We start from the raw sequence: 284,333 nt of genomic DNA on the forward strand, positions 1-284,333 counted from the left end.
GGAAACGGTAAAGCCCCTGAAGTATATCAGAGTAGTTATATTTTGCATTGTGAAGGGCCTGATGAAAAACATGGGACTATTCAACAAATTATAACTTCTGTACCTATAAATTTATGGGGAAAAGATTTATTACATCAATGAGGAGCACAAGTTCTAATTCCAGAACAGTTATATAGACTTCAAAGTCAACATATGATGCATGAAATGGCGTATGTCCCTGGTATGGGACTAGAAAAAAATTTGCAAGGTTTGAAAAGTTTCCACCAAAGATTAGGATATCATTTTTGCTGGTGGCCATTGTTAAGCCTCCAGAACCTATACCTTTAAAATGGTTAACAGATAAGCCAATTTGGATAGAACAATGGCTGCTAAGTAAAGAGAAACTGGAGGCTTTAGAGAAATTAGTTACTGAACAATTAGAAAATGGGCACAGAGCTCCAACATTTTCCCATGGGAATTCACCAGGGTTTTTTGTTTGTTTGTTTGTTTGTTTGTTTCATAATTAAGAAAAAATCAGGTAAATGGAGAATGTTAACTGACTTAAGAGCCATCAATTCAGTTATACAACCTGTGGGAGCATTACAGACAGGATTGCCGCCTTCTGCTATAATTCCAAAAAATTGCCCTTTAATAGTCATAGATTTAAAAGACTGTTTCTTTACTATCCCTTTAGCTGAGCAAGACTGTGAACGGTTTGCATTTACAATTCCTGCAGTAAACAACCTGCAGCCTGCTAAGTGTTATCATTGCAAAGTGTTGCCACAGGGCATGCTAAACAGTCCCACAATTTGCCTGTGGGGCAAGCAATTGAACCTACTCGTAAAAAATTTTCACAGTGTTACGTTATTCACTATATGGATGGTATACTTTGTGCTGCCCCCACTGGAGAAATATTACTTCAATGTTATGATCACTTGCAAAAATCGATTTCTTGCACTGGTTTAATTATAGCTCCTGACAAAATTCAGACTACTACTTCTTAATCCTACTTGGAGACCTTAGTAAATGACACTACCACTGTGTCACAGAAAGTAACCATTCATAGGGATCAACTAAAAACATTAAATGACTTTCAAAAATTACTAGGGGACATTAATTGGATACGACCTGCTCTAGGCATTCCTACCCATGCCATGAGTAACCTGTTTTCTATCCTTAGAGGAAATCCTAGTCTCACTAGCCCTCGGCAATTAATGATGGAGGCTGAGGCAGAGTTACAACTGATTGAGAAGCAAGTCCATAAAGCTCAAATAAATTGAATAGATCCAGAGAAGACTCTAGATTTGCTAATTTTTTCAACTCTGCATTCACCTACTGGTGTTATTGTCTGAGAACAGGACTTAGTAGAGTGGCTTTTTCTTCCACATACTAATTCATGGACTCTAACTCCTTATTTAGATCAAATCACTACTATGATAGGGATTGGGAGAACTCAGATTGTTAAATTACATGAATATGATCCTGGAAAAATTATTGTCCCTCTCATGAAGGCACAAATAAAGCAAGCTTTTATAAATAGTCTTACTTGGCAAACCCATTTAGCTGACTTTGTGGGTGTTCTCAATAATCATTTTCCTAAAATGAAGCTGTTTCAGTTTTTGAAATTAACTAATTGGATTCTCCCCAAAATAACTAAATTTAAACCAATTAAAAGTGCTGAGAATGTTTTTACAGAAGGGTCTAGTAATGGTAAAGCTTCTTATTTTGGATCAAAATGTAAAGTTTTTCAGACGCTCTATACTTCAGCTCAAAAAGCAGAGCTTGTAGCTGTAATTGAGGTATTGACTGCTTTTGATATGCCTATTAATGTGATTTCTGATTCTTCATACGTGGTTCATTCCACACAGTTAATTGAAAATGCTCAGTTACGATTTCATACAGAAGAAAAACTGATGACTTTATTTACCCAATTGCAAACAGCAGTTAGAAGTAGAATGCACCGATTTTACATCACTCACATAAGGGCTCATACACATCTTCCAGGATCTTTGACTGAAGGGAATCAAATGGCTGATCGCCTAGTTGCTACTGCAGTATCTAATGCTAGACACTTTCACAGTTTAACCCATGTTAATGCCTCTGGTCTCAAACACAGATACAGCATTACCTGGAAAGAAGCTAAAGCTATTATCCAGCGATGCCCAACTTGCCAAGTGGTACATTCCTCATCTTTTACAGGAGGAGTTAATCCTAGAGGACTGGAACCTAACTCTTTTGGCAAATGGATGTCACACATGTTCCCTCGTTTGGGAGACTAGCTTATGTACATGTATGTGTGGACACCTTTTCTCACTTTGTCTGGGCTACATGCCAAACAGGAGAGTCTTCTGCCTGTGTTAAATGTCACCTTTGCAGTGTTTTGCAGTGATGGGCATTCCAGCTTCCATTAAAACAGATAATGCCGCAGGCTATACTAGCCAAACTCTAGCTACATTTTTCTCTATGTGGGATATTAAACACATTACTGGCATCCCATACAATTCTCAAGGACAAGCCATAGTGGAAAGAATGAATCTCTCCCTAAAACAGCAGTCGCAAAAGCAGAAAGGGGGAAACAGAAAATATGGAACCCTACAGATGCAACTGAACCTAGGATTATTAACTTTAAATTTTTTGAAGCTGTCCAAAGGCCAGATGTTATCAGCAGCTGAATAGCATCTACAGAAACCAGCTGCAAACACAGAAACAGAACAACTGATTTGGTGGAGAGATCCAATAACAAAAAGTTGGGAAATAGGTAAAATAATAACTTGAGGTAGAGGTTATGCTTGTATTTCTCCAGGCCAAAATCAACAGCTGATTTGGATACCATCAAGACACTTGAAACCTTATCATGAGCCAGATCCCAAGGAAGAGATTCCAGGAGGATCCCGAGGACCCCCCCCCCCCCCGCCATTGCGGCCATGTCGAGGCTGATGCTAAGGAGGATCCCAACTGTCATGAGCAACACCTGTCGAGCACAGCCACCCACCTGGGGGCAGATCAAGAAGCTGTCACAGATGGTGGAAGAAAACCTGAGGAAAGCAGGACAACCAGTAACAATGAGTAATTTAGTGGTAGCTGTGATAGTGATGATCACCACTGCCATGAGTATTCTTTCAATAAGGGCTGACAAAGAGAACAGTTATACTTACTGGGCATATTTATCAATCTTGGCTGGCAATATTGCCTGGATGCAATCACTCTGACACAGTTACACACGCTTTCTGATCTCAATATTTACCATAATAAATCTGCTCCTATAAATGAGGCATACCACCTTCAAAAACCTATTTGTAAACAAAATGGAACCTCACCAGAAATAATGAACATACTTGTTAAGGAAGATAGCATTGCAGAACAGGCAGAGGTGCTGCACAATGATTCCTATGGAATCATTATTGATTGGTCTCCTAAGAGGATGTTTAGCTTGAATTGCATCTCTGAGTCTGTGTGCCACTGCCACAGTATGCTCAGATGATAGAAATGATAAGAAGTATGGCAAAAGTTCCTATTATCTGGAACCATGGTGGGATAGTGGCATCTCAACCTCAAATGATATGGCCCGCTCTAGAAGCTAAACATAGGGATGTGTGGAAACTATTAATAGCTCTTAATAAGATCAAAACTTGGGAAAAAATAAAAAAGCATCCAGAAAGACACTCTACAAACTTGTCTTTGGATATTGCAAAATTAAAGACAAATATTTAAAGCATCCCAGGCACACCTGACCTTAATGACAGGAACTGGAGTGCTTGAAGGAGTTACAGACAAATTAGCAGCTAGTAACCCATTAAAATGGATAAAAACACTTGGAAGTGCTGTGATTTCAATGATGATTGTGCTTTTAATCTGTGTTGTTTGTCTTTGTATAGTCAGCAGATGTAGATCCTGACTCCTGCTAGAAGTAGCTCACCGTGACAAAGCTGCCCTTGCTTTTATCAATTTGCAACTCAGAGAAGGGGGACATGTTGGGAGCAGGCCCCCCAAAATCTGGCCATAAACTGGCCCCAAAACTGGCCACAAACAAAATCTCTGCAGCATTGTAACATGTTCATAATGGCCTTTAGGCCCACACTGGAAGGTGGTGGGTTTACAGGAATGAGGGCAAGGAATACCTGGCCCGCTGAGGGCAGAAAACCGCTTAAAGGCATTCTTAAGCCACTGACAGTAGCATGAGTGATCTGTGCCTTAAGGACATGCTCCTGCTGCAGTTAACTAGCCTAACATATTCCTTTAATTTGGCCCATCCCTTCATTTCCCATAAGGGATACTTTTAGTTAATTTAATATCTATAGAAACAATGCTAATGACTGGTTTACTGTTAATAAATACATGGGTAATTCTCTGTTCAGGGCTCTCAGCTCTGAAGGCTGTGAGACCCCTGATTTCCCACTTGGCACCTCTATATTTCTGTGTGCCTGTCTTTAATTCCTCTAGTGCTGCTGGGTTAGGGTCTCCCTGACCGAGCTGGTCTTGGCAAGGGCTTAATTTATCCCTAAGTCCAATCTAGCTGTTTATTTATATCCTCATAAACTACTAAAACACCTGTTGTGGGTTGTGCATGGTGGTCGTGCCTGTAATCCCAGCACTTTGGGGGGCTGAGGTGGTGAGTTGAGATTGTGCCACTGCACTCCAGCCTGGGCAACAAGAGTGAACTCTGTTTCAAATAAATAAATAAATAAATAAATAAATAAATAAATAAACACCTGTTGTGAAGTCTTAGGGAAATGTGCCTGGCTCTGGCTTCTCCCTGCTTGGGTTGTTCCAATTATGCCAAGATAAGAGGCAGTGATTTCAATGAAAGAAAACTATCTCACAGTCTATTTTGTTTCTTTCTTTCTTTTTCTTTTTTTTTTTTTTTTTTGAGACGGAATCTCACTCTGTCACCCAGGCTGGAGTGCAATGGTATGATCTTGGCTCACTGCAACCTCTGCTTCCGAGGTTCAAGCGATTCTCCTGCCTCAGCCTCCCGAGTAGCTGGGATTACAGGTGCCCGCTACCACGCCTGGCTAATTTTTGTACTTTTAGTAGAGACGAGTTTTCACCATAGTTGGCCAGGCTGGTCTTGAGCTCCTGACTTCAGGTGATCTCCCCACCGCAGCCTCCCAAATTGCTGTGGTTACAGGCGTGAGCCACCGCTCGCCCAGCTCAGTTTTAGTCTCCCCTTGAGAAAAACAGTTTTATAGATATATTCTCACTCAGCTGATCCTTTCTCATTTCTTGAGGAACATTTCTGGTATTAGTTTTTACCACAGTAAATCTGCTACAGTGACTGAGCCCCCAGCCAATATGAACTGTATAGGCACATCCACTGTTTTCCACTGTGCAGTGTCCCATGAACCAAAGGGTGAAAATTGTGCCTGAGTGACGAATTTGAAAGCCTAATCTAGTACTCCAAAAGTTTTATACTCCATTCATGTGATAGAAAAGATCCCTAGTGAGAATGTAGAGATAATATGAAAAATGTAGAGATAATGTGAAAAAAATAATAACAGGTCCATTGTTAAAAATTTCCCACACAAATTTTAAAGTATAAAATGCCTGGCAAGAAAATGTTTAAAGGGAAATGACACTTGTGGAATTCAAATCACTCTCGGAGCACTTACAGCCTCTCTTAGTCGGTACGGTGAGCTAGATACCCTAACAAACAATTTGTTTCCTTCCTAAATTTCAAATGATATTAGTGACTGATTTTATTATAATAGTCACAGGCAGTGTGAGCCAGAATTATTTCCATACCTTCTGTTAAAATTTGTGGCATTCCGATCCTTTTTTCCCCTGGATCTGCTTTTATTGTTGTTCTTTTTGTTTTGGAAATGGGGAGTGTGTGAAAGTCAATAAAGCTGTTGAATTTGTCTCCTGTACGTTTAGCATCCAAGCCGCTCAAAACTGCCCCAGGTGTGAAGGAGTGAGAAGGGATTTGCATTTCTGCCTTTCTTTTTAACTTTCCATGTATCTGCTGTCAAATCTTCATATGCTATTTCCCACACCTCCCATTTGGAAAATTCCTGTATAAATCCATCATTTTACTAAATGCATTGTTTTAGAACTGAACTGACCCAGCACTACATATGTTGTAGAATCTGGACAACTTCCAGCCACCTTCTTACCTCTGATTCTTGAGTCTGGTATTCAGCTGGTTGGTGCTGCATACAAGACTTGGTTTAAACCATGGGGGGTGCTTTAAACCACACCCATGGCATTGGGTTCACTGCTGGAAACATTAAAGAATTTAAGATTCTACTATGCGATTTTTGAATTTTTTCAACTTCATCCAAGCAGACATAGGTAATTGATGTGCAGAAACATTTCAGAAATTAGGTCAGCAGACATTCAGTTGTCCAGGGTTGCCACCCATGTGGGCTGTGCTGGATACTCAAGCCATGTGTATTCATTAGGTCCTTTGGGGCTTGACCCCTTGTTGAGAAGCTGGCACAGCATTAGACAACTATAATGAAAAAGAATTAATGCATACTATATTGTGTCATGAATCTGTGGGTCACATTATTCCAAAATATGTATTTTATAATTGTATTTGACTGTGAGAGAAATTAATGTACCCATGGATGAGTATATACTGATTAAAACAATAAGAAACAGACTATAAGTTTATTTTTTGATTACGTGATTTTTTAAAATGGGAAAGTCACTGGTTACATCATATAATTTTAAACTTTATATCACAGAAGGTAGTAAGAAGTTCTAGTATCATTTGTTTCTCACAGACGCTGAGTTCTTGCTAAATACATTATGATACAACTTTTAACAAAAACATTACTGCAAATACATAGTAATGCAAATCTCAGTTAAAAAATAAATCTCTGAATACTGTGATCAAAACACTGACAATTTCAGAGCTGATTCTATAGCTCAAAGAGGTTTGATGACTAGAAAACTTAATTGCAATAAAAGACACTTCCATATCCCTGTTGACCTCTGTGTCTCCTCTTTCCCCTATCTCTGCTCACAGGCGCCATATGGACCATGGTTCTCACGGCAGCCCTAAGGCAGTCACAGGTAGAGGCTCCCTCTAGGGCACTACAATTCCCATCCTTGGAGCGTGCGGCCAGTCTTGGGCAGCTCCAGACCCCAGCTGACCTCACTTACTGTTGCCAGGGAAAGGCCCTGTTTGTGGACTTCTTGCTGCAAGGGGTGGCTCGCAGTGCATGTGATTCCTCCCATCAGGCAAACTGGCCATACTCTGCAGATGGTAAACTGCATGTCCAGGGAGCATAGGCCAAGGGTATTCACATGGAGCTTAAGTTGAAGCCCTGGCCAAGCTCTTAGTGTCTCCCATTCTTGACTGGACAACAGAGCAATGAAGGGCTCCTTCCTGACAGTTCATAAATGTTCCTTCATACCACAGTGAGATTTTGCTACTAACACCATGTCTTCGTTTTCTGAAAATGACCTGTGTGTTTCGTTTCATAGACTTCACAATCAGGAGAGAACAGATAATTAGGGTGGGTTGGGTCAGGTGCAGTTCTTTCCAGAGATGACACTGGGGACCAGATATGCCTCCTTACTCTTCAAAATCAACCTCATATAAAACATCAATTTCCTGTCTTTAGATGATCTCAATATGTAGTGTGGAGCTGTTTCTCCCTGGTCCTACTAGTCTCAACTTGGTTTAGCCCTTAAATATTTATTGAAATGATTACCATATCTTTCCAGTGAGTCCCCCAGGCCTTCCAGATTATCCAAAAGATTAATCCTCATAAATACAGACCATCACCTTGAAATAATGGCTTCCATCCAATTCTGTCTGGTTTCAGAAGTGCTGGTGCCTTATCTTTTAGGTCAAGTGCAGACCCCCTGCCACAATTTCAAGACCTCCTACAGCCCATGCCCACCCTGTGTATCCTAGATCCACAGTGCCGGCTGCCAGGGGGACCTGGGACTCAAGGAAGGACACAGCAACCTTTTTAAAGATGTGGCTAAAGGAAATTCCTGATTCAGAAACAAAATGATAAAAGAAGGAAACAACATCAGGGATGAAGAAAAATAGAAATAATAAAAGCATGGATAAATATGATAGGCTAGCCTTCTTGAGTTTTTCTAAACTGTGTCTGATGATTGAAGCAAAAATTTCTCCACGGTCTGATATAGTTCTTCATGCATGTAAATTATGTTGTAAATTGAGAAGGAGAAATGGGCCTATATGGAGGTGAAGATCCTGCACATCACATGGCAGAATGTGGACACCAGTGGGCTGCAACAAGTGACGTGCATAAAATGTCACACCTGAAGTAATGAAGGGTCTAGAGAAACCCATACATTCTAAAACAGTATAGATAAACCAAACTGGAATTAAAAAAAACATTACCTTGCTGAGAGCAGCAGCCGGTGAGACCCTAACCCAGCAGCACTAGAGGAATTAGAGACACACACACAGAAATATAGAGGTGCCAAGTGGGAAATCAGGGGTCTCACAGCCTTCAGAGCTGAGAGTCCTGAACAAATATTTACTCAGGTATTTATTAACAGCAAGCCAGTTATTAGCATTGTTTCTATAGATATTAAATTAACTAAAAGTATCCCTTATGGGAAACGAAGGGATGGGCCACATTAAAGGAATATGTTGGGCTAGTTAACTGAAACAGGAGCATGTCCTTAAGGTACAGATCGCTCATGCTATTGTTTGTGACTTAAGAATGCCTTTAAGTGGTTTTCTGCCCTGGGTGGGCCAGATGTTCCTTGCCCTCATTCCAGCAAACCCACCACCTTCCAGCGTGGGCGTTATGGCCATTATGAACATGTTACAGTGCTGCACAGATTTTGTTTATGGTCAGTTTTGGGGCCAGTTTATGGCCAGATTTTGGGGGGGTGGCCTGTTCCCAACATGTCTCCCTTCTTTGATTTGCAAATCAATAAAAGCAAAGGCAGCTGCGTCATGGTGAGCTACTTCTCACAGGAGTCAGGATCTACATCTGCAGACTATACAAAGACAAATGACACAGATTAAAAGCACAATCATCATAAAAATTACAGAGCTTCCCAGTGTTTTTATCCATTTTAATGGGTTAATAGCTGCTAATCTGTCTGCAGCTCCTTTCAGCCCTCCAGTTCTTGGCATTAAGGCCAGGCGTGCCTGGGATGCTTTAAATATTTGTTCTTTTAATTTTGCAATATCCAAAAACAAGTTTGTAGAGTGTCCTTTTAGATGCTTTTTTATTCTTCCCCCAATTTTGATCTTATTAAGAGCTATTAATAGTTTCCACAAATCCTTAATGTTTAGCTCCTACAGCAGGCCATATCATTTGAGGTTGAGGTGCCACTATACTGCCATGGTTCCATATAATAATAACTCTTGCTGTACTTCTTATTATGTCTACCATCTGACCATTTTGTTCAGATCAGCTGAACATAGTGTGGCCTTGGCACACAGACTGAGAGGTGCAATTTATGCTAAATATCCCCTTAGGGGATCAATCAATAATGATTCCATAGGAATCATTGTGCAGCACCTCTGTCTGTTCTGCAATGCAATCTTCCTAAACAAGTACATTCATTTTTTCTGGCCAGGTTCAATTTTGTTTACAAATAGGTTTTTTAGGGCGGTATACCTCAATTATAGGAGCAGATTTATTATGGTAAATCCAGAGATCAGAAAGCATGTGTAACTGTGTCATAGAGTGATTATATCCAGGCATTATTGCCAGCCAAGATTGATAAATATGCCCAATAAGTATGATTGTTCCCTGTGTCAGCCCTTACTGAAGGAATACTCATGGCAGTGGTGATCATCACTATCATAGCTACCATTAAATTACTCATTGTGACTGGTTGTTCCACTTTCCTCAGGTTTTCTTTTATCATCAGTGACAGCTTCTTGATCTGTCCCCAGGTGGGTGGCAGAGTTTGACTGGTATTGCTCATGACAGTTGAAGTCCTCCTCAGCATCAGTATCAACCTGGCTGCAATGGGGGGGGTGGTCCTCGGGATCCTCCTGGAATCTCTTCCTTGGCATCTGGCTTATGATAAGGTTTCAGGTATTTTGATGGTACCTAAATCAGCTGTTGAATTTGGCCTGGAGAAACAGAAGGATAACCTCTACCCCAAGTTATTATTTTACCTGTTTCCCAACTTTTTGTTATTGAATCTCTCCACCAAATCAGTTGTTCTGCTCCTGTCTTTGCAGCTGGTTTCTGTAGATGCTGTTCAGCTCCTGATAACATCTGGCCTTTGGGCAGGCTCAAAAAATTTAAAGTTAATAATGCTAGATTCAATTGTGTATGGACTGTCCTGTAATCCCTATTTCTCCCTCTTTTTTGTTTTTGTCATCAGTTGTTTATCTGTATGATATCATAACTGAGCATTTTCAATTAACTCTGTGGAATGAACCATGTATGATGAATCAGAAATCACATTAATAGGCATAACAAAAGCAGCCAATATCTCGATTACAGCTACAAGCTTTGCTTTTTATAGGGCATCTGAATAACTTTACTTTTTTGAGCCAGAATAAGAAGCTTTACTATTACTAGACCCATCTGTGAAACAATGAAAACACTTAGCAGGCTGCAGGTTGTTTACTGCAGGAATTATACATGCAAACCGCTTACAGGCTTGCTCAGCTAAAGGGATAGTAAAGAACTGAACTGATGGCTCTTAAGTCAGTTAACATTCTCCATTTACCTGATTTTTTCTTAATTACAAAAACTGGAGAATTCCAAGGGGAAAATTTTGGAGCTGTGTGCCCATTTTCTAATTGTTCAGTAACTCATTTCTCCAAAACCTCCAGTTTCTCTTAACTTAGTGGCTACTGTTCTATCCAAATTGGCTTATCTGTTAACCATTTTAAGGGTATAGGTTCTGGAGGCTTAACAATGGCCACCAGCAAGAATGATATCCTAATCTTTGATGGGATCTTTGTCTTTCCACTTGAAGCAGTTCTTTCAAATCTTGCAAATTTTTTTCTAGTCCTATGCCAGGGACATACCCCATTTCATGCATTGTATGTTGACTTTGAGGGCTATATAATTGTTCTGGAATTAGAACTTGTGCTCCCCATTGTTCTAATAAATCTCTCCCACATACATTTATAGGTACAGAAGTTATAATTGGTTGAATAGTCCCACGTTGTCCATTGGGCCCTTCACAGTGCAAAATATAACTACTTTGATATACTTCAGGGGCTTTACCAACTCCAACTATGTTAAATTTAGTGGGTTGAATTGGTCACGCGGACAGCCAGTGCTGTAGAGAAATGATTGAAATGTCCACTGCTGTATCTACCAAACCTTTAAATTTCTTTCCCTGAATGGTTATTTCACAGGTAGGACGTTTATCAGTGATTTTATTTACACAATAAACTGCTTTGCGTTGTTTATTTGTGCTTCCAAATCCTCCTGTTCATTTAATTTCACTTTTTCTCATTCCCACATATAGCACAATCAGGAGCTGTGCTATGTGCTCTCCTGGCTCTGCTTTCCAGGGAACAAAAGTAGATATAACAATGTGAATTTCCCCATTGTAATCTGAATCAATGACTCCCGTATGTATTTGTATCCCTTTTAAACTTAGACCTTTCTAAAAGTAATCCTATTGTCCCTGCTGGCAAGGGTACACAGAATCCTGTTGGGACCTTTTGCGGGGGTTCCCCAGGCAGAAGGCTCACAGCTTTTGTGCAGCATAAATCTACTGCGGCACTACCAGCTGTGGTGGGTGACAGACATTGCACAGGGGTGAGGGAATGGCCTGAGCTGGAAATGCCCCAGTTTAGAATGAGGCCCAGGATGGGCCCCTCATGGCATTTCCTCAAATCAGGTTCCCATCTTTATCAAACTTAGAGTGACACTGATTAGCCCAATGTTTTCCTTTTTTACATTTTGGACATATTTCAGACTAGCAGTTTTCTTTTTTCCCCTATCTGGTGGCCTGATTTGCTGATTATTTCTCCATTCTTTTTTAGTATGAATAGCTTGTTTAAATTCTTTGAGTAATTTAAAAAGAAAAAGCTCAAATGTAGCTATAATATTTCCCTGTTGAACTAGGGAGTGTATTCTAACAGGGAACTGCCAAGCCTCTAAATCACCCTCTCGTCTAGCTTGCTGAATTTCTCCCTGAATAGAACTAAAAGCGGTCACTTGAGGCGCTGCTCAGTCACTGGGGCAACTACTTTTTACCCAGTGTCCTCCAGAAAAGAAAGATCTGGAGGGTCATTTTCTTCAAAATAATAATGAGGGGGTGCAGAATGGTAGGGATGAACCTCTCCCTCCTTTGCCGCTTTAGCTTTAGCTGGTAAATAAACATGCTTTGTAACCTCTTCTGTTACTTCGTTATACTCTCCTTCCTCCTCCACATCAGTGTGAAAAAGTTCCAAGGTGGAATGAACCAGACCCCACACTTTTCCCATTGGTACCCTGATGCTTCTGAGCTCCCCTTCTTACTCACCACAGGGATTGCTTAATTCCACGTTCTCCAACCATCGCTCCAGCAATCCTTCAACCTGGATTCGAGCCCCCACGATGGACACCACTTGCCAAGACCAGCTCAATTGGGGAGACCCTAACCCAGCAGCACTAGAGCAATTAAAGACACACACACAGAAATATAGAGGTGTCAAGTGGGAAATCAGGGGTTTCTCAGCCTTCAGAGCTGAGAGCCCCGAACAGAGATTTACTCACATATTTATTAACAGCAAACCAGTCATTAGCATTGTTTCTATAGATGTTAAATTAACTAAAAGTATCCCTTATGGGAAACAAAGGGATGGGCCAAATTAAAGGAATAGGTTGGGCTAGTTAACTACAGCAGGAGCATGTCCTTAAGGTACAGATCACTCATGCTATTGTTTGTGGCTTAAGACTGCCTTTAAGCAGTTTTCCACCCTGGGCGGGCCAGGTGTTCCTTGCCCTCATTCCGGTAAACCCACAAACTTCCAGCGTGGGCATTATGGCCATCATGAACATGTCACAGTGCTGCAGAGATTTTGTTTATGGCCAGTTTTGTGGCCAGTTTATGGCCAGATTTTGGGGGGCCTGTTCCCAACACCCATCATATACCAGCAGTGCACTTAGAGAAATGCACCACCTGAATGAGCTGTGTAACACTAGGAAAGCACATCTTTAGTTGGAACATTACTGGTTTCACTTAAAACCAAGTATCAGACACATTATATACACACTTTGTTTTCTGTTTTTCATTTCTAATATTCGTATATTAGCATTAAAGAGAGAAATACAATTTGAGTGCTTGTCATCAGTGAAGAAAGTGATTGGCGTAATTGAAAAGATGAAAAGAGCAGACATTCTGAGTGTCCTCAATCGATCTTATTGATTTTTAAAGGATTCTAGGGCTTGAATGTCTCAAACTAGTCCAAAAAAAGCCAACAGCAGGACCCATACAACTATAAATCTCACTAGATACATCCCCTATTCCATGAACATGAGAGGAGATGAACATTATCAGCCTTGCCCAATTTCTCAGCTTACATTTATTTGGGGGTCAATCCAATACCGTTATATGAATTCTTTGGAAATTGGAATATTTGAGCAAAAATGTTTACTTTTTGCACTTGAAAATACAAAAAGATATAGACATAGAGTGCATCTTTATTAGAGAATACCGAAAATCCCTTCAAGTCCAAGTTTTGAAATCCCCAGTTGACTGTTTGGCAGAATGGCTCATTGTCAGGTAGAACTCTTTTCTAGGGCCCAAACTACATTGCTTAGATACAATGCAAAGAGACATGGGCCAACCCCACCTTTCCAGCTCATTCGTTATCAGCAAAAAGCTTCGGCCTGGGCTCCAGTTATGGTTATAGTTGGCTTCACAGGTGTGCGAACTGTCATCTGGGTGATCACAGGGTGATGACAGGGCTGCTGCATGTTGCTCTGGAGGTTTTTCACTGCACAGTGAACTGCCTGATCACAGCAGCCTTAGACAAAACTGGATAACATAGTTCTTAATGTTTTCTTCCTCATTGAGCATCCCCTGATCTGAGAGGCTGTGAGGCAAGTTTTTACAAGACAAAGATATTAGCTGAGAGGATCAAGTAGAACAAATGCATTGTTGCTGAACACCAGGGGTTTGGCCTAGGTGTGGTTGCTCACTGCACAGAAAGCCAGTCACTAAGACGAGTATTGCCAGGGAAGAAGAGATTTATTGTGGATGCTGTCAGTCTAACCGTCAAATCCGTCTCTCTCCCAACTAAAGTTAGGAGTTTATATAGACAGGAATTAAGGGGAGTAAGGAATATGATCAACAGGCAGCAGGTGGTTAGATGAGAGGTCTAGCATCTCATTGTAACCACCTGTGGGAAAACAGGAACGGGAGAGAAGGAAGAGGAGTCAACTGGCAACAGCTCTCCTTGTCCAGTTGTGGTGATCTGTAAAGTTTCAGTTCCATGAAACTATGTGGGAGTCCTAATGATCAGTTTATTGAGAAAGAAACTCAGATGACAAATGTTAAATTTCTCAACCTTTAAGACTTGGAGGTCAATCCTATACTTTGGATATTTTTGCCTGCTTAAATCTGATGTTGCATTGTAATTCCCAGGGCTGGAGGTAGGTCCTGGTGGGAGGTGATCATGGGGATGGAACCCTCATATGGCTTAGTGCTGTCTTCCTGATACTGAATTCTCCCAAGATCTGGTCATCTAAAAGAATCTGGCACATTCCCCAACTCCCTCTCTCTTGCTCCTGCTTTGCCTTCTGCTATGACTGAAAGTTGAGGCTTCACCAGAAGCCGAGTAGATGCCAGCACCATGCTTCCTGCAAAGCCTGTAGAACCTGAGCCAATTAAACTTCTTTCCTTTATAACCTCTTTACTTTATATTACCCAGTCTCAGGTATTTCTTTACAGCAATGCAAGAATGGTTTGACAGTCAATTTCTATGTTTATTCCCCTCACAAAAGGCCTCCATAAACATCAACTGCATAGGAAAATTGAGCTGGTTTCAAGATCAAAAATTTGGCCCATATTAATAGTGGTTGAAACTTTATGTTTACAATTATTACTTCTGTTCATTTTACCATCTCCTCTTCCTCCATGCAGCAGGGGCATGTTGCAAATCACACACTCCAAAAAATTAAACACAGGACATTCCAAAAATTAGCATTGGTATTGAAAACACTCCCCCAAATCAGGCTTATTTGCCATTCGTATTTTTTCTGTAGTGAAATTTTCATACCAATCTTTCACCAATTTTCTTTTTGGGATTTTTCTTCTATTCTTATCCAAAGCTGTTTTACAAGTACTTTTTTCAGTCCATAACTCACCTTTCCATTTCCTTAATTGTGTGCTTTAAGAACACAAGTTTTGAATTTAACAAAATCTAATTTATCAAAGTTTAAAGTGAGTACATCGTTTTTATTACTTTAAGTGCATTAAATTTGTGTATATTCCATATTTGTATTGTCCATAGAGAAATCATCACCTAACTGAAACCTACAAAAATTTTCTCAGTTTTTCTTCTATAAGTTTTAACTTTGAGCTCTTGTATTTAGATCTATGATGAGTTGAGGCCTTATATATGCTTTGGGGAGTCAAAGTTAACACCACATTTTGAAGATGTGTCTTTCCCCTTGGATTTCATTGGCACATTTGCTGAAAATGTCCCAAGCACCTCATGGGGTATGGCTGTGGTTCTGGACTCATGTATTCACAATTGTTTTGAATATTCACATAAATTTATAATCCACTGTCAAATTTTAATTCAGGTGGTGTTTAATTAATAGAACAATTTGAGGAAAACTGACATCTCAAAAATAGTTTTCTTGCCTATTTTGGCCCTATTTCTGCCATACACATTTTGGAAAACTTTTTCCAGTACTAAGAATAAATATTGGAAGCTTTATTGAAATTGTATCAAATTTACAGAAACATTTAAAGAAAACATATTAATAATGGTCTTCCTAATCATTGAAATTTTTACTTTATTTTTAATTTTTTTGGGTACATACTAGGTGTATACATCTATGGGGTACATGATATATTGATACAGGTTTGCAATGTCTAATAATCACATCAGGGTAAATGGGATATCCATAACCTCAAGCATTTATCCTTTGTGTTACAAACAATTCAATTATACCTTAAAAATGTACAATTATTATTGACTGTAGTAACCTTGTTGTGCTATCAAATACTAGGTCTTAGTCATTCTACCTTTTTGTGCCCATTAACATTCCCCAATTCCCCCTCATCATGCCCCCACTACCTTTCCCAGCCTCTGGTAAACATTCTTCTACTCTATCTCTAGAAGTTCAGTTGTTTTCATCTTTAGCTCCAATAAATAAGTCAGAACATGTGATGTCTGTCTTGCTGTGCCTGGCTTATTTCACTTAATGATCTGTAGTTCCATCTATAATGTTGCAAATGACAGGATCTCATTCTTTTTTATGGCTGAATAGTACTCCGTTGTGTATACGTACCATATTTTATTTATCCATTCATCTGCTGATGGACACTTGGATTGCTTCCAAATCTTGGCTATTGCGAGTAGTGCTACAGTAAACATGGTGCAGATTTATCTTCAATATACTGATTTCCTTTCTTTGGGGTATATACCTACCAGTGGAATTGCTGGATTGTATGGTAACTCTATTTTTAGTTTTTGAGGTACCTACAAACTGTTCTCCATAGTGGTTGTACTAATATACACTTCCACAGTGCACGAGGGTTCCCTTTTCTCCACATCCTCTTCAGCATTTGTTGTTACCTGTCTTTTGGACAGAAGATATTTTAACTGGGGTGAGATGATATCTCATTGTAGTTTTGATTTGCATTTCTCTAATGGATCAATGATGTTGAGTACATTTTCATATGCCTGTTTGCCATTTGTATGTCTTCTTTCGAGAAATGCCTATTCAGATTTTTGTCCAGTTTTCAGATTAATTTTTTTTCTATAGAATTGTTATAGTTCCTGATATAGTTATAGTTACAGCTCCTGATATAGCTAGTGATATAGTTTGGATATTTGTCCCTGCCCAAATCTCATTTTGAGATGTAATCCTCAGCATTAAAGGTGGGTCTTGGTGGAAGGTATTTTCGTCAAGGGGGAGGATCCCTCATTAATTGATGCTGTCCTTTCATCAACGCCCATATTTCTGCCATATGCATTTTGGAAAAGTTTTTCCAGTGTTAAGAATAAATATTGGGAGTTTTATTGAAATATTAAATTTATAGAAACTGCTATTATTTTAATAATGAGTCTTCAAACATTGAAATTATTTTTAAATTTTTGTGGGTACAAATAGGTGTATATGTTTATGGGGGTACATGAGATATTTTGATACAGTCATGAAATGTATATGAACACATCAGGGTAAATGGGGTATCCCTGACCTCAAGCAACCCTCACAAGACCTGAGTACTCACAAGATCTGGTTAAGTGTGTGGCACCTCCCTCCCCCTCTCTTTGCCCTTGCTCCTGCCATGTGAGATACTTATTCCCCTTTTGCCTTCCACAATGGTTGGAAGCTTCCTGACGCCTCCCTACAAGCTGATCAGATGTTAGCACCATGCTTCCTGTACAGCCTGCAAAACTGTGAGCCAATTAAACCTCTTCTTTATAAATTACCCAGTCTCACGTATTTCTTTATAGTACTTCAAGAATGGCCTAATACAGATGGATAGTTTGCAAATATTCTTTCCCATTCTATGGGTTGTCTCTTCACTTTGTTGTTTCCTTTGCAATACAGATTTTTAACTTGATGTGATCCCACTTGTCCATTTTTGCTTTGGTTGCCTGTTTGTCAGGTATTACACAAAAAATCTTTGCCCACTCCAATGTCCTGGAGAGATTCCCCAATGTTTTATTTTAGCTGTTTCATAGTTTGAGGTCTTAGATTTAACTTTTTAATTAATTTTGATTTTTGTATATGTTAAGAGATAGGGGTCTAGTTTCATTCTTCTGCATACGGATATCCAGCTTTCCCAGCACCAGTTATTAAAGACACTATCTTTACCCCAATGTATGTTCTTCATAACTTTGTCAAAAGTGAGTTCACTGTAGATGTATGAATTTGTTTCTGGGTTGTCTATTCTGTTCCTATGTGTCTGTTTTTATGCCAGTATCATGCTGTTTTGGTTACTGTAGCTCTGTAGAATAATTTGAAGTCAGGTAATATGATCCCTCCAGTTTGATTCCTTTTGCTCAGGATAACTCTGACTATTCTAGGTCTTTTGTGGTTTCCATATAAATTTTAGGATTGTGTTTTCTATTTCTTTGAAGAATGTTAAAGTTTTCTGGATATTGCACAGTTTGTCCATTAACTTGCTGAGCAACATCTTTTTTTTTTCTTTTTTCCTGAGACAGGGTCTCACTCTGTCTTCCAGGCTGGAGTGCAGTGGCATGATCACAGCTCGATGCAGTCTCAATCTCCCAGGCTCAAGTGATCCTCCCACCTCTCTGCCTCCTGAGTATCTCGGATGACAGGTGCATGCCACCACGCCTGGCTAATTTTTATATTTTTTGTAGAGACAGTTTTGCCATGTTGCCTGGGCTGGTCTCAAACTCCTGGGCTCAAGCAACACACCCACCTCGACCTCCTAACATGCTAGAATTACAAACATGAGCCACTGAGCCCAGCCAGAGTATTTTCTTTCTGTTAGGTACATGAAATGATTCAGGCTCATCTTCTTTTTCTCCCAATCTCCGACTAGGAATCATCCCTGGTCCCCTTTTTTGTGGATAGTATTTAGGAAATAATAACTTGGCAGTTGGTGTGTTTACTGTTACTGAGCTGTGACTGCATTTATGTCCTCTCGGTAGAATGAATCACAAAATATATGTATATGGGCACACCCAACAATTTCTCTATTGTTCCTATGTATTTAAAAGATATGAGTTCTATTCTAATCCCACACTCCAGGTTTTCTAGCTCTCCTCATTCCTATTTCTACAAATACCTTCTCTAACAGGGAGAAACCTTGCCATCATCATTCTCAACATATTTGCTCAGTGGTACCAATCTCTTAACAATGCTGCCCATCTCCTCCCCCTGTCCCTTCCACACCTCACCCTCAGCCCTCTTGGTGCCAGCAGACACATAGCCACAACTCCTCTCATCCCACAATGCAGGTCTAACTCCTCCACTCTGGGAAGGGAAGGCAAAAGAGACACATAAAAACTCAAAGAGGGGAATCAAAAGAAAGAGGAAGGGAAGGCCACATTGATTTTTTAAAAAATAATAAATCATCTTTTGATTGCCCTAATAAACATCTCTTGGTGATGATACAGTTTATGGATATGACTAGACTTTTTTTTTCAATTTTAGGATTTTGCATCTAAATCTATGAGACTTTGGTCTATAGCTTTATGTTTTTTGTTTGTTTGTTTGTTTTATTGGTTTTGGTATCAAGGTTGCACTGGCCTGAAAAACTGAATTGGAAAAGTTCCAACTTTTTTCTTCTAGAAGAGTTTATAAAAGCCTGGTATGCTTTATTTATTAAATATTTGGAATAACTTCAGTGGAGCCATCTGTCCTAGAGTTTTCTTTCTAAGCAAGTTTTTGAATATTCCACTCAGATATTGTTTGCAGTTGTGACAAGGTACAATGAATCTCTGGTATGACCTTGTTTCCAGGGCTTTTACTGATGGCATGTTCATGAAAGGACCAACCCACTGGCACTTCCTAAGGTCTAATCATTTCTCCTCCATATTGCAAAATGCAAAACAAAACAAAAATCCTACTTGTTTTCTTCTCAAATTAGCTTTTCAGCCTCCTGCCCTATGCAGCATGAGATATCTGGAAATTTCTTGAGAAATTATGTGTTTGAAGCCCCTAATGTATCCATTTTTTTTTAATTGCAGTCTTGATTGTTCTCCTGGTTTCTGGTCCCCCCCATGCCTTCCCCTGACCCCCAGGGTATGGCCCTCTGCCTGAACCAAGTTCAGTATTCAGGTTCTTCCCTATAGCCAGAAGTGGAAAGGGTCCCCAGAGCAAAGAGCTGCATTCTGTGCATGTGCTTTCTGGGATTTACCACTCTCTAGAATTTTGCTCCTTTAGTTCTCTTTGCTTCTATAGCAATAAGTTGCATTTAAATATTTTTTGTAATTTTATAGTTGTCCTCAATCAGTCCATTCTGCTGCCGACTACTATACCTTACCCAATAGCAAAATCTATTTTTTTTTTAAAGTGTCTGTCACTCAGGCTGGAGTGCAGTGGCATGATCTCAGCTCAATGAAACCTCCAACTCCCAGGTTCAAGTGATCCTCCCACCTCAGCCTCTCTAGTAGCCGGGACTACAGATGTGCGCAATCATGCCTGGCTAATTTTTGTATTTTTAGTAGAGACAGGGTTTCATCATGTTGGCCAGGCTGGTCTGGAACTCCTGACCTCAGGTCTTGCCCACCTCAACCTCCCAAAGTACTGGGATTACAGGTGCAAGCCACCATGCTCAGCCTATTTGTGCTTTTTCAAAGCCCCATATTTAAGTTATATCTCTATATACATTTTAAAAAGTTATATCACCTATGAAAAATGTATTTCACTTTGGAGAGAAATAGAGTTGGGTACAATAAGTCACTCACAGCAGAATGTCCTGGCTTATGTGTTGGACATCTGCTAGGGCAGAAACCACCAGAAATCTGGACCCACTCTCTTCTACTAATCCTCTTAAGCTGCATACAAGGCAAGTTGACTTGCCCCCTTGATCCACCATTCTGAGACGGGTCACCCAAAATTAGTCTGCCCCAGGATTATTCAAAAATCCTGCTGGTGGGCTCCTGTCCTATGGCCCCAGATTAAGGGTCTCTTTCTTCCTGGACATACAAAAGCACTCTTGCTTATGGTTCCCTTTGCTAAAAACTCTTCCCTTATTTTACATATGGCTAAGCAATACATCTTTGACCTAGTTATAGTCATTGGCTCCAGCGTGGCATCTTTTCAAGTGTCAGAAAACAGCAGTCTTGACAATGAACTGAACTGGATATAAGCAAAGTAAAATGCTATTTCTCAATAAAAACCTTTTTTTGCGTGGTGGCTCACACCTGTAATCCCAGCACTTTAGGAGGCCGAGGCGGGCAGATCACGACGTCAGGAGATCGAGACCATGGTGAAACCCTGTCTCCACTAAAAATACAAAAAATTAGTCAGGTGTGGTGGCAGGCGCCTGTAGTCCCAGCTACTTGGGAGGCTGAGGAAGGAGAATGGTATGAACCCAGGAGGCAGAGCTTGCAGTGAGCCGAGATCATGCCACTGCATTCCAGCCTGGGTGGCAGAGCGAGACTCTGTCTCAAAAAAAAAAAAAAAAAAAAAAAAGAAAACCTTTTCTCTACATGTTCTTAAATTGCTAGATATCCTGCAATTCAACACCTCTGGTCTATATTAAATTTAGATTTTAACCTAAAGTGTCCACACATTGGATACAGTTAAAAATACTTTCTCACTATCTGATGTTCACTAAGAAGGTACTTCTTATTACATATACTCTATAAAATATAACCTCATAGTAAATGCTTTCCTATAGTTTGTGCATTTTCTGTGGCCTCTTGACTTCACACAGAATGATTTTCCACATTCATTACATCCATAGGGTTTCTGTCTTATATGAGTTCTGTGGTGAACAATTAGGGCCCACTTCTGGTGAAAGGTTTTCCCACATTCATTACACCCAAAAAGTTTCTCCCGTGTGTCTTCTCAGATATTCTGTGAAACTGTAGTAGTAGCAAAAAAATGCATCCCTTCTCAACTTACGGATGTTGAGCCAGGTTTCACCCTGTGTGAACTCTCTGATGTTTACTGAGGTGTGGCATTGAGCAAAATGTTTCCTATATTCATTCACCAATAAGTGTTTTTCACTTTTAGTTCTTAAACATAATCTATGGCCCAAATCCCAGAATAATGTTTTCCTGCATTCCATATCTTCATATTGTTTTTTCCCTCTTTAAGTTCTCTTCTCTACTGTGAGAACTGACTTCAGGGCAAAGGTGTTCTCATTATCATTATATTAACAGATTTCTCTCACCCTTTATGTTCTCTGCTCTACAAAGTTCTGACTTCACCCAGAGTAATTTCCCTCACTTACTACATTTATAGGGTTTCACCTCAAGTGTGTTCTGTGATGTACAGTTAGTTTTGACTTAATAATAATTTTCCACAAACATTACATTCATAGGGTTTCTCCCCTGTGTATGTTCTATGATGTGCAATGAGTTTTGACTTCACACAGAATGATTTTCCACATTCATTACATCCATAGGGTTTCTGTCTTATATGAGTTCTCTGGTGAACAATTAGGGCCAACTTCTGATGGAAGGTTTTCCCACATTCATTACATCCAAAAGGTTTCTCCCCTGTGTGTCTTCTCAGATGTTCTGTGAAACTGTAGTAGCAGCAGAAAAATTTTCCACATTGAATACATGCATAAGATTTCCCATCTGTGTGTTCTTAGATGTTTAGTAAGGGTTGACTTCTCGGAGAATGACTTCCCACATTCATTACATTCATAAGGTTTTTCTCCTGTGTGAATTCTCTGATGTTTAATGAGGTCGGATTTTCTGAGAAAGGTGTTGCCACATGCATAGCATTCATAGGGCTTCTCCCCTGTGTGTTTTCTGATGCACAGTTAGAACTGACTTAAACGAGGTTTTCCCACATTCATGACATTCATGATTTCTCCCCACGTGTGTTCTCTGATTTTGAGTAAGGGATGACTTTTCACTGAAGGATTTCTCCATTCATGACATCTGTAAGGTCTCTCCCCTGTGTGAATTCTTTGATTTCTAATGAGGTCTGAATTCTTATAGAAGGTCTTCCCACATCCGTGACATTCATAGGGTTTTCCCTGTGTGTGTTCTCTGATGTCTTGTGTGGGCTGACTTCTGGGTGAAGGTTTTTCCACATTCATGACATTCATAAGGTTTTTCCCCTGGATGTGTTCTCTGTTGTAAATGAAGGGCTAATTTTTCACTGAAAAAGGTTCCACATTCATTATATTCAATAATATTGCTAATTGAGTGGGTTCTCTGAATTAGAGTGGGATTTAAATTCTGGCTGAATGGGTAAACATTCTGATGTTCAAAGAGAATGGATTCCTCAAAGATACTTTCTCCACATTCATTACATTCATAGTGGTTCTCTCTTGGATGTGTTTGCTGATGAGTAATAAAAAATGACATATAACAGGTTTTCCCATGTTCAGTATATTTGCATGTTTTCTGTCCTGTGTAAGCTCTCTTATGTACAAGGAAGAGTGAATTCTCAGGGAAAGCTTTCCCACATTCATTGTATTCAAAAGGTTGCTCCCAATTTTTAATCTTCTGATGCCAAATGAGGTCTTCATTCAGCCAGAAGCTGTTCCCATTGTTATTATATTCAGAAGGTTCCTCTTCAAAATGAATTATTTCATGCTTTCATCACAGAAACATTTTCCACCTTTGTTAAACTCATTGAACTTCATTCTTGAATAGTTTCTACTGGTATTAATTAATTCTGAAATACAGAGTGACAAGAAAGATTAGTTGACAAGGATATGTAAGAGAACTGAAGTTAGCATTATGTTTGAAGGCTCAGTTTAAGCCATTATCTCCTCACACCTACATTATGACAACAATGTGCACACTTCCAGTCTTATACCTCTTTTCAACTCAACACAGCAGCAACAAATCAAATTTCTAAAAGTTCTAATTCATAGATAGTCCTATAATCCAGGCTCCAATTGTGTGTGTTGTTGTTGTTTTTGAGACAGAGTCTTCCTCTGTCACCCAGGCTGGAGTGTAGTGGCATGATCTCAGCTCTCTGCAATCTCCGCTTCCTGGGTTCAAGCGATTCTCATGCCTCAACCTCCCAAGTAGCTGGGACTACAGGCATGCACCACCATGCTCAGCTAGTTTTTATGTTTTTAGTAGAGACAGGATTTTGCAATGTTAACCAGGCTGGTCTCAAACTCCTGGCCTCAAGCAATTCACCCACATTGGCCTTCAAAAGGGCTAGGATTACAGACATGAGCCACTGCATCTGGCTTAATTGTTTTTCTAGCTCTGATTCACTAGGAATAAAAGTATGCAACAATAAGAGTGAAATCAATGAGTGAACAAGTCATCGTTGCCACAGGATCAGGCTTATGGTTCTATTCCGGCTATGGGATTTGCCCTTTATTCCATCAACTGTACTATATTATACTGAGTCCAATGTTCCAAGAACAAACACTTTTTTTTTAACAAGGTATCACTGAAGTAGACATATCTTTACGTTTAGATTCAGATTAGAACCAAGCCATTCTTTTACAAGTCTATAATGAATGTAATTCACTCTAGGTAAGTTCATCTGTTTGTCCCTCATAAATTGCTCATTCCCATCATAATTTTATACTGATTTTTTTTTCATTGTCAGCTTACAGTCTAACAATGTTTTTAAAAAGTTGCCTTCCCAAATTTTCCCACCACTTCCAGATTCATTTACTAAAAAACATGAAAGGACCATTTGTATAATTCATTTAAGCACAAACATCAGCTGGATTGCTATAACAATATTCTTTGTTAAACACTGAATTTTAAAATATTTCATGCAGTTCTGTTTTCGTTCACCAACTATGTTCCTGGCAGCCATTACTTTACCTATGATTTTCTCTCAGTGCCCTACATAGATATTTATATCATGGTACCTAATAAATAATGTTTATCAGAATTACCCAGAGAGCATTTTCAAACACAAATTTTTTCAGGCTTCACGCTGAAATCATTACTGTTTGAATGTTTAATTTTAATTTTAAATGCTTTTTATATTTTAGAGACAGAATCTTGCTCTGTCACCCAGGCTGCAGTGCAATGGCACAAACACAGCTCACTGCAGCCTCTTCCTGGGTTAAAGCAAGACTCTCAGCTCAGCTCCCCAGTAGCTGAGATCACAAAAATCAGCCAGGCATGGGACCGCATGTGTGTGCCACCATGCCTGGCTAATTTTTTAAGTTTTGATAGAGATAGGGTCTCCCCGTGTTGACCAAGCTGGTCTCAAATTCCTGGGCTCAAGAGATTCTCCCACCTCAGCCTCCCAAATTGCTGGGATTACAGGCATGAACCACTGGGCCCAGGCTATTTTAAAATAATTCTGTAAAAAAATGTGAATATGGTAGAATGCTAACGAATGAGCAACTCAAAAAAGCATGTATAGAAAAATATATTTAATATTTTATAGAAGGAGGGATGCTCTTGAATGGGAAGACCACACGAGGGAGCTTTCCAGGGGTGCTGAAAAACACTCTATATATTCATCTCAATGATGGATACATGAGTGTCTCATATATATATATACACACATATATATTTAATTTTATTAAGCTGTGACTTAACTATATAATTTATATCACAATTAAAAAAAAAGATGTGTGTATGGAAGTGATACTGGGAGATGCTGGGTGATTAAGAGCCACTGGATATTTGGGTCATGTCAACATGTTACTTCCAAAGGTCTAGAGCCTCTAAAATATGATTCCTGAAGAACATTTCAATGGTCTTATTATCTGAACTTACCCTTTGTGATCTGCCTACCTTTAAATTCCATCTGGCACTAACTCACCCAGATGACTCTGGCTTCGAAATTTTTCCTCTAATATCCATGGCTCCTTGCCTGTCTCCAATTTGAGGATCACTTCTGGTTTAGGAATGCAATACCCTGTGAATGATGCAATACCCTGTGAATGAGAATTATATTACTTCTGACAAACTGGGTGGGTTTCCCTGAAGGAGGAAGACAGTATACCCCAAACAGTACACACACACACACACACACACACACACCTCATTTAATCCTGTCGTGGGGCAGAGGAAAATATTCTTTCTGGTATCCAAAAGGGATACATTGTCTCTGACCTCTAAATTTCAAAGCTAAATGTTATATTTTACAAAATTTCCACAAGTTTCTATCGATAAGAAAGGACATGCATTCTGGCCTTCTACATGGGAAACAATTCCTACCTACCTACTGAGACAAGGTGGCTGTAGTTCTCCAGCATCACATTCCTCTACAGGGTCCTCTGAGCAGGGTCCAGATGATGCCACTCCTCTTGAGTGAAGCCCATAGTCACATCCCTAAATGACACTGATCCCTGGAAAATCACAGTTCTGCTCAGTCTGATGCAATAAGAATCAGCTGATGTGAGACAAGATGTTTAGGGACTAATTCTTACAATTTTTGTTGTTGAAAATTAAATAGAAAATGTTATAAAGGGCCTCCATGATATATGTTGTTTTATGTTACACATTGTGGGTAAAAGATCATAGCAGAAATATCCTGTTGGTGAATTAATTACTTAATGCAAAAGTATTTAGTACCTACATGTGCCTAGAGCTTTCTTAGTTTCTGAGTATTCCAATTTGAATACAAGAGTCTTCCTTACAAGAGAGGAACATACCTTCTCATAAGGAAACATACATACAGAGACATATCTACCACAGGACTTAAAGGACTCACACCACAGATATGTGCAACACAGATGGATCATAAAAGTGTTCTGGGCAAATTCATGTGAGAGTGTGTCAACATATTAGACTTCACTGAAGTGATAAAACTTTAGTTCCTTTGCAAACATATAACAAAAACTTAAGAAAACGTTAAAAACCTGAAAAAATATGTGGCAAGTCAATGGAATTGCTTAACAGGATAACAGCATGTCTTACCTGTGATGAGATAAAGGTTGCAGAGGCATGGGAGATGAGGGAGACTAGGAAATACTTTTGGCTTTAATCCTGTTAGTGTTCTCCAAATATTTATCACTCTTCTAATCCATAAAAATGTTTAGCAACTACTAGTTTAGTTTATATTTATAAAGTAAATAAAATACAATCTACATATAAGGAAAGCTTAATTTTGTTTTCATTTTTTAGATAAAAATATAAATAGGCATGCTGATAGTTTCCTCCCATGCCCTAAAGGACTGGCAGTATATGACATAAACACAATAATCTTGCACACTTCCTTTAGGCCATAGGCTCCCTGCTCTCCCAACTCCAAGTCATTGATGCAAATAGCAGAAGTTGATGGTGAACTGAAAATACACACCTGAATCCCTGTAACATAATTCAGTTTTCACTCAGGAAGCAATGCCACCAAAGTACAGTGGAGACTGTGCTGGAGAGCAGCGTTAGAGGTAGATTGTCTATATTACGGGGCAGCAGTGGAGATGTGGAAGAGGGAATTCACTAAGCAAAGGAAGAGAAGAAGGGCTACTTCCAGAGGGCCTGTATAGGGGCCTTAGAAGGTCTGGAAATTAGAACCAGGAGGTTGGGTGTTGGGGGAGGTGAGAGTACAGAGTGACAATAAGACACATGCAGGCCATGCAGCTCTTGGAATGTCTTCATGTCATGGAAGTGAGCATGTCCAGTGGAAGGTTACAGAGATGATTCTGAAGCTTGGGAGAGACCTAAGGTCTGGAGTTCAAGACCAGCCTGGCCAACATGGTGAAACCCCGTCTCTACTAAAAATACAAAAAATAGCCATGCATGGCAGTGGATGCCTGTAATCCCAGCTACTCAGGAGGCTGAGGCAGGAGAACCTCTTGAATCCGGGAGGTGGAGGTTGCAGTGAGCCAAGATCGTACCACTGAACTCCAGCCTGGGTAACAGGGTGAGACTCCATCTCAAAAATATATATATGTCAGAGAAGAAAAAAACAGCGTTCCAAAATCAATGTTAATATTTGCCTAACTGTGAAAACAAAAAAAATACTCTGTGAACACTACTAGAAAATAAAATAGGCCAGGTGTGGTGGCTCACACCTGTAATCCCAGCCCTTTGGTAGGCCAAGGCGGGAGGCTCACGAGGTTAGGAGTTCAAGACCAGCCTGGTCAACATGGTGAAACCCCTTCTTTACTAAAAATACAAAAATTAGCCAGGCGTGCTGGCAGGTACCTGTAATCCCAGCTACTCAGGAGGCTAAGACAGGAGAATCACTTGAAAATCCAGGAGGCAGATGTTGCAGTGAGCCAAGATCGCACCACTGTACTCCAGCCTGGGCAAAAAGAGTGAAACTCTGTCAAAAAAAAAAGAAAAAAGAAAAAGAAAAAGAAAGAAAGAAAGAATACAAAATGGATGTAAAATGCAGAATTGTACAAATCTAAATGTATAAAATTGCACAAATTATCATAAAATAAAAACTTGAAGAAGAGTTAATAATAGTTTGTAAAATATAAATAAATCTAGGAGATAAATTCCATTCTACAATGAATTCTAGAAGAAAAAAAAGCTAAAGAGAGACTTTTGGGGGGGGGAATGAGGGCAATCAAGAGCACTGTGTACGTTATAGCCCATTTATGCCTGAGGTTACAATTTTATTAATTTTTGCAATCAGACCTTGAAATGACCTTAAGCAGTAAGATATAAATAACCCCCACAGGCTTAGCGTTCCAATAATGGAACACTAGGTATAAATGGGTTAGGGAATTCAGAATGGCAAGCACAAACCCAGGACAGGAGAAGCTTGGCAAAGACCTGAAAAGACCCTAAGGTTTTACTTCTGGCTAATCTCTATGCTCGGTTCAAGCAAGTAGTGAAGACTAAGATGAAGTTCTTTTTATTATTATTATTATTATTATTATTATACTTTAAGTTTAGGGAACATGTGCACAATGTGCAGATTAGTTACATATGTATACATGTGCCATGCTGGTGCACTGCACCCACTAACTCATCATCTAGCATTAGGTATATCTCCCAATGCTATCCCTCAACCCTCCCCCCAACCCACAACAGGCCCCAGAGTGTGATGTTCCCCTTCCTGTGTCCATGTGTTCTCATTGTTCAATTCCCACCTATGAGTGAGAATATGCGGTGTTTGGTTTTTTGTTCTTGCGATAGTTTACTGAGAATGATGATTTCCAATTTCATCCATGTCCCTACAAAGGACATGAACTCATTATTTTTTATGGCTGCATAGTATTCCATGGTGTATATGGGCCACATTTTCTTAATGCAGTCTATCATTGTTGGACATTTGGGTTGGTTCCAAGTCTTTGCTATTGTGAATAATGCCGCAATAAACATACGTGTGCATGTGTCTTTATAGCAGCATGATTTATAATCCTTTTGGTATATACCCAGTAATGGGATGGCTGGGTCAAATGGTATTTCTAGTTGTAGATCCCTGAGGAATTGCCACACTGACTTCCACAATGGTTGAACTAGTTTACAGTCCCACCAACAATATAAAAGTGTTCCTATTTCTCCACATCCTCTCCAGCACCTGTCGTTTCCTGACTTTTTAATGATTGCCATTCTAACTGGTGTGAGATGGTAACTCACTGTGGTTTTGATTTGCATTTCTCTGATGGCCACTGATGGTGAGCATTTTTTCATGTGTTTTTTGGCTGCATAAATGTCTTCTTTTGAGAAGTGTCTGTTCATGTCCTTCACCCACATTTTGATAGGGTTGTTTGTTTTTTTTCTTGTAAATTTGTTTGAGTTCATTGTAGAATCTGGATATTAACCCTTTGTCAGATAACTAGGTTGCGAAAATTTTCTCCCATTTTGCAGGTTGCCTGTTCACTCTGATGGTAGTTTCTTTTGCTGTGCAGAAACTCTTTAGTTTAATTAGATCCCATTTGTCAATTTTGGCTTTTGTTGCCATTGCTTTTGGTGTTTTAGACATGAAGTCCTTGCCCATGCCTATGTCCTGAATGGTAATGCCTAGGTTTTCTTCTAGGGTTTTTATGGTTTTAGGTCTAACGTTTAAGTCTTTAATCCATCTTGAATTGATTTTTGTATAAGGTGTAAGGAAGGGATCCAGTTTCAGCTTACTACATACGGCTAGCCAGTTTTCCCAGCACCATTTATTAAATAGGGAATCCTTTCCCCATTGCTTATTTTTCTCAGGTTTTTCAAAGATCAGATAGTTGTAGATATGCAGCGATATTCCTGAGAGCTCTGTTCTGTTCCGTTGATCTATATCTCTGTTTTGGTACCAGTACCATGCTGTTTTGGTTACTGTAGCCTTGTAGTATAGTTTGAAGTCAGGTAGTGTGATGCCTCCAGCTTTGTTCTTTTGGCTTAGGATTGACTTGGCGATGCGGGCTCTTTTTTGGTTCCATATGAACTTTAAAGTAGTTTTTCCAATTCTGTGAAGAAAGTCATTGGTAGCTTGATGGGGATGGCATTGAATCTGTAAATTACCTTGGGCAGTATGGCCATTTTCATGATATTGATTCTTCCTACCCATGAGCATGGAATGTTCTTCCATTTGTTTGTATCCTGTTTTATTTCACTGAGCAGTGGTTTGTAGTTCTCCTTGAAGAGGTCCTTCACATCCCTTGTAAGTTGGATTCCTAGGTATTTTGTTCTCTTTGAAGCAATTGTGAATGGGAGTTCACTCATGATTTGGCTCTCTGTTTGTCTGTTGTTGATGTATAAGAATGCTTGTGATTTTTGTACATTGATTTTGTATCCTGAGACTTTGCTGAAGTTGCTTATCAGCTTAAGATTTTGGGCTGCGACGATCGGGTTTTCTGGATATACAATCATGTCATCTGCAAACAGGGACAATTTGACTTCCTCTTTTCCTAATTGAATACACTTTATTTCCTTCTCCTGCCTAATTGCCCTGGCCAGAACTTCCAACACTATGTTGAATAGGAGTGGTGAGAGAGGGCATCCTTGTCTTGTGCTGATTTTCAAAGGGAATGCTTCCAGTTTTTGCCCATTCAGTATGATATTGGCTGTGGGTTTGTCATAGATAGCTCTTATTATTTTGAGATATGTTCCATCAATACCTAATTTATTGAGAGTTTTTAGCATGAAGCATTGTTGAATTTCGTCAAAGGCCTTTTCTGCATCTATTGAGATAATCATGTGGTTTTTGTCTTTGGTTCTGTTTATATGCTGGATTACATTTATTGATTTGCATATATTGAACCAGCCTTGCATCCCAGGGATGAAGCCCACTTGATCATGGTGGATAAGCTTTTTGATGTGCTGCTGGATTCGTTTTGCCAGTATTTTATTGAGGATTTTTGCATCAATGTTCATCAAGGATATTGGTCTAAAATTCTCTTTTTTGGTTGTGTCTCTGCCCGGCTTTGGTATCAGGATGATGCTGGCCTCATAAAGTGAGTTAGGGAGGATTCCCTCTTTTTCTATTGATTGGAATAGTTTCAGAAGGAATGGTAACAGTTCTTCCTTGTACCCCTGGTAGAATTCAGCTGTGAGTCCACCTGGTCCTGGACTCTTTTTGGTTGGTAAGGTATTAATTATTGCCGCAATTTCAGCTCGTTATTGGCCTATTCAGAGATTCAACTTCTTCCTGGTTTAGTCTTGGGAGGGTGTATGTGTAGAGGAATTTATCCATTTCTTCTAGATTTTCTAGTTTATTTGCGTAGAGGTGTTTGTAGTATTCTCTGATGGTAGTTTGTATTTCTGTGGGATTGGTGGTGATATCCCCTTTATCATTTTTTATTGCATCTATTTGATTCTTCTCTCTTTTTTTCTTTATTAGTCTTGCTAGCGGTCTATCAATTTTGTTGATCCTTTCAAAAAACCAGTTCCTGGATTCATTAATTTTTTGAAGGGTTTTTTGTGTCTCTATTTCCTTCAGTTCTGCTCTGATTTTAGTTATTTCTTGCCTTCTGCTAGCTTTTGAATGTGTTTGCTCTTGCTTTCCTAGTTCTTTTAATTGTGATGTTAGGGTGTCAATTTTGGATCTTTCCTGCTTTCTCTTGTGGGCATGTAGTGCTATAAATTTCCCTCTACACACTGCTTTGAATGCATCCCAGAGATTCTGGTATGTTGTGTCTTTGTTCTCATTGGTTTCAAAGAACATCTTTCTTTCTGCCTTCATTTTGTTATGTACCCAGTAATCATTCAGGGGCAGGTTGTTCAGTTTCCATGTAGTTGAGCGGTTTTGAGTGGGATTCTTAACCCTGAGTTCTAGTTTGATTGCACTGTGGTCTGAGAGATAGTCTGTTATAATTTCTGTTCTTTTACGCTTGCTGAGGAGAGCTTTACTTCCAAGTATGTGGTCAATTTTGGAATAGGTGTGGTGTGGTGCTGAAAAAAATGTATATTCTGTTGATTTGGGGTGGAGAGTTCTGTAGATGTGTATTAGGTCCACTTGGTGCAGAGCTGAGTTCAATTCCTGGGTATCCTTGTTGACTTTCTGTCTCGTTGATCTGTCTAATGTTGACAGTGGGGTGTTAAAGTCTCCCATTATTAATGTTTGGGAGTCTAAGTCTCTTTGTAGGTCAATCAGGACTTGCTTTATGAATCTGGGTGCTCCTGTATTGGGTGCATATATATTTAGGATAGTTAGCTCTTCTTGTTGAATTGATCCCTTTACCATTATGTAATGGCCTTCTTTGTCTCTTTTGATCTTTGTTGGTTTAAAGTCTGTTTGATCCGAGACTAGGATTGCAACCCGTCTTTTTTTGCTTTTCATTTGCTTGGTAGATCTTCCTCCATCCTTTTATTTTGAGCCTATGTGTGTCTCTGCATGTGAGATGGGTTTCCTGAATACAGCACACTGATGGGTCTTGACTCTTTATCCAATTTGCCAGTCTGTGTCTTTTAATTGGAGCATTTAGTCCATTTACATTTAAAGTTAATATTGTTATGTGTGAATTTGATCCTGTCATTATGATGTTAGCTGGTTATTTTGCTCGTTAGTTGATGCAGTTTCTTCTTAGTCTCAATGGTCTTTACATTTTGGCATGATTTTGCAGTGGCTGGTACCGGTTGTTCCTTTCCATGTTTAGCACTTCCTTCAGGAGCTCTTTTAGGGCAGGCCTGGTGGTGACAAAATCTCTGAGCATTTGCTTGTCTGTAAAGTATTTTATTTCTCCTTCACTTATGAAGTTTAGTTTGGCTGGATATGAAATTCTGGGTTGAAAATTATTTTCTTTAAGAATGTTGAATATTGGCCCCCACTCTCTTCTAGCTTGTAGGGTTTCTGCCGAGAGATCCGCTGTTAGTCTGATGGGCTTCCCTTTGAGGGTAACCTGACCTTTCTCTCTGGCTGCCCTTAACATTTTTTCCTTCATTTCAACTTTGGTGAATCTGACAATTATGTGTCTTGGAGTTGCTCTTCTCGAGGAGTATCTTTGTGGCGTTCTCTGTATTTCCTGAATCTGAATGTTGGCCTGCCTTGCTAGATTGGGGAAGTTCTCCTGGATAATATCCTGCAGAGTGTTTTCCAACTTGGTTCCATTCTCCCCATCACTTTCAGGTACACCAGTCAGACGTAGATTTGGTCTTTTCACATAGTCCCATATTTCTTGGAGGCTTTGCTCATTTCTTTTTATTCTTTTTTCTCTAAACTTCCCTTCTCGCTTCATTTCATTCATTTCATCTTCCATTGCTGATACGCTTTCTTCCAGTTGATCGCATCGGCTCCTGAGGCTTCTGCATTCTTCACGTAGTTCTCCAGGCTTGGTTTCCAGCTCCATCAGCTCCTTTAAGCACTTCTCTGTATTGGTTATTCTAGTTATACATTCTTCTTAATTTTTTAAAAGTTTTCAACTTCTTTGCCTTTGGTTTGAATGTCCTCCCATAGCTTGGAGTAATTTGATCGTGTGAAGCCTTCTTCTCTCAGCTCGTCAAAGTCATTCTCCGTCCAGCTTTGTTCCATTGCTGGTGAGGAACTGCATTCCTTTGGAGGAGGAGAGGCGCTCTGCTTTTTAGAGTTTCCAGTTTTTCTGCTCTGTTTTTTCCCCATCTTTGTGGTTTTATCTACTTTTGGTCTTTGATGATGGTGATGTACAGATGGGTTTTTGGTGTGGATGTCCTTTCTGTTTGTTAGTTTTTCTTCTAACAGACAGGACCCTCATCTGCAGGTCTGTTGGAGTACCTGGCCGTGTGAGGTGTCAGTCTGCCCCTGCTGGGGGGTGCCTCCCAGTTAGGCTGCTCAGGGGTCAGGGACCCACTTGAGGAGGCAGTCTGCCCGTTCTCAGATCTCCAGCTGCATGCTGGGAGAACCACTGCTCTCTTCAAAGCTGTCAGACAGGGACATTTAAGTCTGCAGATGTTACTGCTGTCTTTTTGTCTGTGCCCTGCCCCAGAGGTGAAGCCTACAGAGGCAGGCAGGCCTCCTTGAGCTGTGGTGGGCTCCACCCAGTTAGAGCTTCCCAGCTGCTTTGTTTACCTAAGCAAGCCTGGGAAATGGTGGGCACCCCTCCCCCAGCCTCGCTGCCACCTTGCAGTTTGATCTCAGACCGCTGTGCTAGCAATCAGTGAGACTCCGTGGGCATAGGACCCTCCGAGCCAGGCGTGGGATACAGTCTCCTGGTGCTCAGTGTTTTAAGCCCGTCGGAAAAGCGCAGTATTCGGTTGGGAGTGACCCGATTTTCCAGGTGCCATCTGCCACCCCTTTCTTTGACTAGGAAAGGGAACTCCCTGACCCCTTGTGCTTCCCAAGTGAGGCAATGCCTCGCCCTGCTTCGGCTCACGCACGGTGTATGCACCCACTGACCTGAGCCCACTGTCTGGCACTCCCTAGTGAGATGAACCCGGTACCTCAGATGGAAATGCAGAAATCACCCATCTTCTGCCTTGCTCACACTGGGAGCTGTAGACCGGAGCTGTTCCTATTCAGCCATCTTGGCTCCTCCCCTCAGTCCAGTTGACTAAGATGAAGTTCTAAATGGACCAGGCTAAGTGCTTAAAAAGTGCCCCAGGACAGAGCCAATTTGCAAATAATAAGAAAGGGGTTTTGTTGTATTTTTGTTTTAGTTTTTTGTTTTTTCTTTTTCTTTTCCTTTTTCTTTTTTGTTTGGTGGTGGTTGTTTGAAACCTGGCCTTCCAGGAAAAATGCCTGTTAAAACACTACCTAAACACAAGCTAAAGAGAGAGAATTCAGTGACCACACATAAGACTGCAAAAAAAAGTTTGAAAAATTCATAAAAACAAATGGATACTGAAGACTTCAGTAATTAAGAACAGCAAAGTCTAGAGAAGAATGAGAAAGTGATTTCTAAAGTTACTAAATTATAATATTAAAATACCCAGTTTCAACAGGAACAAGAAAATCACAAAGCATACAAAGAAACTGGAAGTGTTGTCCAATCAAAGGAAAAATAGAAATTGACAGATATATCCCAGAGGCAAACCAAACATAACACTTCTTAAACAAAGACTTTAAATCAACTGTCTTAAATATGCTCAAAAGCTAAAAGAAAACATACGAGCACCAGAGAGAACCATGAAACAACTTATAAACCAAATATCAATAAAGAGATTGAAATTATAAAAAAGCACCAAATAGACATTCTAAAACTAAAAAGTACCATAATTGAAATAATGAATTCACCAGAGGAGTTCAACAGCAGATTTGGGAATGCCAAAAATAATCTGTGAATTTAAGTATAAGACTATTGAAATTATCAAGTTTGAGAATCAGAGCAAAAAAGAATTAAGAAAAATAAATGGAACCCAAAGGACCTATGGGACACCATCAAGCTGACCAGCAAAAACATTATGGGAAATGTAGAAGAATACAAGAGAGACAAGGAAATAGAGTATTTGCCGAAAAGCCAAAATTAAACTCCCTAAATTTGGTGAAAGACACAAATCTACACATCCAGGAAGCACAATAAACTCAAAATAAACTCAAATACATCCACCAAGTCATGTTATAAGCAAACAGTCAGAAAAAAAAAATGACAGAGAATCAAATGCAAAGGAGAAGCAATTTGTCATATACAAAAGAACCTCAAAAAGATCATCAGCAGAAACCTTGGAGGTTAGAAGGCACTGGATTGATATATTCAAAGTGCTGAAAGAAAAAGCTGTCAGCTGAGAATTCTATGCATGGGAAACATGCCTGTCAATAATGAGGACATTCCCAGATGAACACAAGCTAAGGGAGTATGTTTTTACTAGATCTACTCTGCAAGGAATGCTAAAGGGAATCCTTTGGGTTGAAATGTGATTCACAACAAACAAGGGAACTGTTAAAAGATTATAAGCCAAGTTTTCATCTGGATTTGGTCTTAAAAGAGAAATTAGGATTAAATAAATAAGAAAAATGGCAGAGATTGGCAGAGTGGACAAATTTCTTCAAATAATGCATACAAAAATGTAATTAGAATGAATAAGATCGAGTATTTGATAGTACAACAGGGTGACTATAGTCAACAATTTTTTTTATTATACTTTAAGTTCTGGGGTACACTTGCAGAACATGCAGGTTTGTTACATAGGTATACATGTGCCATGGTGGTTTGCTGCACCCATCAACCCATCATCTACATAAGGTATTTCTGCTAATGTTATCTCTCCCCTACCCCACCACCCTCCAACAGGCCCTGGTGTGAGATGTTCCCTTCCCTGTGTCCATGTGTTCTCACTGTCCCACTTATGAGTGAGAACATGCAATGTTTGGTTTTCTGTTCTTGTGTTAGTTTGCTGAGAATGATGGTTTCCACCATCATCCATGTCCCAGCAAAGGACATGAACTCATCCTTTTTTATGGCTGCATAGTATTCCATGGTGTATATGTACCACATTTTCCTTATCCAGTCTATCATTGATGGGCATTTAGGTTCATTCCAAGTCTTTGCTATTGTGAATAGTGCCACAAAAAACATACATATGCAAGTGTCCTTATAGTAGAATGATTTATAATCCTTTGGGTATATTCCTAGTAATGGGATTGCTGGGTCAAATGGTATTTCTGGTTCTAGATTCTTGAGGAATCACCACACTGTCTTCCACAATGGTTGAACCAATTTACACTCCCGCCAACAGTATAAAATCGTTCTTATTTCTCCACATCCTCTCCAGCATCTGTTGTTTCCTGACTTTTTAATGCTCGCCATTCTAAATGGTGGGAGGTGGTATCTCATTGTGGTTTTGATTTGCATTTCTCTAATGACCAGCGATGATGAGCTTTTTTTCGTATGTTTGTTGGCCACATAAATGTCTTCTTTTGAGAAGCGTCTGTTCATATCCTTCACCCACTTTTTGATGGGGTTGTTTTTTTCTTGTAAATTTGTTTAAGTTCTTTGTAGATTCTGGATATTAAACCTATGTCAGATGGATAGATTGCAAAAATTTTATCTCATTCTGTAGGTTACCTGTTCACTCTGATGATAGTTTCTTTTGCTGTGCAGAAGCTCTTTAGTTTAATTAGATCCCATTTGTCAATTTTGGCTCTTGTTGCCATTGCTTTTGGTGTTTTAGTCATGAAGTCTTTGCCCACGCCTATGTCCTCAATGGTATTGTCTAGGTTTTCTTCTAGGGTTTTTATGGTTTTAGGTCTTACATTTAAGTCTTTAATCCATCTTGAATTAATTTTTGTATACGGTGTAAGGAGAGGGTCCAGTTTCAGTTTTCTGCATATGGCTAGCCAGTTTTCCCAACACCATTTATTAAATAGGGAATCAATTTCCCATTGCTTGTTTTTGTCAGGTCTGCCAAAGATCAGATGGTTGTAGACGTGTGGTGTTATTTCTGAGGCCTCTGTTCTATTCCATTGATCTATATATCTGTTTTGGTACCAGTACTATGCTGTTTTGGTTACTGTAGCATTGTAGTATAGTTTGAAGTCAGGTAGTGTGATGCCTCCAGCTTTGTTCTTTTTGCTTAGAATTGTCTTGGCTATCTGGGCTCTTTTTTGGTTCCATATGAAATTTAAAGTAGTTTTTTCTAATTCTGTGAAGGATGTTAATGGTAACTTGATGGGGATAGCATTGAATCTATAAATTACTTTGCAGTATGCCCATTTTCATGATACTGATTCTTCCTATCCATAAGCATGGAATGTTTTTCCATTTGTGTGTGTCCTCTCTTATTTCCTTGAGCAGTGTTTTGTAGTTCTCCTTGAAGAGGTCCTTCACATCCTGTGTAAGCTGTATTTCAAGGTATTTAATTTTGTTTGTAGAAATTGTGAATGGGAGTTCACTCATGATTTGGCTCTCTGTTTGTCTATTATTGGTGTATAGGAATGGTTGTGATTTTTGCACAATGATTTTGTATCCTGAGACTTTTCTGAAGTTGCTTATCAGCTTTAGGAGATTTTGGGCTGATACGATGGAGTTTTCTATATATACAATCATGTCATCTGCAAACAGAGACAATTTGACTTCCTCTTTTCCTATCTGAACACCCTTTATTTCTTTCTGTTGCCTGAATGCCCTGGCCAGAACTTCCAATATCATGTTGAATAGGAGTGGTAAGAGAGGGCATCCTTGTCTTGTGCTGATTTTCAAAGGGAATGCTTCCAGTTTTTGCCCATTCAGTATATTGGCTGTGAGTTTGTCATAAATAGCTCTTATTATTTTGAGATACATTCCATCAATACCTAGTTTTTTTGAGAGTTTTTAGCATGAAGCGGTGTTTAATTTTGTCAAAGGCCTTTTCTGCACCTATTGAGATATTCATGTGGTTTTTTTCATTGGTTCTGTGTATGTGATGGATTATGTTTATTGATTTGCCTATATTGAACCAGCCTTGCATCCCAGGGATGAAGCCAACTTGATTGTGGTGGATAAGCTTTTTGATGTGCTGCTGGATTTGGTTTGACAGTATTTTATTGAGGATTTTTGCATAGATGTTCTTCAGGGATATTGGCCTGAAATTTTCTTTTTTTGTTGTGTCCCTGCAAGGTTTTGGTATCAGGACGATGCTGGCCTCATAAAATGTGTTAGAGAGGATTCCCTCTTTTTCTATTACTTGGAATAGTTTCAGAGGGAATGGTATCAGCTCCTCTTTGTACCTCTGGTAGTATCTGGCTGTGAATCCGTCTGGTCCTAGACCTTTTTTGGTTGGTAGGCTATTACTGCCTCAATTTCAGAATTTGTTATTGGTCTATTCAGGGATTTGACTTCTTCCTGCTTTAGACTTGGGAGGGTGTATGTGTCCAAGAATCTATCCATTTCTTCTAGATTTTCTAGTTTATTTGCATAGAGGTGTTTATAGTATTATCTGATGGTAGTTTGTATTTCTGTGGGATCAGTAGTGATAGCCCCTTTATCATTTTTTATTGCATCTATTTGATTCTTCTCTCTTTTCTTCTTTATTCTTCTGGCTATTCTATTTTGTTGATCTTTTCAAAAAACCAGCTCCTGGATTCATTGATTTTTTGAAGGGTTTTTCGTATCTCTATCTCCATCAGTTCTGCTCTGATCTTAGTTATTTCCTGTCTTCTGCTAGCTTTCGAATTTGTTTGCTCTTGCTTCTCTAGTTCTTTTAATTATGATGTTAGGGTGTCTATTTTACGTCTTTCCTGCTTTCTGTTGTGGGCATTTAGTGCTAAAAATTTCCCTCTAGACGCTACTTTAAATGTGTCCCAGAGATTCTGGTACGTTGTGTCTTTGTTCTCATTGGTTTCAAATAACTTCTTTATTTCTGCCTTAATTTCATTATTTACCCAGCAGTCATTCAGGAGCAGGTAGTTCAGTTTTCATGTAATTGTGCAGTTTTGAGTGAGATTCTTAATCCTGATTTCTAATTTGATTGCACTGTGTTCTGAGAGACTGTTAAGATTTCCATTCTTTTGCATTTGCTGAGGAGTGTTTTACTTCCAATTATGTGGTCAATTTTAGAATAAATATGTTGTGGTGCTGAGAATAATATATATTCTGTTGATTTGGGTGGGAGAGTTCTGTAGATGTGTCTTAGGTCTGCTTGGTCCAGAGCTGAGTTAACATTCTGAATATCCTTGTTAATTTTCTGTCTTGTTGAACTGTCTAATATTGAGACTGGGCTGTTAAAGTCTCCCACTATTATTGTGTGGGAGTCTAAGTGTCTTTGTAGGTCTCTAAGAACTTGCTTTATGAATCTGGGTGCTCCTGTATTGAGTGCATATATATTTAGGATAGTTAGCTCTTCTTGTTGCATTGATCCCTTTACCATTATGTAATGCCCTTCTTTGTCTCTTTTGATCTTCATTGTTTTAAAGCCTGTTTTATCAGAGACTAAGATTGTAACCTCTGTTTTTTTTGCTTTCCATTTGCTTGGTAAATATTCCTCCATCCCTTTATTTTGATGTGTGTCTTTGCACATGAGATGGGTCTCCTGAATACAGCACACTGATGGGTGTTGACTCTTTATCCAATTTGCCAGTCTGTGTCTTTTAATTGGGGCATTTAGCCCATTTACATTTAAGGTTAATATTGTTATATGTGAATTTGATCCTGTCATTATGATGCTAGCTGGTTATTTTGCCCATTAGTAGATGCAGGTTTTTCATAGTGTCAATGGTCTTTACAATTTGGTATGTTGTTGCAGTGGCTGGTACTGGTTGTTCCTTTTCACGGTTAGTGCTTCCTTCAGGAACTCTTGTAAGGCAGGCCTGGTGGTGACAAAATCTCTCAGAATTTGCTTGTCTGTAAAGGATTTTATTTCTCCTTCGCTTATGAAGCTTAGTTTGGCTGGATATGAAATTCTGGGTTGAAAATTCTTTTAAGAATGTTGAATATTGGCACCCACTCTTTTCTGGCTTGTAGGGTTTCTGCAGGGAGATCTGCTGTTAGTCTGATGGGCTTCCCTTTGTGGGTGACCTGACCTTTCTCTCTTGCTGCCCTTAAAATTTTTTCCTTCATTTCAACCTTGCTGAATCTGATGATTATGTGTCTTGGGGTTGCTCTCTTCAAGGAGTATCTTTGTGGTATTCTCTGTATTTCCTGAATTTGAATGTTGACCTCTCTTGCTAGGTTGGGAAAGTTCTCCTGGATAATATCCTGAAGGGTGTTTTCCAACTTGGTTCAATTCTCCCCGTCACTTTCAGGTACACCAATCAAACATAGATTTGGTCTTTTCACATAGTTCCATATTTCTTGGAAGCTTTGTTCATTCCTTTTTGTTCTTTTTTCTGTAATCTTGTCTTCTCACTTTATTTCATTAATCTGATCTTCAATCTCTTATATCCTTTCTTCTGCTTGATTGAGTCAGCTATTGATACTTGTGTATGCTTCATGAAGTTCTCGTGCTGTGTTTTTCAGCTCCATCAGGTGATTTATGTTCTTCTCTAAACTGGTTATTCTAGTTAGCAATACGTCTAATCTTTTTTCAATGTTCTTAGCTTCCTTGCATTGGGATAGAACATGCTCCTTTAGCGTGGAGTAGTTAGTTATTACCTACCTTCTGAAGCCTACTTCTGTCAATTTGTCAAACTCATTCTCCATCCAGTTTTCTTCCCTTGCTGGCAAGGAGTTGTGATCCTTTGGAGGAGAATAGGCATTCTGGTTTTTGGAATTTTCTGCCTTTTGCACTGGTTTCTCCCCATCTTCATGGATTTCCTTACCTTTGGTGTTTGATGTTGGTGACCTTCAGATGGGGTCTCTGAGTGGATGTCCTTTTTGTTGATGTTGATGTTATTCCTTTCTGTTTGTTAGTTTTCCTTCTAACAGTCAGGCCCCTCTGCTGCAAGTCTGCTGGAGTTTGCTGGAGTTCCACTCCAGACCCTCTTTGCCTGGGTATCACCAGCAGAGGCTGCCAAACAGCAAAGATTGCTGCCTGTTCCTTCCTCTGGAAGCTTTGTCCCAGAGGGTCACCTGCCAGAGGCCAGCTGGAGCTCTCCTGTATGAGGTGTCTGTTGGCCCCTACTGGAAGGTGTCTCCCAGTCAGGAGACATGGGGGTCAGTGACCCATTTGAGGAGGCAGTCTGACCTTTAGCAGAGCTTGAACGCTGTGCTGGGAGATCTGCTGCTCTCTTCAGAGCCATCAGGAAGCAACCTTTAAGTCTGCTGAAACTGTGCCCACAGCCGCCCCTTCCCCCAGGTGCTCTATCCCAGGGAGATGGGGCTTTTATCTATAAGCCCCTGACTGGGGATGCTGCCTTTTTTGTCAGAGATGCCCTGCCCAGAGAGGAGGAATCTAGAGAGGCAGTCTCAGCCTTGCTGAGCTGTGGTGTGTTCCACCCAGTTCAATCTTCCAGGCAGCTTTGTTTACACTGTGAGGGTAAAACTGCCTACTCAAGCCTCAGCCATGGCAGATGGCCCTCCTCCCACCAGGTTCGAGTATCCCAGGTTGAGCTCAGACTGCTGGGCTGGCAGTGAGAATTTCAAGCCAGTGGATCTTAGCTTGCTGGGCTCCGTGGGGGTAGGACCTGCCGAGCCAGGCCACTGGCTCCTGGCTTCAGCCCCCTTTCCAGGGGAGTGAATGGTTCTGTCTCACTGGTGTTCCAGGCACCACTGGGGTATGAAAAAAAAGCTCCTGCAGCTAGCTTGGTGTCTGCCCAAACGGCTGCCCAGTTTTGTGCTTGAAACCCAGGCCCTGGTGGCATAGGCACCAGAGAGAATCTCCTGGTCTGCAGGTTGTGAAGAGTGTGTGAAAAGTGCAGTATCTGGGCCAGAGTGCACCATTCCTCATGGCTCAGTCCCTAATGGCTTCCCTTGGCTAGGAGAGGGAGTTCCCAGACCCATTGCACTTCCTGGGTGAGACGACGCCCCATCCTGCTTCGGCTCACCCTCCATGGGCTGCACTGACTGTCCCACTGGTCCCAGTGAGATGACCCAAGTACCTCAGTTGAAAATGCAGAAATCACCCGCATTCTGCGTCAATCTCTCTGGGAGCTGCAGACCAGAGCTGTTCCTATTTGGCCATCTTGACACAAATCCCCAAAATAATTTATTGTACATTTTAAAATAAGAGTATAATTTGATTGTAACACAAAGAAAGGATAAGTGCTGTAGTTGATGGATACCCCACTCACTCTGATGTGATTTTACACATTGTAGGCCTATATCAAAATATCTCATGTATATAAATCACATAAATATATATACTCACTATGTATCCATAAAAATTATAAACAGAAAATAAGGGGAACAAAAGAAAAAGATCTAACCATAAGCTGTCTCCAAGAAACTCATAGTAGATCCAAAGCCAGTAAGCTGAATGCGAAAGGGTGAAGAAAGATATTTATGCAAATAATAACCAAAAGAGTGCTGGGTAGCTACACTAATACTAGAAAAACAAAAAACAACAACAAAAAAAAACAGACTTTAAGTAAAAAACTGTTATAAGAGACAAAGAAGGACATTATACAACTGGAAAAGTGTTAATAAAAAAAATCAATTGCAAACATACGTAGATCAAAGAAAATAGAACCAAACATATAAAGCAAACACTGACAGATTTAAATGAAGAAATGCAGAGTTCGGTAATAATAGTTGGACACTTCATTGCTCTGCTTTCATTAATGGATAGAATATCCAGACAGAAGATCAGTAAGAAAACAGAGTATTTGAATAATGGTATAAACCAAGTAGGCCTAAGAGAAGTATGTGGAATACTCTACCTACCAATAGCAAAATATGCATTATTCTCAAGTGCACAAGAAACATTGTACAGGGAAGCCCACAGATTAGGGCACAAAATAAATCTCAGTAAATTTAAAAAGACTGAAATAATAAAAATATATATATATTTTCTGACCATAATAGGATAAAGCTAGAAATCAGTAATAGAAAAAAATTTTTAACGTGGATATTAAAGTTTAATGATCAAATAAGAAAGCACAAAGGAAATTTAAAAATACTTAGAAACAGGTGAAAAAGTAAAGAGACTGTATCACAACTTATGGGATGCAGCCAAGAATATGCCTATAAGGAGATTTATAGCAATAAATGCCTATTTTCAAAAAGAAAGAAATCAATAACTTTACACTTTCAGCAACTAGCAAAGAAGGATCAAACTAAACCCAAAGCTAGCAGAAGGAAGGATATAATACATATTACAGCAAAGATAAGTGAACAGAAAATAGAAAACTACAGAGAACCAAAAAATCCAAAAGCTGATTCCTTAAATAGAACAAAATTCATAAGCTTTTAGCTAGATTGACTAAAGAAAAAAAATTCAAAGGACTAAAATCAGCAATGAAAGTGACATTACAAAAAAAAATGGGTTATAAGAGAATACTATGAACAACTGTACACTAATAAATTAAGTAACTCAATGAAATAGACACATTTCCTAGAAGCACACACATTACTAAAACTGACTCAAGAAGAAACAGAAAATCTCAACATACTTATAACAAGTAAAGAGATGTATCAGTAATTTTTTAAAAAACTGCCCAAGGGAAAAAAATCCAGCGTAAGATGGCTTCACTGGTCAATTCTATCAAATTAAAGAAGTAATACTAATCTTCCTCAAACATTTCCAAAAATTAGAAGGGAATACTTCCTAACTAATTCCCATGAGTTTTATAATGCTGGCCAGCATTATCTTGATACCAAAGCCAAAAAAAGACTTCACAGGAAAATAAAATTACAGGCTAATATCCCTTATGAATACAGATGTAAAAAATTATAAAATACTAGCAAACAAAATTTGGCAGCATATTAAAAACATTACATACTATGACCAAGTTGGATCTATCCCAGGAATGCAAGAGTGGTTCAATATAAGAAAATTAATCAGTGTAAGACACCACATTAATAAAACAAATGAATAAACACGTGATCATATCAATGAGGCAGAAAAAAATACAAAACCCAATACCATTCAAGGATAATAAAAGTCAGAAAACAGAGGAAAGGAAGCAAAGTTCTTCAACATAATAAAGTGCATATATAAAAAACTCACAGGTAACATACTCCATAGTGAAAGACTGAAACATCCCCTCTAAGATCATGAACAGGCAAAGCATAGTGCTTTCACCACTGCAATTCAACACTGTATTAAAAGTTCTAGCCAGAGCAAATAGGCAAGAAAAAGAAATAAAAGACATTCAAATTGAAAGGCAGAAGTAAAACTACTCTATTTGCAGATAACATTATTTAGCAAATAATCCACAAAAAAACTATGAGCTAACAAATGGTTTCGGCGAAGTTGCAGAGTACAAAATCAACACATAACAATTAGGTTTTCTGTAAAAAAAAAAACTCCAACAATGAACTATCCAAAAGGAAATTCAGAAAATAATCCCATTTATGATAGTATCCAGTAGAATAAAATACTTAAGTGTTATGGTCTGAATGTTTGTGCCCTTCACAACTTCATATGTTGAAATCTAATACCATTGCAATAGTATGAAGAGGCATGGCCTTTAGGAGGTGATTAGGAAGCTCTGCCTTCCTTCATGAATGAGATAAGTGTCCTTATAACTTAATGGACAAAGTAGTGGCTTCACAACCTGGAGAGACAGGTTTAGATACTGTGCTGCCAATAAGCAGAAATTTTATTTTTGATAAGCTTACATAAAGTAATAATGTTTTTCCAAAAATAAGACTTTGTCAAATGGCCCCTTTTAACTTCTAAAATTTTTTAATACATCAAATCTGATTTGAATATTTAATATAGCAAGTATGGATAATTCCAGGAAGATGGTGATCTAAGGGATCAAACCAGAGCTGAGGAGACAGGTAGCACTGGCAGGTTTAAGAGATTAGATACAGGCTGGGCGCAGTGGCTCATGCCTGTAATCCCAACACTTTGGGAGGCCAAGGCGGGCAGATCACCTAAGGTTGGGAGTTCGAGAACAGCCTGACCAACATGGAGAAACCCCGTCTCTACTAAAAATACGAAAGTATCCAGTCATGGTGGCACATGCCTCTAATCCCAGCTACTTCAGAGGCTGAGGTAGGAGAATCGCTTGAACCCAGAAGGTGGAGGTTGCAGTGAGCTGAGATCATGCCATTGCACTCTGGCCTGGGCACCAAGAGTGAAACTCCATCTCAAAAAAAAAAAAAAAAGATTGGATACAAACAGGGAGAAGGAGCAAATAAATATTGTGGATAATGATATAGCCTGGTTTCTCACTATTGGAGAAAGAAGTTACAAAGATGGAAAACAGAAAGGCTATGGGGTTAAGATTGAAACTGGGAAATGTCTATGTAAACTCATTGTTTAAAAAATATGTATAGACAGACCAATACAAAAATAAGTGTACACATGTGTATTTCTGTGTATGTGTATGTACACATACATACATGTATTTCCTATCTCTGTCAATTGAGAGGGTCTGAGGCAGTGACAGCCTCTAGCAATGAGCACCCAGATCTTGGTTTTTAAATTCCATCCTCCACTAGAAAGAACAATGTCCTTTGGAGAAATGGCTGATGGCAAAGGTAGTGCAGGAAAAGGACAAGATGGGCCAGGCATATCTGTTGTGCCACAGAGTAATTACTCAAAAATTGATGTGGGAAGCAGGCTGAAAATGGAATAGGTAATTCCAAAATTCCATCCCAAACTAAAGCAACAATTAAGCTGGAAAAACAAAAAAAACCCTCTCAGCATCAAGCTTTTCAGAATTCTCCAATCTAATTAAAAACCTAGTAAGCCCAGAACATTTCTGGCGTGGCTTGCTGATGCCTGTGCCAAAGTGGACAGTATGCACTTTGTTTTCAGAGAACTGTAGTTGTGTGTTTTGATCTGTCTATGCGGGCTCTCTGAAGAAGTGGCTCACAGGCTTGTCTTTGTTTTGCCTGCCTTGGAACTTTCTCAGGGCTAGTCTTCCAGGAAGTGCTAGTTGAAAGCATTTAAAGGCAATTATCTGGCCTCAGCAGCCAGATGAGAAAAGCAGCAGATGGACTGATAAAACTGGGAGTGGAAAAACTGGGAAGGAAATACATGGGGGCCGGGGTGGGGATAAGGGGTTTGAAAAGCTCCTGCATAAACCAGGGAATTGAGGTCATGTGCAAGGCCAGGGCAATATGCACGCTCACAAAAAACCTGAGAGGAACCTAAGCTTTCAGTCTGGTTGACCTTCAGGCTCAGTGTAAGCAGGAAGTAAAGCTTTACACAGAGATGTAAATGGCCTGGCAAACCATTACAAGAGCGCCCTAAAACAGGGCAAATATGCAAAGACCAGAATAGTTTTTTGTTTTGTTTTGGCTTTGGGCATTTAAAGAAATCTCTGTCAGATCACAAACTGACCACTAAACTAAGGGAACAGAGGTTTCTGTGACCATGTACAACAAAGAACTTTACAAAAATAGTTTTGAAAAGTCACAAAATAAACAAACAATGCAAAATAAACAGCAACAACAAATTCTGGGGAAAAGAATCTGATTTCTAGAATTAACACATTTTAATATTCAAAATGTTCAGTTTTCAATAAAAAATTATGAGGAATGCAAAGAAGATAATATGACCCACAGACACACAGAAAAAAGAAATGAATAAAACCTGTCCTCAAAGACACCTTTGTTATTGGTCTTACTAGATAAAGAATTTAAATCAACTGTTCTAAATGTGCACAAAAAGCTAAATGAAACCAGACAACTAACAGAAAGCAGGTGAGCGATGCCCTGCCAAATATAAAATATTAATATACAGAACAAAATTACAAAAATGTAATTAGGAATGTCTGGAGCTGACAAGTACAAAAACTAAATTTTTTTAAAATCAGTCAAAGGATTTAATAAAAGATTGGAGCTCAAAGAGAACAAAGAATCAGCAAAATTGAAGACACTGATGGAGATTACTCATTCTGTGGAGCAGAGAAAAAGAATGGTGAAAAATGGACAGTGCCTAAGAGATCTATGAGACAACATCAAGCATACCAACAAGTTAATAACAAGAGTTGCTAATGAAGAGGAGAAAAGGGAACCAAAAATATCTGAAGAAATAATGTCTGAAGACCTTCTAAACTGATGAAAGACATGAATCTCTATGCCCAAGACTCTCAAGAAACTATAATTAGGATAAGCTCAAAGAACTTCAAACTGAGAGAAATAATAAATTGTCACAAGACAAAGAATCTCAAAAGTAGCAAGAGATAAGGGACTAACCATGTACAAAGGATCTGAAATAAGATTAACAGCCAGACTTTTATTAGGAACCATGAAGGCCAGAGGCAGTAGGATAATGGCACCTTTCAAGTGCCAAAAGAAAAAAAATATATATCAAAAATTCTACATTTGGCAAAACTGCCTTTCAAAAATGAAAGAGAAATTAAAACATTCCTAGATCAACAGAATCTGAGAGAATTTATTAGTACTAGATCTGTCCTACAAGAAATGCAAAAGGAAGTCCTTAAGGTTGAAACAAAAGGACATTAGACAGTAACTCCAATCGAAACACACAAAAAATTCAAATGGTAAAAGTAACTACTGTAAGTAAATGCAAAAGCCAGTCTTATTGTATTCTTGGCTTTTATGTTCTCTCTTTTTTCTATATGATTTAAAAGACAAATACATAAAACAATAATTATAAATCTATGGTAATGTGCACGCTATTTATGAAGGCATAAAATGAGACAATAAGAAGACAAAGGACAGGGACAAAGCCGTATAGGAGGAGAGTTTTTATATAATATTAAGGCTTAGTTAGTATTAATGCAAGCTAGATTGTTATAAATTCAAGATGCTAATTGCAATTCCAAGTATTAACACTAGGTAAATAATGACTACAAACAAATACAAAAGGAATTAAAATGGCACATTAGAAAAAAACAAACACAAAAGAAGGCATACACAGAAAAACTGAAAACAAAAAAGATGTAATACGTATGGAAAACAAATAGCAAAATGGTATAAGTCCTTTATCAGTTTATAATTTACTCTAAATGTAAATAAACTAAACTCCCAACTAAAAGACAGAAATTGGCAAAATAGGCTGGGCATGGTGGCTTACACCTGTAATCCCAGCACTTTGGGAGGCTGAGGTGGGCGGATCACGAGGTCAGGAGTTTGAGACCAGCCTGACCAATACAGTGAAACCCCATCTCTACTAAAAAAAAAAAAAAAATACAAAAATTAGCCAGGTGTAGTGGTGTACACCTGTAATCCCAGCTACTCGGGAGGCTGAGGCAGAAGAACTGCTTGAACGCTGGAGGCAGAGGTTGCAGAGAGTCAAGATCGCACCACTGCACTCCAGCCTGGGTGATGCAGTAAGACTCTGTCTCAAAAAAAAAATAAAATAAAATAAATAATAAAAATAAAAATAAATTGGCAAAATAAATAAAAATATATGATCCAGGTATATATTGTCTACAAGACACTCTCTTTAGATACAAACACACAACACAATAGGTTGAAATTGAAATGACAGAAGAGGATAGTAACCTAAAGAATGCCAGGGTGGCTATACTGAGACAAAAGAGACTTTAAATCAAAAATTGTTACAAGAGAAAAACACTACATATTGATTAAAAAAAAAAAAAAACTAAGTCTACAAAGAAGACATAGTAACAGAAATAGAAATAAATCATCCTGAAGTTTACATAGAATTTCAAGGGATCTCAACTAGCCAAAATAATCTTGAAAACCCATGCATGTATGGTAAAATGATTTTCAACAAAGTTGTCAAGAACAGTCAATAGGGAAAGGACAATTTTTCTAACAAATAGTGTTGGTAAAACTGGATAGCCACATGCAAAACAAAACAAAAACAAAAAAATTAACTCAAAATGAATCAAAGACCTAAATCTAAGAACTAAAGGTACAAAACTCATGGCAGAACACATAGGAGAATGGATTCGTGTGGCAATGTTTTCTTGGATATAATACCAAAAACCACAGGCAACAGAAATAAAAATAAATTGGACCACATCAAACTTAAAAATTGTGCATCAAAGGACACAGTTAACTGAATGAAAAGACAACCAACACAACAGGAGGAAATATTTGCAATTCATGTATCTGATGAGGAATTAATATAAAAAATATATAAAGAACCCCTACAACTCAAAACAAACAAAATAACCTGATTCAAAGATGGACAAAGGATTTGAACAGACATTTCTCCATTAAAGATATATAAATGGTCAGCAAGCTTATGAAAATATGCTCAACATCACTGATCATTAGGGAAATACAAATCAAAACCACAGTGAAAAATTACCATACACCCATTACAATGGCTGCTATCAAAACAACAAAAGAAAATAACGAGTGTTGGCAAGGATATGGAGAAATCAGAATCCTGTACACTGAGGATGGGACTGTAAAATGGTGCACCTTCTGTAGAAAACAGGTCGGTGTTTCCTCAAGGAATTAAAAATAGAATTACCATAGGTTCCAGCCATACCACTTCTGAGTATATAACCAAAAGAACTGAAAGAAGGATCTCAAAGAATAGTTGTACCCCATGTTCACAGTAGCATTATTCACAACAGTTAAAAGGAGGAAGGAACCCAAATGTCCACTGACAGATGAATGAATAAACAAAACATGGGTACAATGAAATATCATTCAACATCAGAAAGGAGATAAATTCTGACACATGCTACAACACTGAGGAAGCTTGAGGACATTACGCTAGGTGAAATAAGCCAGTCACAATAAGACAAATACTGTATGATTTCACTTATATGAGATATAGCAAAAATAGTGAAACTCATAGAAACAGAAAGTAGGATGGTGGTTGCCAGGGGCAAGGAGGAGGGGAAAATGGGGAGTTATTGTTTAATGGGTAGAGAATTTCAATTTCCCAAGATGAAAAAATTCTGGTGATTAGATGTACAATATGAATATACTTAACACTGCTTCTGAACTGTACATCCAAAAATAGTTAAGATTGCTAAAGCAAAAAACTAACAATAAATAAAGATGCCTGCTTTGGCCACATATATTCAACATTGTACTAAAAATTTCAGCCAGAGGAATTAGGCTAAGTAAATAAATAAATAAACCCAAATTAGAAAGAAAGAAATGAAATAGTTTTGTTTGCAGATGACATGATCTTATATGCAGAAAATACTAAAGAATCCACAAAGAAACTACTAGAAGTAGGAAACAAATTCAGCAAAATTACAAGATACAAGATCAACACTCAAAAATTATTTGTGTACTCATTACAATGAGCAGTCAAAAAGCAAATTAACAATTCCACTTACAATAGCATTTAAACAAAAGAAATTTTAGGCTTGTGGGCCATCACAGTCTCTACTGCAACCAGTCAACTCTGCCCTCGTAGTGTGAAAGTACTCACAGGCTATACATAAATACATGAGTATGGCTGAGTCCCGATAAAACTTTATAGACACTGAAGTCTGAATTTCATATAATTTACGATAGCATTTAAATGAAAAACTATTTAATAAATTTAAGCAAGGATATGCAACACTTGTACACTGAAAACTACAAAATATTAATGAAGGAAAGAAGACCTAGGGAAAAAAAATCTTATGTTCATTGATTATAAGATTTAATATTAAGATAACACTCCCCAAAGTGTTATCACCCACTCTAATACTTACCCAATCCAATACTTATCAAAAACTCAACATACTTTTTTGCAGAAATAGAAAAGCTAACTAAAAATTCCTATGGATTGCAAAGCACCCTGCTGTGGAAAACTGTCGGTTTCACAATAAATTAAATGTAAAATTACCATATCACCCAGCAATTTCACTTGTACGTATATACCCAAAACAATTGAAAGCATGTATTCAAACAAATATTTGTACATGAATGCTCATAGGAGCACTCTCCACAATAGCGAAACACAGGATGACCCCCAATGTCCATCAACAGATGAATGGATAAACAAAAGGTGATATATCCATATAATAGAATATTGTTCAGTCATAAAAAGGGACAAAGTACTGATATACAACTACAACATAAATGGGTCTTGAAAACATTATTCTAAGTGAGAGATCAGACACAAATTGTATGATTCCATTCATATGCCATATCCAAAATAGGCAAATCTATAAAGACAGAAAGGAGATTATTGGTTGTTAGGGGCTGGGAGCACAGCGGGGAAAAGGGAGCAACTGCTTATTAAGTTACAATACTGCTTATTAAGGGTGATGTGTTTCCTTTTGGTGTGATGAAAATATTCCAGAAATAAATGGTGGTTATGGTTGTACAACATTGTGAATGTACTAAAGTCACTGAATTCTATACTTTAAAATGGCTTGTGAATTTCATGTGATGTGTGTTTTACCACAATTTTTTTTTTAGGTAGAATCCCTCGAAAGTTATTGCAAATATTCCAGTTCTGCCCAGTCTCTAAGGCTGTCACAAAGCCTGCCACATCCTAACAACCCATGATCACCCTAGCCTACCAGGACTGTTTCTTTAAACAACCATGAGTCCTAATGCTACACAATTCATTGGATTTTTTTTTTTTTTTTTTTTTTTCCTGAGACGGAGTCTCACTCTGTTGCCCAGGCTGGAGCGCAGTGGCACAATCTCGGCTCACTGCAACCTCCACCTCCTGGGTTCAAGTGATACTCCTGCCTCAGCCTCCTGACTAGCTGGGATTACAGGCACGCACCACCATGCCCAGCTAATTTTTGTAATTTTAGTAGAGACAGGGTTTCACCATGTTGGTCAGGCTGGTCTCGAACTCCTGACCTCATGATCCACCCGCCTTAGCCTTCCAAAGTGCTGGGATTACAGGCGTGAGCCAATGTGCCCGGCCTATTTGAATTTTTTAATCATATACTTTCTTTTGCTATCTGTTAAGTTTTCCCCTGGACTGCACATGAATTACTCACTTTGTTGTACTACTTTTTTAAGTACCTGCAAGACTGTCATCAGAAGTTTCACAATGTCACCTAATAAAGCCCACCGACAAACTGTTTTATGTTCCAGTTTCACAACTGTAAGATCACAAGATCTGCATTCACCTATATGACATTTTTGTCTTACTCTTCATCAACTCTCTATCAGAAATCAGCAAACATTTTCTGTAAAGAGTCACACAGTAAATATTTTAGGCTTGTAGGCCATTACAGTCTCTGCTGCAACCAGTCAACTCTGCCTTTGTAGTGTGAAAGTACCAACAGGCAATACATAAATACATGAGTATAGCTGAGTCCCAATAAAAATTCATAGACAATGAAGTCTGAATTTCATACAATTTCCAAGCAAAATAATACTCTTGGTTTTTTTCCCTCAGCCACCTAAAAGTATAAAAACCATCCTTCATTTGTGGACCATAAAAAAACAGACAGTAGGCTGCATTTGACCCATGAACTGTAATGTGACCTCTCCTCTATATTTTCCAGGATGTTATTTCTACTTTCATATGAATGTATAGACATTTTTTAAACCTCAATAATTAGTTTTAAGCAAAACTGTGAAAAAATAAACAACTTACCTGGGATGTGATCATATTCCACTAGTGTTGGCAGAGCAGAGAAAACCGAGAGGGTGTAGCTTACAAACAAGAAAAGAACATGAGAAATGTCACTTGCCTAAAAATGTCCACCTCCCAGCTGGCAAAACATCTCTAAAAGGGAGATACTCACACGTCCATGCATGACTCTGGCATGGTTATGTACTGCTTGGACACATTAGTTTTCAAATGTGAAAACGTTTGGTTTTCTACTGACTTATAAACAACTTATGCTGTACTCTAACAGAGTATGCAAACCAATATATTAAACTAATTAAGCAAGTTAGGAAAAGCCAAAGAATGGAACATAATACTTTCATTAAAACTGATGCTAAACAAAAATATTCAGGTTTTAATCTTTATTATAAACCAGAGAATCCCAACAAGGTTTTGAAAAAAGTGATGTGGTATTTTTCAGCCCAGTTTTTTTTTGTTTGCTTTTTTGAGACAGAGTCCTGCCCTGTCACCCAGGCTGGAGTGCAATGGCACAGTCTTGGCTCACTGTAACCTCTGCCTCCTGGGTTCAGGTGATTCTCCTGCCTCAGCCTCCCAAGTAGCTGGGACTACAGGTGCGCACCACCACGTCGGGCTAATTTTTTGTATTTTTAGTAAAGACGGGGTTTCACCATGTTGGTCAGGCTGGTCTCGAACTCCTGACCTCGTGATCTGCCGGCCTCAGCCTCCCAAAGTGCTGTGATTACAGGCGTGAGCCACTGCGCCCGGCAGAGCCCAGTTTTTTTGGAAGGAAAACGAACTTGCTCTAACTTGGTTTCAGGTTCTCAAAACCATCTTTGGATTTTAAAAAGCAAACGGATTTTTTCTTACTCTGTTGTCAATGCAGCAAACACCTGCCTGAGTCCTCAAGCGACTCAGTGTCTGTTCTTGACTCTGCCACAACAAAATGTGTCAATGTCAACAGTCACTTAACATGTTAAGCTTGTTTCCTGTCCACCCCACCCCATCCCATCTTTTAAATAAAGCCGAAATAGATAACTTACAGACCTTTCTTGCGGCTGCACCTCTGATTCTGTAAGATCAAGATGGGGGCATCCGTACATCTCTAGTTGTGCTGCAATATGCCAGCAGCTCAACATCGAGAACGAGCGAGTAACGAATCCAGGCATGGAGGGTGCTGTCCTCCACTTGGCTGCTAAGCTCGGCCCTCCGCATGATGCCTTCACAACTCCCCAAGAAGCGGTGCTGTCTGCTCCTTCGGCCTTGCCCTCCTCTGCCGCCACATCTGAATGGGCACAAATCTCCCACCATCACCCAGCCTGTGGGAGTCTGAACAGGACACAAATCGAGCCTCTGCTCCTCCCATCCGTGCTCTAGATCTCTAATGAGGTCTCGGCCCAACAGGTCCGATGTCCTCCTAGGAGGGCCCCTGCACCCTCACCCCTCCTTTCCCTTCTCACCCCACAACAGATGTTTTGCTCCAAGACAGCTGGGCCTAAGCCCTTCAGTTCGAATCCTCATCCAAGACTGAAAGCTCCTACATCTTCCTGTCACTTTAGCCACAAGCTGCACCGTCTGGAAATGCCCACTGCTACTAGGGACACAGGCGAGGCCGGACAGTGCCGGAGGACCCGGGGTGCCTCCCTCCACGTGCGCGGCCTCACAGGTCAGTGGAAACAAGAAATCCCCCAATCCACAGCCACGATGACTTCAAAATACTTCCTGAAGGCATCAGGCCATGAAGCTGCGACCTGCGAGGACACAGCAAGCGGGGTGACGCTGAGCAGAGGCTTGGTGTGGAGTCCGCGCCCGCAGGGTCCCTCCCCGCCCCGCGGGTGCTTCCCGCCACCTCGCTCGCCTCTGCGTCGCAGTGACAACGCGGGGATGCCGACCACAGGTGGTTGGAAGGAGACAGCGAGATTCTGAGGGGAAAGAATAAGGAGAGAAGCAGCATCTTTTGGGCAGAAGGCCCGTTTCCGCACGGTCCTGCCGAGGCCTCCGGGCATCCTTCACCTCAGGGAAGAGAAAATCCAACCTTACTTATCACAGGCGCGGGACCTACGTTCCCTTCGGGAGCAGAAGAACCAGGACAGGATTAGGACGCAGGCCAGGCGGCAAAGCCGCTCCCTCTCTCCCACCTCCAGGACAAGCGGCACCTCCAGTCCACCCTCGCTCCAGCCCTCCCGTACTCTACCCCCGGCATCCTCTGCCCCGAAGCAGGGAGATGCCGGGAGCCCTCCCTACCAGGCTGTACCGGAGAAAAACAAACCTGGAGCCACACCGCGCACATGCGCAGAAAGCCCAAAGCGGCTCCCGCGACCGGGGCCAAAAAGTGCACACTACATTTCCCACAAGTCCTCGCGCCGCTCCCTTAGAAAGTACACGCTACATTTCCCACAAGCCCTCGCGCCGCTCCCTGAGAAAGTGAAGACTACATTTCCCAGAAGTCCTCGCGCCGCTCCTTTAGAAACGGCCTGAGGTTTCAGCGCCGTTCGGTAGTTAGTTCCCAGATGCACCGAGTGCAATACTGCAATTTTATTCGTTAGCTGAAATAAATTATGAGTATTTAAATTACACAGGTTTCTTATGAATTACATCTCCCTGATGATTTGGCTGTCCTCAACACTTCCTCGTTTGGCAGAATTCAGGAGTGGAATTTCTCCAGACACGGTCGGTTCCTGTGGCCCCGCTGCGCCGCGGCGGCACCACCTCCACTTGCGCCTGTGGCTCCACTTGCTTGGTTCTGGTCCACTGGACGCTCACCCTGAGAAAACACGCTGGACATGAGCATTACCAGCCTGTACACTGTTGTAAAGATAACTCGGAATTGCTCTTCAAATTTTATTTGTTAAACCACGTAATACCATCTTTTATGACAAACCTGCATTTTCCATTCTTCAGGAGTATGTTGGATCTCTTGATCAAAATAACTTTTTAAAATGTTCACTGACAGAGGTAACACAGGAGTGGATAACTAAAAAACGTACGTTCTCACTTATAAGTGGGAGCTAAGCTATGAGTACGCAGAGGCATACAGAGTGATACAATGGACTTTAGAGACTCAGAAGGGGGCTGGTGGGAAGGAGGCCGGAGATTTAAAAAACTACACATGGCCAGGCGCAGTGGCTCATGCCTGTAATCTCAGCACTTTGGGAGGCGGAGGCGGGAGTCAGGAGTTCAAGACAAGCCTAGCCAACATGGTGAAACCACGTCTCTACTAAAAATACAAAATTAGCTGGGCGTGGTGGCACACATTTGCAGTCTCAGCTATTTGGGAGGCTGAGGCAGGGGAATTGCTTGAACCCGAGAGGTGGAGGTTGCAGTGAGCCGAAATCGCGTCATTGCACTCCGGCCTGGGCAACAAGAGTGAAACTCAGTTTCAAAAAACAAAACAAAACAAAAAACTACACATTAGGTACAGTGTACACTACTCGGGTGACAGGTGCACTAAGATCTCAAAATTCACCATTTTATAATTCATCCATAACCAAAAACCAATTGTACTCCAACAGCTATTGAAGTTTAAGTTAAAAATAAAAAATAAATGTCCACTGACCAAAACAGAAGCATTTTTCTCCATTTCTATTCCTTTTTTTTTTTTTTTGAGACGGAGTCTCACTCTGTTACCCAGGCTGGAGTGCAGTGGCGCAATCTCAACTCCCTGCAACCTCTGCCTCCTGGGTTCAAGCGAATCTCCTGCCTCAGTCTCCCGAGTACCTGGGACTACAGACGTGCACCACCAAGCCTGGCTAATTTTTTTGTATTTTTAGTAGAAACGGGGTTTCACCATGTTGGCCAGGATGGTCTCGATCTCTTGACCTCGTGATCCGCCCGCCTCAGCCTCCCAAAGTGCTGGGATTACAGGAGTGAGCCACCGCGCCCGGCTTCTATTCCCTTCTTTACCACCACTGATGATAATCCCACTTGTTCCCATGCTGGAAAAGCATTTAGTACCATCCACGTAAAAGAGTCAGTTTATTCAAGGGATGAGATGTATTTCAGAAGACATCATGGCAAGTACAGTAATGATTATCATTTCAAGTCACAATTTATTTTCCTGCTCATGATTTTTTTTCTTTTTCTTTTTTTTTTTTTTTTTTTGAGGGAGTCTCACTGTCACCCAGGCTGGAGTGCAGTAGCATGATCTTGGCTCACTGCAACCTCCGCCTCCTGGGTTCAAGCGATTCTCCTGCCTCAGCGTCCCAAGTAGCTGGTACTACAGGCTTGTACCACCACACCTGGCTAATTTTTGTAATTTTAGTAGAGACAGGGCTTCACTATGTTGGCCAGGCTGGTTTTGAACTCCTGACCTTGTGATCTGCCCGCCTTGGCCTCCCAAAGTGCTGGGATTACAGGCATGAGCCACGGCACCCGGCCTAATGTTTTTCCATTTTAAGAACAGTCTTGACACTTGTGAATATTCCATTTTTTTTTTTTTCAGACTGGGTCTCATTCTGTCTCCCAGGCTGGAGTGCAGTGGCATGATCTCGGGTCACTGCAACTGCCGCCTCCAAGATTCAAGTGATTCTCCTGCCTCAGCCTCCCCAGTAGCTGGGATTACAGGCACATGCCACCATGTCTGGCTAATTTTTCATATTTTCAGTAGAGACAAGTTTTCACCATATTGACCAGGCTGGTCTCGAATTCCTGACCTCAAGTGATCCACCCGCCTCAGCCTCCCAAAGTGCTGGGATTACAGGTGTGAGCCACCTCACCCAGCCTCCATTATTTCTTTAATGGTTCAGGTTCCATTATGCCATGGATTATTTCAGTAACATTGTTTGCTCTTTCAATTTGTATAATCCTATCCCTAAAGAGATTGAAAACTATGAACATGCCACTCCCAGCCTCCTTGGGACTTGACACATCCTCCTGGGATCATCTCAGATGGGACTGACTGTGCCGGCACCATGGAGGTGGTGCTGATCTTTCTATGCAGCCTGTTGGCCCACATTGTCCTGGCCGATGCAGTTGAGAGGGAGAAGCAAATTGACCCTTTTCATTATGACTACCAGACCCTGAGGATTAGGGGGTTGGTATGTGCTGTGGTCCTCTTCTCCATTGGGATCCTCCTTATCCTAGGTTGCAGATGCAAGTGCAGTTTCAATCAGAAGCCCAGGACCCCAGGAGAGGAGGAAGCCCAGGTGGAGAACCTCATCACTGCAAATGCAACAAAGCTCCAGAAAGCAGAGAGCTGAATGAAGTGCAGCCTTCCAGTGGGAAGCCTCTGGAACCTGAAGGCAGCTGCTTGAACTTTTAGATGCAAATGTTGATGCTTAAGAAAACAGCCACTTCAGCAACAAATCTTTCCCCAAGAGAAGCCAATAACTTGTGTGTCCCCCCATGCCCTTCCCTGTCCCTTCTAACACCATTCCTCCACCTGATGATCCAACTAATCTCTTGCCTCACCACTGCAGCCTGCAGGCTCCTCCAACTCCTGTGATGTGTCTGTGTGTGTGTTTGCTGACTGTAATGTTCATGGCTACTTGTTCATGGTTATTATAGTTAGTGAACTGTGGACTCACTTTCCTGGGCAGAGGCTGAGCCATGCGGCCATCTGCTCCTATCTGCCCCCCATCACCTCTCACTCCTGGGGGTCTGCTTTTTTCCCTGGAGAGTCTAGCTCCTTCCCTTTAGAGCATGGGCAGGAGTCTCCAGTTGTCTTGGGACCTGGGAAGGTTTGCATCACTTTCATCATCTTTCTTTATGGAGTCTCTTCACTCCTTTTACAAGAACCTCGCTTCCTTATCCCACTCCAACCTCAGTCTGTTCTGAAGATCAGCAATTAGAGATACAAAGCAAAGCAAGGAGTTTGTAAGCCCAGCATTGCCTTCAGGAGGCTACTATACCCTTCCACGGTTATTTTTCTCCCTGGGGAAGCCCCAGGGGGCTCCATCTGCCCTGCCCTTCACATAGCACCCAGGGATTCCAGGTCCGGGGCTGCTGCTTTTTTTCTTTTTTTTTCCAGAGTCCCACTCTGTCACCCAAACCAGAATGCAGTGGCACGATCTCAGCTCACTGCAACCTGGGTTCAAGGGATTCTCATGCCTGGGTCTCCCGAGTAGCTGGGATTATAGGCAGGCAGCACCACACTCAGCTAATTTTTGTATTTTTAGTAGAGATGTGGTTTTTCCTGGCCTCAAGCAATCCACCTACCTTGGCCTCCCAAAATTCTGGGATTACAGGTGTCAGCCACCATGCCCAGCCCAGGCCCAGGGCTTCTAATCTGCCCTTGGGGAATGTAGCCCTTACATATCTTATCAGCAATAACCACAGGGGCTCTGGTATCCCACCCATCTCCAACCTTCCTGCTTCTAAGACTTCAACCTACAGCCGAGTTTTTGTGGACACAGGCTTCCGTCCTTGAAGTTGAGTCTCCAGCAGGTGATGACTGAAGGATTCCCATTCTGTTGCTGCCAGCACACTGGAATGGACAGAGGGAGAGTAAGGGGCCTTTGCTTCTCCGCCCATGTCCCCTTGGTCAGCAGAGAACTCCTGCATCCTTTGCTCTGCCTGTCAGTGGTCAGAGAGGTGAGTGAGGTAGGTTAGAGACCCAGTAGGCTCCATGCAGCACTGCTGCAGAGGGTACAGGAAGAGGCCAAAGGTCATAATGACAGCGGGAGCTCAAACAAGATCCCGCCCTTCCTGTCCTCCATGTGCCTGTGGAAATCAACCAACCGAGCCTCTGTGCCAGACTGCTGTTTTCTGTATCACGATCTGTCTGAACAACAGAAAAAAGGAATAAAATATTTGTTTCCTAGTGAAAAAAAAAAAAAAAACATGAACAAAAAACAAGTAAACTTCAATCAATGGATTATTTTTAAAGTAAACAAAAATTTTGGAATCTTTTCTTGAGAATTAAAATATTTCAAGACTTTACATAAACAACTTTCTCAACTGTGTTAGTTACAGGAGCCAATGAGTTTCTAACTACAAAGGAAATGAAGAATATTGAATGCCAAAAAAAATCAAACAATCCTTTAATCACTCAATTCTAATCGTGTAAATGCTGAAGTAAGAGAACAATTTTATGACAGTTACTTCAATGAAAATGCAAAGAACATCAGATGCTATTTGGACCTCATGATGCAGAATGTGGGTCGGACGGCCCACAAGTTGGAATCATTCATGCTGTACTTCAGCTTGGACCAAGCATGTCTGTGCCTTTATGCAAACATCAACCACAATTTGTATTTGTGTTATCGCCACCAAAAGCAGTTCAGAAGCAAAGGGAAAATATCTTCTGCCTTGTGCTTACTTGTATCCATGGCTCTGCTGTAAATAGGTGAGGCATTTAGATCATTGATCATCTCTGTGATCATAGTGAAGCTATTACTTTTGTTGTTGTTGCAGTAGATTTCATCCTGGCTCTTCAAAATTTGATTGCATCTTTGAAATCAGAAAATACTTCTAGCAGTAGTACTTTCAAATTGTCATTTGAGCTGAAAGACTGCTCCTGTTATATAGTGTGGCAGATAGTTACAACTTCCACTGCAATTACTATATCTCAATCTGAATTCTTTTTATTTTTTATTTTTTTTGAGGCAGTCTCGCTCTGTTGCCCAGTTGACACCATCATACAGTGGTGCAATCTCAGCTCACTGCAACCTCCACCTCCCAAGTTCAAGCAATTCTCTTTCCTCAGCCTCCCGAGTAGCTGGAATTACAGGTGCTCACCACCATGCCACGCTAATTTTTTGTAATTTTAGTAGAGACAAGGTTTCACCATGTTGCCTAGGCTGGTCTTGAACTACTGAGCTCAGGCAATCCACCCACCTAGGCCTCCCAAAGTGCAAGGATTACAAGTGTGTGTCACCGCACTCGGTCTTGAATTCTTTTTAATAAAAAAATTTGTTTACCACTTTATATAGTATTAGTTGAGGAAATCATACATCTTCCATGTTTAGCTGTTACTATGTGCTGGTGCCTTTCTCTATTTTTGCATACTGCACAAAAAGCTTCAAAAGGAATCTTTCCTCATTTAATAAATCTCCACTTTTCAAACAATTCATCGCAAAGTATATGCTTGAATTTTGGTATTTGGCATTCAAATATACACAAATAAAAATAGGTAATAGCAACCATGACAAAAATTGAGCTGAGTGAATTTGATAATCTCACAGCTGCCTTAGCGTGTCTGTCACTCATAAGTCTGAACTCAGGACTAACATCAAACAGGGGTTGAACCATTGAAAGCATTACAAACTTGCAAACTAATAATCAATTGAAGTGGCCAGGCATGGTGGCTCACACCTGTAATCCCAGCACTTTGGAAGGCTGAGGCTGGTGGATCACAAGGTCAGGAGATTGAGACCATCCTGGCCAACACGGTGACACTCTGTCTGTACTAAAAAAAATATAAAAATTAGCTGGATGTGGTGGCACATGCTTGTAACCCTAGCTACTCCGGAGGCTGAGGCATGAGAATCGCTTGAACCCGAGAGTTAGAGGTTGCAGTGAGCCAAAATTGCGCCACTACACTCCAGCCTGGTGATAGAGTGAGATTCCTTCTCAAAAAAAAAAAAAAAGAAAAGAAAAAAAATCAATTGAAGTAGAGTTGCCTTTGAAGTGGCCTGAGACGGCTATCCTATCCTTGTCTGGTATCTGGGAATGTGAATTTTGGGAAGGTTTGGGAACCTGGATTTCAGAAGGGTTCCCTCCTCCCTCACTGATCAAATGGCTCACTGTACCTAAACAATATGGTTTCTGCGGAACACCTGCTTTTTTTCTGGGAATCTGGAATCTTGATTTCTGCACAATAGACAGTGTCTACACGAGCAGCCCCCCAATAAAAAGCCCAGGCACTGAGTCTCTAAGGAGCTTCTGTGACAACATTTTGCATTTGTTGTCACAGCATGTTGCTGGAGGAATTCAGCACATCCTATGTGGCTCCACTAGGAGAGGATGCTTGGAAGCTGGTACCAGGTTTCCTCTGGACATGGCCCTGTGACCTCTCCCCTTTGCTGACCTTGCTGTAATAAGTTGTAGCCATACTGTGACTATATGCCAAGTCCTGTCAGTCCTCCTAGCAATTTGTTTAGCCCAGAAGTGTTCTTGGGAATCCCCAATACAGTTGGCATCAGAAGCAAATTTTTTTTTACTTCTGACTCTGTCACCCAGGCTGGAGTGCAGTGGCACAATCATAGCTCACTGCAGCCTTGAGCTCCTGGGCACAAGTGATCCTCCTGCCTCAGCTGGGACTACAGGTATGTATCCTCCTGAATAGCTGGGACTACAAGCACGTGCCACCATCCCGGGCTCTTTTTTTTTTTTTCTGTAAAGATGGGGTCCTGCTATGTTGCCCAGGTTTATCTTGAGCTCCTGGCCTTAAGTGATCCTCCTGCCTCAGCCTCTCTAAGTGCTGAGATTACAGGTGTGAGTCATTGCACCTGGCCCAGAAGTGGAATTTGCTAGAACAGTCCTGATTCACTAAGATTTGGCTCCATCACTGTTTGGGAAAAGGAAGAATGAAGGGGAATGGTGATAAGCCTTGGTGTCTATCGAGCCCTCCATGGTTTGAGAGCAGCAGCTGAACTGCCATCTGCTGTTAGAAGCCACAGTGACCTTTGGGGTTAGAAATGGATCCAACCCTGGCTTCTTTGAGCTGTGCTGGATGAAGTGAGGGGGAAAGTATACATCTGGGGATTGGCTTTGTTTTTTATTCTCTTCTCCAGGTGGGAGGGTAAAAAAACAACAGTGACAAATTATAAAGGTGAGTGTTAGGTGGCCCCAAAAATGTTAGAAGTTCTCAGGGCTGGAGCAAAGCTGGGGTGGGAGGGTGGGAGGGTGGGAGGGTGGGGAGGGCACCAAGACTCCATCCAGCCTCTTCTTCAGCCCAGCTGCTGCCCTGTTGCAAGAGCTGCCTCCTTCTTTACCACCCCCTGTACCCTCCCCCATCTGCTTTCCAACCTGAATCTTTCCCACAGCAGTAATGCTAACCTAACTGCAAATGCTGGATTTACTGCTATGGATTTAGTTTGCAACAGAAAAAAAAATTTAATGGCTTTGTGTTTTGTGGCTATTACATCTAGATGTATTAATATGATAAAATTGATATAAAATGTTAAATGCTTTCAATTTCATAAATTCTAGAGGGAACACACTTATCAGGAAAAGCTGCAGCGGAAAGTGAAGGTGATACAACTTCCTTGCTTTTTGCAGCTAGTGGGCAGCTTGGAATTTAAATTCTCAATACTGGAAACAGAACAAGTCCCCAAAATTAACAATTTTTGCTACAGTTTTTGTCTATTGGAGCCACTGGAAAAAAGGAGACAATATGAAGAGAGGCAATCTTGAGCTAGAGATACGCTTTGGAATTTACAAGGCAGTTTTTCATCTCTAATGAGCTCTTGTAAGATCATATAGCTGACCCTCAGAGGCTGATGATTTTCTGGCCCCATGTGTATAGTTTTGAGTTGCTCAGCTTGGACTCTAAGGTGAATAATGTAAAAAGAGCCCAACAAAGCCTTGCTTGTCACTTGGCTAAGAACACAGCTGTCTGGCCCTGCAGCATCTCAGTCTCCAGTTACTGGAAGAACATATATTAGATGTTGGGGAAACTATAAGGCTACAGGATGATGCTGCATGTTGGCAGGGAGAATTGTTCAAGGTAGAAACTGTGGGGAACAAAGAAAGAGATTCTCATCTGTGTACCTGCTGCTACATGCTAATTTGGGAGTAAGAAAACTGTTAAGGAATAAAAAAGCCAAGAACTCTGTCTTCACAGGGCTTTCAGGCTAGAAGGGAAACTGGCCACCATACAAATTGTATACAACTCCATTAGTACTTAAGAGGTCTGATTTATTGCTTTGAAACACAAGTGCAGGAAGTTTAAGGTTTATCAGCAGCCTTTCCCTTTGCAGAAATTGTAAACTAAAAATGAAATCCTAAGCCCCCACCAACTGAAGGACACTCCCCTTAGCCAAGGGGACCCCAGAAAAATCTTACAATTGAGTTCCTGGCCATGATGGGATGGGAGGTCAGACATGTCTCATTATACCCCCTCATGTTTGTGGTTTAGACACAGCGACTGACCAGCATTAATGTTAAAATAGAGATCATAAGACTGGCAGAACAGACTTTTTGTGGCAATGAGATATCAATTATAAACAAGACCTAAGGCCATGCCAGGCAAGGGTTAGGTCAAGCACTCTAAACTTAAAGATTAACTATGGTCTAACTGCCACAAGGTTTTTCTTTTTTCTCTAGCAGCTAAATAAACACTGGCCTTGACATAAGCAAAATAAAAACAATTGTAGCTCATCACCAGACACTAATTGGCTCCCAACTCCTGTCCCAAGCACCATAACTACAGCTTTGATTAGACAAGAGACTGATTTCAGTAACTTTCTCCTGATAAGAAGACCACCCACCATGAACTGGTTCTGGCTGGTTTTACAGAGATTGCACACTTGAGTGCCTTCGTGTCCTGTAAAGACCTTTTGACTGATAGGGCCTAATTATAATACATTCAAGTGTTAGGACTCCACCCCAAAGTGAACATGGGTCATGTATTACATGCATGTTGGTTCAATACATGTGCCTCAGGACCACCTTCATGCATATTCATAGCTCCTCCTATAACCTGTTGAAGATGTATGTTTAGCTAACTTGTCCAGCATAATGCTCCTACCCCAACCTATATTCCTTCAAAGTGCCTGTCCCTAGTCCCTGGTCTTAGCCAGAGGCATTCTTCTCAGCCTGTTGCAGGCTGTAACCCCTTATAAGAAATAAAGCCTCCTCTCCATTCCAAATAGTTAAATCTTGTGAATTGTTTTTGTTTTGTTTTGTTTTGTTTTGTTTTGTTTTGTTTTGTTTTGAGATGGAGTTTCACTCTTGTCACCCAGGCTGGAATGCAATGGCACGATCTTGTGTCACTGCAACTTCTGCCTCCCAGGTTCAAGCGATTCTCTTGCCTCAGTCTCCTGAGTAGCTGGGAATACAAGCACCTGCCACCATGCCTGGCTAATTTTTGTATTTTTAGTAGAGGTGGGGTTTCATCATGTTGGCCAGGCTGGTCTCAAAATCCTGACTTCAGGTGATCCACCTGTCTCTGCCTCCCAAAGTGCTGGGATTACAGCTGTGAGCCACCGCACCTGGCCTAAATCTTGTGATTTTTAAATTCAACAGAGTCAATTAAATGGTTCCTTGATAGAGAAACATTTAAGGCAGACATTAGCTTTTATTGCCCCATAACGCTTCAGTAAGTTTCCCTGAATATTTGCATTTACTTGTCAATCAACTCACAGGGACTGAGGCAGAAGTAAAACCCACAATTACCTTACCCCTGGCCTGTGTGACAAAGTAACAAATCTTTTATCACATATTTGAGAGGCATCTCAGCTACCAAGAACTTTTTTTTTAACCTTTTATTTTAGGTTCAGGGGGATATGTGCAGGTTTGTTATGTAGGTAAACTCGTATCACAGGGGTTTGTTGTACAGATTATTTCATCACCCAGGTACTAGGCCTAGTACCCAATAATTATTTTTTCTGGTCCTCTCCCTCCTCCTACTCCACCCTCATGTAGGCCCAGTGTCTGCTGTTCCCCTTTGTGTCCATGGGTTCTCATTATTTAGCTCCCACTTATAAGTGAGACTGGGCGATTGCTGACCTGCATCACTCTTGGGTGGATCTAACAGGACATAAGTAAAAGACCCTTGGCCACAACCACTACCAAAGTCCCTTTTTCTGCTGCCTCCAAGTTGGGGAGGAAACATAAGCCCTAAGATCACCCCAGAGCTGTGGTGAGAAGCCCAGGAGAGAAAAAAACCTGAGTAGTTTTAAACTAGAATATCCATGTGGCTTTTTAAAGATGTTTGCAATTTTTTTGCTATTCTCCCTTTGAGATATGGGGGTCTATGCCCACCCTTACCAGACTGGACACTAGTGCTCACTTGTCACTGACACATGACATGAAAGTGATGCTGTGTAACTTCCAAAGTTATGTTTAAAAAGGCCATGAGCATCTGCCTGGTTCACTCAGGTCACTCACCTATGGTGCCCTTGATCACCAAGTCAAAGCTCTGAATGTCCTGAGAGTGCTCTGCTACCTGGAATCCCAGGGTAACTGGGAGGTCTCCTATAGGTCCTGAAGCCAAGCCCCATGTCCTCTGCAGACATGTGAGTGAAGTCACCTCCAGATGATGCCAACCCTTTGCTGTGGATTCAACTCCGGCCAATGAGTCTTCTCTGCAGTCCCCAAACACCAATAAACAGCAATAAGCCATCTTTTCTGTTTCTTCCTAGCCCTGTGAACCATGAACAAAATAAAATGGTTGTTTCATGCATTATTTTACGGTGGTGGTTCTTTCTTTTAAAAAAATTCACGGTAAAAGCGCCAAGAATAACACACTTGTAGGACATTCACAAGGCACAAAATAACATACATTGAAATCTAGGTTTCCTTCTTTCCTTCTTCCACAGCCTATCAGGTTCTGCCTCTGGAAGTAATAATGGTTAAGTTTCTGCACATCTTTCCAGATTTATTAATTAAACAATCATATAGCACTGACACTGTGAGGAAGCTTTTTAAGGGCTTTGCTTATATTTATTCACTTACTCTTCACTCACTGCGGACACTCAGGTGGCAGCAGGAAGGAAAGTGTTTTGCTCAACCAAATGAAAGTTTGATCTGCTCTTTGAATGCTGTTCCTTCAATCAGATAATTCTATTTTCTTCATATATTACCAAGTCTTTTTATTTTCTCCCCTAATTGAGCATTCAGAGATGTGACTCTGTTTTCTAGTTTTTCTTACGTTTCACCACTAAATCTTAAATTTCATATGAGACAGACAGTGATGAAATTCCTGTCACTGGACATATATATGTATGTTTATGATGGTGCCTTACACATACACATTTTTCTATCTAGCGATTAACCATTAAAACTCTATACTCAGAGTGAGGAAACATTACACGTTCCTTCCCAAACCCTGTCAACTACCCTGTCAATTAAATAATCCCTGAAAAAATGGCAACATCTATATTAATGCGGTTTTTATATCTCATCAATGACCCATTTGATAAAATAGTTCTAGAAACTTGTAATGAACCAGCAGTGATGGAAATTTGTACTGAACTATTTCATATCTAAAAGGGTATCTACTTTGTTTTAGACATGACAACTCTCTCATGTTTTAGAATTTTCCATTGTTGCATGTTTAAAGGGCTTGTCAATTCCCTTCCCTTTCCTAATTCTCATGACCAGATCATAAGAATGTGTGTGATCAGGCTGGTTGATGTGCCACAACACATCTTTAATCCTGGAATTTAGGGTTATCAGAAGTCTCCATTTAAAAAAGTATCATATGCTTTCAAACAACCCACTGTTGAACATATAGTGCTTCATTTCTCTTAATGTCTCAGTGAATAGCCAGCCTTTTATGCATACATGAATAGAGGATCTCTCAACAAATTCAGAGATTCAGAAATAAGTACATAAACTTAGTTGCATAGAGAGAAAAAATAGGTAATATACATAAGTGATAAAAGAAGGTTTTATATAATTACTTTTTCAAACTAAATTTATAATAGTGCTTTTTAAACTAAATCTGGAACAAATTTTAAATTATTTAATCTAGAAATGTCCAGTGATTCAGGAACAGTAGAAATGGGTGAGGAGAGCATTTCAACTCAAGCAAGGAACTCCTTTTATTCTCAACACATTAGCTTTTTCCCTCTTCACTCTAAAATGTTCACTATCAAATATAATTGAGAGGTCTTTTTTCCTCATTTAACATTTATTTCATACACAGAGAATAATACTGTGGGTCTGAGATTCAGTTTTTGAAATGCAACATATACTCTAAGTGACCCTTTTACCCATGTCAAAATAGCAGCAGTTGGACCCCATAATGTGGCATGTATTCATTTGAAAATTCTACAGTGACCTATCACTGTGATCATGTGATGAAGCATATCTTGCCTTCCATTCTAACTGTCACTCTGTGAGCTTCGAGGTTCAAGTTTGACAGCATTTGTCAATTTCGGAATGTCATACAAAGAACGCTCAAATATGGGGAATTTTATGTACTGTTGCTGAGATATGTTCACTTTCATCTTCCGATCATGGTTTCTTCAAATAGGCCAGTTCACTTGTACTCAAAATCTCTTCCTCATTTTTTTGTTTCCCCCACTCCAATTCGTCTATGGATTTATGAACATATTTTATAGTATTATTACTGATTTGTACTTTTGATTCTTCCACCAAGCGTTTTGTCTTAAATATTTTCCTATTTTTAGAAAAATGTACTGTTTCTAAACACTTTTGTACACAATGTTTCATAGGATACAGAAAAAACACAACCACACTGTCTTCATCAGATGAGGAGAATCTTGATACCAAATACAGTATGAGACATTCCATGAAAGGGAAATTATAGACCAAAGTCTTCTGAGTATAAAAGTCAAAATCTGAAACCAAATATTAGAGTGGTCTAAATCTGGAGATTTTTAGGAAAAGAAACTGAAATTTCATGGTGGGAAACATAATTTTGCTTAGCTTAGAGGTTTTGAGGGATTGTTTTAAAGAAAAATTTAAAAGATAAATAACATTAAATGGATATAAAAGTTATAAAATAAAAATATAAAGTTATAAAAATTAAAATAAAAATATATTCATATATTAATATAAAATTGTAAAAATATTATAAAAGGTTATAAAAATATTATAAAAGGTTACAAAATTCTTTTGCTGTCAAGATTGACTGGGATTAGATTTGTTTATAAGGTCTTATTAAAATTAGCCATAATATTAAAAATACGGCTGGGTGCGGTGGCTCACGCCTGTAATCCCAGCACTTTGGGAGGCTGAGGCAGGCAGATCACCAGGTCAGGAGAAAGAGACCATCCTGGCTAACAAAGTGAAACCCCGTCTCTACTAAAAATATAAACATTAGCCGGGCATGGTGGCGGGCGCCTGTAGTCCCAGCTACTTGGGAGGCTGAGGCAGGAGAATGGCGTGAACCCGGGAGGCGGAGCTTGCAGTGAGCCGAGATTGCGTTACTGCATTCCAGCCTGAGCAACAGAGCAAGACTCTGTCTCAAAAAAATAAAAATAAATAAATAAATAAATAAATAAAAATATTAAAAATACATTAATATCCAACTAAATTTTTTTTAAAAAAATAAGCGTAAGATTTTTTCCCCATCGAACTTAACAAAAAGAGTATGTATTCCCGTGTGCCAGAGTGCCAGATCACCACATACTATTATGTTGGGTTTGCATATTTGATGATGTGTCGCTACCAGGATGCCATCCGGGTCTTTGCCAACAGCCTCCTCTACATCCAGAGGACCAAGAGCATGTTCCAGAGGACCACATACAAGTATGAGATGATTAACAAGCAGAATGAGCAGATGCATGCACTGCTGGCCATTGCCCTCACGGTGTACCCCATGAGTATCGATGAGAGCATTCACCTCCAGCTGCAGAAGAAACACAGGGACAAGATGCTGCGCATGCAGAAAGGTGACCCACAAGTCTATGAAGAACTTTTCAGTTACTTCTGCCCCAAGTTCCTGTCGCCTGTAGTGCCCAACTATGATAATGTGCACCCCAACTACCACAAAGAGCCCTTCCTGCAGCAGCTGAAGGTGTTTTCTGATGAAGTACAGCAGCAGGCCCAGCTTTCAACCATCCACAGCTTCCTCAAGCTCTACACCACCATGCCTGTGGCCAAGCTGGCTGGCTTCCTGGACCTCACAGAGCAGGAGTTCAGGATCCAGCTTCTTGTCTTCAAACACAAGATGAAGAACCTGGTGTGGACCAGCGGCATCTCAATCCTGGATGGTGAATTTCAGTCAGCCTCAGAGGTTGACTTCTACATTGATAAGGACATGATCCACATCGCGGACACCAAGGTCTCCAGGCGCTATGGGGATTTCTTCATCCGTCGGATCCAAAAATTGGAGGAGCTTAATCGAACCCTGAAGAAGATGGGACAGAGACCCTGATGACATTCACACACATTATTTAGGAACCTGTTTTGATATATTACAGGCAGGAAGTGTTTTTGCTACCGTGAAACCTTTACCTAGATCAGCCATCAGCCTGTCTACTCAGTTAACAAGTTAAGGACCGACGTGTTTCAAGTGGATATCAGTAAAGGATCTTTGGAGCCAGAAAAAAAAAAAAAAGATTTGTTCTCAATGAGATTACACACAGTAATAATTTTTAATTCTCAAATCTGTTTCTTTTTAAAACTTCTGAGATTTGTATCTCAGAAGTTCAACCTTTACTATATTTTTTTACACATTATTTACAGATCACACATCATTACCCTTTGTTTCTTTTCTCCTTCAAAAGGTAAATCTTTTTACTTGGCTAGAATGGTAACTTTGTACTTCAACTTTTCCATCAGCTCTTTTAACTTTTCCCTCATATTCTATTTCTGCTGTTATAATACCAAAATATTGATCCCAAAGGTAAAAATAAATTCTTTCTCAGGGGTAACATGATTTTTTACTCTTAACTTTTTGATATGTCTGAATTGTTGCATGTAATCAGGAAACTTCCCATGCTATTAGGTTGGTGCACAAGTAATTGTGGTTTTTGCCATTACTTTCAATGGCAAAAACTGCAATTACCGCACCAACCTAATACTAGGAGCCATATATCCACCTGCTCAAGGTGCTAGCTTTCATGTTTACATTCTTCTATAATACAATGTTCACTCATGACCTTGAATACATTGTGCCTGTGTCTAATTAAATTCAAGTATCTTTTTCATCAGGTTTGACTTCCAAGTTATTTAAACCGACTTTACTTAGGCACTTCCCATTCTCAAGTATGCCTTAGTCCAGGTTGTTCAGATAGTTGCTCAGATTAAGCCAGTGAGATGATTGGGGTCACAGATTTAATTCATTAAGCCACTAAAGCATCAGCCCAGATAGCCATATTTTCAGTTAATTTCAATTAGCTGCTCATGAAGGGTTGGCCAGTTGAATGGAAGTTGATTCTTGGCACAGCCTTCAAGTGGCAATTGGTTTAAAATGTCCTGAGTTCTGAGCCAGCCTGGGGGCTGATACAGTTTGGATATGCGTCCCTGCCCAAATCTTATGGTGGATTGTAATCCTCAATATTGGAGACAACTGGTTGAGAGGTGACTGGGTCATGAGAGTGTATGTCTCATAAATGGTTTAGCATCATCCCCTTGTTGCTGCTCTTGCAACAGTGAGATTTGGTTGTTTAAAAGTGTGTGACACCTCCTCCTACCTTGCTCCTACTCTGGCCTTGTGATGTGCATGCTCCCACTTAGCCTTCTGTTATGATTCTAAGTTTCCTGAGGCCTCCCCAGAAGCCACGCAGATGTCCGTATCATGCTTCCTGTAAAGCTTTCAGAACGCTGAGCCAATTAAATCTCTTTTCTATATAAATTACCCAGTCTCAGGAATTTGTTGTTGTTGTTTTATTTGGGGGGTTTTTTGTTTGTTTTGAGACAGAGTCTCACTCTCACCCAGGCTGGAGTGCAGTGGCATGATCTCGGCTCACTGCAACCTCCATCTTCTGAGTTCAAGCGATTCTCCTGCCTTGGCCTCCTGAGTAGCTGGGATTACAGACGCATGCCACCATGCCCAGCTAATTTTTGTATTTTTAGTAGAGACAGGGTTTCACTATGTTGGTCAGGCTGGTCTCAAACTTTTGACCTCGTGATCTGCCCACCTTGGCTTCCCAAAGTGCTGGGATTACAGGCGTGAGCCACCGTGCCCAGCCAGGAATTTCTTTACAGCAATGTGAGAATGGCCGAATACAGAAAATTAGTACTAAGGAGTGGGGCATTAGTATAAAGGTACCTGAAAATGAGGAAGCACCTTTGGAACTGGGTAATGGGCAGAGGTTGAAAGAGTCTGGAGAACTTGGAAGAAGACAGGAAGATGAGGGAAAGTTTAGAACTTCTTAGAAATTGGTTAAATGGTTGTGACCAAAATGCTGATAGTGATATAGAAAGTGAAGTCCAGGCTGATGAGGTCTCAGATGGAAATGAGGAACTTATTGGAAACTAGAGCAAAGGTCACGCATGTTATGCCTTAGCAAAGAGCTTGGCTGGATTCCATCCAAGTCCTAGGGATCTATGGAAGTTTAAACTTGAGAGTGATGTCCTAGAGTATCTGGCAAAAAAAAATTTCTAAGCAACAAAGTGTTCAAGAAGTGGCATGGGCCAAGCATGGTGGCTCATGCCAGTAATCCTAGCACTTTGAGAGGCCAAGGCAGGCAGATAGCTTGAGCCCAAGAGTTCAAGACCAGCCTGGGAAACATGGCAAAATCCCATCTCTGACTAAAAATATAAAAAAAAATACCTGGCCTAGTGGCATGAGCCCATAGTCCCAGCTACTCAGGAGGCTGAGATGGGACAATTACCTAAGCCTGGGAAGTCCAGGGTGCAGTGATCCATGTTTATGCCATGGCACTTCAGCCTGGGTGACAGAGTGAGACCTTGTCTCAAAAACAAAACAAAACAAACAAAACAAAACAAACAAACAAAAACTGGTGTGACTGCTTCTAACAGCCTATGCTGGGATGTGGAAGCAAAGAAATAAGTTGGAACTTCTATTTAAAAGGTAACCAGCAAATAAAAGTTTGGAAAATTTGCATCCTGGAGCCTGGCCATGCAGTAGGAAAAAAAAAAAAAAAAACCAAAAACCCAAAGCCCATCGTCAGAAGAATTCAAGTGGGCTGCTGAGTAACCACCTGCTAGAGAAATTTGATAACTAAAAAGAAGGCAAGTGCTGATAGCCCAGACAATAAAAAGCCTTGAAGGCATTTTAGAGATCTCAGAGGCAGCCTATCCAAACACAGGATCAGAGGCCCAGGGAAGAATGGTTTTGGAGGCCAGGCCCAGGCCTACACTGTCCTGCACATCCTCAGGACACTGCTCCCTGCCTCTTGGCAACTCCAGATCCAGCTGTGGCTTAAAGGGGCCAGGGGTAGCTTGGGCTGCTGCTCTGACAAGTGTAAGTCATAAGCCTTGGTGGCTTCCACATGGTGTTAAGTCTGCTGGTGCACAGAATGCAAGAGTGAATGAGGCTTGGCACCTCTACCTAGATTTCAGAGGATGTGTGGAAAAGCTTGGGTGTCCAGTCAGAAGCTTGCTGCAGGGGTGGAGCCCTCACAGAGAACCTCTACTAGGGTGGTGTAGAGGAAAACTGTGGGGTTGGAGCCCCCACATAGAGTCTGTACTGGGGCATTTGCTAGTGGAGCCACCATCCTCCAGACCCCAAAATGGAAGATCTACTGGCAGCTTGCACCCTGCACATGGAAAAACTGCAAGCACTAAACTCCAGCCCATGAGAACAGCTTTGGGGGCTGAAGCTTGCAAAGCCACAGAGGCAGAGCTGCCCAAGACCTCAGGAGCCCATTGCTTGCACCAATGGCCTGGATGTGGGACATGGAGTCAAAGAAAATTATTATTGAGCTTTAAGATTTAATGATTGCACTGCTGAGTTTTGAATATGTGTGGAGCCCGTAGCCCCCTTTTTTTGGCCTATTTATCCCTTTTGGAATGGGGTTTGTAACCCAATGCTTGTACTTCCATTGTATTTTGGAAGTAACTCTAACTTGTTTTTTATTTTACAGGTGGAAGAGATTTACCTTGTCTCAGATGAGACTTTGGACTTCAGACTTTTAAGACAATGCTGGAATGGGCTAAGACTTTGGGAGACTGTTGGGAAGGCATAACTGTATTCTGAAATGTGAGAAGGACATGAGATTTGGGAGTGGCAAGGGGTGGAATAATATAGTTTGGATATGTGTCCCTTCCCAAATCTCATGTTAAATTGTCATCCCCAGCATTGGAGGTGGGGCCTGATGGGAGGTGATTGGCTCATGGGGGTAGTTTTCTCATGAATGGTTTAGCACCATCCCCTTGGTGCTGTCCTTGCAAAAGTGAGTTCTCATGAGATCTGGTTGCATAAAAGTGTGGGGCATCTTGCTCTCACTCTCTCTTGCTTCTGCTGCTGCTATATGGGATGCCTATTTCCCCTTCACATTCCACCATGATTGGAAGATTCTGGAAGTCTCCCAAGAAGCAGATGCCACTATGCTTCCTCTACATCCTGCAGAATGATGAACCAATTAAACCTCTTTTCTTTATGAATTACCCAGTTTCAAGTATTTCTTTATATCAATGCAAGGATGGACTAATACGGGGCCAAGCAGACCATGGTCCCTTAGGATGGTCAACTGATTATAAGGTGGCTTATACTGCAAGGTGAGGTCAGGGATTAAAACCTAGAGGTTGAAAGATTCTTTTTTTATTACTGTTTCAGCTCTTCTTTTGACTTAGCCACCTCTTCCAGGGCATCAGATTCCTGAAGCAACTTTGGGGTAGGAGCAGTTGAGAAAGCAAGTGAAAATAGCCCTTTGTTCAGGGTTCAGGGAATTATTTCAAGGTCTTGGGTCTTCAGAGACCTCAGTCCCCAGAAAACCAATTACCTTCTTGTGCCAGATCCATCACTCATCAGTGCTGTGACTCTGGGCAGACCACTTCAAATCTCTCCATTTCACTTCCCTGAGCTGTCAAATATGGGTTGTAGCCCCTGCTCTGCGCATTCCTCCAGGCTGATGTAAGCATCACAAGAAATAACAGATATTCTCCATGAGCTGTAAAGCATCATACCTATGGAAAAAAAGAAGAAAATCCCATCCTCCACTCCCCTGGAGCCACCCACGTTTCTTCTCTGTATTCAACAACTACCAAGGTTCTGGCATATTCTTCTAGACATATAATGATTGAACACTTTAGGTCACTTATGAATTGCCAGTCTTCTAAAGGCTTTACCTCCATTTCACCATTTTTAGCCTTATAACATACGCCATATTAACATTTCAATACCTCAGAACAGGGAACTGAGGCACAGAGAGGTCTCTATAACTTTGTCAGGTTTGTGCATCTTCTAAGTAGGACTTGAACCCCCATCTTTATGCACCAGGCCCAGTGTTCTTGGTCACTCCAATATTTCTATATTGTCTCATCTCAATACAGGTATTTGCCTACATAGTCAGTCTGTTGGTTATGAGTGCAACTCACACTGCAGGTTCTTGTTAAAATCCAACTGAGATTCAGGGGGTTTCGCTATGCAGATGGTGAACAATGGGTCAAACATTTAAACTGTCAATAAATGATTACTCATTTCTCTATGGTCTTTGGCAGGAAGATGTCAAAAACTGTCTTTTTCATAGTACATTTCCCAGCATCTTGCCTCCAGGGTATGACAGTAGATCTTCAGGGATCAAGGGAATCTACTGTCCACACCAAGCTGAGGAAGAGAATACTCTGCCACTGGCCTCATAACTAGGCGCACCCCGGAAAGCAGTCAACTGAAAGTACTGTGGAAATTAAATTGTTAAGTTCATTCAAGGATAACAATTCTAGATTATTCAGCGTCCCATATTTCAGACAACTCTAAAATTGCTATGCCATATTATTTCATGTGTGCAAATTTAAGTTTATTAAGTCAATCACTAGTGCTACAACTACAGAAGATACATTTACAACTTCAAAATTGTTTCAGTTTTAATAGCATAGAATATCTCAATGTAGTATTTAGATATTTAGCTGCTTGTTAAACATTAACTAAAATGAAACACTTCCTGAACAATGCTGCCATATTTTTTAAATTAATGGACATTATATGAAACTGTTTTGAATTAACATAAAAACTGATGAAGTAGTACAGAAAGTTCTCATACACCCTTCCCCCACCTCAGCATCCTTTTTGTAATCACATCTTACATGAGTGTGGTAAATGTTACAATGACTGAAATAATATTGATACATTCTTATTAATGAAAGTCTAGAGTTTGGCACAGAGGTAGAGATGGACAATCTTGATGTCCAGTTTTTTCATAGCTGTATGTATCCAGTAATTAATTTCCCATTTGGTAGGAGGGCAACAGTTTTATCAATATTTGTATCGTATGTTAGTGTAGGCGACATTACTTCTCCATTAGATGCTGGCTTCATTTCTTGTTGTACTTGAAATTAGACTTCTCACAGACCAGCAAGGGGCCTGCAACCATTCACATACTACTGAGGGTTGCCATGGTTATGTTGGCCCTACAGGAGCTTGACAAACCGTAGGTGGTCTTCTTATCGGGAGAAAGTTACTGAAATCAGTCTCTTGTCCAATCAAAGCTGCAGTTATGGTTTGTGGAACAGGGGTTGGAGGTTAGTCAGTATCTGGTGTTGAGCTACAATTATTTTAATATTGCTTGAGGGTCAGTGCTTATTTAGCTGCTAGAGAAAAATTAACTTGTGGCAGTTAGAACACAGTTTATTCTTTAAGTTTAGGGTGCGTGACTTAACCCTTACCTGTTGTGGCCTTCAGTCCTGTTTATAATTCGGTATCTCATTGCCACAAATAGTCCATTATGTCAGTCTTATGATCGCTAATTTCACAGTAATGCTGGGCAGTTGTGTCTAAACCATAAACATGAGGGAGTATAATGAGATGTGTCTGAACCTCCTCCCATCTCATCATGGCCAGAAACTCAGTTTTAAGGTATTTCTGGGGTCTCTTTGACCAAGGGAGGGCCTGTTCAGTCAGTGGCGGGTTAGAATTTTATTTTTAGTTTACAACTCCCACAAAGGCAAAGGCTGCTGCTAAGCATCTGCACTTGTGTTTCAAAGCAACGCACTTTTTTTTTTTTTTTTTTTGAGACAGAGTCAAAAGACGGGGCACACAGAAAAGTCATGCAACATGGTGGTCCTACCACCACCTACAGCCTCTCCTCCTCATTAAAGTGGCCTATGGAGGGCTTAGCCCAGCAGGCTTAGAGCTTCTACAGAATGGGTATCTGCTCCCTGGGAGGATGTTCTCGGGACATCCTTCAATTGCCTGCAGGGATTTTGGGGGTTGTTTTCAAAGCACAAGTGTGGTCCCGGCTAAGAGCAGCCTATCAGCACTCTCCTCGGATGTGTTGGTTTCCTTGATGGGCCAAAAGAAAGTGAGAAGCCGCTGAAAACACATACACTTATTTGCCTTCCCTTTTTTATGTTACCCACTCCACCATCACATTTCCTCTTCCTCTTTTTCTCCATCCTTCATATCTTCCATATCTTCTCTGAGATGGAGGACAAGAAGTCAGCAAGTTTGTGTCTCGGTGAGTTATTTCAAGGTACATACCACTCTCTCCTGAGGCTGATGACATCTGCAATCATATTTTAAAAGCACTGTGAGGATTATATTATGCTGTGCACTTCACACAGGTCTGTTTTTTCTCTTGACTTTAGGAACCTAGAAGGGGTACAGTGGTTACGTCAAAAATCAAAGTTCCCCAAAACTAGCACAGAGGATACCTGTGGAAAAGATAACACCTTTTCCTGCCACATTTATCTTTCAAATTGATTTAGATTAGCAGTGGCACAGTCCTTAATTCAAAAGGGAAAAGTGGTGCTGAGGGAGATGCCTCTACATTACAGTTTATCATGGAAACTGTCAGTTGGTAAGAGATGCCCACCTAATACCACCTCAACCAAGGGTATTACATGTCTCCCATAATGTACATTTTCAGATTTTTATCTCTAAATTTCACTGGTAAAGAAATAAACCAGGAAAGCAAAATTTCTGTATAAGAAAGAAGCGTGGTCTTACATTGACAAGGTCTTCTTTATTTGGAGATGACTTGTCCAAAAGTTTCTCCAAAAGCTAGGACGACACAGAGTGACTATCAGTGCCCTGGAGGTTGGTGATTATGGATCACTCAGGGAGCTGTGCTTAATGTGGCGCGTGGAGGTGGTTGGTTCACATGCATGGACTGAGTTGACACAGGGCCATCCTCCAGGGTGGAGGAAGGATGGCAAAGAGGAGCAGCAGGAAAGAAATGAGAAACCACCAGGAGCCTGGAAGAAGGACAGGTTTCCCCTAGAAGCATCAGAGGGAACCTGGCCCTGCCTATGGATTTTGCACTACTAGCTCCGAGAACTGAGACATTTCTGTTTTTTTAACCCCCCAGTTTATGGTCCATGTGATTTCAGGCCTAGGAAGCTAATACACTAAGACAAATCAATATACCTCTATTTTGAATTTGCATTCATTTCTTTCATGTATGCCCCTAATATTTCCACAATTATGATGATTTTTGTGTTTATCTTTCTATATTTTATATACCACTAGTGTCATTTTATGTTAATTTAATTTCCCTGGTCGTGAAGACATTATAAGTTTATAATGACTGCATAATAATATATATATATATATACATATATATTTTTTTTTTTTGAGACAGAGTCTCACTGTGTAGCCCAAGCTGGAGTGCACTAGAGCAATCTCAGCTCACCACGACATCTGCTTCAGGGCTCAAGCGATTCTCGTGCCTCAGCCTCCCCAGTAGCTGGGACTACAGACAAGCGCCACCACGCCTGGCTAATTTTTTTTTTTTTGAGATGAAGTCTCGCTCTTGTCCCCCAGACTGGAGTGCAATGACAGGATCTCAGCTCATGCAACTTCCGCCTCCGGGTTCAAGCAATTCTCCTGCCTCAGCCTTCTGAGTAGCTGGGATTACAGGTGCCTGCCACCATGCCCAGCTAATTTTTGTATTTTTAGTAGAGACAGGGTTTCACCATGTTGGCCAGGCTGGTCTCGAACTCCTGACCTCACGTGATCCGCCCGCCTTGGCCTCCCAATAATTTTTTGTATTTTAGTAGAGACAGGGTTTCACCATGTTTCCCAGGGTGGTCTCGAACTCCTGAGCTCAGGCGATCTGCCCGCCTCAGCCTCCCAAAATGCTGAGATTACAGGTGTGAGCCACTGCGCCCGGCCACAATATTATTTTTATCATAGGTACTAATACATATTGATTTTTAGCTAATTCGAATTGCTTATTAATATCAATAAAAATATGCAGATCTTGTTATTGAAGCTCTATGGATCTGTGAGCTCAGGGGAGATGCCTCCGTGTGCAGTGGGAAGCCTCAGGTGCAACATGCCTGGCATCTCCTGCTCAAGATAGAGTGCAGGCAGGGAGCTTGCTGGGCATGTTTGCAGGAGGGAGACTAGACTGAGGCATGAGAAACAATCTGTCACCCACACCCACCAGTGCTTTCATGCCTGAGTCAGACCAGAGCTTTTCAGATGTTACTGTGCGCACCCATCATCTGAGATCCTGTAAAGTGTGAATTCTGATTCCGTGGGTCTGGAATAGGACCTGACTTTGCATTTCTAAGGGGTCCTTTCCCCCAATTTTTCCCATACATATTTTAATATCCTCAAATTCATAAGAATGGTGGAAAACAAGAAGGAAAGCTATGAGCAGACAGAAACCAAAGAGTAATCTCTTGCAGAGAGAACTAAAGACTTTTGACTTAAAAATTTCCCAGTCCAGGGCCGGGCGCCGTGGCTCATGCCTATAATCCCAGCACTTTGGGAGGCCAAGGCGGCTGGATCACCTGAGGTTAGGAGTTTGAGACCAGCCTGACCAACAAGATGAAACCCTGTCTCTACTAAGAATACAAAAACTAGCCAGCTGTGGTGGCAGGCGCCTGTAGTCCTAGCTACTCAGGAGGCTGAGACAGGAGAATTGCTTGAACCCGGGAGGTGGTGGTTGCAGTGAGCTGAGATCGTGCCATTGCACTCCAGTCTGGGTGACGGAGCAAGACTCCATCTCAAAAAAAAAAAAAAAAAAAAAAAATTCCCAGTCCAGGCTGGAAGATGGCTAGAGAGGACAGCTGAGATGCTGACAGAGGTGCCACTTTAAGAAACAAACCAGAAATGAAAGTAAACACACCCCAAACCTCGACCTCCCCTCTGACTCCTGTTCAATCTCCCCACTGGTGCCTCCTCCAGTCTTTGACAGAGTGTGGAACATCCTCACCCTCTCCCATTCCTTATCTCTGATTCACAATTTCCCATCTTGATTCTCCAGTCTCTCTTTCCTACCGTCTCCTTCTCCCCTGTGACCTCCTCACTTAGTCAGCAAGTTCTCTATGTCCAAACAGCCATGGGAAGTTTTTCAGATCTTGTAAGTTGTCACTTGCATCCCCTTCCTTTAGTGAATCTCTCTAACCCTTCACTTCAGAAAAAGCCCCAAGGCTTCTGATTCTCCAGTACTTTCTCCTTCTACTCCCGGGGTTCTCCTCACTTGACAGAGAATTCAGTGGATCTATCAATCAGGTGAATTTGTCCTCCCCAGCACTCACCAGACTGCTTACTATGTGCTGATCTCCTGAGCAACCAAGTGGGGAGAGAGAAACCTGGCTTCATGAGTATCCTGGCAAGTGGATTCAGGGCTGAATCGCCCCTGCTTGTAGATAATGTATGCTTATTTCAGCTGCAATTTGTATATGAGATAACCCTTCCCTTAAGAACTCCCTATAAAGTGAGAATTGTGCACCCTGTTCCCACTGAGGAGGCCTACATAGAAAACTAAAGACTGAGACATCAGGCGGCTGCCCTGAGGGAGAACCTCACTGTGTCATTAGGCAGTGAGTGGGCAGGGGTCCTGGCCTAGGTGGAAGCAGGAGCCTCTGTGAAAACCACCCCTCCTCTAGTCACAGAGAGGATAGCCGGTGGGCCTGCCCTGAGGGGACCTCTGGGGCTCTCAGCTGGGGAAATGAGGAAACAGACACTGATCCTGGCCTCCGCTCAGGACTCATTGGGCTAGCAGCTGAGTCCTCCCTGGGACCCTGCAGAGCCTCAAGCCAGGCTGAGCACAGGCCCACGCCTCCCAGAAATGACACCCAGCCACAGGGCTGCAGGAAAGACCCAGCGAGGCTTTGGTTGGCCAAAAATTTGCATGAAGGGCTCCTGTTTCTCCACGGTCTGGAGGGTGGATAAGAGGCCTGCAGCATGGCTGCCTCGGCACAGCACTGGGGTATCTGGACAGTGGCATACACCCTACTCCTCCTCTTCATCCTCCTCCTTCATGGGACAGGCCAACATGGTCCTCGGCATCCTGATCCCTGGCTCACTCATGATGCAACTGTCCCCTCTTCTCCTTCCTCCAGGATGTAATGAGTTTGTTTTCAGGTTCCCTCTCCCAGCCAGGGAGTCTCAGCCAAGCTCACCTGCACACTGAGCAGTAAGCATAGGACCTACACCACTGCATGGTAGCATGGACAGGGAAGCCCCTTGGTGTGTGATGTGGCTTAAGAGTGATGGAAACCATGGCAAGAGGGACGGGATCCCTGATCACTACTCAGGCTCCAGGTCTGAGGCTGACCACTCCTTAACCACCTCTAACATCCAGTCCCAGGACAAAGCTGACTGTATCTGTGGTGTATCTCACAGCACTGCAATGCCATGTGAATGAAGCACAGTGACCCAGATGAATGGAGATGTGGGACAAAAACTGTTTTCTCCACTACGAAGGCTGCCACACAGCTCTCAGAAAATGTCTGGTGTCATAAATTCTAGGAAATGTTGGCGGATTTTTTGTTGTTCCTGTTGTTTCCTTTTCAATTTTACAAGGAGTGACATAGATGCATTCTGATTCCTGCCAAGAGTTCCCTGGGAACCAGTTTGCTACACAGATCTTCAGTAATGCTGCAAATATTACAACAGATCTTGACACCCCTGCTGGTCATTGTCTCTGCACGGGGGATGCAAGGCCATTCACTCTCCTCTTCAGATATAAACACTGGGACTCAGCTACATGCCACCCTCCTACCACATCATGGTTCATCCTAATGACCACCCTTTGAAGATAACACCTTTATCTTTTTTTGACAATTTTAAAAACAATTTCTATTTTTATCTTAAGATTCAGGGGGTACATGTGCAGTTTTGTTATGTGGGTATACTGTGTGATGCTGAGGCTTGGGGAACGATTGATTCTGTTATTCATGTAGTGAGCATAGAGCGCAACAGGTAGTTTTTCAACCCTTGCCCTATGTATGTTTAACCCAGAAAGTCCAAATTTGGTTTTCACATTTTGAAACTAATGTTTCATTCAATGTCCCCTTTTGCAACTGGTTTCTGAGTTGTTTGTGTGTAATGTTATGAATGGCATGAGATTCGGTTTTTGGTGTGGATCTCTGGATGAAGGCTATCACCCTTTCTAATCTGTGCAATGCCCTGTGCCCAGTTAATCATGGAGTGTGCATCCAAAAAGTACAAACACAGAGTGACCACTGGGACTCAACACCTTCAACCTGGTATCAATAGAAGGTCTGTATCTGCATCACAGATGTGAATCCACAACAAATCCTTCCCATGGCTTTGACCCATTTCTCTATACCAGGCTCTCTCCCAAGAGAATTTCAACAAAGAATTGTTTTGAACTCAAGTCAAAAAGATGCCCTTCAAGCATTGTTTAAGCAGAACTCCTACCCTGGCATACCAACCAGAGAGCAACTGGCCAAAGAAATCGGCAGTCTGGAGTCTAGGATACAGGTGGGCTTGTATTTCCATTTCATTTCCTTGGAGTCAAAGAAAAAAGACAAGCTGGACTAAGCAGTCTCCAATCATACCATGTTAAGAATGAACTGAAAACTAAGACCCCTATCTCTGCCTTTTACCAATCGTGGAAAATGTGGTCTGGTGTATTCACTGATGGAGGAAGGAAGTTAAATTGGGCCTTTCTCCTGGTAGGAGGAAATTAAATCATATTTGCATGCTCTAGAGAATATAGGTAATATGGTCACCATGATCATGATAAGTTGTCATTGATACCTGGCACCAATATTATAGAATGCTCAGATAATAGGTAATATTGAGGACGGTGAGGTCAGGGCTGCCATAAAGTCCCGTTTCTCATCCCATGGTTTTTGTTTCTTTTCTACTGTTTTGTTTTGAGACAGAGTCTCACTCTGTCACCCAGGCTGGAGTGCAGTGATGCAATCTCAGCTCACTGCAACCTCCACCTCCCAGGTTCAAGCCATTCTCATCCCCTACCCTCCCAAGTAGCTGGGATTACAGGTATGTGCCACATCTGGCTAATTTTTGTATTTTTAGTAGAGATGGGGTTTTGCCATGTTGGCCAGGCTGGTCTTGAACTCCTGGCCTCAAGTGATCCCCCCACCTTGGCCTCCCAAAGTGCTGGGGTTACAGGAGTGAGCCACTGTGCCTCGCCTCTACTAAGTGTTTTTATGTGGGCTTTACACACTGGAGAGTTTAGTGCCTGATCCCATTTTGGAATATTTTGAGTGGAAAAATGGATATAAAAATAAAAGTGTCTGGGAGCGGTGGCTCATGCCTGTAATCCCAGCACTTTGGGAGGCTGAGGTGGGTGGATCATGAGGCCAGGAGTTCAAGACCAGCCTGGCCAAGATGGTGAGACCCCGTCTCTACTAAAAACACAAAAATTACCCAGGTATGGTAGTGGGACCCTGTGGCAGAGAATTGCTTGAACCCAGGAGGCAGAGGTTGCAGTGAGCTAAGATCGCGCCACTGCACTCCAGCCTGGGTAACAGAGCGAGACTGTCTCAATAAATAAATAAATAAATAAATAATAAAATAAAATAAAACCATTCTGTTTCTCCAGTTAAGAAATAGCTGGAAAGATCACAATCACACCAGGAGAAGTGTATCCAGACTGTCAACAACTAAGTAAAAGGGACTCTGTTGAAGAAAAGCCTACGGTCAGGGTTTTATATCAAATGCTATAATCCTGAGTAAGCCCTGGGATACAGGGATCTGAGTTTCAGGCAGGCCAAGTGAAGACGTATTTCCTTTTCTTTATGCACCCAGTCCAGGTGTCAGAGTGCTACATCAAATCCAAGAATGAAAGTGTGGCCCGGGCTGGGGGCAGTGGTTCATGTTGGTAATCCCAGCGCTTTTGGAGGTTGAGGCAGGAGTTCGAGACCAGCCTGGCCAACATGGTGAAACCTCGTTACTAAAAATACAAAAATTAGCCAGGCGTGGTGGTATCTGCCTGTAATCCCAACTACTCGGGAGGCTGAGACAGGAGAATCACTTGAACCCAGGAGGTGGAGGTTGCAGTGAGCCCAGATCGCACCATTGCACTCCAGCCTGGGCAATAAGAGTGAAAATCTGTCTCAAAAAAAAAAAAAAAAAAAAAAAAAGTGTGTCCACGGGAAGACATGGAGATTGGCTGGAGCACTGGCAACCAGCCCACTGGAATTGATGGTGCCGAAGGAAAGCACAAGAAACCATGTAGAATGAGGTTGGATCCGCCAGGGTGTTCACTAATGTATTTGTTGCCCCCACATTTCCAGCCATGTTTAAGACTTCTTTCCTGATCATATTTGAAGTGACATATTGAGAGAATAGATGAAACAGTTTTACAAACTGCCTGGGACATAAGAGCAGGTCAACAGGTATTGCTTGTCTTTTAGGATAGAATCCTTATTGTGAGTTATCAAGTCCCCACATGAAACACTAAGAAATGATTAAAAGCACATTCCTGGCTGAGCATGGTGGCTCACGCCTGTAATCTCAGCACTTTAGGAGGCCGAGGCAGGTGGATCACCCAAGGTCAGGAGTTCAAGACCAGCCTGGCCAACATGGTGAAACCCCGTCTCTACACAAAATACAAAAATTAGCCAGGGCATGATGGTGCATGCCTGTAATCCCAGCTACTCAGGAGGCTAAGGCAGGAGAATTGCTTGAACCCGGGAGGCAGAGGTTGCAGTGAGCCGAGACCGCACCATTGTACTTCAGCCTGGGCATTGCAGCGACACTCTGTCTCAAAACAAACAAACAAAAATCTGCATTCCTCTATGCCCTCCAGTAAGAAGGAGGCAGCCACAGGGTTTGATTATGACAGTCACAGTCTATTCAGAGTTAGGTTTTTGGCTCATAGGAGTCTCCTTATCTAGTACTGTGTCTGGAATGAATGAACTCTGGGGTATATACGAATGATTCCAGGCTCAGCAGTAAGTACTGGTAATTAGTGAGCTCCTCTTTAAGTGAATTTTGATCAGAGGTCCCTTCACATGGATTGTGTGTTATGAAATGCCTTTGATTATGGGGAGATGACAGAGAGCCAAGGAAAGTCAGTCAGTCCTTGACCAAAGCCTTTGTGAGACCTAAAGAGTGAGAGGGAGGCAGAAAGAGCAAGTGAGCATGAGACAAAAACAACTGTAGGGTGGGGAAGAGGTGAAGGAAGAGTGGACACACACCCATCGGCCAGCTCTGGCTTTAGGATGCTAGCCAGTGTCTCCTAACCCAGGGACCTTTCCTTTGGAGACCACAGATGGGACAGAGAAGGAAGTGATTCTTGGTGTTGAGCTCAAATAGATACTTAAAATTATGTAGACTAAATCGGATAAAACTTGAATCTTCTTTTCCCACTTAGATTTGGTTTCAAAACCAGATAGGACACCTGAGGCTGAGCTGGCTGCAGTGTGGACGCTCCTCGGGAGGACAGCAGCTCCAAGGACACGAGAAGCCTCAGCCCTGGGCCCCAGGTGAGTCCCCAGCAGTGCCAGTGCACTTCCTCAGTGCATCTCTTTGAAGTAGAAACGTCTCTTTAGGCTGTTTCCAAATTTGTTGCAGAGAATGCTGATGTCTCTTCCACAGCACGCCAGTGTTGGAGATGTGACCACCATCCCCACCTCATGGGAAGGTAGTTTGGAAGAAGGGAAGGCCATTGATCTTCCAGTCCTGGTGTGGCAGGCAGTGCAGAGTCCTCTTCTTCCAGCACTGCAAGGGTTTAATCCAAGGTCCAGGATCAGTGCATGAACACCTCAGGGGCCTGGGAGGGAGTAAGCATGGTGAGAACAATATTTGAAAATGTCTGTCTTAGGGTTGATGTGAAGATGGCCTGAAAGCCCTCTTTTCTTGTGTTTTCCTACAGAATGCTTAACCAAAGGAGGGAGACAAAAGTGATGCCATCACTAAACCACAGACAGGTGTCCTCCTTCAAGCTTTTCAGAGGAACCGATTCCCTGGAACTGCCATCAAGGAAGAGCTGGCAAAACAAACAGGCATTCCAGAATCCAGAATCTAGGTAAGTTTTCTGTCTGTGGTGCACAATTTGTCCCATAAATTTGGAAGTGGTATTGCCCGCTGAGATGGTACTAGATAAATGGGAGCTGGTATCTTCAAAGAAGTTGAGAGTTCTTTGTTATGAGGGTGCTGTCATGTGTCTTATTCGTCTTATGTCATATGTGCCTTATGTCTTATGTGACCTTTATCTCCATCCCAGGCTTCTAGGCACTAGACACCAGTATAGACCTTGCCCCTCAACTAACCCCCAGGTGTGATAATCTAATAGTCTATGGTCTCCACTTTTGTGGGAAAATCTTGCCATTCTAGCAAATCAATGTGGCATCCATTCACGGGCCAGTGCAATACTTCCCTTAACTCGTCCATATTTTGCAGACTAAATGTACAGACAGAATCACCGAGATAAAGCCCAACAGATGTCACTTCTGCCTCACAGATGAGGGAATGAAGCTGGAACCTCTTACGTCTTCTGACATCCTTGTTTCCCTTTCTCTTAGATGTGGGCTCAGAACTGAAGAGCTCAGCCCCCAGGCCAGAGCAGAGGCAGCCCCGTGAATTCCCTGGCAGCCCCAGCCACAGAACTCACCCTACTGCTCAGCTGCAGCACAGCAACCTGTGCATTGCGCAAGCAGCTCTGCGCACAGGCCTCCCTCCAACTCCCCCAGCAGCCATTGGTCATCTGTACCAGCCCTTCCTCCACTAAGCAGGTCTGTGGAGGCTGTGTGAGCCAGGCACCAAGGGCCATCCTGCACCAGTCCACCTGAGTTGTGCCAGGAGATCTCTCCTCTCAGGACCCATGTGTCAACAGGACCAACTCTTGGAGGGGTACTCTCACCCACTTAGTCTCGTTTCTGGAATGTGTACCAAGGAAATTGCCAGAATGACAAGGACAGTGACAGCACTAGCCTGGGAGTTCTGCCCTTCAAGGACACTACTCAGCCTCCTTCTGGTCATCCTGAGCAAGGATCGCAACAACAAGGTCTGCAAGACACAGCCCACCTTAGGCAATGGTGGCCATGAGCAGCCCCAGGGTGTGGTGGTCAAATTGCCACCTGGGGACAGGGTGCTGCTCCACAACGTGCTCACATGGACACACCTGCAGCAGCCTAGGGCATGGCCAAGCAAGGGGCCACCCCTTTCCTTTGAGCTTTTTTTTTTTTTGAGACAGAGTTTCGCTCTTTCTCCCAGGCTGGAGTGCAATGGCACCATCTCGGCTCACTGCAACCTCCACCTCCTGGGTTCAACTGATTCTCCTGCCTCAGCCTCCCGAGTAGCTGGGATTACAGGCACCCACCACCATGTCCTGCTAAATTTTGTATTTTTAGTAGAGACAGGGTTTTACCATGTTGGCCAAGCTGGTCTCAAACTCCTGACCTCAGGCGATCCACCCACCTTGGCCTCCCAAAGTGCTGGGACTACAGGCGTGAGCCATTGTGCCTGGCCTCACCTCATCCCTTTTAGATGAACTCCTGACAACCTCAGAGTTTCAGAAATCACCATCATCAGTTAGGATTAGGACAGGAGAACCCTCCATGGCCTGCAGCCAGGAAGAGTTTCAGGCTCTGCTCGATGCCCTGCAGAGCTCACTAGGGCTTCGGGTTTAGGAGGGAGAAGGAGTCTTTCTCACCATCCCATCTGGCTCCTCCTCACGATGAAGTAGTAGTGTGACCCACAGGAGGATAAACAAGGGGAGACACCATGTCCTGGGACAAGACTAATGCAAGAGGAAACTGACCACTTGGAAACCCAAAAGGAGCATCTTTTCTCTGCCTTGTGGACACCACTTTAGTCTCTGGCCTCACTTCATGGCCTACGTGATTGTTTCTAAGCTCCACACTGTCCTGCAGGCACCACGGACACCAGGCAGTGGATACCTTTGCTGAATCCTAAGGAGCCAAAGTGTTTTTATAATGAACACGACCTCCTTCCTGTGATCGTCACATCCTGGGCAGTCTGGACAATGCACAAACTAGAACTGAACCAAGGTGAAAATAGGTAAAAGAGACACATCCACACTTCACTACCTTTGATGAGTTCACAGGGTGAGCCTGAAGACAGGCTAATGCAGAGAAAATGGGGGTGCTATATTTCATCTTGATGTCGGTTCACCACAAAGGGTTTGCATCTTAGTTCTTACTGGAGGAGATGGGAACTAGAAGTTATCTCACTATCTATCTACCAATGATTGATAACACCAGCTTAGATGCATAATACTGATAATGAATAGTGTTCACATGTAATCCTCCCTTTAAACATGTAGACAGAGAACATGACAAGGAAATGCAAAACAGCAACTCCATGAAATCACTGAACAAAGCAGGATATTCATCTTCTGACACTGTTAGCATTATGTATATATTTACATGTACCTTGCTGCCCTTTTTGTTATAAATAAATTTTTTGGCAAGTTTAAGCCTCTTGGTTGTCTTTGTCTGTGTCTCCTCTCTTCCATTCAAGTGGTACCCATGGATTACCAAGCTATGTCTGCTTCCATTGGTGCCTTAAAACTATCCTTAAAAAGGAAATGTGATTTATCAAGATGGCTGTCTTTCCCACAATTATTTCATTCATTTGTGCTGTCTCTTTCCATGTGAACCTGTGGGACCAGAGTCAGGATGCCTTGCTCTAGTTCATAGCTTGAATCTGCAGATGCCAGTCTGTTATTACTACACACAGACACAGATGCATTTTGCTTTACGGTTTCTCTAGGGTGTGCATACTCCAAACCCACTGTTTACTTCCAGATGATCGGCACAGGATAATTTTCCTCAGATTTTTTTTTTTTTTTTTTTTTGAGACGGAGTCTCGCTCTGTCATCCAGGCTGGAGTGCAGTGGCACCATCTCAGCTCACTGCAAGCTCCGCCTCCCAGGTTCACGCCATTCTCCTGCCTCAGCCTCCCGAGTAGCTCGGGCTACAGGTGCCTGCCACCACGCCTGGCTTTTTGTATTTTTAGTAGAGACGGGGTTTCACCGTGTTAGCCAGGATGGTCTCGATCTCCTGACCTCATGATCTGCCTGCCTCATCCTCCCAGAGTGCTGGGATTACAGGCATGAGCCACAGCACCCAGCCTTTTGTTTTTCAAAGAGACGAAGTCTCACTCTGTCACCCAGGCTGGAGTGCAGTGGCACCACCGTAGCTCACTGCAGCCTTGAATTCCCGGGCTCAATCCAACCTTCAGATTAACTATTAACTGGGGTATTATAAATCTCTCTCCCAGCCCCACCTCACATACACATAGGCTGCATGCAAACACACACACACAGTCATAATAGTCTCACAGTTTCCCCTGAAAATAATCTGACAAATGTCTTAAGCAGCATTGGGACCATGCCATTAGGTGTTGAGTTTGATTTTTTCAGTAGCCTCCCAACATATTCCTCATGTGCAGAGATGAGAGTGTAGCATGGCCAAATGCCAAATTTCCAAGAGACATTTTGTCTTCATCCATTTGTGTGAACCATGTACTATAACAAACCACCTGAGACTAGGTCGTTTATAAGCAATAGAAATTTACCTCTCACATCTCTGGAGGCAGGGAAGTCCAAGATGAAAGTGCCAAGATGAAAGGTGAGTATCCAGTAGGGACAAGGTCTCGGCTTCCAAGGCAGCCCCTCCTTGCTGTTTCCTCTTGAGGGGAGTGACACTGGGCCCTCACATGTCAGAAAGGAGAGGGGCAAAAAGGGCCTAGTGTGTTCTCTCCAGCTGGCTCCTAAGATCACTAATCATTCATGAGGTGGAGTTCTCATGACCTTACCACCTCCCAAAGGCCAAACCTTTGCAAGCTGTTGCACTGAGGATTCAGTTTCAACATGACTTGCTTTTTGTTTTGTTTTGTTTTGAGATGGAGTCTTGCTCTCTTGCCCAAGCTGGAGTGCAGTGGCGCCAACTTGGCTCACTGCAACATCCGCCTCCTGGATTCAAGTGATTCTCCTGCCTTAGCCTCCTGAGTAGCTGGGATTACAGGTGCCCACAACACCCAGCTAATTTTTGTATTTTTAGTAGAGACGGGGTTTCACCATATTGGCCAGGCTGATCTTGAACTCCTGACCTCAAGTGATCCTCCCGCCCCAGCCTCCCAAAATGCTGGGACTTGTGCTTGGCCTCCCAAAGTGCTGGGATTTGTTCTTGGCTTCTCAAAGTGCTGCGATTTGTTGAGCCACTGCACCTGGCCTCAACATGACTTTTGGAGGGGACACAAACACTCAAAGCACAGTGGATGTCACAGTCACTCTCCCTATGATAATGGTAATGTCATATATTCTGTGGCTCAGGTGCAGGCCATCAGGCCCCGTGATTCCAAAATTCACCCTGTGGCATGTTGGCAAGTATCAGTGCCAGGCCATGCTCAGGCACACTGGCGAGGGTTTTGTATTGGGAGAGCAGAAGAGTTACTTCCTCTGGTAATCTGGGGAGAACTGGTACCTTTTTCTCTTCTCATCAGCACCTGGACCATGGGCCACCATGCATGTGCATCTTGACATTCTTAGGGGTCAGGAAATCATGTGTAGTGGCAGCAAGTGAAGGCGCAGCACAGGGTGCAGGTACTACCCCTCCTGAATGCCTCCTTAGGCAACTGGAGTGCCACACTCACCTCTCTCAGTTGTCTCCTGCCTTTCCACAAACCTCACAATAGGCCATCTGCATGCACAACCCAGGGGTGTGCAATAACAAACAATAGTCTATAGGGATGTTCCATGCAGCCAGTGATAATCAGAGAGCTCCAGCCAGTCCTTTGGAAAGTGGGGCTCAAGTGCTGATCAGTTTGTGTGCAGTGTGGTCACTACCTTTACAGGTGGGAGCCTCAGAGACCACCTGCCAAACAGGCTGAGCCCAAGTCAAGTCATGCAGGGATACAGCCAATGGGAGAGCACTCTTGTCCTGCACACAAGAGCATTTTAGGATGGGAAGAGATGTGACACTCACCTCCCCTAAGAAAAGTGCATTACAGCACAGGCCAAGTGCAAACCTGCCAGCAACTGGTGGTTCTGTCCAAGAAGCCTTTGCCATAATATGGAACCTGTCAGTTAGCCAAGAGCAGTTAGTTAAAATTGGACTAGACGACCCTGGCTTTGGATGGGCCATCCTGTTTATGCCAGTGGTTGTAACTGCTTCCTTTTCACCCTGATGGTGAAGATGGGATTCCCCACTCTGATGCTATAGAAAGGTTGAACACTGAATACCCGACACTGGACAGATAAGATCTAGGTGAGTTTGTCAGTCACACCAACTCTCAGAAAGGTGAGGAGGACACCACATGCCGGGCAGAGCCACAAAGGGTTCCACTTGGGAGCAAAGTGGAAAAGAAGGGGTTGTAGTGAGCAGCTGTACTATCCAGAGAGTACAGTGACCACTGTTTGCTGTGGGAGGATGTGAGGGGTTTGGTGAATAATTCCAAGAGCTGGTAGGGAAGCAGATCTTACTGCTTAGGAATAAGCAGGAACTGTGCCTGGCCCCCCTGACAGGGAGGACTGTCTGCTAAGGTACCTCACCTGTGGAAGCAGAGTGGGGATGGAAACGAGTTTAGGTCATTTGAGGTCCTTTTGGCTTCAGATGTCAAGAGAACCAAGAATACTAGTCCTTAATTTCAGGTCACAGTTACCATAATTTAAAATATATCAAGGATGTATAAAAGCAATTCAAATGTTCATTAACGGTGATTTACAGGTTCAGTCAGAAACACACGACTAACAAAAGAACACCTTAGTACAGAAACAAGATGTTCCTCAGGGTTGGTTGGTTATTTACTTATTTATTTACTTAATACACTTCATTTTTTAGAGCAGCTTTAGGGTTACAGAAAAATTGAGCAAAAAGTACAGAGAATTCTCATATAAACCTTTAACCCTCCCATCCTCCACAGGCTCCCCAATTATTAACATCTTGCATCATTATGGTTCATTTGTTACAATTGATGAGCCAATAGTGGTACACTGTTATTAACTGAAGTCCAGAGTTGACACTAGGGTTTACTCTGTGTTTTCCGTTCACTGTTTTCCATTCTCTGCATTTTGACAAATTACAGTACCCTACAGAGTACTTTCACTGTCCTAAAAATCACCTACCTGCCATCCCTCCTTTCCCCTCAACTCTCAGCAACCACTGGTCCTTTGACTCGCTCGATAGTTTTGCCTCTCCCAGAATGTCATATAATTGCAATCATACAACATAGAAAGCCTTTTCAGATTGGTTTTCACTTAACAATAAGCATTTAGGGTTCCTATATGTCTTTTAATGACTTGATGTCTAATTCTTTTTTATCATATACCTGAGGACTACATTCTACAACCCTGCTATAATTGCTTATTAATGTCAGCAGGTTTTTGTTATTTAGAATTTTCTACAAAGACAATCATGTTATTTGAGAACAAAGACAGTTGTATTTCCTCCTTCCAAATTTATGTGCATTTTATTTCCTTTTTTTTTGGTATCACTGCATTAGATAGCACTTCCAGTACAATGCTGAAAAGCAGTGGTGTTCCTTGCCATGTTCCTGATCTTAGTAGGAAAGCATTTAGTTGGAAACATCAAGGATGATGCTAGATGTAGGGTTTTTTGTAGTAGTTCTTTATCAAATTGAGTAAGTTCTCCTGTATTCCTTCTGTGTTGAGAGGTTTTATCATGAATGGATATTGGATTTTGTCAAATGCTTTTTCTGTACCTATTGATATGATCATATTTAATCTTTGAACTGCTAATGCATGCAATGGATTGCACTGAATATCAAATGTTGAACAAGGCTTGCATTCCTGATTTGCTAACATTTTAAGGATTTCTGCATCTGTGTTCACTGGAAATATTGATCTGTAGTTTTCCTTTCTTGTAATGTTTTTGCCTGGCTTTGGTATTAGGGTAATCCTGGCCTCACAAAATGATTTGGGAAGTGTTATCCCTGCTTTTATTTTCTGAAAGAGACAGTACAGACTTGGTATCATTTCTACCTTAAGTATCTCGAAAAATGCACATCAGTGAATCCATTTGGTCCCGGCACTTTTTTTGGAAGGTTTTATTATTATTAATTTTATTGAGATGGAGTCTCACTCTGTCACCCAGGCTGGAGTACAGTGGCACAATCTTGGCTCACTGCAACCTCCACCTCCCAGGTTCAAGTGATTCTTCTGCCTCAGCCTCCTGAGTAGCTTGGACTATACACGCATGCCACCACGCCCGGCTAACTTTTTGTATTTTTAGCCACCGCGCCTGGTCTTGGAAGGTTATTAATTACTGCTTCAATTTATTTAATAGATATATATGCCTACTGAGATCTACCTTTTATGAGCTTTGAGAGAATGCATCTTGCAAGGAATTGATCCATTTTAGCTAAGTTATCAAATTTATGGACAGAGTTGTCCATATTTCTTTCTAATCCTTTTGGTGACCATAGGATCAGCTATGATGGCCTCTTTCACTTTTGGTATTAGCAGTATTTGTCTTCTGTTTTTTCTTAATCTAGCTAGAGGTTTATCAATTTTACCCACCTTTTCAAAGAACAGTTTTGGGTTTTATTGATTTTCTCTTTTCAATTTCACTGATTTTTACTCTAATTTTTTTCCAGGTTACTTTGGATTTAATTTGCTCTTCTTTTTCTAGTTTTCCAAAGTGGAAGCTTAGATTACTTGTGTAATCTAGGGTCACCAGACTGTAAAATCTTAGATTATTTGTATGATCTGATCATGTAATGTAGTGTACAATCTTCACACTGTCAATAAAAGCCCCATGCCAGCTTGATTCTGGCTCTTCTCCAGCCTCAACCCTCCTCTTCATATTCTCAAAAGTCTCTGAAGGCCCAGATCCCTGTCTGGGTACAATGAGCAATGAAATGACAGTCCAACAGCCCTGGGCAGCAACTGGGCTGTATGTGTGGGCCTCTTTCCAGGGCCCTGTCTTGGAGAGCAGCTGCTTAAAGAAAATTTGGACTATCACTTACGCTGAAGGCTGGAGTGTTCACATATGTACCCCAGGCAGTTCATGGCATGGGATGAGCCACAGGTAGTAAGAGAAAGGGAGTAACATGGAGGCAGGCCTAGATCTTCACACGTACAGGATAGATTTTTTTTCAGATAATCTGTTATTTTGATTTATAACTTTTAAATGGATAAACATTAGCTCTGTGGGTCTCTATTTAAATTGTTTCAGGACACGACAAACACCTGGGATGGGCCTGATGAAGTAACCACTACTAAATTAGGATACCTACTTCCTATTCACAATTACGTTAAATACCATTATGCATATGAAACACACGATTTATATCACATACCACTTGTACATATGTAAGTCCTATGAACTTCAGGGATAATTCACAGATGTGCTTAATGCTGTTGCCCTGATTATTCAATTTATCTATGCTTTACAAAAAGCTTCATAGTCAAGTGGATGCCAGGGACAGGGATGCAGAAAGGGTGTGGTTATTAATACAACAAGGGAACTACTTGAGGCTAAATCCTGATTCCTTTGTAATCCTGAAACAGTACAGATCTCAGACTCCTTTTCCATTCTGTAAACTAATTGTGTTGATGGTTACTCAAATGTAAAAGTACCAGTTTGTTATAACCACACACACACACATACACGTACACACACAGAGTGCACGCAAACCATAGCAAAATCTGAGTAAGTCTGCATCTACTAGCAAGGTAACATCGATTTCTTGGACTTGACCATATACTATGATTATATATTATCCTTAGAGGAAGCTTGGTGAAGGGTACACGGGAATTCTCTGTACTCATTACAACTTCTTGTGAGGTTATTTTAATTATTACTTCTTAAAAAATTCTTAAAGCTTTACATTCCACAATGTACATCTATAAATTATTGTTAGATACCTTAAAAACTATTATGGCATCAAACTCAAAACAGAACTTGTCATATTTTATTTCTAAGCAAAATTTTCACTTTAGATTTCTTAAATTGACAATTTTCTCCTCAGTGTAAATGCTAACATAATCCTATTTGTAGTTTTGCCAAAAACTTTCACAAATTCAAAAAAATCTGTGAGGTTTTATGCCAGTATTAACCATCTGATATTCAACAGAATATCACTTCCTAACAAAAGCCATCCTATAGTTGTTGTAGTCTATGGGTTTATCCCCTACTGTTACTTTGGAGTAACATAAGGCGAGTTTGTGGATAGTTATTGAACATTCAGGATGTCAACAGGCCCTTCTCCACAGTGTGAAGACTCTGAGGCATTATGGAGGCTGACTTGTGGCTGGAAATTTCTAATATCCAATTCATTCATAAGGTTTTTCTCCTATGTGTGTTCTCTGATGTACAATGAGATTTGACTTTTGAGAGAAGGTTTTCCTGCATGTGTTACATTCATAGGGCTTTTCCCCTGTATGTGATCTCTGATGTTTAGCAAGGTCTGATTTACGGTAAAAGATTTTTCCACATTCATTACACTGACAAGATTTCTCTCCTGTGTGAGCCCTGTGATGTACTGTGAGTGATGATTTGTGACTGAAGGATTTCCCACATTCATTGCATTCATAGGGTTTCTCCCCCGTGTGCTTTCTCTCATGTAAAATAAGTCCTGACTTCACACAGAAAGATTTTCCACATTCGTTACATTTATAAGGCTTTTCTTGTGTATGGGTTCTCTGATGTACAATTAGAGCTGACTTATGGCAGAAAGCTTTTCCACACTCATTACATTCATAGGGTTTCTCCCCTATGTGAATTCTCTGATGCTGAGTGAGTTGTGACTTCTGGCAGAAGGTTTTTCCACATTCATTACATTCATAGGGTTTCTCCCCTGTATGTGTTCTATTATGTTTTGTTAGGTATGATTTATTGTAAAAGATTTTTCCACATTCATGACATTCATAGGGTTTCTCCCCCGTGTGTGTTCTATAATGTTGAGAGAGGGTTGACTTATGGCTAAAGAATTTCCCACATTCAGGACATGCAAAGGGTTTCTCCCCTGTGTGCGTTCTCTGATGTATTGTGAGGTCTGACTTCAAGCAGAAGGTTTTCCCACATTCATAACATTCATAAGGTTTCAACCCTGTATGAATTATCTGATGCCTGGTGAGTACTGACTTGTGGTAGAAAGTTTTCCCACATGCATTACATTCATAAGGTTTATCTCCTATGTGAGTTCTCTGATGCTGTGTAAGATGTGACTTTTGACAAAAGGATTTCCCACACTCAAGACATTCAAAAGGTTTCTCACCTGTGTGAGTTCTCTGGTGTACTGTAAGGTGTGAATTCATACAGAAGGATTTTCCACATTCATAACATTCATAGGGTTTCTGCCCTGTGTGTGTTCTCTGATGTTTAGTGAGGTCAGATTTCTGGTAAAAAGTTTTCCCACATGCATTACACTGATAGGGTTTCTCCCCTGTATGTGTTCTCTGGTGTAATGTGAGGGCTGACTTATGGCTAAAGGCTTTCCCACATTCATTGCATTCAAAAGGTTTCTCCCCTGTGTGTGATCTCTGATGTTTAGTGAGGTTTGACTTCTCCCAGAAAGTTTTTCCACATTGATTACATTGAAAGTGTTTCTCTCCTGTGTGCACCCTCTGATGTCGAGTGAGATGTGACTTCTCCCAGAAAGCTTTCCCACATTCATTACATTCAAAGTGTTTCTCTCCTTTATCACCTTTCTGAAGCTGTGACAGACACAATTTCCTCCTGAAATTATTCCCACTTTCACCACAATCATAGTGTTTCACAGGTACCCCATCATGTTTAGAAAGGGTGGACTTCACACATAAGAACTTCTCACAATCACTAAATTCATAGTGACTGTCCTTTGATGGAGGTATCTGATGGAACAAGAGGGATGAACTATCACAGAAAGTTCTCCCAAATTCATTATAGTCACAGTTATTCTCTTCTGCATTCTCTCTCTTCCGTGTATTGAATACTGCCTTTTCAAGGAGGGTTTCCTGACATATACTGTATTCAAAATTGTGGTCTAAAGTTTGAATCTTCTCATGCTGCAAAGTGTTCTCACGATGACTCAGAGTGTTCCTATTTTTCAAAACTTCATTTTTCTCTCGAGTATGAGTTTCATCATGCTTAATATTGAGTAACAATTTCCCACATGCATTAAATTCGTCAGACTTTTTTCCTAAATAGTTTATCTTACTGATAACCAATTCTGAAACAGTGTTGAAACTCATTCCACGTGAGTCATACTGACAGAACATTTTTCTGGAAGGAAAAGAACTTACGTCCATGTTAAATGGTATTCCTATTACATTACCTTGTTCCTTAGTCAGCATTTCATTATTGATGAATACAACTTCCCACAAATGTTTAGATTGATTTTCTTGGCTCCTCTCTTTCAGGTGATCAGCTGTCCAGACTTCTACAAACAAACAAAATTAATCTTACCATATAAATACCAAAACATCTCTTAGGGAATGAAATCTCTACACAAATGCCCTATGTTGTAGCTGACTCTGGTTTTTTGGCCAATTTCCAGAGATGAACATAATTGCAAGTGCATATTTTTTTGTATTTCATGAGTTTGGAGTGAAAAAACAAAAACAAAAACCAGAAACAAAAGGCCTAGGCTAGTGGAAAAACAGAGAGGAAATTAACTATCTGAATGCACACACTTGGTTTCTAATGTAAGAAGAATAATAGCAACTGCTTACATCTGCATTTCCCCATGCATCTCCCCAAGAACTATAAAGGTCAGCATAAGTGGAGCAAATAATATTATCTATAACAACCCATGACTTTAGCATAACTAGGAGATGGAGAATATTACTCATTTCAAATCACCACTATGCAATAGATATTCAAATACAGCAAAAAGTGACAGCCCATGCCTACAAAGAGAGTCAGCCAGAGACTGTGGTGATCACATGGAATAGAGGAGACAGACAGCCCAGAGAGGATGAAACACAAAACTACTCCCAGAAAGGGAAAGTTTTACTATGAGTGAGAAAATGCTCAGAAGATGTCTGAATTCACATAGATTAAAGCTCAGGCTACTGGGAAATCCAAGAGAAGAGACTTGGATTGTATGTAAACTAAAGAGGCAAAGGGTAATCAAACTCAGGAATGAAGTTGTAAAGAGGACAGAGTAATCACAGAAAATAAGACTTGTAATTCAAGTCTTATTAAAGACTTATTAAAGACATTCCTTATTAAGGAATCTGTCATGGACTAAACTGTGCCCCCCAAAAATGTGTATGTTAAAACCCCAACCTCCAGTGTGACTGTATTTGAAGATGGGGACTTTAAGGAGATTAACTAAGGTTTAATGGGGTCATAAGGGTAAGACTAATACAATGGCATTCATGTCCTTATAAGAAGAGGAGGAGACTGGAAAGCACATGCATGAACTCTCTTTCTCCCCCTGCCCACCACACCCGACCACTGGTCATATGCACAGAGAAAAGGCTGTGTAAGGACACCAGAAGAAAATGCCATCTGCAAACCAAGGAGTGAGAACTCACCAGAAACCAACGCTGTTGTCACCTTGACTTTAGAATTACAGCTTCCACAATTGTGAGAAAATTTATTTAAGCTACCCAGTCTGTTGAATTTTGTTACAGCAGCCTGAGTAAAGTAAAAAAGAGCCAAAGGGGAAACTACACTTGACTGAAACTTGAATAAACAGCATTGTAAAGGAGAATGAAACAGAAAAAAGAGAAGAAACAATAATTTTAAAAGAGTAAGAAAAAAGAAAATTGGATCAGAAAGAAAGTTCTGGATAAAGCTGGTCTACAATTAAATAAATAAAATTATAATATAGTATATATGTTATTGCAGTCCTTAAAGAAGAAAAAAGAAAACAATGGAATAAATCTAATATTAGAAAGTATAATCTAAGAAAACTGTCCAAAACTAAAAGACCTGATCCATGATGGTTCCTATTCAAAAGAACCATCATGAACCTGGGAAAACTGTTCAGCAACAGTTTTCTCTAAAACATATCTTAATAAAACTACTAGATGTTAAAATTGAAGAAAAAGTACTCTGGACAAAAAGACCAAGTCTCAGCAAACTTTTACTTTGATAATGAGTCTTGAAATCAGGTAATGTTATACATATGACTCAGCTTTTATTTTTCAAAGTTTTAGTTATTGTAGTTCCTGTGTATTTCCACATAAGGTTTAGAATTACATACTCAATTACTACAAGAAATCCTGCTAATTACTACATGGAATTATATTATTTTAAATCTATAAGTCATTTTAATGACAAAACATGTCAGCAATATTGAGCTTTCTGACATAAGCAGGGAGTTCCACTTGTTTAGGTCTTCAATTTCTCTCTGCAGTGGATTATTGTTTCTAGTGTGGTCTTTCACATCTTTTGCCAGACATAGCTGTAAAAAAAAATTTTTGATACTATTGCAAATAGAACTTTTAAAAATTGCAATTTCCAATTGATCATTTCTTATAGAAGATTCATTTTTACATATTTTTCTCCTGTCACCTAGCTACACTTAATAATTCTAGTCATTCTTTTTCCCATATCTTGGGAGACTCCATTAGATTTCCTACGTAGATAATCATATCTTTTGTGAATAAAGACATTTCTACTTCTTTTCCACTCTAGTCTCCTTTCTTTTTCTTCCTTGGTTATACTAGATAGCATATATTATACTATCAGGTATGAGTGTACATCCTTGTCATGTTTCTGATATTGGAAAGAAATCATTCCATTTTTCACAATTATATACAATGTCAATTGTACATTTTCTATAGATGACTTTTATTAAAGAAAGTTATCTTCTATTCTTCATTTGAGAGTTTTAATCAGAAATGGATGCTAAATTTTGTCAAATGCTTTCTCGCATATGTTGAAATGGTCATACGGGTTTGACTTTTTTTCTCTTTTTTTCATTTTAATACAGGGCAGAGATGACTACATAATTGATGGGGCCAGTGCAAAATAAAAATGTGAGGTCAGTTACTCAGAATGTATAAAAAGAAGTATAGTAAAAAGTAAAATAAATTATGCTTTTTTCCTTTAACATATTTTACTACTTGTAAAATGTAATAGGTATAATAGTAACATAAAACAACATAAATTTACAAATCACAAAAAACAGTTTTGTTGTAATAAACTTTAAATAATACAATAATTACTAATAGTTTGTTAATATGATACCTTGATTGATCATAAGATTTTCTGGCACTCTTTTTGCAAATTCATTTATTAAGTCATCGAAATTTATATTTTTAGCAACTTCATTTTCAATATATAATTGAAAGTAACATGTATTCTTGGCAAATGCAAGATAAGTAATTTTTGCTAATTTTTAATTTTGAGAAGGTTGATTTTTCAGCTGATGCAATCATTAGGGACCTGTTGGTTCTTTATACATTGTGACAATATGGGCTAAATTTCTGATTTCTGATATATTACTGCACAATAAAAGTTAAAAAAATACAAGTTTTGGTATATATAGACAAAGACTGGAGTAGCACTTCTCTGCAATTAATTCTTCATGAATGTTAGTTTTGTACAAAACTGAATTCAATTTTACATATAAATTTATACAATGGCATTTTAATGTTTCCTCTGACATTTCCTACATCTTGTACAAGAAACCAAAAATGGCTTCATGATTTGCATATAATTGGAAACACCTGTTTATGCAGTATATTGCTGTATTTTCAAATGCAAAAAAAACCCTATTTTTAAAGTTGACTTCTTTGTTAATACTTGATTCATCCAAAATTTTAAATGAAAATAATGTTCTCTCCCATCAAATGAAATTCCTATTTCTAAGCCTGTGGATATTTGCTTTGCAATGTTGCAGCAGTTCTTAACACCAGAGAATCTACACTCCAAAGAATTCTAGTAACTGCCTAGTGTGCCTTAACACAATGTCCACAAGTATGCTTTTATTTTCTAATACTTTACTGACCATGATGACTGCCTGAAAGCTGGAGGTTACTGTCCCAGTACTCAGCCCAGAAAATTAGTATTTCCTAAGAATGGCAGAGGGACAGACTTAGGGGAGAGACAAACCAGCCTCACGCTGTGGGTCCTCTCTGGGTTGCAAATGTTCATGAGTTTGCTGCTGCTGCAACCAATGCAGACAAAGGTCATGGCCTTGGCCACCCACACACAATTCCAGAACACTCCCAGGCCATACTACACAGACCAACAGCTTAGTAGGGCACTGCCTCTCAAGTATCCTGTCTACTTGCACACATAGTCCAGTGTCCATCAGACTTCACATACAAATCACGAGTTCAAAGATAAAACTGTGAAGAACTTCAAGATGGCAACAGCAGGGCATTAAGTGAAGTACAGGATCCCTTCTTACAAGAGTGTAGCAACGTGTGACTGCACAGGTCACCTAGCCATGAAGTTGGCCGAGATACAGGGAATTACACTGACTGCTTTTCAAATGTTGAAAAAGCCTGCCAGGGATTAACCACACTTGGTCATGAGGTATTAATAACCTTGTTATATACCACTGGTTTCTAATCACTAGTGTTTTTGAATTTATGTTCATGAAGGACACTGGTCTACAGCTTTCTTTCCTTGCAATGTCTCTGTCTGGTTTTGTTATTAGGGCAATGCTGGACTCAAAGAATGATTTAGGAAGTATTCCCTCTTCTTGAATTTTCTGGAAAAGTCTTTATAAATTGGTACTATTAATTGTTTGCTGGAATTCACTACTGAAGCATCTAGGGACCTGGGGTTTTCTTTGTGGAAAGGTTATCTATTTGTTTTGGAGCAAGCCGTAATAGCTGTTTATTTGAATGAAACTGTTCATTTCATCAAAATCGTCAAACTGATAATTTACAGGTATAGTATTCCCTCACTTCCTTCATAATATCTATAGAATCTTCAGTGATACATCATTCTTATTTTTGATATTGATAATCTGTTCCACCTAGAAGTTTATCCATTTTATCGATCTTCTCAATGAAACAGCTTTTGGTTTCACCGATTTTCTCAACTGTTTTTCTGGTTCTACAGATTATATTGTTCTCCATTTTGTTTTTTATTATTTCCTTTCTTCTACTATTATATGGATTTGTCTTCTTTTCTACATTCTCAAAGTGGAATTAGCTAAGACCATTGATTTAGACCTTTCTTCTTATCCAACACAAGTTAAACTTCATACATGTGTATATTACATATATACATATGTATATTACATATATACATATGTATAAATGCATACACATGAAATTCCCTCTATGTGAAATTTACACATTATATATTTAATATATATTACACATAATACATTATATCCCATATATGACAAACGTCATATATGCATTTACATATTGTGGAAACTTCATATATGCATTTACATATGGTGGATATATATGCACACAATACAAACACACACAATGCTTATTTGTGTCGCATAAGAAAGATCTCAAATCAATGACCTCAGGTGCTTCTACCTTAAAAAGCTACAAAAAAGCAAATTAAACCCAAAAGTAAGTAGCAAAAAGGACTAAGGATCAAAATGGAAAACAATGAAATCAATGAGTATTGTATGTATTTTATATTTCCTATGAATTTCCTATATGTAAATTTCCCATAAATTCCATTTTCATTAACCCAAAGTTCAAAACACTTTCTAATTTCCTCTTCGAATTCTTCTTTGAAGCATCCATTACATAGACTTATATTCAGTTTCCAACTATTAGGGATTTAATAGATACTTCTGTTATTGATGTTTAATTTAACTAAATTTAAACCCCTTATGGTGGGAGAAAATACTCTATATGACTTCAATCCTTTTATATTTATTAAGATTTGCTTTACAATCAGGATGTGATTTACCTTTGTTAATATATTCGTTCATCTGCCCTTGAAAAGAATGTATATTCCACTGTTTTATTTGGGGAGGAGTGTGCAGAAGAATATTTTATAAATGTCAATTAAGTTATTTAGGGTTAAGTCTATTATATCTTTGCTCCTTTTCCATTTCCTGTTTTATTAATTATTAAAAGGATGCTAAAGCCTCTGATTATAACTGTGGATCTATTTCTCCTTCCAGATCTATCAGATTTTGCTTCAAATATTTTGCAAATCTGTTACTAAGTTTAGGATTGTTAAATCCTCTTGATGAAATGATCTCTATCAATATGAAAAAAAATCTTTATCACTGGTATTCCTGGCTCTGAAAGCTACTTCATCTGGCTGTCACAGCACTGCAGCCTTGTGAATAATTTTACCATTCTACATCTTTTCCCATTCTTTTTGTTTATCTATTTGTCTTTGAATCTAACATGTTTCCTTTATAGGCAGCATGATTGGATCTTATTTTTATTTATCTTATCCAGAAATCTCTGCCTTTAAATGGGGTGTTATATACCATTTATATTTTCTGTGATCATCAATGTTTATAAAAGCTTTAATCAGTGTACTTTTCAGTAACAGTATATATATGAATCTTCCAATAGTATATACTTTACTTCTTTTTCATAGCCTTTTCAGGCTGTGATTGTCATGTATTTTCAATATATGTTATAAACCCCACAATACATTTGATGTTATTTTTGTATAAAGTCAATATCCTTTTTAGAGACTTACATAAAGAAAAATATCTTGTATACATATCCAAGTAGTCAACATTTCCTGTTCTTCATCCCCCTGAGTAGATCCAGATTTCCATCAGACATCAGAACATGTCTTGTGATGCAGGTCTGCTGGAGAGGAAATCTTTCAGCTTTGTTTAACTGGAATGTCCTTATTTCTTCACTGTTTCTTATAGCTATTTTTACCAAGTATATAACTCTACATTGAGATTTTTGCTTTTAAAACCAAAAATAATGTTCTACTATTTTCTCTGTTGCCTCATTTAAGGAGAAATCTGTTATCATCCTTGCCTTTGTTCCTCCATAAAACATGTCCTTTATCTCTGGCTGCTTTGAGGACTTCATTTTAACACTGATTTAGAGCATTCTGGTTATGATTCATGTGGCTTGGTGTAGTTTTCTTCATGCCTCTTGTGCTCAGGGTTTGACGAGCTTCTTAGATCGGTAGGTTCCCAACACATTTGGAAATTTTTTCATTATTCTCAAAATACTGTTTTCTGTTCTTTTCCCACTTTCCTTTTAGAGACTCCAATTCCATGTGTGTTAAGAGACTACCTGAAGTCCTGAAGTTCTCCTAAAGCTCACATGGGCTTGTTTTTTTTTTTTTTTTTTTTTTTTTGAGACACAGTCTCACTGTCACCAGGCTGGAGTGCAGTGGTGCAATCTCAGCCTCACTGCAACTTCTGCCTCCCATGTTCAGGTGATTCTCCTGCCTCAGCCTCCTGAGTAGCTGGGACTACAGGTGCCTGCCACCACACCCGGCTAATTTTTGTATTTTTAGTAGAGACAGGGTTTTGCCACGTTCGCCAAGATAGTCTGGATCCCTTGATCTCGTGATCCACCCACCTTGGCTTCTCAAAGTGCTGGGATTACAGGCATGAGCCACTGCAACTGGCCCAAGGGCTTGCTTATTTTTCAAATATGCTTTTTCTCTGTTTCATTTGTATGGCTTCTATTACTGTGTTTTTAAGTTCAATAATCTTATTCTTCTGCAATCTTTGAACTGCCATTAATTCTTGCTCTATGTGATATTCTTTTTTTTTTTTTTTTTTTTTTGGGGGGAGACAGGGTCTCACTCCATCACCCAGGCTGCAGTGCAGAGGTGCAATCTTGGCTCACTGAAACACCCACCTCCCAAGGCTCAAGTGATCCTCCCACCTCAGCCTCCCAAGTAGCTAGGACAACAGGCATGCACCACCACACCCAGCTAATTTTTTTGTTGTTTCATTTTTGGTACAGATGAGGTTTCATCATGTTGCCCAGGCTGGTCTCGAACTCCTGAGCTCAGGAGATCCACCTGCCTTGGCCTCCCAAAGTGCTGGCATTACAGGTGTGAGACACCAATGACTGGCCATGTATTTTTCATCTCAAGCATTATAGTTTTCATTTCTGGAAATCTGATTTCTATCTTTTCTGTTACACTGAATTTTGATTTGTTTTTTTTTTTTTAATCTTCTGTGTCTCTACTTAAGTTTTAGAACATATGGAACCAAATTATAGCACTGTTTTCAATGAACCTGTCAGTTAATTCTAATATCTATGGCAATTCTGAGTCCATTTCAATTTCCTGGTTAGTCTCTTTGAGAAAGCTCATGTTTTCCCATATGTCTGTAAGTCTGGAAATATTTCAATGGATGGAAGACTGAGAGTTTTACTTGGTTGGATGCTGGGTACTTTTGGCTTCCTATAAGTATTTTTGTGCTTTGTTCTAGGATGCACTTAAGTCACTTGGAAACAATGTGACACTTTCAGGTCTTGCTTTTATGATTTCTTAGGCAAATCTGGAGCAGTGCTCAGTTTGGGGCACATTACTCCTCACCACGGAGAAAAGACCTTTCTGAACACTCTACCCAATACTCTGAATTATGAGTTTTTCCACGCTGGCTGGCAGGATCAGTCCTTCTCCAGGCCCTATGTGAGTACTGTGTACTGTTCCCTCTGATTCTTTTCAAAAGTTATTTCACTCATTTCCTCATATACATGAGCTGATTAGTACTTTGCTGAACATTCATGGAGGCCCCTTTACAGATCTCCAGGCCTCTCTCTGTGTGCATCTATCTCCTGCAAGCCACCAGTGCTCCTCAACCCCCACAGCTTCAAATTCTAGGAAAGAACTGCCAAAAGGCCTTGAGCCAGCTTCCTCCACCACCCCAATTAAAATATCCAGCCCAGTCATGGCAGTCTGAGAATAGTGGAGTACAATGCCTACCTAGGTCATTGAGAAGAGATTCCAAAAGAAACCAAGAAGACCAGAGACTACTGCCCCAATCCAGATCCCTGATCATAAAGCACAGTATCACCCACCCAGAGAAAAGCAAAACACTGCTGTAGCCTCCAGATCCCGAATAATGGAGCAGGACTCTCACCTAGGGCCAGCTGTAAGGACAGAGAGTTCCAAAACTCTCCTCCAGAAAACTCACTTTGTTCAGAACAGAGTTTGGGTGAGTGCAAGCCTAAGATCACCCTCAAAAAGAATGGAAATTCAATGATAACCAATTAAGAAGAGGGTAGCAGTTCTATGACAGCAACAAGCTAAACCACAGACCAACTGAAAGTTTACTGGAGAGAGCAAGGGAAAGAGATGCCTAAGAAGAGACATCCAGGGCAATTAGATGTCTTCCTATCTACCAGAAACACTCATACAAATACATACACAGATTTTCCACAGTCATGATTTTTAAATTTATGTTTTCTAGGAGGTGACTTTCAGAATGGCAACATAAAAAGCAAACTCAAAGCCTCAAAGACAGCCCTCTAGAAGGAACCCAAATTTAACAAGAGCAAACTAAGAGCAACATATGGTCCAGGACAGTGTTGAAAACAATAGAGCAATATGTCAGCAATCAGTAGCGGCTATCAGCAAAGTGTAACAGCAACAGAGGCAGACAGGCTAACACAGCAATCACAGAAAGATTCACTCAAAGAGAGCACTGTTAACACCACTGCCATGCTAAAGATAGTGTGCATTTCTAAGGCAGGGCCCTCTGACAAGCATCATCAGTGAGAACCCAATGGGAGTGAAAAAGCTTCTCTCAAATAGTAGTCAAGTTGCCTAAATAAATAAGAAACAACAACAAGCCCTAGAGAGAATAGAGGAATCAGTATCTAGAGAAAGTACAAAGTATTCTCTACAATGTCTATTCTTCAACAAAAAAATTACAACACATACAAAGAAACAGGAGACTGTCATCTATATACAGGAAAAATGGCAGGCAACAGCAACTGCCCTTGAGAAGATCCAGATATCAGACTTAGCTGACCTCAAAGCACTTATTTTAAATATGTTCAGGCCAGGTGCAGTGGCTCACGCCTGTAATCCCAATACTTTGGGAGGTTGAGGCAGGTGGATCACCTGAGGTCAGGAGTTCAAGACCAACCTGGCCAACATGGTAAAACCCTGTCTCTACTAAAAATACAAAAATTAGCTGGGTGTGGTGGCCAGCACTTGTAATCCCAGCTACTCTGGAGGCTGAGGCAAGAGAATGGCTTGAACCTGGGAGGCAGAGGTTGCAGTGAGCTGACATCATGCCTCTGAACTCCAGCCTGGGTGACACAGCAAGACTGTATCAAAATTAAAAATAAAAATAAAAATAAATATGTTCATAAGGAAACACTATTTAGAAAAGGGAGGTATGATGATGTCTCATCAAACAGAAAAATATTAGTAAGAAGACAGAAAAGAATACAATGAAAATTCTGGATTCAAAAATTATAACTGCAATGGAAAACTCACTAGAATGACTCAACAAAAGACTTGGCCAGGTGGGGTGGCTCACGCCTGTAATCCCAGCACTCTGGGAGGCCAAGGCAAGCAAATCACCTGACGTCTAGGAGTTCGAGACCAGCCTGACCAACATGGTGAAACCCCGGGGTCTCTACTAAAAATACAAAAAAGTTAGCTGAGTGTGGTAGTGCACATACCTATAATCCCAGCTACTCTGGAGGCTGAGGCAGGAGAATCGCTTGACCCCATGAGGCAGAGGTTGCAGCGAGATGAGATAGTGCCACTGCACTCCAGCTTGGGCAACAAGAGTGAAATTTCATCTCAAAAAAAAAAAAAGAAAGAAAAGAGAGGTTGTAGCTGGCAAAATAATCAGTAAACTTGAAGATGGATCAATAGAGATTAAGTAATCTGAAGAACAGAGAGAAATAAGAGTGAGGAAAAATGAAGAAACCCTCAAAAAATGAGGAATACCATTAACTACACCAATATATTCATAATAGAAGTACCAGAAGGAGGGGAAAAATATCAAGTAGCAGAAAAAATATTCAAACGAATGGCTATGCTCACCTTGCAACACATACACTAAAACTGGAACAATACCAAGAAGATTAGCACAGTAGCTACACAAGAAAGACAGAGAAGTTCATGAAGTGCTGCATTAAATTTAAAAAAAAAAAAAAAAAAAGAGGCCAAAAACTTGCAAATCTGTTGACGAAGAGAAAATCCTGAAAGCATCAAGAGAAATACAACTCCTCACATGAAGGGAATGTCCTAAGATTAACATATGACTTCTCTTCAGAGACAGTAGAGGCCAGAAGGAGGCAGGATGACATATTCAGTGTACTGAAAAAAAATTTTTGTTAATAACTTGTCACCTAAAATAGCAGAACTATTTGCAAAACAGAGGGTGAAAATTTAAAATCCTCAAATTAAAAAACAAATAGAAACCAAAAAAACTTGAGAATCCATTGCTAGTAGACTAACAATAAAAGAAAGAAAAGAAGTTCTTTAGGGTGAAAACAAGTGACTCCAAACACTAGATCAAATCCACAATTATTGTGGGTAAAGGCAATGATACGAGAGAGTAAAAAAGGCACACTTTTTCTCCTTTCTTTTCCTACCCAATTTAATAAGCAAATATGTATAAGTCAATGTTTATAATTGTATTGTTGGACCTATAACATATAGAAATGCAATATATTTAACAATAAGGCAGGCTAGGCATGGTGGCTCACGCCAGTAATCCCAACACTTTGGGAGGCTGAAGCAGGAGAATCACTTAAACCCAGGAGTTCAAGATCAGCTTAGGCAACATACTGAGACCCTATCTCTAAAAAAAAATGTGTTTAATTACCCGGGCATAGTGGCACACACCTATAGTCTCAGCTACTCAGGAGGCTGAGGTGGGAGTATTGTTTGAGTCCAGGAGGTTGAGGCTGCAATGAGCTGCGATTCTACCACTGCACTCCAGCCTCAAGGACTCAGAGAGACCCTGTTTCAAAAAAAAGAAATACATTGATAAACAAGGAAACAAATAATAAAGCAAAAAAAAAAAAAGAATAAAGCAAAAAAAATAAGCAGAGCAGCTGGGTGTGGTGGCTCATGCCTGTAATCCCAGCACTTCGGGAGGCCAAGGCGGGCAGATCATCTGTGGTCAGGGGTTCGTGACCAGCCTAGCTAACATGATGAAACCCCATCTCTACTAAAAACACAAAAATTAGCTGGGTGTGGTGGCGCATGCCTGTAATCCTAGCAACTCGGGAGGCTGAGACAGAAGAATCACTTGAACCCAGGAGACAGGGGTTACAGTGAGCCCAGATCGTGCCACTGCACTCCAGCCTGGGCAACAAAGCGAGACTCCATCTCAGGGGGAAAAAAAATAGGTACAGATCTGTACTGGAGTAAGGAAATTACACTAGATGTTAAGTCTGAATCCACACAAACAAATGAATTAAAGCAGAAATGAAGAATAAGGTTAGTATACCAAACTCTACAAATAGATACTTCCTATCTTTCTTTCAGCTTCTTTAAAAGACATCAACACATGAACACAGGGAGGGGAACAACACACACTGGGGCCTATTGAGGGGTTGGGGGCAAGGGGAAGAAACTTAAGAGGATGGGTCAACCACCATGGCACACATATACCTATGTAACAAACCTCCATGTTCTGCACATGTATCACAGAACTTAAAGTAAAAAAAAAAAAAAAAGACATCAAATGACATAAAGTTACAATTACAGGTTGAGTATCTCTTATCTGAAATGCTTGGCATCAAAAGTGTTTCTGACTTTAGAGTTTTTTCCAAATTTTGGAATATTTACATTATACTTACTGGTTGAGCTTCCCAAATCCAGAAATCTAAAATCTGAAATGCTCCAACAAGCATTTCCTTTGAGCATGTTGAGCATGTTGGCACTCAGTTTCAGATTTTGGAGCATTTGAGATTTTCAGATTTGGGATGCTCAGCCTGTATAACAATGTATTGTTGGGTTTTAAATATATATGCAATATATATAAAAATAACAAATGGAGAAGAGGAAATAGAGCTATATATAGGTAATGTTTCTGTATTTTACTAGAGTTAAGGTAGTAGAAATCTGAAGTAGATTTTGATAAGGTAAGATTTATTAGGTAAGTTCTAGAGCAACCACTAGGTAAATAAATTTTCAAAGAGACATAGTAATTTTAAAAATTAAAACGTTATACTAAAATATATTCATTTCACGTTGTGTACACATAAACAAACATAGAGAGTGGAATGAGAGACACTGGAGACTTGGAGGGGTGGGGAGGTGGGTGAAGGATAAGAAATTACCTGATGGGTGCAATGTATACTATTATGCTGATGGCCACACTAAAAGCCCAGACTTCATCTCTATGTGATATGTCTGGGTAACAAAACTGCACTTGTACCCTCAAAACCTATAAAAATAATAAAATATATTCATGTCATGTAAAAGAAAGCAGAAATAAAAGGAATAGAGTATCAAAAAAGCACGAGACCGAAAACAAAAATGGCAGAGGTAAATCCAACTACAGATGCTCCTTGACTTATGATCAAGTTACATCCTGATAATAGTCAAATTAGTTGAAAATATTGTTTTTCCACTTAAAATGGGAACACATTCTAGTAAAGTCAGAAAAAATAGTTAAGTTGAACCTTTGTAAATCCTGAAAATACAAAGGGGTTTCAAACCCAATAAACCCATTGAAAAGTTAAAAAATCATAAGTCAAACCATTGTAAGTCAGGAACCATCTGTATAGCAATAACGACAGGAAAAAGGGAATGATTTGAAAATCCAATCAAAAAGCAACAATTCTCAGGTTGTTGAAAGTGTGAAAGTCCAAACATGTGCTATCTATAAGAGATAGATACAAACAGGTTGAAAATTTGAAAACAGAAAAAGATATATCAGGCACATGGCACCAATAAGGCTGGAGTAGCTATCCTAATATCACACAAAATACACTTTAACACAAAAATTTTACTAAGGATAAAGAGGGGAATTTTATTAATATAACAATAAAAGGGTCAATCGATAAAGGAGACATAACAATTCTAAGCATATATACTACTAACAGAGCCTCAAAGTACGCGTAGCAAAAACTGACAGAATTAAAAGAAAAAATACACAAGTCTATGATACTAATTGCAAACTGTAATAACCCATTTTCAATAATGGTTAGGACAACTGGGCACAATATAAACATGGAAACAGAAGATATAGATGACACTCTAAAGCAACCAGATCTAAGAGATATAGACAGAACATTCCACTTGAAAACAGTGGAACAGGTATTCTTTAAAAGTACACATGAAACATTCCCCAGAATAAATTTAAAACGATTCTCTGACCACAGTGGAAATTACAAATCAGTAAGACAAAGGAATTTTGAGAATGCACAAACATGCACAAATTATATAATACATTCCAAAGTTAAAAAAAAAGTCAAAGAAGCAATAAGAAGGCAAATTAGAAAAAATGCTATGAGGTAAAAATGAAGACATACTCAAACTTATGGAACACAGATAAAGCAATGCTTAGAGAGAGATTTGTAGCTGTAATAACCATATTAAAAAAGATCTCAAATCAATAAACTAATTTTCCACCTTAAAACACTGGACAGGAGCAGCAATACAAACTCAAAGCAAGAAGAAGGCAGGAAGGAAAGCAGAAAGATTATAGAGTAAAAATTAGTGAACTAGAGAACAGAAAAATAGCAGATTCCTGGAAAAGATCAACAAAATATACAAACCTCTAATTAGACTGACAATGGAAAAAAAAAAAAAGAAGATTCAAATTACTAAATGTAGGGATTAACGATGTATTACTAGTACTCTTACAGAAATAAAAATAATTACAAAGAATGGTATGAACAATGTATGTCAACAAATTATTTAACTTCAACAAAATGGAAAAATCCATAAAACAAAAACGACTAAAACCAACTCAAGAAGAAAAAGAAAAATCTGAAATGACCTACACAAGTAAAAAGATTGAAGTTGTAAATTTAAAACTCGCCATTACAGGTGGGATGCAGTGGCTCATGCCTGTAATCCTACAACTTTGGGAGGCCAAGGCAGGCAGATCACTTGAACTCAGGAGTTTGAGACCAGCCCAGGCAACATGGTGAAACCCCCTCTCTATAAAAAAATTACAAAAAATTAGCTGCATGTGGTGGCATATGCCTGTAGTCCCAGCTACTTGGGAGGCTGAGGTGGGAAAATTGCCTGAGCCTGGGAAGTCAGGCTGCAGTGAGCCATGACTGCACCACTGCACTCCAGCCTGGGCAATATAGTGAGGCTCTGTCTCAAAAAAGACAAAAAACAAACAAGAAAACTTCCCATTACAAAAACAAAAACAAAACCCAGGTCCATATGGTTCACTGGAGAATTTTATCAAACATTTAAAAAGAAGTATCAATTACTCAAAAACTCCAAGAAAATAAGAAGAAACACTTGCCAGCTCATTCTATGATCCCATTACTACCCTGGTACCAAAATCAGACATGAAAAAACTACAAATGCATGTGTCATGATTACAGACCTATAAATCCTCAACAAAATACTAGCAAATTTCATCTAGTAGTATATAAAAAGGATTACATACAATGATCAAAGGGGATTTATACTAGTAAGGCAAGTTTGGTTTATCATTTGAAAATCAACTAATACATCACATAAGCAGAAAAGAAACAATAACCACATGATCATCTCAGTATACAGAGAAAAAGCATTTAACACAATCCAATGCCCATCTTCTCTATAAAAACAATCAACAAACCAGGAATACAGTTAAACTTCCTGAGCCTGATTAAAGGCATCTACAAAAAGTCCACCACTAACATCATACTAAATAATGAAAGGTACAATGATTTTACTCTAAGAACAAAAACAAGATAAGAATGCCTTCTTGCCAGTTACACATCACACAGCAGATTGTAGTCAACACAAGCAAGGGGAAGGGGAATTCAGATTGAAAAAAAAAAGTGGAACTATATGTATTTGCAGTTGACTGCTCATGCATATAGAGAATCTTAAAGAATCTACTAAAACACTATTAAAACTAATAAAAGAGTTCAACAATGTTGTAGGGTGCAAGTTCACTAACAACAAACAAATCATAAATGAAATTTTAAAAAGAATTCCGGCCAGGCATAATGGCTCAAGCCTGTAATCCCAGCACTTTGGAATGCCGAGGTGGCTGGATCACCTGATGTCAGGAGGTTGAGACCAGCCCGGCCAACATGGTGAAACCCTGTCTCTACTAAAAATACAAAAAAGTTAGCCAGGCATGATGGCATGTGCCTGTAGTCCTAGCTACTTGGGAGGCTGAGACAGCAGAATCGCTTGAATCCCAGAAGCAGAGGTTGCAGTGAGCCAAGATCGCGCCATTGCACTCCACCCTGGGCAATAAGAGCAAAACTCTGTTTCAATAAATAAATAAATAAGTAAATTCCATTTACAATAGCATCAAAAAGAATAAAATACTTGTAACTTTAATCAAGGAAATACAGAGCTTGTAGTCTGAAAACCACAAAACAATGATGGAAGTAATTAAAGACAGCCTAAATAAATGGAAAGGCACTGAATTGCATTCATATGGTTAAGATGGCAATAACTGCCAAATTAATATCTAAATTCAACACAATCCTTACCAAAATCCCATCTGCCTTTTTGAGGAAACTAACAAGCTGGTCTAAAATTTCATGTGGAAATTTAGGGAGCTGAATATAATCAAAACAATCTTTAAAAAGAAGTAGAAAGTTAGAAGACATACACTTCTCAATTTGAAAATTTGCTACAAAATTACAATAATCAAGATGGCATGATAGTGGCATAGAGGTAAACATGTGAAATAAAATTGAGAATTCATAAATAAACACTACAATATATTATGTTCAGTTAATTTTCAACAATGATGCCAAGAAAACTTAATGCTGAAAAATCCCCTTTTTGGCTGGTCGTGGTAGCTCACGCCTGTAATCCTAGCAATTTGGGAGGCTGAGGCAGGCAGATCACAAGGTCAGGAGTTCGAGCCTGGCCAATATGGTGAAATCCCATCTCTACTAAAAATACAAAAAAAATTAGCCAAGTGTGGTGGCACATGCCTGTAATCCTAGCTACTTGGGAGGCTGAGGCAGGAGAAATGCTTGAACCTGGGGGGCAGAAGTTGCAGTGAGCCAAGATCATGCCACTGCACTCCAGCCTGGGTGACGGAGTGAGACTCCGTCTCAAAAAAAAAAGAGAAAAAAGAAAAATCACCTTTTCAAGAAATGATGCTGAGACAACTGAATATTTGTATGAAAAACAACCAAAATTATTCCTTTCCTCACACCATATACAAAAACTAACTGAAAATGGATCACAGGTCTACATTTAAAAGCCATTACTTAAAGAAAATATAGGAGTGGATCTTCATGCCCTAGGGATAGACAAAGCCCTTTTAGATAAAGTACCAAAAATACAAGCAACAAAAGAAAAAACAAATTAGACTTCATGGAATGAAAAACTCTTTTGCTACCAAGTACAAAGTAAAGACAACAAAATGCCAACCCACAAATGGGAGAAAAATACTGGCTAATAATATATGTAATTAGCAACTTGTACACAGAATATGTAAAACACTCTTACAACTCAACAATAAAAGGACACATAACACAACTACATAATGAAAAAAGGAATTGATTTTTCTCTATTAAGCTTCTATCCTCCAACTTGGCTATAAAGACTTAACAGTTTTGGGAGTTCTTTAGAATTTTCTCCTTAGGCAATCATGCCTGTACAAACACAGAAAGTTTTATTTCTTCCTTTCCCATCTGTATGCCTCTTATTTTGTTGTCTTATGGCATTACCTACAATTTCCAATGAGATGTTGAGTAAGAGTGAAGAGACAGGACATCTTGTTTCCTTATCTTAGGGAGAAAGTATCCAGTGTCTCACCACTAAGTATGATCTTAGCAGTAGGTTTCCTGCAGATTTTTTTTTTTTATCAAGTTGAGGAAGTTCTTCTCTATTCCTAGTTTGCTGAGTTTTATCATGAATGGGTGTTGAATGCTTCTTGTCCATCAATTGACATGATACAGTTTTCTTCTGTAGCCTGTTGACGTGGCAGGTTACAGAAGTTGATTTTTTTTTTTTTTTTTTTTGAGACAGAGTCTTGCTCTGTCACCAAGTCTGAAGTGCAGTGATGCAATCTCAGCTCACTGCAACCTCTGCGTTCCAGGTTCTAAGCGATTCTCCTGCCTCAGCCTTCAGAGGAGCTGGGAATACAGGCGTGCTTCACCACGCCCAGCTTATTTGGTATTTTTAATAGAGACAGGGTTTTACCACGTTGGCCAGGCTGGTCTCGAACTCCTCACATCAGGTGATCCATTCACCTCAGCATCCCAAAGTGCTGGGATTACAGGCGTAATCCACTGCACCCAGCCAGATTAATTGATTTTCAAACTCTGACCAGCCTTGAGTGGTCATGGCATCTAATTATTTTTATAAGATGTTGTATTCTACTTGGATTTTTGCATCTACATTCATAAGGGATATTAGTGTGCGGTTTTTCTTCTTCACAAGGTCTTCATATGCTTTTAGGATTAGAGAAAAAATAGCCTTTTAAAAAAGTGTTAGGAAGGTTCCCTTTGCATCTCTTTTCTGAAAGACACTGTAGAGAACTGGTATATTTCTTCCTTAAATATTGCACAGAAATCACCAATGAAACCAAAAGAGTCTGATAATTTATTTTCTTTCTTTCTTTTCTGAAAGCTTTATGGATTCAATTTATTTAACTGATATTGGTCCATTTGAATGGTTTATTTCTTCTGTGTAAGTCTTGGCAGTTTGTGTATTTCAAGGAATTACCCATTTCACCTAAGTCATGGGTTAAGAAGAAGCCAGGAATAAAGGCATCCTGTACCAAAACCATCTAATTGCATTACAAATGCAAAAAATAGTATCAATGAAGGACCCCCTTCAATGCAGGAGGAAGTCTTGACCTTAATTGCTTTGGAAAGAGATAGAAGTCTGTGAGACTAAAGGCAGGTCTGCACATAAGTACTATATTTTAGTTGATAAAATTATAAAATTATTTTCCACATGGGTATGATTAACAATTCTGGCAGTGCTATACATGTATACAGGGAAAGAATAATGAAGGTAAATGGAAGGCCAGGCATGGTGGCTCTCACCTTTAATCCCAGCACTTTGGGAGGCCGAGGTGGGTGGACTACCTAAAAGATCAGGAGTTCGTGACCAGCCTGTACAACATGGCAAAATCCCATCTCTACTAAAAACACAAAAATTGGCTGGGCATGGTGGTAAGCACCTGTAGCCCCAGCTACTTGGGAAGCTGAAGCAGGAGAAATACCTGAACCCAGGAGGCAGAAGTTGCCATGAGCCAAGATCACACCACTGCACTCCAACCTGGGTGACAGAGCGAGACTCTCTCTCAAAAAAAAAAAAAAGGAAAGAAACTAAATAGATGATGGATAGTTAGAGCCAGATTTCTTACTGTTGGGTATGGCAATTTACACTGAAGCAAGGGAAGAAAGCTAAAATGATCCATGTGGTAATAAAGAGTTGAAGGTTTAAGTATAAACACATGTTTAGCTTAAGAGAGATACAGATGGTTACATGTAGAACTATATAAGTAAGTATATTACATGGTTTATGCACATGTGTGTTTCCCTGTTCTGTCAGCTGAGACAGCCACACCCTACTGCTGTAAGCACACCATTAGCCCCTATCTTGGTTTCTAATACCATTCTCAAATAAAAGGAAACAGGGTTACCTGAAGAAATGGTGACTGATTTCAGAAAGGAAATATATAAGATAAGCCTGGACCATCTTGCAGTGACAGAAAGAAAGTGCTCTAAAAAACAACAGCAACAAAATTCATAAATCTCCACTTCTTACGTGTGAGTTGTGCAGAGTAACATTGTTCCGATGTGTACAATATGGAAAATAGGAAGAAGATGTAACTTTATAGTGGACAAACTGTATGTTTGCCAAGACATTTAAGGCCAACATCAAAAGTCATAAAACATGGTGACAGTATGCATGCTTGATATAATGTGACAAAAAAGGTACTTTACTACTGTGGCCTTTTTCCCCAAAATCTATAATTCCAGTCTTATCTTGAGAAAAACATTAGATACATTCCAATAAGTGGAATTTATATATACCTCACCAGGATTCCTCCAAACTGTCAAGGTCATCCAAAACAAGGAAAGTCTGGGAAACCACCATAGCCAAGAGGAGCCTAAAGAGACATAACAACTAAATGTAATATGGTGCCCTGGAAGGGATCCTGGAACAAAGAAGGACATTAGGTAAAAATCAGCAGACACTAAATAAAAATATGGACTTTAGTCAATAATCATGTACCAATGTTGGTTCAACAGCTGTTGCAAACATACCACCCTAATATGTTAATAACAGCAGAAACTGGGTTAATGGCAATTCTCTCTACTACCTCCCCAATTTTTCTGTAAGTCATGAAATAAAGTGAATGTTTTAAATAGACAAAGGAGATACATAAATAGCCAACAGGTGCATAAAAAGATGTTCAACATCAGTCCGGGAGCAGTGGCTCACACCTGTAATCCCAGCACTTTAGGAGGCCAAGGCGGGTGGATCATGAGGTCAGGAGTTCAAGACCAGCCTGGCCAACATGGTGAAACCCCATCTCCACAAAAAATACAAAAATTAGCCAGGCGTGGTGGTGGGCACCTGTAATCCCAGCTACTCAGGAGGCTGAGGCAGAGAATTGCTTGAACCCAGGAGACAGAGGCTGCAGTGAGCTGAGATCGTGCCACTGTACCCCAGCCTGGGCAACAGAGCGAGATTCCATCTCAAAAAGAAAAAAAAAAAGACATTCAACATCATTAGCCATTAGGAAATGCAAAAAACCACAATGAGATACCTCTTTACAACTACTGGATTGGTATAATAAATAATAACAATAATATTAATAAAAAGTGTTGGCAAACTGGAGAAACTGGAAAATTCATGCATTGCTGGCAGGACTGTAAAGTACTGTGGCTACTATGAGAAACAATCAGGCAGTTCCCAAGAAAGTTAAACACAGAGACACCATATAACCAGCATTCTACTTCTAAGTATATATCTGAAATGACTGAAAATACATGTCCATGTGAAAACTTATACATGAACAATTACAGCAGAATTATTCATAATAGTCAAGAAGTAGAACTAAAACCAAATGTCCATCCACTGACAAATGGATACATAAAATGTAGTATACCTATATACCATGTTATATGGTAATAAAAAACAAGTGAAATATTGATACATGCTACAACATGGATGAACCTTGAATATGTTATGCTAAGAAAAAGCAGCCAGGCAGAAAAGGTCACATGCAGTCCCATTTTTATGAAACATCCAGATTAGGCAAATCCACACAGACAGAAAATTCAATTTTGGTTGCCAAGGGCTACAGGAAAGGGGAAAGAGAAAGTAATTGCTAATGGATATTGGCTTTGTTTCAGGGATGATGACAATGTTCTAAGAAACATTGTCGGCTGGGTGCAGTGCCTCACGCCTATAATCCTGGCACTTTGAGAGGCCTATGCAGGCAGATCACTTGAGGTCAGGAGTTCCAGACCAGCCTGGCCAACACAGTGAAACCCTGTCTCTACTAAAAATACAAAAAATTATCTGGGCATAGTGGTGCATGCCTGCAATCCCAGCTACTCGGGAGGCTGTGGCAGGAGAATCGCTTGAACCCAGGAGGTGGAAGCTGCAGTGAGCCGAGATCACGCCACTGCACTCCAGCCTGAGAGACAAGAGTAAGATTCTGCCTCAAAAAAACAATTGTCGGCTGGGTGCGGTGGCTTACGCCTGTAATCTCAGCACTTTGGGAGGCTGAGGTGCGTGGATAATCTGAGGTCAGGAGTTTTGAGACCAGCCTGGCCAACATGGTGAAAATATAAAATCAGCTGGGTGTGGGGGCATGCAACTGTAATCCCAGCTACTCAGGAGGCTGTGTAATCCCAGCTACTCAGGAGACTAAGGCAGGAGAATTGGCTTGAATCCGGGAGGCAGAGGTTGCAGTGAGCTGAGACCATGCCACTGCACTCCAGCCTGGGTGACAGAGTGAAACTCCATATTAAAAAAAAATAAAAAAATTTGTCAGGAAGGTTGCACAATCCTGCAAATACACTAACAGTGATTGATTTATACACATAAAATTGGTGAAGAGTACAGTATGTGAATTATATCTCATATAATTCTCCAGAAAATTGTTTCTTATATACCTGTTTTGTGGTGTATAAATAACACAACTGATATGCATTGTTCTTACAGCCAACCACCTCACTAATTTTTTTAGTAATTTAAATCACTTCTATGTAACATTTACTTTTGCTTGTACAGATAATCAAATCGTCTGCACACAAAATGAAAATTTGACTTCCCAACCTTTATGTTTTATTATTTTTTTCTTGTCTGTGTAATGGACAGTAGATCCTCTATGTGATTCTGTAAAACTGGTGATACAAGAGATCCAGCATCTCTCATATAGAAAGTGTGCTATGATTTTTCAACAAATAGTGTACAATATGTTTTTGTCCATTACATTTATTTTATTTTTTGAGATGGAGTCTCGCTCTGTCGCCAGGCTGGAGTGTCGTGGCACCATTTCGGCTCACTGCAACCTCCGCCTCCCGGATTCAAGCAATTCTCCTGCCTCAGCCTCCTGAGTAGCTGGGACTACAGGTGCGCACCATCATGCCCGGCTAATTTTTTGTATTTTAGTAGAGACGGGGTTTCACCATGTTGGCCAGGATGGTCTCCATCTCCTGACCTCGTGATCTGCACACCTCAGCCTCCCAAAGTGCTGGGATTACAGGCATGAACCAACGCACCCAGCCTGTCTATTATCTTTATTAAAGATTAAGAAGCTGAATTATTTATAGTTGGTAAGCAATTTACAAAACTTTTTATTTGAAGAAAATTGTTCATTTTTTCTCTTTTTTTTTTTTTTTTTTTTTTTTTTTTTGAGGCAAGGTCTCACTCTGTCACCCAGGCTGGAGTCAAATGGTGCCATCACAGCTTACTGCAGCCTTGACCTCCTGGGCTTAAGCGATCCTCCCACCTCAGCTTCCCAAGTAGCTGGGACCACAGGCACGCACCACCACACCTGGCTAATGTCTTTACTTTTTGTAGAGATGGGGTTTCACCATGTTGCCCAGGTTGGTCTCAAACTCCTGAGCTCAAGTGATCCACCCACCTTGGCCTCCCAAAGTGTTGAAATTACAGGCATTTGCCACCGCACCCAGCCTGGAGGCAATTCTTGAATTGACATGCAGCTGGAAGAAATAATGAGAAGATTCTGTATACCCCTCACCCAGTTTTCTCCATGGTAACAATTTGCAGAACTACAGTCCAATATCAACCAAAAACTGACATTGATTCATTCAATCAATCTTATTCAGATTTCACAAGTTTCACATGCATTAGTTGTGTATATTTAGTTCTATAAATTTTGCCACAGGTATAGATTTTTGTGAAAATCACAACACTGGGGATACAGAACAGTCCCATCACCAGGATCCCACACATGGTAACTACAGCCATCTCCCACCCTCTCTGCCTTCCTAACGCTGGCAACCACGAATCTGTTCTCCATCTCTATGCTGTCATTTCAAAACTGTTACACAAATAACAGATCATGAGGTATTATGATAAACAGCCTAACTGCATTTGTGATAATTGGCTAATAGATTTCAAATCCCACCCATCTCCCCTCTTACCCTACATTTGGGCAAGCCAATAATAAAGCCTAGGTGGTCCCTCCCTCAATGCCAGTAGGAAACTGAAACCACACAAACTCCATCCTTTTTGTGTGTGCTCACCCTACCCCAAATTCCTAATGACAAGCAGCCATTCTTCTCCCTTCTTTCTCAATCCACATTTAGACCTGCTTAGGAGCCTTCTCTGGTCTCCCTAGAAACCTGTGTGTATAAGTAATAAACTCTTTTTTACACTCTTGATATCATTACCAGTTTTGATACCTAAACCAAGCGTAGGGGGCAGGAGGGTTCATCCCAACTCTATGGGGTGGACCAGAACAAACATGTAAATTTTTGAGATTGGGTTTTTTAAAACTCAGCTTAATCTCTTGAGATTCATCCATAATGTTACATGTATTAGTCATTCATTCCATTTTAATACTGGGTAACACTTCATGGTATGGACACACTACACATTATTTATCCATTCAAGAACATCTGGATTATTCGGGTTTGGGCTATGACCCATAAAACTGCTATAAAATTTTTTTGATGGAACATTAAGTTTTTATTTCTCAAGGATAAATGTCTAACAGTGTAACTAGTGGTTCACATGCTAAGTTTGTTTTTAGTTTTAAATGGAACTGACAAACTATTTTCTAGAATGACTGTAGCATTTTACTTACCATCAAAAATGTATGAATAATTCAGTTTCTCTAAATCTTCACCAGCACTTGTATTATCACTTTTATAAGGCAGGTCAAATAAGAGCATGATAAAAACATCTTTCATTATGACGTGTCTGGGTATAAGTCTCTTTGCATTTATCCTCCTATGAGTTTGCTGAGCTTCTTGGATGAATATATTAGTTTTCTTCAACAAATTATGGGCGTTTCTGCGAATTCTTCAAAAAATTTTTCTTTCCCTTTCTATTCTCTCATATTGATACTCCCGTTTGTGTATGCTGGTGCACCTAATGATATCCGTTTCCCAAGGTTTTGTTCATTTTTCATTATTTTACTGGCTCTTCCTCAAATTACACAATATACATTGATCTGCACCAGACAACCCAGTTTCTGCCAACTAAAATGGCAGTTATTATTGTGTTGCCTATTGATAGTCCTGTGCATGGGTCACATTTTTCCTGTTTCTTTGCATATCTCATTTTGTTGTTGTTCTCGAATGGACAACTGGTCCATTCACTTAACAGTGTTGAGTGACATAATCAAATGGTGGAGTACACAGCTCCCAACTGTCCCCACACAGAAACACCAAAAAAAAAAAAAGAACTATAAAAACCAACCTTGTTAGAACTCTGGAAAATAATTAAAGGTTTACAGTAACCAAGTGAATGCTAAATCAGGAAAAAGGCGACTTCAAATGGTGGGAAAGTTTTGTGGCATTTTTACTTTACAAGAGACCCTCATTAATATCAGGAGCTCATATCTCCGCAGAAATCAATTGAAGGCCTGAAGACAGATGGATGACATATATAAATTCCTGAAAGAAAAACACTATCATCTGAGAATTCTCTAGCTGGTAAAACTGTCCTTCAAAATGAAAGAGAAATGAAGATAATCCCAGATAAACAAATGCTGAGTTTGTTACTACTAGGCCTGCTATACAGGGAACACTAAAAGGTGTCTTTCAAGATGAAATAAAAAGAAACTAGACTCAAATCTGGAGGAAAAAATAAAGACTTCCAATAAAGTTAACTATATAGACAAATATAAAAGCCAGGGTCATTATGTTTGCTTTGTAACTCCATTTTTTTACTTCCTGCAGGACTTAAAAGACAAATGGATAAGAACTAAATATAAATTTACATTATGGGCACACAATGTATAAAGACATAATCTGTGACAACATAAAGGGGATGAGTAAGGTGCTAGGTAGAAGCAAGGTTTTCATATGATATTGAAGTTATGAGGGAATCAATTTAAACTAGATTGTCATGAATTTAGAAAGTGAAAGTAATCCTCATGTTTAATTACAAAGACAATATCTTAAAAATGTACACAGAAGGAAATGAGAAGGGAATAATATATAATATAAAATAATAAAAATATAAAAATCAGGCCAGGTGTGGTCGGCTCATGCCTGTAATCTCAAGCACTTTGGGAGGCCGAAATGGGTGGATCACTTGAAGCCAGGAGTTCAAGACGAGCCTGGCCAACATGGCAAAACACCATCTCTACTAAAGACACAAAAATTAGCTGGGTGTGGTGGCACGTGCCTGTAGTCCCAGCTACTTGGGAGGCTGCGGCATGAGAATTGCTTGAACCCAGGAGGAGGAGGTTGCAGTGAACCAAGATCATACCACTACACTCTGGCCTGGGCAACAGAGCAAGACTTTGGTCTTGAAAAAAAAAAAAAAAAATGAAACACAAAGAAGGCAGTAATAAAGGGAATATGGGACCAAAGAAGGTATACAATATACAGAAAACAAAATGCAATATGGCAGAAGTGTTTCCTTGTTGGTGATTACTTTAAATGATAATTGCTTGAACTCACCAATCAGAAGACAGAGGCTGGCAGAATGGATTTGATTGATTTATTTATTTTTTAGACAGGGTCTTGCTCTGTCACCCAGGCTGGAGTGCAGTGACACAAACAGGACTCAATGCACCCTTGACTTCCTGGGCTCAAGGGATCCTCCTGCCTCAGCCTCCCAAGTAGCTGGAACCACAGCGCACACCACCACACCCAACTATTTTTTTTTTTTTAATTTTTTTTGTAGAAACGGAGTCTCACTTTGTAGACCAGGCTGGTCTCCAAGGCCTGGGCTCAAGAGATCCTCCCAAAGTGCTGGGATTACAGGTGTCAACCACCCAGCTTCAGAATAGATTTTTTTAAAATATGATCAAACTACACATTGTCTAAAACAAACTGACTTAAAATCCAAAGACACAAATAAATTAAAACTGAAAGGCTGATAAAAGATATTCCATGAAAATAGCCACCAAAAGAGAACTGGGGTGGCTATACTAATTTCACTCAAAATAGATTAAGTCATAAGCTGTTACAAGAGACAAAGAAGGATACTATATATGAATAAAGGGTCGTTCCATCAATAAGATATAAAAATTATAACTATATATGTACCAAGCAGCATCCTGAAACATGTAAAGCAAACACAGAATGCAAGGGAGAAACTGACAGTTCTTACAGTTAATAGTTTTAGACTGAGGCTGGGCATGGTAGATAGCACCTGTAATCCCAGAGGTTTGGGAAGCCAAGGTGGATCACTTGATGCCAGGAGTCCAAGACCAGCATGAGCAACATAGTGAGACCCTGTTTCCACCAAAAAAAAAAAAAAAAAAGATAGCTGGGCATAGTGGGCATGGTGGTATACAGCTATAGCCCCCTCAGGAGGATGAGTGGGGAGGATCACTTGAGCCTGGGAGTTCGAGGCTACAGTGAGCCATAATTGTGCCACTGCACTCCAGTCTGGGCAACAGAGTGAGACTCTTTTAAAAAAAAAATACAAATGCAAATGAATAAATGAATGAATGAATGATGCGTATGAATACAGATACAAAGCTACACAAACACATACACACACACACAAATACCAGTAAAATATATTTAATGGTATATTAAGAGGAGTATACACCATGACCAAGTGACCAAGGGGGACTTATCCTGGAAATGCCTGTGTGGTTCAACATAAGAAAATCAATGTTTTTAAAAAAAAAAAGAAAAGAAAATGAATGTAATACACTTCATTAATAAAACAAGTAAAAAAAGGACACGATCATCTCAGTTGATGCAGTAAAGGCAGTTGACAAAATCCAACCCCTTTCAGGACAAATACATTCAGAAAACACAAAACAGAATAGAACTTCTTCAACATGATAAAGGGCACATATAGAAAATTCACAGCTTTACATCATATTCACTGATGAAAGAAAGCTTTCCTCTTAACATCAGGAAGAAGACAAAAATACCCACTTTTGCCAGTGCTATTTAACACTGCAGTAGAAGTTCCAGCCAAACAAGAAAAAGAAAGAGAGGCATCCATTGCAAAGGAAGACATAAAACTATGCCTACTCACAGGTGACATAATCCTAAAGATAGATCATAAAGAAACTACAAGAAAGATACTATAGCTAATGAATGAATTCTGCAAAGTTGCAGGATACATCAACACACAAAAATCCGTTGTGTTGCTACACACCTGCAAAGAACAATCTGAAAAGAAAATTAAGAAAACAATTCTACCTATAGCACCATCTAAAAGAATAAAATACTATCTAGAAATAAAGTTAACCAAGAAGGTGCAAGACTTGTATACTAAAAACTACAAAATACTGATGAAAAATATTAAAGAAGGCATAAATAAAGGAAACAGTATCTCATGTTCACAGTTTGAGAGATGTCATATTTTTAAAAGGCTAATACCATCCAAAATGATCTACAGATTTAACACAATCCCTATCAAAATTCCATCAGCATTTTTACCAAAATAAAAAGCTGATCCTTAAAGTCACGTGGAATTATAAGGGCCCTGAATAGCGAAAACAATTTTTAAAAAGAAGAACAAAGTCAGAGGACTCAAAACGTCCAATTTCACAACTTATTAGAAAGCTACAATAATCCAAACAGTGGGTCATGTCATAGGTGTAGACATACAGACAAACGGAATACAAGTGAGAGCCCAAAAATACACTGCCTATGGTCAACTGATTTTTGACAAGGGCGTCAATTCTATTCACTGGGAGAAAGAAAAGCCTTTTCTTTCAGTTAATGCAGGCCAAATATTGTCACGCTACTGACATGAGATACAACAGTCATACTCACAGACAAAATAGATTAGAGGTTACCACAGGCTGGTGGGAATGGGAATGAGTAGTTACTGCTTAATGGTGATAGAGTTTCTGTTTGAAATGATGACAAATGACCAAAAAAATGATGCTGGGTTAACTGGATTTCCACATGAAAATAAAGTTAGAAAATAAAGTTAGATCCCTACTTTGACTATACACAAAAATGAACTGAAAATAAGAGCTAAAACAATAAAATGTTTAGAAGAAATGTTCAGAAGAAAACATAAGGAAAACTTTGGGTTTGGTGATGGATTCTTAACTATGACATAAAATGGATAAGCAACAAAAGAAAGAGTAGGTACGGCCGGGTGCGGTGGCTCACGCCTGTAATCCCAGCACTTTGGGAGGTCAAGGTGGGTGATCACCTGAGGTCAGGAGTTCAAGACAAGCCTGGCCAACATGGTGAAACCCCGTCTCTACTAAAGCCACAAAAATTAGCTGGGCACTGTGGCATGCGCCTGTAGTCCCAGCTACTCGGGAAGCTGAGGCAGGAGAATCACTTGAACACAGGAGGCAGAGGCTGTGGTGAGCCGAGATCGTGCCACTGCACTCTGGCCTGGGTGACGGTGAGACTCTGTCTCAAAAACAAATATCTGTGTATATATACACATTAAAAATAATTCAGTGGTACCCCAAAAAGCTAAAAGAAATACACTTTGATAAAACAATTCTACTCCTAGGTTTATATCCAAAAGAAATGAAAACAGGAACTTTGAGCAGATAATGATATACCAGTGTTCACTGAAGCATTATTCACAACAGCCAAAAGGTGTACGACCCAAGTGTACATCAACAGATGAATGGATTAAACAGCCAGAAAAGAAAGTCTTGATACTTGTTACAATACAGATGAAAGCTGAAAGCATCATGCTAAGTGAAATAAGGCAGACACAAAAGGCCAAATGTTGTCACACTACTGACATGAAATATTCACAACATTCAAAACTCACAGAGACAAACTAGATAAGAGGTTACCATAGGCTGTTGGGAGGGGGGAATGAGTAGTTACTGCTTAATGGCAATACAGTTTCTGTTTGAAATAATGCAAATGTTTTAGAAATTGTGGTTATGGCTATACAACATTGTGAGTGTAATGCCACTAGACTGTACACTTAAAAACTGTTAAAATGGCAAATTTCATGTTATATATATTTTACTACACACAAAACAATATATTGTCAAAATGCTCCAGCATCATTTGCTGAATACCTGACTGAATTTCTTTTGCATTTTTGTCAACAGTTTGTCAAATGTCTTAGCTTCAGCTGCCATAACAAAATACCAGACAGTATGGCTTAAACAACAGAAGTTTATTTCCTCACGGTTCCAAATGCTGGAAGTCTGAGATCAGGATGCCAGCATGGCCAGGGCCTGGTGAGGGCCTCTTCCCAGCTTGCAGTTGGCCACTGCATGTTCACATCGCCTTTCCTCTACGCACATGGAGAGTGAGGAAGCTCTCACTTCCTCTTCCTGTAAGGCACTAACCTCATCGTGAGGGCCCCACCCTCATGACCTAATCTAACCCTAATTACCTCCCAAGGGCTCCACATCTCCAAACACCACCACACTAGGGTTGAGGGCTCCAACATATGAATTTTGGGGAGACATGAACATACAGTCTATAACAGCATAATCAATGTTGAAGTTTTCTATTCTTTTCCATTGTTCTATGTGTATGTTCTATCAATGTGTATATTCAACCAACATCCTGTCCTCTTGATTATTATAGCTATTAATATATACATACAGTAGTCACTCCTTATCCAAGGGCGATACATTCCAAGACGCCCAGTGGAAGCCTGAAGCCTCAGATAGTATTGAGCCCTATAAATACTGTTTTTTCCTAAATATACAAACCTAAGATAAAGTTTAATTTATAACTTAGGGACAGGGAGAGATTAACAACATCATAAAATAGAAAAGTTATAACAATATGCTGGCATCGCTACTCTTGCACTTTAGGGCCATTATTAAGTAAAATAAGGGTTACTTGGACACATATAGTGACAGTAAATAATCAAGACAATTACTAAGTAATTAACTCATGGGTAGCATATACAGCCTGGGTATGCTGGACACAGGGTTGATTCATGTCCTGGAACAGGACAGTGCAAAATTTCATCATGCTACTCACAACAGTGTGCAATTTAAAACTTAGGCATTACTTATTTCTGAAGTTTCCTATTTAATATTTTTGAACCACAGTTGACCTCAGGTAACAGAAACTGCAGAAAGCAAAACCACAGAAAAGGGGAGACTAATGTAATAAGCCTTAACACTGGATACAATAATTCCTCCTACTATTCTTTTTCTCAAAACTTCTGAGAAAAAATTTCTCAAAATTGTTTCATATTTTATATATATATATATATATATATGGTTCCTTTGACCATTTATGGAAATTTTGGAATAAGCTTATTTAAAGCTGAGAAAAACCTTACTGGAATCTTGACAGGAATGCCATTAAACTGTAGGTCAATTTGGAGAGAACTGGCCTACTTACAAAGTTGAGTTTCCCAATCTATCAAGAGACCACGTATCTTCATTTATTTCAGTGTTCTTTTATTTCTTTCATCAGAATTTTGTAATTTTCAGCACAAAGGTCCTATACATATTTTGTTCAATTTATAACAAAGTATTTAATTTTCTATGGAATAAGTGGTATTATGTTTTTAATTTAGATTTGTATATGTTCATTGTTAGTGGAAAGAAATTGATTATATGTGTTCATCTTGGATCCTGAAACTTTTTGGAAATCATTCATTCATTCTGGGAGGTTTTCATTTTGTTTTCTTTTCTTTTTTTTTGTTTTTGAGACGGAGTTTCACTCTTGTTGCCCAGGCTGGCGTGCAATGGTGTGAGCTCGGCTCATCACAATCTCCGCCTCCTGGGTTCAAGCAATTCTCCTGCCTCCCAAGTAGCTGGGATTACTGGCATGCGCCACCACACCCAGCTAATTTTGTATTTTTAGTAGAGATGGGGTTTCTCCATATTGGTCAGGCTGCTCTTAAACTCCTGACCTCAGGTGATCCACTCGCCACGGCCTCCCAAAGTACTGGGATTATAGGCATGAGCCACCAGGCCTGGCCTGAGGTTTTTATTTTCTAAGATTCCTTGTAATATTCTACATATACAGTCATGTCATGTGTAAATGTAAACAGTTTTATTTCTTCTCTATGTGTATGCCTTCTCTTTCATTTTCTTGCCTCATTGTGCTTGAAAGAAGTTACAGTACTACAATGAATAAGAGTGGTGAGAGCAAACATCCTTGCCTTGTTCCCAGTTTTACAGAGAAAACATTTCATCTTACCAGCAAATATATCTGCTATAGATATTTTGTGCATGTTCATTTATCAAACTGAGGAAGATCCTCTTAATGTCTTGTATAGAGATTTTTTATCATGGATGCATACTGCATTTTGTCAAATGCTTTCTCTATATTAACTGATGTTATATCATTTTTCTTCTTTAGCCTATGGTGGGTTAATTACATTGATTGATTTCTGAATGTTGAACCAGGCTTGCTTGTATAACTCAAGTAAATCCCACTTGTTTATAGTGTATACTTTTTACATGACTATTTTCTATTTGCTAGTGTTTTGGTAAAGATTTTTGCTACTAAATGTATGGGGAGTATAGGTCTGTAGTTTTATTATTTTTGTACTGTCTGTATGGTTTTGACATCAAAATAATTTTTTAAATGTGTTAAGAAATGTTCCCTCTTGGCCAGGCGCAGTGGCTCATGCCTGTAATCCCAGCACTTCGGGAGGCTGAGGTGGGCGGACCACAAGGTCAGGAGTTTGAAACCAGCCTGGCCAATAAGGTGAAACACCGTCTTTACTAAAAATACAAAAATTAGCCGAGCATGGTCGCATGCGCCTGTAGTCACAGCTACTCAGGAAGCTGAAGCAGGATAATCACTTGAACCTGGGAGGCAGAGGTTGCAGTGAGCCGAGATTGCACCACTGCACTCCAGCCTGGGTGACAAAACAAGACTCCATCTAAATAAATAAATAAATAAATAAATAAATAAATAAATAAAATAAAGAAATGTTCCTGCTTCTATTTTTTGAGGACATTGTGTAAAATCATCATTAATTCTTGTGTAAATGTTTGGTAGAATTCTCTAGTGAGAACAACTCTCTAGTACACAGAAATTGGTTTTTTGGAGGTTTTTTATTTAAAATTTAAAGTATTTGATTCAAATTAAGTCAACTTTTATGAAAACCTATGGGTCATTCAAATTATCTATATCACCCTAATTGAGTTGTAATAGTTTTTGGTTTCTGAAAAACTGCTACATTTCTTCTATGTTGTCATTTTTCTTTTTTTTTTTGGAGACAGAGTTTTGCTCTGTTGCCCAGGCTAGAATGCAATGGTGCAATCTCAGCTCACTGCAACCTCCCACTCCCTGGGTTCAAGCCATTCTCCTGCCTCAGCCTCCTGAGTAGCTGGGATTACAGGCGTGCACCACCACACCAGGCTAATTTTTGTATTTTTAGAAGAGACGGAGTTTCACCATGTTGGCCAGGGTGGTTGCAAACTCTTGACCTCAGGTGATCCGCCTGCCTTGGCCTCCCAAAGCCCTGGGATAACAGGCATGAGCCACCACACCTGGCCTATGTTGTCATATTTATGAACATAAAGTTGTTGACAAGATTCCCTTATTATACTGTTAAATGGATGGTGGAGTGATATTCCCTGTTTCATTCCAGATATTGATGATTTGTCATCTCATTTTATATTTTTAATCAATATTGCTAGATGTTTACCAATTTTATTCTTTTCCACAGAACCCTATGTTTCATTAGTTTTCTCTACTTTTTCCTATTTTCAATTTTACTGATTTCTGCTTCCAGTGTTATTTTCTTCCTTCTACTTAACAGAGGTTTTATTTTGCTCTTTGCTAGTTTCTTAAGGTAGAAAGTCAATTATGGGTTTGCAACCTATCATCTTCTCTAATGTTAGCATTTGGCACTATAAATTTCTCTATCAGCACTGCTTTAGCTACCTCCCACATATATTGATATGGTATGGTCTCATTTTCATTAAGTCTATGCATTTCTACTATTAAATTTGAGGCCCCTTCTTCACTCCAGATGTTATTTAGAAGTCTGATGTTTAATTTCTAAATTATTATATATTTCCCTATTGTCATTCTATTACTGATTTGTAGTTTGGTTTCATTATGGCCAGAAAACATACATACTCAGAATGATTTCAATTCTTTTAAATCTGCCAAGGCTTATTTATGGCCCAGGATATGGTCTATCTTTCTGAATATTCCATGGACACTTGAGAAAAAAATTGTATTTTGCTGTTGTTGGGCACTATTCTTTTTCCTTTTTTTTGAGACAGAATCTCACTCTGTAACCCAAGTTACAGTGTAGTAGCACAATCTTGGCTCACTGGAACCTTTGCCTCCCAGTTCAAGAGATTCTCCTGCCTCAGTTTCCTAAGTAGGTGGGACTACAGGCATGCGCCACCATGCCTGGCTAATTTTTGTATTTTTAGTAGAGACAGGATTTCACCATATTATCCAGGCTACTCTTGAACTCCTGACCTCAAGCAATCTGCCCGCCTCGGCTTCTCAAAGTGCTGGAATTACAGGCGTGAGACACCGCACCTGGCCTTGTTGAGCACTATTCTATAATGATGCTTCAGTCCTGTTGGCTGATGTTGCTGTCCTGTTCTTCTATATCTGCTAGTAATCATATGGCTAGTAATTCTATCAATTGCTAAGAGGGAAGTGATGAATTTTCCAACTACAATTAAAATGTGCTTTTCTCTTTTCAACTCAATCAGTTTTGTTTTGTGTACTTTGAGGTTTGCTAGAGACACATTTAGGATCATTGCATTTTTGTTGGATTGATCCTTTTATCATTATATAATGTTCTTTTTGTCTAATAGTTTTCTTTGCTCTTTGCTCTAGAGTCTACTGTATTTTGTTTTTGATTAATGTTTGTACAGTTTATCTTTTTATATACTTTATCAACCTATGTTGTTCACTATGAGTTTCCTAAGAAAACATTTTTAGGATGGGTGGAGCAAGATGGTGGAATAGAGAACGCCACCGATCATACACACTCCCCCGCAGGAAGACTAACATTGGCAACTATCTACACAAAATAAGCAGTTTCACAGGAACCAAAAGTCAGGTGAGCACTTACAGAGCATGGTTTTCACTTCATATGGCTGAAAGAGAACAGTTTGGAAGTTCCTGAAAAAACTAAAAGTAGAGCTATCATATAATCCAGCAATCCCACTCCTAGATATATACCCAAAAGAAAAGAAATCAGAACATCAATGAGATATCTCTGCTCCCATGTTTACTGCAGCACTGTTCACAAGAGCTAAGATTTGGAATCAACTGAAGTGTCCATTCACAGATAAATAGATAAAGAAAATGTGGTACATATACACAATGGAGTACCATTCACCCATAAAAAAGAATGAGAGATCCTGTCATATGCAACAACCTAGACAGAAATGGAGGCACAGAATGTTAAAATTTTGCATGTTCTCACTTATTTGTGAAAGGTAAAAATTAAAACAACTGAACTCATGGAGATGAGGTAGAAAGTAAAAGGACAGTAACTAGAGGCTGGGAAAGGTGGTGGGGTGGGGTTGGGGGAAGGTGAGGATGGTTAAAGGGTACAAAAAAATAGTTAGAAAGAATGAATAAGACCTAATATTTGCTAGCCCAACAGGGTGACTACAGTCAAAAATAATTTAATTGTACATTTTAAAGTGACTAAAAGAGTGTAACTGGATTGTTTATAACACAAAAGATAAATACTTGAGGGAATAGATACCCAATTTACCCTAATGTGATTATTACACGTTGTGTGCCTGTATCAAAACATCTCCTGTACCCCAAAAATAAATACACCTACTATGTACTCACAAAAATTAAAAATTTTAGATCATGTTTTATGTTTTTTCCACTCTGCCAATTTATATTTTAATTAGTGTACTTTGATTATTTACATTTAAGGTAAATATTGCTCTGTTAGGCTGCTATTTGTTTTCTTTTCTGTTTTCTATTCATCTGTTCCTTTTTTCTTATTTTCTGATTAGTTACCTAAATATTATTTTAGATTCCATCTGGGTTTATTTATAGTGTTTCTAAGTGTACCACATTTTATAGTTTTCTCAGTAGTTGTTCTAGGTATTAAAATGTACATATGTAAGTTATCACAGTCTATCAAGCATTTTACCACTTCAAGTGAAATGTACCAAGTTTCATTCCACTTAGGCCCCTTTACCCTCCCCACTTTTAAAATATAATTGTCTTAAGTGTTTCCCCTACATACAGAGCATTTTGCTCCAACCATCAAAAATGATTCTAGAAACTCACGAGAAAAATATATTTATCCCCATTTTTGCCAACCTCCAATCTTCTTTCTTTCCTGCATCCCAAGCCTTCTTGTTATTTCCTTTCTATTTAGAGAACTTTTAGTCAATTTTTAAAGGTAGGTTTGCTAGCAACATTTTCTCTTAGCTTCCCTATCTAATAATGCCTTTAGTTCCCCTTTATTCATGAATATAGTTTCAAAAGATACAGAATTTTTATTTAATAGTGCTTTCCCCTCAGTACTTGAGAAAATATACTACTTCCTGCCTGCCACCACAGTTTCAGAAGAGAAACCCACAGTCATTCCCTGCAGGGAATGTGTTGTTTCTCTCTGGCTACTTTGAAATTTTTTTTGTCTTTAGTTTTCAAAAATTTAATTATAGTGTGAGTTTGCCATGGACTTAACTTATTGGATGTTACTTCAGACTCGGGAATGTGCAGTTTTATATCTTTTGCTAAATTTGAGAAGGACCAGCCATTACTTCTTCATATACTTTAAACACCTCCTTCACTTCCTTCTGATGTTACAAATGTTAGTTCTTTTGTTATTGCCCCACTTTCCAAATACTGAAAGAATCAAACCTCATCCCATTCCCTCCTGCCTTCCGGCTTTGTCTAAGCTACCACAATCACTCATAAGGAAAACTACCACAGGACTTTAATGAGCTCTCTATGCCCTATGCCCTGCCCAATATTTTCTCTACAGAGGTGAGAAAGATCTTACAGAGATATAAATCAGATGTTGCTCATCTGCTGAAAATCTACCACTAAACAGATTTTAACCAAATAAGGCTTATGATAGGCTCACCTTTGGACTCTAGCTGCCTCCCTCACCTCACCTCCTGCCCTTCCTCCAATCAAGCCCTCCCTTCAGCCACTGTGACTTTTTGGTCATTCCTGAAAACCACCAAGCACATTCCTGTCCAAGGCTAGCAGCTGCTATTACCCCTGCTGAAAAGAGGCAGAATCCTCATGGCTCACACAGTCATTTCATTCAAATTTCTACTCTAATGTTGACCTCAGTAAGGTTTCCCCTGACTGTTCCTTAAAGTAATCTAAACTTGCTTTAATTTCTTTCATAGTCTTTAAAACCACAGAACACTTAATATACATAAACATAAGTATACATAATATACTTAGAGACATAATTTTGTTTTTTTTTTATATTTATTTACTTATTTTTGAGACAGAGTCTCGCTCTGTCGCCCAGGCTAGAGTGCAGTGGTGCAATCTCAGCTCACTGCAACCTCTGCCTTCTGGGTTCAAGTGATTCTCCTGCCTCAGCCTCCCAAGTAGCTGGGATTACAGGCACCTGCCACCACGCCCAGCTAATTTTGTATTTTTAGTACAGATGGAGTTTCACCATGTTGGCTAGGCTGTTCTCAAACTCCTGACCTCAAGTGATCTGCTCACCTCGACCTGTGCTGGGATTACAGGTGTGAGCTACCATGCCTGGCCTAATTTTTTTCATTATCATATCCTCAGCACACACCAAGTGCTCAAAAATTATTTGCTGAGTTTAAAAATGAGTGAATAAAAAATTCTGACAGAAGAATAAACACAAAACAATGGAGGTTAAGGTGGGACACTGAAAGTGCTTTGAGAAAAATAACCAAGAAAAACAACAGTAAAGTTGAGGTGGGCAAAGACTGAACTATTGGCAGGTGTAAGAATGGTAAACCTTCAAAAAATGATTCTAAAAGGAAAAATTTTTTGTGAGTAGTATCTGGAGGTTTGATTTAGCAATCAGTATTCTCCATCACTTCCAGAGGTTAGGACCCCTATGGAGATGTTCTTGAAAAATGTTCCAAAGTTGCCAAACCCTGAATTAACTACTGGGAAACAACAAATCCCCTGATGTGAATCTGTGCAGTACATATTAACCCACCTGGAAAGCTCTGGCTTGGGAATTCTTCCTCCAGTCTCCATGGTTCTTCTCCTTGTTCCAGCCTGAAGATCACCTCTGGTTTGTGAGCACAATACCCTGTTAACAGGAAATAATTTAGGATTTGGACCAAGCAGTCTAGACTTCAGGCCTTTGAAGCAGGAAGAAGCTTCTGGGGCTGCTTCAAGTTGCCAGTGGAACATTTTCACTGGAGAGGTGAACACAAGTATCTTCTGGTGCTCAATCAACACTGACTCCTGAAGCCTAACCTAAGCCTAAATAATGTCATTAAACTAGACAGACTGCCTATATGTTTTATAATCAAAATAAACGAATGCTATTTAGAATGATACAGTGAACAGACCTTACCCACTGAGACAAGGTTGCTGTAGTTCTCCAGCATCACATCTCTATACAGAGCCCTCTGACTAGGGTCCAGGTGCTGCCACTCCTCCTGGGTGAAGCCCACAGTCACATCTTTAAATGATACTGACCCCTGGAACTTCTGATCTACCTGAAATGTTCAGAATTAGGTGGCATGAAAAAAGAAGTATGGGCTAATCCTTACCATGATTATTATTCACAGAATATTTGTTTTGCTTTATACTTTTAGGGAAAAAAGAAATCATAACAGAAATATTCTGCCATTAATGCATTAAGATATTAATTCATGCAAAAAAATTATCAAGTTCCCACAATGTACCTGGAACTATCATCACTCCTGGCAACACTAAGATTAATAAAAATCTTCCTGTGTTCAAAGAACACACAGAGTGGTAAGAAAATATACATGGTAACATGTTGCAAGTACTAAGGTGAAAGTACAAACCCAACAGACTAACGTTAGGAGCAAAGTTAGCTCTGCTTTGAGTTTCACTGAGGAAGTATAGCTGTTGGTTGAATTATGAAGAACACTCTATTACGTCCTTCATAAGCACGGGGCCATGATACAAGCAAAGGTGAGGGCCTCCAACACACTGCAGACATCAACAAAAGGGCAGACAGCACAGGAAATGGCCTGCTGCTGTCTTGAGAAGAAAAGCCAAGGAAATGGGTTACAGAGTAATTTTACACCAATGGTCTCTAAAGTATTTGATCATTTACCATTTTCAAGAATATTACTGAGAACTACAGATTTATATTTACAAATCACAGAAATAAATTGTCAGTACATTTATTATGAATTCTAATTTAATTCTCATTTAGATTTAAAAATGTAGAAAGCCTGACATTTTCTTCATCGCAGTACATATTCTGGGTTCTAATCCTTTAATTCAAAGACAATAATAGGGATGTGTAGAAAATGGAAAGATCTTGGAACTATTATACTTGAAACCTCTGTGGAGTACATAGGAGAAGACATCCAGTTGGATTGTTCTGGATATCCTCTAGGGCACATCTTTTAGGGATCACTGCTGTGAAAAAGGGAGAGCCAAAGATGAGATGTGAGCATATACTGCAATTATGTGACCAGGTTTTGTTTACAGAACCAATTCTATTGAGAACAGCAAAGGACAAAACAACATTTACATAAACTACTGTAGAAGAAACCAGGATGCAAATAGGGCATGAATAATAGGAGACAGAGCATCAAAATGTGGTCACTAATTCATTAAGAAAAAAAATGTTTCCTCTGGCTATCCCCATGAACAGCTGCTCAGATACTAGGGCCACAATGTAAACCAGGAAAGTTAGGGCAAAATAGGTTGGACACGGTATTCTAGCAAGAAATGTCCTAAATATATTAAATTTGAAGCACAGGCTGGGTGCAGTGCCTCACGCCTGTAATCTCAGCACTTTGGGAGGCCGAGGCGGGTGGATCACCTGAGGACAGGAGTTCGAGACCAGCCTGACCAAAATGGTGAAACCTCATCTCTACTAAAAATACAAAAAATTAGCCAGGCGTGGTGGCAGGCACCTGTAATCCCAGCTACTCAGGAGGCTGAGACAGGAGAATCCCTTTAACCTGGGAGGCAGACATTGCAGTCAGCCGAGGTCGGCACCACTGCACTCCAGCCTGGGTAACAAGAGCAAAACTCCATCTCAAAAAAAAAAAAAATGAAGCATAATATGAAGATCAAGAATGAAACAAGGACTACAGAGACATTTATAATACAGTGGTGCTCAAAGCCATCAAGAGAAAATCAGAAGGATGTCAGAAAACTGGGGAAAGAAAATAATCAAGAATGGAATCAGAGGCTAAGCACAGTGGCTCACATCTGTAATCCTAGTACTTTGGGAGGTAAAGGCAGGCAGCTCACTTGAGGTCAGGAGTTCAAGACTAGCCTGGCCAACATGGAGAAGCCCTGTCTCTACTAAAAATACAAAAAAATTAGCCAGGCGTGGGGGCAGGTGCCTGTAATCCCAGTTGCTGGAGAGGCTGAGACAGGAGAATCACTCGAACCCAGGAGGTGGAGGTTGCAGTGAGCTAAGATCGCACCACTGCACTGCAGCCTGGGCAACTCTGTCTCAAAAAAAAAGGTAAGAAATTCCTCCCAAATTTATATATAGGTTCAATTCAACCCCAAAGAAAGTCTCAGCAAGTTATTTTAAGAATACTAACAATATTTGTATGGAAATGCAAGGAACTAGGAAGAGCCAGGATTTGCTGAAGAAAAAATGTGTTAAACCCACTACTAGACACTAAGATGTTTCACCAAGTGAGGTACTGGCACAACCAACCAACAGAACACAGTCCAAAAAAACACACAGACATATATGTACACATAATTGATGAAAATATCACAATGTAAAACTGGGGAAAGGATGGTGTTTTCAAAAATAATTCTACACTAACTGTATGAAAAACAGGAATCTGACATCCACCTCATACAAAAGTAGACACCCATTCCAATGAAAGAGAGGTAAATGTGAATGCCAAAACAATAAATATTTTAAAAGATAACAAAAGAGATTATCTTCATGACCTCAAAGTAGGTAAAGTCATCTAAAATAGCACACACCATCAACAAATAAACTTAATAAACTAATCTAGGGATTGGTAAACTTTTTCTGTAAAAAATCAGACATTAAATATTTAGCCAGGCATGGTGGCTCACACCTGTAATCCCAGCATTTTGGGAAGCCAAGGCAGGCGAATCACTTGAGGCCAGGAGTTTGAGACCAGCCTGGCCAAGTGAAACCCCATCTCTATTAAAATACAAAATTAGCCAGGTGTGATGGCATGTGCCTGTAATTTCAGCTACTGGGGAGGCTTAGCCAGGAGAATCCCTGGAGCCCTGAAGGCAGAGGCTGCAGTGAGCCAAGATCGCACCACTGCACTCTAGCCTGAGTGACAGAGTGAGACATTCTCCAAAAAAAAAAAAAAAAATCAGACATCATTATATTTGGGGCTTTGCAGGCCAAAAGGTTCCTGTCACAATTAGTCAACTCTGCCACTGAAGCCACAGATTAAATGTAAATGAGTGAATGAGCAGGGAGGTGTCAGGATTGTGAGGGGGACAAGACGGCAGCTGCAGGAGGGCTGGCAATGTTTTTTTTGACGTATGTATTCATTATTTGCGCCATGGATTTGTAATAATTCATTAAGTTCTATATTTAAAATGTAGGGGTTTTTCCATCTATCTGCTACACATGTAGAAATAAGATTCATTAAAAATTAAAATATGTAATCCCAGCACTTTGGGAGGCCGAGGCAGGCAGATCATGAAGTCAGGAGACTGAGACCAGCCTGGCCAACATGGTGAAACCCTGTCTCTACTAAAAATACAAAAATTAGCTGGGCATGGTGGCGCATGCCTATAATTCCAGCTACTTGGGAGGCTGAGGCAGGAGAATCACTTGAACCAGGGAATCGGAGGTTGCAGTGAGCCGAGATTGCATCACTGTGCTACAGCCTGGCGACAGAGCAAGACTCTGTATCCAAAAAAAAAAAAAAAAATTAAAATACACTTTAATTTATTGGCCGGGCACAGTGGCTCACGCCTGTAATCCCAGCACTTTGGGAGGCCGAGGAGGGCAGATCACGACGTCAAGATATCGAGATCATCCTGGCCAACATGGTGAAACCCCGTCTCTACTAAATCTACAAAAATTAGCCAGGTATGGTGGTGCACGCCTGTAGTCCCAGCTACTCGGGAGGCTGAGGCAAGAGAATTGCTTGAACCCAGGAGGCAGAAGTTTCAGTGAGCCAAGATCGTGCCACTGTACTCCAGCCAGGCAACAGAGCGAGACTCTGTCTCAAAAAAATAAAAAAATAAAAAATTTAAAATTAAAATACATTTTAACTTACTGATCAAACAGTACATCCAAAAGAAAATTGGAACCTGTATAAAATAAAAATTAAAAAAGCAGTTTGACTCAATAGGCTGCACTCATTTCAGGGCTAACACTGGAAGGTTATTCACTATGGGTCCCTATGTTATAACCAAAAAAGGTATCTGCCAGGAAGTCTTTGTGTCTTCAGAGGAGTCAGTTTGTCTGTATCCATATCCAGTGTCTTCCTTTCTGCCATGGTTGTTGGAAACATAAGAAACACATGAAGCTCAACTTATTGACTCTAACTTGGCCCTGCTATTGATCTGTTACTTTATATTTTCTGGGAAGTTCAATTTTTATCTATTACTAATTTCTCATCTTAACATATTGACTCTTGGCCAGGCACGGTGGCTCACACTTGTAATCCCAACACTTTGGGAGGCCGAGGCGGGCGGATTGCCTGAGCTCAGGAGTTTGCGACCAGCCAGGGCAACACGGTGAACACATCTCTATTAAAATGCAAAAAATTAGCCAGGCGTGGCGGCCTGCGCCTGTAGTCCCAGCCAATCGGGAGGCTGAGGCAGGTGAATTGCTTGAACCCAGGAGGCAGAGGTTGCAAGGTTGCAGTGAACAGAGATGGAGACACTGCGCTCCAGCCTGGGCGACAGAGCGAGACTCCATGTCACAAACAAAACAAAACAAAAAAACCATACTGACTCTTACAAATCTCACAAAGTCCACCGCAAAATAAAGTAGGGAATTAATAAACAACTTACCTTGTTCATTTTGTTCTGTTCTTGGAAAGACGGAGACAACTCTGAAGATACAGCTGAGTTGGAAAAAGAGGAATGGGGTCATGAAAGATTTGGCCTGCCTGGCAACTCCCGGATTCTTCTGCCCTAAGAAGCCATACACACCCACTAGGTAAAATGCTCCGTCTGGGAGAATATCAATGTCCTCTGACACTTCGGAATAGGGGGTAGAAATGGTGAAAGAACACCCTAATACAACTCCAACATAACCATGTAGCTCTTGGGCACAAGATTTTTCATCAGGTGAAAGTAAATATTTGCTTCCTAAGGATTTCAATCTCCCTCAGTCTTCACAAAAAATGTATAATGACAATATTGGCCAAACAAGTTAACAATACATTTAATGAAAAAACATTAACACTAAAACCATTGTAAAGAATAGGACTAGGCTATCGATTTTCCCAGTAATGTTACTTAACCTCTGATGAGTTAGTCCACAGAAAACCATAAGCGTCAGTGCTTCAAAGAAAAAATCCGTTTTAATTTCTTCATCTAACTTTGTTGCTATTTCTCAAAAGGATGTTTTAAACTTGCTTTGATGTGTGTAGAAAAGTAGTACTGGCTTAGGGGTCAGGAGAAGTGACTTTTAGTTCTCCCTACTAACAAACTTTGATCCTGAACAAGTCAGTAACCTTGACAAACAAAAAACAAAAAAATTATTTTTTCTTCTAACAAATGAGGCAAAATTAGGTAATTCTGGTTTTTTGTTTGTTTGTTTGTTTTTGAGACGGAGTTTCGTTCTTGTTGCCCAGTCTGGAGTGCAATGGTGCAATCTCAGCTACCTGCAACCTCCGCCTCCCGGGTTCAAGCATTTCTCTGCCTCAGTAGCTGGGATTACAGTCATAGGCCACCACGCATGGCTACTTTTAGTATTTTTAGTAGAGACGGGGATTTGCCATGTTGGTCAGGCTGGTCTCGAATTCCTGACCTCAGGTGATCCACCCTCCTCGGCCTCCCAAAGTGCAGGATTACAGGAGAGAGCCACCGCGCTAGGCCAAAATTATGTAATTCTTGAAGATCCTTCCTGAGTGCAAGATCAAGTTAGGACAGAGGAACAGCAAATAACAAGATGGGGTGATGGACATGACTGGAGGGCAGTTCGAAACCTAAAGAGGATGAACGCAGAACGGGCAACAGAGTCCGTATGTCGGGCGGGCGACTGCACCCGCCCTTTCCTACCCAGGTAGGGCCGCGCCCTAGCACATGGGCGTAAACACGCTCAACCAGAGAACTGCCCCTCCCGCAAGGCTCAGCGCTCGGACCGCGCAAGCGCACATGCCCTCCTCCGCGGCCCCTACAAACAGGGCAACGCACAGGGCGTAGCCCGCTCCCTACAGAGGCTGCGCCTTAGAGGAACTGGCGTAGCGTCCTGGTAGACATGCTGCAGCCCCGCCGTCCCCGGCTTCTCCGTGAGGTCCCCGGGACTCCTCGCCACCACCTGGCACTGGCCCCCGGCTGCCTGCTCCTGGAGTCGCGCGGGGCCCCCTCTCCGTCCCTGCCCAACCCGCGGAGGCTTACCTCACTCTCTCTTCGGGTTGCATTCGCCATAAGAGAGCCGGTAGACCCCTGAAATCCCGGGACCGCCTCCCACGCAAAACGTGAGACAAACAAAAGGAAAGGCGGAAACGCAGAAACGCAGAGGTAGCCAGTGGATGAGGCATGCGCAGAGCCCACGCTCAAAGCCTGGCGCTGTTGGCGCCCAACCTGGAAACTACCTTTCCCGTGAGGACGCGAGAGCAGCCCTTCGGGATTGGCAGAGAGGTGCCCCGCTAGGCAGTGGACAGATGCGGTCTGAGTTGGTGTGGGAACTGCCCGCAGCCCTGGCTCTCCCGGGGCGACCCAAAGGGATGCACTGCAGGGGAGGTCTGTGTGCAGCAAGTGTGCAGGTTAGACACAGACGCCTCAAGGAAAGGACAGCTGTGTGTCAGTTTCACTTTAAATGTTAGGAAGTAGATCTTATTGATACAGTTTAAAAGACTTTGACACTATCAGCGATTCTTTGAGAGCAGGGATGGGGGGGATGGGGGAGGTGCCACAGGAAAGCTACTTCATCAAAATCGTTAACGCAATAAACGGAAATTGAAAAGTCAGAAAATAGACATAATCCGAAAGAAGAAAATAAATGTCACATGATTTCCCCTGTGACATTAAAATTGCTTGACTAAATGGAAATACATTTAGTCTATCTGTACCTTTCTTAGGAAGACAAAATTCCTAAAAGAATATCAACAAATTTTTTTATGTATTTTTTCTCTTTGATCTTTAGTGTATTGTGTACTTTACAAAAGCATTGTCAACTTTATCCAGAGTAAGTAAAAAACTAAATGAACAGCCATTATACGTTTTAAAAAGCTTGAAAAAATGCCTGAGAAATATCTATATCTATCTATATATATAATATTGCTCTATTCAAAGTAGTTTGGCACCTGCTCCATGGAAATAAGACACCATGATTGAGAGTATTCTTTAATGTGTAGTAAATACAGCATTTCAAAACAGTGAGGGAAAGAATGGAGTATTCCAAAGAGCATGTCATTCCTAACAATTTGGAATATAGAGATATATATAGATCACACGTGATAAAATTCACATGTATACAGTATTGAAACATTTAAACGAGTATAAATTTTTGAAAATTGACATGTGGGCCAGGCACAGTGGCCCACACCTGTAATCCCAGCAGTTTGGGAGGTGGAGGCAGGAGGACCACTTGATCCTTAGAGTCCAAGACCAGCCTGGGCGTTATAGTGGGACCCCTGTCTCTACAAAAAATTAAAAATAACAATTAGCTGGGCATGTAGGCAGGCGCCTGTGATCCCAGCTACTCAGGAGGCTGAGGTTGGACGATCACTTGAGCCCCAGGTTGCAGTAAGCCATCATGGCACCACTGCACTCCAGCCTGGGTGACAAAGTGAGACTTTGTCTCAAAAAAAACCAAAAAGGGATGTGATACCAAAGACAGAAACTATAAATTTAATATCAGTTACATTTTATAATAGAGAAAAATAAGCAGCTCCATTCCAGCAAAACTTTTTAAGTCCATTATGAGAATTGAAAGAAATGCAAATATGGCCGGGCATGGCAGCTCACGCCTGTAGTCCCAGCATTTTGGGAGGCTGAGGCGGGCAGATCATGAGGTCAAGACATTGAGAACATCCTGCCCAAAATGGTGAAACCCCTTCTGTACTAAAAATACAAAAATTAGCTGGACGTGGTGGTGCGCACCTGTAGTCCCAGCTAGTCAGGAGGCTGAGGCAGGAGAATCGCTTGAACCCGGGAGGTGGAGGTTGCAGTGAGCCAAGATCGCACTACTACACTCCAGCCTGGTGACAGAGTGAGACTGCATCTCAAAAAAGAAAAAAAGAAAAAAGGAAATGCAAATATTTGAGTAAAAATATGTGAAACATATTGAAATTTACATTTTTAAATTTATGCTTTATATACTGAAAAGTTCACTTTATTTGTTGCATAATTTTATGAGTTTTGACAAACGCACAGATTTGTGTAACCACCACCACAAGCAAGATACAAAATTATTTCACCTGTCAATAAAATTCCTCCATGCTACCTTTTGAAAGTCAGATTCTCTAACCACTCTTAGCCTCTTGCAGCCACTATCTAGTCTTTGGGCCTGTATGTTTGCCTTTTTTAGAATATTATATAAATGGAATCATACAATATGCAGTCTTTGAATCTGGTATCTTTTACTTAACACAATGCAATTGAGATCCTTCCGTGTTGTTTTGTGTACCAATACTTCTGTTTTTCTTGCTGTTAGAAACAAGTGCCTGGTGCCGCAGAGAAAACCAGCACAAAGGCAGAAAATTCCTCAGCAAGAGAAATTTACTTCTGCAGAAGGGTGCAGGTTATGCCAGTCATGATCACAAGAGAACACCGAGAAGGGCAGGGCAGGGGTTTTTATCCCTGATGCAGTTCCTAGCACTTCTGTGTCCCTTCCCCATTGGCTGGGATTAGACCTCACAATCAAAGCTAACTCGATTGGCTAAGGTTTAAAATTGACAGGGTCTATTAGGCGGGAAGGAAGGGGGACTGTCCATTACTAAGCGGGAAGGCATATCCGGACTTGTCTGGGCATGGCAAAGGCGGGAAGGTTGTTTACAGAACAGGTAGCTTGGAGACAAGGAAGTACAAGGAAGTTGGTCTTGAGCAACAAACAACAGGGAACTAAAGCTTTCTGAAGAGTAATTTGTCAACTCTGACATTGCTGACTCCTATTTCTTGGTATGGATTTACCAGCTTCCTTGTCCATTCCCCAGTCCAGGGATATGCAAGTTGTTTCCAATTGGGAGAAATTGTAAATAAATAAAATATTTTTAAGTTTAAGATTTGAAAAGATTGTAAAAAACACTAATATACACCTATGGTATGGGCTTGGGGAAATGTTTATTCCCAGTGTATTAATCAGGATTCTCCAGAGAAACAGAACCAATAGGAGGGAGTAAGGGAGAAAGAGACATTGATGATGAGAAATTGGTTCACATGTCTATGGAGGCTAAGAAGTCCAACAATCTGTCATTTGCAAGCTGGAAATCCAAGAATGCTGGTGGTGTAATTCTGGTATGAGTCCAAAGGCTTGAGAACCACGGAAGCCAATGGTGTAAATCCCAGTGCAAGGACAGGAAAGGATAAGATGAAATGTCCCAACTCAACAATGAGGCAGAAAATATGGGTGAATTCCTCCTCTCTGCCTTGTGTTCTATCCAGGCCCTTAGGGGATTGAATGATGTCCATACACATACGGAGGGCAATCTGCTTTACTGAGTCTACTGATTCAAATGCTAATCTCATCTGTACACACCCTCACAGATGCACCCATAAGTAATGTTTAATCCAGACACCCTGTGACCAAGTCAAGTTTACACATAAAATTAACCATTAACCATCACAGCTATTCTATTTTTTTTTTTTTTTTTTTTTTTTTTTGAGACAGAGACAGAGTTTTGCTCTTGTTGCCCAGGCTGCAGTGCAATGGCATGATCTTGGCTCACTGAAACCTCTGCCTCCCGGGTTCAAGTGAGTCTCTCAAGTAGCTGGGATTACAGGCATGTGCTACCGTGCCTGGCTAATTTTTTGTATTTTTCCTAAAGACGGGGTTTCTCCATGTTGTTCAGGCTGGTCTCGAACTCCCGACCTCAGGTGATCCACCAGTCTCGGCCTCCCAAAGTGCTGAGATTACAGGCCTGAGCCACCACACCTGGCCACAGCTATTCATTTTTACGGTGAATTTGATTAACTCTGGAGGCTCATTTTTTCCTCTCATTTCTTCTTCGGTTTTTGTACCTTTTTCCCTTTTACATTTCGTTGACACCTAATAATTGTGCATATTTAGGGGATATAGACTGATATTTTGACATGTGTATAAAATGTATAATGATCAAATCAGGTTAATTAGCATATCCCTCACCTCAGACATTTGTGTGTGTGTTGTAAGCATTCAAAATCCTCTCTTCTAGCTTTTTGAAAATACACAATAAATTACAGTCAATTATATTTATCCTACAGGGCTGTGGAACACCAGAGCTCATTTCTTCTATCTAGCTGTAATTTTGTATTCATATACCAACCTTTCCCCATCCTGCCCTCCCCACTACCCCCTCACCCTCTAATGCCCATAATTCTACTCACTACTTCTATGAGCCCCAATTTTTTTAGCTCCCAAATATAAGTGAAAATGTGCAGTAATTATCTTTCTGTGTCTGACTTATTTCACTTAATGACATCCAGGCCTATCCATGTTGTGGCAAATGACAGGATTTCATTTTTATAGCAGAGTAATATTCCACTGTGTTTATATACCAGATTTTCTTTTTCCATTGATGTGTTGGTGGACGTTTAGGTTGATATTATATTTTGGCTATTGTGAATAGTGTTGCTATAAACACAGGAGTGCAGGTATCCCTTTGATATATGGATTTCCCTTCCTTTGGATATGTGCCCAGCAGTGTGATTGTTGGATTGTATGGTAGTTCCGTTTTATTTTTTAAGAAACCTCCACACTGTTTTATATAGTGGTTGTACCAATTTACATTCCCACCAACAGTGTCTAAGAGTTCCCTTTTCTATGCATCCTTACCAGCACTTATTTATTTTTCTTATAATAGACATTCTAACTAGGGTGAGATGATGCCTCATTGTGATTTTGATTGGCATTTCCCTGATGATTAGTGATGCTGGACATTTTTCATACATTTGTTAGCCATTTGTATGTCTTCTTTTAAGAAATAATTATTCAGATCCTTTGCCTGCATTTTAATCAGATTACTTTTGTTTTTGTTTTTGCCATCGAGTTGTTTGAGTTATTTGTATATTCAGGATATTTGTCCCTTTTGGATAAATAGTTTGCAAGTATTCCCTACCATTCTACAAGTTGTCTCTTCACTTCCATAATTGTTTCCTTTGCTGTGCAGCTTTTTAGTTTAATACAGTCCCACTTCTTTTTGTTGTTGTTGTCTGTGCTTTTGTTTGTTTGTTTATTTTGAGACAGAGTCTCACCCTGTTGCACAGGCTGGAGTGCAGTGGTGTGATTATAGCTCACTGTAGCCTCTACCTCCTGGGCTCAAGTGATCCTCCTGCCTCAGCCTCCCGAGCAGCTGGGATTACAGGTGCCCACCAGCATGCCTGGCTAAATTCTGTATTTGTAGTAGAGATGGGGATTCACCATGTTGCCCAGGCTGGTCTCGAACTCCTGTGCTCAAGAATCTGCCCACCTCACCCTCCCAAAGTGCTAGGATTACAGGTGTACACCACTATGCCTGGCCTGTCTGTGCTTTTTTTTTTTTTTTTTTTTTTTTTTTGAGATGGAGTCTCACTGTGTTGCCAGGCTGGAGTGCATTGGCTTCAACCTGGCTCACTGCAATCTCTGCCTCCTGGGTTCAAGCAATTCTCCTGCCTCAGCCTCCCAAGTAGCTGGGATTACAAGTGTGCACCACCACACCCAGCTAATTTGTGTGTGTGTGTGTATTTTTAGTAGAGATGGGTTTTCACCATGTTGGCCTCAATCTCCTGACCTTGTGATCCACCCACCTTGGCCTCCCAAAGTACTAGGAGTGCATCACCATGCCTGGCCCTGTCTGTGCTTTCTAAGTCTTAGTCATAAAACTTTTGCCTAGGCCAATGCCCTGAAGAGTTTGCTCTAGGTTTTCTTCTAGTATGTTTACAGTTTTGGTCTTATGTTTAAGTCTTTAATCCATTTTGAGTTGATTTTTGTATACGGTGACAGGTAGGGATCAAGTTTTGTCCTTCTGCATATGGATATCCAGTTTTCCCAGCACAATTTATTGAACAGGTGGCCCTTTACACAATGTACGTTCTTGGCATTTTAATTAAACGTTAAAGGACTTATAATATTATAATTCCACTTATATGACTTTGTAATAATAAATTATTGTTGATATATGTGCAAGTATATTTAAATCAATCAGAGTTCAAATGGTAACAGAGAGATCACTCAAGTATTACAACTGAGAGAATTTGATGAAGATTATTTAAAGCAGGTGTTTTAATGGTAAAAATGAACACTGAGCTAACACAGGATGACAACATCAGGTAGCAGCTACCTGTCTAGGGCTGGGAAACAATGGAAAAGATTAAGGTTCTCGGAACCTAGAAACTCACAAGAGTGGCCCCAGAGAGCTAGAATTAGACAAGACAGCGGAGGCAGGGGCAGTGCCAGGATCATGCTGGTACCTCAGGTATTCAGAGAAGAGCTTTGCAGAACTGGAATTCAGATGCTGTCCAGTTGCTAACTGAACTTTCAGGAAGGCATGTTGAAGCACATTGTGTTCACCTCTGAAAGTCGTTACTGTCCAGCTGGTGCTAGTAGCCAGAGTGGGATCAATGTGGAGAGTTCTGGGAGAGCTAAAAGAAGCTGGAGGGTGATCAACATGTTCTGGAATTAGATAGTGGTGATGGTTGTGTAACTTTGTGACTATAATTATTGAATTACACACTTTTAAAGGAGTAAATTTTGTATGTAAATTGTATGCCAATGTTACAAATACTTTTTTTTTTTTTTAGACGGAGTCTAGCTCTGTCACCAGGCTGGAGCACAGTGGCATGATCTCGACTCACTGCAACCTCCACTGAAGAAGGAATTCATGAATTTTACAAGTATAATCAAAGACCACCAAGAAATTTTTACTTTTTCCTTCAAAAGCTAAGTGTAGTGTAGCACCCCCTGCCCATAGTCTAAGTTACAGAAGAATACTAACTGCCTGTTTTTCTTTCTGTGTTGTGAGCCTTATCTGTTCTCACCAGTTTCACATTCCTTGAGGCTCAGTGAGTTCCTGCGCACCTCCCTAGCACAGCTGCAAAGTTACAAGGTTGATATGCATATGTTACAGAAACATAGTTTCCCAAGGATGTGGAACATGTAGTATAGATAAATGTAAAAGACTGATCAACTGCCTTTGTTCTCGCTTGTGTAAGTAGACTTCATGAATCACATAGCTCCCGGCCACTGACTGCTTAAAAGGTGGCTGCATTCTTTCTCCAGGGCTCAGACTTTCCTGGACGCTAGTCCTACTGAGCCAGGTGATCCCCTTAATAAAGGCTTTCCTGAACTCTCTTCAGTCTCTCCCGTCTCTGATTGTCCCATAACATTTCTGGGGGCCTGTCTGGGATTGGAGATGGCAGGTTTCTGTCTCCTTTGCCTGTGGGCTAAAGCCACAGGACGCGGGAGATTTGGGAACTTTGGTGCCACTGGGGAAGACTTAGCCCAGAAGGAGAACGGCTCCCATGTATTGGAGCCTCGCCCTGACAGCGCAAACGGAACCGACTCAGGAGTTGCAGGACAGTCACAGGAGCAGTGCGCTGGCAGACTACTGAACCGCCATAAGGTTGGGCCCTGGAAAAGCCCATCCCATAAGGACAGAAGGGGAGCTTGATTACCTTCCCCGGAACGATCACTTATCCAACCCAGAGTGGCTGGGGGCAGCAGGAGTGGCCTGCCAATTTGGATGAATCTCGTGTCCCCACACAAGCAAAAGTGGTTCACTGGATCTGGAGACAGAAACTGGGAGTGTTTTGGTGTGTGTGAACCTACTCGGGACATAAAGAAGGCTTCTTTCATCTGATCAGTCCTGGGGTAGGAGTGGTTTGTGTATGTGTGTGAATGTGGAAGCCTAACTAAGCTCACTCGGGACATGAGAGAGGCTTGTTTCATCCGATGAGGAGTCCTGGGGCAGGGGAGGTGTGTGAAAGTGTGTGAAAGAGGTGGTCTCGGAGAAGCCAACACGGGGAGTGATGTGGGGAGTTGCAGATCTTAGTGCAGACTGTGTCCCTCAAGGTGAGTGTGGGACAAGCCAGACCTAGGTCACTGCATAAGACCGACAAGATTCACTTCATGGTAGCTTCACAGCAGTAGTTGGCTGTGACCTGGCCAAGCAGCATCCAAACCTCCTGTAATAGGACCCTGTCTGGTGCATCCAAGAGTGAAAGTGAGAGTGAAAGTGTGCCACGAGGGAGGCAATAGGAGGAAAAGTATTGAAGCCAACTCCATTAGAACATATGTTGAAGAACTTTAAGAAAGGCTCTGATGGTGATTATGGAATGAAGTTAACACCGCAGAGGCTAAGAACACTTTGTGAAATTGACTGCCTCTCCTTCAACATAGGGAGGGCGGCCAAGGGAACCATAGATAGGGAAATAATTGGCCGAGTATTTAGGGTGGTCACTGGGGTTGGAGAACAGCCTGGACAACCTGATCAGTTCCCATACATAGACTCCTAGCTGAGCGTGATTCAAACCCATCTGAAATGGCTACAGGCCTGTTTTGAAAATTATTGTAAGACTCTGGTGGCTCGTACAAAACAAGGAACCATAGAAAAGACCCACAAAGTGTAGGCCCAGGAGAAAGAACAGCAAGGAAAACAGGAAAAACCTGTCCTACAGGCCCCACTAGAAGAGCTAGAGACTCCATCCCCTTATGTTCCAATTTATCCGCCTCTGGCAAGGCTTAGGCAGGAAGTCACTCCAGCAGCTGCCTGTGGAGGGTCAGACTCAGAGGAGAGTACCCTTCAAACTTCACCACATAGGGAAGAGCCAGGGTCACTGCCCGATAATTCAAAGGAGGAACTCCAGTATGACGGCCATCTCCGGTCAGGACACGCCCGAGCTTTGCAGATGCCATTCAGAGAACCTAGGGGACAGATCTATTTAGATGCACAAAATGAGGTTCAAGGAGGAGAACGGCTTTATGTTTATCAGCCCTTCTCTACTACAGATATTTTCAACTGGAAACAGCATACTCCCTCCTATACAGAAAAACCCCAGGCTCTTATCGACCTGATGCAGTCCATCTTCTTAACTCACAACCCAACCTGGGCTGACTGCAAGCAGTTCCTTCTGTCACTGTTCAATACAGAAAAACACTGCAGAGTAATACAAGTGGCTTATCAGTGACTAGAAAGCAATGCTCCAGTAGGCACAGGAGATGTCAGAAAGTATGCTCAGCAGGCTTTGCCAATAGAAACTGACCCAGGCTGGGACCCAAATCAGGCCTAAGGGCTGCTGAACTTGCTGAGATACCAAGGGGCTCTGATACAAGGAATAAAAGCTGGAGGGAAAAAGGCAACAAACACTGGAAAGGTTTCAGAGGTCCATCAGAAACCAGATGAAAGTACCAGTGAGTTCTATGAGAAGCTTTGTGAGGCTTACCGGCTCTACACACCTTTTGACCCAGAAGTGGCAGGGAATCAGTGCATGGTTAATGCGGCATTTGTGAGTCAGGCACAAAATGACATTAAGTGAAAGTTGCAGAAGCTGGAGGGGTTTGAAGTTATGAACATTTCCCAGCTTATCCAAGTGGCAACTAAAGTGTTTGTAAATCAAGATGAAGAAGCAAAGTGGGAGGCCAAGCATAGAGTGAAGGAAAAGGCAGAGTTCTTGGCTGCAGCCCTGATTGAAAGAGAGGCTGGATTTGCAAGAGGACATGGACATGGTCGTGGATGCAGTCATGGTAAAGGACAAGCTAGGGCTAGGCCAGGTCAGGAGACCAGGACAGGTCAGGAAGGTTGGCCTAGACTAGAGAGAAATCAATGTGCGAGATGCAAGCAAAGAGGGCATTGGAAAGATGAATGTCCAGAGAAAGAAAAGAATAAAGGCTACAAGCAGGGACAGAATGGCTGGACAAGGCCTCCTTCTGCTGCTGGGCAGGGCATAGTAGGATGCGATGTGGATCTAATTGGGCTGGCAGGAGTCAGTGACTACCTTGAAGACTGAGACAGACTGGGCTACATCTCATTAGGCCCTGAGGAGCCCATGGTCTCAATGGTAGTAGGGGGCCGAAAAATAGACCTTATGGTAGACACAGGTGCTGAACACTCAGCTGTGACTCAAACAATTAGGGTGTTATCAAAACTCTATGCTAATATTATTGGGGCCACAGGTATCACAGAAAAAACACCTTTTTTCACATCAAAGAGAGGTATAATTGGAAACCAAGAAGTCCAACACAAGTTCTTATACTTGCCAAACTGCCCAGTGCCGTTGTTGGGAGAGACTTGTTGCAGAAGCTGCAGGCTCAAATCTCCTTCACACTGAATGCAGATATACCTTGAGCCTAGGGCAAAAGAAGGCTATGGTACTAACTCTTACAGTACCCAAGGCAGAGGAGTGGAGACTTTATGAAAGTAGTTGTCAGGAGTGTGGAAAGGAGTACAGCTGAGAAAGAAAAACTGTTCACAGACTTACTCCCTAAGTTACCAGGAGTCTGGGTGGAGGACAATCCCCCAGGGTTAGCAGTAAATCAAGCACCTGTCATAGTAGAGCTACTACGAGGAATCTACCCAGTGTGGATCCATCAGTATCCCATTCCCATAGAGGCTCACCAAGGGATTGCAAAACACTTAAAATGACTCCCTGAATTTGGAATAATAGAGAGATGTGTCTCCTCACGGAATACTCCCCTACTGCTGGTGTTAAAACCTTCTGGCAACTACCAGCCTGTACAAGATTTAAGGACAGTCAACAAGGTAGCCAGTACACTGCATGCTATTGTGCCTAACCTGTACACTATGCTTGGACAAATACCTGCTAGTGCTGCTTGGTTCATATGCTTGGACATTAAAGATGTGTTCTTCTGCATCTGATTAGCCCCTATAAGCCAAGACATTTTTGGTTCATATGCTTGGACATTAAAGATGTGTTCTTCTGCATCTGATTAGCCCCTATAAGCCAAGACATTTTTGCCTTTGAGTGGGGCCCATCTCAGTATACCTGGACTAGACTTCCCCAAAGATTTAAAAACTCCTCAACTATCTTTGGAGAAGCACTAGCCTCAGACTTAAAGGCTTTCACACCACCAAGTGATCGCTTGTCTTACTGCAATATATAGATGATCTGCTGTTAGCCAAACCCACAAGAAAATAATGTATCCAAGGAACAGAGAGTCTCCTTCAAGTGCTGTGGGAAGCTGGCTATAAAGTGTCTAAGAAAAAGGCACAGATCTGTGGCTGAGGAGTTCAGTATCTTGGATTTTACTTCTCCCAAGGACGGTGTGAGCTTGGACAGGAGCGAAAAGAGATTGTCTGTAGCATTCCTCAGCCAGACAGAAGGCAGCAAGTGCAGGAATTCCTAGGGGCAGCTGGTTTTTGCCAATTATGGATTCCTGACTACTGGCTCCTAGCAAAGCCTTTATATGAGGCAACCAAAGGAGGGGAAAAGGAGCCCCTCCTTTGGGGAAAAGAACAGGACATGGCTTTCAAGGAAATCAAGAAAGCTTCAATCCAGGCCCCAGCACTAGGACTGCCAGACATGACAAAGCCCTTTTACCTGTATGTTCATGAAAGAAAACAAACGGCTACAGGAGTCTAAGTGCCAATGCTAGCATCGTAGTATCAGCCTATAGCATATTTGTCCAAGCAACTAGACTTGGTGGCTATGGGATTGCCACCCTGTTTCAAGGTGCTGGCCGCCACTGCCTTGTTAGCCAAAGATGCTAACAAGCTCACATTTGGGCAGCAGCTGATAATTCAGGTGCCCCACACAATTGTCACCTTGATGGAACAGAGAGGACATTGTTGGCTCTCTAACCGTAGGATGCTAAGATACCAAGGACTCCTATGTGAGAATCCATACATCACCTTAGAGGCTGTGAATACCCTAAATCTGGCCACACTGTTACCAATAGAATGTGCAGAACATGGAAAGTCCCTGTTATGTGCCCCAGGGTACCACTGCTGTGTAGAAACAGTGGATGAAGTATTTTCAAGCTGGGAAGACTTAAAGGATCAACCCTTAAGAAACCCAGATGTTGAATATTTTACTGATGGAAGCAGCTTCATATCTGAGGGTATCAAAAAGGCCAGATATGCCGTAGTCACATTAAGCTCGGTGGCTGAAGCCTGCCCCCTACCAGTAGGAACCTCAGCGCAGAAGGTAGAACTAATAGCTCTCACAAGAGCACTATTTCTAGTGAAGGGAAAGTCAGTGAATATCTATGCTGACTCAAAATATGCTTTTGCCACCTTGCATGCTCATGGAGCCATTTACGATGAAAGAGGACTGTTAACTACTGAAGGAAAAGAAATAAAGAACAAAAAGGAAATAGAGCAGCTCCTAGAGGCTGTGTGGGCTCCAAAGGAAGTAGCAGTCATCCATTGTAAAGGACAGCAAACAGGAAGAAGTGATAAGGCTACAGGAAACAGCAAAGCAGACAAGGAAGCAAGAAAGACTGCAATGACAGAAAAAACAAAGAAAGAAGAGACTTATGCCATGCCCTTATTAGAGCCTCCCCTTGCAGACACTCCTAATTACTCGTCCAATGAGAAGGCATCGTTTGTGCAGGAAAACGGGAGTTATCAGAAAGAAGGCTGGTGGAAGTTTTCAGATGGGAGACTTACCATTCCAGAAGCCATTGCCCCCCAATTTATAAAGCAGTTTCACCAAGGAACACACATGGGGAAGACAGATTTAAAGATTCTCATAGGGCGGTATTTCATTGTGCCATGCCTAACTGCCATGACTCGAGCCATCTACGAGCAGTGTGTTACTTGTGCCCAGAATAACCCAAGGCAAGGGCCTACTTGGCCTCAAGGAATTCAGGAAACAGGAGCAGTGCCATGTGAAAACCTACTTGTAGACTTTACCGAACTGCCTCAGGCTGGAGGCTATCGGTACATGTTAGTGTTTGTCTGCACCTTTTCAAGGTGAGTTGAGGCATTCCCCATCAGGACAGAAAAGGCACGAGAAGTAACCAGGATATTATTAAAAGACATTATTCCCAGATTTGGACTGCCTCTAACCTTAGGCTCAGAAAATGGACCAGATTTTGTGGCAGAAGTAGTACAGCAACTAACTCAGATGTTAAAAATTAAATGGAAACTGCATACAGCCTAACATCCACAAAGATCTAGAAAGGTTGTAAGGATGAACTGGACACTGAAACAACTGTTGAAGAAGTTTTGCCAAGAGACTCATTTAAGGTGGGACCAGGTATTGCCCATGGTCCTTCTCTGAGTCAGGTGTACCCCTACAAAATTAACTGGGTGTTCACCTATGAGATAGTGCATGGCCCACCACCCCCACTCATATCTCAAGTAAAAGGAGATTTAAAGGAAATTGGAGAACTGACCCTAGGAAGACAAATGCAGGTATTAGGTGAGGTAATGCAAGAAGTACAAGGGTGAGTAAGAGAAAGAATACCTGTTAGCCTTACAGATGCAATACATTCCTTTCAACCTGGGGACTTCGTATGGGTTAAATGCTGGAATCCTACCACCCTTGGGCCCTTATGAGATGGCCCCCATATTGTGACCATGTCTACCCCTACTGCTGTTAAAGTTGCAGGTATTACACCTTAGATCCATCACAGCTGACTGAAACCTGCAGCCTCAGTTCAAGACATGTGGACGAGTCAGCAAGATCCAGATCATCCAACTCAACTGATCTTGCAGAGGAACCAAGGCGCAGTAGGAAAAGACGACCACCCTGCTCCGACCACACCAGAAGCTGGTCTGTCAATGCACAGCTGAAGCTTAAGGAAACGTCAAGCCCTGCTCTAGTCACACAGCTGGAAGGTGACTAGTCTACGCATGGCTGAAGCTTAAGGAAAAGTCAAGTCCTGCTCTAGTCACACAACTGTAAGCTGACTAGCCTATGCACGGCCAAAGCCTGAGGAAGCCAGCACTAGATAAGTAAATGTAGATTGAATTTGCAAGTGTAGTTATACTATTGCTTATACTGATTGTCTTGCTGTCATGCTATCTTTGCAATTGCTATCAAACTTGTTGCCCGGGAGGATGCCTGTGCATAGTATAAACTTAATCACACTAATGACAATAATGTTAACAGGCATGGGAGGAAATCAAGATAACTGTCATTGTATGATAGAAAGTTGGTCTGGTAAAGGTATAACTAAAACCCTGTTATATCAAACTTATTATGAGTGTACAGGAACTCCCCTGGGGACATGTGTTTATAATCAAACCAGCTACTCCATCTATAACCCAGGAAATAGGCAACCTCAAGTATGTTACAATTCAGGCCTCCTACCCTGTGGCTTCTGGTTTGAAATTAAAATAGGGAAACCTTTATTACCCTCATATGCCAATCCTAAAGATGTTAGAACTGGGAAACTCATAAGCAAAACACAGGTATTCCCTTATTTACATAAAGGATCTGTTTCTATATATTTTGATGCCTGTCAGGCTGCACACCTCAGCAACCTAAACAATCTAGGAGTAGTCTGCAAGAACTTAGGACAAGAAAGACTCAGCAGCAAGGCTGCTAAGATCATAACAGGAGAACCAGAAGAAGAATGTCCTGATTGTAACATTCAAAGGACCACACATGAGTTCAGCCAATGCCTTTATGCAGGAAGAGTAGCTCTGCTAACCAGCCAAGAAGCAAAGATTGGTTGTGCGACTAAAATATGCAACCCCCTTAATCTGACCATATTAAAGCCAAACATGCCTTTTTGGACTAAAGAACACCAAGGAGAGCTAAGCTGTGCTCGAGAAGGAGCAAATCTGGGTGTTCTGTTAATCATTATTAAAAAGACACAGTGAGCTAAAGCTCAAGTCAGTCCAATGTCACAGTTCAGATTTCTCAAATCCTTCAATAAACATTTTAACCCCAAGGAGCCAAAAGTTCAGATTCCACCAATGTTAGCCAAGAACCTATTCACTCAGCTAGCTGAAAGTATTGCTACTAATCTTGGAGTCATCTCATGTTATATATGTGGAGGTACCAGTGTAGGTGACCAACGGCCCTGGGAGGCTAGAGAAATAATACCACAAGATAACTTTACCATACCAGAATTTGTTACAAAGTTCAATTGAAACCCAGGTGTCTGGCTATTAAAAACCCCTATCATTGGAAGATACTGCATAGCACAATGGGGAAAAGACTTTCAAACCCAAGTAGGAGATATGACTTGTTTAGAAATATGACTTGTTTAGGTCAGCAGTATTTTGAAGAGTCTAAGAACAAGACACAGTGGAGAAGCTTTATAGACAATTTCTCTACCATATTTTAACTCTCTCTCTCAGTTTCCAGTGCTAAATCAGTCGTAGTATCAACTAGACACTCCAAATGTTTGGAAAGCACCGGCAGGACTACATTGGATCTATGGGACAAAAGCCTATTAACTATTGCCAGAGAAGTGGACCGGAGCCTGTATTTTAGGGACAATAAGGCCGTCCTTCTTCTTGCTCCCACTGAAACAAGGGGAAGATTTTAGTTACCCAGTCTATAATGAAGAAAGAACAAAAGAAATGTCTTTACTCAGATAAGTACTGTAGAAAACATAAGCACAAACATAAAGAAGGACATTGAGATAGGTAGCTGGAAAGATAAAGAATGGCTTCCTGAAAGAATTATCAAATACTATGGGCCAGCTACATGGGCCCAAGACAGATCATGGGGCTACCACACCCCTATTTACATGTTAAACCAAATTATAAGATTGCAAGCAGTACTAGAAATCATAGTCAATGAAACAGCCTGAGCCTTGGATCTGTTAGCCATACAGGCTACTCAAATGAGAGATGCTACATATCAAAATAGGCTAGCATTAGACCACCTCCTAGCCTCAGAAGGAGGAGTCTGTGGCAGGTTTAATTTGACCAACTGTTGCTTACAAATCTGTGATAATGGAAGAGCTGTTACGGAAATTACTGCTAGAATATGGAAGTTAGCCCATGTCCCAGTCCAGACTTGGTCTGGGTGGAGCCCAAACTCACATTTTAGAGGTTGGTTCTCATGGTTTGGAGGCTTTAAAACCTTGATAATTGGTTTTGTAACTATAGTAGGAAGATGTCTAATACTGCCTTGTCTTTTACCTCTCCTCAACAGAAGCATCCAGTCTACTATGGAAGCAATAGTGGACCGAAAAACTACCACCAAAATAATGGCATTACAAAAATACCAACCTGTCCCCCAGGAAGAATATGAGCCTACACAGGAAGAGATAAATGATTGTGGTGCTCTTTATTAATCTACATTTATGGTGAGCACCAAAGGTGGGGGATGAAGAAGGAATTCATGAATTTTACAAGTATAATCAAAGACCAAGAAATTTTCACTTTTTCCCTCAAAAGCTAAGTGTAGTGTAGCCCCCACTCCCTGTCCCGTAGTCCAAGTTAGAGAAGAATACTAACTGCCTGTTTTTCCTTCTGCGCTCAGCAAGCCTTATCTGTACTCACCGGTTTCATATTCCTTGAAGCTCAGCGAGTTCCTGCTTCACCTCACCAGCACAGCTGCAAAGTTACAAGGTTGATACGCATATGTTATAGAAACATAGTTTCCCAAGGATGTGGAACATGTAGTATAGATAAGTGTAAAAGACTGATCAACTGCCTTTGTTCTCGCTTCTGTAAGTACACTTCCTACATCATGTAGCTCCCGGCCACTGATTGCTTAAAATGTGGCTGTTTCTTTGTCTGGAGCTCAGAATTTCCTTGATGCTAGTCCTACTTGAGCCAGACGGTCACCTTAATAAAGGCTTTCCTGAACTCTATTCGGTCTCTCCCATCTCTGATTGTCCCACAACACCACCTCTCAGGTTCAAGTGAATCTCCTGCCTCAGCCTCCGGAGTAGCAGGGATTACAGGCAAGCACTGCCACATCCAGCTAATTTCTGTATTTTTAGTAGAGACGAGGTTTCACCATGTTGGCCAGCATGGCCTCGATCTCCTGACCTCGTGATCCGCCCACCTTGGCCTCCCAAAGTGGTGGGATTACAGGCATGAGCCACTGCGCCCAGCCCAAATACTTTTTTAAAAGAAGAAGCTGGAGACTAGAACTAATGGATAAAGTAAAGGGCTACTGCTGGGGTGAGATTAACAAGAGCATACTGCAGACAGGAAGGAGGAGGAAATTCCTTAATCTGTTATCCTTCCTACAGTCATCATTATAAAAATTTAAAATTAGGCCAGGTGCGGTGGCTCATGCCTGTAATCTCAGCACTGTGGGAGGCCGAGGTGGGCAGACCACTTGGGGTCAGGTGTTTGAGACAAACCTGGCCAACATGGTGAAACCCCATCTCTACTAAAAATACAAAAATTAACCGGGCATGGTCGCAGGTGCCTCGAATTCCAGCTACTCAGGCAGCTGAGGTGGGAGAATTGCTTGAACCTGGGAGGCAGAGGCCTCAATGAGCAGAGATGTGCACCACTGCACTCTAACCTGGGCAACACAGCAAAACTCTGCTTCAAAAAAATAAAAATTAGTCTGGGCATGGTGGCTCACACCTGTAATCCCAGCACTTTTGGAGGTTGAGGTGGTTGGATCACCTGAGGTCAGGAGTTCGAGACCAGCCTGACCAACATGGAGAAATCCCATCTCTACTAAAAATACAAAATTAGCCACATGTGGTGGCGCATGCCTATAATCCCAGCTACTTGGGAGGCTGAGGCAGGACAATCACTTGAACCCGGGAGGCAGAGGTTGCGGTGAGCCAAGATCACACCATTGTACTCTAGCCTAGGCAACAAGAGCGAAACTCTGTCTCAAAAAAAAAAAAATAGAATGATATTAAATGTTAAAAATACAATGCTTCATTAGCTCACCCAAAAAAGATTCCAAAGCACATAAGACAAGCCTATGCCTTATTTGTAGGCCCTTGACATAAATGAAGTTAAGGGCACCACCACTTAGCTTTCACATAAACATGGGTCACAAACCACTGTTGACACTGTGAAATTCTGTAATTCCTAAGACTCTTTCAAAAATGTTGAGGGAATTGAACTATTTCAACTTTTGAGCATAACATGAGAATTTATTTGCAAACATGATTTAGAATTCCCTTAAAGTATGACAATTTAAATTCTTTTGAAATATGAGAGAATATATGTTTTCTATAGGCTCATGTATAATGGATAAAATACAAGGTAAAAGTTGAAAAGAGCCTCACAAAACTGATAGCAGTCATTATCTTTGTGGAAGAGGCAACACTGGGAACGCTGGTCAAAAGAGCTTTTGTACTTACATGAAAAGGCAATGCATGTTACTATTACCTGTGACAGTGTAAATTAATAATTTTAAAGAATAGACAACACAAACCTGATACATACACTCACATTTGGGACAGCAGGAGAGGGGACAACCTAACATGGCTCTTTCTCTATGGCATGGGAACTTCCCCTCTCTGGTTTTCACTCTTGCCATCTTCAAACTGGGTCAATCTACTCTACCACCCAGGGTTCTGAAAATAAAATGTAGGAGCTCCTAGCCCAAGGCCTACCTAGAATATTGTAATTCCTCATTAAATGTGCTTAAGTATTGTATCAGAGTTCTCCAGAGAAACTAAGTTTGTGTGTGTGCATGTGTTTGTACACTTGCATATATGTTTGTGTATATATTTATGTGTGTATGTGTACACACACACACACACACACATATATATATGGGAGAGATTTATTATAAGGAATTGACTTATGCAATCTTGCAATTATGGAGGTTGACAACTCTCCAGATCTGAAGGATGATGAGTCCATGTTTGGGGACCCAGGACAGCCAATTGTGTAGTTCCAGGCTGAAGGCCTGCAAGCTTGAGATGCAGGAAGAGCAGATGTTTCAGTTCAAGTCCAAAGGCAGGAAAAAGCTAATGTGTCAGTAAGAAGGCTTGTTTTACTCAATCCTTCAACTGACCAGATGAGGCCCACTCACATCAGGAAGACAGTCTACTCAGCCTACCAGTTTTGTTTTCTCTTGTTTTAGTGGGGGCTTTTGCTGTTTTTCTTTGGGGGGGGAGTTATTTTTAGCATAATTGAACTTTTTATGTTTTTAACTTTGTTTGATTTTAGATTTGGGGGTAGATGTGCATGTTTGCTACATGGGCGTATTGTGAACTAGTGGGGATTGGACTTCTAGTGTACCCCATTACCTAAATAGTCAACATTATCCAAATAGTGAGCCCTCACCCCCTTCCCACCCTCCCCCCTTTTGGAGTCCACAGTTGTCTATTATTTCCAAAACAAACAGAAAAACATTCTACATTCATGGATATGAAGGATCAATGTTGCTAAAATGGCCATACTACCAAAAGAAATTTACTTTTTAATTCAATGTTATTCCTATCAAACTACCAACAACGCTTTTAACAGAATTTTTTAAAAATGAAAAATCTTATTTGAAACAAACAAAAAAGAGGCTGAATATTCAAAGCTTTCTATGCAAAGGAACAAAGCTGGAGTGATCGTACTACTCAATTTCAAACTATACTATAAGGCTACAATACCTAAAGGAGCATGGGTACTGGTACAAAAATAGACATATACACCAATGGAACACACTAGAGAACCCAGAAATAAAGCCACACATCTAAAACCATCTGATCTTTCACAAAGTCAACAATAACAAACAATAAGGAAAGGACTCCCTATTCAACAAATAGTGCTGGGATAACTGGCTAGTCATATGCAGAAGATTGAAGCTGGACCACTTCATTATACCATATACAAAAATTAACTCAAGATGGATTAAAGACTTAAATGTAATATTTAAAAGTGTAAAAAACCCTAGAAGAAAACCCAGGAAATATCATGCTGTACATTGGCCCTGGCAAAGAATTCATGACAAAGACTCTAAAAGCAATTGAAACACCACCACCACAAAATTGACAAGTGAGACCTAATTAAGCTAAAGAGCTTCTGCACAGCAAGAGAAACTACAAACAGTAAACACGCAACCTACAGAATGAGAGAAAAAACTTATGTATCCAGCAAAGGTATAATAGCTACAATCTATAAAAAAAGGTAACTCAACAAGCAAAAAACACACAACCTTATTTAAAAATGAAAAAAGAACATTAACATACACTTCTCAAAAGACACACATGTATCCGACAAGCATATAAAAATACTCAATATCAGTAATTATTTAAAAAATGCAAATCAAAGTCATGAGATACCATCTCACATCAGTCACAACAGCCATATTAAAAAGGCAAAGAATAATAGATGCTGGTGGGTAGTGAATAGTAAAAGCTTATACACTGCCAGTGGGAATGTAAATTTTTCCTGCCACTGTGGAAAGCAGTCTGAAGATTTCTCAAAGAATTTAAAACCAAACTTTCATCAGACCCAGCAATCCAATTTTTTGGTATATACCCCAAAGATAGAAATCATTCAACTATAAAGACACATGCATACTTATGTTCATCACAGTACTATTTACAATAGCAAAGACATGGAATCATCTGATGTCCTTCAATAGATAAATGGATTTTACAAATGTGATATATATGTATACACACACACACACACACACAATGAAATGGTATTCAGTCACTAAAAAAGATAAAATTCTGTCCTTTGCAGCAACAGGGATGAACCTGGAGGACATTAAGTGAAACACACCAGGCATAAAAAAAAAAAACACTACACATTCTAATCTATAGAATCTAATAAAGTTGGTATCATTGAAGTAGAGAGTAGAATGGTGGTTACTAGAAACTAGAGTGTGTAAGAGAGTGCAAAACGGGGAGAAAATGGTCAATGGGCAATAAGTTACAGTTACATAGCAGGAATATATTCAAGTGCACAGTAGGGTGACAATGGTGAACAATTTTGTATTAAATATTTCAAACGGCTAGAAAAGAGAATTTTGAATGTTCTCACCACAAAGAAATAACATGAGATGTCAAACATGATAAATCCCATAATTTATTACATATATATACACATATCTAATGCTCACATTATGCTCCATCTGTATGTAAAATTACTGTGTCAATTAAAAACAAAATTAAAGGCCAGGCGCGGTGACTCATGCCTGTAATCCCAGCAATTTGGGAGACTTAGGCGGGAAGATCACCTGAGGCCGGGTGTTTGAGACCTGTCTGGCCAACATGGTGAAACCCCATCTCTACTAAAAATTCAAAAATTAGCCGGGCATGGTGGCAGGCGTCTGTAATCCCAGCTACTTGGGAGGCTGAGGCATGAGAACTGCTTAAACCTGGGAGGCAGAGGTTGCAGTGAGCCATGATCATGCCACTGCACGCCAGACTGGGTGATAGAGACTCCATCTCAAAAAAAATTATAGAAGGAAAAAATGAGGTCATAAACTAACCATCTGTCCCCAGATTGTATGGAAAGACATACAAATAAAGATAATGACAACTCACCAGAAGAAAAACCTGTAAGAAAAAACTTCAGTAGCAATTAGTACTATGGTAGAAAACCTACACCGTAATTGAGGAGTTGCTGAAGCCTAAGAGTGGAAAAGTTTGAGAGTTAAAATCTCCATGGAGGCCAGTCTTAGTTCCTCCTCACTTTTGAGAGTTTTATTTTCAGAAGCCTTACCAGATTCTCACAGTAGAAATAGAAAAATCTTTTCTTTCTGGCATAGGGAAGGGAAATGTACCCTTCTAAAAGCCACTCAGGGCATTCTGTTCTTCTTACCAAGCTCTGCCATCATTAAACTATTTTAGCAAAGCCTGACTTACTGGGGTTTTGTCTGAGTTTATATGACCTGAGGTAAGGGAAATACCCATCACCAAACTGCTGCAGTATTCAGTTGGGAAGAAGAGAAATATTCAATTTCAGACCACTTGAGCCCTTCATGTGAGCAAAGGGACATACCCAACTCCCATTCTCTCTAGCCTTCCTGTTAGACCTAAGAGGATGGGAAATGTGAAGCATTTTCTAAGATAACAACACAGGCACAGACTCGCTAAAAGACACAACACTCACAGTGGTTGGAATGAACATATCCATCTGTTCTCAATAAATGTACTTGGACAAACTGATGGGAGCAGAGGTAATAAGCAACCTACATTTTCCTCCCTGTATCTCATGTTCTGTGTCAACAGATGTGTGCTCTGGAGGACAGAGCAGTTCTCCTATGTTTCTTTAAAAGAAGTAAGATTTTTCTGACTCCCAAAGTAATTTTGATCTAGTTCCATTCTGAAAACTAAAATCCACTAAGGAACATATACAAAGAACACCACAAATCACCCGTACGGAACTCACAGGGACACATTAGGAAATGTGACACTGGGTTGTACTAATTTTGAAGGCTGTATCATTGGGAGTTATACTTTGTTGACAACTTCTGAGAATATACAATCCACTAGGCAGAAGCTACATAGAAAAATGAGCTTTGACATTAAAATGTCTGAAATCCAGATGGTACAACAAAAGTTTCAAAATTGTATACTCTCTACAGCATGACTGTGAATGTGTTATTATATATATAATATATATATATATTATATATGTTATTTGATGTGGCAATGAGTGAGGAGGCTGGATTACCCAGAATGTATATGAGATAATCAGAGTTAACCACGAAGTGGGTAAAATTAATATGAAGATGGTAATCATTTGGAACACTAAAGAACACTGATAATGTGAGATCTATTGTTTTTCCCAGATACAAGAAATACGTTTGTTATTAAGACTAACACGCTTTCCTCTTCTGTTATGCTTAAAAATGCCTCTTTTTTTCCCCAAGCTTCCACTGGACTTTGACCCAACACCTTTTTTTTTCTTCAACATCTTCACATTCCTTTAGGATCACAGATCTAAGCACCATGGCCTGATCAGCTATCACTTGGCCTTCATTAATATTCCTCACTGTGGTGGATGGTTGGTCTCCAGGTATGCTTGAATCACTGCACTTAGAGAATGAGTTCAAACTTAAGTCCTTGTTCTACATAAACAGAGTGAGGATGGCCTATGTATCTGTAACACCTGTCTCCTGAGTGTACACCCAGCCAGCACCATCAGCCCCAGCAACTGCCAGTTGGCAAGGTTTAAACAGAAATTCACAAATAACATTATCACTGTCATCTCTTTTTATTTTTTTATTTTTATTTTTTGGTCAGTTTGTCTTTCAGTAGTGATATAATATTCTTCACTGTGGCTTCTTCCAATGTGATGCATACCAGTCTACTTAAGGTCAGCAAATACTGTTCCCTTTCTCCCATGAAGTCCTTTTTTTACTCTGACATTATCCGGGGATGTCTTCATTATAGGAATTACACTGCATTCAATCACACACATGGTGATCTTTTTGTCCCAGCATCAGAGGCAATCCCAGCACCTTCACAGCACCAGGATCTCTCCAAGAGCCTTCCCAGAGAAAAGGGCCATTCAGACCATCCTGCTGTTAGTGAGCTACTTTGGGTGCTGGGTGGACCTCATCATATCATGCTCTTCAACCCTGCTGTGGACATATAACACAGTCATCCTGAGTGTGCAGAACCTTGTGGGCAATGTCTCTGCCACTGTTGTTCCACTGGTACGAATCAGCTGATAAAAGGATAGCTGACATTCTCCAAAATATGCAAAGTGCTATAAAGATTTAACGAGTTAGCAATGGAAAACATTTCTAAAAGAACAGTCTTATCCTATAAATTGTTCAAGTAGCCTTGGAATTCTTTTTATCTTATTTAATAAATTGCATGGAATCACACTTTTATTAATATTTATATGCTTTCAAAACTGATGCATCCAAGAACTATGTAATTTCTTTAGTTCAATGTCTACCATGGGTAGACATTTCCATATCAAGTCTCTTACACTTTTATTTTCATTTTATCTTGGTAGCAGAAAATGTTTCTCTCGAAGTATACTCTTAACAATCTTCTATCGGTAATCAAATCTCTCAAAGTTTTTACTTCTGAAAAAATTTAATTTACTCTTATTTATGAAAGACACTTTAGCTAAATATCAATTTTAGCTTTTATACTAAGCTTGTTCATTAGAACTTCCCTGACTGGAAATAATATGTCAATTTGGATTTTACATTTAATCTATAATTTATTTTAAAGGGATTAAAATAAAATTTACATGTAAATAGTTGTTCTTCTTTATTAATGAAATTTACTTATACATTAACTATAGCCTCCATGCTGTACATTAGGTCTCCAGTCCTTATTCATATTATAAAACAGGTTTGTACCATTTGACCAATATCTGATTCCCCCAAGACACAGCCCTTGGTCACTTGCATTCTATTGTCTGTAACTGTAATTCAAACACTTTTTTAGACTCCACATATGATTGAAATAATGCAGTGTTCATCTTTCTGTGCCTGGTTTATTTCACTTAGCCTAAAGACCTCAAGATGATCCATGTGGTTGCAAATGGCAAGGTTTTTTTCAAGACCTGAACTGTGACACACACACGTGCACACACGCACATACCTATACCTATACACATACATATATATATATATATATATATATATATATATAATTTCCTTGTTGTTGTTGTTGTTGTTGTTAGATACAACAGGCTGGAGGGCAGTGGCATGATTATAGCTCACTGTAACCTCTGAATTCTGGGTTCAAATTATTCTTCCACCTCAGCCTCCAAAGTAGCAAGGACCACAGGGGTACACCACCATGCCTAGCTAATTTGTAAAGACATGGTCTTGCTATGTTACCCAGGCTGATCTTGAACTCCTGGCCTCAAGTAATCCTACTCCCTCAGTATCCCAAAGCACTGAGATTACAGGCTTAAGCCACCATGCTCAGCTATATAATATTTTACTTACTTCTGTGTTAATGGACATTTAGGTTGTTTTCATATCTTATCTATTGTTAATAATGCTTCAATAAACATAGGAGTGAAAATATCTCTTCAAGATAGCTATTTTATGTTCCTTGGATATTTACTTAGATGTAAGATTGATGACTCATATGACAGTTCTATTTTTAATTACTCGATGAACCTCCATGCCGTTTTCCATAATCGCTTTACCATTTACATTCCCAGTGATAGTGTACAAAGGTCCCTTTTCTCTACATTCTTGACAACACTTGCTTTCTTTTGAATTTTTGATAAATATCACCTTAATCTTTGTTTGAATGCGATCTCATTGTGGTTTTGATTTGCATTTTTCTCCTAATTACTAATGGCTTCTTTAAATAAATAACCTATTAGTTTTTGGCTACTTTTTAAAAAAATGTATCACTTTTTATTGTTACTTTTATTTCGGGGTGTTAAGTTTTATGAGTTTCTGGCAGATTTCGAATACTAATCCTTTATCTGATATTTGGCGTACAAGTATTTTTCTCCAATTCTGTAAATAGCCTTTTAAAGACACTGAACTGTCTTTTGCTATGCAGTAGACTTTTTAGTTTGATGAAGTCCCACTTTTTTCCCTGTGCTTTTGGCGTCAAATACAAAAAAATTATGGCTAGGACCAATGCCAAAGCATTTTCCTCAGTGTTGTCTTCTACAAGATTTTTCGTTTCAAGTCCAGTGTCTACGTCTTTAATGTATTTTAAATTAACTTTATGTATGCTGTAAAGGCTGGGTGCAATTTGTTTTTGCATGTGGATATCGCATTTTCCCATCACCATTTACTGAGCAGTTTTTTTCTTTTTCCATTGTGTATCTTTATGCCATTGTTGAAAATTCATTGACTGTATACAGATGGAGACATCTGATATATATATATATATCGATATATATATATATAAATACATATATATATGAGCTCTCTATTCTGTTCCAGTGGTCTATGTCTTTGTGTTTATGCCAATATTTTGCAGTTTTGATGACTACAACTTTGCTATATAGCTTGAAATCAGGCAGTGTAATAGCTTTGTCCCTCTTGCTCAAAATTGCTTTATTTGAGTCTTTTATAATTCCATACAAACAGTAGATTTTTAAAATTTTTGTTGAAAATGCAATTGGAATTCTGATAGAGATTGCTTTAAATAATACATCAATTTTAGTATGAATGTTTTAGTAATAATTTTTCTGATCCATGAACACTAAGTATTTTTAAATTTATCTTTTCTATAATTGCCCCCATTAATATTTTACAGTTTTCATTATACAAATCTTTTACCTTATTATATTTATTCCTAAGTATTAGGTTGCTGCAAATGTAATTGTGGTTTTTGCCATTACCAATCCAATACTTTATTCTTTCTCATGTTACAGTAAATGTAACTGTCTTCTTGCTTTTTCCCAGATATTTGTTGTTGGAGTATAAAAATGCAATTGATTTTCTTTACATTGATATAGTATCCCGCAAAGTTCCTTAGTTTACCAGTTCTAAATTTTTTTCATGTCATGATGAGCACACTGGCCTGTGTTTACACATTAATTGACAGTTTCTATTAATCTATCACAGAGCCTAAAAGTGTGCTCTGTTGTATTTTTGCTGTGACAAATTCCATGGCATCTTTTAGTCTTAATCTTTTTTTAAATGCTTTTGTTTGGTACTTGATAATAAGGTGTGTCTTTGTTTACTTTTCAATTGTGAAACACATTTATCTCCATGCCTAGTCAAACTTTCTAATAAAGTTCTCTAATAGTTTTATGTACATTTAGTTATTATAAATCAAAATAGTAAATTTTTATGATAGTTTCAAAGTTACTAAGATTGAAAATGTCAATTTTTCACTGCTCATGAATCTGCGGTTTCCTTATTTTAAACAATTATGTATGATGTCTATATATTTGTGTGTGTGTTTAATGGCTTACAATCTTGCCCAACATATTTGTATGTAGTAAGCAAGTACTAATCAAATTAATCAAACTATCATCTTGATACTATTCTTCAAATGGCATATTATGTTTGTTCTAATTAAAAACTGTGTTCATGTCTTATATAATTATCAAAAAAATTAGAAAGTCTACTTTGTCTGCCCTCTTGAGAAAATCCAAAGTTAAATGGTAGTTTTACTAATTTCCTTTAGAATCACTACCTTATTTTCCTCACACAATAAATGTAAACATTATTGGGTGAAGTCAAGATGGCTGAATAGGAACAGCTCCGGTCTATAGCTTCCAGCATGAGCGATGCAGAAGACGGCTGATTTCTGCATTTCCATCTGAGGTACCGGGTTCATCTCACTAGGGAGTGCCAGACAGTGGGTGTGGGACAGTGGGTGCAGCGGACTGTGCACGAGCCAAAGCAGGGCGAGGCATTGCCTCATTCAGGAAGTGCAAAGGGTCAGGGAGTTCCCTTTCCTAGTCAAAGAAAGGGGTGACAGACGGCACCTGGAAAGTCGGGTCACTACCACCCTATTACTACGCTTTTCCAACGGGCTTAAAAAATGGCACACCAGGAGATTATATCTCGCACCTGGCTGGAAGGTCCTACGCCCACGGAGTCTCGCTCATTGCGAGCACAGCAGTCTGAGATCAAACTGCAAGGCAGCAGCGATGCTGGGGGAGGGGCACCTGCCATTGCCCAGGCTTGATTAGGTAAACAAAGCAGCCAGGAAGCTCGAACTGGGTGGAGCCCACCACAGCTCAAGGAGGCCTGCCTGCCTCTGCAGGTTCCACCTCTGGGGGCAGGGCACAGACAAACAAAAAGACAAGAGTAACCTCTGCAGACTTAAATGTCCCTGTCTGACAGCTTTGAAGAGAGCAGTGGTTCTCCCAGCACGCAGCTGGAGATCTGAGAACGGGCAGACTGCCTCCTCAAGTGGGTCCTTGACCCCGGAGCAGCCTAACTGGGAGGCACCCCCCAGTAGGGGCAGACTGACACCTCACACGGCCGGGTACTCCTCTGAGACAAAACTTCCAGAGAACGATCAGGCAGCAGCATTTGCAGTTCACCAAGATCCGCTGTTCTACAGCCACTGCTGTTCTGCAGCCACCGCTGCTGATACCCAGGCAAACAGGGTCTGGAGTGGACCTCTAGCAAACTCCAACAGCCCTGCAGCTGAGGGTCCTGTCTGTTAGAAGGAAAACAAACAAACAGAAAGGACAAGGACATCCACACGAAAAACTCTTCTGTACGTCACCATCGTCAAACACCAAAAGCAGATAAAACCACAAAGATGGGGAAAAAACAGAGCAGAAAAACCGGAAACTCTAAAAAGCAGAGCGCCTCTCCTCCTCCAAAAGAACGCAGCACCTCACCCGCAACGGAACAAAGCTAGACAGAGAATGACTTTGACGAGCTGAGAGAAGAAGGCTTCAGACAATCAAACTACTCCGAGCTACAGGAGGAAATTCAAACTAATGGCAAAGAAGTAAAAAACTGTGAAAAAAAATTAGACGAATGGATAACTAGAATAACCAACACAGAGAAGTCCTTAAAGGAGCTGATGGAGCTGAAAGCCAAGGCTCGAGAACTACGTGAAGAGTGCAGAAGCCTCAGGAGCCGATGCGATCAACTGGAAGAAAGGGTATCAGTGATGGAAGACGAAATGAATGAAATGAAGCTAGAAGGGAAGTTTAGAGAAAAAAGAATAAAAAGAAATAAACAAAGCCTCCAAGAAATATGGGACTATGTGAAAAGACCAAATCTACGTCTGATTGGTGTACCTGAAAGTGACAGGGAGAATGGAACCAAGTTGGAAAACACTCTGCAGGATATTATCCAGGAGAACTTCCCCAATCTAGCAAGGCAGGCCAACATTCAGATTCAGGAAATACAGAGAACGCCACAAAGATACTCCTCGAGAAGAGCAACTCCAAGACACATAATTGTCAGATTTACCAAAGTTGAAATGAAGGAAAAAATGTTAAGGGCAGCCAGAGAGAAAGGTCGGGTTATCCACAAAGGGAGGCCCATCAGACTAAGAGCGGATCTCTTGGCAGAAACTCTACAAACCAGAAGAAAGTGGGGGCCAATATTCAACATTCTTAAAGAAAAGAATTTTCAACCCAGAATTTCATATCCAGCCAAACTAAGCTTCATAAGTGAAGGAGAAATAAAACACTTTACAGACAAGCAAATGCTGAGAGATTCTGTCACCACCAGGCCTGCCCTACAAGAGCTCCTGAAGGAAGCACTAAACATGGAAAGGAACAACCAGTACCAGCCACCGCAAAAACATGCCAAAATGTAAAGACCATTAAGGCTAGGAAGAAACTGCATCAACTAGTGAGCAAAATAACCAGCTAACATCATAATGACAGGACCAAGTACACACATAACAGTATTAACTTTAAATGTAAATGGGCAAAATGCTCCCATTAAAAGACACAGACTGGCAAATTGGATAAAGAGTCAAGACCCATCAGTGTGCTGTATTCGGGAAACCCATCTCATGTGCAGAGACACACATAGGCTCAAAATAAAGGGATGGAGGAAGATCTACCAAGCAAATGGAAAACAAAAAAAGGCAGAGGTTGCAATCCTAGTCTCTGATAAAACAGACTTTAAACCAACAAAGATCAAAAGAGACAAAGAAGGCCATTACATAATGGTAAAGGGATCAATTCAACAAGAAGAGCCAACTATCCTAAATATATATGCACCCAATACAGGAGCACCCAGATTCATAAAGCAAGCCCTTAGTGACCTGCAAAGAGACTTAGACTCCCACACATTAATAATGGGAGATTTTAACACCCCACTGTCAACATTAGACAGATGGACGAGACAGAAAGTCAACAAGGATACCCAGGAATTGAACTCAGCTCTGCACCAAGCAGACCTAATAGACATCTACAGAACTCTCCACCCCAAATAAACAGAATATACATTCTTTTCAGCACCACACCACACCTATTCCAAAACTGACCACATAGTTGGAAGTAAAGCACTCCTCAGCAAATGAAAAAGAACAGAAATTGTAACAAACTGTCTCTCAGACCACAGCGCAATCAAACTAGAACTCAGGACTAAGAAACTCACTCAAAACCGCTCAACTACATGGAAACTGAACAACCTGCTCCTGAATGACTACTGGGTACATAACGAAATGAAGGCAAAAATGAAGATGTTCTTTGAAACCAATGAGAACAAAGACACAACATACCAGAATCTCTGGGACACATTCAAAGCAGTGTGTAGAGGGAAATTTATAGCACTACATGCCCACAAGAGAAAGCAGGAAAGATCCAAAATTGACACCCTAATGTCACAATTAAAAGAACTAGAAAAGCAAGAGCAAACACATTCAAAAGCTAGCAGAAGGCAAGAAATAACTAAAATCAGAGCAGAACTGAAGGAAATAGAGACCAAAAAAACCCTTCAAAAAATTAATGAATCCAGGAACTGGTTTTTTGAAAAGATCAACAAAATCGATAGACTGCTAGCAAGACTAATAAAGAAGAGAAGAGAGAAGAATCAAATAGACGCAATAAAAAATGATAAAGGGGATATCACCAGCGATCCCACAGAAATACAAACTACCATCAGAGAATACTACAAACACCTCTACGCAAATAAACTAGAAAATCTAGAAGAAATGGATAAATTCCTCGACACATCCACCCTCCCAAGACTAAACCAGGAAGAAGTTGAATCTCTGAATAGACCAATAACAGGCTCTGAAATTGTGGCAATAATCAATAGCTTACCAACCAAAAAAAGTCCAGGACCAGATGGATTCACAGCCGAATTCTACCAGAGGTACAAGGAGGAGCTGGTATCACTCCTTCTGAAACTATTCCAATTAATAGAAAAAGAGGGAATCCTTCCTAACTCATTTTATGAGGCCAGCATCATCCTGATACCAAAGCCGGGCAGAGACACAACCAAAAAAGAGAATTTTAGACCAATATCCTTGATGAACATTGATGCAAAAATCCTCAGTAAAATACTGGCAAACCGAATCCAGCAGCACATCAAAAAGCTGATCCACCATGATCAAGCAGGCTTCATCCCTGGGATGCAAGGCTGGTTCAACATATGCAAATCAATAAATGTAATCCATCATATAAACAGAACCAAAGACAAAAACCACATGATTATCTCAATAGATGCAGAAAAGGCCTCTGACAAAATTCAACAACCCTTCATGCTAAAAACTCTCAATAAATTAGGTATTGATGGGACATATCTCAAAATAATAAGAGCTATCTATGACAAACCCACAGCCAATATCATACTGAATGGGCAAAAACTGGAAGCATTCCCTTTGAAAACTGGCACAACACAGGGATGCCCTCTCTCACCACTCCTATTCAACATAGTGTTGGAAGTTCTGGCCAGGGCAATTAGGCAGGAGAAGGAAATAAAGTGTATTCAATTAGGAAAAGAGGAAGTCAAATTGTCCCTGTTTGCAGATGACATGATTGTATATCTAGAAAACCCCACTGTCTCAGCCCAAAATCTCCTTAAGCTGATAAGCAACTTCAGCCAAGTCTCAGGATACAAAATCAATGTACAAAAGTCACAAGCATTCCTATACACCAATAACAGACAAACAGAGAGCCAAATCATGAGTGAACTCCCATTCACAATTGCTTCAAAGAGAATAAAATACCTAGGAATCCAACTTACAAGGGATGTGAAGGACCTCTTCAAGGAGAACTACAAACCACTGCTCAATGAAATAAAAGAGGATACAAACAAATGGAAGAATATTCTATGCTCATGGGTAGGAAGAATCAATATCGTGAAAATGGCCATACTGCCCTAGGTCATTTATAGATTCAATGCCATCCCCATCAAGCTACCAATGACTTTCTTCACAGAATTGGAAAAAACTACTTTAAAGTTCATATGGAACCAAAAAAGAGCCCGGATCGCCAAGTCAATCCTAAGCCAAAAGAACAAAGCCGGAGGCATCAAGCTACCTGACTTCAAACTATACTACAAGGCTACAGTAACCAAAACAGCATGGTATTGGTACCAAAACAGAGATATAGATCAATGGAACAGAACAGAGCCCTCAGAAATAACGCTGCATATCTACAACTATCTGATCTTTGACAAACCTGAGAAAAACAAGCAATGGGGAAAGGATTCCCTATTTAATAAATGGTGCTGGGAAAACTGGCTAGCCATATGTAGAAAGCTGAAACTGGATCCCTTCCTTACACCTTATACAAAAATTAATTCAAGATGGATTAAAGACTTAAACGTTAGACCTAAAACCATAAAAACCCTAGAAGAAAACCTAGGCATTACCATTCAGGACATAGGCATGGGCAAGGACTTCATGTCTACAACACCAAAAGCAATGGCAACAAAAGCCAAAATTGACAAATGGGATCTAATTAAACTAAAGAGCTTCTGCACAGCAAAAGAAACTACCATCAGAGTGAACAGGCAACCTACAAAATGGGAGAAAATTTTCACAACCTACTCATCTGACAAAGGGTTAATATCCAGAATCTACAATGAACTCAAACAGATTTACAAGAAAAAAACAAACAACCCCATCAACAAGTGGGCGAAGGACATGAACAGACACTTCTCAAAAGAAGACATTTATGCAGCCAAAAAACACATGAAAAAATGCTCATCATCACTGGCCATCAGAGAAATGCAAATCAAAACCACAATGAGAGACCATCTCACACCAGTTAGAATGGCAATCATTAAAAAGTCAGGAAACAACAGGTGCTGGAGAGGATGTGGAGAAATAGGAACATTTTTACACTGTTGGTGGGACTGTAAACTAGTTCAACCATTGTGGAAGTCAGTGTGGTGATTCCTCAGGGATCCAGAACTAGAAATACCATGTGACCCAGCCATCCCATTACTGGGTATATACCCAAAGGATTATAAATCATGCTGCTTTAAAGACACATGCACATGTTATGTTTATTGTGGCACTATTCACAATAGCAAAGACTTGGAACCAACCCAAATGTCCAACAATGATAGAGTGGATTAAGAAAATGTGGCACATATACACCATGGAATACTATGCAGCCATAAAAAATGAAGAGTTCATGTCCTTTGTAGGGACATGGATGAAGCTGGAAACCATCATTCTCAGCAAACTATCACAAGGACAGAAAACCAAACACCGCATGTTCTCACTCATAGGTGGGAACTGAACAATGAGAACACATGGACACAGGAAGGGGAACATCACTCACCGGGGCCTGTTGTGGGGTGGGGGCAAGGGGGAGGGATAGCGTTAGGAGATATACTTAATGTTAAATGACGAGTTAACGGGTGCAGCACACCAACATGGCACATGTATACATATGTAACAAACCTGCACGTTGTGCACATGTACCCTAAAACTTAAAGTATAATTTAAAAAAAGAGGAAAACTACTTGAATAAGCTTCTTTTGCTGTTTTTATAAAGCAAAAAAAAAAAGAGATTCACTATCAGTAGAACTAATACACAAATTTATCCGTGTTACAAGACAGAAAACTGGCATGCCAAAGTAGATTATGGTTTATATAAAAGCAACCAACAATTAAAAATAAAATAAAGAAAACAATTCCACTTATAATGGCATCAATAAAAAACATTAAGAGAAAAAAATTCAAGACAGATACAGGAATTTTACACAATTTGTAACACTGAAAGAAATCAAAGATAAACTGAAAAATAACTGGAAGTCATTTTATGTTCAAGGATGGACTGTTTGTAAGGCAAAGGTTACATGTTTGAGGGGATGGATACCCTACCCTCCAGGATATGAGTGATTATTATGCATTGTATGCCTATATCAAAACATCCCATATACCCCATACATACGTATACCTACAATAATTTTTTAAATACTTATTATTCTTAGGATAACAATACCCTATAAATTGATTTGCAGATTCAATATAATCCCTTCAAATTTCCAAGTGTATTTTTTTAGAAATTAGAAAGTCTCTCACTCCCTTAAATCAATATGTATGTACAGAAAATCAAATTGCACAAAACAATTTTTAAAAAGAAAAACAGAATCAAATGACTTATACTTCCTAATAGCAAGTCTTACTAGAAAGGATAGAGTACAATTCCGCAGTTTCTTCACATTTTCCATCTGTTCTGACCAAGAATACACAGACGCTTGACTTCTCTGTTATTCTGTGGCCCGGATACCTGCATGCTTTCCCCTGCAGACTTGAACCCAAGCCAGGGCTCTGAACATTCGCAGACATAAGTAAAGGTGTTGTGTTTAGGTTGTAATTCAAAACACTAAAAGAAAGTATCCCTGGTCCTGGGAGATTCCTTAAACGCTCCTATAAACTGCATAACCAGACTCCTCACTGCAAAGATACCTAGACAAAGCATCCTTGGTCTCCTTTCCTCCCAATAAGATGAGCTGCAGCCCTCACTGTGTGTACATCCCTTAAGAAATGCTTTGGGCTCATCATACCAGGGTTTAGAGTTTACTTCTTTGGAATCCTAACCCCCTTCATCTCAGGACAGTCTGGGACAGTCCCTTGTGAAAATTCCTCTGTGATCACCTTTGGGGCAACTCCAGCTAAGTGCTGAGCTGGAGGAAGAAGTAGGGAAGTCAGCAGAGTTTTAAGGAATGGGCTGGGGAAAAGAGGATCCCATTCGGAGATCCTGAGATACCTGTAAGGGTCTACGTGGGCTTTGTTGCCTGCCCCTCCCTGATGTCCGCGAGCTGCCCCAGAGATGCTGAGATGCTCCAAAATCTCCAGCAGGATACAGGAGGGTGATGGAGGGTCTGAAATTGCAAAGGATCAGTAAGGAAGTCTGGTGCTTGGATATAGAGGGACAGGACTGGTTGGCATCAGCCATGGGCAGCCTGCATAGAAACAGGCTAAGCTGGAGGCCCAGAGTAAGGTGTGCAAGGCCCTGGGGAAACAATGATGAATGATATCCTCAAGGGACACAGGGTCTAACAGAAGATAGAATTTTACAGAAAGATGATTCTGGCTTCTCTGTTCTATGCTGGAGTAGAATTACATACCAGGGACCAAGGTGGGCAAATATGGAGTGCCTAACTCTGGGTATGGGAGTCTGAGAAAGTTTCCCAAAGGAGAAGGCAGACTCATAGTATCAGTGAAAAATGCTTTATTAAAAGTGGCTGCCAAACGGAGAGAGAGATCTGCCCTCTCAGGGAGTTGGGGTGATGGTGGGAGTGGTGGTGGATTCTGAAAAGCTTCACAGAAAAATTGATACGAAAGGCTTTGCAGGATTATGAGGGGTGTGTAATCTTGAAATGCAGAGGGAACCAGACTGGCAAATGTTTGGTAGCACAGAAGTATACAGCGCCTTTGGTAAATGATGTGTAGTACAGTGGCTAGAATGTAGGTGTAGGATGGAAGTCCAATGTAGTGCCCGAGTGTAGAGGGCTTTGAATTTTATATGAAGGAGTCTGACTATTACAGCAGGTACTTGAATAATGTCATTTCGTTCAGTATCATTTCATTGTAATGTTGATAAGAAAAAACAATCAACTCCCAGCTGGCCACTTCCTGTGTGTCCTTTACACATTCTCCCCAGGTCCACATGGGTTTTCACTGGGTACTCCCAGTTTCCTCCCACATCTCAAAGATGTGCCCATTATGTGAACTATCATTTCTAAATAGTCCCCATTTGAGCTCTGTGTGTGTGTGTGTGTGTGTGTGTGTGTGTGTGTGTATGTACACTCTGCCATATGATGGCACCCTATTCCAGATCCAGGGCTGGTTCTGCCTAGCGCCCTGAGTTGCTAGGAGAGACTCCGGCCACCCATGACCCCTAGCTAGAATAGGTGGGTAAATAATAATCTTACTTGTTTTTATCACTGATAAAGGGAGTTTTTTCCTGCTTTGTATTAGTCGCAAAGCAAGAAAACCCAATCAGAAACAAGGCCAAGTGGGTTTTTTCCCTGCCTGGGATGGAGAAGAAAAGAGTTCTTGCTCTAAAGACACCCTTTCCCTGAAAAATGGAAGGCATGGAGTTTTTAAGAACTAGGTACGGGGAGGGAGAACAACGTTAGCATGAGCAGGGTGGAACTCTAGGTGCACAGGTTCAGTGCATATAAACATACATCTTTATACAACTCATGTCACAAAATGGCAAGATTTTCTTTGGCAGAGGGAATTTTAGTATCATAGTGATATGTTAATGATCTAGGCCAGAAGCGGTGGCTGACGCCTATAATCCCAGCACTTTAGGAGGCTGAGGCATGTGGATCACCTGAGGTGAGGAGCTCAAGACCAGCATGGCCAACATGGTGAAACCCAGTCTGTACTGAAAGAAAAATACACAACAAAATTAGCCAGATAAGTTGGCATACACCTGTTAATTCCAGCTACTCAGAAGGCTGAGGCAGAAGAATCGATTGAACCTGGGAGCCAGATGTTGCAATGAGCCAAGATGGTGCCACTGCACTCCAGCCTGGACGACCGAGTGAGAGTCTGTCAAAAAGAAAAAAAAAAAAAGTTATCTAAAAGCAACTAGGGCTCACCTGTTCGAGTTTGTGCTGGTTGGGGATCTTATCTCCTGGTATGTGGTCAGGGGTGGAGAAGCCCTGGTGCTGGTGGGCCAACTGGTTTCTTTATGCAGCTATGCCTACAAATAAAGAAACTAAAGAAACACAGTAATAAATAGATCTTTCCCAGTTATTTCATCAGGGTGGCCCTGGTAACATTTTTATTAATTTTTCTTTATCTTTTTTGGGGGGGGGGGGCGGTGGGGAGATGGAGTCTTGCTCTGTCACCCAGGCTGGAATGCAGTGGCACGACTTCAGTTCACTGCAACCTCCACCTCCCAGATTCAGGTGATTCTCCCGCCTCAGCCTCCCAAGTAGCTGGGATTACAGGCACGTAGCACCATGCCCGGGTGATTTTTTGCATTTTTAGTAGAGACAAGGTTTCGCCATGTTGGCCAGGCTGGTATCACACTCCTGACCTCAAGTGATCCTCCCACCTTGGCCTCCCAAAGTGCTGGGATTACAGGCGTGAGCCAACACGCCTGGCCTAATGTATGTAGAGCTCACATTTTTCTTAAATGTATGTAGAGCTCACATTTATTTCAGTATTTAATACTGGAAGTGTTTTAGGCCTTTCTAAGTTTGGTGATGTTCTTGTGACCAGAAATATGCCATAGAAACTTAACTATTTCTATCAATTAGACTATGGTAAGGTTGGCTTAATTGTAGGTCACAGTTTTCAAGAATGTATTAAATCCTCACACTAAGTGAGAACTTAACTGTATTCAGCAGGCAATGGAGAGTCAGGAAAGTTTAAGCAAAAATGTGTAATTATTCTACCAGAAAATATTTGATAAGACATAATTTTATGAAACATCAGGTTTATAACAAAGTTATTAAATTATGTACATATTAGGGTTGTGAAGATAAAGGCCACATAGGCCCATTTCAAGTCAACACATAAACATAGAAGGATGATTAACAAAATAAGCGTGTAGCTTATGCTAAATGTTGATTGGAATAGACAATAAATTATGGAGAACTTCACAGGATACTAAGCTTGGATGGGATCTTAGAAGTTTTACAGGTCAATGCCACTCCATCTACTGGCTGATTTGCACTAGTTTAATAAATGAACAACAAAGATAACATGTATCAGTAAAAGTTAAAATCATTTTATTGAATATCTGTCATGTCTGTGCCATTGTAGTGTACTAGGTGCCTTATACCACTTATGAGTCCTCTACTTACAAAACGCTTTTCACAAAATATGAGTCTCCAAAGTCAATGGCATGAATAGTTGTGGTCCAGACATATGATGTTTGTTTTTAAAATCTTTACACAGCCTTGTATCCTTTTTCCTTTTCTTCCTTTTACCCTTTTTAAAATGTGCTGAGTTTTATCTAAGGCTAACCTCTGTAATGTTGCTATATGCCAGTATTCAGTTACTGTGTTTGATGAATCATAAAATGGTGTGAAGCTTTAATTAGTGTTCTTTTTAAATAAAATGCTATTTATGAATGCATCCATCAAAATGCTTTTGATTTGGGTATTCACAAAATATTAGTTTTCTGTGGATCTAACAATAATGCAAAAATCCAAAATGAATATAAAATATTAGCTAATATATATTTCAAAGTATTCTACAAGTATAAAAACTATTGTATGACATTACTTTCATATATGTAAAAAATAATTTTTAGTCAACATAAACATACTCCTTATATCTAAACTTGTATTAATTCATTTAAGAGTTAATATAGTATTGTAAAGTCATCAAATATTTAAAAACAAAATGTATTTTGACTTAGAATATACATAAAATTAACTATTTTCAGCTGAGTCCAGTGGCTCATGCCTGTAATTCCAGCACTTTGGGAGGCCGAGGCAGGTCGACTGCATGAGGTCAGGAGTTTGAGACCAGTCTGGCCAACATGGTGAAACCCCATCTCTACTAAAAATACAAAAGTTAGCCAGGCTTGGTGGAGCGTGCCTGTTATCCCAACTACTCCGGAGGCTAAGGCAGGAGAATCACTTGAACCCCAGAGGCAGAGGTTGCAGTGAGCCGAGATCGTGCCACTGCACTCCAGCGTGGGTGACAGTGAGATTCCATATAAAAGTAGTAATAATAATAATAATAACAATTTTCTGTGAGTCCCAAGATAAAATAGCATTACAGAACACTGAATAATCCTGAGTTTGGTTTTCTTGGTTGCATTCTGCTTTATATTTAGTTTTGTTCACCTTGACCAGTGGGCTTGTGGTTCTTAGGTGCAACAGGGTTTTCATTTTTAGGTTCAAGATTTTAAAGCTTTAATGTGGTAATTTCTCTAATTTTTTTGACAGTTATTTCTCAGGTTACAAGTTAAAATAAAATTTCCATTTCACTGAAGTCTTTGGTTTATTAATGATTTCATGACTTAATATACAATGAGTAATAAGGGGTGCTACAAATTTTCAGAAATCAACACTAAATAACTTACTCATGGAAGCAAACACTACCTGTTTCCCAAACACCTATTAAAATACAAAAATTTATCAATAGTTTTTAAAAATAACTAAAAATGAGAATGAAAAAACATATATCCAGGTTAAAAAAAACTGTATTTCAATTAAATGACAAGTAATTTTTGGGGGGTCTCAGCGCTACTACAAAATTATTTGCTGTTTATTATAACTAATAAGACAGCTACAAAATAATTTTTTAAAATGAAGAAATAGTAAGTACAAAAAAGATATTAACAAATATTGGTATATTGGTGAAGGCTGGACTCAGTGGCTGTTTTCCAAAGTGGTTATACCAGTCGGGTGTGGTGGCACACACCTGTAATCCCAGCACTTCTGGAGGCAGAAGCGGGCAATCACTTGAGCTCAGAAGTTTGACCTAGGCTACATGGCAAAACCCTATCTCTACCAAAAAATGTAAAAATCAGCCACACATGATGACAAGTACCTGTAAGTCCCAGCTACTTGGGAGGCTGAGGTGAGAGGATCACTTGTGCCTGGGAAGTCATGGCTACACTGGCCATGTTCATGCCACTGTACTCCACCCCGGGCAACAGAGCAAGATTTTGTCTCAAAAAAAAAAAAAAAAAAAACAGTTGGTGACAATGTGGAAGAACTGGAACCCACACACATTACTGGTGGGAACATAAAATGGTGTCATCAGTTTGGGTGTTTCTTTTCTGGTCAATTGATTTTTTTAAAAATCAAGATATTGTCTCCCTATGTTGCCCAGGCTGGTCCTGAAGTCCTGGGCTAAAGCAGTCCTCCAAACTCAGCCTCCCAAATAGCTGAGATTAAAGGCATGAGCCACCATGCCTGACTGGTGTAACCACTTTGAAAAACAACGTGGCAGTTTCTCCAAGGCTAAATGTATAGTTATCACATAATGCAACAATTTCATTTCTGGGTGTAAATCCAAGAGAAGCAGAAATATATGTTCACACAAAAACTTGCATGTGAGTGTTCATAGCACCATTACTCATGACGGTTTATATGCAGAAACAGCACAAATGTCCATCAACTGATGAATGGCTAAACATAAACTATTATTCAGCAACAAAAGGTAAGAAATACTGATGCACACTATAACATGAAAGAAATTTGAAAACATTGTGCTAAGAGAAAAAAAAGCAAACTACAAAAGATCACATACTGTACAATTCTATTTCTATTAAAGGTCCAGATTAGGCAAAACTACAATAAAAGAAAATAAATCAGTGGTTGCCTATGAAGACACAGGAACGTGGGGGAAGTAGGAGGTAGCAGCTAAGAGGTGAGGGTTTCTCACTCTTAAGTGGGTAACTCATAAATGGGTAATCGCTTCTAAAAGTGACTGTGGTGATGGATGCACAGCTTCATGAATATTCTAAAAACTACTGAATTTCTCTCTTTCTTTCCTTTCTCTCTCTCTCCGTCTCTCTTTACTTCTTTCCTCTCTCACTCTCTCTCTTTCTCGACATGGTCTCCTTCTGTCACCCACACTAGTGCAGTACCGCCATCTGGTCTCACTGCAACCTATATGCCTTCTGGGCTTAAGTGATCTTCCAGCATCATGTCCTCAAGTAGCTAAGACTACAGGCATGAGCCACCATATCCAGCTAATTTTTGTATTTTTTCTAGAGATGCTGTTTTGCCATGTTGCCCAGGCTAGTCTCGAACTCCTGAACTCAAGCAATCCACCTACCTCAGCCTCCCAAAGTCTTAGCGTTATAGGAATTAGCCAATACACCCAGCCTGAATTGCACACTTTGATAAATGAATTGTGTGAGATGTTAATCATATTTCAATTAAATTATTATTATAAAAAGGGCCAGATGCAGTGGCTCACACCTGTAATCCCGGCACTTTGGGCGGCCAAGGTGGGCCAACTGCCTGAGGTCAGGAGTTCAAGACCAGTCTGGCCAACATGGTGAAACCACATCTCTACTAAAAATAGAGCAAAAATTAGCCAGGTATGGTGGCATGCGCCTGTAATCCCAGCTACTCGGGAGGCTGAGGCAGGGGAATTGCTTGAAACAGGGAGGTGGAGGTTGCAGTGAGCCGAGATGGCACCACTGTACTCCAGCCTGGACAACTGAGCTAGACTCCATCTCAAAAAAAAAAAAAAAAGAAAATGGGGGTTGAGCACAGGTGGCTCAGGCCTGTGCATAATTCCAGCACTTTGGGAAGCTGAGACAGAGAGATCACTTGAGGCCAGGAGTTTGACACCATCCTGGGCAACATAGCAAGATCCCATCTCAACAATAAAAAATAAAGAAGTTAGCTAGGCACGGGGGCAAACGTCTGTAGTCCCAGCTACTTGGGAGGCTGAGGTTGGAGGATTGTTTCAGCCCAGGGGTTTCAGGCTGCATTGAGACATAATCAAGCCACTGCACTGCAGCCTGGTGACAGAGCAAGAGCTTGTCTCTAGGAAGAAAAACAAAAGTAATGCAAGTTTTCGTCACCTTCTGAGAGTAATCGACTTTCAGGAGGACTAGAAAAACAAAAAAAAGGACCACTGAATGGTTGAGGGTGTGTTCCTGGTTAGGCTCAGTTGCTGGCTGAGTAGTATCTGAAAAATTAATTAGTAAAATTACAGCTCTAGGGATCAGTCATGCAGTCACCATAGCCAGGACTACAAGTGAGCATCACAACTCCCAGCTACTTTTTTTTTTTTTTTTTTTTTTGTGGAGACAGAAGCCTTGCTATGTGCCCAAGCTGGCCTCAAAACTCCCACCCTCAAGAGATCTTCCCACCTCGACAACCAGAGTAACTGATTCTACAGACACATGCCACCGTGTCTGGATAATTATATTTTATTATTATTTATTTGTGTAGAGAGGAGATCTTGCTATGTTGCCAAGGGTGGTCTCAAACTCCTGGACTTAAAACAATCCCCCCATCTCTGCCTCCCAAAGTGCTGGCACTACAGGCATAAGCCACTGCACCAGCCTGACTTAAGGTTTCCTTAATCTAGCAACCCATACTTCATATAATTGGGAAAGGCAGTACTGTTTTTTTTTTTTTAATTACTTAGTATTTCAACAAGAATCAACCATCTCTCAGGGCCAGGCACGGTGGCTCACGCCTGTAATCCCAGCACTTTGGGAGGCCAAGGTGGGTGGATCAAAAGGTCAGGAGTTCGAGAACAGCCTGGTCAATATGGTGAAACCCCGTCTCTACAAAAAAATGCAAAAATTAGCCAGGCGTGGTAGCAGGTGCCTGTAGTCCCAGCTACTCAGGAGGCCGAGGCGGAAGACTCTCTTGAACCTGGGAGGTGTAGGTTGCAGTGAGCTGAGATCTCCCCACTGCACTCCAGCCTGGGCAACAGAGCGAGACTCCGTCTCAAAAAAGAAAAGAAAAAAGAAAAAAAAAGAATCAGCCATCTCTCACCATTGCCATGACCCTGGTCAAAAACACTTATCTCCCATCTGGATGTTGCCACAGCTTGGCCTCCCTGCTTCTACCCAAATCTTCCCACAATCTTTCTCAACTCAGCAGCCAAGGGATGCTTTTAAATCAGGAGACAGATCATGTTGCCTCTCTGCTCAGAACCCTCCCACAGTTCCGATCTCAGTCAGAGTAAAAGCCAAAGCCCCAGCAAGAGCCTCCCAGAGATTACACAATCTTTACTGATCAGACACACCATGGAGTTCCCTCCTAGCATCTTTATCCTGTTGTTTCTGCCTACAATGCTCTCACCTCAGCACCTTGGCCAGTTGCTTCCCCCACTTCAAGTCTTTGATAAATTTTCACTTAGGGCAACCCTGGCCACTCTATTTAATATTGCCATCTGTCCCCATTCCTGCCATGCTCTTTTTTTTCCACAAAATCTCGCTGTGCCACTCAGGCTGGGGTGCCATGGCACAATCACGACTGAGACCTCGAACTCACTGGTGAAGCAATCGTCCTGCCTCAGCCTCTCTAGTAGCTAAAGACTACAGGTGCATGCCACCACACCTGCTAATTTTTTAAAAAATATATGGAGCATCACTATGCTCCCCAGGCTTGTCTTGAACTCCTGGGCCAAAGCGATCCTCCTGCCTCGGCCTCCTAAATACCTGGAATTATAGGTGTGGGCCACCAGCCCTGGGTTCATGTTCATTTCTTCTTGCTGCTGTTACAAACTGCCCTACATTGAGTGCCTTAATACACGACAAATCTACTACCTAACAGTTCTGGGAGCCAGAGTCCAAAATAGGTCAATTAAGGCTAAAGTCAACGTGTCAGCAGGACTGCATTCCTTCTGGAGGCTCCAGAGAGGATGGGTTCCCTTGCCTTTCTCAGCTTCTAAAAGCCACCCCCATTTCTTGGCTCATGGCCCCTAACTGCATCTTCAAAGCCAGAAGCGAAGCATATTCAAATCTCCCTCTCTGACCTCTGCTTCCATCATCACATCTCCTCCAATTCTGAGTCTCTTGCCTCCCTCTTTCTCTTATAAAAACCCTTGTGACTGCTGGACACAGTGGTCGTGGCTCACACCTGTAATCCCAACAGTTTAGGAGGTCAAAGCGGGGAAACACCTGAGGCCAGGAGCTCGACACCAACCTGGAAAACATAGTGAGATCCCCAACTAAACAACAAAAACCAAAAGAAATAAGAAAAGAAAAAATTGGCTGGGCATGGTGGTATGCATCTGTAGTTTCAGCTACTTGAGAGGCTGAGGTGAAAGGGTTGCTTTAGCCCAGGAGTTCAAGACCAGCCTCGGCAACGTAACAAGATCCCATCTCTAAAAAAAAATACAAAAATTAGCTGAGCATGGATGGTGTGCACCTGTAGTCCCACATACTTAGAAGGCTGACGCAGGAGAATTGTTTGAGCCCAGGTGGTTGAGGCTGCATCACTGCACTCCAGTATGGGTGAAAGAAAGAGACTCTGTGTCCAAAAGAAAAAGAAAAGAAATACACATCTGGTTTCTGCCCCTGGTCCTGGCACAAAGCTTCTAAAGTTCTCATAAAGTTCTCAGTGATAAAGTTGATAGGAGCATCTTTTGTTTCAATATTTGGTCTTAGTCCCAGGTTTCTAACACAAGACCCTCTAAGACCTTTGGGATCTCCACCATAGTAAGAATGCATTTGATGATGCTACTGAGATGACTGGGTGACTGAAAGCTCCCAGACAGCTTCAGGAGGAGGGCTGGTTGCCAGAACAAACCATGTGATTAGAGGCTTGAAACTTGCAGCCTCACCCACTGAGCTCCAGGAAGAAATAGTGGCTGAAGATTGACTTAATCACCAATGGTCAATGATTTTATCAATCATGCCTGTGTAATGAAGCCTTCAGAAACACCCTAAACAACAGGGTTTGGAGAGTGTCTGGGTTCCTGAACACAAGGGGGATACTGGGAGGGTAACATGCCCAATAGACGGCATGGAAGCTCTGTGCCCCTCTCCACATACCTTGCCCTGTGCATCTTTTTTCTTTCTTTTTTTTTTTTTTTTGAGACAGGGTCTGGCTCTGTCTCCCAGGCTACAGTGGCACAATCGTGGATCACTGCAACCTATGCCTCCCTAGCTCAAGCCATCCTTTCACCTCAACCTCCTGAGTAACTAGAATTGTAGGCACATGTCACTGCACCAGGCTAATTTTTATAAAATTTTTTTTGTAAAGATGAGGTTTCACCATGTTGCCCAGCCTGGTCTTAAACTCTTGAGCTTAAGCGATGCTCCCGCCACAGTCTCCCAAAGTGCTGAGATTACAGGCATGAGCCCAGCATGTACACCTCTTTCACTGGCTGTTTCTGAGATATATCCTTTACAATGAACCAGTAATAGAAAGTAAATTGGTGAGACCCAGTGGCTCACGCCCATAATCCCAGCACTTTGGAGGTTGAGATGGGAGGATAATGTGAGCCCAGAAATTTGAGACCAGCCTGGGCAACATAACAAGACCCCATCTCTACAAAAAATAAAAGAATATAGCCAGATATGGTGGTGTAGGCCTGTAGTCTCATTGGGAGGCTGAGGCAGGAGGATCACTTGAGCCCAGGAGTTCGAGGCTACAGTAGCTTTGATCACATTGCTGAATTCCAGCCTGGCAACAGAGTGAGACTATGTATCTCAGAAAAAAAAAAAAGAAAATAACCTGTTTTTCTGAGTTCTGCAAACTGTTTTAGCAAATGATTCAACCAAAGAAGGAGGTCATGAGACCCCAGTTTCTAACTGGTTGGTCAAAAGTACATGTAACAACCTAGGGTTTGCAACTGGCATGTGAAGTGAGGATAGTCTTGTGGGACTGAGCCCCTATCCTGAGGGGTCTGCACTAACTCCAGTTAGTGTGAGAATGGAACTGTGAGATACCCAGTTGGTATCCAGATTGTCCGAAAACTGGTGTAGAATCTCTGCATTTGGTTGGATGTATTTGACCACAGCTACTATTCAGGAAAAAGAACTACTCATTATAAAGAAAAAACCATAAAATTATATGTTCTACAAAAAACAAATCAACCTTAACTACAGCCCAGTCCTACTCAAATATAGACTGTTAGAACAAAAGGTCTCACCATGGACTCGAGAGCTGACATGAGGAATGTCACAAACATCCCGCTCTCTGAGAACTCCTCATCTTCAACGAGCGGGGGGACACTGCAACTTTGGCCATGATCCCTGCGCAAGAAAAGTAGTAAGAAAGTGAGTGGTAGAAATCCAGTGTCTTAAACCCATATCCAGAGCTGTGAGAGTTTTTTTTACCAGCTGGCTAATTTACACTTGTCTTGCATCAGAGGAAAATTAAGGCTCAGAAACTAGATATTCGATTTGTCCAAAACTCTCATCAGATACAGAATCCATCCGCTAACTTTCTATCTGGCATTATTTCCATAAAATTAGAACAGTATCACTCCCAAAATAAATCCATATGGCACCCAGCATCAATGCATTTCTCCCAAGTAAAATAGGAGGCAAGGCGCTTTACAACCCAGCGACGGGCTACCACAACACAGGAAAGAGGTGCCAACCTCCCTTTCTCCCCTGCACAACCCAACACAAAAAAGAGTGGGTGCAGTGGAATGAGGCTGGGTGAAGAGAAGTTCCTCTTCTTAGTGAGAAAATAGATCACAGGGCATCAAGTAACATGTAAAAGTCTCTATAATAAGGCATTTTTTTGAAAACGTTTTCTAATATTTTGGTATCAAGAAAACCCTCAGATGAATTTCAAACACCATAAAAATACAATACATAAACAGAAAATATTAACTGTCAACAATGATATCGATAAATTGTAACCTTTATGGATGGCTTTTTGGAATGTAAAATGGTACAGCCCACTGTGGAAAATGGTTTGGCAGTTCCTTAAAATATTAAGCACAGAATTATATGATCCAACAACACCCTTTAAGCGCTATATCCAAAAGAACTAAGATCAGGGACTCAAACAGGTATTTGTACACCCGTTTAACAGTAGCATTATTCACAGTGGCCAAAAGGTAGAACCAGCCCTATGCCCATCGGTAGGTGAATGGGTAAAGAAAATGTAATACACACATACACAGAATACTATACAGCGATAAAAAAAAATCTCGCCAGGTTCAGCAGCTTACACCTGTAATTCCAGCACTTTGGGAGGTCAAGGCGGGCAGGTCGCTTAAGCACAGAATTTTGAGACCAGGCTGGGCAACATGGCAAGACCTCGCTTCTACAAATAAAAATTTTTTAAAAAAAGGAAATTCTGACAGTGTTATCAATGAGCCTTGATAGCATTATGCTAAGTGAAATAAACCAGACAGAAAAGGACAAATATTGTACAAGTCCACTTATATAAGGTATCTAGAATAAACAAATTCATAGAAAATAGAATAGTAATTGCCAGGGGCCAGGAGGACGGTTCAATGGGGAGCTATTGTTTATGGAGTACAGAGCTGCAGTTTACAATGATGACAAAGCTCTGGAGATGGAGAGTGGTGATAGCTAACAATGCGGATGTGCTTAACACCAGGGACCTCTGTGCACTTAAAAATGGTTAAAAGTGTTATTTTATATTATGTATATTTTTACCAAAATAAAAAAATAAAAAATAAAACAAGACACCACATAAGGACATACTAAGATGGCAAAATCTAAAGCAACTTTTTAAAACCCAGAGAGTTTTTCTGTAAATAGCATATGAATTAAATGCCTATTAAAAATTAGCCCCTTTAATTTAGTTGAATTAATTCTACTTTTAGAGAGAGCTTAAATAATTAAATAAACTTAATTGGAAGCATAACTGAAAAATTAAACACTAGATGCAGGAAGAGGAACTGTAAAAACATATCTATGTACATAAACCAATTTACTGACAACACTCGAGTATCCCTTAACTAAAGCCCCAGTATTCCAGAGAAGATGGACAAGCACTTGAAGAGCTGTCAGCAGGAAACTGTTGTACCTAAAAATGTCAGTAAATCTTCATTAAAGAGAATGTTCTATTTTCCTATTATTAAAGGTTGTCACCTAGCTTTACCATCTGTTACCATGTGCATTGACTACTAGGCCAGATTTAGACATCAAGTAATGAAGCATACATACTTAGGAAGTTACAACTTATAATAACAACCACGATCAGAAAAACAGTACTTTGCATCATGAAGACCTTCAGTTACCACTTAGTCTTCATCCTCATGGGCTTTATTGATCAATATTGTAAAGAGGTATATTACCTCTTATAACTTAAAACAACTTGTCGCCTAGGAAAGCATACCAAAAGAATCATCTTTTATTTCCAAGTGAGGTGTTTTAAGAATAATATAATCTATAAAATAGAATAAACATACAACAGACCAGGCATGGTGGCTCACCCCTGTAATCCCAGCACTTTCGGAGGCCAAGGTGAGTGAAATCACAAGGTCAGGAGATCAAGACCATCCTGACCAACATGGCAAAACCCTGTCTCTACTAAAAATACAAAAATTAGCTAGGTGTGGTGGCTCTTGCCTGTAATCCCAGCTACTCGGGAGGCTGAGGCAGAAGAATTGCTTGAACCAGGGAGTCAGAGGTTGCAGTGAGCTGAAATCACACCACTGCACTACAGCCTGGCGACAGAGCAAGACTCCATCTCAAGGAAAAGAAAATATATATACAACAAATACAGTAACACACAAAATCTCTTTTTCTCCTAACCTTCTGCTGGTCCTTCAATTTCTGCTGGTACTGTTCCGTCACTGCCTTCTACAGAATGATGGCTTCCTAAAAAGAAAATAAACATGTAATAAACCAATAAAAACTCACACTGAAAAAAGAGAATCTAGATAACAATGCAATCACTTTTAAGATATAATAAACATAAAAAAAGATTCTTTTAACTCAATGGAAACAATACTTTCTAATTCAGAAAAAAAATAACACTTCTATTAGGCAGCTAAAAATTATTATTTTAAAATACAAATACAGAGTAGACCAAAGTAGGTTTGTGGATTTAATATTAGTTACTGTAACTGTATGGCAAAATTACTGGATATTGGAACCTGAAGAAGCACAATTATGTTTCAAGTACCATGTTCATCTGTCACTGACACACACACAGACACACCATTGTGAATGCTTGCTTTGCTCAGACACTTAATTAACTCTCTATAAATAAGTTTAGGGTTTGCTGTGGAATGCTCCCTGCTTTCCATTTTCACTATGGTAAAAGCTACAGAAACTCGATTCCCATAATTTAATCAAAGTTGTACTTAAAGTAACTCGTAAGTAAAAATTAAAGATACTACCTTTAGTATCAAAAAACATTTTAATCCAGGTAATATAATCTGCTTGCTTCTAAAAACTGGGACATAAAGCAACAGATCTGTTAGGCAGTCACATGGTAAACAGGCTTATCCTACTGGAGCAGAAGTTTATTCACAAATAGGAAAGAAAGAATCTAAGATATCGGAGCTCCAGTAAGGATTAAGACCACAAGCTGCCCCCAATATACATCTTCTGTCCTTGAAGATCTGAGCTACTAACATGGAAAAGACTGAAAAACACTGCCTTCAAGTATAAATAAAAAAGTATTGCATTTTGGTAAGAATACATCGCTTAGGGGGAAGGGAAGCAGATGCTCATCTATTTTGTCCTGTCTATTGATAAATTCAGAAGCTGTACTAAAAGTTAAATAAAAGTTATAAATAAACTTTCTCTTAATTTTTAAAGAGTAATGATTACCGTCTGAAAAATTCATTTGTTGGCTACTATTCTTGAATTAAAAGTGCCATACTGAGGTGAAATCTTTTTGGTTTCCAGTATCTAGCTTTATTATGTAATAATTATCTTGGGATTCTTTTCAACTTACTGCATATTGTGAAAACTCACCTGAACTCAAAACTCTAGGTAAATCTATAAACCTCTATGAATCCATCTTTAATTCACTTGTAAAACATACTTTCTCTGCAAACATTTCCTTTCTTTTCTTAACCTTAATATTTGGATTCAGGGAGCATTAAGTTCTTTGACTGCAAAGTCAAAGAAAAAAGAGATGTGAGGTCAAAGGAATGATAGATAATAAAGAAGAGGCCAGTAATTAAAACGTAAAATTTCAGTAAAGAGTAACAGTTAAGATGGTTGTTCATGTTATTACCCAAACACCAAGGGTTTGGTCCAGGTCCTGCTGCTCACCAGACAGAAACTAGTCACTGAGGCGACAAGTATTACCAAGGAAGAAAGCTTTAACCTGGTGCTGCAGCCCAGGAGATGGGGTCTCAGTCTCAAATTTATCTCCTTGACTCACTTAAACTAGGGTCAGGAAAGAAATACAATAATGTATAAGAGAACAGAAATTAGGGGCTGGCAGGAGGCATCTAGTGCGGTGATCTGGTATGTTTCAGTTATTTGATACTTCCTGAAGGTCTTTTTTTGAGGAGACAACTCAGATAAAACAGATACAAGTTTCAAGGTTTAACAGCAGGGTCAACTCTTATGTTGATCCAAACAAAACCCCATCCATGGGACAATTGGGCTGGTGTCAATGTAAGCAATAATTCTATAGGTCCTTTTTGTTCAAAATCTGAACAATTAAATTTATATTATATGCTAAACCAAAGGAAAATACATCTTATGTACTCGAGGCCAGAAGAGATAGGAGTAAAACCTACTACTAAATAGCCTATGAGTGTCAAGTTTGGGAACACTACAAAAAATTACAAAAAAGTAATAAATGCATAAAAGTTACAGATTAACAAGTGCTATTTCAGAATTCTTCTAAATACTAAGTACATGACCTTATTAATATTTGCATTACTAACCACACAATAAGAACCTGACTTATGACTATTCTGAGATAAGGTATAAATGTGTACCTTTACCTTAAATGGGAAAGTGTGTCATATACCCACATCGAGATTCACAAAAGGGAAAACTGATTTGAAAAATTGTTGCTTGTGAAGTTCATTTATACGTTAAGAAAAGGCCAATACAATTTTTCCTTTTCAATATAGAAAAGTAATTCTTAATACTATAGTTATAAATACTAAAACACAGTCTGTGGAATACAAGAAACCATTAAATACAAACAGTATGTAGGAAAGTGGAGGTAAAAAGATTACACCTTGCAAAGACTTCAGGACAAGTTTTGCATGTCATCAGTTTCAGAAGGGCCTGCTTTGAGATACAAAGATAATACTTCAACAGTAACCCCCCAGGCCAGAGGCAGTGACTTATGCCTCAGCACTTTGGGAGGCCAAGACAGGCAGATCAGTTGAGGTCTGGAGTTCGAGACAGACCTGGCCAACGGGGTGATACCCCATCTCTACCAAAAAATACAAAAATTAGCTAAATGTAGCGACATGCACCTATCTAGTCTCAGCTACTCGGGAGGCTGAAGCAAAAGAATCCCTTGAACCTGAAAGGCAGAGGTTGCAGTAACCCAAGATTGCACCACTGCACCCCAGCCTGGGAGACAGAGAGAGAATCTGTTAAAAAAAAAAAAAAAGTCATGTTCACGTAGAGTTAGGCTCCACAGTTCACTCTCTTAACCATCCTGTATTCTACCCACTCTATGCTATGCCCGGTCACTGATGCACCTGTATGGTAGCTCATGGCCCCCTTAGAGCTTAGAACCTAGGTTTCATTTCCTGCTCTACAGCTATATAATTTAACAATTTTCCTCTCGAGTTTGTTGGATTCTAACCCTATACATAACAAATCTTATTAATATTACTGCATCTTAAAGGGGGCTGTGATGTCTTCAGTCCCTAGAAACATTAAACAACCTATAAACAAAGGACCATATGAGGGTAAACAGAATCCAAATTTCTATACGCTTTAAAACGCTGAGGCAATGTACTGAGAAACACACCTAAGAAACTGCAACCAATCTACTGTCGACAAAAATTTAGACGCTGTCGACAAAAATTTAGACACTGTCTCTTCAAAATAAGCTATCTGGTGGTACTTATCCATATTCCCACATGTATCAACAGTATTTTACATGTCATAAACTTAAAAATAATTTTAAAAGTGTCAAAATTATAGGCCTTAATCCATTTCTGTGGGCTTGAAAAATGATAAAATATACATTTGTTTCTTTATTCAATAAAATGCATAAACTTCTAGTGCAATCACTAAAAAAAGAGTTCATACCAAAGGTTGTAATACTAGGAAAGAGGGCTCAATACTGCAGGTTCTTAAAGACAAAAGTTAATAAAGCCTTGTTTTTGGTTGTGAATCTTGGCCTTAAAACATTATTTGCATGATCCCCGCTTCCTTTTCCTGTTGTAAAGATGTGGTGACAAACCAGGTTTGGTCACGCAGATAATAATCTTGAAAATAGTGGGAGGGAAATAACATGAAGGGAATATAGTTTACCTAATGACCTCCTAAATTGGAACTTATTACCCCCATGCCTCTTGCATATCTCCAGACTAATATGTAAGACAGATGAAACAGCTGTTTGCTACCAATATTTTATTTGATGCTTCTTTTTTTTATTCCTTGAATAACTGCTTACAATGCGTTAACAGGAACAGGAAAGCATATCTATTCAAGTACTAAATAATTATGCAAATCTCTAAGACATAGTAATGGACCAATTATTTTTAAAGTACAACACACTGACAAGTACTTTATTTTTAACTCAGTCTTGGTTTGTTGTTAATGCCATTGCTTGGGAAAAAGCAAACAAAAGCAGGAGGTGGTGAAGGAGAAACAAGAAATAGAGGCAGCAGCATAAGCAAATAAAGAAGAACAAGAAGATGATGATGAGAATAAAAGACTGGAAGAAAGGAAAAACAACACGTGAGGGAATCGGAAGGCCTATTATGATACCTTTTTTCCCCTCCTTGATTCATGAAATTTGAAAAAGTTCAAGACTTTTTCACAACAACAACAACAACAACAACAATAAAGAGCAAAAAGATACACAGTCACCCCTAAATTTTGTTAAGATTGCGATAATGCTCCACTCACACCTGGCTCAGGTGCCAGCAGAAGGATGGGACCCTCCAGATTCTGCAGGAGAAGGGGGAGGACTCCTCCTTGCCCTGGCGGCACCTCCACTGCTGCCACCGAGGCCGACGGTACAGCACCCACAGCTTCCTACCCACGCCAGGCCAGGTGGCTCCGCAGTGCTCCTACTCCCACTTCCCAGGACCCCCAGACTTGCTGCTGCTGCCACCACTAAGGCCAATGCCAATACAACCACTGCTGCTGTCACCCTCGATGCACCGGCACTCCCTACAAGGCCCCTACTAGCTGGCCACAGCCACAGCCCTGCCACAGGTGGCCACAGCTGGCTGCCCTCCTACCTACTGCTCCAAAGTGCCACCCACCGCAGTGACGCCAGCCGCCACGTCCCAGGCTCCAGGCTCCAGCCTCCACCCTCCAGCGTGTGGCAGGTTGCTCCTCCTTCTGGCACAGAGCAGCTGGGCCAGTAAAGTCAGAAAAGCCTAGAACATGATGCAGGGAGTGGTAACGTTAGAGCCTCACCTTGTCATGGTGGCCACTGGGTGGCAGTGACAGGTTTCAGTGAACTGGAGACTCCAAGGTGGCTGGCTCCCCACCCACAGGAACCGTTGGGCCCACTGGGGCTGCGGCTCCTTGGAGAGCAGGAACAGCAGAACTCAGACCCAGCCACTACTACCCCGCCCAACCCCCGGCCCCTCCTGCGCCCCCACCCCGAGTGCCGGTTTCCATTCCTAACGTCTCCACCCACAGGGCCCTGTCCCCCCATGACGCCTGTGCCCCATGTCTACCCCATGACTGTGCTCAGGAATCCCAGGTTGTCTCAACACAGAGTAAGAGGACGCAGACCCAGGAACCATGACAGGCCCTGCCATGCCCATGATTCCCATGGAAACACTGTGTGCCCGCTGAGCAGTAGGAGGTCTCCTTCTAGAGTCTGGAGCCTGGCTCCTTCCTTGGAGGCCACCGCTGTGGCGGCCACCTCTGCCACTACCAGCAGTGCAGCCCCGATTGCGCCCCTAACCCGCCGCTGACAGTGTAGCCCCCGATAGTGTCCCAAACACCACCCCCCACTCCCAGGGAGTGTAACCCCTGATAGCGCCCCCAACCCGTCCCCACCTCGAACACTGCAGCACCCAATAGAGACCCCAACCCGCCCCCACACTGGGAGAAATAACGCCCGTAACAGTGCCCCAAGCCCCACTCCATCCCCGGGCAGTGCAGCCCTGGATAGCACCCCAACCCGCTCCTGGCTGCAGGCAGTGATGCCCGGAATAGCGCCCCCAAGCCGCTCCCCACCGTGGGCAGTGCAGTTGAGAATACTCACCTACCTGGGCTGCCTTTCTACCACTCCAGCAGCCGTGCAGTCCCTGTCACAGCCACCAGCTTCAGTGAGGCAAGCCAGGGTGCCACAGGCTCCGGCCTCCAGCTTGTGTCAGGAGAAACCACCTTCCCCTCCCCCTGTAGCACCGCACGGAGCTGCTGCAGCTGCTCGTCCGCCATCTTACCACTCCAGCTGCGCTTCAGTCGCTGTCGTCGCAGCCAATGTTCTAATTGGATGAGAGAAAACCTCTAGGCTTATTCTGATTGGACTTTATTATCATGTTCTGATTGGTTAGCCTAAGGCTTACTCTCATCCAATCAGAACATGTAACCCAGGAACCTCGGTATATAAAGCATGCTAAGGGGGAGTCAGGCCATTCCAGACTCTTCTGCTTCTGTCTGCTAAGCTGGTGTGTGCCAGGCTTAGAAGGGGGGAAGGGGCTGGGCATGGTGACTCACCTGTAATTCTGAGGCGGGTGGATCACGAGGTCGAGTTTGAGACTAGCCTGGGCAAGATGGTGAAACCCCCGTCTCTGCTAAACATGCAAAAATTAGCCAGGCGTGGTGCTCCTGTAGTTCCAGCTACTTGAGAGGCTGAGGCAGGACAATCGCTTAAACCCAGGAGGCAGAGGTTGCAGTAAGCCAAGATCGTGCCACTGCACTCTAGCCTAGGTGACAAAGCAAGAATCCATCTAAAAAAAAAAAAAAAAAAAAAAGGAAGGGGGAAAGGAAGAGCCACCTGCTGCATGCTGGAGGCTGTAGCCTGCAGCTCCACAGCTGGGCTTGCTGCAGTGAGTGGCAGTGATGCAGCATGGCAGGAGCGGTAGGATCTGGATGATTTCCAGCTTCATCCATGTCCCTGCAAAGGACATGAACTCATTCTTTATTATGGCTGAATAGTAGTCCATGGTGCATATGTGCTACATTTTCTTTATCCACCAAGCAATAAGATTTATCATCTAGGGGGCCAGTTGCAGTGGCTCAGGCCTGTTAATCCCAGCACTTTGGGAAGCCAAGGCGGGCAGATCACGAGGTCAGGAGTTTGAGACCAGCCTGACCAACGTGCTGAAACCCCGTCTCTACTAAAAATACAAAAAAAAATTAGCCAGGAGTGCTGGCGCACGCCTGTAATCCCAGCTACTCAGGAGGCTGAGGCAGGAGAATCACTTGAACCCAGTAGGTGGAGGTTGCAGTGAGCAGAGATCGAGCCACTGCACTCCAGCCCGGGCAACAGAGGGAGACTCCGTCTCAAAAAAAAAAAAAAAGATTTATCATCTGGGGTATCAGGTGAGAGGACTAGCTAGGTTGGGTATATGGAATTAGAACTCATGAGTGAAGAAATTCAAAATTAAAGTTAAGAATATTACTGGTCTATATAGCATTTACAGAAGAGCCAAATAGACAATATTCCAGACTATAGAGGTTAGAGAAAATCAAGTTATCTATCTTAAGAGCACACTTTTTTTTTTTTTTTTTTGAGACAGAGTCTCGCTCTGTCATCAAGGCTGGAGTGCAGTGGCATGATCTAGGCTCACTGCAAGCTCTGCCTCCCAGGTTCATGCCATTCTCCTGCCTCAGCCTCCCTAGTAGCTGGGACTACAGGCGCCCATCACCTCGCTCAGCTAATGTTTTGTATTTTTAGTAGAGATGGGGTTTCACCGTGTTAGCCAGGATGGTCTCGATCTCCTGACCTCATGATCCACCCGTCTTGGCCTTCCAAAGTGCTGGGATTCTAGGCATGAGCCACAGCACCAAGCCCAGCCTGCTTTTCTTTAAATTTTCGGATAACACAGAACTCAGCAACACTTTGACAGTATGGATGATTACATACTATTTACAATATTATTGTCTTCCTCTATCTACTTGTTTATTTACTGAGAAAAAGGTGTCAGCATAATCACGGAAGCAACCTAATGAATAAACTACACCTTGATTATAAGAAAATTAAAATTGATTCATCCTTCTTGAATACAGAGTTTTAAAAATTCTTAAGAGAATTATGGCTTATTGAGTATGCCGCAATCCTTTTCTGTTACAAAAACAAAGACAAATGACTGCTTTGGGGTTATTTCCCCAAATAGCTTCCATGTGTTTCTCCATCTGGTACACTGCAAAACTTCTTTTAACTCCTAAGGCCTCAGGAGAATTTCACAGCCCCTTTATAAATCCTGGAAGTTCAGGAAAGTGCCAACACGTGCTGAGCATGCTAATTCCCAGTGTCCTTGGAAAGGAGTCTTGATAGTAGTGGACTCTCCCTTAGGGAAGTCTCACATGGCAGGAAACCAAGCGACTGTAACACAGGGTCTAGTTGTACGGTGATCTGCCTCACTCACTGTTCCTTGGGTTCGTTTTCCTCAGCTGGGCACACACAGAATTATGGCTTTGTTTGAACAGAGTTCTTTTGGACCATATGTACCTATGTTAGAGCCATTTGACTCCCTTCATTATTGGTGGTCTCCAAGCATAAGAAGAATATTGTAGGCCAGGCATGGTGGCTCATGCCTGCAAACTCAGCACTTTGGGAGGCCAAAGAGGAAGGATCACTTGAGGCCACGAGTTCGAGGCCAGCCTGGACAACATAGGGAGACCCCATCTCTACAAAAAATTTAAAAAATTAATTGTACATGGTGGTGCATGCCTGCAGTCCAAGCTACTTGGGAGACTGAGGCAGGAGGATCACCTGAGCCTGGGAGGTTGAGGCTGCAGTGAGCTATGATCACACCACTGCACTCCAGTCTGGGCAAGAGAGTGAGCTCCTGTCTCAAAACAACAACAATAGCCTCAACAACAAAAAGATAAAAAGAATATTGTAGATAAATGGGAGAATGTGTTCTTAGAACTCACCCACTCGAAACTCAAGGACATCAAATTGATAGTCTTGGTGACTTTCTAGGTAAAAATCTTCAAAATGAATATAAATAGATGAATTTCCCTGATTTGGATTGCTGAGAGTCCATTCACAGTTTAGGTTTCTCGAGTAATTCCTGACTCCGTCATAGCCAGGAGAAGTAAAGTTTCCTTCAGGAGTATTTGGAAGAGACCCACCACATACTAAGAAAACAGAAGGCAGCAGAAAGTAGTAGTAAGATTCAGGCCACAACAGAAGAGATAAACAATAGAGGAACAGTAACTAAAACATCAACATTACTGCTTTGATTTGTTTTTCTAGATGCAATCAGGATTATGGGTAAAAGGCATGCAAATTATGGAAGTTTCTGCACGTTTATAGAGGAAACATGTGCAAAAGTCGACAACTTCTCTATTTTCCTGTTGGTGTAGATTAGGTGGCTGGGGTTTGGCTCTGTATCAATATGTCCAAATATTGAAGCCTACTGCTCATTAATATTTAATTTAAAGGAATACCCAAATATAATGGTGGCAGGTCCTAATGGCTTGATAGCAATTCTCCACTTGATCTAATAATTTAATTTAAATCAAACAGATAATAAGACATTGACCTACCAATGAATTTGCCCCCTTTTAATAAAGGAACAGATGCTTCTTGTACCAATGAAATAACTTAGTGTTTTTTTTTAATATTCACTCCCACTTCTAAATTTTAAAACCCTTAGATAATAGCACCAATCCAGGAAATAGGAGGATATTTACAATTAGAGGCCATATCTTGCTTAATTTTGGAATATTCTATATCAAATCAAACCTCCCATTTATTTTCGCTGGAAATATGTGTGTGAATAGATGACCAGAAACAGTAAAGCCTGTTCTGTCCCAAGCAAAATTAATTACTCTCCGAGACTAAGTTACCTTCTAGGAGGTAGATGGTTTCTTTCAGCACCAAATAATTGACCAAGGACTACGGAACAGGTCACCAATCCTTTGGGTAACATGACTGAAACTGTGCAAGAAGCTCATCTAATGGCATTAAAAGTTTACCACAGCAGTTTCTTCCTGAAATCAGAAAGCTTTTTTCTGTCTGCAGTAAGTTTTTGATCTGCTTATATGTGTTTGTCTTATGTCAAATATTCCAAGTGAACTTTGATCACTAAAGGGAAAATGGATGGCTCTGCTGACATTGGCAGTAGCTGGGGGGCATCTGCAGTGCACCTGATTAAAATGAAGTACATTTACAATATCCTACATTATCTGCATCTTCACCGGAGGTATAAGAAGCAGTGAAGCCTCCATATGGCCTAGATCCATCCGTGAAAAAAATGACTTTCATTGTGTTTCCTGAAGATTTAATCTCACTGCTTACATTCACACTACTACACAGTTTCTCTAGCTGGGGTAAGTTACTTCTAATGCTATTGAATACCTATTGGAAAAAGAGTTTAACCTTTAGACACACAATCCATCTTACTGCATATTTCCTAGGAGGTGATATTCCTAGCCCAGACCCACTTCCTTCTATGGGAACCCTGCCCTAAAATGAATGACCTAACAATGCAGGTTTCTAACCCAGTGCCACAAGCCACTATGTTACCCTGAACACATTTTGTGACCTCAGGGTGATTTCACTAGAATGAAAGTATTGCAGTAATGCCTTCCTGCCATGTGGTGACAGATTAAAAGCTGCTATACACTTTGGAACTGGAAACTGAGCTCCCAATATAAAGGAGATAAGCCATCATGCTTACAATATGTTGTGCAGAGCTCACTGGTGGGCAGTTTTTCTTAACAATGCATCAGGACTTTTGCTATTTGTAAAGGAAGCTTAAAGGTTAGTTTCTGATGATTTGATATATATAATAAAGCAGATATTTTTATTTTAATATTTATTTATTTATTTATTTATTGAGATGCGGTTTTGCTCTTGTTGCCCTGGCTGGAGTACAATGGCATGATCTCAGCTCAGCTCACTGCAACTTCTGCCTCCCAGGTTCAAGCGATTCTCCTGCCTCACCCTCCCAAGTAGCTGGGATTACAGGCATGCACCACTGTGCCCAGCTAATTTTGTATTTTTAGTAGAGACGGGGTTTCACCATGTTGGTCAGGCTGGTCTCGAACTCCTGACCTCAGGTGATCCACCTGCCTCGGCCTCCCAAAGTGCTGGGATTACAGGTGTAAGCCACCATGCCCAGCAAGCAGATATTTTTAAATACCTTGAAAAGTAATTTGAAAAATCAATCTCCATATGCAATTAAACATAATAGTTCTTTCCTCATTAGTTATGGATTCAAAGCTTCAATTTTCTCATTTGAATTTTTAAGAATGGATTATTATTGACTCCAAAATATTAAATAATAACTGTAGTCATTCACATAGTTACAATAATTGGCAAATTGTTCCAATGCTGTACAAAATAAAAAAAATTTAGATGAAATAACTAAACAATAATTCATTGATTGAGTGATTGATATTCCAGTGTTTAAAAGGATTTGAATGACTCAAGATTAGAAATAATGACTCAGACTATGGCACTAAAAGTTACGCAGTAGGAGAATGCACTCCACAACAAAACATGTCAGTTTTTAAAATTTACTATAATTAATTAAATTTAGCTCTCTGGGGACTTCTGGTCTAAAGTGTCTTCCAGCTCACGCGACCAGAAGAAGAGTTTGCTATCATTTACCGAGCAGACAAAAATGCCAGTCTTGCTCATCATCTACTTAGTCTGTCTTATCCAATCAGCACAACACCCTCCCAAGCAGATAACAGTATCCCTGTTTTCCAGATTAAGATACCAGAATTCAGAATGATGATGTAATTTGCTGAAGTTCAAATAATTACTAATAATAGAACTGGGATTCAGACAATCCCTCTGATTCCAAACCATGAAGCAGTGTATAAAGAAATAGATGAGGACAAATATTTCTATAATGCTGAAAACAGGAATGGGCATCACATTGCCAAAATCAAAAGGGATTAGAACCAACTGTAAGGTTAATGGGACATGTTGGAAACCATGATCAATGGCTGTTATCCTGCCTCTGAGTCTGCCTTTGGCGTAGAATCACAATGACTGAACATGTTATAGTCATCCATTTATCACATGGACTTCTGCTGTTAGAAGCAACCAGAATGCAATTCTCATCATTGTGCTCTAATCCCTTTTGTACTCAGAAACTACAACTCTCAGAATACAAATGGATGGGAAGTAGGCACGTGAGATTTAGGACAGGCTATAACATTTGCTATGAACAGGGACAAAATCAGATACAGGTCATATTGTAGGACACACCGGGTGGCATAGCTTTTCATTTTCTCTGTCTGTACAGAGAGTCAGATAGGCAAGTGGGTTTGGAGAAATTTTAGGCTCAGACCAGCTGGATAAGGCATTAGCCACGAAGCAGTGCAATGAAAGTTAAAGCTGCCTCTGCACCAGCAGATCTTCTTTCTTCTTTACTCTTTTTTTTTCTTCTCCTTCTTCTTTTCTCTTTCTCCCTCTCCTTCTCAATCTCCTCCTTCTTCTCTTTCTCCTTCTTCTTCTTATCCTTTTCCTCTTTTCTCCTTCTTCTTTTTTCTCCTTCCCTTCTCCCTCTGTCTCTTTCTCCCTCTCCTTCTCCCTCTTCTTCTTCTCCCCCTTCTTCTTCTCCCCCTTCTTCTTCTCCCCCTTCTTCTTCTCCCTCTTCTCCTCCTCCTTCTCATCCTCCTTCTCCTTCTTCTGCCTCTTTCGTCTTCTTCCTCTTTTTGGCAAGTTGTCAATCAAGTAGAGTGGCAGCAAAGGCAGACCCACATGCCCTTGTTTGGAGCAGAGTAAAGAGGAACCAAAATAAACATTGAACATATAAAAATATATTTCAGAAAAAGGAATGTGGACATTATACTAAAGATTCAGAAAAAAAATTAATTCCGAAAGTGATTCCTTGCTGGAGTTTTAACCTCCCCAAGAGAAAAGTCCTGTGGATATGACATTTGTAGATTTGTAGGTTTCCTTATTTAAAGAGTCAGGGCACCCTCATGCATACAGAGATGCCAGTCATCCTTTTGGCAATTCATTCTTAAATATGAATGAACAGCCAAGGATCAGCAGACATTTAGGGAACTGACTAATGTAAAAGGCAGAGACCAATATGAGTAAACGGGAGATAGGAACATGAAGAAAACTGACCCCAAATAAGCAACACAAAACTTCAAAATTACTATTAATATATTCTTGTATATATTAATATAGTAAACATGTAAAATATTTAAATATATATTTTTCAAAGAACGATGGTAAAATAAAGATAATTTCAGGTATATCATTTCTTTAAAAATGTATTGCCCTTGCCCATTTCCTTGGGGAGCTACAAGAGGGTATGCCTCACCAAAAGAGGAAATTAACCAAGAAAGGGACGTGCATAGCATCACAAAGCCAGCTTTCTAGCCCAAGAGCAGAATGAAAGAACTTGCAAATCTGCTGGCAAAGGGAAATTCTGAAATGACAGCTAGCATCAGGCTTGCAGCTGTGGACAAAGGCTCAAGGAAGGATATTACTGAGGAAAAGAAATGGAACTGATATGTTTTACTACAGAAGGTGAAGATGAACACCCAGGGTGGAAAGGGTGTGGAAGAATTAGTGATCAGTGCTTAAAACCCAAGAAAATGTAAAGAGGACACAATTATTATTATTCCTTGGGAAAACAAAAACAAATGTTGCCACAGTACACTACTTGGCTCAGTTGTGAATGGTGTTTATGTAATCATGGTAATGTCAACTAAATGACAATTTAAGCAAAAGCTGTGACATATGTATTTTGGGAGACATTTGGGAAAGTATATAAACTGTGCATACCCCATGTGCATTTGTGGTGGCAGAGGGCTAATTCTCATCTTCCAGAGTAGGATGTGGATAGATAATGTCCAAAAAAAGCAAGGAGTAGTAGAATAGGAATATTATATAGAAATAATGACATAAAACCCACCGGCAGTAGCTGCAAGAGTTATAAGTTGATAATTAAGGGATAGGGAGATGACAACTAAGATCTGCTTTGGAATTTGTGGTTGTGGCTATAACTTTTATCTTTATTTGAGTTCTAAAACTATGACTGTTCATATTCTGTTTCCTAAAGGACATGTGAATACTCTGCTTATAAAATTCCTAATAATCATTATATTCAGTATGATTTAAACTATGAAAATAATTTCAAAGGTAAAAAACAACTGCTCGCATATACATCAAAATTTTAGTAATAGATGAGTAGAATTAAAAATATCTTTATATTTTTTATTTTCTGAACTCTCCAAATATTGCTCAATAAGCATCCATTATATTTATTACCAGAAAAATAGACTAAAATTAGAATTCAAGTGGATTTATATCATATAATTACAGTACATAAAATATGCTTTGCCAAGAAGAGATGAGAAAATGCATCAAAATATGATATAGTGGGACTGGTTAGTATTTTTTCTACTTCATCTCTGTTTATATATATTCAATCAATAATAGGAAACAAAGTTTCTTTATAATAAACAACCTTAGTCCAAAATTTCCTGTCTCTCAAATAAAAGAAAACACACTTGGTTTCTTATTTTCAAGATCTGAAAGACAACTGTTCAGTCCTTCAGATATTAGAACTTGGAAATAAAATCTGAAGGTTGAAGGAGATCATTTTAGGGCGATACAAAGTGGTCATAAGATACAAATATATTTCATATTTTTGAAATTGACTACCCAACAGAAGACAATTAAACTGAAAACAGAAGTGGCTTCTTATTAAAGGGATAATGATAGTACCTCTACCATCCATTCATTCAACAACTATTTATCTCTATTATATACAGGCATTGGGGATTCAGTGAGTCTCCAGCAGTGAATGAAACTATGGCTTGACCTCAGGGAGCTTACATTCTAGTGGGGGAAGCGGACAATAAACTGATGAACAAATCAAAATGATGTGTGGCAGCAGGTGTAAAGTGCTGTAAAACAACATGGCAGAGAAGTGGCAGGCCAGGGTGGGGTCTCTAATATAAGGTACTTACACCGTATGGATTAAAAGGCATTCAAGCAGAGACCTGAATGAAGTGAGGGTGTGGAGCAGGCTGCCATCTGAGAAGGGGCATTCCAGATGAAGGCAACAGCTGGACAGGGAGCATCTCAGCACATTCAAGGAACGGAACGGAGGCCAGGTGGCTGGACCCCAGCGAGCAGAGAATAGGGGAGTTTGAGATAAGGCAGATAGGTAGAAGAGGGAGGGGCAGCAGATAATGTTGGCCAGGTGGGCCACAGGTGCAATTTGGGATTTTCCTCTGAGTGAGATGAGAAGCCATTAGAGGATTTTCAAAGGGAGCAACATGATCTGATTGAGGCTTAAAACCATCACATGCTGCTGTGTTGAGAATGTAAGGAGTTGAGAATGGAGGCAGTGGGACCAGGTGGAACTTACTAAAATAATCTAAGTGAACGGTGGGGGTGGTAGTAGTAGATATAATAAGTAGTTTGATTGTGGATTTTTTTTATTTTATTACTATTATACTTTAAGTTTTAGGGTACATGTGCACTATGTGCAGGTTTGTTACATATGTATACATGTGCCATGTTGGTGTACTGCACCCATTAACTCGTCATTTAGCATTAGGTATATCTCCTAATGCTATCCCTCCCTCCTCCCTCCACCCCACAACAGTCCCCGAAGTGTGATGTTCCCCTTCCTGTGTCCAAGAGTTCTCATTGTTCAATTCCCACCTATGAGTGAGAACATGCGGTGTTTGGTTTTTTGTCCTTGCAATAGTTTGCTGAGAATGATGGTTTCCAGTTTCATCCATGTCCCTACAAAGGACATGAACTCTTCTTTTTGTGGATATTTTTAAAGAGACACCCAACAGGACTTGCTTATAGATGCCATATAGGGTGTGAGAGGAAGTATTCCAAAACAGACATCAAGATTTTTGACCTTAGCCACCAGAAGTTTGGAATTATTTACTGAGATAGCATATACTGCAGAAGGGGCAAGTTGGGTGGAGAAATGTACTAATATTAATCCAATCTACCTATCTACACACACATATGTATGTGTAGCACTTCACAGTTAACAATCTATTTGTTATTCACACTCAGGGATCTCATTTGCTTTCTTTCACTGCAGGAAGCTGAGAGTGCTGAGGGCACATCTGAAACCACTGGAGGTTGGCGACGTGGAGGTCAGGTAGTAGTGCTCTCCCACCAGGAGTCCCTCTGCACCCCTGGAGAGAGCAGTCATTATGCAGGACAACCCATCTGCTCAGAACTTTCAGTGGCGACTTGTGGTGTGACTCTGTTCCCATTCATCTATGTGCTGCTGTAGGCTTAGCTTCCCACAGCCTCCCCAGCTTTGCCATTTGTCATTATCATTTACTCTTAATATTTATTCTATCTATGACCCTGATGCACAGAGTGATAGCTGATAGTCTCTTAAAACAACGTTTACAATTATTTTGACAGTTTACCGTGTTTTGTTCTCTCAACAATACTTAGAATTTGTCTGAGTTATAGTTGCATAGACGGCAATTTTCCTGACCTAGTTTTCTGACTATGATTTATGGGTCAGTAAACTCCTTAAATGATGGAATATAACATCTCAGGCCACAGGGAACACTTACTATCACATGCTCACTGTTGCAGGACGGATGCGTGGCCAGCCTCAGGTTGCTAAATGTTAGGGTGATCTGCCTTCCTTCTGGGGCGGTGATTCTCCACTTGTAGATCCGGCCATGAGGATTTAGGTTCGGGTAGTTGGGAGAAGTAGATGTTCCAGCAGAGCCCTGAAGATCCCCACCACACTCTGATGTGGGGGAAGAAAGCCAAGAAAACTTCCAATCAAATCAAAATGTCTCCTTCCATCAGGAAAGCTCTCAAAATTCAGGTATTTAAAAATTATCCTTCTAGACAAAATTATTCACCGTATTTATGTGCGTGAGGATTTCAGTGAACATATACATTGATTTCCTATCTCTATTAATATTTAACCCTGGCTTCCATGGATGATAGTCCACAGACAGCAATTTAATTATCATCATGGCCCAAGAAATATGAGAGATCAATGAATATAATGAACTTAAGAATCACGAAAATCAGGTCGGGTGTGGTGGTTCACGCCTGTAATCCCAGCACTTTGGGAGCCCAAGGCGGGCAGATCACAAGGTCAGGAGTTCAAGACCAGCCTGACCAACATGGTAAAACCCTGACTCTACTAAAAATACAAAAATTAGCCGGGCGTGGTGTTGGGCACCTGTAATACCAGCTACTCAGGAAGCTGAGGCAGGAGAATTGCTTGAACCCAGGAGGCAGAGGTTGCAGTGAGCCAACATCGCTCCATTGCACTCCAGCCTGGGTGACAGAGTGAGATTCCATCTCAAAAAAAGAAAGAATCAGGGAAATCAGCCAGGAGTGGTGGCTCACGCCTGTAACCCCAACACTTTGGGAGGCCAAGGCAAGACCCCATCTTTACAAAAAAAAAAAAATCAGGAAAATCAGAAGGTTAATGTAGGTATCCAGTTTTTCCAAACAAGATCTTTATTTCATCTGAGTTTGTTGGATTTGCAGTGAGGCAAATTCTGAGTAACTACAGGACTTTCTTAAGGCAGGCATTGCAGTATAACTCTCATCCTCTTATTGTATCTCTCGTGATACTAGTTATTTTCCCTTATAGCACTGATCACAGCTGTAACTTTTTGTTTATCAGTGTGACTTTTTGATTAAGGTCCAAGAAGATAGGGGTCATGTTTTGTTTTGTTTTTCAAACTATTGTAACACCAGTGCCTAGCATAGTGTCTGTCCAATGCAGGTGCTCAATGTTGTTTTGAATGAATCAATGAAATCACCGTCTATGCTGGATTCAAATCGCAGTCTGAATCCTGAGGCAGTCAGAGAGCCATCTATGACAAACCTGACCATGGCAGTATTGCTAGAAGTCTCTATGCTGTCAGGAATGGTGTTTGCACAGTATCTTCCCAAGATGTTTCCTGTGAGAGACAAATAATTAAATATATATGTCCAGGTGATTGATTTCTTTTAACCTCTATTCAAGGTGTCCTGCGTGTACAAAGAAAATAATAAAAAACAAGACCTTGCCCATGAAGAAATATTAATCTCTCTCAAGAAAACAGGAAAACATGAATGAAAATTAACATATTCAAATATATGAAGAAGTGAAAAAAATGCAACCAGTTAGGGGAAGGATATCTCAGGATAATGAGGAAGGCCAGTTTTTTGGTTGAAAAAGTGGTTTGAGACAACAGAGTGACAAATATCTGCCTTATGCTACTGCCAGGAGACATGCATGACCCTCTTTCTGCCTCAAGCTATAGAACACCCCTCAAATAACGGCATCTGGCAATGGGATGTCTCAGCAGCAACAGGTTGCCTTCCCACTACCGTTGCTCTCCCCAGGTGGCCTCCAGGGTAGGCTATATGACACCTGGGCTCTGGACATCCATTGTTAATGGTAGAATTGAGGTAGAGAATCACTGGTACTGCCCAAAGCCCATTAATCTGCACTTCTTTGCAGAGTATAGACATGCTTTGCCTTTCTTGGAAGTGAAGAAACTTCAGAGGCTGAATAAGTACATGCGAAAATAAACACCCCAAAGAGAGCAGATATATTTCACTAACCAGAAGTATGATAGTCCCAGGTCTCCACAAAGTCTTTTTCACAGCCAGAGGAATTCTGAAGGTTAAAATCTTCAAAAGAGATGGTGAGATAGTGTCTGGAGAGCCCCTGGAGATGCCAATCACAGAATAAGTTGTCTCTATATGGAAGCATTAGATGGCCAATGCTTTCAACAACACCACTTTGCCCTGTTACTCTTCCCCCACACTGAGCTGAAAAAAAAAAGAAAGAAAGAAAGAAAAGAAAGAAAGGATTCTATTACAAACTGTGTTTTTTTCATTTCACCAGCACATGTGAAAACTTTTAGGTGCCAAGTGACTATGAATTGAAGTTTTTAAAATTCTGAAAATGCTTAGTGCTTTCCTCATTATTTGAATTCTAGGGTTGATGTAAACAGAAGTGATACCACAAGTCCAATCCAATAATGGGAAACAAGATGACGACCAAATGGCACATTCTGTAATGTCACATTAATTCTTTTGGGACACTATGTAAGAGCTATCAGTTGCAAGCAAGTTTCATCTCAAGAACAAACTGGTAGACTCATCTGACCTGCCTAGAACCTTGTGTTGATTCTAAAGACTGAACCCAAGCTCACCTGGAAGGGGGGACACCTGCTATATCTAGTTTTACTATCAACTAAACTTTCACTACTGTAACTGATATCTCAGGGCCTTGAAAATTACTATTCAATTATGTCTTATTAGCTGGATGTGGTAGCTAATTGAATTATATGCAGCTTGACCCGGGATATAATATGATCTATGGTGTAGTTAAATACTGTTACAACTAGCCTTTCTGAACTTTTGCTATATTAAATATTTGTTTGGTTTGTGTCTAGACCTATCAGATACTAAATTGTGTGCTATTGTGACCATACTATAGTGAATCTTCAACAAGCAAAGTTACTGCTCAATTTTTAAGTAAGGAAATCAAAATCCTGAAGAGACATATTTGCTTTTTATCCAGTGACTGATTTGGCACTAGAGACTCAGAGAAAAAAAAAAAGCTTAATCATTTTATATATGATGAGGAATTCAAAGACATTGTTCTAAATATAGTTATCTGGTTCTTAAATAGTTGTATTACTTAAAGTAATAAACATACTGTAGTTCTTCCTTTTCCTTGGCGGATACATTCCAAGTCCCCCCAGTGAGTGCCTAAAACCTTGGATAGTACCAAACCCTATATAGACATATAGACAATTTTTTTCTACATATATGTACCTATGATAAAGCTTGCTTTATCAATTAAACGTAGTAAGAGATTAACTAATAATAAAATAGAACAATCATAACAATATACTGTAAGAAAAGTTATGTAAATGTGGTCTCTCAAAATATCTTGGTGTACTGTACTCACCTATTTTTTGGGCCTCTGTTTACCAAGTGCATTGAAACCATGGAACATGAAACCATGGATAAGAGAGAACTACTGAATTTCATAGTAAGCAGAAGAAACAGGAGTTTGATTTAACTACACATATTTCTTCACAAATAAGTTAGAAAAAATATAAAATATTCAAGTTTACTAAGATTACATTTTAAAATAAAAATTAAAAGAGAAATTAAAGTTGATGACTGTGGTTTTAAACATTTACACTCCTTACTTATTTATAGCATTAAAATATTTTTAAAATTATGCAGATAGAATGACTTCTTTTTAAAAAGTCATGGTTTTAAAAAAAGTTTTAACATATTCATCCTGTAATAACTCTTTTATTTAATATAAAAATGTTTTCCAGGGTTTTTATAGTTTTGTGTTTTACAGTTAAGTCTTCAATCTATCTTGAATTGATTTTTGTATATGGTATAAGGAAGGGGTCCAGTTTCAATCTTCCGCATATTGCTAGCCAGTTCTCCCAGCATCATTTATTGGATAGGGAGTCTTTTCCCCATTGCTTGCTTTTGTCAGCTTTGTTGAAGATCAGATGCCTGTAAGTGTGAGGCCCTATTTCTAAGCTCTCTATTCCATTTTATTGGTCTATGTGTCTATTTTTGTACCAGTACCATGCTGTTTTGGTTACTGTACCCCTGTAGTATAGTTTCAAGTCAGGTATTGTGATGCCTCCAGCTTTGTTCTTTTAGTTTAGGATTGCCTTGGTTATTTGGGTTCTTTCTGGGGTCCATATGAGTTTTAAAATAGTTTTTTCTAGTACTGTGAAGAATGTCATGGTAGTTTGATAGGAATAGCATTGAATATGTAAATTTGGGGAAGCAGTATGACCACTTTAATAATACTGATTCTTCCTATCTATGAGCATGGAATTTTTTTTCATTTGATAGGGTGGAGGGTGGGAGAAGGGAGAGGGGCAGAAAAAATAGCTATTAGATACTAGGCTTAGTACCTGAGTGATGAAATAATCTTTATAATGACCCCCATGGCACGAGTTTACCTATATAACAAACCTGCACATGTAACCCTGAACCTAAAATAAAAGTTAAAAAATATATATTACCTATAGAATACTTGGCCTTGAATCCCACATGAGTGGGGCTGTTGTCAGAATGAAATCTCAAATACATAACCTCTCCTGACGACCACTGACTGCTGGGCAAAGATGTCCCACAAAATTTGGAAAGTATTGGTGCATCTGAATCCACTCCATCCCACAACTAGGGGTAGTTAGAAGGACAGCTAAAGTGGAAACAAAATTATGTTAAATTTACATGGTCAATTGCCTTGACTTATTTTGATAATGACAACTTCACTTACTTTCTTTGAAGATATTATTAAATCATCATTTCTTAGCATAAAAGACTATGATAGAATCAGCGTAAGCCATGTGTCACATTAAAATGCTGTATGATATTTTTCCTAATAATACATTCTTTCATTAGCAGCTCAGAAAGACAGGTTTTACATGTTCTACATTGAAGAATATTTACTTCCCTTCCATATTCTGTATTGGTTTTACAAATATAAATGTTGTTTTCAAATTAATCCCTATGAATTTCAAAAAAAAACAAGTATTTTGTTCCACACAATGATTTGGTACATTTCACATGATAAAGATAAATTCTCTAACAGCTCTGTAATTGGGACTAACAGAGAGTCCCAACTGGAATTTTCTGTGTCCATAAGAGTAGACAAGCATGTATCTAGCGTTTCTTGAGGAACTTACATCAGCTAATTAATGCTCCATGAGTGGAAGAGTAGTATTAAATCCAGTGTCAGAAATAGCAACAAAAGCTCTTATATCTTAGTTTTGCACCACAGCTGCATTCATGCAAATGTATACACACTTTTGTTAAAGGAAAGAGGAAAACGGTTTTTTACAATCTATATATTTTTACTTTCTCTTCAACATAGTAAGACTTACTCTCTGTTTTGTAATACTTTCAGAACTCTTATTAAATAAAGACTGAGAAATTATACTGTACGTGCTTTAGTACTGTTCTGACACTAGTGACCCCTGGTGACACACCACACAAATTCCCATTTGTTAAACAGACATTTTATCATTTGTGACACTGAATAAGAGGCTGGGCAAATAAATATTCATCTCTCAGAAACATGACATATTTCCTGCGGGAGGAAGAATGGATAAACATCAATCTCAAGTAGCCATCCTCAACGTCCCTTGCAGGAAGTGTCTAGGGTCACAAGGGACAGTATCCATGTACATAACCTACTCAGCTGATGGGAGAGTTGCTGGCAGACTGTGTTTTCATGCCTGAGTTATTAAGCATTTCCCTTTTTCCCTAGATTTGCTTGCAGTATGTGCTACTGAAAGAAATGAATTGTTCTGAGACATGACAGTTAAAAAATACTAACTTCGGGTAGGAAAAAAGTGAAAATGGAAGTGACATACTTGGGTGTTATTTCAATATCAAATTGATCTTCAAATTGCAGCCGTATGCATGTTTCCGGTGGAGCCGCTAAGATCCAAATGCAATCAGCGTGCAGGGGATAATTATCAGGGTGGGTGGGGGAGGTCACATACCCAGCAGAATCAGCTTTATGGATGTAGATGTTGCCCCCACAGGCTGTCAGCAAACACAGTTAAATCAATCTACGCTCTGGTGAAGGAGATGCATTCAATGGACAAAAATCATCTTTTAAAGTCAACTTCTCTGTAATTTGTCTCAATTTCCTTTCATCTGTTATGATCCTCATTTTCTTTTCCAGCAAACGAATTCTCAATTTGCTATCGAGGCAGCTACCAGGTGTGACACTTTTTAATTTGCCAGATCATCTATCTATTCTCATTGGAAATTTCATTCTTTCTTAAAGCCAACCAAATGATTATGGCACATTGTGCATGGGGCAGAACATCACAGAAGCACGAATAAATATCCAGCACTTCGATAAGCATGTAAGTATGCTAGCAGTTACAGCTTCCCACTGAGCGTTCAGTACAGCAGAATGATGCAGAGCTATGATCTTGGTATACTTAAAAGACTAAGCAGATGTATCTTTGCACAACTCTGGGGGCATTCATTCATCACATTTCTTCAGGATTTAGATGCATTTGAGAAACAAGGTCAATGGCATGAGACAATTTATAAGCCATGTTTTGCTAGATGATAACGGAGCTTTTTAATACTTCTTTTCTAAAAAAAAAAAAAAGTATTATGGAAAAATACTTTTCTATTGTCAATAAATATTCTTTGGCATTTTCAACAAACAAACCAGACAGGAATAAATGTACTTACAATGCCAATGCCAATGAAATTAACCTGTCCAATCACTTAGCCACACAGATACTTGATCTGCTCAACTCTAGCAACATTTATGTCCACTGTCACTCATCCACTTACAGTCACATCCTGAATTCTGTCAATACCTCCAACTCCCCCATTTCTGAAACTGTAAATTGCAAATCTCTTTGATGACGTCCAACTCCCTTGCTTCATGTCTTTCCTTCAATGTCGAAAGACGTTCACAAAGGGACCTATGTTAAAGGCTGAGAAATAGGAGTAGCATGGAAGTAGATATGGTGGGAAGATAGCCAGATAGATATGGGAAGTAGAAGCCTGGCTATAGTTATGGAACATGGTTGAGTTGGTAAGTAGAGAGAAATAAGAGTGATGCTATTGTTTCAGGTTGCCAAAAATAGGTTGTGAAATCAAAAGACTTTTGTTTAAGTCTGATGTTAATGGCAGTAATAACAAGCTTCATGAAAGACAGGGAGAAAGCAATGGCCATAGCCATACTTGCATGAACAGTGAGTCCACAAAGAAATAGAAGAGGTGCAGTGTCAAATATACCCTTAGTGTATCTCTTAGTGTATCTGAATTACCATTAAATGTTGACTTTAAAAACTTAAATCAAGACTGAGTCTATTGGCTGGGCACAGTGGCTCACTCCAGTAATCCCAGCACTTTGGGAGGCTAAAGCAGGTGGCTCACCTGAGCTCAGGAGTTCAAAACTAGCCTGGGCAACATGGTGAAATCCCATCTCTACCAAAAATACAAAAATTAGGTGGGCGTGATGATACATACCTGTAATCCCAGCTTCTAGGGAGGTTGAGTAAGGAGAATCACTTGAACCTGGGCGGTGGAGATTGCCTTAAACTGAGATCACACCACTGCACTCCAGCCTGGGTGACAGAGCAAGACCCTGTCTCAAGAAAGAAAAAAAGACTGAGTCGATCTTAAATAAAAATAGAAAAGTAGAATTCTGTCATGTGGGCTGACATCTACTCACTAGACTCAAGACACTGCTACTCTCAAAATGCTTTGGTACCAGGTGAAAACCCGCCCATTCCTGACTCAGTTGCAAAGCTCAACATGGAGAGAGGGAGGGGTGAGAAGGTCCCAGCCTAGAAAGCCATAGTGCAGGTGCCCACAGAGCTGCATTAAAGCTCCCTCCTTGTGCCAGAGCTCTGTGCACTGGGAAGTGACCAAAGCCCCTTCCCTGGTGTTTTGGACCTTACTCCAGCTATTCGATTATTTTTGTGTGTCGGTTGGTAAACACTCTTACTCATTTCTTTTACCAAAATGAAGAAATGATGTTGACTTTAAATCTCATACAATGTGCAATAAAACATATGATTTCATTGATATTTATTTATATATAAATACATTTAGGAATCTGGGATACAAGTCATAGGATCATTTTGAAATCTATATTATCTAACTTCTGGTGTGACAAAGCAAAAATTTATTATTATATTACTTTCTACTGACATTACTCCGTTTTTTGGAAGTGATGCCTATTTATTTATTTAATTTATTTATTCAATTAAACATTACTGAAAAGTAAATGTCACCAAAATCAAATCATTACAGTAGAATTAAATGCAATTATAATCAAGTGCAATTAAGTACAAGGAATTAAGGAAAGATCTTAGGTAATATATAATTAAATCAGTAATAATAGAATCAAAAGATTATATGTTCTTTTAAAAACAGCATACACATTATTACAAAATAAGGCAAATGTAATTCTTATAATGTTTCTATAACTAGATTTAACTTACAATTAGACATCTTATAATGGAAAGGTCTAAGGAGTTTCAGGGATCAAGAAGAATAGTGTATCTTATACTCATGGAAAATTTCACTTTGGTCACTAATTAGATATGTGGCCTTGGAAAAGTCCAAGCCTCGTTTTACTTATCTTTAAAACCGAAATAATGGTACTTTACTTGAAAAGTAGTCACAATGAGATATTGAATGTATCAAACATAATAAGTACTTGAGAGTAGGCATTCTTATTAATTCTATTACTGTTAGTTCAGAAAAGAAAACTTTATATGTTTTTTTCTCAAATCTACTTAATCAAAGAAGACCAAGCAATTGCAGGAAAAGTAGATATAATTCTCAGTGAAAATACTTACCTTAACTCTTTGCCTCATATTTGATCTTAAATCCTTGCCCTTCATTACTATAATCAGAAATAAACTGAACAAACATTTGATTATCCGAGGTGAACACAGTCGATGAAGCACGACTGCCACAAAAATGAACATTTCCTCCACAGGGTCCGAAGGGTGGAGAATAGATATCAGGGCCATTTCCTAGCTGGAAAGACAAATTAAAATTGCATCAACTCCTTTACATTGCAAAAGAAGGAGTACGTAATTCTTATCCATTTATGTCCCAGGAAAGAAAAATTATCATTTTGTTTTCTGAATGAAGTCTGTGGAAAACATAATTAGAAAGGGTAGCAAGCAAGACCTACCACCAAGTAATCCCCCTGGTTGCAAGAAGAATCACCATTTGGAATCTGGAAAGGCTGTTCAAAATGGACAGCAATGGTCAGGCCACTTTGGACCAGGACGTGCCAGGAACAGTTGAGGTTGGATGGGTAGGTCTCTGGATACCTGGGGAACATGATGATCCCTTGTCTGCATGCAAATATCCACCAGAGCCTCCCCACAAAGAAACAAAGGTAGGTTATTTCAATAGAATTGGCAACTGGATTTTTATGCTTTCTTAGTTTTCTTGGGGGGTTTTCACAGTGTAGGCAATAAAAATGCTTGAAAATAAAGCCAGAGTGTAGGAAATGATTAGCATAACAAGCATGTATTGAGCACATGCTATTGGCTACTCCGTTTGTGGTGGTTGTTGAGATATGGGATATAGAGGTAAGTAATGAAGACAAATTACCTACTTTCATAAAGATTTCTTTATAGATGGGGAAGACATAAAATAAACAATACATAATATGTGAGATAGTGATAAATTCTATAAAGAAAAATGGATGGGAGGAGGGAGAAGGGTACTTTATTGTCAGAGTTAAGTTGGAAAAGCCACGTCATTGGAGTAACATCTTAGCAGAGACATTAATGAAATAAAGAATCAAGCCAGATGTTTATGTGGGAGAAAGCATTCCAGTTCAGAAAACAGTTAATGTAAAGGCTTGATGTGGCAGAGGTACATCATGGAAGTCAGAATGGATGAGGCAGAATGAGAGATTCCAAAGGTAGCAGCATGTCTAGGTCATGCAGGAAACTGAAAAGACTTATTCTGAATAAGAAGAGGAAGACGAAGGGTTTTGGGCATCAGAATGGCATGATCTCACTTACATTTGAAAATATCACTCTATGTGCAGTCCTTAGACTGTAAGGAGTGGAGGGCAGGGAAGGGCAGGAGCAGAGTGTCCAATAAAAAGGGGACTGCCTGAGGCCAAGGAGAGATGATAGGTGCATGGGCTAGGCTGGTAGCAACAGAAATGGAGAGGCGTGGTTGAAATCTAGATACATTGTGAGGGTAGAGCCAGTGTGATTTGTTGATGGTTAAGTGTGAGACAAACAGAAAAGTCAAAAATAACATCAAGATTTTTGACTTAAATAATGAGAAAAATGTACTTTCCATTTGCTAACATTGTGAGGAGTGTAGAATTGGGGGCGGTGGTGGCATGGAAAAGGGTGGGAATAAAGTGTTCAGTTTTCAAAGGTTACATTTTTTGTTATTGGTTATCTATCTATCTAATTGTGGTACAAGTGGTTTTTGGTTAAATGGATGAATTGCATACTGGTGAAGTCTGAGATTTTAGTGCACTTGTTACCTGGCTAGTATACATTACACCCAATATGTAGTTTTTTATCCCTCATACCCCACCCATCCTCCCTGCTTATGAGTCTCCAAAGTCCATTATATCACAGGTTAAATTTGAAATATATTCTAGACCATGAGCTGCCAAGTATATATATATGCACACACACACATATATATACACAAACACACTTATAGATACACATATTTATATATATTATATACATATATACGCACACATATATACACACACACATATAAATCAATTACAATGGTTCTACCCTCACTATATACATTCATATGTATACATGTATGTATGTATAATGAGCTGCCATACATATTAATGTATACATGACAGTGAGAGGGCAGGAGGTGAAGGAAGAGAATGAAAGGAGCAGGCATTAATTCTCCAGTGGTCAGGGACTAGAAGCTCATCAGCAAGGAAGGGTAGACAGCTCACACAGCTAGTTAAATTGCAGAGGTGAAAATTTATCCCTTGTAAGTTGGATTCCTAGGTATTTTATTCTCTTTGAAGCAATTGTGAACGGGAGTTCACTCATGATTTGGCTCTCTGTCTGTTATTGGTGTATAAGAATGCTTGTGATTTTTGCACATTGATTTTGTATCCTGAGACTTTGCTGAAGTTGCTTATCAGGTTAAGGAGATTTTGGGCTGAGATGATGGGGTTTTCTAAATATACAATCATGTCATCTGCAAACAGGGACAATTTGATTTCCTCTTTTCCTAATTGAATACCCTTTATTTCTTTCTCCTGCCTGATTGCCCTGGCCAGAACTTCCAACACTATGTTGAATAGGAGTGGTGAGAGAGGGCATCCCTGTCTTGTGCAAGTTTTCAAAGGGAATGCTTCCAGTTTTTGCCCATTCAGTACGATATTGGCTGTGGGTTTGTCATAAATAGCAAACACCGCATGTCCTCACTCATAGGTGGGAATTGAACAATGAGAACACTTGGACACAGGAAGGGGAACATCACACACCGGGGCCTGTCGTGGGGTGGGGTGGGGGGAGGGAGGATGGATAGCATTAGGAGATATACCTAATGTAAATGATGAGTTAATGGGTGCAGCACACCAACATGGCACATGTATACATGTGTAACAAACCTGCACATTGTGCACATGTACCCTAGAACTTAAAGTATAATTAAAAAAGAAAATTTATCTTAGGTCTAATTCCAAAGCCCATGCTCTTAAGCCACTATGCAGCCTGCCTCTCTTGAGTGTGAGGAACACAATTTATCGTCAGTTGCTCCCTACTTTATAAAAGGTATATATAAGCATGGAGGAAATATTAGATTAATTTTTAATGTTAGATTGAGAATCTACTTTAAAATTATGTTTTTCAGTTAAAAACATGGGAGTCTTTCACTCTTCCATGGACTACTTTATTACCTTTCATTTAGTTTGGATTTAAGGCTGTTAATGGACTTCACATGTCAAGTTTGAAAAGTCTCAATCATACTGTGCATGATGGCATCCCATATATGGTGCCTGTTTTTGACTCATCAAGTTCATATTTCAAGAGCAACAAACCCTTCCTGCCAACCCTCAAATGGATGACTTTAACCAAGTAATTCATAAGGATAAATGATGACGTTTTGCTCCGTCGATGAGTTACGGATATGAGCTGTGCTCTAGTTCCAGCCCTCAGCTAGGCTGAAAAATTGCTTTAAAGCTCTCTCTCATGCATTTCATGGAGACACCTCCTCTGGAGTGAAGATGCCCCACCCAGAGGCCTGAAGCAGGACACTTTTGTACGACTTGGCCACAGTGCTTTGGATCAGGAATCAGCATTGACATAAGGGGAGCCAGCCATCCAGAACCTGGGCAGAGACCCATGTCCTCTGACGTGGCTTGTGTCCTCGTGCCCAGAAAGCTATATTAGGAAGAGAGAAAGAGAGAGGAAAGCAGAGGAGATGGGATAACATGGGATTAAAAAAATATTTAAACTCATTACTCTTGTGAAAGGATGCACTGAAGCCTGCCCTGGTTACACTGGAGTCCAAGGTGAAGCGGATGACCGTGTACTCTCAGTAGACCGGATGGGCCCAGGGATCTCTCTGCCACAGAGAACTGCTAGCTTCTGGGCCAAGTCATTTTCTCCTACATTGAAAGAAAGGAAACAGCATGAAAATACAGTCTTGAGAATCTGCTCTATCATCATTTGCAACTTAGCCGAAGCATCTCACACATTTTTTTCAGAACATCAGGATTCACAGGAGATAATGGGATTCTCAAAAAGAAGGACCCCTCAGGGGTGATATCATTCTGGCTCCAGCTTGCAATGGTGCTGCCTGCCCTTTTCTTTATCACCCTGCCTTTTTTTTTTATTTTATGAGATGGAGTCTCCCTCTGTTACCCAGCTTGCCCAGGCTGGTCTCGAACTCCAGAGCACCCACCTCAGACTCCCAAAGTGCTGGGATTCCAGACATGAGCCACTGTGCCTGCTCTCAGACCTCAGTATTTTTTAAGGAGCACATCTGAGTTCTTCCACACTGGCCACTGACATATTACACACAGTTAAAATCTGGGTTTTAACATTCAATGCATTGAATAGCACTGAATCTGTAAATTTGGGGGAGAAGTATGGCCATTTTAGTAATATTGATTCTTCATATCTATGAGCATGGAATGTTCTTTTCATTTGATAGGGTAGAGGGTGGCAGAAGGGAGAGGAGCAGAAATCACTGGCCACTGGGCATGTGTTGCTCTTTTTGGCTTTAGTGAGTGAGCTCCTGAGATTGTCCCATGGGAGGATCTGTTGACTCAGAGACCCAGAACCAGGGCAACCCAAGGCCAGCAGGTGAAGTCGAAGAAGTGTCCGCCCGATAGCATCTTATCTATCCTCAGCTTGTAGACTGTGGCTACCCCCCTGCCCCCATTCTCTTTGTCGTCAGCCCCTCCAACCAAAATGTACCTGTTCCAGAATCCTTTTTCTTGAGGTCCTGTTCTGTGCTAAGCGGAAGCTAGCTAACATGCTAATTCCTCCACAGTATATTTTTAAATGGAACCACCCCAATCATGAGAACTTCAGAACGGTGGCAGGCTGTGGAGAAAATAAGACGGGGGAGTGTAAGTCTGTCACTTTCCAACTCATAATTAGCCCATGTGTGCGGCTGATCCTGAAAAAGGTTTCTTTTGCTATTGATGATAGAATGTCTATCAAACAGAATTGATGTAATAGCAAAATATTATACATAGATTTTCAGTTGATGCACTCTTTCCTAAATAACTTGGTGTGTGTGTACATGTGAGTATATGTGCAGGATGTTAGAGGAGATACACTAAGAAGTGCGATACTTAGGTGCATACATTCTTCTAGAGCATCTGTTCTCTTTTTTATGTTTCTATTTTTTAGAGATAGTGTCTTTATCACCCAGGCTGGAGTACAGTGGCATGATCCTAGCCCACTGTAACCTGAAACTCCTGGGCTCAAACAAGCCTCCCAAATGGATGTGCACCACCACGCCTGGCTAATTTGCCCAGGCTGGACTTGATCTCCTCGGCTCAAGAGATCCTCCTTCCTTGGCCTCCCAAAGTACTGGAATTACAGGCCACTGTGAGCCACTGTGCCTGGCCTTCTTAACTTTTCTTAAGTCACTGACTGTTTTAAATAGTAGAGTGAAAACTACAACCCTGATCCGTAGAGAAGTGCATGTGATGGTTCTAATTTCAGCAGGCCTATGGATCCCATTGTGTTCATCCATGAATTCTTTAGAGGTCCACATAGCTCAGATTTAGAAACTCCAGAGTTGGGTGAAGATAACACTAGTATGTTTGCATGTATGTGGACATAGTGATGCTATTTTTTTTCTTTTTGAGATAGGGTCTTACTCTGTCATCCAGGTTGGAATGCAGTGGCATGATTTCGGCTCACTGCAACCTCCCTCTCCCAGGTTCAAGCGATTCTTCTGCCTCAGCCTCCCTAGTAGCTGGGACTACAGGCGTGCATCACCATGCCCAGCTAGTTTTTGTTTTTAGTAGAGATGGCTTTCACCATATTGGCCAGGCTGGTCTTGAACTCCCGGCCTCAAGCTATCTATCTGCCTTGGCCTAGTGATGCTATTTCTTAAAGGAGATGCTTCTTGGAAATTTGTATAAAACTTTAGACGATTTTTAATGCATCACAGAACTCATTCTTGATGGCTTCTTAAAAAATGTTGATAAGTGCCACCTTATTTATCTGCTTAAATTTACATTTGGTTAAATAAGAATTTGTAATCCCATAGCTCCCAGGCTTGAATGGAACATGAGTGTGGGCACATGCAGATTTTTTTTAATGGAATACCTTTCCCATTTCCATTTTTCATTTTCTTCGTCAGTCAGCCTCATAGGCCAAAACCACTCAAATACAACTGATAACCAGTTAACAAACTCATTGACCTTGCATTTTGCTGTTTTCAGTCTGAACCCTCTTTTGTCTAATTTTTTGCTATTTCTTTAGCTTTTTTTCCCCTGCCTACATATTCTTTGTTCTAGTTACCTGAATTTTTCTAAAATCTGAAGTTCCTACCCCTCTCTCTGGATTTTGCTTATCCTTCAGAAAGTTGAGATGAATGCTCATCTTTCTCTGTGAAGCCCTCCTTTTCATCCAACTGAACCAGCAATTTGTGGAAAGAAATACAAGACACCCCACAGCCTGCAGGACCATCAAGAACAACACCTATGTAATAACTTCAGCAGGAGATGAAAGTGACAAGAGCAAACTTGTTGAACCCCCACTCTATATCACGTGGAGGAGACAGGTGTAGTTAAGTGACGAGAATGAGGGAACGACAGAGCTTTCTGCACGGCTTCCAAGTGGCTGCTCCACCATGTACCCTGCTGTCTCTGCAAGTGATGTGTGTGTGCACTTGAGATGCCCCATCAGGTCAATCTAGGAGCGCCATGGGCGAAGTGTTCCTGTGGCTCTGGATCCTTACTCGTTCCAACGGAAGAACAGGGACAATTCCTAAAGTTAAAAGCCATAGTTGTGTTAGTTCAAAGGGAAAGATCAAAGCTCCCATGTGGATTTGGTGGATTTTCCTAGCCTTGGGCCTCTTCCTTTCCCTCCCCTTCCTGCCTTCCTCATGCAGTGACCCTAAAGATAAGGTCCAGTAGGAAGAGAAGCAGTCCAGTTTTGGCCTCTTGCTGGATTAATTCCTTTTTTTTTTTTTTTTTTTTTTGAGACAGGGTCTTACTTTGTTTCCCAGGCTGGAGTGCAGTGGTGCAATCTCGGCTCACTGCAGCCTTAACCTCCAGGTTCAAGTGATCTTTCCACCTTAGGCTCCTGAGTAGGTGGGACTACAGGCATTCACCACCATGCCAGCTAATTTTTTGTAGAGGTAGAGTTTTGTCCTGTCACCCAGGCTGGTCTGAAACTCCTGGGCTCAAGCAACCCACCCACCTCAGCTTCCCAAAGTGCTGGGATTACAAGTGTGAGCCACTGCACCCAGCCTAGATTAATTCTTAATTGTAAAAGAAGACAGAAACTAATGGCAAAACATGCTTTTTATGTGTACGTGTAAGAGAGTGCAAGATAGAATATGACTTGCTTACTGTCTACCTCATAATGTTAATAATCGAGGTTTACATGTAGATATACATTCAAATATATTATACATAATAAAGACATGTACTCATATAAAAGAGCCTAGATCACTCCTTTTATAACACTGAGCTTGTTATTCTCCATTGATGGGTTGAAGTTTTTTTTCATATTCTCCTTCTCTCTCTTCCCAGTGTTTTGGAATTTCCTGGGCATTTTTCCTACCCTTCCTTTTCTTACCCTTCGCTGGATGTCACCTCCTCCCCCGGCCACTGAATGCCATTGAATGCCATTGAATGCCATTTCCTTTCCTCTCAGCGCTGCTTCTCCCTCCCAGCTCCCCAGTTAAAGCCCTTTATTGATGTATGGCTTTGCTGGAGGGGTAGCACATCAGAACTGGAGTGCAATTTAGAAGCGGTGTTCCTGCAAGAATTCAGAATTCATATGTCCTCCTGAAGATGCTTTGGAAGTTAACACAAGATTCAGAAATTAACTAATTTTTATATCCTCAGAGGAGAAGAAATCTATGCTTATCAGTTTTTTAGGAGATTTGTTTGGTTATGCATACACCTTTTTATAGCTCAGGAACATATATTTTTGCATGTTTGGCTTTATACTCTCAAATCTACCCTATTACTTGCTTATACCTTTTTTCCTGTAATTTTCATGCAATTCGTTTTCACATTGCTGCTGAAAGAGTAGGACCATTGTGTTGCAGTGAGTTAAGCAAGGGACATTTTTGTTTACTAAAATGACTTAGGCTATAGAATCCTGAGGCGGCTCATAATAGGATAGAGTGAGCATGTGCTTTCGGGACACAGGTTCTCAGTAAATACTTGTTGTTTATTAACTGAAAGTAGCATTACCTTTGTTATTTATAAAACTAATAATATTTGGAGAACTTTGTTATTTATAAAGCTAATAATATTTGTTGGCCTTTCTTGGGGTAGATCCTTAGATATTTTGCTATTTTATGTTTACCTTGAGGAACATGTAGAACCTTTTAAATGATAATTTGTTTCACTGTTTCATAAACTTTATGTTTTTAAGTAACCCAGAACTACTGTAATTCACTGCTTTAATACCTGCTTTGGGTGAAATCCCATAAAATCTGTGAAGCCAGTTTTCATTAGTATACTTTTGAACTTCAAACTCTTATGGTAATATGTAATAAGTTAATTATCCACCTTGTGTTTTTGGCCAGAAAACCTTTGTTTTCTGGCCAAAACTATAACTACAAATGACCTTTTTTTTTTTGCATATAAAGTGCTTAGGAGGACTTGAAAGTAATTAATCACTATAACTACAAATGACCTTTTTTGCATATAAAGTGCTAAATAGTTTAATTATTCCTATGCGAGACTGAGAAGATTCTTCTTTATGTATAATCATTAAAATGGCATCGAGAACTATGATTTGCTGAAAGAATTGGCACGTCTATAATTAGTCTAGACACCACCTTTGTGCTGTGAATGGACTAATGTTCTCCAGTTATTATGGCTAGAGATTAAAAAGCCTGTGCTTTCACTTTGACCACGGATGCCCCAAGTCATATTTCATCTCGTTTCTGCTAATTTGGTTTTTTTCTCCCTTGCTTCATTCAGGCCAAAGAGGGGCACTTGTTTTTCAGTATCATATTCATCAAATGCTGGGGCAAGGAAATGTTTACTTTCACCATTTTCTCATAAATGGTCCTTCCCTCTCCCATACCTATAATGAATAATCTCACTCATTTTCATCTATTCTCAGGTTTTTAGTGATTTTTCTAGTAACTTAATTGTAGTAATGTAATATACTAAATTATCTAAGTGACAAGCTAATTTTAATATCCTCTACCATCCTCTATCCTTCTGTGCTTTATTTTAAAAAGCTGTAGAAATATATGACATTGTGAACATCTGAGCAGGCATTTTCCTTTGTTATGGCAGCAGACAAAAACCTCCTTTTTTAAAAAATAGCAATATGTCAGGTTTTTAGAAGCAATGCTACTCGGCTTCATTTTGCTGTGACTCATTCCATGTGTTTTCTTTGGGGACTCTTTGGCCTGAGGGTTGGTGGCATTTTTGCATCCTGGAGGCGGGCACAATACAGTAGTGTTACCACCATTGCAGCACAAGGGTGGCATGCCCCTGTGCCACCTGCTGTCCTAGCCCTGGCTGTAAGCAGTTGCCTGCCCTAAGTCCTCCTCTTCATTCCCTTGCTGTAACTCACCATCCTTCACTGGAAGCAGAGGTTCAGCCATCAGTTCACTTTTTTCAAAGAGGCTTGGTCCCCTGGCTTTCATGCTCTGGGCCAGCCCTAGCTCAGGAATCACTAGTTCTAAAAACATCCTTTGGTGCTTCTGCAAAAACAGTTGGGTGTAGTGCAGCCCCCAAGTCCCCAGAAGTTTGGTGGAGATGGTGGGTGGAGGTCACCTCCAGATTTCATGCCCGTGCTGTGGATGGAAAGCGCCATGTGTTCAGAGCAGCTTCTGGCTTCCTGGCAGCCGTAGGTGTGCGTTAGCATGGTGCAGGGTCTAGTGCTGTCCTTCTGGAGCTGAAGAGAACCTGGCTGTCGCTGGTAACCATATGACTCTAAAGACCAAAGTGTGACCCCCTGACCCTTCCGTGGGCTGCACCCAAGCAGAGCACTTGTCCTTATGTTTTCACATTGTGCCTGCTGCTCCCAGAGTCTGTCGCTCCTTACAGCTTTGTTTCTTTGCCTCAAGGGCCACAAGATGCTTTTGCTCAAAAAGCCCCCAGATCAGCTGCACCCAAGCCGGTCTGTCAGTGCCATCACTACCACCCAGCATCCTGCCGTTAAGGCTCAGTGTTTTGAAGCTGGGCAGTATAGCAGGTGACATCTCTTTGTATGGCCACCCTTGGTCATGATGAATTTGCCACTGAGTGACTTAATTCAGTGTGCTAGGGAATTCAAGGCTTTTCTCCTCTGGAACGTTGTCCATCTTAAGCAATACTGATCTCGCCATAAAATCCTGTGTGGGGAAGCAGAAGTTGACTAGAAAGGGTTTGATTGTGGCACCCACGTTGAATGTGTTAGCTATCTAGAGTATCATTTGTTTCACTTTTCATCAATCCCCAGGCTCAGTAGGCGTCTTCATTTGGATAAGATTGATTATTATACTCATTGCATTATTGCATGGGGTAAGGGACATATGTGTTGGATTGATAATCATGATGCTGCCAATGAATTCAAAGTTTTCTAAGCCAAAATGGGGTTCCCAGAGCAGCAACATCAGCATCCCCTGAGAAGTTGCTGGAAATTCAGATTCTCAGGCTTTACCCCAAATCTACTAAATCAGAAACTCCAGGACACTCCTCCATCTGTGTTTTAGCAAGGCCTCTGGTGATTCTGATGTCTCCGTGGTTTGAGACCCACTGCCATAGAGCAGGGCTGTCTAATAGAACGTTCTGTGGTGATGAAACGGTCAGTATCCCTGCCATGCAGTAGTGGAGCCACTAGACACCACATGTGGCGGTCGAGTTCTTGAAATGTGGCTGCTGTGACCAACAATAGCATTCATCATTTTATTTAATTTTGATTAATGTAGGTTTAAATTCAAATAGCTGCATATAGCTAGTGGCTGTCCATCAGATAGCCCAGCCCCAGAACACACCCTGCTAATTATTATTGGTAAACTCCTAAAATGCTTTAAGATGTTGGTTGTGGAATTATTAATTTTAGATCATAGAACAGAATCTTCCTTACTCAATTCAACAGAATTGAAACTGCAATTGTTATAACAGTAGTTGATTTTGATTCTTTGTGTGCAGGGGAGATAGTTTGTGGGCTGCTGGCTGGTTAGGGAAAGCCTATTCTTGAGCTGATTGATTGTTGATTTTGTGAATGTGCACCAACTGTGCAGTGCCGGGTGGCTCATGCCTGTTGCAGATATAACCAATGGCAGTAGATACATGTCCTTTTAGGAGTAAAGCTGTTGCTCAGGAAGGGGCTGTGCCAGTGTTTCGCACAGATGGACTCTGGTTTCTCCAGCCTGTCCAGCAAAGTGGAGGTGCTTCCGGCCAAAGAGAAGTTAAGGAGCCCTTCAGGCACTTTGGGCTGCTTGTGGAACCTTCCAGAAACTGTGCTGCGGGAGACGGGGGTGCTGAATTGCCAAGTCTAGGGCTGGCACGTCAGATGGACAAAACTCTTGAATCACATTCAGTTTCTTCAGTTTAGGAGAACTTGAAGGAAAAAAGGTCATGCCAGGTTTGTTAGGTGGAACTGCTACAAAGCCCAGAAGAAACTTTGAGATTTGTCTCTGGGGTGATGTGACCACATCCTTGTCACCTTTCCAAAACACCAGCAGACGCTGTAGGAAGAAAGCATCCCCAGCAGTCCTGTGATCCTGCAGCTAGAGCAAAATGTGACATCGAGGAGCCAGGGAATGTCTGAGTCCTTTGGGACGGTTCCCCCAAACCCAGCAACTGAAGTCTCAAACTTAAAGCAACTGTCTTTGGCTACGCAGAAAATGGTACTCAATTCTTTGTCAGAAGCAAAGTTCTACATCACTAAGCTTCCTAATTGAGGGCCCCATTTTTTGAATTATTTGAAGCCCTATCATTGATTTTCATAATCCATCTCCTGTTAGAATCCTAGAATGTTAAAACGAGGTGGAAGAGACCTTGGAAACGGTCATAATCCAGCCTTCTTATTTTATAGACACCCAGAGAGGTTATGAGTTGAGTAAGGGCACACACAGCACTGTAGGGTCAAGGACCACATTGCTCTTCAGTTTCTTCGGTGTCATAGGTCAGCTGGGGTCATAGGTCAGAAGCTGGACAGATTGATGAAAAAGGAACATTTCAAAGACATGATAAGAAATATACTGATGCACGCTATTAGGTTTTAAAATGCTTCTTGCTCATGCATCCTATAGATATCTGGAAAATTCCAATAAAATATTTTGAGTGGTAAGATATTGCAGTGGCCTTTTTGAAATAGCTAAAATTGTTCCTGCCACATATGTATATGATTTAGTCGTGACACAATTCATATTGCTAACTGGTTATTTTTTCTGGACAACTAGTTTGGCTGGGAGTAGTTTATTTTCCAAGCACTAGGCCTGTTTCAGTTTATTGACTTTGATACCCTGTCTTTTGTAACTTACTTTCCTTAAATAACATGCCCCTCCTACTTTACCCCCAAAGTATTGAGATGCTATGTGTGAAAAGTATGGCACTGAGCACCTAATCAGCATTCTCTAAGTGTTGGTTCAAAGAGTGAATACCATCCCATCCAGACGGGTCTGCATGTTAATTTCTTTAGATTTTCACTATGGCTGGGGGTTAAAAAAATTCTGTATATTTAGGGAGAATATTAGCTGCGTAATTTTTTTTCTCATCTAGCTTGAATGGAGTCTTAAGCAAAAAATTCACATGCTCACCAAAAGGCTGGGAGAGGTTTTGTAAATTGAATATGAGGCTATCGTTTGCGTCCACAAGACAAAGCCCTAAATCACATTTAGCATAATTTGTGGTTTTAAATTGGACTGATTTAGCAAGGAGAGTGAAATAATCTCTCATCCTGTCAAAAAGGTGATATCTTTAGAGAGTATTTAATTCCACTGGCAGAGTAACTTCAGGAAGACGACAGTAATTCTGCCTGCATTATTCTAGGTTTGTGGCTAAATTGAGATCATAAATTTCTCCTGATTTCACTAACTTTCATTATTGCTCTTCGAACTCATCAGATGAATGTGCTCTTCAAACTACTCAGATGAAGGCTTAGTGGTAGCTGGAGGGTGGACAGGGGAGGGATGAGGTCTGTGGGCAGCTGCACTGTATATACTTTATGATCTGGGGGGAGAAGATGACATCCAGTGACTTAGAAGACATAGCTTGGTGATTTTCTTTTCCTTTGAGATAGAGTTTCACTCTTGTCACCCAGGCTGGAGTGCAACAGCGTGATCTTGGCTCACTGCAACCTCCACCTCCTGGGTTCAAGCAGTTTTCCTGCCTCAGCCTCCCGAGTAGCTGGGATTATGGGCACCTGCCACCATGCCCAGCTAATTTTTGTATTTTGAGTAGAGTCAGGGTTTCACCATGTTGGTCAGGCTAGTCTCGAACTCCTGACCTCAGGTAATCCACCTGCCTAGGCCTCCCAAAGTGCTGGGGTTATAGGATTATAGGCGTGAGGCACCACTCCTGGCCCCGGTGATTTTCTTGATAATCACTTACACAAGATGAATACCATTCATTTCCATGGAAGTGTCCCATGGACTGTGCACCTAAGAATGTGCATTTGCATCCATATTTTACAGGTAGGATTCCTTTGAATTCTTGCAGGTATCCAAGAGGGAGGGTTCTGGAGGAACTTCCAGCTGTCTAGATTACCCCATGAAAACCTGTTCTTTTATCAACAGCCACTTCAGGAGCTCACCCAGGGGCTGCTCACTAGACCACTGCTCCCTGCCCATGTGCCCTAGTTCAGAGTAATCCGTATTCTTCACAGTCCCTTCTTCCAGTGAAAGCGTTTCTTTTACCTTTCACCAAGCATTCACTCTAAAAGAAATCAGGTCAGCGATACTGTAGACATTTCAGAAAGCTGAAAATGATGACTCAAAACTATAATTAGTCATGTTCCTGTCCCTTTAATTTTATTCCCCTTGGAGTTATCAATTGGTGTCCTTGAAATGGCTAGCTGCTTAAATATTTTAGATGTATGTTTGGCGTTTTACACACACCTTTGTACTGGTTCTAATCACAAGTGCTCTTGGGTCTGAGTTTAGGTCTGACTGCAGGCAAGCAGGTTGGTTTTCTGGCCTCCTGGGGCACCCCTGGAGGAAGCAGATGGGATGGGAAGTAAACCTGACGGATATGAGACATCACACTTTTTTGGGCTGGGCTCCAGGCACCTGTTCATGTTTTTAGTTACCTGGATAGTCTTGGTATCAGAGTTTACATGAACCATGGCCAAGCTTATCACCCATACAAATGTTTGTAGAATGATTGAATAGCAAATGGAATAGATGAATTACAGCCTATGGAAAGTCCTTCTGCTGCCAATTTATAGTTTGTCCTTTTGAGATAAAGATGCCTTTGGCTTTTACATTTGTATTTTCAAGTATATATATGCTAGGGAAGGAGGAACCTTTTGGGTCCCCAGTGGTTGATTTTCACCTTTGATCTGCATACTAGTGTTCATAGCATGTTACTGAGTTGACTTTTTTATTTCTATATAATAACAATATATCGATGTGTTGCAAATCTGATGTAACCTTTGTGTGTGTGTGTATGTGTATGTATGGGTGTGTGTCTGTATGTATGTGTGGTATTGATCAAGATACATTACTCCAGAGGCCAAAATCAGAAACTAGGGATATTGAATATTTCGTTATTTAAAGTTGAGCTAATATAATGCAATGTTAAGAGGACAGCTGTTCAGATACTGGGTTAAACAGCTTCAATGTATGTCACCCAGGAAGGGATTTGGAGGTTGCTGTCTTTCTTCTGGTGGCAATGCAAGAAAACCGAAAGAAAAAAACAATTGCACTTAAAAGATCCTATATGACAGCTATAAGTGTATATGCTTTGTAATATTCACTTTTATAGGCTGCTATGGTACAGAAATTCTCTTTTGTGCATTTTTGCTCTGTTTCCCTCCTCGTTGTCCCTCCGAAACAAACTATGCCAAGCACTTAGCTAATGATATACGAAGAAGCATTTCAGCAGCCACTCAGAAGTGAGTGACTGCTTATGAAAAACTTGTGAAAAATAAGTAAGACTGATAGGTGAATTCGATGGTCCTTTTGGAGTTATATGTTTCTTAGCTTTGAATAAAAACAAAATGTGCTGCTGCCATCCCTTGCTAGGAGTTCCATTCCCAGATTCACACTCAGCATTTATGTTTCCATGGTGGTACCACCAAACATAGCAGAACTGAAGAATTTGGAAGTGCTCAACTTTTTAAATAACCAGATCGAGAAGCTGCCAACACAGATCAGCAGGCTTCAAAAACTCAAACACCTGAACCTTGGGTGAGTATCAGTGGAGGTGAAAGGATGGAGAGGAAGAGAGTGGAAGGGGCGTGCTGGGTAGGGCCAGGGGAGGGATTCCATTTATATCATTGCACAGAAGTGGATTTCTAATTTCTTTTTGTGTTTTGTGTTTTAAAAAAAGTTTTATTGTTTTAATATATCCTTTCGGTGGCCTACATTAGTGAAGATTTGAGAGCTAATTGAGAAGCTAATAGTTGGCACAATAAGGAAGATAAATTTTTACTGTATTTTGTGTCCAGTAAAATTTTATCTCAGCTCTGTTGACCAAGAAGGGACTTATTTGCATAGCATGAACTGGCAGACAAGTTGTAATATGGTTGACTTTTTTCTCTCTGTGTTAAATAAGAATAGTTTATAAAGGACCTTTGTGCCATGGAGGGAAGAATATATTCCCTAATGCTGCTTCATTCATTTTTGCAATTCTTCTCTGTAGTTGAGAGGTGACAATTCTCTGTCTTTCTTTATGCAAAGGTAAAGATATGAGTTTTGTTTCAACTGAGGTTGCAGAACCAGGGAGCAGTAAATAATAATAATGATAACCTGTCTTCGTGTATTGCTTTGTAGCACTTGATCCTGTCAACATTTGTGAGGTAGGAAAGGCAGGTTTTAGTGCTTTCATTTTATACAGAGGAAGCCAAGCCTTTTCAAAGGGGCTAAGGGACTGGGTCCTGGTCACCCCTGAGGTTAGTGGCCAAGCTGGGAAGAGAACCCCATGGTTCTGGGTCTAAAGGCTCCATCAGACTCCATTGATATGGTCTGGATCTGTGTCCCCACCAAATCTCATGTGGAATTGTAATCCCCATTGCTGGAGGTGGGGCCTGGTGGGAGGTGATTAGATCTGGGGGCGGAGCTCTCATGAATGGTTTAGCACCATCCCCTCTTGGTACTGTCCTTATGATAGTGAGTGAGTTATTGCAAGACCCCTTGTGCTCTCCTTCTCCTGCCATGTAATACACATGCTCCTGCATTGCCTTCCACCACGAGTAAAAGCTTCCTGAGGCTTCCCCGCAAGCAGCAGCTGCCATGCTTCTTATACAGCCGGTAGAACCATGAGTCAGTTAAACCTCTTTTCTTGTAAGTTACCTAGCCTCAGGCGTTCCTTTATAGCAATGGGAGAACAGACGAATACATCCATAGACCCCAACTGGAACTGCAACATCAGAATTCCATCTTCATTGGCACAGCTATTAGATGAAACTGCCCACTCATGCTTCAGTCTCTGTGCAAAGTCGTATACTCATTAAATTGTAGCCACTAAATGCTCTGGTTAAGTTAGTGATTGACGTGGAGTGGCAATGGATGCTGGCCAGATATTTGCCAATTTTTTTTAATTTTTATTTTTGAGACGGAGTCTTGCTTTGTCACCAGGCTGGAGTGCAGTGATGCGATCTCAGCTCACTGCAACCTCTGCCTCCCAAGTTCCAGCGATTGTCCTGTCTCAGCCTCCCAAGTAGCTAGGACTACAGGTGCACACCACCACACCCAGCTAATTTTTGTATTTTTAGTACAGACAGGGTTTTACCATGTTGGCCAGGATGGTCTCGATCGATCTCTTGACCTCGTGATCCACCCACCTCGGCCTCCCAAAGTGCTGGGATTATAGGTGTGAGCCACCGCGCCCAGCCACGAACGACATATTTAAACACTCACAGCACTGCCTGCCTGGGGCCTGGGAGTTGTCAGTTCTTTGGTACTGTTGAGTATAAAGTGTGAGGCAGGTGGCTGTAAGGTCAGAGGTCAGGCTAGACAGGGAATCCTGGATATCCGCTGTTCAGTGAATGAGGATCTACCAAGTTCCCAATCGTGTACTAGGCATTGTTACAGCTGCTGGCCATCTAGCCCTGATGGAGCTTCCATTACAGTTGAGGAAACCAACTGTAAACAAATAAATGTTTATAATAATGGCAAGGAGTCAAAAGTGCTAATGAAAGGCCTCTGTGCTAAATAAACAAGCTCCTCCTGGGCATGGTGGCTCACGCCTGTAGTCTCAGCACTTTGGGAGGCTGAGGCTGGAGGGTCAGCTGAGGCCAGGAGTTCAAGAACAGCCTTGTCAAGATGGCAAAACCTCATCTCTACTAAAAATACAAAAATTAGCTAAGTGTCGTGGCATGCACCTATGATCCCAGCTATTCTGCCCAGGGGGCTGAGGCAGGAGAGACATTTGAACCCAGGAAGCAGAGGTTTCAGTGAGCTGAGATCGTACAACTGCACTCCAGCTACGTGACAGAGTGATATTCCATCTCAAAAATAAACACATACATAAATAAATTAATGAGCTCCAATTTTATCATGCTGACCATCGAGAAATTTGCATAGCCGAGTAGTGGATATGAGATATGAAAGATCAGTGTGGAGAAGAGGGTGGAGGGAGGGAAACTAGAGGTTAGAAGACCAGTAAGAACATAAGCTTCATGTCCCATGTGAACTAGGAGAGTGACAGTGGAGACAGGGAGGGATTTTATATGAAAAATATACAGGTGGTAACGTTGACAGACAGTAACTGATGGGATGGAATGATACCTACATTTCTGTTGGACAGCTGAAAAATAGAACCGATGGAGACAGGTTTGGGAAGAAAATAATAAGCTCAGGTTTTGTTGTTTGGTTTGAGGCACCATAGGACAGAGCCGTAAACTTTTCTTCTCCTTTTCCTTTTTTTTTTTAGACAGAGTTTTGCTCTTGTTGCCCAGGCTCTAGTGCAATGGCACAATCTCGGCTCACGGCAACCTCCACCTCCCGGGTTCAAGCGATTCTTCTGCCTCAGCCTCCCGAGTAGCTGGGATTACAGGCATGTGCCACCACACCCAGCTACTTTTGTATTTTTAGTAGAGATGCCATTTTACCATGTTGGTCAGGCTGATCTCGAACTCCTGACCTCAGGTGATCCACCTGCCTCAGCCTCCCAAAGTGCTGGGATTACAGGTGTAAGCCACCGCACTCAGCCCTAAACTTTTCTTTTTCAATGAATGCATGTAGTTGCCTTCTTGTTCTCTTTGGAGTTGTTTGCATTTTGGGCTGTTGGCGCTTTATTGATTGTGTAAAGCTTTTTGTACTTAATTACACAGCAACATAGATGGAGTTGTCAAAGTTTGAAGAAAACCTCCCAATTCTTTGGGAAAGGAGCTAAGATGGGTTTCACTAAAGGATACCTCTGTCCTCAAATGGTATAAAGAATTATACCACACAGTGAGGCAAGTTATAGGGAGGACTCCTTATTCTAAGGAGCCGGGCTGAAAGCATACACACGGGAGATCACAAAACGGAGCAGGGAAGCCACGTGTATGCATAATCCAAAAGGCACCCTCAATAAGAATTTGCTTTCAAAGTTTTATATAGTACTTGCAGTTTATTCTGTTGATTGTAAGACATGAGAGAATTTTAGGCCACCGGAACAAATTAAAGAAAGTTAAGTTCTGTTCTTAATTCCTTAAATGCAGTTTATTTCATAGAGTTATTTTCCAAAAAATGTGAAGCCACATAGGTTACCATGTTGATGATTATTTCTAGGATAACTTCACTGCAGGACCACTGTGCCCAACTATTCGGGAATAACGTTTGACCTTGTTTCTTGCAAGAGCTAGTCTCATGAACACATAGAAGTTTTTATTAAGTTCCATATTGGTTATTTACGGATTTGAATTATTTATTTATTTATTTATTGAGACAGGGTCTCGCTCTGTCTCCCAGGCTGGAGTGCAGTGCAGTGGTGCAATCTCTGCCCACTGCAACCTATGCCTCCTGGGCTCAAGTGATCCTCCCACCTCAGCCTCCTGAGTAGCTGTAACCACAGGTACGTGCCACCACACCTGGCTAATTTTTGTAGTTTTTTCTGTAGAGATGGGGTTTTGCCATGTTGCCCAGGCTGGTCTCGGGCTCCTGAGCTCAAGCAATCTGCCTGTGTAGGCCTCCCAAAGTGCTGGGATTACAGACGTGAGCCACCGGGCTCAGCCTGGATTTTTTTTTTAACTTTTATTTTTGATAACTGTGTGAGTAGGTCACTGTGGAGGTGAGAAAAATTAGTGCCTTTAGCCAAGAAGGTTTTATTGAAGCTGGAGGTGCTCAGGACCACCTGCAGAGAAGAAACTGCTCTGAAAAGGAGTCATTATTACAGACCTTTCTGGGGCTTTAGAAGAAAAGGAAAAAAGATGCTGAATAGACTTAGACCCCCTGGTTTTATAAATTTCTCCATCATATGCAGACATTTGCCCACTTCCAACATGCATTTGAAAAATCTTCCCATGCAAACAAAGAATTGATAGCACTTGGCATAGCTGAGACCTGCAAAGCTTTATGTTTCAACACCTGAAGTCACCTGAGATTAAGCAAGTGTGGCACAAATAGTAAAACCACAGTTAATAGTTCGGACTATCCAAAGTGGCTTGTCATGAGGTGAGCTTGCTCGCTTAGGGCTGATTCAAAATTTTCTCTCAAACCTTTTGAAAAATAATTCTAGCAACAGCTCTCATTTCCTGAGAAGTCACATCTGAGCCATGGATCAGGTGTTGGGTGCTTCACATATTTTCTCTCTCATCCTCCCAGTGATCCTGCCCTGAAGATGTTGTCAGCCTTATTTTATAGTCGAGGAAATTCAGTCTCAGAGAAGCTGAGTAACTTGGTCAAGGTCACGCAGCTAGCAAGTGCTGGAGCCAGATTCCTCACCTAGCTGTCTCCTATCTTAAAGCTCCATTCTTTTCCTACTCCCACTGTAACCTCTCATGGAAACCTTGATTGCTAGCAGTGTCAGAGTGGGGCCCTAAGCATGGAATTCCTACAAGTGGAAATGTGGATGGATGGAGATGGATGTTAGCACCTGCTGGGGGGAAGGGGGACAGCCAGCATGTTCCAGCCTTCATTCTGCAGAGAGAGATGCCACCAGGTCACCATGCACATGGTCTGGCCTCCGAAGAGGTGGCCAGAAGTCTCTGCAGTTCCTTGCCCCCTTTGTAGCTGGGGCCGTTGCTAGGAGTTCTTCTGAAGTTTCAGCATTTGTTTAAGGGCTTCCTTTCTGCCCCACCATGGTGGTGTGCCTACTACTGTTACATACTGCTGTCAGCTCCACATGGGACTCTGCTGTGTTCCTTACACGTTGTAGGTATTGGTTTGTCACTCAAAGGAAAAAGGAACCTTCAATTAAGTAGATTCTTGCCACCAAGAGGTGGAGGGGCTCCAGGCTTGCTCTGGGCTGGAGATTGAATGGGAGTTCTCTCTCAGGTGAGATGCCTCTTCCCTCTAAGCCTGTCTAACCGTGGATTTCCTATACCTAATATTGCAAAAGTGCATTTCTTTATTTGCAGAGAAAAATGTTAAGGAATCAGCAGTTTTCAAAAACGGATAACTTAAAGCAGTGTTTAAAGACAGAAGCACCTAGTGTATGCTTCTCTACCTTCCTTTCTGTCTCTGACTTGCAATTCTTCTCAGAATCCTTGCATGGGAGCCCAAGGGTCTGGAACGGCTTTGGCCTCTGTGAGGTACAGGGTGCTTCCAGACACATGTCACCTTCATCAGTCACTTCTGAAGTCTTTTCTCCTTACTCTCTCTTAGGCTGTTTTTTCATCTCAAGATAGCACTAATTACAAGCTCCATCTTGCCTGTGTTACAAGGTAATACAACAAGCCAAGTACTTGCCATAATGTGCTTCACAAATTGTGACTTCATGGAGAATATTTGTTGTTGCTGTCATGGCAGTAGATAGTCGTGGAGGTAGTTTTGCTGGGTGTAGTCTGTCTGGGTCGTTTTCTGCCTGAGAGCGGGAACCCACGTTTCCATTTTGGTTTCTCCCTCTGCTGTCTGCTGTTTCTGGTGAGGCCTGCTTGGTAGGACTGGACCGAGCTGGATCTGTTATAAGAAGCATCGATGACTAGAATGATTTTTATTGTCATACTTCCTTCCATCTTTCAATATCTGTCAACTTTTATTAAAGTTTTTTTTTAATTGGCTTTTAAGTATGCTCAAAGGGAACGGCTTTAAGAAAAATAAGGGGCTTAAAGAAAAGGATAAAAGATAGTGTAGAAAAAAATTCCCTTAACATCACACACCGGGGCCTGTCAGGGGGTGGGGGGCTGGGGGAGGGATAGTATTAGGAGAAATGCCTAATGTAAATGACGAGTTGATGGGTGCAGCAAACCAACATGACACATGTATACCTATGTAACAAACCTGCATGTTGTGCACATGTACCCTAGAACTTAAAGTATAATTAAAAAAAAAGAAAAAAATTCCCTTAGAATTCATCGGAGACACACACACACACACAGACACAAACACATACTGCGTAAACACACACACCACCACACCCCCATACACACCCCATACACATACCACACCATACCATATCCATAACCCCACACACACACCACACACATACAACACACACCACCCCACCACACACACACCCCATGCCCACCCACACACACCACACACACACGACAACCCCTCCACACACCACACACACAGCACACCCCTACACCACCATACCACACACACACCACACCCCCCACACCACACATAACACCCCCGTACACACACACATAACACTACACACAACACCACATACACACCCACACACACCACACACCCCTGCACACACCCACACACAATTGATCCTTCAGCAACACATGGGTGGAGGGAGCACCACACTGACCCCCCATGCAGTCGAAAATCCACACATAACTTTTGACTCTGAATAAACTTAAGTACTAATAGCCTACAGTTGACCGGAAGCCTTACCAAAACATAAATGCCAATTAACACATATTTTGTGTGTTATATGTATTCTATTCTGCATTCTTACAATAAAGTAAGCTAAGCAATAGAAAATGTTATTAGGAAAGTCATAAGGAAAACAAAGTGCATTTACTGTTCTTCAAGTGGAAGTGGGTCATCTTAAAGGTCTTCATCCTCTTCTTCATGTTGAGTGGGCTAAGGAGGAAGAGGAGGGTTGGTCTTCTTGTCTCAGGGGTAGCAGAGGCAGAAGAAAAATATCCATGTGTCATTGGACCCAGGCAGTTCAAACCCATGTTGCTCAAGAGCCAATTGTACGATTTAAAAAAATTTTAAGTTGCAATAAAATACACATAAAATGTACTGTCTGGCTGGGCACAGTGGCTCACACCTGTAATCCCAGCACTTTGGGAGGCTGAGGCAGGTGGATCACGAGGTCAAGAGATCGAGACCATCCTGGCCAACATGGTGAAACCTTTCTCTACTAAAAATGCAAAAATTAGCCGGGCATGGTGGCACGTGCCTATAGTCCCAACTACTCAGGAGGCTGAGGCAAGAGAATCGCTTGAACTGGGGAGGTGGAGTTTGCAGTGAGCTGAGATCTCACCACTGCACTCCAGCCTGGGCAACACAGCGAGACTCCGTCTCAAAAAAAAAAAAATTACTGTCTTTGTAGTATACAGTTCAATGGTGTTAAGCGTATTCATATTGTTGTTTAGCCAATCTGCAGAATTTTCTCATCTTGCAAACCTGAATCCTACACCCATTGAATAACATCTCTCCATTGCCCCTCCCTCCAGCCCCTGGCCATCACCATTCTAATTGAAGATAACTTTGAATTTTAACAGTTGTAGAAAAAAAAAAAAACCATGATTTTCCCTCCTAAAGGGAATAAATGAAATGAAATAAAGCAAAAGTCTGAAAACTACAAAGCTTCATGTGTATAGTTTCAGATATTATCACTACATTCATAAGGACGTTTTTCTTTACAAGGACAGATATTTTGTGATGGTTTGAATTTTTGTGTAAAACAGTGATTCAATTTCACCATTGGAGAAAAATGACAACTAAGAAATTTCCAAATGTTTCAGGAATATATAAGTTCTCTAAAATTATTAGTTTAAATAAGACAACATACCACATCATCTCACTTATATGTGGAATGTAAAAAAGTAAACCTCATCGAAACAGGGAATAAAATGGTTACCAGAGGCTGGAGGGAGAGGGAAATTGCCAAAGGACACGAAATTTTAGTTAGACAGGAGAAGTAAGTTCAAGAGATGGATTGTATATCATGGTGACTGCAGTCAATAACAATATGTAGCATATTTGAAAATTGCTAAGAGAGTGAATTTTAAGCATTCTCACCACAAAAGACAAAAAAATGACAAGCATATGATATGAGGCAATGCGTATATTAAACAGTGTGATTTAAGCCATTCCATGATGGATTATACATATATCAGAAGTATCATGTTGTACACCATAGGTATGTACAATCTTCATTTGTCAATATAAATTTTACATAAATGATTTTTATAATTAAAAAAAAAATAGGATGGATGTGTTGACTCACACCTATGATCCCAGCATTCTGGGAGGCCAAAGTGGGAGGATGGCTCGAGCTCAGGAGTTTGAGACCAGCCCGGGCAACACGGCAAAAACCAATCTCTGCAAAAAATACAAACATTGGTGGGGTATGATGGTGTGCACCTGTGGTCCCAGCTACTTGGGAGGCTGAAGTGGAAGGATCGCTTGAGCCCATGGAGGTCAAGGCTGCAGTGACCCAAGATCGTGCCACTGCACTCCAGCCTGGGCAACAGAGCAAGGCCCTATCTCAAAAAAAATAAAAATAAAAATAAAGTATAAAGTGACTCTAGGATCATGGCACTCTCTTACACTTTCAGCCTGTGAAACTGAGGTGCCCTTGATAGTCTCTATAAATGTGTCTTTGGTGTCCTGATGTAGATTTTTGTCCCCCTGCAACAGCATGAACAGGCTGAACATTTCGCCACAAGGCTTTGGCTCCCTGCCAGCTCTTGAGGTTCTGGACTTGACTTACAACAACTTGAATGAAAATTATCTTCCTGGAAACTTCTTCTACCTGAGTAAGAAACTTTCAGTTCTATGAATCTCCTCAACATTATACTTTGCATTCTAAGAGTGAAATTTATTTGCCAGGACTTAAACTCCAAGAGAAATTATTGGACAGAGATAACTTTTTCTTTAGAGACTCCTTTTGAATATTCCTTCATAGCTCAGCGTATGTGCATTTGATATATCGTTATGTGACACCATTGGGCTGAAGTGGACTTAGTAAAGTCATATTAACATTCTGAGAGAGATGATATACCTAAATGAGATCAAACCTCACATTTAGCTAAGAGACTTGACTTTCTTTTTAAATAGCGTGCCAAAAAAAGATATCCTCCCATGTTGGTATTAATTCTTTGTACGATATTTTCCAGGATGTCCCAATCAATTAATTATAAAAATATTTATTAATAAACCACTAATGGAATTTTTAAATTTTCCAGCCAGGATTCTTATTTTCAGCCTTTTAAAAAGTACTCTTATTGACCTATTTATCCAGTACACAGGCATTAAGAAATTATTGGCCACAGGTGAACACACCTTATTCTTTTATATGCCAACAAATTTCTTGCTGAAGATGCTTTTGAAAATTAAAAAATGATTTCTTCTGGGAACTCATGCACTATTTCAGACAAGGTTTGTTTCTCTTAAATGAGTGTTCTATTTCTTCAATTAGTAACTTATATGGCATTCAGAAAATCTGAATTTTCTGAGCTGGTCTCTAAAATTTCACTTTTTGCCTTATGTACGTTCTCTCTCTGTGACTTTCTCAAGCACATGAAACCAACTGTAAAATATTTTCTTGGGTGGTGAAGCCCCTGTTTTTATTATGTTATATTAACATACAGTTCTGGAGTCTGAGCTCCAAAGATCACTTGAGGCTAGGAGTTTAAGACCAGCCTGGGCGACATAGAGAGACCCTGTCTCTAGAAACAAAAATTAAAAAATTAACCAGGCATAGTAGCATGTGCCTGTAATCTTAGCTAATTGGGAGGCTGAGGTAGGAAGATTGCTTGAGGCCAGGAATTTGAGGCTGCAGTGACCCACTGCACTCCAGTCTGGGTGACAGAACGAGACTCTGTCTCTAAAAAATAAATAAATACTGATAAACAAAACATACCTCTAATTATACTCAGCTTTTTTGGTTGAGGATAAACAGATGCTTTAGAATTTTAGCCTTCAATAGTTTGGAATCATATTATCATTGTGTAGTAATTGTGAACAAATTTCTGACTACTGATATTCTGCTTAAGTTAGGATTTACTCTGTTAACTTCATGCCATTATTTTAGTCCCTTTGTCTTCATTTACTTTTGTCCTTAAGGCTGTAGAAACAAGTAGTAATAATTAGTCAGATTATGGACTGATGAGCTGTAGTTATAGCCTCCATCACCAGAAAGCCTTTCATTAATTTTTAACACAATGCTATTTACATAGGAAAAAGTCTATTTTAACATAGTTGCATTCCCTTGAAAGAACCTTTTTGCCCTAGGTATCCACAAAAGTGGCACAGTAGTTTTCTTTGTTTTACTTTGGATGCAAATGGAGAAATAAATGTGAATCAAAAGTAATCTGTGAGAAAAATAGCAATCTTTTTTGAAAATGTGTTGAAACTCTGTGCCCCAAAATGCTAGTGCCTACGTTGTTAATTGTATCAGTCCTCTTGGATATAGATGTTTTCCTGGACACACCAGCTCCACAACAATAAGCCAGTAAATGTAAGTTTGACCTGCTTGTTATTATTGGGAGCCCTAGGTATGTCAAAGGCTTTTCACCAAGCCAGGGTTATTAATCAAAGCTGACTCCCTCGTATTGATCAGACCTCAAATGGTTGGGTTCCATGCCACCCTGTTTATATATTGCTGTTTAATTTGCAGCCACCCTGTGTGCACTCTATCTAAGTGACAACGATTTTGAAATCCTGCCGCCAGATATTGGGAAGCTCACAAAGTTGCAGATAGTAAGTAAGTTATCTAAATTCTTAGAGAATCAATTCACTGCTGCAGCCTTGTAGGGGTAGAATCAAGTCAATCTGAGAAGGAGTCAGGTTTGTTTTGCAGGAATAAACCACTGCTTCTGATAGTGTTTCTTGATTATCTGCCGGCGCTTGTAAATAAATGGAAAGGACTGAGCTGTGGTAGAAGAGAGGACATGGAGGAAGATGAGAGTTTCTGTGGAGCACCTTTTAATGTGAAAATGTGTTGACAACTCCCTGTTTTCTTCTGTTTAGCTCAGCAATAGGGATAACAACCTGATCTCACTGCCTAAGGAAATCAGGGTGCTTACCCAGCTTAAAGAGCTCCACATTCAGGGGAACCGCCTCACTGTTCTACCCCCAGAATTAGGTAAGTTTGCTGATGAATGAACTTAGTTCTGGGTTTCATGAGTAACAATTATCCTAATGTAGCAATTCTGAACAACCTCTCTCCTCTTCTTGGCAACTGCTCTCCACCTAGACACCCAGTTCTGATCATTTGAGAACCATTTGTCATTGACCAGAGTTCAGCTGCTATAGGTTTGACCTTCCCCGATGCTGTGTTCTGCAGCTGTAGTCTCCCGTGTCTTAGAAACTGCTGATGAAAGATGACCCTGCTCAGCTCCCTGCATGATGTAGTGGAAAAAGCATGGGGTTAGTAGTAAGAGCCTTATGCATGGCTCCTCGTTGACTAGCTGGGTAAGCTTTCTGGGTCTTGGTTGTTATTGATAACTTTATCGAAGTATCACTCTTACTTTTTAACCCCTTACTTTTTTATTGACCTAGAAAAACTTTTAGCAAAGAATTAAAGTAGTTGTTATGGCTACTTGAAGATGTTGATACCTCTCCTGGTCGTGAATTTGCCTCTCTCCTGATCCCATTTCTAGTAGGAATTGTTAAATATGTTCTTGCTGGGAATGGGTCCTACTTCTGGCCACTGAATCCTAATCCTCTAACAAGTCATTCCTATTTCCGGAGTGGGTTTATGTCCCCCGCCAGAAGTAACCTCCAAGCCAGTCATTCTGTTACTGCTTCATTCCACTGCAAAAGGTTCCCAAGTTCCCTTATCTTTTCCTGTGCAGACCCTCAATAGCCTCTAATTTCTTTAATCCTTTGAACCACATTGTTTTCTCAAACTGCGGTTATTTGCTTTTCTGCCCCAAAATACCATCATTTTTAAGAAACACATTAAGGAAGCAGTTCTTTAAACAAGTCTGGCAGTTTGAAGAGGCCATTTGTTAGAAATTAGAATGCAAGCACCAGGAGGGCAGAGGCATTTTCGCATTTGTTCCCTGGGGTGCAGTACTTGCTCAGAAAACATTGACTGAATGAATGAAAGAAGCAAGGACCTTGGATGGCAAGAGGTTAGGAAGGTTATGAGCAGGCCGATGGGGCTAATGGTTACGCATAGGAAGACTGAGACACAGAGCACACCCATCAGCACTGAGAGTTCTGTTGGCAGCCTTATTAGTCTAAAGGGAAGGCAGTCACATGATTTCATGGAACAGATGGAAAGTCCCGCCTCCTCCCTTCCCATTTCCCTTAACTCTCTTGTTAGTGTTAAAAGACCAGAGGTTTATTTAATTATTTTTAAGGGCTGAGGAGCAACTCAACATTTCTCTTTATTGAGTTGCAAGCAGTCAAGTTTTGTTTTGGGAGCAGGGTTACAGAATCAAGAAACACTTTTTGCGAACAATTTCAAGGCAAAAAGCTTCTTGTCAAAGGAGAGATCTTGGGCTGGACACGGTGGCTCACACTTGTAATCTCAGCACTTTGGGAGGCCGAAGCGGGTGGGTTGCTTGAGCCCAGGAGTTTGAGACCAGCCTGGGCAACATGGTGAAACCCCATCTCTACAAAAAGTACAAAAAATTAGCTGGGCATTGTGGTGCATGCCTGTAGTCCCAGCTACTCAGGAGGCTGAGGTGAGAGGATCACCTAAGCCTGGGAGGTCAAAGCTGCGGTGAGCCATGATTGTGCCACTGCACTCCAGCCTGGGTGACAGAACAAGACCGTGTTGAAAGGGGGAAAAAAAAAAGAGAGATCTTGCACAGTGGTTAATAACCACAGGTGTTATCATTAGTAACAGCTGGGGAGCTTCTACAGAACTCAAACACTTGCTTCCTCCCCAGCCTACTAAATCAGGATCTCCATGTGTGAGGTGAATTCTTGTGTAACTTGGTGTAAAGCTCACTTAATGCCTCTGACATGTGTCCTTGGTTAGCGTGGTTAGTAGAAACAGAAAAATAAATGTATATTTTGATGTCATTTGATCTTATTTCATTTTTCAAGCAGTGAGGCAATGTAGGATATTAGATTAAACAATTATTTTATCAGACAGTAATTTGCCAGAAAAATGTCTAGTTGAACCTACACGTGCCTATGTATATATTTTAAAATGTTACTCATTTTGCTTATCTTATTTAAATACTATATGAGGTCATCTTTGTTCAACATTTCTGTTAAGCTTTCCATTAACAACTCATGTATATTTTTATTCAGGTGTAGAATTGAGGGGGAAGGCTTTAAATGACTTTATTTTTGCCAGCCATATGTAGAAAAGCTTAATCTTAACATTTGCCTGATAGCAGGTTTTCCTGATTATAGGCAAACACTTAGTTGTAAGTAAATGATAAACCTTTAGAAGTCACTGTCACGAGCTAAACTCAAGATGAAGACAAATGTACTATTTATTTTTGAATGGTGATTTTTTTTAAAAGTCAACATTAATATAATACTAATATAGTAACAGCTATTATAATAATAGGTAGTGTGTATTAAGGCCTGGAATTGCAAGGCACTAAGATAAGTGTTTTTCCTGCAATGTCGCCTACAATTATCATAAGAATTATAAGCAGACTTTTTAGAGGTGAGGACGTTGAGGTGTAGAGAGGGTTGGTTGGTGACATGTCTGTGGGGGACACAGCTAGTGAGTCACAGAGGTGAGATTTGAACCTGACAGTCCCTCCTCTGGGTCCAGCTTCCTCATCACGGTGTGGTCCTCTTTCCCACCCATATGCTGGTAAAAGGATTCCTAGAAATGCAGTTTTCAAGTTTGAACAAAACACAACCCTGGCACACCCCCCCAAAAAAAGCAGGCAGAGAGATGTTGCTGGATGGTGAGTTGGCATGGGCTTTGCTGGTGTGTGAGCAAGGCTAGCATAACACTTTGCAAAATGCAGCTGAGATGGCCTCTGGAAGACAAATTGCTGCCCCATTCCAAGTCAGTTGCATTGTCCCCATGTCTCTTTCCCCTCAACAAACATGACCCCCGATGGGAACGTCTTTTTTGTTTCTTTGTGTCCCCAACACCTGAGGTGACCATATGGATGCTGCTCTGGGCTGGCTGATGGGCAGTGCCGGGCACTGATGATGCACATGAAGTTTATGCTGCAGGTTTGCTTCTGGGGGTGTTTTAAAGCATGGATGATGATATCTCCCTGTATATTTTTTATGTATCTGAATATACAAGATAAATGCTTTTGAGATTTCTGTGAAATTTCCTTTCATAATAAATCCAGAGTTTATTAACTTGTAACCTTTTTGGTACTAATATTTCAGCCAAGCAAGAGAATCTAGATAAGTTCTGATTTGTCAGGTCTGAGAACATGCAGGGACACAGCAAAATAAAGTCAGGGGCTTAGCTGGAGTTTTAATATGTGACTGTATTACTTTCCCTTTATTGTGTGTCCTTGAATAAGCCACTTAAACCGTTATGTCTGATTTCTAAGTAGTAAAGCACTGCTTTCATATTAGTCTTTATACCTATCAAAAATGAGATGTAAGTTGAGTCTCTCCTGTACCCATTCATTCATTTATTTATTCAGGTTAAGTTCCTACTTTAGGGCAGATCTTTGAGTCCAAGGAAATTGCTTTTCCATTAAAGTAAGATTCACTTATTCAACAACTGTTTGTTGAGCCCCTGGTATTTGCTAAGGATTATGACAAGAGACAGAACACCCGTTATTGATGATGTTCTAGTGGGAGAGGACAGAAGAAAGAAAGAGAGAGAGAAAGAAAGAATATGAATGACAGACGTGTGATATTAAGAGCTCTGGGAAAAAATTGAGCATGGAAGGGAGTGTCCAGCTGGGGAAGGGGTAATCAGAGAAACCCTCACTCATAGGGTGGTTCCCTTTATGCAGAGACTTAAAGGAAGGAGGGAGGTCTCCTGACAGAGAGAACGGTAAGTGCAAATGTCCTGGATGGGCTTGTGCTGAGGAAGAGCAAGGCCGGGTACCTGGAACAGAGTGAGTGAAGGGGAAAGAGTTGTAACCAATGAGCTTATACAGGAAGTGGGGTCTGGTTCACATGGGAACTAGTAGGACATTGTCAGAACTTGGGCTTTTACTCTGTGTGAAATGGACACCCCCACAGATGCTCCCATCTTAATCACCAGAATATGAGAATCTGTATTGGTGAAACCCGCCCCCAATATTTCAACGTAGGTTCTTTCTATTTTCCATAAGTGTCGGCTGGCTGAGAAATAAAGAGAGACAGTATAAAGAGAGGAATTTTACAGCTGGGCCACCGGGGGTGACATCACATATCGGTAGGACTGTGATGCCCACCTGAGTCTCAGACCAGCAAGTTTTTATTAAGGGTTTCAAAAGGGGAGGGGGTGTAAGAACAGGGAGTAGGTACAAAGATCACATGCTTCAAAGGGCAAAAAGCAGAATTACTAATAGGGTCTAACAAAGATCACATGCTTTTGAGGGAACAGGACAAAAGGCAACAGCAGAACCACTGATAAGGGTCTATGTTCAGCGGTGCACGTATTGTCTTGATAAACATCTTAAACAACAGAAAACAGGGTTCAAGAGCAGAGAACCGGTCAGACCACAAATTTACCAGGGCGGAGATTTTCCCCACCCTAGTAAGCCTGAGGGTACTGCAGGAGACCAGGGCGTATCTCAGTCCTTATCTCAACAGCATAAGACAGACATTCCCAGAGCAGCCATTTATAGACCTCCCCCCAGGAATGCATTCCTTTCCCAGAGTATTAATAATAATATTCCTTGCTAGGAAAAGAATTTAGCGATATCTTCCCTACTTGCACATCCATTTATAGGCTCTTTGCAAGAAGAAAAATATGGCTCTTTTTGCCCAACCCCGCAGGCAGTCAGACCTTATGGTTGTCTTCCCTTGTTCCCTAAAAATCGCTGTTATTCTGTTCTTTTTCAAGGTGCACTGATTTCATACTCTTCAACCACACATGTTTTACAATCAATTTGTACAGTTAACACAATTATCACAGTGGTCCTGAGGTGACGTACATCCTCAGCTTACGAAGATAACAGGATTAAGAGATTAAAGACAGGCATAAGAAATTATAAAAGTATTATATGGGAACTGATAAATGTCCATATTAAAATGAAATCTTCACAATTTATGTTCCTCTGCCACAACTCCAGCTGGTCCCTCCGTTCGGGGTCCCTGAGTTCCCACAACAGAAGAGTTTTAGGATGTCTTCCATTAACCCTTATAACTAAGTGTTTTTTAGAAAAAAATGAAAGTTTAAGGAACTGTTTAGATTTTTTTCAAGAATATTTCATAGACAACATTATGTTTTTCTACCCAAACATTATTTCTAGTTGTCTTTCTTTTTGTGATATTAGCAGCTGTTTTGAATTATTTTGCCAACTTGGCAGCAACCACTACAGTTTTCTAAAACTAAGAAGCCTGTATTCTAGAACTCTCTTCCCTAAATGAATCCTCATAAAATTTGCAAATAGAGAAAATTCACACACAATTCCAAAGACAAAAGTAAAGCCGAAGTCACTGTGAGCAATTTTTGGCAGCCAGGCATGGAGACTTTCACAGCTTTTAACAAGTTTCTTCTCAGCAATTCTAGCATCCAGATATAGCCCCATCATAGACCTCGCATGAGCATGTACTTCATAATCCTGGTGAATACAGAAGTTTCCTGGACTCTTCATGAGCTGTTGCTTTCCCTCCTATATCAGTGTTTTCAGCTGAGGCCATTTGTGATTGTGTTTCTGACTTTCTGTAGGCAACCTGCCAAACCTTCATTTTTTTTTCTGCTTAGATGCACAAGAATGTAGGCACTAATTCTTATATTAAACTGTTTATTTCTATAATACTTAATTGGCTGTTTTCCTGGCTGAACCAAACCAAGAGCAGCAGGGATGATAACTTCCAAAACTGATTAAATTAGAGGTCAAGAAATTGAGCCATTTTAATTCTATTATTCTTCTTTCATATATTAAATAGAAAACTTTTGTAGATAGTTTTTCTTCATTATTTCTTTGGTTACCCTGAGGTACTGCTTGTAGAGAAAAGGTAGAATAAATATGGGATTCTTTCCCTTTATTTACCATTTTCTATTTATCAGTTACTTTTTTATTTACCAGTTTTCTAAGTAGTATTCTGCTTTCCTAAAATCCTAGAAAGCACTTGAAGAAATTAAAAATGGGTTGATTTTTTTTTCTTTTTTGAGAGAGAGTCTTGCTCTGTCGCCCAGGCTGGAGTGCAGTGGCAAGATCTCAGCTCACTGCAAGCTCCATCTCCCAGATTCACACCATTATCCTGCCTCAGCCTCCCAAGTAGCTGGGACTACAGGCACCCACCACCATGCTCAGCTAATTTTTTTGTATTTTTAGTAGAGATGGGGTTTCATCGTGTTAGGTAGGATGGTCTCGATCTCCTGACCTCATGATCTGCCTGCCTTTGCCTCCCAAAATGCTAGGATTATAGGTGTGAGCCACCATGCCTGGCCAAAAATGGGTTGATTTTTCAAAAATAAATGTTGGGAATTATTCTCCTGCCTCTTCTCAGTCTAATGAAATTTTTCTGTAAGATATTGCATTTTTAAGTACTCGAATTTTAATTTTTTTAAGTTTTTATCTCTACTGAGATTTCACACATGTTTACTCAATATTATTATTATTTCAGTCCTTGAGCATATCTATAATATAGTAGTATCCCCTTATTTGTGGCTTTACTTTCCTCACTTTCAGTCACCCACAGTCAAAAAATATTAAATATAAAACTCCAGAAGTAAACAGTTTATAAGTTTTAAGTCATGCATTGTTCTGAGAAATGTGATGCAACCTCCCGCCATTCTGCTGTATCCGGTTCAGGATGCGACATATCCCTTTGCTGGGCAGATCCACACTTCCTGCTTCCTGCTCATTAGACATTTGCAGCCATCTAAGTTATCAGATGGACCTAGCTTAGTGTAGCAGTGTTTGTGTTCAAGTAACCCTTATTTTATTTAGTAATGGTCCCAATATGCAAGAGTAGTGATGCTGGCAATTCAGATATGCAAAAGAGAAACCTGAAAATGCTTTCAGTAACTGAAAAGCAGAAAGTTTTCCACTTAGTGAGGAAAAAAAATATGCTGAGGTCGCTAACAACTAGGGTAAGAATTAATCTTTTATTTGTAAAATTGTGGAAAAGGAAAAATAAATTATTGCTAGTTTTGCTTTTGTACCTCAAACTGCAAAAGCTACAGCCACAGTGTGTGGTAAGTGCTAAGGTAGGGTTTGGTATTATCCATGGTTTAAGAGATCCACGGAGGTCTTCCAAAGTACGCCCCACAGGTAAAGGGGGAGTACTGCAGTCTTTTAATGCTAATTCCAATATCTGGATGATGTATTTATTCTATTGACTGCATGCTTTAATATCATTATAAGCTTGATGATTTAAACATCAGGTGTGCACCTGCTCATTGCAGTCATCATCATCATCATCATCATCATCATCATTATTTTTGTTTGTTTGGGTTTTTTTGAGATGAATCTTGCTTTATGGCCCAGGCTGGACTGCAGTGGCATGATCAAAGCTCACTGCAGCCTCAGACTCCTGGGCTTAGGTGACCCTGCCACCTCAGCCTCTCAAGTAGCTGAGACTACAGGCACATGCTACCATGCCTGCCTAATTTTTTTGTTTTCTATTTTTGGCAGACAGAGGGTTTTACCATGTTGCCCAGCCTTGTCTTGAACATCTGGGCTAAAGCAATCCATCTGTTTTAGCTTCCCAAAGTGTTGGGCTTACAGGTGTGAACCACCATGGCTGGCTTGTGGTCATCATTATTATTGATGCTTATATTAGTTCATGTTTGGATAGTGGGACCTCCTTCAAGTTGCCTCTCAGATCCTATGGACATGATCCTGGGGGGTATAAACGTGCCCTTGCTTTCCAGTATGACAAGATGCTCTAGACTGATTTTGCACATTGCCTGCCTGCAGCCAGAAAGCAGCCATTTCTCCAAAAAGCTTTGGTTCCTTTTAGTGAGTGATGATATGGAGAATCCAAAGTTATGGCACCAAGGAGCTTTCTGCTTCTGTTTTGTTTAATGCTTCTAGGACTTTTCAGTGGATTAGTCTAAAAGATAAGTGCATTTTTTAATAAAAAATTATAATTTTTAAGTAAACCTTTCTGTTAACAGTCTTGATTAGAGGATTTTAATTATGCTTAGAGATAATACATCTGTATCTTCTTCTATTTCATTTGAAAAGCACCAGTTTTCAATGTCACACCCATAATGAGTCAGAGTCTAGCTCTGTCGCCCAGGCTGGAGTGCAGTGGTGTGATCTCAGCTCACTGCAACCTCCAACTCCCAGGTTCAAGCAATTCCCTACCTCAGCTTCCAGAGTAGCTGGGATTACAGGCACATGCCACCACACCTGGCTATTTTTTGTATGTTTAGTAGAGATGGAGTTTCACCATCTTGGCCAGGCTGGTCTTGAACTCCTGACCTTGTGATCCACCTGCCTCGGTCTCCCAAAGTGCTGGGATTACGGGCATGAGCCACTGCGCCCGGCCTTTTTTTTTTTTTTTTAAGACCCAGTCTCGCTCTGTTGCCCAGGCTGGAGTGCAGTGGCCTGATCTCGGCTCACTGCAACCTCTGCCTCCCAGGTTGAAGCAATTCTCTGCCTCAGCCTCCTTAGTAAATGGAATTACAGGTGCTTACCACCACGCCTGGCTAATTTTCTTTTTTTTTTTTTTTTTTTGAGACTGAATCTCACTCCGTTGCCCAGGCTGGAGGGCAGTCGCGTGATCTCGGCTCACTGCAACCTCCATCTCAAGTGATCCTCCCGCCTCCATCTCCTAAAGTACTGGGATTATAGGCATGAGCCATCACACCCAGTCAATATAACTTTATATTCACAAGGAAACAAAACAATTTGTTTGACTCGCTTTATAGCAATATTTGCTTTATTGTGATGGTCTGGAACCAAATCCACAATATCTTTGAGGTATGGCTGCACTTTCTAAGCATTTCCTGAGTCAGCCTACTTTTTCTCCATTTTATTGCCATTATTCTATCCATCTTTTTGTTTTCTTGTTGTTGTCTGGAAACAGAAAAGTGCTGTGTCGCCCAGGCTGGAGTGCCGTAGTACGATCATAGCTCACTGCCGCCTCGATCTCCTGTGTCCAAACTATCCTCTTGCCTCAGGCTTCTGAGTAGCTGAGGCTACAGATGCACGCTACCACACCTGGTTTTTGTTTTGTTTTGTTTTGTTTTGTTTTTGAGACAGAGTCTCGCTCTGTCGCCCAGGCTGGAGTGCAGTGGCGCGATCTCGGCTCACTGCAAGCTCCGCCTCCTGGGTTCACGCCATTCTCCTGCCTCAGCCTCCCGAGTAGCTGGGACTACAGGCGCCCGCCACCATGCCCGGCCAATTTTTTGTATTTTTAGTAGAGACGGCGTTTCATCGTGTTAACCAGGACAGTCTTGAGCTCCTGACCTCGTAATCCGCCCACCTCGGCCTCCCAAAGTGCTGGGATTACAGGCGTGAGCCGCCGCTCCCTGCCCGGCTCATTTTTAAAAAGACGTTTGTAGAGATGGGGTCTCATCATGTTGCCCAAGCTGATCTGGAACTCCTGGCCTCAAACAATCCTCCCGCCTCAGATTCCTGAGTAGCTAGGATCAATCCATTGCTGAAGAGTACATGGATGTTACTTTGCAGACTGTCAACCTGAATTCGTGTTTGCTTGACATTGCCTAATTATTAGTTTCAGTTTCAGCTTACCCACTTTTTGTCAGCAACATGCAGAAAAGACTGTGCCCTTTTTAGTGTATTGTATCAGGAAGCATCTCACATTGGTTTGTGCCGTTACTGGTGCGGTGACTACCAGCCACTTGGTTAAGATGGAGTTGGCCATATTTCTCCACTGCAAAATTACGCATTTTCCTTTTGTAATTAATAACTGTGTGTGAGAAAATTCTTTGAGATGAGGTATATATCTCATTCTTTGTCAAACTATAAGGTTTTTTTTAAGTGAAAGAAAATTTATTAAGAAACTAAAGGAATAAAAGAAAGGCTACTCCATAGGCAGAGCAGCGTCACTTTAAGGTTTTGCTGTCAACTGATTTTTGTCCAAATCAATAATTACTGCGATGATTGAAAAATGATTATTACTAAGTTTATTTTCATTGTCTCAAGTTCTGCCAAACTCTGGATCCAGGCTGTGTCAATAGGGTAGTGTGGTGCCTCCTATACCTGTCTCGGCCTCCTACAGTCCTTTTTATTTATTTTGTTTTTTATTATAGAGACAGGGTCTTACTATGCTGCCCAGACTGGTTTCAAACTCCTGGGCTCAAGCAATCTTCTTGCCTCAGTCTCCCAAAGTGCTGAGATTACAAGCGTGAGCCACCACACCCGGCCAAGTTCTTTACCATCTTCAGAAGGCTTAACTTGCACTTTCAGCAAAAGGATAGATTCCCAGGAAGACTGTGAGAGAGAGTTGGGGCCTAAGTTGATAATACCAAATACACTGAACTTGACTGTGTTCACCATGTTATGGCTCTAGAGAAATGAGAGTGCTAGTGAGGTTGGTGTCATTTTGTGTGTTTTCTGTACCTTGAAGTCCCTCAGAAATCTTGCCCCTGGTCTTCTTGTTCTAAGAACACAACAGTTTCTCTTTTTCTGTGGAGATGAAATATAGATCTTTGATTTTGGAACCAAATTTGGACTCTTGACTCTGGAGCACCAATTTCTTCAGCAAGTTGTTCTCTGGAATCAATCCCAGGGTATGGGTTTATCATAAATGCCTTGATGAGAGTGTGTAATTGAGAGGCGCTATAGGTGGTATGACACTGTCTGGCTTCTCTACTTTGAAATTCCACACCAGGTTGATCTTGCCCATGGCTGTGGCTTGAATCTAAAGTCAGGTTCTGGTCTTTTCTGGAATCTGTGCCTAGCTCTTCAATTCTGGGTGACAGAGCGAGACTCTGTCTCAAAAAAAAAAAAAAAAAAAAAAAAAAAAAGGCCAGGCGCGGTGGCTCATGCCTGTAATCCCAGCACTTTGGAAGATGGAGATGGAGGTGGGTGGATCATGAGGTCAGGAGTTCAAGACCAGCCTGGCCAAGATGGTGAAACTCCATCTCTACTAAAAATACAAAAAAATAGCCAGGTGTGGTGGTGTGTGCCTGTAATCCCAGCTACTCCGGAGGCTGAGGTAGGGAATTGCTTGAACCTGGGAGTTGGAGATTGCAGTGAGCTGAGATCATGCCACTGCACTCCAGCCTGGGCAACAGAGCTAGACTCTGCCTCATTATGGGTGTGACATTGAAAAGTGGTACTTTTCAAATGAAATAGAAGAAGATACAGATGTATTATCTCTAAGCATAATTAAAATCCTCTAATCAAGACTGTTAACAGAAAGGTTTACTTAAAAATTATACATTTTTATTAAAAATTTTAAAAATACACTTATCATTTAGACTAACCCACTGAAAAGTCTTAGAAGCATTAAACAAGCCTTCTGGACTCTTCTGTATTGATTTCTAAAGCAAGTTTTTGTTTCATAGCATAACCTGGGTAAGATTTTTGATTGGAGGTATTGATGAGGATTTTCAATTGATCTTCTGTGAATTTGGTGTGATTGCACCTATGATTTGCTGCTACCATCTTGTGTGAAGAGGTGTCTTTGGCCATGATGGAAGAGAGTCCTGGAGGCTGAGCTACTGTCTGGGAGACCACTTACAGCTCATTTTTAAAAAGAAAGGTTGCATATAATACAACATAATTTACAAATCTAAAGCTTATGGTTTTCTGGGCTTTGACAAATGAAAACACCTGTGCAACTTCAACCCTTACCAGGATATGCATGAGTTTCTACCTGAAATCACCAGTATTCTAACAAACAGCTTTGCGTTTTTTGAATTGTTCAGTGCCTGTGAGGATTCCTTACTGCAAGTTTATGAAAAATATATTCAGAAGGCATAGTCTACAATTACTGTTTGGGTAAGTGTTTTCATCAATTGTCTGAATATTTGCTGTGAATTTAAGTATGCTGATTTTTATGTAGTTATCCTCGGAGAAACATTGTGCCATTTTTCGTGTGGAAACCACTTGTAGAATAAACAGAGATTATTACCGCACGGAGTTGGTTGTGATGGGCACGTCTACCTGTGGCTGCCATTTGAGTGGAAGGTGGAATCCGACTCTGGATCATCGGCAGCCTGAGCTGGTACTGGGCTCACACTGACCCTGGGAGTGCTCTATGCGTGCTTCACCTTATGAGGGGTGCAGCAGGAACAAAAATAGAAAAGTGTGCTCTACTTTCACATGTTACCAAGGGACAGAGGATACCACCAAGGAATTAGAAAACTGTTAAGTGAGGATGTATTCTTCTTAATAGCCTTTCAAACAAGGAATTTGAAAACAAGATTCTACTCATCCCACACCAAAATGTAAACAGATATATTATTTTTTATATTCCCAGGATAATTTTGGTTTTACTTAAGCATCACTATTGCCCTGAAATGTCAAGTCAAGTGGAAAAATAAATGCGAATAATCCCACCACTAGCCTCCAGACTTGATGTTTATGTTATTTCCTTTTTAAAATGACCTTTAAAAAGTTATAAATTAGAAACGTGGAAAGTAGAATGGTTTCATGCAAGAAATACTGGAATAAGATCCCTGTTCTGGCCCCAAAGTCTTAGACAAGTCATTCAGCCTTTCTAAGCGTCAGTTCTCCCATCTGGAAAATGTGGGCATTCATCTCTATGGGAGCTTCTAGCTCTGTCAGTGAGTTTCTGAAACTTGCCCAGGAAGGAGCAGCCCTAGTCTGAGTGCATGCTGCCCCTGTGCTTGCCTTTTGCCTCCTTCTTATCCTCGAGGTAGCCTGCAGACTCCTCCTCATTCATCTCCTAAGCCAGTGCTATCTGACGGCAGGGAATATGTTTCCAATTCTGGTCACATCTGAAAGAAATTTTTCCTGGAAGATTACATCTATGACCTGCAAAGCTTTATGCTTCTCTCTGTATTCCAGATCTTGTGTTTTTTTTTTTTATATGGGAAAAGTTACAATTTTTTTTTTTTGAGACAGAGTTTCGCTCTTGTCACCCAGCTGGAGTCCAATGGCGTGATCTCAGCTCACTGCAACCTCTGCCTCCTGGGTTCAAGCGATTCTCCTGCCTCAGCCTCCTGAGTAGCTGGGATTACAGGCACCTGCCACCACGCCCAGCTATTTTTTGTATTTTTAGTAGACACGAGGTTTCATCATTTTGGCCGGGCTGGTCTCAAACTGCTGACCTCAGGTGATCCACCCACCTCAGCCTCCCAAAGTGCTGGGATTACAAGCGTGAGCCACCACACCTGGCACGATTATGTCTTTTTAAATGAGAAAAATTTCTTGAGATCATAAGGGAAAAAAAAAATCCCTAAGCCAAAGTAAGTCAACCAAGAAGAAAATGAAAATGAAAATGAAAAAAATATGTATTTTAAAGAAAGTAAAGTGGACATAGCAGTCACTCTGAAATCTGGGTATAGAACCACCTTCATCTCTAAAGTTTATATTTAGCCAACCACTATTCTAAGCAAGGTTGTGGTAGGAATACCTACCAACTATTGTAGGCCACATGTCACTTAAACAGGCAAAAAGTAAAGCAAAGCCATAATTGTGGTTTGATATTTTGGATATTCAATCTCATTTCAGTATTTGCATGGTCTCACATTTTGGAAACAAAATTGTGGTGATTTCACTTGTCTCTTCATATCATGATTATACTTAAAACTGAGAAACAAATGTAGACTAAAGAAGTAAACACTAAAGGGTGAGATCATGCAAGTTAAACAGATATGCTTTCTCAGGGGAAGGTCACTTACCCATCATGCGCTGATATATTTTTGTGAGCTTATATGGTTCTAGCGTATTTACAACTTGACTAACTTTACATGATTCACTGTGTACTGTAGAATATAATTAAATTGACATTTCCTGGTACAGAATAAATTTGCATATGAGCGAAACAAATGATGAGAATAAATAAGTCTGAGGCCATATAATTCCACTGGTTACCAATTTGTGTCTTCAGCTCTACACCAAAGCAAATATTACAACTCTGAACAAGCAAGCAGGCGAAGAATAGATTTGCTGTAACCTCAGATGTCAAAGAATGCATTTATCTCTGAAAACATTTGTATTTTTTTGTCACATTGTACTTTATTTAAAGGTGGCCACAGCATTAAAGTGTCAGTTCATTTTGTACAACCAGAAATGGAAAATGAGTCAGTCAAGCTGAAGCAGAAGTTTCTAACAAAGTCTAAGGCATAGTTCTATATAACTAATAATAAGGATACAATATTTGGCTTACTGAATTCCCAAACTGAGGTCACTAAAATTTAAGAATATCTACCAAAACTTAAGCGAAATCTCAGAGAAACTTTAAAAATAACATTTTATTTTTGATATTTCAAAATGTTTCAATCAATATTCTGAGCCTAAATGTGCAGGTGAGTGCTTTCTCCATCTTTGCACATGTGAAGTGCGCCTGAACCATAGCCCCATATTTCTCAAACACCATCACACTCATAGAACAGAAAGGAAAGGGTAGTTTCACCAGCTAGCCCCCACAAGCCACTCCCTGGGGTCCTCCCCAGCACCTGCTAAATTTGGGAGGCCTGATTTCAGGGGGGTGGATAATGAACTGGCAAAATAAACCCAAAAGAATCGTAATTACAAAGACCAACTCAGGTTCCAGTTAGACAGCCCATACCAGTGCTTTTGATGTTAGCTGCGGTTAAGGGGGCAGGAAAGGCTCCCACTCTATGGTCCGTGGCGTGGTCAGCTCAGCGCTGCCACCTTGGCGGGCTCCATCTCACCATGACCCTCTCAATCAGGCTGATGGTGTCTCCTTATGCCAAGTGGAAGGAACTTCAATCAAATTCTGACACGACCTGCAAATCCTCTCGGGCCCTGGGCTACTGGTTAGGCCAGTAGGGCTGTGTATCAACCGATTAAACCCATTAATAACTGGCAGCACAGCACGGCCTCCTTCTCAACAAATTACGATGCCGATCCCGGAATCAGCCATCCAGGCCCATGGTCTTTTGTCCTTAAGCTTTCAAAACGCCTCCCCTGCTTCATGCTTTCTAGTCTTGAGGACTTGGCTTCAGCGTGCTTCTGAATTGCCGCTCCCTCTGGTTGACAATTCTTTTTTTTTTTTTTTTTTTTTTAAGACGCGGTCTCACTCTTGTTGCCCAGGCTGGAGTGCGGTGGCGCGATCTCGGCTCACTACAACCTCCGCCTCCCGGATTCAAGCAATTCTGCTGCCTCAGACTCCTGAGTAGCTGGGATTACAGGCGCCCGCCACCACGCCCGGCTAATTTTTGTAGTTTTAGTAGAGACGGGGTTTCACCATGTTTAGGCAGGTTGGTGTCGACCTCCTGACCTCAAGCGATCTGCCCGCCTCAGCCACCCAAAGTGCTGGTATTACAGGCATGAGGTCCCGCGCCCGGCCGACAATTTACACTGTTCTCCAGTTGGGGCGGAGCGGGAGACACTATGGAGCCCACCTCTGCAAGAGGCAAGGCTTGGCGAAAGGCAGAGACCCCAACCATGGGAAGGTGCACTTTGGGCACCGAACTTTAGGGAAAGCGCTCTGGGTCAGGCGTCTCCTCCAGAGTGGTCAGTTTAGAGTTAAAAAGGCCGCCTTCAAAATAGTTTTAAAATCTATACATTTACCCAGACATACACATTTTTCGAGACAGGGTCTTGCTCTGTCTCCCAGGCTGGAGCGCAGTGGTGCGGTCGCAAGCCATCTTCCTGCTTCAGCCTCCCGAGGAGCTGGGACCACAGGCCCGCGCCACCACGCCGGGCTAATTTCATTTCGTTTCGTTTGTTTTATTTTCGTTTGTTTGTTTTGTAGGGATGGAGTCTGACTGTGTTGCCCAGGCTAGTCTTGAACCTCTGGGCTCAAGGGATCCTCCCTCCTCGGCCTCGCCAGGTGCTGGGGATTCAGGCTTGAGCCTCCACTCCCGGCCCTATTAATTATTCTTAATTAAAACATTTCAAGGACGCAGTGTTTGGGGCCAGCGCGGCGTTTGCAGTGGCTGCTCCAGCCTCGAGGCCGCAGGTCACCGCGCGGGCCCCGTGCCTACTGGCCCGGCAGTCCTGCGGGTCAGCTCAGGGGAGTGCTCTGGAGAGCCCTGAGCCCACCTCCTGCGCCCCGCCCAACCTCGGGTCCCCAGGCCCAGCCTCTGACACGCCGCTCCCAGCGCGGCCACGCCACAGCTCCGGGCTGCGCTCCCCCAGGCAAAGGCGCCGCCGGCGCGTCCAGCGCGGCCTCCTCCTCCAGGCGGCGCTTGTGAGTCAATGGAAAAGTCCTTGGCGAACTGAGCAGCCGCCTAGTATATCTCTGAAGCCTCCTGCGGAGACTTCACGGCTTGTCCCAGGAGCTTCTACAACAGCCTGGCATTGAGAGTAGAGTTGTAATATTTTCCGCCAGTTTTTCCCAGCCCGGCCCCGAAGCGTCTGATCTTAAAGTCCACGTATCAGACTCCGGGGGGCGTCCCTGCAAGAGCGCCAGGTCCCCGACACCCACCAGGGAATGAATCTGCGCCCAGGTCCCCGACACCCGCCAGGGAATGAATCTCCGTCCCAGGAGAAGGGCGTGGCGAGGGGAGAAGCAACAACCACAGGACCCGTGACAGTGGCCAAGCCTTAGAGGCCCCGCATGCCTGCCAGGCGCCCGAGCCCACGCAGTCCAGGTTTCCCCATCCGGGCGGGAACCAGCTGTTTCCCCTGCACGGGCGAGGGCGCTGGGGTCACCTCCGCCGACGCCAGGCGTGAGCTCCAGAACCCGCTCCCAACCGCCCGGTCCCGTGAGCGCGGGGAGCCTGGCTCTCGCCTGACAATAAAGAAATCATCACGGACAGAAGGAAAGAGGAGCGAGGCTGGGAAGGGAGCGGCTTTAATCCGGGGTCCGCCCCCTTCAATTCTCCAGCGCAGCGGCCCCGAAAGTGGGGTGGGGACGGGGATTGAGGCTGAGCTCGCTTCTTCCTTGTTTTCCGGGTCTCGCGCCTCTGAAGCGAACTGGGCCTGGAGGGGTGCTGGGGATCGAGGGAGCGGCGTTGGTGGGTGACCGAGGGAAAGGTGGGGCCAGCCCCTGGGCACCGGTCGGAGGAGGATTACGAGGCGGAGCCGCTGCCTGCCCGCGCCTCACCCGCTTGGTCCACCCAATAGCTCCGCTGTAGACTCGCGGCGGCAGGAGCGGCGGGCCAGATGGTGATTACAACCCGGGGCGCTATCCCTTTGGAACCTGACCCCCAACTCCGCTCAGTAACCGGATTTCCGGAAGCCGCGACCTCGAAGCCCCCAGCGTTTCTCCACCGACGGCGGGGCCGGGGCTCCTGGAAGCCTCGGAGCCGCAGCTCCAGCCTGCAGCGCACGCCTTGGCCCCCAGGGAGCAGAGAGGCAGAGTACCCCCCTGCATCCGGAGCATAGCAAGCATGCCCCAGGCTGAGGACCTGCGACTTGGTGGGACTTCGGTGCCCGCCCCTCCGCCACTACAGGGAGCAGAGGCGGCTCTGGAAGTCGGTTTAGTGCGGAGACCGCGACCGGAGGAGCGCAGAACGCTCCTCCCAGCGTCCTGGGCTCCGCAGGCACAATTTTTAAACCAGAGGCGAAATCCGAGTCCCGCCGCCCTCCGGGGAGGGAGCGTGGCCGCCTAGCCGAGCCCCTTCTCTGGCTCCGCCCGCTTTTGCGCCGCGAGGCCGCCTGGTGAGTTCCAGGGCCCTGTGGTCCCCCAGCCGCCGGCGCTCTCGGGTGTCTTTTGGCCGCGGCAGGAACGGAGCTGGGCGCTCAGACGGCGCCGGGGTCGTTTCTGTGCCCCCGCCCGGTGGCCGGAGCCGCAGCCTTGCCCCTTCCCCACTGGGGCAGCGCCTGCCTTTCTCGCGGCCGGACCGCGCCGGAGTCCCAGGCCCCAGGCAGCCCGGGCCGCAGCTGTCATGGAGAAGCCCGGCGCGTACTTGGGGTGCCCGGCAGGAGCCCCGGCCGCCTCGCGCCCTTCTTCTCACCCACGACTGTGGCCGGCGGCGGCCTCTGCTTCCCGGACAAAGCTGGAGATGCTGCTGCGGAGTCGGCCCTGGGACCTGCTTCTTCTCTTGGCTCCGGGGCCCGCAGCCGTCGGGGCCCGGAAGGGCTCCCCGGGGCGTTCCCTCAGGAGCGGTGGCCAGGGCTGATGGGGCGTGTACGACGCGGGACCCCGAGCCCGGCAGCAGCCAAGTATGGCAAGGACCAGCGCGAGCATCTCCCCACTGCGGCCGGGGACGGCGTGGGGTGGGAGCCGACCCGGGACATCCAGGTGGGATCGGCCACCGCTCAGGCGCTGTCCCAGGCGAACGCCGCCAGGGGCAGGCTCAGCACCGCCCAGGCCGCCGGCTCGGTGAGCGCAGAGAGGGGCCCCCGGTTTATGCCAAACGCGTGTCTTCTCCAACCTCCTCCTTAAGCCCCTGTCTCATAGGCTGGTTCCTGTCTCTCTCCAGTAGTTCCTGGGTGCCTGGGAGCAGAGACGGCCCATTCTCCCCAAGCTCAGCTGCAGGCTTCAGTGACCTGGGCAAAGTGCGGTTAACCCTGACCACCTTTTGGGGAGGAAGGCCGGTTGCTCCCCTAGCCTCCACTGTGGCACTAGGAGGCAAGGGTAGCCAAGCTGATCGCCGGTTTCATCTGTACCCACCCCCACCCCCACAGGTGTTGAGATGGGCAGTGACAGGTGGGTTGGCAGCCGGACTGGAGTGGCATGGCTAACTGCCCTGGGCACCATATTCCCTGCCTGTCACCACTCCTGGCTGCCCAAGTAGCAAAGCAAAGTTACAATGACAAGATCCAGAGAGGGGAGGCTCCAGCTGGAGATGGCGCTGCTGTCACAGGCCACCTGAGCAACAATGTGACAGCTTCTCATGGGGGCGGGATCTGTCCCCAGTCCCTACCCCGCCCTGGCTTGATCCTTGTCGGTGTCTATTTCTTTGCCTTGCTCTTATCTCAGCCTGGCTTCCCTTCCAGGATGTCAGCTCTGAGTGTCTCTTGGTCCACGCTTGTCTCCATCTCTCCTTTCTCTTCCCCACTCCCTAAACTCAGGACCCAGTCACTCCTGCTCCTTACACACATACACACCCACACTAACATACATGCACTCTCACATTCACTCTCGTTCCCCCCCCACACACACACTCCCACCCTACCTTAGACAGGAAACAAGTTTCCCTCCCAGAACCCTTATAAAGACCTGTGGGGAATGACCGGGATCTGGGCCCCCCGTAGGTCTGTGAGTGAGCCTGTGTGTGTGCAAAGGTGTGAGCCTGTGAGCATCCATGTGGCTGTGGAATTTAGAAAGCATGTGTGTACACACGTGAGTGTGACAGTGAATTGTTGAGAGTTGAAACTGTACATTTGGGGTCAGTGTGGTCTTGGTCATGTGGGCACACAGGTGAGCTCCGGCTAGGGTGGAGGGATGTGAGTGACTCGGAGTGTGGAAGCTGAGCCCAGGGCAGATGGACAAATACATCCTTTGAGCTCCTATGGAGGCTGCCACCCCATACCTTGCTCACCTACTCCCTCTTTGTCATCCTGGGTTCCGTCAAATCAGGATGGGGTGCAGGAAGGGGGAGTGAAGCTGCTGACCTCTGGGAAGGGGCCTGCACGCTCCTTGGGCCTGTCAGCCACTGATCTGTTCCATGTTCCTATAAATACTTAAAAATCCTAGCTGCTGAGGAGGAAGACATCCTCCACCAGCCAGCTGGGGGTCCTGGCCTGGAAGCTGGTGGGGAGGGAGCTAGGGAGCAAGACACATGGGGGAGGGGAGGGGGGATCGCATCAGCGAGGCTGGCATCAGGGACTCCTGAGTTCCGCTCCTAGTTTTGCCAAAGGTTAGCCTGGGTGCCCCAGTATGTCTTCATCAGGAACTGCAGAGCCAGAAATACCATCTATGCCTCTGTCCCAGGAAGCAGCCCTACCTCTGCCTGAAGAGAGAGACTCCCCCGTCAACAGCCAGCTTTCTGCCTTCTAGTCACGTCTCTCAAGTAGGGGTAAAGAGAGGGGTATTCTTGCTTTTTTTGTAGTGGGGAGCGTCTCACTGTATTGCCCAGGCTGTTCTCTAACTCCTAGCCTCAAGTGATCCTCCTGCCTGTAGCTCCCAAAGCACAACAATTACAGGTGTGAGCTGCCACACCCAGCAGCTTCTTACTCTTTAAACGCCAGACAAAATTCTTCTGGAGTTCCTGGAGGGGATTGTCTCTTTGAACTGAAAATCTTTCCCAGGACACCTTTATCAATCCATCAGGCTCTTTCTGGATTGGAGACAGAAGAAACTGCAGTTCAATGACCCCCTTTGCAAGAGCCCCCTCTGCAGCCGTTGAGGGGAGCGAAAGCATTTTCATCTGGCCTCACCCCCATCTGCAGCCAGCTCTTTCACTTCTGGAGCTGGGCTTGTTGTGATAACCTGGAAGAGGGGGAATTAGTTGGGATGACTCACTTGCTGGAGCCCATCAACACTAGACCAGGCTTGTGGCCAGATGCCTGGTTAACCAGCCCAGGAGAGCTTCCTTTCTCAGGAAGAGAATGATTATTGATCCTCTATACCCATTGCCCAGGACAGTGTCAGGCACACTATAGGCCCTTGGGCATTTGTGTGGCATCATCAGCATTACGCCTGTATCACCAAGTCAAGCTTTCCCAATAGCAGTTGGTGGCAAACTCCAACTCCTAGTGTCAGAAGGCATCACAAAGCCCAGATGTCCTGGGCCTCCCAGCTCAGGCAAGCCTAGCGTGGACACAGAAACCCTTGACACTGAGCCAATATCTCTTCCCCCTGTATGGCTTGAATTTCAGATATATTGATGTTGAGCCCTTCTGGCCGGCAGTGGGACTCCCCTTGGCCTTACATAGGTAATGCCTATATCCTGGCCTGGGCTTTTCCAAGAAGCCAGACTCTGGGAAGGACCTGGAGTGGAGGAAAAAACAGGCAGAGGGAACCCCATGAGGGGTTCTGGCTGTGGAAACTTGCCCCTAATGGGGCATCAAAGCCAGGCACGCAGGGGCTCCTGCTCTGCCAGAGGTTTGAAGTCAGGACTACAGCTTCCCATCTTACTCTTGGGATACAAATCAGCTGTTTTCAGATGAGAGAGTCTGAGGTTCCAATTTTATAAGATGAGAAGGGCTGAGGTGATGCCCATTGTGCCACTTGGCTGAGTCCAGAGCTGTGATGAAGAGGGAAAAGTCACAGGGCAGGACAAAGAAGGGGACTCAGGGACCCGGGAGTTTTCCTTGGCAGAAGTCAACTTGCCCCACCCCTGAGAAAACTCTGACCTTCTCAGCTGCCAGGGAGGAAAGCAGGGACTGGGGAGAAGGGGACAGGGAGAGGGAACAGTCTGGTGCTCTGCGCCCTGGGAGAGAAGTCTGATGACAGCAGTGACTCAGGAAGGGTTAAGAATATTCCTAAAATAGCCAAGCCACAGCTTAAGCCAGTCCATGAATGCCTCTTCCAGAGAGCAGATCTGTAGCAGGAAAAGTCAGCCTGATCTTTGCCCCACTGCCTGCTGCCTGGCCCTGGCTGCTAATTAAGCCTCCCACCCTGTCCCCTTCACCAACTCCTGTCCTAATGGCGATGGGGTAGGAGTAGTCAGAGGAGCCAAATCTCCCAGATCAACAGAGAACTCCAGCTGGGACCAGGAGCACTGGGCCCAATGCCTCCCCTCCCCCATCCACACTCCTGAGTCAGGTAGAGGACATAGGGGGACAGACAGGCAAAGTGCAGGCCTTCTGCATGGGATGGAGGCTGCCAGGAGAGAGCAACCAAATTCTCCCACCCACACATATGCATCGCCAGCCATGATCAGGTGGGACCTCCAAGATCATCATCAACTACTACCTTCTCCTAGCTCTTTGTTCCCTTTTACTTAGGGCATCTTGGAGTGAGATGCACAGGGAAGGGTCGAGGGAGCCCCTTCATGAACAAACCATATCTTTGTTTCAGGGGCAGGACTGGGTACATAATTTGCAGGACCCGGTGTGAACTGAAAATGGAGTCATTTGTTCAAAAAATGTTAAGAATTTGAAGGCAGTGACAACATAGCATTAAACCAAGTTCAGGTCCCCTCTGAATGTGGGGCTTTTGCCATTGCACAGGTGGCACCTCTATGAAGCCAGCCTTGTTTAGGGGTTTCGTTTAATGAACATTTACTAAGTGCCCACTGCTCAGCTCTTCTGGCTCTGTAATATGGTCTGGCTCTGTGTCTGCACCCAAATGTCATTTTGAATTGTAATCCCCTCGTTTTGGGGGAGAGACCTCATGGGAGGTGATTACTTCATGGGAGTGGTTCCCACGTGCTCGTCTCGTGAAAGTGAATGAGTTCTCACGAGATCTGATGGTTTTATAAGTGACCTTTCCCCTCTTCGTTTTGCACTTCTCTCTCCTGCTGCCACATGAAGAAGGACATGTTTGCTTCCCCTTCCACCGTGATTGTAAATTTCCTGAGGCCTCCCCAGCCATGTGGAACTGTGACTCAATTAAACTTCTTTCCTTTATAAATCACCCAGTCTTGGGTGTTTCTTCACGGCAGTGTGAAAGTGAACTAATACACTCTGTGACCTCAGAGACTCCCTCTCAGTGACCCTGTTCTCAAATGAATGAAGATGGGTGCTCAAAGATCTCTCTCTAAACATGGAACGGGGGCTATCTGAAGACACAGGTGATTAATTTCTAATCATAACTAAGGTCTGAGTCTTGAAGACCTTCCTCTGGAGCCTCATTAAATTTAGTTAATCTAGATGGGTCCAGGTGCTGCAGGTAATTACCCTTGTCTTGTCTCTTGCAAAATCATGGAGGTTTGGAGAGTTCTTTTAGACCCCCTCTCACATGGAGGTTTGTTTTCTTCTTTTTTCTTTCCTGCAAGGACAAAGTGAATTCTGTGATGGTTTGTGTAGCGTTTTTTAGTTTATTGCCAAAAATTGAGGCTCAAGTTAGTAGACTACATTTTTAAATGAAACTTTCTAGACAAAGAAATGCAGCTGAAACTGTTCCTTTGATACCAGTTTCCAAATCTGCACAGAGTTGATAGCAATTTTTTCTCTTTATCTTTCCCTGAATTGTATATATTCATATAAATGCTCTTAAATTATTAGTGCAACAGGGTGGATTGTCATTACAGAGAACGTCCTTAGTATAGAACATAAATCTTCCCACTGCCAACTGGGCTCTGGTCACAAAGCACCCAGAGCTGGCCTTTAACTTCCACTTCTTGATTCTTTTCCTTACCTTTTCTATTTCTAGAATGGCTTTGTCATTTCACTTGTCTGTCTGGTAATATCCTCCTCCTGTAAGAATCAACGAGTTCTTGATACATATTGGTCTAAATTTGCCTCCTGTTTGAACCTTTTTCCAGTTTTCCAGGCAAGGTTGATTTATCTGTCTTCTGTGTCTCCATAACAATCTTTCCAAGCATAATACAGTAAAAAGAGAGCTGATTCATCATGTCCTCTCCGTTTCCCTCTGGAGACTTGGGAGCTGATGTGAGGGTACAGGTATGTCCCTGTATAAGCTCTTTGGTCGCCTTTGTCAGTTTAGCACAGTTCTCGGTATATAATTGTTCTCAGGTGCCATTAAACTGGACCTGAATAACTGAAGGATCGAAAGTGTTCAGGAATCACCCAGGATGCTTCAATAATTCATCCTAATTAGGGATATGGGGAAACTGCATGAGAAAGAAGTTTTTTTTTTTTGAACTTTGAGGATAAATTAAAATTCAGTAGGCAGAATGATAATATATGTTGATAATTTTTATTTTAAAATGTTCATTTTTACCATTTTGATATAATAGTTTATTTTTTAAGAAAAAGGCAGAAACCCCTGCTTATTAGAAGGCAGATTTTATTGATTTTTTACCCCTAGACTTGTTGCATATCAAACCTATATAAAAATATCTATAAATCAAATCATTAATTGTGCCTCGTATAATAATTCTATATATGGATGTAATGTTTGATTCTTCAGGAGCTTTAATAACTTGAAGGCGCTTTGATTGCTTTAAAATTATTTCTCATTGTATTTGTTTATATTGTATCGTTAAGCAAAAGTACAGAGTAAGCAATTAGTGTGATTAATTCCTCTTCTATAATACAGTAAAGCACTGCCTCCCTAGACCAATTCTCTGGGATCCCTGGAAGACATCTGGCATCCAGCAAGTCTTTACCCCTCTTTAGAAAGCCGTGGAGAAACTGGGGGCAATTCTGTTACTTATTTGCCCTCTAGAGGCAATTCCATTAATTACCCTCCCTCACCTATCCATGGCACTATTTCTTCAGTTACATGTAGAATGCTGTTATGTGTCTCCTGGCCAGACCCTTTATTTCACAGATGTGGAAATTGAGGCCATGAAGGATGAGGTAATTGTTCAGAGTCCACATGACTAGTTACTGCCCAGAGCCTGGCCTGGACTTCTCTCTTGTTCTGAGGCCTTGAGTTCTCTCCCTCTTCTTTAGTGCATATGACCAGAGGTAACATAATCTGCGTACCAGATGGTTATTTTCCATCTTTTTTTGTTTGCATTATAATAGCCATTTTAATGGGTATGAAGCTGTACCTCACTGTGGTCTTGCTTTCCATTTCCCGTATGACTTGTGATATTGTCTGCACATATTTTAATGTTTATACACTAACAGAGCTGATTACTAGGGGTGTGTGCGTAAGGGGAACTGTGTGGCTGCTGAGTGGCTTCCCTGTGGGATGATCAGCCAGAACCCGCTATTGTATTAGGGGAATCCCCAGATGTCACCGTCTATGGGTCTTTTTCAGTTTTTATGGGTACATAGTAGGCATATATATTTATGGGGTACATGAGATATTTTGATACAAACATACAATGCATAATAATGACATCAGGGTAAATGGGATATCCATCATCTCAAACATTTATCATTTCTTTGTATTATAAACAATTCAGTTATACGCAGTTATTTTAAAATGTACAAAAAAACTATTGTAGTTACCCTGTTGTGCTATCAAATAATAGATCTTATTCATTGTAACTGTATTTTGTACCTATTAACTATCCCCACTTCCCCCCACCGACTGCACTTCCCAGCCTCAAGTAACAACCATTCTACTGTATCTTCATGAGTTTAATTGTTTTAATGTTTAGCTCCCCAAAATGAGTGTGAATGTGCAAAGCTTTTCTTTCTGTGGCTGGCTTATTTCACTTAAAATAATGTCGTCCGGCACCAGTCCATGTTGTCACTAATGACAAAATCTCATTCTTTGTTATGGCTGAATAGTACTCCATTGTATATATGCACATTTTCTTTATCCATTCATCTGTTGGTGGACACTTAGGTTGCTTCCACATCTTGGATATTGTGAATAGTAATGCAATAAACATAGGAGTGCAGCTATCTCTTCGATATATTTATTTTCTTTTTTGTGTATATATCTAGCAATGAGATGGTTGGATCATATGGTAGCTCTATTTTTAGTTTTTTGAGGAACCTCCAAATTGTTCTCCATAGTGGTTGCACTAATTTACATTCCCACCAACAGTATGCAAGGGTTCACATTTTTCCATATCCTCACCAGCATTTGTTATTGCCTGTCTTTTGAATAAAACCCATTTTAACTGGGGTGAGATGATATATCCTCATAGCTCTGATTTGCATTTCTCTGATAATCAGTGATGTTGGTCACCTTTTCCTAAGTCTATTAGCTTTTTGTATTTCTTCTCTGAGAAATGTCTATTAAGACCTTTTGCCCATTTTAAAATCAGATTATTAGATTTTTCTCTATACAGTTGTTTTAGCTTTTTATATATTGTGGTTATTAATCCCTTGTCAAATGGACAGTTTGCAAATATGTTTCCCCATTTTGTGGATTTTCTCTTTGTTGATTGTCTCTTTTGCTGTGCAGAAGCTTTTTAACTTAATGAGATCCCATTTGTCCTCTTTTGCTTTGGTTGCCTGTGCTTGTGGAGTATTGCTTAAGAAATCTTTCCCCAGTCTAATGTCCTGGAGAATTTCCCCAGTGTTTTCTTGTAGTAGTTCAACCTACCAAGATTGAACCATGAAGAAATTCAAAACCTGAACCAACCAATAACAAATAATGAGATCAAAGCCTTAATAAAAAGTATTAACAAAGAAAATCCTGGAAGCAATAGCTTCACTGCTGTATTTTACCAAATATTTACAGAAGAACTAATACCAATCCTATTCAAACTATTCCAAAAAATAGAGGAGGGAGAAATATTTCAATGCCTGATACTTAAATCAAAGACACATTAAAAAAGAAAACTACAGGCCAATATCCCTAAGGAAAATTGATGCAAAAATCCTCAAGAAAATTTACAGGCAAAACAAAGTCCACAACATATTGAAAATTATTCATAATGACCAAGTGGAATTTATGCCAAGAATGGAAGGATGGTTCAACATAACACAAATCAATGTGATCATCATATCAACAAATGAAGGACAAAATTCATAATAATGTGAATTGATGCTGTAAAGCATTTGATAAAATTCAACATTTTATTGTAAAAACCCTTAAAAAAACAGGGTATAGAAGAAACATACCTCAACACAATAAAAGCCATGTAAGACACACCCACAAGTAGTTTCTTACTGAATGGGAAAAAAACTGAAAGCCTTTACTCTAAGATCTGGAACAAGAGATGCCCACTTTCACCACTCTGCCTCCTGAGTTCAAGTGATTCTCCTGCCTCAGCCCCTCCCAAGTAGCTGGGACTACAGGCACATGCCACCACACCTGACTAATTTGTGTGTGTGTGTGTATTTTTAGTAGAGATCGGGTTTTACCGTGTTAGCCAGAATGGTCTCAATCTCCTGACCTTGTGATCCGCCTGCCTCAGCCTCCCAGAGTGCTGGGATTACAGGCATAAGCCACTGCGCCTGGCCCTTCCTGTCTTCTTCTAAGCTCTCCAAACTGTTCCAACCTCTGCCCATTACCCACTTCCAAAGCTGCTTCCACATTTTCAGGTATCTTTATAGTAATGCTCTACTTCCCAGTACCAATTTTCTGTATTAGTCTGTTCTTGCACCGCTATAAAGAACTACCTGAGACTGGGTAATTTATAAAGAAAAGAGGTTTAATTGGCTCACAATTCTTCAGGCTGCACAAGAAGCATGGCTGAGGAAGCCTCAGGAAACTTACAATCATGGCAGAAGGTGAAGAGGGAGGTGGCACGTCTTACATGGCTGGAGCAGGAGGAAGAGAGAGCAAAAGGGGGGAGGTGCTACATACTTTTAAACAATCAGATCTGGTGAGAACTCACTATCACAAGAATGGCAAGGGAGAAATACTCCACCATGATCCTATCACCTCCCCCAAGACCCTCCTCCTACACTGGGGATTACAATTAAACATGAGATTTGAGTGGGGACACAAATCTACACCATTTTCATAAGGTTAATATTAAAAATTATTTGCTTTCCTATATGCTAGCAATGAAAAAAATTGGAATTTGAAATTTCAAATGCAATGCTATTTACATGAGTACCCCCAAAATGAAATATGTAGGCATAAAGTAAACAAAATATGTACAAGATCTATATGAGGAAAACTTCAAAACTTTGATGAAAGAAATCAAAGAAAACCTAAATAAATCGATAGATATTTCATGTGCAAGGATAGCAAGACTCAGTATTGTTAAGACGTTAATACTCCCCTTCTTGATCTATAGATTCAACACAATTCCAATCAAAATTCTAGCAGGTTATTTTGTGGATATCAACACATTTATTCTAAAGCTTACATGAAGAGGCAAAAGACTCAGAGTAGTCAAAATGCTGAAGAATGACAACTCAGAGGACTGACACTACCCAACTTTAAGACTTACTATCCAGCTAAATAATTGAGATAACATGGCATTAGTGAAAGAACAGGCAGATTGATCAGTGGTTCCAAAGAGTGAGCCCAGAAATTGACCTAGGCAAATATAGTCAGCTGAGCTTTGACAAAGAAGCAAAGGCAATTAAATGAAGGAATATAGTCTCTTCAACAAGTGGTGCTTAAAAACTGAACATCCATGTACAAAAAAAAAAAGAATCTAAGCTCAGACTTTACACCCTTCTCAAAAATTAAAACTCAAAATGGATCAAAGATCTAAATGTAGAATGCAGAATCACAAAGGACAGAAAACCAAACACCGCATGTTCTCACTCATAGGTGGGAATTGAACAATGAGAACGCTTGGACACCAGGGACGGGGAACATCACACACCGGGGCCTGTCATGGGGTGGGGGGATGGGGGAGAGATAGCATTAGCAGAGATGCCTAATGTAAATGACGAGTTAATGGGTGCAGCAAACCAACATGGCACATGTATACATATGTAACAAACCTGCACATTGTGCACATGTACCCTAGAACTTAAAGTATAATAATAATTTAAAAAAATCTAGAAGATCAAAGGAGAAAATCCAGGTGGCCTTGGGTTTGGTGATGTGTTTTCAGATACAGCTAAGGGCAGGTGCAGTGGCTTACACCTGTAATCCCAGCACTTTGGGAAGCCGAGGCGGGCAGATAGCTAGAACTCAGGAGTTTGAGGCCAGCCTGGGCAACATGGTGAAACCTCATCTCTACCAAAAATACAAAAAATTAGCAGGTGTGGTGGTACGCATCTGTGGTGCCAGCTACTTGGGAGGCTAATGGGGGAGCATTGCTTGAGCCTGGGAGGCAGAGGTTGCAGTGAGCTGAGATTGTGCCATGGCACTCTAGCCTGTGTGACAGAGTGAGACTCCATCTCTAAATAAATAAATAAGACACAACCAAAAGCACAATGCATGAAAGAAAAAAATTGGTAAGTTGGACTTTATTAAAGTTAAAAACTGTTATGAGAATGAAGATGGGAGCAAGAGATGGGGAAAATATTTCCAAAATACATATTTAATAAAGGACTTGTATCCAAAATATACAAGTCTTTTAAAACTCAACAATAAGAAAATGAGCAACATGATTAAAAAATACCAAAAGAGGCCGGGCGCGGTAGCTCACGCCTGTAATCCCAGCACTTTGGGAGACTGAGGTGGGCAGATCACAAGGTCAGGAGTTCGAGACCAGCCTGGCCAATATGGTGAAACCCCATCTCTACTAAAAATACAAAAATTAGCCAGGCATGGTGGGGCATGCCTGTCATCCCAGCTACTTGGGAGGCTGAGGCAGAAGAATTGCTTGAACCCAGGAGGCAGAGGTTGCAGATCGCACCACTGCAGTCCAGCCTGGTCAACATAGTGAGACTCCATCAAAAAAAAAAAGAAGAAAGAAAGAAAGAAAGAAAGAAAGAAAGAAAGAGAGAGAGAGAGAGAGAGAGAGAAGAGAAGAGAAGAGAAGAGAAGAGAAGAGAAGAGAAGAGAAGAGAAGAGAAGAGAAGAGAAGAGAAGAGAAGAGAAGAGAAGGGAAGAGCTACTTGGGCTGAACTAGGACGGTCGCTTGAGCCTGGGAGTTTGAGGCTGCAAGGGAGCCTTGATTGCACCACTGGGTGACAGAATGAGAACTGGTCTCAAAAAAAAAAAAAAGAAAAAAAAGAGAAATGAGCTATCAAACAATGAAAAGACATAGAGGATATCCAAATGCATATTGCTAGGGGAAAGAAGCCAGTCTGAAAAGGTTATATATAGTACAGATCCAACTATATAACATTCTGGAAAAGGCAAAACTATAGAGATGGTAGAAAGATCAGGGGTTGCCAGAAATTTTGGGGGAGGGGGATAGATGAGTGAAGTACAGGGGATTTTTAGGGTGGCAAGATTATTCTATATGAAATTGTAAAGGCGGATACCTTTATGCATTTGTCAAAACTCAGAGAATTGTACAACAGAGTGAACCTTAATGTGAAGTATAGACGATAGTTATTTATAATGTGTCAATAATGGTTCATTCATTTTAACATATGTACCACCACAATCCAAGACGTTAACAATAGAGGAAACAGGCAGGGAAGTGGGGTGAGCAGATGGAATTCTGTACCACATGCTGGACTGGTCTGTAAATCTAAAACTGGACTAAAATATGAAGCATTTGACTGCTTAAAATACTCAGCTGATGAGCTCAACAATAGAATGGAGGTAACAAGAAAAGAATTGGTAAACTCGAAGATAGAGCAATATGAACAATGGAGAGAAAACAGGCTGTAAAAACGAACTTCAGGACCTGTGGGATCCACATGGAATACCTGACATTCCTGCCATTGCAGTCACAGAAGGAGAGTACAAAGAGGTGGTCCTCGAAACATATTTGAAGAAATCATGACCAAAAACTTACCAACTCTGGCAAAAGACAAAGCTATAGACTTAAGAAGCTTAGCTTAGTGACCACCAAACAGGATGAACACAAAGACATTCCAAGGGACATCATAGTTGAACTTCTGTAAACTTAAAGGCAAATAAAAAGTCTTGAAAGCTGTGAGAAAGAAATGACACCTCATCTATAAAGGGAAAACATCACAAGTGACAATAGATTTCTCATATGGAACTCTGAAGGCCAGAAGGAAGTGGCACATTTTTCCCCTTATTGAAAGAAAAAAAACCCCATCAAACAAAAATGCCCTGCAAGAATGGACAAATGGGCATTCTCAGATGAAGGAAAACTAAGAGAATTTGTCGCTAACAAACGCTCTCTTAAGAGTGGCTAAGCAGGCCGGGTGGTGGCTCATGCCGGTAATCCCAGCACTTTGGGAGGCCGAGGAGGGAGGATTGCTGGAGCCCAGGAGTTCAAGACCAGCCTGGGCGATGTAGCAAGACCCCATCTCTACTATTAAGAAAAAAGAAAATTAGCTGGGCGGTGGTGGACCGCACCTGTGGTCCAAACTACTCAGGAGGCTTAAGTGGGAGAATCACTTGAGCCCAGGAGTTTGAAGCTGCAGTGAGCCGAGATCTCATTACTGCACTCCAGCCTGGGCAGCAGAGCGAGATCCTATCTCAAAGGGAAAAAAAAGAAAAAAACAACAAACAATGGCTAAGCACAGTCGGCCGGGACCAGAGAATCTGGCTTCCTAAACCAAGAAGGCGGGCCAGCCCAGGACAGGCGGTGGGGAAGAGGCGCTGCCCAGGCAGGCGTCTCCCAGCAGGGCCGCCTGCGGGCGTCCATCCTCTGCGAGGCCCTTTGCCGGCCAATCGCGTGCTGTGGGGACCACAGAAGTCCCTCTCTGCTTGAGTGAGTGAACGCTACCAGCAACTGGTCTCCGTCCTCCAAAGCTGAGATGAGAGCCTCACAGCAAAAGCAGCAGCGTTAGCCCGTACATTTATTTAACGGAAGAGTTATTTATAGCAATGCACCAAAAACAAGCAGGTTGGTACTTTTTTTTTTTTTTTTTTTTTTTTTTTTTTTTTTTTTTTTTTTAGGTGGAGTCTTGTTCTGTCGCCAGGCTGGAGTGCAGTGGCGCGATCTCAGCTCACTGCAACCTCCGCCTCCCAGGTTCAAGCGATTCTCCTGCCTCAGCCTCCCAAGTAGCTGGGACTACAGGCGCCCGCCACCGTACCTGGCTAATTTTTTGTATTTTCAGTAGAGACGTGGTTTCGCCATGTTGGCCAAGATGGTCTCGATCTCTTGACCTCATGATCCACCCACCTCCGCCTCCCAAAGTGCTGGGATTACAGGACGCTGCAGGTTCAAGGCCAAGGCACTGGCCAGCCTTACGCCCGCGAGCTGGACCCGGCCCAGTCCTTGTTAGTCCTCAGCTCCTTCCCCGCCTCAGGAAAGTCGCGTCCTGGTCAGGAGGACCTGCCGACTGGTCTGCGCCCAGCTGCAGGTTGGTCCTTTCTGCTGCTGTTGTTGCTGCGGTCTCACCCAGAGTTGCCTCTCCTCGCCCCTGACAGAGCAGGGGCATCTCCATCTTGTACAAGCACCGCCATCTTAAAGTTCCCCTTGATCAAAAACTGCCTAAATCTAAAGGTCATCAGCCTGATGGCTACGGTCAGCATGACCATAAACCACAAATGACATCTCTGACCAGAAACATTGCAACCCTAAGATAAACCCCTCTCCGACCAGAGACATGCCAGCCCTGAGATAACATCCCCTCCCGCGGGAGACATTCCAACCCTGCCATAAACTTCTCCCCCACACAGAAACACTTCAAATCTGTGATAAGCTCTCTCACCCTAAAACACTCCTAGTCTGTAAGACAGAATGCTCCTGACAGAAATAGGCTAGAAGCCCCTCAGGTTTATTCTCCAAAATAAACCTGTCTTTGACTGTTGAGCCACTTTTCATGTTTCTTTCCTTTCTTTAACTCTTACAGCCCCCTCGCCCTAAGGACACAGTGTGGGCTGTTGCAGGTCCTCCTGACCAGGACGCGACTTCCCTGAGGCGGAGGAGGAGCTGAGGACGAACAAGGACTGGGCTGGGTCCAGCTGGTGGGCGTAGGGCTGGCCAGTGCCTTGGCCTTTAACCTGCAGCGTCCTGGGTCTCTTTGGCCCAGCCAGTCGTGAGGACTGTGGCCCAGGATGCTGCCGAACAGTGAGGGTGCCCATTGTGGACTGGAATCCAGCTAGCTATTCCTCATTCGAGACCCCATAGAACCCCACAAACATGATTGGGGTTGACATGGATTTTGAATATTAAAGTTACATGAGATTTCTGAACTTGAGTGTCATGGAGCAAATTTCAAACGTGGTGTGTGTGTGTGTGTTTGTGTCACACTTAAGAGACAAATTACAAGACAGGACACCGAGTCCTTCACCCGCCTGCAGTCCAGCCTTGCAAGCCGTGGGGGCATGGCCTTCCACTGGGGGCGTGGCCTCCTGGCGCGGGCGTGGCAGGGCAGCACAGCCTGGCTGAGGAAAGCACAAATCCTGCTCTGCAACTGCTGGCTCCGTGGCCTTGGGAAGTCAGCACCAACTCCCCAGGGTTTTTGAGGAGGTGGTGTGACTTAGTGACTGCAAATGCAAGGCGTGCCTTGCCTTCCACTGAACATGCGCAGTGTTGGCGCTGTTTTACTGTTTTCTTCATTGCTTGCACTTTTGACTTTCACTTTCTGCTGTACCCATTCCCAGGCCCAGGATTGGGTTCCTCCCCACCCCTTTCGTTACTCCCTGAGGAACCAGCTCTGAACTGTGGATCCCTGGAGTCCCACATGGAGCCCCTCCTCAAGTGTACCATGATGGCCCCACCTCAGGACCCACACACACAGGTGGCTGAGAAACAGGGCAACATGCAGAGGGAAAACCAGGCACCACGTTCCGGGATTCAAAGGCAAATTTGACCCAAGCAGTTCTTCATCCAGCAAGGCATTAGGCTGAAACCCCTGTCTGCTTCTCCGCAGCTAATCTTTCCAGGCTTCCCTGCTGATTTCAGGATCCAAACCTCCTCTCTTAAGGGCTCTCACCACTCCCCCAGGGACAGTGCCCTCTGCCACACCAGGTCCCCTCTCCTGGCCTTCCTTCCTGACATGGGCTTTCCCCTCTCCCAGGAAGCCCCTCATGCTCACCTGATGTGATTCACTGAATCACCCCAGGGCCTCACACACTGCCCACTCCATAAACATGTGACCTGAAGTGGGTTTATTACTTACAGATTGGCTGTGAGGGACAATAGAAGCCTAGGTTTCAGGACAAGCCAGTCCTCCAAGCCTCAGGAAAGCTGTCCAGAGTGGATGGACTCTCATCTGTTTGCTCCACTTGTACCACAACTAAGAGACCCTGCAGAGCAGCTGGCGCTGGGTGTTATACTCAAGGGTAGTGGGAATTGCTGGGCTAAAGCATTGGAGAACACTCTGTTTCTAGAGGGAACAAGAACAGAGCCTGGGCTGTTTTGGTCAGTTCCTCCTTATCTCAGGATGTTGCATTTTCAGCACATTCTATAGTTATTCTCGAGAACTATAAGTAAAAAAGTGGGGGCCGAGCATGGTGGCTCACGCCTGTAATCCCAGCATTTTGGGAGGCTGAGGCAGGTGGATCACATGAGGTCAGGAGTTTGAGGCCAACCTGGCCAACATGGCTAAACCCCATCTCTACTACAAATACAAAAAAATTAACCAGACGTGGTGGCAGGTGCCTGTAATCCCAGCTACTGTGGAGGCTGAGGAAGGAGAATTGCTAGAACCCTGGGGGCGGAGGTTGCAGTGAGCCGAGATCACACCACTGCACTCCAGCCTGGGCAACAGAGTGAGATTCCATTCAAAACGAAAAAAAAGAAAAAAAGGTGGGGAGAACTGCATTGGCCCAAGCCACCCAAAGAACTGTCCTGCAAGCAGCATTAAGCTGGTTTCTGTTACATCCAAGGAGTGGCTCTTATCGGCTCTTGGTCATGGTCTGTGTCATGCAGCAGGATTTGGTGAGCCACAGTTATAGGCAAAAGCCATGTCTCCAGGATGAACCACATGGGTACCATGTTCATAGCAGCCAGGACACTGGAAACCAGGAACTTGTAGACCTCTTATTGATGGCAGTGGTGGCCTGTCTGAAGTGGCTGCTGCCATCACACTGGCTGTGGCAAGGAGGTGCAGCCAGGGCTGCACATTCTGTGGAACCAGCAGCAGCTGGAGACAAATGGGAGCCCCACTCATTCAGAGTTGGTGGGGTGGGAGCTCCCTGGATGCAGCCGCAGCCACCCAACTCTTGGCTATGGACCCAGCCCTCCTGCTCCATGGAGCAAGAAGGAGCCACACCCACTCTGGGCACAGCTGTAGCTGCCCAAGTTGTGGCTGCAGACCCAGGCATCCTTGCACCCTTGGGGGCCAGGGAAGGCCCCCCCTTGCGGGCTTGAAAATGCCTGCTCCCACTGCCTGGCTTCTCCTTGCTGTTGGCACCCCCTCCAATCTCAGAGCAAAGTCCAGCTAAGCCTGGGTGCTGTCACAGCCTAGCTGGGTGTGCACCTGCTTGGGGCAGTACTGACACACCAGCCCGCTGCCACCTCAGCACCCTCCAGACTTTAGGCACTGATGAGCATAGGAGGGAAGCTGATGGGGGCCTGAGGGCAGCTTGGCGCTGACCTGCAGGCACCCCTTGGCACCTACAGCCTTGGCGCCATGAGAAGCAGCAGGAGGCAGACAGGTTATAGGGTGGGGGGGCGGGCAGGTCCCTGGTGAGGCCCCACCTTCAGGTCAGGGATGTCCTGAAGGCTGGTGGCCAGGACGGCAGTCCCATGGACCATAGTGGGAAATTGTGATGTCTTTTCCAGCCCACCTGTGGCGGTCCATGGACCAATCAGGGTGGCATTTCCTCTCCTCTGAGGCCCATAAAAGCCCCAGGCTCAGCCAGAGCTGAGTAGACATCAGGACAACTAGCTACAGAGAGGAGCCACCCACTTCAGGGCCTCCTGTCTGCTGAACACTCAACATGATGACCAGCTGCAGGGAGGAGCTACCCATTCCGGTGCTTCCTCTGAGCTATTCTGTCACTCAATAAAGCACCTCTTCACCTTGCTCATTCTTCACTTGTCTGTGTACCTCATTCTTCCTGGATGCGGGACAAGAACTCAGGACTTGCTGAATAGCAGGGCTGAAAGAGTTATAACACAAACAGTGCTGATACATGTCCCTTGCTCCCCATGTTGCAGATGAAGGGAAGGAGAGAAGAGCTGCAGCCCTTCAGGGAGCCCAGACCTGGGAGCTCCCCAGGCCAGGGCTTTGACTCCCTCTTTGGGGCCTTGTGGTTCCTGGAATCTTCAAGCTTCTGGGCACCACTGTGTTCCCTGGTGGCAGCTGTGGAAGCTGCTTGCAGTGTCCCTAGTTCAGCCACAGCTTCACAGAGAGCTGGTGCCCATGCCGGCACTTGGAACTGCCCATCCCACTGCAGCAGCCGGCATGCTTGACTGTGCAGTGACCAGACCCCATGCTCACTTGCTCACACACCCCTCACTACTCCATGCCTGGCTTACCCTTGGCAGGCCTGGGATCCAGGCTGGTGGCGTGAGCTGAGTGCAGCCTGCCAGGCCAAGTGAGTGGAATGAGCTGAGTGAGTGGAACAAGCCCATTGGTCCTGAACAAATATTGGGCAATGGCTCCACCCTCCACAGAGGTTTCTGGCCAGAAAAGTGAAACCCCAAGGATCCTGAAACATTATTGGTTCTCAGTGAGGGGTCCCAGGACCAGGAGCAACAGCCTCACTGGGGAACTTGTTGAAATACAAATTCCCAGCACCAAGCCAAGCACTCTGAATCAGAAACCTGAGTGGAGCTGGCAATCTATGTTTTAACGAGCCTTCCAGAATCGATGCATACCAGCGTTTGAGACCTAAAGGGGTGCCTAGACACCCTGGGCAGCTTTCCTGAGCCTTGGGAGTGCCATCCACTGATTGACTGGGGCCATCAGCCCCTCTACTCTTGCCTCCTCATATCCACCTCCAGCCTGTTTCTGAAACTGTTTCCAAGAGGCTTGTCCTGAGTTTACAGCAAGGCTTGTCCTTCTGTCTTCTCCCATCCCTGGAACTGCTCCTCGTCAGTTCTTTTCCTGCTGTGGAAGCCCTGGGATATGGAGACACTCCTGTCCTTCATGCAGAGCATCTAGATGCCGCTGCAGGGGGTGAGACCACACAGACTGCTGCACTCTGTTCTGCGTGCCCCTGACCGACTGCAGCTTCATCATCATAAGCTCAGGACAAGGTGGTCACACTGACCAGACCTGGCCCAGCACTCATCCTAGTGAGCCACTTCCCACCCTGGTGGCTTCTCTGCTGGGCGAATGGCCTGCAAGTGACCTGACTGCATCCCATTTCCCAGTGGCTGCCCCCCTGAGCCTGGAAAACAGGGAATGTGGAGGAAGCTGCCCATCCCACCCACAGGCCCTCTGGCTTGGACAGCAGCTCCTTTCTCCACAGGAGCCTCCTGAAGACTTCAAAAGCAGACTCTGGAAAAGCATATGTAATCTTGGCCTTAGTGGGGTTTCCTGGGTCCAAAAATATGTGAAATTGGATCTGATATGGTTTGGCTGTGTCCCCTCCCAAATCTCATCTTGAATTGTAGCTCCCATAATTCCCATGTGTTGTAGGAGGGACCTGGTGGGAGATAATTGAATCATGGGGGTGGTTCCCCCCATACAGTTCTTATGGTAGTGAATAAGTTTCACAAGTTCTGATGGTTTTATAAGGGGAAACCTCTTTTGCTTGGCTCTCATTCTTTCTTCCCTGCCATCATGTAAGATGTGACTTGCTCCTCCTTGCCTTCTGCCATGATTGTGAGGCTTCTGCAGCCATGTGGAACTGTGAGTCAATTAAGCCTCTTTCCTTTATAATTACCCAGTCTCAGGTATGTTTTTATTCGCAGTGTGAGAACAGACTAATACTGATGTGAGCGAAAGCAAAAAAAAAATTCATTTTTCTGAACATGCATCAAATTATCCAAGAAATCTACAAGTTCAGATAAGCTACAAACCCTTTCTTGAAGGAGACCCTTAGCAACCTCTTGAAGTTTCCTGGATGTAAATGGGAGATAACAATCCATAATTATTAAGGGAAGGAGATGTGGGCAAAAAATGTAAAATGACAACTCACTGACTACAAAATGCATAACTTAAAAACATGAAAACAATTCAACTTCATGAGGAAAAAAGTGCAAACTAAGGAAGGGCTGGGCCATCCTGGGTTAGAGCCAGCAGGTGGTAAATTGCAGAATCTTTTCACTTAAATACAGTCTGTAAGTGACTTCATTTTGACCAAATATATATATATACATTTAGATACACATCCAGAGGCCAGATAAATAGCTTCTCAGCTCTCGGAGATGTTTAGACTCTGAGCCCCCTTTCATCTGTGAAGTTCACTTCCACCCCCTCAGCCTTCAGAGGAAAGCTGCCTCTCCCTCCTCTGAATGATTTCATTCTGTCTCCCACCTGTCACTCTTAGTGATCCTTCTTCTAGGTCTGTCCCCATCAGAACCTAAGTTTCCAGCATCAGTGCCACTTCCTCCTCAAAGCTGCCTCACTCCTCAGTGCCTGGTCTGGTTCCGAGAACCACTCGTGAAGTTTAACAAAATCCTTGTGTGCACACCTGAAATTTAGCCAGTGGCTGCACTGATGGCAGGTGTTTTGACTTTAATAAAGTCACAACACACTGCGTTCCTCTCGGACCTCATTGTCAAACGGGCTACACAAAACTGACCTCACAGGTGGTTGTGAGAAATGGAAGAATGCATGTAGTAGTGGTCACTTGTATCATTATAGTCATTGCCAGGTGCTTTCAAAGTTTCTATTTCCTGATGCAGAGATATGAGCTGGCCCCTTTACCACTGGATTGCTGTATGGCCTTGGCCCATTCTCCCTGCTCTCTTCGCATCAGGCTTTCTATCTGTAATATGGGTGTTTGACTAATGCGCAGTATCCTTTGAAACAGACTCTGATTTCCCTTCATATTCCCTGCTTCACTTTCCAAGAGGAAGAGGGAAGGGGCCCTCTCACCCTGACTCTGGCCTTTAGGATGTCACAAGGTACTCTGGACTGTTTGTAAACCACCCCCAACCTATACATATGCTAAAGCTTAATGAGATGGAATTAGGAGGTGGGGCCTGTGGGAGGTGATTAGGTCATAAGGGTAGAGCCTTCATGAATGGGATTAGTACCCTCATAATGGGCTGAAGAGAAAAGGGCTTCCTCATCTACCATGGGAGGAAAAATCTAGAAGCTGCCATCTATAAGGAAGCAGCCCTCAGGAGATGTGGAATCTGCCAGTGCCTTGATCTTGGACTTCCAGCCTCCAGAAATGTGAGAAATAAATGTCTGTTGTTTATAAGCCACAGAAATTTATGGTATTTTGTTAGAGCAGCCCCAATGGAATAAGAGACAAGGTAGGTGGAGTTTGGGTTCACCTACCTCCAGACACTGCCTTTGGATGAGGGCTCCTGCCCCTCCCACTTGAATCAATCCCTCCTCAAGGAGGGCATTTTACCTGACACCTCCAATCAGCCCCCAAGTGAGGCTCCCTCCCTGCAGAAATCCCTGACCTGGCTCTGATGAACCCTTTCCTTTCAAAACCAAACAGCAGGAGAACAGGGCCTTTGATGGGTCTCGACAGAGCCCCCTGAGCAGTGTGCCAGTGCCACCGCTGCTATACAGAGCTCCTACCTATGGCCAAAGGGCCCCACATTCACTCACTAACCAAAGTTCCCTTTTCTAAGATCCCTTCGTCCTTTCTAACTCCCAGAGACCATGGGAACCCCTACACGTTGCCCAGCAATCTCCTTTCTTGATCTCTCACAAACCCCACCTGCTACCAAACTCCCCTTCAGGGACCGTTGCTCGGACCTGGTTTCCACGGGCTACTTCTCCCTGATGCTCTGCCCCCTACAACCTGCTGTCAGAAAACCTTCCATCCTCTGCCTCCATTTCTGCCACGTCTGATTAATACCCTTGCCCTGTCATTCTTTTTCTCAACACGAATGTCCACCCAATGCATGCTTCTCCTAAACATTCTGCCAATTTCTTGTTTCTGCCAGCCTCATTCCCATTCCAAGGATTTCCCTGGTTAGTTACGTGATGCCCTCAGCTCCCACCAGACCTCTCACCCAGACCCTGCCTCCCACCAGCTCACCCTGGTGGGAGCTCAGCCACTGGGAGCTCATTCAGTTGGCTTCTGGCCTTTTTGACACACCAATATCCTTCAGTTTGTAGCAATTCCTTACTTTCTGGCACTGCAAGATGCTTCAGGCTCCTCTTACATATTTCCTACCCTAGCCCTAGACTCAGCCATTTCTCCAAGGAGCTTTGGTTCCTTTTATTGGGGAATGGTTTTAGAAACCGAGATCTGGGAGCTCAGTGTGCACACTAATGCTAGGATGTCATTGCTTTTGGGCATACTAGGCAAACAGAGCTAAGACACACACACACACACACACACAATTTTGACTCTAATCCAGTACCACAATGTTCATTCTAGCTTGCTCACTGTGACTTCTCTCTCCAACAGTGAGAAATCTGGCTCTCACTATCCATGACTCATTTATTCAACCTTAATATGCAGGTAAAGCCATCTCTGACTTGTTAGTGCATATCCCTTGGAGAAACAAATTTACCAACTATAGTACAATGTTTGTGGACAATTCCTTTTATCCTTAGCCTTTCAGTTTCTAGTCATAATATCACTTTCCAAAGTTACTTAGGCCAGTTTGTTTTTTCTCCACATGCTCCAGTGACATTATGTCATACATTTATAGTTCAGTTAGGTCATTTGTTACAAGCTGCATTCCATCCTGGGATTCTCCAGACATCTTGGTTAATTTTTAAATTTCTCATACATTAAAGATCCCCCTTCCTCATGTATGGTTCTATGGGTTTGATCAGGATACAGTCATGTAAGCACTTCCTCAGTATGATACAGAACAGTTCCATCTCCTTAAAATTCTCTCGTGCATCCTCTATGTAGTTAATCTGTCCTTTTCCTCAGCCCCTGGCAACTGCCAATCTGTTTTCCATCCCTACAGTTTTTCATTTTCTGGAATGTAATATAAACAGAACCTTTGGGGATGGCTTTTCACTAGCAAAATGCATTTAAAATCCATCCATGTTATAGTGTGAATCAATAGCTCACTTCCTTTTATTGCCAAATGATTTTCATTGTATGGATACCACAGTGTGTTCATCCATTCATCTGCTTAAAGATATCTTAGTGACTTCACTTTGGGGTAGTTATGAATAAAGCTGCTATACATATTTTTGTATGGACAAAAGTTTCAAATCAGTTGGCTAAATAGCTAGGAGCACAGTTTGCCACATTAAAGCTCAGTAAATTGTTACAAAGTAAACACACTCATCAGCTAGCACAAGCAACAGAACAGCCCTCACCCAGTCGTACATTCCCTCCTCCACAAAAGTCACAATTATCTTCACTTCTGTTGCCACACGTTAATTTTGCCTGGGTTCAAGCTTTGAATGGATCATCTGGTATGTTCTTCTTTGTGTCTGGCTTCTTTCGCTAAGTATCCTCTGTGTTGGTGCATGTGGTGGTTATTTTCATTGTTCTATATCCTTCCATTGCAAATATATATTACAGTTTTGTCTTTAGGTTTTTGCTGGTGGATGTCTGGGTTTTTCCCGGTTTGGATAATGCTATGAACATTCCTTTTTTATTTTTAGACGGAGTCTTGTTCTGTTGCCAGGCTGTAGTGCGGTGGCGCAATCTCGGCTCACTGCAACCTCTGCCTCCCAGGTTCAAGCGATCCTCCTGCCTTGGCCTCTCGAGTAGCTGGGACTACAGGTGTGTGCTACCAAGCCCAGCTAATTTTTTGTATTTTTAGTAGAGATGGGGTTTCATCATGTTGGCCAGGATGGTCTCGATCTCTTGACCTCGTGATCTGCCCTCCTTGGCCACCCAAAGTGCTGGGATTACAGGCGTGAGCCACCACGCCCAGCCAAACATTCCTATGTGCCTTTCTGTATCTACTTCTGTTGCTGGCTCATAGGTAAGTGCATGCTCAGTAATAATAGACATGCTGAACCATTTCCAAAGCATTTCTACCAATTTAGATTACCAATGGTGCCTTATGTTTTAACAGGAGCCCTCTGGCTGCTTCATTGAAAACTGACTGTTTAAGGGCAAAGGTGGGAGCAGGGAGGCCAAGGGAAAGGTTTCGCAGTCATCCATGTGTGACTGCATGGGGCACAGCCCAAAGGGGTAGCAGTGGAAGTAGTGACAAGTGGTTGGATTCTGGTTGTACTTCAAAGGTAGAGTCAACAGGAATTTTCTGATGGATTGGAAATGGAGGATAGAAAAAGCGAATAGACAAAGGTGTGTGGGAGGCATTTTGACTAATCATCTTTATGGATGGAATTGCCATCAACTGAGATTATAAGACTGCTGATGGCCGGGCGCGGTGGCTCACGCCTGTAGTCCCAGCACTTTGGGAGGCCGAGGCGGGCGGATCACGAGGTCAGGAGATCGAGACCATCCCGGCTAAAACGGTGAAACCCCGTCTCTACTAAAAATACAAAAAATTAGCCGGGCGTAGTGGCGGGCGCCTGTAGTCCCAGCTACTAGGGAGGCTGAGGCAGGAGAATGGTGTGAACCCGGGAGGCGGAGCTTGCAGTGAGCCGAGATCGCGCCACTGCACTCCAGCCTGGGCGACAGAGCGAGACTCCGTCTCAAAAAAAAAAAAAAAAAAAAAAAAAAAAAAAAAAAAAAAAAGACTGCTGAGCAGTTGGTTTGAGAGGGAAGATCCTGAGTTCTGTTTGGCACATCACTTTGGAAATGTCTATTAAATATCCAAATGGATATGTCATGGAGGCAGCTGGAGTTCAGGTTAGAGGTCTGAGTCATTGATAAAACTTTGGGAGTTGTTGGCAAATGATAGTGTATTGGTCAGAGTCTAATTAGGAAAGAGAAGCTACACAGTCATTTGAACAGGAAACATGTATATAAAGAAGTGTTAATTGCAACAGGGAAGTGGAGTAACCAGGCACAGACTAGTAGGAAGTATAGGAGGAGCAACCACTAGCCTAGGGCTGAGGTAGAGAGCCCAGGAGAGTCCTCTCCTCCTAGTGCACTGCCCCTACACCTCATCAGAGGAACCCAGCTATGGCCCTCTGCATGTCAGGAGAGTCACTGGTGCTATACCACTGGAACTTACTAGAAATACTTCTTTAGGTGCTGGGGAAAGGAGCGGTGTCTCAAAAGAGTTACTCTATAACAAAACTGCCTGGAGCTGGTGAGGGGAGTGGGACCTGCTGGGCACTGGCCACTGTGTTTCTGGAGAAGTCACCCACCTGCAGGAGCCAGGCCAGGGAGCATAGGAGAACCAGGAACAAAGACTGCTTTCGCCCACAAAGTCTCTCCATTGCTCTCTACTGACAAAACCTAACATAATGTCAGAGGAAAATATTTAAATGGCCCAGTTCCATTTTTGCAGAGCAGGCAATGAAGAATGAGTTTGTAGCAGAGATGCAATAAATTGATAACTGTATTAGTCCGTTCTCTCACTGCTATGAAGAAGTACCTGAGACTAGGCAATTTATAAGAAAAGAGGTTTAATTGGCTCACGATTCTGCAGGCTGTACAGGAAGCATGACAGCTTCTGCGGAGGCCTCAGGAAACTTTCAATCATGGTGGAAGGTGAAGGAGAAGCAGGCATGTCTTACATGGCTGGAGCAGGAAAAGGTGGTGGGGGGAGGTGCTACACACTTTTTAACAACCAGATCTTGTGAGAACTCTATCATGAGAACAGCACTAGATGAATGGTGCTAAACCTTTCATGAAGACTCTGCTCCCATGATCCAATCACCTCCCACCAGGCCCCACCTCCAACATTGGGGATTACAATTCCACACGAAATTTGGGCAGGGACAGACCCAAAACATATCAATAACTGATACAGATGGCATATAAAACTGAGACAGAATTAGATCATCCAGGGAATAAGTATAGACACAGAAGAAAAGAAAACTGAAGCCCGAAACCTATGGCCTCACTCTAATTTAAACAGGTGAGAGCAGGGGAACCAGCAAAAGCAGCTGAGAAAGAGCATCCAGGGCTGCAGGTGGAGTCCTGTGAGACAAGTGAATCAAAGTGAATAGGAGAGGGGCCAGAGTATGTATTGACTGTTCTTTTGTGAAGTTTTGCTGCAAAGGGGAACATAGAAAAGGTGCAGGTCCTGGTATAGGAAATAGGGTCGAGTAATTTCTTTGTTTTGAAGATGAGAGAAATAGCTGCATGTTATGTGACGATGAGAAGAGTCCAGTAGAAAGGAAAATATTGCTGATGTTGCAGAGAGGATAGGCTGGCTGGAGTGACACCCTGGAGCAGTAAGAGATGATGGGATCCAGCAGTCCAGTGCAGGATTCTTTGGGTGGACCTAGCAGTTGTTCATCCACAGTCACAGGGAGGCAATAAGAGGCGGATGGGTGGAGGTGGACGTGGGAGTCTGTGGAAGACTTTTACCACTTCTATTCTCTTAGCAAAGCAGGAGGCAAGGAAGGGAGAGGCAGTGGGAAGGATTGAACAGAGAGGAGGAAGTGCGAAATACTCACTTGGAACAATGGGAGATTGAATAGACCAGGCAAAGAATGATTAAAGTGAGGACGGCTGGCATGGTCCTGTTTTCCTCCAGCCATGTTTAGTTGCATCGTCGTGGCATGGAATAGATGGAGAGCTGGGTTTATCCAGGGCTCCCATCTTACCAAGCAGATAGGAGATGACAGGGAGGTGCATGAGTTGAGGAGGTGTGCAAGGGATCAATGAGAATGGTTGGCCATTGAGTTTAAGCTGGCTCACTAGAGAGGGTCATAAAGGAAGAAACAGTGAACAAGTAGTAAGATCTTGATTGGAGGTGCTGGTAAGGTTGCAGGAGTTTTGTTTCAGGGCAGTATAGGGAGTGACCTGGACAGATAGGAGGATAGATAGACCTGGTCAGAGTGGGATACTGTGGGGGTTGCAGTCCTTGGACCTGACAAGGTCTAAGGTCTGATCATGGAGGGAGGGGGAAGCTGAGGTAGGGCAGAGGACAGGAGTGGGCTTCATGAGACCAAAAGGATGTTGGAAGGATTATCTACCTGGATACTGAAATCTTCAAGAAGTAAGAGGTGTAGTGTGAAGAAGTTACAACACTCTAAGCTCTTCAGGGATAAGGGAAGCATGTGCCACGTGGGTAGCCTCCCAAGTCCAGCACCCAGTATCTAGAATATGCAGAGTGAATACCTGGGGGCTGCTGAGGGCAAGAACAAGGTGCCTGTGAGAAGACCTGACGCCTGGGGTTCTCGTGACAGGAGTGGGCCTAGTTTTTGGTGTAGAATTGAGCCTTGAATGCACCAGCGGGATCATATTGAAAAGAAACCCTCCAAGACTAAAGGAAGATGCATCCTCTGACAATGTACGCTCTGTAGGCTCCCAAGTAGCTGGGCTGGGGATTAGATGGACTCCAAGGCATTTCCTCAGGTGGCAATGGGCGGATCCCTGGGAAGGTAAAGCTGTGCAGTAAGAAAACGGCAAGATGCTACGTTCACTCAGGTAAAGCCCCTTTCCCGGGTTTAGGGAGGGCGAGGCAGTTTAGGCTGGGTCAGTTTGTCCCTGCCCTCACGGTTTGTTGGTCCTGGCAAAAGAGGGCCTTATGTTATTTATTTTTCTTAGAGACAGTGTCTTGCTCTGTTGCCCAGGCTGAAGTCCAGTGGCTCATCTCAGTTCACTGCAGACTCCGCCTCCTG

At 41.5% G+C, this 284,333-nt stretch overlaps 1 protein-coding gene, 5 long non-coding RNA genes and 8 pseudogenes across 26 annotated transcripts, besides 10 other annotated features; 8 read left to right on the forward strand and 6 right to left on the reverse strand.

Moving 5' to 3' along the window:
- Positions 1 to 15,748: 15,748 nt before the first annotated feature.
- On the reverse strand, positions 15,749 to 55,109 carry ZNF37BP (zinc finger protein 37B, pseudogene; annotated as a pseudogene). The gene is made up of 8 exons (NR_026777.2): positions 55,013 to 55,109; positions 54,627 to 54,781; positions 54,229 to 54,519; positions 53,812 to 54,053; positions 52,796 to 52,854; positions 25,851 to 25,977; positions 25,421 to 25,544; positions 15,749 to 23,366 (listed from the first exon to the last, which is right to left on the reverse strand). The product of NR_026777.2 is annotated as a zinc finger protein 37B, pseudogene (transcript).
- Positions 41,484 to 41,985: an enhancer, noted in NCBI's record as "H3K4me1 hESC enhancer chr10:43034693-43035194 (GRCh37/hg19 assembly coordinates)". NCBI's record gives its function as "activates a minimal SCP1, AML or CMV promoter by ChIP-STARR-seq in naive H9 embryonic stem cells {active_cell/tissue: H9 hESC(naive)}" and the evidence as "EXISTENCE:reporter gene assay evidence [ECO:0000049][PMID:30033119]".
- Positions 41,986 to 42,485: an enhancer, noted in NCBI's record as "H3K4me1 hESC enhancer chr10:43035195-43035694 (GRCh37/hg19 assembly coordinates)". NCBI's record gives its function as "activates a minimal SCP1, AML or CMV promoter by ChIP-STARR-seq in naive H9 embryonic stem cells {active_cell/tissue: H9 hESC(naive)}" and the evidence as "EXISTENCE:reporter gene assay evidence [ECO:0000049][PMID:30033119]".
- Positions 53,845 to 54,383: an enhancer, noted in NCBI's record as "H3K4me1 hESC enhancer chr10:43047054-43047592 (GRCh37/hg19 assembly coordinates)". NCBI's record gives its function as "activates a minimal SCP1, AML or CMV promoter by ChIP-STARR-seq in naive H9 embryonic stem cells {active_cell/tissue: H9 hESC(naive)}" and the evidence as "EXISTENCE:reporter gene assay evidence [ECO:0000049][PMID:30033119]".
- Positions 57,605 to 58,164, forward strand: FXYD6P1 (FXYD domain containing ion transport regulator 6 pseudogene 1; annotated as a pseudogene).
- Positions 68,915 to 69,892, forward strand: EIF3LP2 (eukaryotic translation initiation factor 3 subunit L pseudogene 2; annotated as a pseudogene).
- On the reverse strand, positions 76,408 to 140,809 carry ZNF33B (zinc finger protein 33B). Of its 14 annotated transcripts, NM_001305040.2 has the most exons (7): positions 140,713 to 140,809; positions 139,159 to 139,211; positions 134,534 to 134,678; positions 134,168 to 134,263; positions 116,521 to 116,597; positions 116,127 to 116,207; positions 91,348 to 96,938 (listed from the first exon to the last, which is right to left on the reverse strand). In NM_001305040.2, the coding sequence occupies exon 7, from the start codon at positions 96,850 to 96,852 to the stop codon at positions 94,852 to 94,854; it is 2,001 nt and encodes a 666-aa protein (NP_001291969.1). In that variant the 5' UTR covers positions 96,853 to 96,938; positions 116,127 to 116,207; positions 116,521 to 116,597; positions 134,168 to 134,263; positions 134,534 to 134,678; positions 139,159 to 139,211; positions 140,713 to 140,809; the 3' UTR covers positions 91,348 to 94,851. The 14 variants fall into 14 exon arrangements, 10 of the variants coding, with proteins under 10 accessions (NP_001291969.1, NP_001291964.1, NP_001291968.1 ...); NR_130949.2 differs by lacking the exons at positions 116,127 to 116,207; positions 134,534 to 134,678 and adding an exon at positions 83,826 to 85,362 and having other exon boundaries at positions 96,834 to 96,938; NR_130948.2 differs by lacking the exons at positions 116,127 to 116,207; positions 116,521 to 116,597 and adding an exon at positions 83,826 to 85,362 and having other exon boundaries at positions 96,834 to 96,938.
- On the forward strand, positions 107,397 to 107,502 carry RNU6-1170P (RNA, U6 small nuclear 1170, pseudogene; annotated as a pseudogene).
- Positions 139,571 to 140,439: an enhancer, noted in NCBI's record as "H3K27ac hESC enhancer chr10:43132780-43133648 (GRCh37/hg19 assembly coordinates)". NCBI's record gives its function as "activates a minimal SCP1, AML or CMV promoter by ChIP-STARR-seq in naive H9 embryonic stem cells {active_cell/tissue: H9 hESC(naive)}" and the evidence as "EXISTENCE:reporter gene assay evidence [ECO:0000049][PMID:30033119]".
- Positions 140,099 to 140,368: an enhancer, noted in NCBI's record as "active region_3280". NCBI's record gives its function as "activates an Ori minimal core promoter by ATAC-STARR-seq in GM12878 lymphoblastoid cells {active_cell/tissue: GM12878}" and the evidence as "EXISTENCE:reporter gene assay evidence [ECO:0000049][PMID:35858748]".
- Positions 140,544 to 147,781, forward strand: LOC105378268 (uncharacterized). Of its 3 annotated transcripts, XR_007062125.1 has the most exons (3): positions 140,544 to 141,080; positions 141,461 to 141,502; positions 147,232 to 147,781. It is a non-coding gene; the product is annotated as an uncharacterized LOC105378268 (long non-coding RNA). The 3 variants fall into 3 exon arrangements; XR_007062124.1 differs by lacking the exon at positions 141,461 to 141,502; XR_945898.3 differs by lacking the exon at positions 141,461 to 141,502 and having other exon boundaries at positions 140,544 to 140,792.
- Positions 140,559 to 140,728: a silencer, noted in NCBI's record as "silent region_2311". NCBI's record gives its function as "represses an Ori minimal core promoter by ATAC-STARR-seq in GM12878 lymphoblastoid cells {active_cell/tissue: GM12878}" and the evidence as "EXISTENCE:reporter gene assay evidence [ECO:0000049][PMID:35858748]".
- Positions 143,820 to 144,114: a silencer, noted in NCBI's record as "tiled region #10386; K562 Repressive non-DNase unmatched - State 6:EnhF". NCBI's record gives its function as "represses a minimal TATA promoter and a strong SV40 promoter by Sharpr-MPRA in K562 cells {active_cell/tissue: K562}" and the evidence as "EXISTENCE:reporter gene assay evidence [ECO:0000049][PMID:27701403]".
- VN1R54P (vomeronasal 1 receptor 54 pseudogene) lies at positions 163,083 to 163,969 on the forward strand (annotated as a pseudogene).
- LINC01518 (long intergenic non-protein coding RNA 1518) lies at positions 175,252 to 193,998 on the reverse strand. 4 transcript variants are annotated; one of them, NR_120656.1, is made up of 5 exons: positions 193,778 to 193,998; positions 192,972 to 193,081; positions 188,190 to 188,255; positions 185,597 to 185,699; positions 175,252 to 176,596 (listed from the first exon to the last, which is right to left on the reverse strand). It is a non-coding gene; the product is annotated as a long intergenic non-protein coding RNA 1518 (long non-coding RNA). The 4 variants fall into 4 exon arrangements; NR_120659.1 differs by lacking the exon at positions 192,972 to 193,081 and adding an exon at positions 192,815 to 192,931 and having other exon boundaries at positions 193,774 to 193,998; NR_120658.1 differs by lacking the exon at positions 192,972 to 193,081.
- CUBNP1 (cubilin pseudogene 1) lies at positions 196,610 to 216,815 on the reverse strand (annotated as a pseudogene).
- LINC02632 (long intergenic non-protein coding RNA 2632) lies at positions 198,274 to 208,692 on the forward strand. Of its 2 annotated transcripts, none has more exons than NR_184025.1 (4): positions 198,274 to 198,450; positions 203,741 to 203,800; positions 204,256 to 204,496; positions 205,661 to 208,692. It is a non-coding gene; the product is annotated as a long intergenic non-protein coding RNA 2632 (long non-coding RNA). The 2 variants fall into 2 exon arrangements; NR_184024.1 differs by having other exon boundaries at positions 206,625 to 208,692.
- Positions 236,946 to 241,059, forward strand: RSU1P1 (Ras suppressor protein 1 pseudogene 1; annotated as a pseudogene).
- Positions 249,393 to 250,970, reverse strand: DUXAP3 (double homeobox A pseudogene 3; annotated as a pseudogene).
- On the reverse strand, positions 253,423 to 257,442 carry LOC283028 (uncharacterized). The gene has a single exon (NR_136644.1). It is a non-coding gene; the product is annotated as an uncharacterized LOC283028 (long non-coding RNA).
- On the forward strand, positions 257,381 to 271,860 carry LOC105378269 (uncharacterized). The gene is made up of 2 exons (NR_134498.1): positions 257,381 to 257,664; positions 271,518 to 271,860. It is a non-coding gene; the product is annotated as an uncharacterized LOC105378269 (long non-coding RNA).
- Positions 258,000 to 258,294: a silencer, noted in NCBI's record as "tiled region #13348; K562 Repressive DNase matched - State 12:CtcfO". NCBI's record gives its function as "represses a minimal TATA promoter and a strong SV40 promoter by Sharpr-MPRA in K562 cells {active_cell/tissue: K562}" and the evidence as "EXISTENCE:reporter gene assay evidence [ECO:0000049][PMID:27701403]".
- Positions 271,541 to 272,041: an enhancer, noted in NCBI's record as "H3K4me1 hESC enhancer chr10:43264750-43265250 (GRCh37/hg19 assembly coordinates)". NCBI's record gives its function as "activates a minimal SCP1, AML or CMV promoter by ChIP-STARR-seq in primed H9 embryonic stem cells {active_cell/tissue: H9 hESC(primed)}" and the evidence as "EXISTENCE:reporter gene assay evidence [ECO:0000049][PMID:30033119]".
- Positions 272,042 to 272,542: an enhancer, noted in NCBI's record as "H3K4me1 hESC enhancer chr10:43265251-43265751 (GRCh37/hg19 assembly coordinates)". NCBI's record gives its function as "activates a minimal SCP1, AML or CMV promoter by ChIP-STARR-seq in primed H9 embryonic stem cells {active_cell/tissue: H9 hESC(primed)}" and the evidence as "EXISTENCE:reporter gene assay evidence [ECO:0000049][PMID:30033119]".

Source organism: Homo sapiens, chromosome 10, assembly GCF_000001405.40.
Source record: "Homo sapiens chromosome 10, GRCh38.p14 Primary Assembly".
Classification (NCBI taxonomy): domain Eukaryota; kingdom Metazoa; phylum Chordata; class Mammalia; order Primates; family Hominidae; genus Homo; species Homo sapiens.

Bases quoted from the DNA above. Each gene is read 5' to 3' on its own strand.
- ZNF33B (NM_001305033.2), bottom strand. From the start codon at position 140,742: ATGGCGAATGCAACCCGAAGAGAGAGTGAG. The intron at 134,679-140,712 runs GTAAGCCTCCGC...TGAACATTTCAG, and splicing joins CAACCCGAAGAGAGAGTGAG to GTAGATCAGAAGTTCCAGGG. The intron at 134,264-134,533 runs GTAAGGTCTGTT...TCCTGTTAACAG, and splicing joins CAGCAACCTTGTCTCAGTGG to GGTATTGTGCTCACAAACCA.